General features: G+C 48.2%; 5 protein-coding genes across 18 annotated transcripts; 3 read left to right on the top strand and 2 right to left on the bottom strand.

The window, feature by feature from the left end:
• The first annotated feature begins 24,502 nt into the window (after nucleotides 1-24,502).
• NEUROD2 (neuronal differentiation 2) lies at nucleotides 24,503-32,549 on the top strand. Its single transcript, XM_050935262.1, has 3 exons — nucleotides 24,503-24,754; nucleotides 27,322-27,602; nucleotides 29,344-32,549. Exon 3 carries the CDS (start codon nucleotides 29,349-29,351, stop codon nucleotides 30,417-30,419), a length of 1,071 nt encoding a protein of 356 aa, XP_050791219.1. The 5' UTR covers nucleotides 24,503-24,754; nucleotides 27,322-27,602; nucleotides 29,344-29,348; the 3' UTR covers nucleotides 30,420-32,549.
• A 48,390-nt stretch (nucleotides 32,550-80,939) lies between these two features.
• CDK12 (cyclin dependent kinase 12) lies at nucleotides 80,940-151,791 on the bottom strand. 5 transcript variants are annotated; one of them, XR_007771534.1, is made up of 15 exons: nucleotides 150,062-151,791; nucleotides 142,940-143,824; nucleotides 137,073-137,249; nucleotides 134,557-134,696; nucleotides 132,601-132,771; nucleotides 130,926-131,115; nucleotides 129,571-129,627; nucleotides 128,884-128,985; nucleotides 126,511-126,588; nucleotides 125,900-126,016; nucleotides 125,043-125,174; nucleotides 122,307-122,521; nucleotides 120,308-120,757; nucleotides 99,891-100,027; nucleotides 80,940-81,921 (listed from the first exon to the last, which is right to left on the bottom strand). XR_007771534.1 is itself a non-coding variant. In XM_050935253.1 (14 exons), exons 1-14 carry the CDS (start codon nucleotides 151,123-151,125, stop codon nucleotides 116,983-116,985), a joined length of 4,455 nt encoding a protein of 1,484 aa, XP_050791210.1. In that variant the 5' UTR covers nucleotides 151,126-151,791; the 3' UTR covers nucleotides 113,728-116,982. The 5 variants fall into 5 exon arrangements, 2 of the variants coding, with proteins under 2 accessions (XP_050791210.1, XP_050791211.1); XR_007771535.1 differs by having other exon boundaries at nucleotides 80,940-81,918; XR_007771533.1 differs by lacking the exon at nucleotides 80,940-81,921 and adding an exon at nucleotides 97,209-97,282.
• Nucleotides 151,792-157,048: 5,257 nt separating this feature from the next.
• MED1 (mediator complex subunit 1) lies at nucleotides 157,049-179,371 on the top strand. Of its 4 annotated transcripts, XM_050935252.1 has the most exons (18): nucleotides 157,049-157,227; nucleotides 160,193-160,299; nucleotides 161,277-161,355; nucleotides 161,895-161,949; nucleotides 162,075-162,207; nucleotides 163,001-163,029; nucleotides 163,495-163,566; nucleotides 165,073-165,147; nucleotides 165,818-165,891; nucleotides 166,320-166,409; nucleotides 167,740-167,851; nucleotides 168,332-168,456; nucleotides 168,648-168,766; nucleotides 170,357-170,558; nucleotides 170,796-170,891; nucleotides 171,031-171,136; nucleotides 172,870-173,010; nucleotides 176,582-179,371. In XM_050935252.1, the coding sequence occupies exons 1-18, from the start codon at nucleotides 157,200-157,202 to the stop codon at nucleotides 176,655-176,657; spliced, it is 1,719 nt and encodes a 572-aa protein (XP_050791209.1). In that variant the 5' UTR covers nucleotides 157,049-157,199; the 3' UTR covers nucleotides 176,658-179,371. The 4 variants fall into 4 exon arrangements, with proteins under 4 accessions (XP_050791209.1, XP_050791206.1, XP_050791207.1 ...); XM_050935249.1 differs by having other exon boundaries at nucleotides 157,055-157,227; nucleotides 172,870-176,674; XM_050935250.1 differs by lacking the exon at nucleotides 160,193-160,299 and having other exon boundaries at nucleotides 157,055-157,227; nucleotides 172,870-176,674.
• Nucleotides 179,372-183,102: 3,731 nt separating this feature from the next.
• On the top strand, nucleotides 183,103-251,075 carry FBXL20 (F-box and leucine rich repeat protein 20). 6 transcript variants are annotated; one of them, XM_050935256.1, is made up of 16 exons: nucleotides 183,103-183,275; nucleotides 198,361-198,432; nucleotides 201,862-201,923; nucleotides 214,859-214,913; nucleotides 225,283-225,357; nucleotides 228,842-228,936; nucleotides 229,532-229,600; nucleotides 232,426-232,521; nucleotides 233,912-234,038; nucleotides 238,634-238,708; nucleotides 241,172-241,302; nucleotides 242,793-242,853; nucleotides 243,482-243,526; nucleotides 245,665-245,721; nucleotides 248,639-248,851; nucleotides 249,936-251,075. In XM_050935256.1, exons 1-16 carry the CDS (start codon nucleotides 183,234-183,236, stop codon nucleotides 250,041-250,043), a joined length of 1,383 nt encoding a protein of 460 aa, XP_050791213.1. In that variant the 5' UTR covers nucleotides 183,103-183,233; the 3' UTR covers nucleotides 250,044-251,075. The 6 variants fall into 6 exon arrangements, with proteins under 6 accessions (XP_050791213.1, XP_050791216.1, XP_050791214.1 ...); XM_050935260.1 differs by lacking the exon at nucleotides 183,103-183,275 and adding an exon at nucleotides 193,002-193,095; XM_050935259.1 differs by lacking the exon at nucleotides 198,361-198,432 and having other exon boundaries at nucleotides 183,104-183,275.
• Nucleotides 251,076-257,781: 6,706 nt separating this feature from the next.
• On the bottom strand, nucleotides 257,782-270,273 carry LOC127040740 (transcription factor CP2-like protein 1). 2 transcript variants are annotated; one of them, XM_050935287.1, is made up of 15 exons: nucleotides 270,146-270,273; nucleotides 268,748-268,902; nucleotides 268,474-268,547; nucleotides 268,197-268,302; nucleotides 267,013-267,119; nucleotides 266,774-266,926; nucleotides 265,746-265,856; nucleotides 265,044-265,141; nucleotides 264,919-264,973; nucleotides 263,280-263,373; nucleotides 262,536-262,626; nucleotides 260,994-261,079; nucleotides 260,234-260,379; nucleotides 259,606-259,657; nucleotides 257,782-258,998 (listed from the first exon to the last, which is right to left on the bottom strand). In XM_050935287.1, exons 1-15 carry the CDS (start codon nucleotides 270,226-270,228, stop codon nucleotides 258,961-258,963), a joined length of 1,449 nt encoding a protein of 482 aa, XP_050791244.1. In that variant the 5' UTR covers nucleotides 270,229-270,273; the 3' UTR covers nucleotides 257,782-258,960. The 2 variants fall into 2 exon arrangements, with proteins under 2 accessions (XP_050791244.1, XP_050791245.1); XM_050935288.1 differs by lacking the exons at nucleotides 257,782-258,998; nucleotides 259,606-259,657 and having other exon boundaries at nucleotides 260,240-260,483.
• Nucleotides 270,274-286,478: the final 16,205 nt, after the last annotated feature.

Genomic DNA, 286,478 nt, shown 5'->3' with positions numbered 1-286,478 from the left:
GGTGAGAGTCAGTGGTGTTCCCCTGAAGTCAGAGCTACCCTGGACTTACACGGGCTGGGACCTGACCCTCTGCTAAGCCCTGCTCCAAAGCTCATTGGGGTCAACAGAAGACACCTACTGACTTCTCTTGGCTTTAAATCCTGTCCCTGGTGTGTATCACCAACACACACACGTAGCTCAGCCTGTAATTCACATGAGCTCCAAAACTGTAAAACAAATAACCTGCAGAACTGCACGCTGGGGGGAGTCCTGGTCTGCAGAGCGTGGCTTAGATGAGATGGCACAATCGCATAGGAAGGGTTCGATGCCTTGGAAAAAGGGACAGACAACAGGCAGGAAAGTCGGGGAAGGAGGAAGGGATGAGAAAGAAACGATCTGATAATGAGTTTGACGGAAAAGAATCTTGTCCTTTCATGAAGAAATTGCACTTTTAAGCTGGCTCCACACAGAGGAGTCTCAGCTAAGGAGACTTTCAAATGCAAATCTCTTAAAAGGGACTGAACATATGGGCAAAGCAAAGCACTTACTTTTCAGAATGAAATTATTCATAGGGGTTTTTTTGTGTTTGTTTTTCTGCATGTGTGAAGGAATGGGGCGGGGGGGGGGGACCCAGCCTGTTTAATTGGGCTCCCAAAGGGATAGGGCCCTGTTAAGACGCTGTGCCTTCGTTAGGAGCGATTGCCACCGTGGCAATGTGGGGGAGGAGGGGCTGCATAATTATTGGCAGACTTGGGGGGGGGGGGAATAAAACCAAACTCTCCTCCTAAACCAAAGGAAACTCCCAAATCTAAACCCCACAGGCCAGATACAAACTGGCCATTGAGTCCACTGTGGCTGGGCCCATTTTCACCAGAGCGAATCTGGCCCAATAAGTGAATGAATAGGATTCTTTTGGGTTTAGCGGCATCCGTGGAGAGCAGGGAGAAGGGGTGAATTGTGGCATGCCCAGGGAAAGGAGTTGTGTACGGAAAGCTGTATTCCAGCAGTTCTATATGCAAGTCTGGCTGGCTGTGACTGTATAGTGTATTGACGTGCTGTGTAGCTATGAATGGTTGTGTGTGGTGGTGAGCACAGGGCTAGGTTCTCTTCCCAACTCTGTCACTGACTTGCTGGCCCATTGCCTCAGTGTCCCCTTCTGTAAAATGGGGTAGGGACACTGACCTTCCCTTGTAAAACACTTGGAGATTATGGGATGAAAAGTGAAACAGACGTGCAAATTATTAGTGGGGCTTCTACTATAGAGCAGTGGTACTCAAACTGAGGCTTGCCAGTCGCATGGGGCCTTAATCTCTCTCACAGTGCTTTGCAACATGGGATATTAAAACCTAGTGTGATTTAATTATTAACCAGTCAGCTGGCTTTTACTAGCTTATTAACCAAATGGGGTTGATAAAACACTTGATCATTTTTGCTGTGAAAATAATGTATATTTAAAAACAAAGTATCTCCGGTCCCACTGTTTAAATAGGACTATAAAGCACTATAGTAAATGAAACAGTGAATTCCCACGCCTGGGGCTCTTCCGGGTCATGCAGATTGCTAATATGGCTCTGGAACCCCTGAGGTTGGAGTATCCCTGTTCTAGAGCAACGCACAGCCCCTGTGAGTGGTACACGCCTGGCCTAGCTCCGGTCACACGGCTCTGTGCATGGTACACGCCTGGCCTAGCTCCGGTCACATGGCTCTGTGCATGGTACACGCCTGGCCTAGCTCCGGTCACACGGCTCTGTGTGTGCTCCTCTCTGGTATTTGAGCTGCTGCCTGATGTGTGGCCTTCAGCCAGGTTGAAGCAGAGGTGTTTCAGGGTAGGGACCTGGGGGTGGGGTGAGAGGGAGGATGCTGCACTCCACTTCAGTCCCTCGCTGCTGCGGAGGGGGTGGAACCACTCAGCTGAGTGTGGAGTTCCTGGCTGCAGAGGTGTCAAGGCCAAGACAGACAGTCCTACTTCTAGGCCTGGTCCCCAAGCCCCTCCTCCCATAGGGGCATGGCTGGGGAAATACAGGGGGACGGTTGTAAGTTAGAGGAGCCAGAGTACTCTGGGACCCCGGCAGCCCTTGGAGAAGCTGGGGATCCTAGAGCCCCAGGAACTATTATTTTCTCTCTCTCTCCGCCCCGCCCCCATGCATCCCCCAGCCTGGGCTGCATCTCCTAGGAAGTGCAGCTTAGAAGCTGGGTCCATTGAGCATCCCCTGTCCCACGCTCTTTAGAGCAGGAGCGAGGAGAAACACAAAGAATCCCATAGGTCTCATCTCTCTGTACAAGAGAGCATCTTATCCCTGCTGGACAATAGGGCACAGGCTGAGCATGGGGCTGTGTGAGTGAGAGCACCTGGATGTGAATATACACAACCCTGGGAGGCTGCGGGTTGGTGTGTGTGTATGACTGGTTGTTTATGGCTTGTGTACATGTAATTGTGCAACTTAGGGATGTGTGATCAGGTGTTCAGCTGAGATCTAGAGAGAGAGACTTTGAGCACGTGAAAGACTATTTGTGCAAGTTTGTGTGTGTTTTTACGTGTGATCAACTGTATGTGTATACACACACGCAGCATGCGTGTGTGTGTGTGTGTGAGAGAGAGAGAGAGAGACAAACACACACACACCCTGCATGTGCATGCACAGCCTTGAATTTCTTCCAAGCACTCTGGAAGTAATTGATTGCCACTGCCCCTTCCCATCTGGATGGGAGGGGAAACATCTAGCAGCTCGTGTGCCTTGGAAACGGCCCTGCAGATCTCGTCTCCTGGGCTCCCAGAGGTATCGCAGCGTTAGCCAGTCCAGCCAGATTTGGTCCCACCCGCCTGCCGCATCCCTATGGGGCAGATGGGCACAGCCTTCATTGCTTGCCACCTGCCTTGTAGCTACGACCCTGGATTCCCTTCCTGGCTCCTTGGGGCAGGGAGTGGCTGCCCGGTGCCCAGCACAAGCCCCTGGTCTTGGATGCAGTCTCTAGTTGCTAGTGAAATACAGATAATTGCTTTGTTGCAGGGGGAGTGGGTAGGGAGGAGGAAGGTACCTGGAAACCAACCTTTATCTCCCCACAGACTGGGTGCAGCATCACCAACAGCCCTGCCCCTGACCTGGAGCCTCTCCCCCCTTCTTGGGTGGAGTTCGTGTCTCTGGCTGCTCTTTAGAGTCAGCAAAGGCCAGATGCTGGGTGGCTTTGTGCTGTGGACACCTCCCCAGTGAGCAATCAGGCTGAGACCCACCAACTCATTGCACAGGGAGAGTTGTTGGGGCAAACAGTAAGGCAGCAAGCAAACACTTGGGGACTTCATCTGCAGCTGTAACTAGGAGCTGGATCTCATTTCCATCCAACGTGCCGGATCAGAACCAAACCCTTCTTGGAGATATTCACTATCACCAGTAAAGATATTAACTCCAGCCTCCCTGGCATTACCCCAGCCTCCCCAGAGGCATATGGTATTTCCATACCTAGAGGAAGGTTGCTCTAACTTGGCCTGATTTCAATGGGCCATAGATGAGGACTGTAACCCAAAGAACAGACCCCAACTCTGCAAAAATCAAAACCACGGCTTCAGTGTTGTTTCCTTTTAAGCCTGAGCTGCAGAAATCTCAGAATTCAGGGGGAGGGGCTGGATTTGGGAGTTGGTTTAGATGCAACACTGGAGACCTGCACGGTGCCCAAACTTTTCCCAAGAGTGCGGGCTGGAGGGAGGGTAGACAGTACTGCCAACACCTGCAGGTCTACTTTAAAGGCCCAAGCTCCTGGAATCATGTGATCATGAGAGAATCTCAGTTCTCATTTAAAAATAAATAAAAAGCTGCACTCGTGGTTGCAGAGAAAAAACTTCAGAGAATGACCCAAATGCCCTCAGAGGCTTTCAAACAGGCAAAGGAAAAGAACACAACCTCTTTATTTTTAAAGATTTTATTTTAAAAAAATCATGATTTAAGCCAATCTCACAATTTGGGGAGGGGCCTTGACTCACGATGTTCAAAGGTTTCAGAACCAGGTTGCAGGGAGCTGCTGTTACTGATGGGTGCTTGGGAGAGGGAGAGGGCTTCAGATTAAGACAAACAAAAAAAACCTCCAACCCCCCCCTCCCTATTGGAAGGCAGGGCTTTGAGCAGCCCAGCAGGAGAGACATGGTCTGCTTACTGGGGCATTTGATCTAACCATTAAAGCAAGGGGATCTTGGCTTTAATGTGAGAGACACAGTTTGGACCCATTGACAGAGAACAGGGTGTAAAGAATGAACCAAATTCTTCCCCCAACCCCCCAACCTCCAAGAAGGATTTGGTTGGAGATCCTGGATGCAGATTCAGAACTGGGGGATGGGGGTTCATGTTTAAGGCTACCAGCTGCCTCACCCATAGTCTCAAATGCGACTTTTGTGGCTGAGGTTTAGGAAGTCCCAGGCCCTGGTTCAATCTGTCTAGAAGGGTTAAATTCTTTTCCTGGTGAACCCCTTCCCAGCAGCTGGGTACGCCACCACATGTCATAATAGTAATGTAATTTGTAAGTTAACAATGGGCAGATTGAGGTTTATATTTAATTACAACGTTTGCACCAACCTGAACTCACCCTTATTTCATCAATAATGCATGGGTCTGTGTTTATCGCTGCTTAATTAATCCACGCTTACGACAATTAAAGGCTTGCAGAATCCCCAAAGGTGGCTATAGGGGGAACTCTGCAGTGCCTGCTGCTAGCGGCTGCAGTGTGGGGTGGGGAAGGACAATGGGAAAGGCTGGCACAAGCAGGGGGGCAAATCTCCCTGCACGTTCGTAGACGGATGCCCACAACTGTGGTATCTGAGCACCTCCCAGTGCAAGGAGGAGAGGGAGGAGGCAGGAGAATCTAAAGATGTTGATCATCTCTGGACCAAAGATCAGAGATCCCCAGACCTGAAACTCTGGGAACTTGGAGGCTGGCTAACTTTATAATGAGACAAGTCAAACCACTCCAGATCTTTGTATCAGAACTTCCCTAGGCTTATCTCAGCCACGGCAGTGTAGGGACACCCTAAGGTGCCTGTGTGGCCCCATTACTGTCCTATCCAAGCATCTCGCAATCTTTTAATATATAGTTTCCCCCCAAAGCCTCCCTGTGAGGCAGGGCGATTCTCCCCATTTTAGAGATGGGGAAATGGAGGCACAGAGAGAATAAATGACTTTGCCCAAGGTCACACAGGCAGAGTCTGTGGCAGAGCAGGGAACTGAACCTAGGTTTCCCAGGCCAATGGCCTAACCACTGGGCCATGCTTCCTCCCTGACACTTCCTGGTTACGTGCGGATGGCTGTTAAGGTGACCAGACATCCCGATAAAATCAGGACTGTCCTGATTTTGAGGAATTTGTCCTGTGTCCCAACCAGAGTGCGGCCAGGATGCCATTTGTCCCAATATTTGGTTTCCTGGTCTTTGGCGGCAATTTGGCAGAGAGTCCTTCAGTCACGGACAGTCTTCCGCAGTATTTCGGTGGCGGGTGCTTCTGTCTTTGGTGGCAAGGTTTATTACCCACTGCCAAAATACTGCCAAAGACCATCTGTGACTGAAGTGATCTCCGTCGAATTGCTGCCGAACTCCCGGATTGGGTTAGTGTTAAAAAAACACCCCCCCTCCACCCAATGATGGTCTTGATATTTTTCCCTTAACATCTGGTCACCCTAACCAGGGGTGGCTCTAGACATTTCGCAGCCCAAAGCATGGCGGCATGCTGTGAGGGGCGCTCTGCCAGTAGCCGGTACCGCCGCTCCGGTGGACCCGAAGCCGTGGGACCAGTGGACCCTCCGCAGGCACGCCTGTGGGAGGTCCACCAGAGCCACGGGACAAGCGGACCGTCCGCAGGCATGCCGCAGAAGGCAGCCTACCTACCGCCCTCCCGGCGACCGGCAGAGCGCCCCCCGCGGCATGCCACCCCAAGCACGCGTTTGGCGTGCTGGGGCCTGGAGCCGCCCCTGATCCTAACAGCTGTTACCACGTCCACACATATGTAAATAGTTTACTAGATAACATGCCAGTAGATGGCACTCAAGAACACCCAGCGTAGTACCTGGGATTTGTAGGCCCGATAAGATTTCGTGCTGTAGCCCAGGACAGATGGCTTCCTCTGTGCAGCTCTTGCCACGGTGACAAGACTAGGCAGTGCTTGCCGGCTTTCCACAGCAGGTGGGAGCCAGGACACACAGAGAAAGTTTGGAGGGGGGGGATGCTTTTATTTACTCTACCTATGGCACATCTGCCTGCTGAAAGGAGGGCTCAGCTCGGTCCACTCCAGTTAGGGTTTCTGGATGGGCAGCAACTCCTTGTGAAGTGGAAGATACAGGATTTGGCTGGAAGAATAAAGAGTCTTTGTGGAGGCTGCTGGATGCGGACAGGCCCTGTAGTTCCCTTTGGTGCTCTGGTATCCAGCAAGATGTCACCCTTACAGCTCCCTGGAGGGGCCGAAAAACCAAAGAGGGGAATGTGAACCTAGACCTGACTGGGTCCAGGAAAGCAGCTCACAGGTGGATGGCAGTGGAGAGAAAAAAAAAATGTTTTCAAGTTCTTGTGCCTAGTGAGGAACCTTAAGAGGAGATCAGGACCTGCTTGAAGTTAAGCACACAGTTAAGTCCCTTGGAAGCAAATGGGGCTTAAGCATGTGCTTAGCTGAACTAGGGCCCAGTGTTCTTGCTAGTCAGCACCTGCACAAGGGATGGAAATCTCTCAGGAAAAGGCAGTTCTTGTGCTTTCCTCTGGGTTCCCCACTTCCAGATTAAAGCCTAGACACTATAGGGCCATCCCCAGAGCCTCATCTCCTGGCATCATGTGATTGCATCGGATGCCACTTTGGTTTAAAGCCAAAAGGAAGTTTCTAGACCTCATGGTCATGAAGAGAGGATTGAGAATACATAACATCTGCCAGAGTCTGCAGAGAGCCTGAAACAATTGCTCGGAGAGTGGGGGAGCTGCCCTTTTCCTCTCAATGGGATGTTAATACCAATGCCACAGCCCTCTGGGAGCCCCTGTCAACACCCTCTAGCCCATGAACATGTCCTCTGTTTCCACCAGCCATCTTTGGTCAGGGGTGATACAGGAGTCTAAATTGCTATTGAGCATTCAGCTCCTTCGGAAGCTCTAAACGCCACTCAGATTTGGGTGGAGCTGGTTGAAATGTTTCAAGTTTCAGAACATTTGATTAAAAAGTGAGGGGAGGTGTCCCTATTTTGGGCAACTAGAGCCAGTTGCAATGTTTTATACACCTCTACCCCAATATAACACTGTCCTCAGGAGCCAAAAAAATCTTAGCGTGTTTTAGGTGAAACCACGTTATGTCCAACTTGCTTTGATCCTCAGGAGTGCGCAGCGCCCCCCAGAGCGCTGCTTTACAGCGTTATATCCGAATTTGTGTTATATCAGGTCACATATCTGTATTTCAAAGTTCTGATGCAATTGCAAATCCAGGGAAGACATTCACAACCCACCCACCCTCATTCTTCAGTCAGCTCCACCCTGTCCAGGTGAACCGACAATCAAACAATGCTTCAAAGCCGGCCCAGAGACTCACAAGAGCCACGTGAACAAGCCGCTGGTAGGCCCAGCAGTGGGACAAGCGAGTAAAAGGCCCTCGGCAGAGGCCTAGAACACAGGCCTGTCAGGCCCAGAGCTAAACTCTTCCCTAATTGTTTATAGAAAACACAGAGATGAGGGAGTAACACACATCAAACAAGGGGGCTGACAGCGAAGGGGCAGCTCAGCTGTCATGAATACAGGGCAAGTCCCGCTCTGGAGAACGCTGCCCTGAATCCAAGCTCTTTGCCAGACCTTCCAGCCCAAGCAGGAAAATACCTGGGCTAAACTTAGACTGTGATGATTCCCCAAGCGACTGAATGGTTTGTAAACACACCAAAGAAAGCAGCTGCTACAGAACAGCCCATAGAGTTGGACAATGGGAGGGGGGAAATGGTCTTGCTATTAAAGCACTAGGCTGGGATCCAGGAGACTGGGGGCTGGACTTGCTGACTTCTCAATGTCCCTTCCCCGCGCTGCATTTCTAGGTGGTCTGCGTACAGCTCTCAGCTTGGCGTGTGTCAGCATCACACCTGTCACGTGGCAAATAAGCCTTTGTTTGTCTGTTTTAACTGCAAGATATTTAGGGCAGGGGACCGTCTCTCGCTTGGTATCTGCACAGGATCCAGCACAGAGCAGTGTGGGGCTCTAGCTACTACTGGAATATAGACACGAATAATGGCCAGCATGTGGCCTATGAAATAGAGCCAGAAGCCCAAGTGAAATAGAAACAGAGCCAGCCACAGGGCGGTGAGAACTTGAGGAGACCAAAACCCTCAGGTCAGGAGCAAGTTGCAGTCCCAGCTGAGTCCCAAAAACAAATGGGATATTGGGGCCATATGCAGAGACTAGCAGCCCACCCTGGGTGTCAACGGGAGAGGGAGGTCTTGGTGGCCTAGTGGACTGGGAAAATCTGGGTTCAAGCCCCAGCTGTGCTACTGACCAACTCACATGTTCTCGGTGTGCCTCAGTTCCTCCCTCCATCCAGCAGAGATGTGGATACTTCCCCCACTGATCAGCAACTGTGAGGCAGCTCAGAGACCAGTGATGGTCACAGCTGGACACAATCCTGGAGTCAGTCTCAGACTGAACAGAACCAAAGGGCAGTTTTAAGCCCCTGAAATCATCCCCTAGGAGAGCAAAGGCTGATAAGCAAGAAACACCCAATAGGGAGAGAGAGAAGTGCCTATAGCCCAGGGGAAAAGTCTGCTTAGCTGCAGGAGGGGGTAGAGCTTGTGGCCTTTGTAGGTAAGCACAGCTGTCACCTGGTGGGCCAGAAAGAGCTGATCCTGCTGGAAAACACGGGGGTGGGGCACCAGAGAGCATTTAGGGTGTATTTGTATTTAGTTCATCATCACCACCCAATATCATTTGCCCCATTTTACCATAAGCTCCCTTACCTCTTAGGCCAGTCACACAGGAAGAAGCCCCTGACAGTGCTGACCTATCCCCAGACTCAGCATGTCTTTCCCACAACAATTACCCCACTGCTCAGGGCAGCTATCCCATGGGGTCTGACTTATATAGACCCCAGGCTCCTCCCACTCCCAGCAGCCTCTGAGAGGACTGGAGCATTGCAGTCAGCTGCTTGGCAGAGAGGGGTTTGACCATGGCCACAGTTCACGTTCTCATAAGCTGCTTGGGAGCCAGGGTTGCCCTGCTCATATATCAATAGCTCCTTGAGCCCCACTGTGCTTGGTGCTGTATAAACGCACACACAGAGGTAGTCCCGCCCCGGAGAGCTGGTAGTCTAAATAGAGAGGGGAGCCAGAGGCCCTGAGATTTGCCCAAGGTTACATAGCAAGGAATGGAAACCAGGTATCCCATGGTTCATTCCAGGACTCCCTCCACTGGGCCACACTCTTCGTCTGTTTCCACCCCCTGAGGAAGTGTGATCTATCAGCTAGAACAAGGACCTGGGTGTCAGGGCTCCTGGGTCCTGTTCTTGGCTCTGTGAAGCAGTGGTATCTAGTGATCAGAGGAAACAGGGCTCCTGGGTTCTTCCCAGCTCTGCTACAGACTTCCTGTGTGACCTTGGGGGAGACCCTGCCTTGCTCTGTGCCTCAGTTTCCCCATCTACAGAATGGGAGGTGATGATACCAACACCCCCCCTTGGAGGGGTCTGAAAGGCTCCATTAATTAACATCTGAAAATCTCATTAAGACCCCGGGATGAACTTGCTAGAGGCCTGCTTAAAAATCAGCTATTAGTGCAAGGAGCAGTGGGGGTCAGGAGCCAAGAGCGCCCGACTCTCTGGCACGTTGCCTCCTTGGTTACTGTGTCTCTGCCCGCGCCAGCGATGCCCGGCGTTTTGCCAGCGCATGATGGTAAAGGGCAGGAATGACGGTGCCACTGCAGCCTCTCCCTCCCTGCCGCACCACTGAACTCAGCCAGTCAAGCTGCGCCAGGTTGGGATTGCGCAGGGGAAGGGTCAGGGAACCAGAGCCGCCCCCCCAGCCAAGGGGGAGCTGCCAGCTCTCACCAGCCTTGAGACCTGGGCTTCTCACAGCCATGGAGGCCCTCAGAGCCCCCACCTTTCACAGGGCTAGGTCACCTCCCCCCTCCTCTCTCCCTCCATCTCTGTCCCTTTGCCTCTTCCTTCCTTTCCACCTGCTCCCTCTCTCCATATCTACCTATCTCCTTGCCTCTTTCTCCCCAGCCCAGACACCTCCGCTCCCTTAACCTCCATCCCCCCGTCTTCTCATTCCCCCTGCCTGGCTCGGAATAACACCCTGCCCCTAGACAAAAGCTGGGCTCACACTCGATTGTCTGGGGAGGAGGGGACACGACACAGGCCTGGAGTTAGCTGAGAGGAAGGAGGGATTGTTCCATCCCAACGCCCCTGGACTTTTCACCTACCCCCCCTTTAAACCCAGCGCCAGACAAATAAACAAACAGAAAACACCCCAAACGGCATCACTGTCCCTTTAAGATGCTACCAAAGAGCACGGCTGTCCCGGATCAGCCGGAGCGCCTATTAAAATTTTATGCGAAGTGTAAATGGGCCAGGTCTCCAGCTTCCTCGCTCCCATCGAATGATTTATTACTCGCAAATACCACAGAACTAATTAGTATAGTAATTAATTAATACGAATTTGCATATTTGCATGTGCAATTAGTGCAGTGGAGTGATTACTCTGAAAATGAGAAGTTGGGCTTGTCAGATGTTAGTGTGAACTGGACTGGAAAGCCTCGTGCCGATGAACTTAGCAGCATTACAATCCCGGCTAGGAAGCCAGGCGGGTGGGTGTGCGGGAGCACCATCACTGGGGGGGTTTGCACCAGGCTTGGGGGTGCAAACACAACTTGCTGCACACTCACGCCGCATGCACGAGATCAAAGCCGCCTGTGTAACAGAGCCCCCCGCTCCTTTCCCTCACCGCTCCCCCCCAAACATCCCTTTTATTCATCTATTTCTTCCGATGGCACCCGTCCAAGTTTGCTGGAATCAAAGCTTATTGTTATGCATTATGTTTCCCTTTTGTAGCTAAGCTATGTGTAATGGGATGATACAAGCTGCTCCCTAACCAAGGCCTTGCATTAAGAGCAGGGCCACCTTAAAGGTGCAGCAGCCTTTTCTCTTGCACCGCCAGGATGTGGGGCGGTGAACCCCAGCACCCCCGCACAGTTCTGCGGCCTTTCCCGATGGAACGCTGTGAAGCGGGGGGTTAATTCCGAGCCAGACTCGCCCGTCTTTGCGTTGCCAGCGCTGCCCGTTTGTCACCTACCTGTCTTGCCGGCGGTGGTGATGACCGGGATGCCGGGCGCCTTTGCGGGGAGGGGAGCGTGAGATAGACTCGGAGGATGATAGGACTGGAAGGGACCTTGAGAGGTCGTGGGGTGCTGGTTTCCCACTGGTTTCCATTCCCTCCCCTTCACCAGCACCCCTTGCCCCAGCTCCGGACACCCCCCACAATTGGGCGGATTCCCAAAGCCAAACTCCCCCTTCAATTTTGCCAATGTCCCCTTGTTTTTGCCATAGCCCGAGCCACATCCCCAGGCTCTTGCCAGGCAACCTCACCATGGTGACTGTTCTAACCATGGGCCATCTCCATGGCAACTCCCCTCACCATGCACCATCACCATAGTAACTGGCCTTGCCACACACTCTTGTCATGGCAACTGTCCTCACCAGCACCATCACCATGGTGACTGTTCTCGCCACGCCCCCCTCAAACGGTGGGGTTTTGTAAAGCCAGATCAGAAGCTGGTGGCCTGGGCGTCTTGCTATTGGGCATCAGCCTTTCAGCTTCTGGGATTGGACAGTCCATGCACCGTCCTACGGTGCAATGGCCTGGGGGGCCTGGGGTCCCATCAACAAAGCAGCCATAGCGATCCCCCAAACATCTTCCAGCTGTGCTGCTGGCGTGTCGGGGACTTAGGTCCGGGGGGAAACACAGGCTGCCAGGGGGATGGATGGAGGGCCGGGCCTGGAAATTTAGTGCCTGAGACCATATAGGGGATAAAGCAACATCTTCCCCATGAATTTGTCATACAGGGTGGGGAAGGGAGTGATGGCAGGGGGGTGCCTTCTGCGAAGTATGCCTGAGGTGGGGTATAAATACAGGCAAAATTGGGGCTGGACCCCCTCATCCTGTTGCCTCTGGAATTTAAGAGCAGTGGGCCCCATCAGGATCCACAAACAACAGTCTGTGGCATGCACACCACCTCCCGGCTCCCCTCTTCTCCCGGGCCTCTGAATTGGGATCCCCTGGGGGGGCAAAGGGGGGTTGCATTCTGCCCCCACCCCAAGTCTGAGTTAAGGTGCGCCGTGACTCAGTACATTTCCATAGACTTCAAAGATAGCAGGAGCATTTCCTGTCTGCTCCAAATGCCATGGCAGCCGGCCAGTTCTGTAATATTCCACATGCCACCCTATGGGTTCGGAGAGACCCTGGCAGCGATGGAGAGCAGAGGGATAGAATCTGTGGATCCCGCTATGCAGCAGCACGCGGGGAGGGGAAAGACAGGTGGGGGGGCGCTTTCCCATCCCACAGGGTGGCCCAGGGATGAGGCACCAGCCGGGGTCACAGCTCCCGCCCCGTGGTTCTGCCACCCTGGCAGCACTAGGCCTGTGACCACTCACATGCTGTTCTCAGAAAGGGGCCTAAGCTGGCACCATCTGCAGGATGGGGGGGAGGGGGAAGAGGAATGGGCCTTCCCACTTGTTCTGGCTCCCCGCGGACCAGCTGTGCCTGGTGCCAGAAGAGCTCTCGTTAATCCATGACATACTGTGGGTGTGTGGGAGCCAACGGTGCACTTGGGCTTCAACCTGGATGGTTTCCATCCTGCCCGGCTGGCGGCCGACTCCGGGAGGAGTGCATTGGCTCTGTGTGTGTGTGTGTGTGTGTGTGTGTGTGTGTGTGTGTGTGTGTGTGTGTGTGTGTGTGCGCGCGTGCACGCGCCTTGGAGTGGCTGAGAAATGCTCTTGAAATCAGATCCACGTGGAAGCAGTGTGGGGGCAAAGCAGGGGATGTGTCTACCCTGGCGCCCAGCTCCCTGGCAGCCACAAGAGGGGGCTGTGAGCATCGGGGGCGCTTCGAGGAGGGGAACTGGCTCTCCTGTCGCTATAGGGCAGGGTCAGTTTAAGTGTGTCCCCCTGGCCCCACTCCTGCTTGCATGCCCAATGTCCCCAGATCAGCACACTCCATGGCCTGATTGACATGCTGCCAAACCTCCCTACCCTGCCTCCTGCGGACCTCCTCACTCTCCACCCCCTTTCCCAAGGAGACGTCACAACCCTGTGATTGTGGGGTCACGGCCCAGTGCTTGTGATGTCACAGGCTTGCCGCGTGGCACAGATTCAGGGGGTGAGAATAGGAGAAAGGGCAGAGCTGTGATGAATAGAAAGGGGGATATTTTAAAAAAGCAGCTGGACACAGACAGTCATACCCTGTGGTTCTCCTTAGCTTCCAGCCTGCCCTGCTCACCAAATCGTGAGCATAGGCTGGAGCTAATTTGCACCAGGATCCCTCTCTGCTGCCATGGCCACTTTTTTTCTCCAAGAAATCTTTGCTCTCCCTCTCCCACTGCTCTTCCTCCCTCCCCTCCTCAGATTCCTTTGGGCAACCATGGACATTATTACAGCTGACACCACCAGGTGGTGCTGGTGCACACCGTTCTTAGCGTGCAAGCAAGTTTAGACAGCTGGGGAGACATGCCACTGTTAGTTCTGGGTTGAGCAAGATTTTGTGCAGGGGCAGCTTCAGGACCCCTAAGAGCAGCAGGAGAGTTTGCACTGTGCCTATGGTGAGGGCCAGTTCTGGGGGCAGAGTTGCTCCTGTTGAGCTGAGATCCCTGGGAGTAGGGATTGCCTGCATGCGGGGAGACCATCTCAGTCCAGAACTGGTGAGTGTGTGAACAGACCAAACCCTGGCTCCACCACACTAATTTAGCCTCCACTGGGAAGCTAACTTGCAAGGCCTGGGACTGCTGCTACTCCTGGGCCTAGGGGCAAGGATGGTGTCAGGAATGGGATACCTGCATCAGCAGACAGGGTGACAGTATTGTTCCTATTACAACGATGGCTGGTATTTCCCTTTAAGAGGATCAGGATTTGTTTTGCCATCCATTCATGTTCTTCTTGGTTCTTTCATTCATGTTCTCCTTCACTGTTCCCTTCTCCTCCCACCCCCAAAGAGTGCACACCTTCTCCCTCTCCGCACCCTTTGCAGGCCCCTCCCCAAACCCAGGGGGCCAGCCCCGGCCCAAGATTGCCAGACCCAGATACCTGCTCTTTCCCAGATGCGACAATTACACAACTCACCCGGGGACTTGTAAACAATTTTTAAAGACACAGCCAGTATTAATTATGCAGATAACGACTTGGGAATTGTCCAGTTACAAACATAACCGCTGTCAGAACAGTGTGAGCTGGGAATAACGCCCCTCGCGGCTGGAGATACACGTCTCACAGCTTATCTAACACAGCACCAGGTGAGGCTGCTTCTGGTCTCAGCGCGGGCTAAGGTGATGCAGGCACAAGGCTGGGAGCTCTGGCTTCAATTCCCAGCTCCACAAGGGGCTCTCCGTGTGACCTCGGACAAGTCACTTTGTCGATCTGGGCCCCCATTTTCCCCTCTGTAAAACAGAGATAACAATACTTTCCCACCTCCTGCCGATGCTCAGATGGTACCTGAAGGGGTGGACATAAGTACTTTAGAAAGAGCTCTGCAATAGATTCAGTTCAAATGATATCGTCAGTGTCCTGGGAGAGCACTCGATTTATAATACAGAAGCACTTTAGACCAAACTCTAACTAGACTTTGGTTGTAAGCTTTTGCAGGGAGAGTGGGACCCTCTCATTGTTTTGTGTAAGGTGCTGGGCATGCGGGGGTGGAGGGGCTGCTCCTAGGTGCTGCAGTAATACATATAATAAATACTAATAATTAACTACAGTCTTGATTAGGGACCAGCACCCTATTGTGCATGGTGCTGTACAAACTCTCAAGCCATCCATTGCTCCAGACAGTTTGCAACTGAGGTTAATGCTATTAACCATCTCAGGCAAGCAAAGGAAGGTACACACTTTTGGCATGGGTGTTAGACTTGCCTTCATTTAACAAGGAGAAAAACAATTAGCAGAACTTGTTCATTTTTTAAAATGCCTCTTTTTCACTGGATAGATCCCAGATCACAGGGTGTGGAGGGAGGGGCTGTGCAGGTATCACTAGAAAAATTCTTCCAAATGAAGCATGGCCCTAACCTGAATCACTGGGTCTTGAGATCGGCTGTGAGTGTTAAATACATGGGAAACAGAGTACTTGTGATCAGCAGGGGCATGATAATGAAAGGTCCAGGAGGCAGCAAAATGCAGGCCTGATCTCAAAGTACAACAGCCAGGGACAATGGATGGCATGGCAAGGTGGCCCATGTAAAATTGGGGAGATGCTTTTTTCATGTGATGTGCAATCAGCCTGTGGAACTCACTGTCACGTGTTGAGTCCAAGGGCTTAGTGGGATTGGTGGGGGAAGGGAAAATCAGACATTTATATAGAGAACAGGACTAGGCGGAGCTGTAATAATAAGAGTTAAAAATAGCCAAAAACTTTGGAAGCATTACAAACTCACATGCTTCAGGGCATAGACCAATCTCTAGCTGACAGGGGTCAGGAGGGAATGCCCCCTAGGGGCAGATCACCCCAATCACTGCTGGAGTTCTTGCATGTTGCTGTTGCTGGCCACTGTGCCCCATAGGTTACTGGGCCAGATGAGCTATTGGTCTGATTTGCTACAGCAATTACTAGGTTCCTCTGGTCCAGCAGATTGTGGGAAAGGACCACCAGCCAGAGGAGTTGAAATGCCATCTTCCACATTGCATGACCTTGGGGAAGGGAGCCAACCTCCTTGCCTCAATTAAACTGGCCTGGAAATTGGGCACAGAGAAACAGGATTCTCAGGGGGACAACGGTGCTGTAGCTGAGAGGAGATCAGATGCAACAGGAAACCTACCGAGGACTTGGATCCTGTTTTAAGTCTGTAGTGGGACCCGTCTGTGTGTTGTTTGCTTCTTGTGGGGCTACCAGTGTCCAGGGAGCAGTCACGTGCACAGCCTTTGCGTGGTGTCTATTGCTTAGAGGGGAAAAGAGAGGCGAGACAGTGTGATCCAGCAGCGAGGGCATTAACTGGGCAGTCAGGGCGCCCGAGTCCTACCCTTGGCTCTGACACAGACCTGCTATGTCGCTTCCCCTCTCTGTGCCTCAGTTTCTCTACGTCACCCCTCTCCAAAGCCCTTTCATGCCGCGAGCTATCCAGGTGCTCAGAGGGAAGAGTGAATTTCACGCACGTTCTCAGACCGTAGAGGGAGCTCGAGGGAACGAAATGGGAGTAGGGGAGGCAGTTGGTGGGAGCGTGGGGAGTTTGGAGACTTCACTTGACTGAAGAATCAAGGCTTGTCGAATTTTCACTGAGGTACCCTGATGGAGCAGCTGTTCTCCATAGTTCCTTCCTGTTAGATCCCAGCAGGGTTCTCTAGGTGGCGCAGTACCACAGGCCCTATAAGAAGTGGCTCCTCCTGGGATCTCCTGGTGGTAGCCAAGACTGAGCTCTTTGGGGCAGGGACTGTCTCTCACCATGTGTTTTGTACAGCACCTAGCGCAGTGGCATCCTAATGGGGGGCGCTATGGTAATACAGAAGGGCAGGCAGTCTCCACTAGTTCTCCCACATTCAGGCTGCATGGGATTTTGCTTTGTAGTCGAGGAAAGCAAAGAAAGAAAGAATATAAAGTCTCCTTGAGAGCGAACGTAGGGGGAGCAACTGGCTCTTTGAATATCAGAGGGGTAGCCGTGTTAGTCTGGATCTGTAAAAGCAGCAAAGAATCCTGTGGCACCTTATAGACTAACAGACGTTTTGGAGCATGAGCTTTCGTGGGTGAATACCCACTTCCTCAGATGCATGTGGTGGAAATTTCCAGGAATCTGGCTCTTTGAACTGTCTCCCAGAAGGGCCCCTCACACAGACAGGGCTCGCCAGTTTTAAAGTGCGGGAGGCACAAAACAGATCCATAATGGGTTTCATGGATTTACATAAACCCCTGTCGTAGGTCAGGAGCTTAGGGATTGCTGTCCTGCCACCCGGAGCAGTGGATGGGGAGGGCACATGGGAGTATGCGCCATAGGTCCGGGTTGAGGGGCACTGCCACAGCTGTGGGAGTGGGGAGCCCCGGACTGGGGTAGTAGGGGGCAGTGGGTCACAGCTGAGAGGCAGCACCCAATCCGTGCCTGTTAAGACCGTGCACTGTGCCCAGCTCTAACCACCCTGCACTGATCTCTCCCTTCCAAGAGTACTGAACCTGGCTCAAGTTTCCTTCATCTTTCATCTCCCCCTCCCCAGGCTCTTTTAGCAGCAGCCCCTCCCTTGCCCCTCACAGACAGGGGCCTGATAGCCCCTTCCCCCCCCATCACAGCTGCCACTCCCCACCCGAGACACTGAGCAGCAACACAAGGAGTTGCCCGCCTCTAGCTGGGAAGGCAGATTGGCTGCCGGCCCTGCCAGTCTCCCCGGAGGAACTGTCTCACTAGCTGAGTGTGTGTAAGTGAGTGGCCAGCGAGATAGAGCATGGGTAGCAGGTGGCGGGAGGGGGAGGGAAATCAGCTAAACTCTGGCTCACCCCCTCTGTCCCCCTCCCCCTTTGGCCTAGGCGAGTGCCCAGTTGGTTGCTGGGTCAGGATCAAGTCCTGGAGCTGATCTCAGGGCTTTACTGGATCCAGCCACGTCTGAAAACAAGAAGAATTTCCTCTGAGAAGCAGGAACACAAACAGGCCAGACCCAGGAGCGTGGCCCGTGCAGGGTTAGCACAGCCAGGCGCTTCTGCGGGGAGCTAGAGATCAGAGACAGCCACACAATTGATACAGACACCTGGAATTAGCACCACAGGAAGGGCAGAGCCAATATTTCACCCTGAGTCTGCAGAGCAAACAGGCTGATTGGCATCTCTACACCTGCAGGCCTCCCATCATGCTAGGCACTAGAAGTGCACCTCCCCTTTGCTGTGCCTCAGTTTTCCCAACTGTAACAGGAGGGTAATGTTAGCAAGCTGCTTTAAGGAAGCATTCTGAGATCCATGGAAAGAGCTAGGGAATAAGCCCCACCACCCTGTGCATCAGAAGAGCTCAACACATTTAACGCAGGACAGCAGTACCATCAGCCTCATTTTACAGAGGGAGAAACTGAGGCACACAGCAGGGACACAACCTGCTTGAGACCACCTAGCAGGCCAGTGGCAGAACCAGGAATAGAACCCAGATCTCTCAAGGCCCAAGCCAGCGATCTATACACAAGGCCACACCACCTCTTGCAGCAACAAAGTCCCATTATCTACCCCCTGCAGTGCCTCATCTGCTTCCTCACCCACATCCATGCTGCCCCTTCCGCTGCTAACTCTCTCCTCCGCTGCCTTCTCGTTGTTCAAGTCCTTTCCACAAGCCCCCTCCTCCTGCCGATACTAACTCAGAATCAGTCGCCTGGGCCTGCTCAAAGAGCTCCTGGTCCGTCAGGAGCCTCTGGGTTTGAAACAGCAGATGGATTCCTGCGTGGGTGCCTGCCTCAGTTTCCCCAACCCTGTAAAATGGGGTGAGGAGCCTTCCTTTGTCAGTCTTGCTGATTTAGAGTCTAGGTTCTTCAGGGCGGGGGCTGTCTCTCTCCCCACAGGTTTGTATAGCACCAGTCTCAGCAGGGGCCTCTGGGCATGACTCTCACACACGATAATGATCATCGATTCGTACATCTGGTGGGGGGGAATGTTTCCTCGCCAAGGAAAATTTCAAGCACAAACAAACAAACACCTTGTGTTAGTCACCAATTTCCCATGGAAAAACATTGTGTGGTTGGATATGGAATTCCCCCCCCCTTCTTTTTACACCCCAAATGTTCAGTTTTCGGCAAACCAACCCAACCCATTTTGGGGCCAGCACTGAACACCTACAGCCCCCCGCCGATATTTTGCTCCAACACAAAAGCTTACCCCACTTTGTAGATGAGCCAGGTAGGTCATTGTATGTCTCTGCAAGGCTGAGCCCACAGCCTACCAGCTGGGGTCTGCCCTGGGAACAACAAGAATTATTACCATCGTGACTGCCTACAAGCCCTCGCTGGGGGCAGAACCCCGCTGTGCTGGGTGCTGTACAGACACCCACCAAACACATGGTGGGCTCTTTGGGGCAGGGACTAGCCAGTCAGACCTAACAGCTGTTGCACTGCTGAGCCTTGCGGCCTAGTGGCTGGCGCAGAGAACTGGATTTCAGCAGGCCTGGGTTCTAGTCAGGCTCTACCCACTGGCTGACCTTGGGCAAGTACCTTCCCCTCTCTGTACCTCAGTTTCCTCATCTGGATAAGGGGGATAATGATTCCCCCCCCTTAGGGAAGCTCTGTCAAATCTACCAATGAAGAAGGACAGCAATTAGTCTATAGCCCTTTGTCTTCACAGATCTCAAAACACAAGCAGGTCTGTGGCATTAGCCACCTGTTACAAGTGGAGAAACTGAGGCACAGGGCCGTGACCCTCTGGAGGTGAGTGGCAGAGGTGGGACTAAAGCCCAAGTCTGGCAGAAGTCCCATGTTTTAGCCACCGGGCCACGCTGTCTCCCAAGAACAAGCCCCTCCCATGCCCAGTTTGGCCGATAGCCAGCTCCCCTTAAACTCAGCACCCGCTCGTGCGGCTCCCATCTATTTTTAAGGCCCCGCAGGATGATGGAGCGCAGCCGTCGGGATATTAATAGGATTCGAGCCCATTAGGAACATCTGTGTCAAGGGGAAGCAGCATTAAGAATCGGACCCTGCAGGGATCCTGGGCCCAGGCCTCGTTTATTCACTGGAGGAATCTGGGGCCCACGGGGGCTGGATGGGTGTGTGTAGGGGGAAGGTTCCTCTCTCTCTCCCCCTCCTGTGCCATTTTCCCTGACGGTGGCTCCATTACACACATTATCACATCGATCTATCTCTAGCCTTCACCTCCCAGAAATATTGCCGTGTGGCGTCAGCTCCATCTGGCACTGCCTGGGCTCCCCCCCCTTCCCCCACAACTGCAGCTTGCAGGGAAGGGATCAGCTAGGGAGAAGCAAGAAAGAGCCGTGGAGTCGGCTCCGCTCGGTGGTGGGGGTGGCCTGGTGGCTCATGTCCCTGTGGAGGGTCCGCGGCTGGGCCTCAAGGCCCGAGGGTCACCCCTGTTCTACCCCATGCAAAGAGCATGCAGCAGGGCAGTGGCGAGGTGAACCCCCTCCCTCCCTCCGTGCCCCATGGGCATCAGATTTCATCTGGACAGGGTCACAAGTGCCAAGAGGACAGAGGCAGTTCCGTGGCCCATTTAGCTTATGGGCTCTGCTGAGGCTGCCAGCAAAGGGGCCGATCGGTGCCAGTGGCCGAGGCCACTTTTGTGATGTGGGAGCTGGGTAGAGACCCAGCAAACCCCGCAGACATCCGGGGGGGAGCCCAATGCCCACACAGCTTCTCTGGGCTGGTTTGTGACCTGCCACCGAGAGCTGAACTGGCCCGAGCCAGCGAGATGGGCTGTGCAGGTCCGTGGCCATCGACGAGCATTGTGTCACCCAGCGAGTGCACAAACGCTGCCACGCAGGGGGAGGGCTGGTGAAATGGCCACAAAGGCGCTAAGCAAGAGCCCCGCAGTCCCTGGCTATCCCAGCCCTGGGCCCCCTCCCCAGATCTGCCAATGCCCCTCATCCCATTCCACCCCTCCCCAACTATCCCAGCTCTGGGCTCCCCTTCCCAGATCTGCCAATGCCCCTCATCCCAATCCACCCCTCCCCCAATATCCCAGCTCTGGGCTCCCTGCCCCAGATCTGCCAATGCCCCTCATCCCAATCCCCCCCTCCCCCACTTTTCCAGCCCTGGGCTCCCCTCCCCAGATCTGCCAATGCCCCTCATCCCAATCCATCCCTCCCCCACTTTTCCAGCTCTGGGCTCCCTTCGCAGATCTTCCAATGCCCCTCATCCCAATCCACTCCCTCCCCCACTATCCCAGCCCTGGGCTCCCTCCCCAGATCTGCCAGGACCCCTCATCCTGACATGCCATCCTCTGCTAGCCTAGCCCTGGGCTCCCACCTCCCACCCCACTGCCTTAAAGCAAGTAACAGCTCATCTCAAAGCCCTCAGACATCCCCTTCCTCTCTGCACAGGTTCTTCAGGGACCTTTCCTGGGCACGGGCCCTTGGGGTTCTTCCAACAATGCAAAAGGAAACCCAGAGGATCACCTCCCACCCCAGGGGAATCACAGCCCTTCGTAGTTACGCTCCCAGCTCCCCCTGGCCTGCCAGCTTACCTTCCTGCCAAGCAGCTTCCCCAGCCCTTCTCTTTCTGGCCCCACTCCCAGGGTAATCACCACAGGAGCGAACTGCCCCCCCTTCCCAAGCTCTCTTCAGGGCCTTCCCCTTAGCCTCTCCCACCACCCTCCTACTGCCAGGCATTTCTCTGACCTCTACCTGAGCGGCCCCCCCAGCCCTCGTGAGGCCCAAGCTGGGTGAACCTGCCTGGTCACCTGGGGAGCAGGACCCTCCTCTCTTAAAGGGGCCAGACACCCTGTGAGGAGGGGAGGGGGAAAAGCCCCCCTCCCCGGCACAGCTGACTAACCCACCAGGTATCAGGCAGTGGGCACATGTGGGGTTTGGGAGCAGCCCACCCTTGTTGCTCACTCATCAGCTGAGCCATCCCTGGGGGCTCACCCGTGCACGGAGACAGCACCTGAGCTGTCTGGAACGAAGGGCCGGTTCGGTCTGGTCCCCGCACACAGAGCAATGCCCTGGCTCGGGTCACCAGGAGGACTGAGGCGGGATCTGCAGCTGTGCGGCCAGAGCTCAGCTCTGGGAGCTCAAAAACCAGCAATTACCTGGCTCCTAAACCTCTGGGGGGAAGAGGAGGGACAAAGTGCGACACCCTGTTCCACACAGCACAGGTCCCATTGTCCATACCTGGTGCCTTAGATTGTAAATTCTTCCAGCTGGACACCAGCTTTTTGTTCTGGATGCAGCACCCGGCTCATGACTGGGGCCTTTGGGTGCTACCGTAATACAAGGAAAAATGTGAATCATCCCCAGATGAGACATGCTGGGTGGGTCACGCATCCTGCCGCTGCTTGGGCATCTGGCTAATGAGAGGCCTGCTGCCTAAAACCTGGCCTTACCTTGGGCACCTGCCTACAATCGAGGGCACAATGTGGGGCAGGGGCAGAATTATTTGAGGCATGCAGACCTGGGAGGAAGAACCCACCTTCCCTTCATTGGTACCCCCAATACCGATACCCCAAGACGACGGGCAGACACAATCTGGGAGCACACACTGACACTGCGGGGTTTGTCCAACGAGCACCCTTGGGTTTGAGCCCTGGGGAAAAGCAGCCCCTTATTCTGGTGTCTGCCGTAGCAGCTGGATTCTGCTGAACGTTGGCGTGGGAGCAGCAGCAGGAGGCGTGGAGGAATTAACCCTCTGAAAAATCAGTCCCATGTGTCCGGGTTGGGGGTGGGAGGGGGGATTGATGCCACCCTGCACTGGCCACATCTGCATCTCAGGCCAACTGCCAGCTGCTACTCCCAGGGTGGCATGGGGAGGGGGCCAACGAGGAAGGGGTGGGCAGGGAGGGAGGGGGAAGGGAGCCATCCATTAGAGAAAGTCCACAGCACAATTAAGACTTGTTTTCGTTTTCATCTCGCTGCTCTCCTTTCATCCTCTCTTCCTTTCTCATGTCTCCACTTTCTTCCCTCTCGGAGCGGCTGAGCATGCTGATGAGCCAAGCCACTCGCAAAGCCCAGTCGTGCCTTTTCAGGTCAGTGGAGTGGACAGGACTTCTGATGGCTTTTCCCCAGCTTGAGGGGCTTTTAATGCCATCTCCTTAGTCTCTACGCTGCTCCTTGGGTGGGGCTTTTTAAGTCACTTCCCCTCCCAGCCCCTCTGCCCTGGAACTGTGACTTCCTTGGTATTTTACTTTGATACTCTAGATCCACTTTAAGAAACCTACAATGGGCAACAGGGGGCCTTGGCACAGCTGAGAATCAGGCCTTTTGTATCTTTCAGTCGCCTTCTCAGGGTTTTATACAGCTGCCCATCACCGTAGCCTCTGGCTGCCTAAACTATCAGCAATAGCGAAGACCCCAGTGGACTTGCCCCTTGTCCATTGCCTAGTTTGCTGGCTACATTTTAGCACCACAGAATATTTATCATTTATTATTATTTATAGAGCAATGACATCTACAGGCCCCGACCAAAACCGAAGCCCCATTGTGCCGGGCACAGTCCATAGATTCATAGACTGGAAGGGACCTCGAGAGGTCATCGAGTCCAGTCCCCTGCCCTCATGACAGGACCAAATACTGTCTAGACCATCCCGGATAGACATTTATCTAACCTACTCTTAAATATCTCCAGAGATGGAGATTCCACAACCTCCCTAGGCAATTTATTCCAGTGTTTAATCACCCTGACAGTTAGGAACTTTTTCCTAATGTCCAACCTAAATCTCCCTTGCTGCAGTTTAAGCCCATTGCTTCTTGTTCTGTCATTAGAGGCTAAGGTGAACAAGTTTTCTCCCTCCTCCTGATGGCACCCTTTTAGATACCTGAAAGCTGCTATCATGTCCCCTCTCAGTCTTCTCTTTTCCAAACTAAACCAACCCAATTCTTTCAGCCTTCCTTCGTAGGTCATGTTCTCAAGACTTAATCATTCTTGTTGCTCTTCTTTGATTCATACTGAGAGACAGTCCCTGCCCCAAAGAGCTTAAAGTCTAAACAGACTAGATCTACAAAGGATGGGGAAGGGAAACTGAGGCACAGGGGGTGACTCACCCCAGGTCACATAGCGAGTCAGCGGTGGAGCTAGAATCCAGTCCCCTGTAACTCCCATCTATACTAGGAAGGATGGATATAATGAGGTGAGATTGGAGATGCAGGACTACTGGGTTCCACTCCTGGCTCCACCACTGACAAGTTACATGACCTGCAGCAAGGTGTTTCCCCCTCTGTGCCTCAGTTTCTCCATCTGTAAAATGAGGATGGGAGCACAAGGCGGCTTGCGAGGCTAAATTCAGTCGTGTCGGTGAACGGGTTGGATGGGCTGGTATAGCAGTTGGTGAGGAAAAGATACAAGTCGCATGCCTTTGCCCATCCTGTGGCCAGCTGGCACCAGTGTATTTGGGCTGGAGTCTCACGCTGTCCCACGGGCCTGACCTCTGCTCATGACCTCTTCTGAGCTCTCCTGGAAGTGGGGATGGAGAGACAGCCAAGGTGGGTGTGTGCACACCCTCCCCCCTTCTGGTTGAAATGACAACACAGGGGGTGAGGCCAAGGGGCCCCGACTTTCCTCCTGGCTCTGAGATGGGCGAGGTGACTCTGTAAACAAGCCTCCGCTGGCTCTATTCTCCGTGTGTGCTGCAGGCACCCACGTGATGGGGGGGCATCGGCTCCCTGCACAAGAGCCACGCAGGAGAGGCAGCCTGCTTGAGCAAAAGCTTCGGATGCTGCCGCGTCTGGTGCCCTCGCAAGCTGCCACCTCCCTCCCCTCGGCGGTGGATGCCAGTTCGTGCTCTCGGGAGATGGGTCGAGAGACACACTTTGGATCTTAATATGCTAAGACGAGGAAAATCAATTTCAATCTCCACAACGCGGGAGCAGCAGAGCAGAAGGGGAGTGAGCATTTCCCAGTCACTCGGCAACCGCACAGTCTTGAAGGCAAACTAAATAAATAAATCCATGGCAAAGGGCGAGCGGAAGACGGACAGAGGCGTGGATCGAGGCCCAGGGCCAGGTGACGCGGACAAGCCCCGAACAGGGCCGCGGCAAGAAATGGGCAGTGGGGTGAAGGGGAGATCTGGGGGTTGCCTTCCCCCAATGAAGTGGGTGGAAGTGCTGGGTCTGCGCAGGCTGGTGCAGAGATAAGGGTAGGGAAGCTGTGGAATCTCCGTCGCTGGGGTTTTTTTAAGAACCAGTTGGACCAATGCCCACCAGGGATGGTCTTGGCTTACATGGCCCTGCCTCAGAGCAGGGAGCTGGTCTTGCTGAGCTCCTCTAGTCCCTTCCAGCCCCGCCAAGCCCCTGCCAAGGTCACTCGATTCCGGGGGTTATCTTCAAAGTGCCAATGGGCGCTCAGCTCTTTCAACGTTCACGGAGCCGGCCTCGCTTGGGCGGGCGTGTGTGCATAGGGAAATGGGTGAGTGTGCGTGTGTGCTCATGTGTGAACACGCATGTTTCTCCATATATATATGCCTGTACGTGGGCACGTGTGTCTAGTCATGCTAGACCTTGCGTCTCTGGCTCTGGTTTTGAGATTCACACACACCTGGGATCCAGGCAGGAAATGGGCCCAGTTCCTCTTTCATAATCACTTCTCTCACGTCAGTGCCCGAAGGCGCAGCACCTCTTGGGTCACATTTCATCCGAAAAGCTGCCTGTTCTGGAATACAAAAGTTGGTTGATAATCAGACTTTGGCCTATGTGAGGCCTACACAGCCTGGCTCAGGCCCAGATCTGGGCAAAAGCTGGGCCGGGACATACCTATGTTATTACTATTTGCTCAGGGTGAGGGTATGAAATGCCCATCTGATCACCTGGGTGCCTCATTCGGACAGATGTGGGAGCCATTGTGTCCTGTGGTCAGTTCCCAGGATCTCGAGTGGAAGACAGAAGCCCAGAAGGGGAGATTTGAACCATATCCCAACAGGCATTTGTTGAAGCAGAGGGGGAGGTGAAGCCACACGATCAGCTTTGTTCAGGGGCCGCTGCGACAGGCCTGGCTAACCTTACCTTGGCTCTCAGGTGGCTTCCAAATCTGCCGTCTCTGCCTCCCTCAATGCAGTTCAGTCTCTAGCGATAACCCAGAGCTGCTGATGAGTAGGTCGATTTGGTTTAAAGAGAGGGAGAAAAGGGAGCGGACACCTGGGGGCCTTTGACGAATGGCTGTTTCTCAGCTGAGAAGGAGGCGGGTGTATGGAGACGTGCGGTAATGATGCCCCATTATGCTGTATGGGCGCTCGCCATTACCCTGTTATTACCCCCTGCAAGTTTGCAAACACTACAGTAATGTCAGCAGCGAGCAGCCGAGCTGGCAAGCCGGGCCTCTGATTATGTTCCTAGCCTGGGACCGGCCTGGTCTTATTTCTCCATTTACAAGTAGAGACAAAAAATCGAACCACGCTCCTGGATTGTTAATTCAGCCGTGTGTGTGTGTGTGTGTGTGTGTGTGTGTGTGTGTGTGTGTGTGTGTGTGTGTGTGTGTGTGTGTGAGAGAGAGAGAGACAGAGAAAGAAGGGGTGTAATGGGAAGGTGTGTGTATGTGTGTGTATGTGAGAAAGAGAGAGGGGTGTGTGTGTGTGTGAGACAAAGAAAGACAGAGGAAGGGGTGTGAGAGAGAGAGAGGGTGTGTGTAACAGTGGAAGGTGTGTGTATGTGTGAGTGTGTGTGTGAGAGAGAGCGAGAGAAAGAGGTGTGTGTATGTAACAGAGAAAGACAGAGGAAGGGGTGTGTGAGAGAGAGAGGGTGTGTGTGTGTAACAGGGGAAGATTTGTGTATGTGTGTGTGTGTGAGAGAGAAAGAGAGGTGTGTGTGACAGAAAGAGAGGAAGGGGTGTATGAGAGACAGAGGGAGTGTGTGTGTGTGTGTGTAATGGGAAGGTTTGTATATGTGTGAATGTGTGTGTGTGTGTTGTGTGAGAGAAAGGGGGGTGACAGAGAAAGACAGAGGAAGGTGTGTGTGTGAGGGGGCTGTGTGTAACAGAGGAAGGTTTGTGTGTGTTTGTGTGAGAGAGAGACAGAGTAGGGGCAGTCTTTGTGCACAACATTGGCAAATGCCCATACATTTACCTACCCTCTAACCTGCTTAGTGTGTATGTCTGGTGGGGGGAGCTGATCAATAACACCACCCCTCCCCAGAGACAATTCCACCTTCTGTGGGGATTGGATACAGCAGAAAGGAGTGTCCTCCGCTAGAAACCTTCCCTGGCACCTGGCTCTGGGGCCCTCCCGGGGGGGTGACATAAATTTGGGAGCCTCCCCTTTTCCCCCCGTGCTACCGCCTGGGCTCCTTCCCCTGGCTCGCTGGTGGCAGGTCTGGGGAGGGAGCTGGGCTTCTTATTTTTTGCAGCCTGCAAACGGCCTGAGCCAAATCTGGGTCCCTCCGTGCAGCCCCCTCGCTCCCCGATCCCTCCCTCCCGACCCAAGCCTGCCCCCCACATTCCAGGGGGGCTTTGCTGCGGCTCGCTCCCTACACCCCATTGTTCAGCCCGAGCGCTGTTCCCCGGCTCCGCTTTCTTGCCCGTGGTCCCATTTTGCAGCGTGTGGGCAGATCCGTAGATTTGGATTTTTTCTTTTCTGACTACAGAGTGACAGATGGCGATTCCTCCTTCCCCAGAGAGAAAAATCTCCCTGAATGCAGGCGCATGTCAATCATTGGCTCTCATGTGATAGCTCCAGCCGATGACGTGCCAACCATATGGCATTGGCATCAGAGCTGGTACCCCCTTTGCTTGGTGGTAGAGATGCCACTCTCGCCTCCTTTTGGATAGAGCACTGAAGAAAGCTGTAGCACCTTAAGGAGCTTTGCCCTAGTCCCAGAAGATGCTGGGGACAATGAAATAAGAATTCCTCCAGTTAGCTTTGAAGGTAAGTTATGTAAGAAGTGAAGGGGGAGGGGGCGCTGGAAACTTGAATGGATAAAAAGCAACTTCCAGGGTTATTTTATTTTAAGATCCGATCTATTTTTTTTTGAGGGGGGAGGGAGTCTTACTTCAATCCCCCCGATTTAAGAGGGCATAGCTCTGTAGACATGAAAATCGACCCCAGAAACTATCTACCATCCGTTGTCCCACCAGGGAAGGAGATATCTCGATATAGCTGCACACATCGGGTAGGAACACACCGGAGGAAAGGGCTCTTTCAAATCAGAAGGCTCCGGCTTTAATTTTTTGCTGGCTAAAAAAAATTGCACTGCACACACACACACACATACTCACACACACACAAAGACAACGCTAAGGAAATTGACGGGAGATCGCTCCCTTCAGTCGCCTGGCTGAAGAGAAAGATTCTCGCCGCGAGATAACCTTGCAAAGCGGAGAGAATTTGCTGGTTATTGCTCCCAGGAAATATACTCGTGCTGCAAACTCTGTCGGTTTAGCAAGACCCTCCCGTGTCTGGAAGCGGGGCTAGGCTGGAAGGGGCATTCATTTCTAGTCTTCTTTTGGATTTATATATACACCCAAACCAAAAACCCGTTAAGATTTGTTTTTAGTGGCAGCCTGTGAGGGGTTGATCTGGAGCCGCAGCTGGAGTGTGAATTGTGTCTCGCTACATACAGGGCGTTTGATCAAAACCACAGAAACGTGGCGTGGGCAGAGGACATTGATCGAATGCAAAGTTGGACAGCTGGGCCGAGGGTGGGGGGGGGTGCAGTGGGTCTGATCGGGCCGGTATGGGGAGAAAGGGAGGGGGGTGCCAAAGGGATTCATAATAATCGAACTGATCGGCTCGTCTGTTTCAAGACGGGCGAAAGGGGGTGGGAAATGGATCTGTTCTGAACCACACGGCAGGAAAAGTTGAAGACTGTCTGGAGGGGCTTGGGCCGCAATGAATGGAGAAGAAATTGACACCCAGGGGGAGGAAGTATCGGCCGAGGAGGTGGGGCGGGGGAGAGAGAGACGAATGGGGTGAAATCGGTTTCCTAACATTTAAATCCCAGACCTGAGCCACGCGGAACGGAATAAAGACGGCGGAAAATACAAAAATAAAATCAAATTTAAAATAAAAGAAGAACCGGGAGTTCCAAATGAATTATGAACCCAAATCTGCCAAGCGCATTTCCCGGGATCGGTCACAAGGCGATCGGGGAAACCAATTCATTTTAATCCCACTTTGAAACCATTCGATCGTTTTGACGCGGGATCTGGAGCTGGATCCCTGTCCTTCCCGTGGCGATTTCCCCAACACACGCCGGGTTTCGATCCCCCGAGCCTCTCCGCGTGTGCGTGTTCCGCGTGGGGCGGGTTTCTAAGCAGCTGGAAGCCGGGCGGAAAGTCAAGGGCAGAATGGCCACCCTATGACCCCCCACCCTCCGCCGCTCCCCAGGTTCGTTTCCATTGCCAACTACACCCCGCTCCGCTCCGGTTCGGCGCCTGGGGAAGCGACCGTGCAAATCGCGTGCGTCCACCCCCCATATTGAATCGCCATAGGAGCTGGCCAGTCACCCCCCCAGACACACACACGGGTCCGGGCCTGAGTCCCCGCTTGGTGCAGCCGAGGCGGGGTCGGGGGCCGGGGACGCAGCCGAGAGAATGGGCATTTGGGAAAGCGCGTGGCTAAAATGTTCCCTCTCTCTCCTCCCCCCACCCCGTGTCCCCCTCTCCAGCCATCATGTTGACGAGGCTGTTCAGCGAGCCCAGCCTGCTCCCCGACGTGCAGAAATTCCCCGGCTGGGCGGAGGAGTGCGAGGAGGATGAGCCCAGCGACAAGGAGGGGCGGAAAGGTAAAACGTGCCCGCAGCAGGAGGAGCCGCGGGAAGGCTCCTTGGGCGAAAGCAAGGAGGAAGGGGACCTAGGCGGGGACGAGGAGGAGGAGGAGGAGGAGGAAGAGGAAGGGGTGGAGGAGGCCGAGGGGGACCGGCCCAAGAAGCGCGGCCCGAAGAAGAGGAAAATGACCAAAGCGCGGCTGGAGCGCTCCAAGCTGCGCCGCCAGAAGGCCAACGCGCGGGAGCGCAACCGCATGCACGACCTGAACGCGGCGCTGGACAACCTGCGCAAGGTGGTGCCCTGCTACTCCAAGACCCAGAAACTCTCCAAAATCGAGACGCTGCGGCTGGCCAAGAACTACATCTGGGCGCTGTCCGAGATCCTGCGCTCGGGCAAGCGGCCCGACCTGGTCAGCTACGTGCAGACTTTGTGCAAGGGCCTGTCCCAGCCCACCACCAACCTGGTGGCCGGCTGCCTCCAGCTGAACTCCCGGAACTTCCTCACGGAGCAAGGCCAGGAGGCCGCGAGGTACCACGGCCCCAATTCTTCCTTTGGCCTGCACCCCTACACCTACCAGTGCTCGCGGCTCTCCGGCACGCCGTGCCAGTCCGGCCCCATGGCCAGCTCCCACGCCTTGCGGACACATACCTACTGCGCCAGCTACGAGACCCTCTATGGGAACGCGTCCCCCGACTACAACAGCTCGGAGTACGACGCCCCCCTGAGCCCCCCACTGTGTATCAATGGCAACTTTTCCCTCAAGCAAGACTCTTCCCCGGACCACGAGAAAAACTATCACTATTCTATGCATTACTCCGCCCTGCCAAGCTCCCGGCCGGCCGGCCACAATTTGGTATTTGGCTCCTCTGGGGTGCGCGGGGGGGTGCACTCCGAGAACATCCTGCCTTACGACATGCACCTGCACCACGACAGAGGCCCCATGTACGAAGAGCTCAACGCGTTTTTCCATAATTAACCCCCTTGTGACCACTGAAATGTCCCCCCCCCCCGCCCCACGACTGCACATAGCAACCCCTCTCCAACCCACTGCCATTCTGCTCTAGGGTTTAAATGTCTCCTCCGCCCCAAAACTGTGACCGTACAATTGTTAGGTGTCTCCCCGTCACACACACACAAAGCTAGACTTTGCTCGGCTCGTGGCTCCAGACGAATTAGTCTCCCCTTTACTCGGCCCCCGAGGACAGCGGAGCAGAGCAGAGTATACACCGAAAAGAAAATTTACTTTGGTGCAATATATATATATATATAATGTAAAAAAAAATACTATGACAAAAGCTAACCTGCAGGTTTGCAATCGATTGAGACAAGTGTCTATTATGGCCACATGGAAAGAGAGTTTTAGGGAGAAAAAATTGGAAAATTAGAAACCCCATAAATTTTTTTTAAAGGGACAAAATGTGGACAGTAAAAATAAATGGGGGAAAAATAGAGAAATCGAGCATCTTTCCTCCCCCGCAAAAGTAAAGAATATTGTTTGGCAACACATCAAAGTAAATTTTAAATAATGCCCGCTCGGTTTTGGGTTTTTGGGTTTTTTAATTTATCAGGATGCTTTTAGAAGCGGTTATCCCAGAAAGGGGGAATTCTCTGTTCGTTCCGAGGATTCACTGAAAGATCCCATGGAAGTTTAATTAAGAAAAAAAAATGTTTGCAACTTCAAATCAGCATTTCAATGCAGTAAGAACTTTTAGAAGCAATAAAGAGGCAAACAGAAGATAAATATATATCGATATATATCTATGCAAGTAGGTACTGAACTAGAAAAGTAACACACAAAAGAATTCATACGGAATATTAGACTATGGACCAAGCAACTTGTTGAGGTTAAAAAGGTGCACTTTTTGATTTGAAGGGAACTGAACAGTTACGTTCCCTTCGTTGTTAACAATCAGTGACTTCAGCTTTTTTGAACACCCTTGTACCACAAGTAACATATTTTCCAAATTGTGTGTCATGATGTTTTTTACCTGTTTTAAAAACTTTAAAAAAAAATAGAGGGGGAAAAAAAGATTTCTATGAAATGGCAAAAATGTTTTGTTATGTATGGGTAGGAGCAAAAAAATGCAAATATGCAAATTATAAAGGTGGTGTGAAGAGAGCACTTATTATGCTATATATTTTAGTTGGCTATTTTTCCTATACTGAGGACTCTTTATGTTATTTCTTTATGTAATGCATTTTTAGGGGAGGGAGGGAAAAATTGTGTAACGAATATATCCGTATAAAACATGGTATCAAGACCCAAATTGATATATCCTGGTATATTTTTTGGTGCATTGATCTAATTAATTTCATTAGTATTTATTCCATTTTTAACACATTCTTTAAATCAGGAGACGTTGGTAAAATATTTTTAAACCTGCCTACATCACCTTTAAACATACCAGCTTTTTGAAATAAAAGGAAGGAAGAGAATTTCTGATAAATGTTTTTAAAAAGTTTTACAAAAAAAAATTGTAGCAAAGGTGAAAATGTCTATCAGACACCAGAAGTGCTTTTTTGTGTTTCTGTTCAGTTTAATTAAGATTAATAAATATTTATGTCAAATGATATGCAAAAGCAAAACCCGTTTCTTACAATGATGTAATTTAAAAAAAAACAGTATTGTTTTGCTATAAGCATTTACACAAAGTCTCTTGGTCTGACATAGGTCCCAAAGTTATTCCACATTTTCGATAGCATCGGAAGGCAGATTTGAAAAGGTTAGAAATGGCATCGTATTTTTTATTTTTCCTTAAATCTCTCTGACACTATTTTTTAAAAAAGTGAACTTAAGAATGTGATGGTGTTAGCAAACAAAACAGATTCTGAGAAACTTACCAGAAACTAGAGGGGGGAGGGTACTTATAAACTAGAGAAGTTTTTAAAAAGTACATAAACTGCATGCATCAGTATAAAAAAAAGAAAGTAAAATATTTTTCCAGAATCTAAACTCGTATTCAATTGGATGTTTGAAGTATTACTCACAGTGGAAATTTCCACAAGAACTGATCTCTTATGTGAAATGCACCAGTATACTCATTTGACGTTAAGAGCAGCAGTCAGTTGTGATTTGATTCAAAAGTGTAATTAACAAGCGTCCTAAGACGACAATTAATAAATATTAAATGTTGACTCTGTCATGTTTACTAGTTTACTTGAAATACTCACGCTAAATATATATACACGAGACCCCATTCTTTCAGCCAGAGCACTCTCCGAGTACTTTTTTGGAGTGAGGGGCAAAGGAGATCTCAGAACTACTCCACTCCCAGAAGCTTAACTTGTCTTCAAGGCAGCTGTCGATTGGCTACATGCTTAAAAATATATAGCGACTTTTGCAAGAGTCACATTTGATGTTATAGAGCTTAATGCAGTTTCCTTGTCTTGTACAGCTGGCATCTCCTTGCAACCTTTTAAAACAGACTTTTTTCCTTTCCTTTATTCTGCATGCCAGTTGCGCGATAAATTCAGAAAAAAAATATATCTAAATACTGGTGCAATGCATGCATGGTTTGCCAAACAGGAGGGAAAAAAACACGTTTTGGGATAAGGTGCACAGGGTTTATATTTTAATATTCCGGCTTGCAAATTTTTTATATATATAATAATTATCATTCTAAAGTACCCACCAGTAGCACTGATGTCAAATCTCTATATACCAGGAAGGCACCGTAGAGCTGGTGACAACCATATCACCCCCAAATAAATACATAAATGCAATCGAGCTGGTCCTGATCGATGCGAGAGTCTGAGCCATTCGTGATGCCACCCGGAGTTACCCTAAGGGGCTGGCAAAGAAAGATCGAGCGGTTGGTTCCCTTCCCCCCACCCAGCCCCAGGTTCCCTATTAAAAGGCATTGTCTGCAGCGTGTGACCAGGCCGATCCTGGGAGCTGTCCAGAGCTCCCTGGTGCTGAGCAAACAGCTAGCAGGCAGCCCGAAGCCTCCCATTCAAAGAGGTCTTAAGCCCAGACATCACCAATCCTTGTGACACTGGATCCACCCTGGTCATGTCGTCCCCCCCCCCACCCACACTCGCCTTGGCTCATAAGCCCGGAGTCGTGTCTCGGGAGGACAGAGGGGTTCCTGTCCACACGTACAACCAGGCATCGGGGAGGGTTGAGGGCGCGTGGTTTGCGCTGCCAGCCGCCCCCAATGTCACCCTGGTGTGGCCAGCCAGGGAGAAAGCTGGAGCCTTGGCAGCCCATGGAGGGGCGGGCAAAGGCCCCCTTGAAAATGCGCGGAGAGAAACTTCTCCCCAGGCTGAGCGTTTCCTTTGCGGGAGATCTGGGAAAGGGGGGACGCCAACAGGCCCCTTGTAACCTCCCATGTGATGCGCCGCGGAGTCTGGCCAAAATTCAGACCAGTGGGTTTGTTTGGTTTGGTTTGTTTCCCCACAACAAAGGAATAAGCCACCAGGGCAGGTAGAAAGATGAGCTTGAATTTACCTGCCATTAAAAGCCTTTATTTGAAGGCTAATTGAGTGGGGTTTTCTCCGTATAACGCGCTGCCCTCACTAAATCGACCCCCGGAAGCAAGGCTAGGGATTCAGATAGGAGAGGTTCTCCTTTGCCGAGTACTGTGTCCTTGGGGGTCTCACTCACGGGGGCTGGGGCTCGCCCGGACCGGGCAGCTGCCCCTAGGGGTTGGGGAAGAGAAAGAGACGTGGTTCTGGCGAAGAGGAGATTCACTCAAGAAAGTTCTCTCTCTCTCTCTCTCTCTCTCTCTCTCTCTCTCTCTCTCTCTCACACACACACACACACACATACACACACACACTTTTCCAATCTTTGAATTGGAGGCGACACACACACACGCGCGCACACACACACACACTTTTCCAATCTTTGAATTGGAGGCGAGGAAGCAAAGGATGAGCCTACCCTGTGTGGACACACGCAACCCTCCAGCCCCGCACTCCCCGCAAAAGGAGGTGACCCAGGCTGGCCTTTGACATTTTTAAACATCCCAGCAACAAAGTTCCCCGGCATTTTCAAACCGACCCGCTCTGCGTGAATCCCAGGCGCAGCCAATTCTTAACAGACTTTGTGCTTGGGTCAGTCTTTGCTAGGAGTGTGACTCCGTCACCCACGCGTGTGCATGGTGCAAGCCAGTGGAAGGCGGTGTATACTGCGCAGCTACAGTTCCATGCCTATGTCCTATATGATCGATTTACTATGTGTATAGACACGTGTCTGGTCTAGCTATATCGATCGCATCTTGATGGATCATATCGACGCACATAGCTAGTTAGAGCTACAACTCCGTTAGAAACCCACTCGGGGAGAGGGGGTGTCATGTTTTGCGGCGTGCCAGCGCCAAGATGAAAAGGGAAAAAAGGATTGAGTGGGGAGAGAGGGAATCACTGGCGATTTCTGAATTTCAGAGGGAAAGGCGCGATGGCCGAAAGAAAGGGAACAGATCAAAAGGAAGGCCAGCAGCTGAAGACGCACTTAAGAAATTGGGTCTGGGTACCGTGTCAGTAGCCCAGGAAATGTCGCCTTTAAAGTGCGCACTAATTTGCTCTTTGTAGGACGGGCCGAAGATGTGCGGGGCACGCGAGGGTCCCCGCTGGGGGAAGTCTGGGGTTCTTTTACAGCCAGAAAACTCCTTCCTCCAGGAAACCAACAATAACAATAACGGGTTTCAACGAGCTGAGTTGCAAATGTGAAACTTGGCTGGGAACCAGCTCTGAGGAGAAAAGACTTTTCTGGTCCCCCGAGAGGGAAAGTGAGGGGAACCTGCCCCCCTCAATAAAGAGCTCAACTATTGAACTCCCCACTTCAGCTCCCAGCCCCGGTCAGAAGCTCTGATGCCCACCCGCCCAAAGGACAGCAGGAAACTGAATCCATTTGCCGCCCCTCTGGCTTCTGAATCCATCAAAACAGCCCCGCTAGAAACAGCCACACCGCGACCCTCCGCGAGCAGCGCTGAAAATTGGATTCGCGGCCACCTGGGCTCAGGCTGCGCTGCTTTGGTTGGAAATGCCTTGAGCTCAGCCAGAAAAGCTGCAGGGGCCGGCGCGGAAGTTTGGAAGGTCACAAAACGATGGGCTAATTTTCGGGACTTTGGAAGAGGGGATGGGATGAAATCTTGGGGTGTTAATTTCACCTGGAAGACACCTCACCCCCCGCATCCCGTTGCAAAATAAAGTTTGCCTGTTTTGCTCAGGTCATTTCTTAACACCTCTTTCCAGATCCGCCTTCCGTACGGAATCTAAACACGACCCACCCACCCCCGTTAGCGATTTAAGCAAAAGCCCCCCCAGCGAAGACATTCAGCTGGATTTCAGTTCCCCCTCTTGCCTTCCAATCTTGCCGTTTTCCAAAGGGAAAATTCGGGGTTTGAACTGGCACTTTCCCCCCTAAAATTCATCCCTTTTCCCCATTCATAAAGCGACTCGCTCAGACGCGTCACAGCAGAAATAAGTCGTTCCAGCCTAATGCGAAACTACATCAACTCCTTCTTTTGGGAAGCAGATCAGAGCCAGAGTCCGCTGTGCGTCCCCCAATGCCATCGCCTCTCCCGAATAACTGGATTTGAATGTCAGCGTGTAGAATTATTTCCAGGGCGATTATTCAAACTTCCCTGTCTGTTCTGCATTGCCAGTACCTCCAGGGGCGAGGTGAAGGAACCTTCCGCCCCCCCCCCCAAGCAACTTACAAATAGGAGCAATGTCTAGATTGGTTTTAGACAGTAGCAGAATTCCAGGTAGCAAAAATTCTCCCAAGCAACAGCTTCTGGAGGCGAAGCAAAACCAAAAAAAGTTTTGCTCACTTTCCAACCTTTCCTTGGAAAGGGCAGGCTGTATTTTCAAAATCACATTTTCAAACATTAAAAATGTCCCCCTTTCCTCGCCAGGGCTCTATAACGCTTTAGGTCGGGATCTTCCCTCTTGGGCTGGATTTAAAAAAAAAAGCGCTAACCTTTTCCGATCCCCACTGCCTGTAAAGCTAGCTTAGCTGTAACATTTACAGTTCGCACGCAGGCTGGTTCCGCAGTGGTAAAACCGAGGTTCTCTTTTGGGAGTCTAATGCCAGGCGGTGCCTCGTGCCAACTGCCAGCCACGGGGCACTGCGGGGAAGAGGTTAGCCAGCTCCTCTGATTCTAGGACATCTGTTCATTATATAGCAGTTTTAAAGGGAAAGACCCCTGGTATGCGAGGCACACCCCAGCATACGTCCATTGCACTAAACTGCCGGCCACAGCTGGGCAGAATCAAAGCATTCAGACCTGAGGAATGTACCGTGCGAGAGGGACCGTGGAAGGGGGGTATTTACAGAGTTGGGCTGGGAAGGTGCGATGGGAAATAGGATTCATTTGCACATGTTTGAAGGTTTCTGTTTTTGTGAAGTCGCTTCCCTCCCACCCCTCGTTTTTCTTTTTCTTCTGCCAAATTCCCAGCCTTACAAATTCAACATTTGCTCCTTTGTCACCAGAGTTTGACATTATCAAATAAAACTCCCCGGGTTTTCCCCGTCTCCTTAAGAGCAGCTACTCTTTGCAACAATCCAGACGAGTTCCATAAGCAAACAGCTGCGAAAATATGGGGGAAAACTACGAAAATAATATTAGATGGCCACCGGAAAGATAGGGATTGTCGATGTCACCTTGGTCTTATTGAAAAGAGGGCTAAGATTTCGTGGTGATGGTGGCATCAAAATAACTCAACAGGACAGGGGAGATTTGGCGAAAACCCATCAAAGCTTAGATACAAGGGTGAAGGGCTTCGCATAGGATTCTAAGATAGATAGATAGATAGATAGTGGGATATGTATGGGAATAGATAGGTAGATAGAGGGGGTAGTTGGGAATAGATAGATAGATAGATAGATAGATAGATAGATAGATAGATAGATAGATAGATAGATGAGTGTCTCTGAATGGCATTAAGGATTTCAAACTAGGGAAAAGATTTAGACGCATAGAAATCAAGTCTGGAATCAGCCCAAATCGTTAAAAACGGAGATTTCATTTTTCATCTCTACCATCCACCCAGCTGAATTCTGAATATTCCTCCCCCAGTATTCGAGACACGCAATTTAAATTCATTTAAAAACCCTCATATTTCCTAACCATACTAGCAGATAGCCAGTGACAGAGAATCACTCAGCTGGTCTCCTTTGGTCTATTTCATTTTTAAAGTTTTATTCCCCCTCCCCCAACCCCAAACTCTTTTTAAAAGCAGCGATAGCCAAAGAGAACAACAAACCGCCCCATGGTTTCTTTTCCCCTTTCTTTTTTCCCTTTCCATGACAAAAAAGAAGCGAATGTAAACACTCCTGTGTGCCAGCCTACTGCCACCGTGTGCCCACTGGGCAGTGCCAGCCAAAGAGGGGGGGTGATGGGAGGAGTCATTGCTTCAGTTTAAATTTCATGGCATCTGTTCATTATTATACAGTGTGGATGTTTATATGGACAGCTAAATTAAAGACAGATTTCTGCCAAAATTGCAGCTACCATAAAAAAATGATGATACAGGACCTGGTAGCTTTGCTTTAAAAAACAACAACCCTAGAATGAGCTAGCAGGGGATGGGTTTTTTGTTTTTACTGTTGCAGTTGGTCTCGAACAGGATCTGGGAGATGTGATATTTACCAGAATTCTGTGTGCAAGAAATATGTATATACGGAGCCGAGGAGGTTTAGATCTTTTCTTCACATCACGCTAAAAATCAGGCAATTCCACAATTCTCAGGCTCGACGCACTGTCAGTTATGATCATTTCTAAATCGCAAGCTCAGATTTCTTCCCAGGCAGCTACAAAAAGGCAGAGAACGTAGAAGGTTTTTTCAGCTTGTTTCCAGCAAGAATCTGAAAATTTCAATTAAAAAAAATTCACCGGGGGACTGGGTTAGATTAATTCCCAGGGATTTAAAAACAAAATAATACTATTAATAAAAAGCCCGTAGTGGATTTAACCCTCCCCCGAATTGAGGCGGAAGGATGGCAGTTCATATTTCTCTTTTTCCTGCCCCTTTTCCAGTCTGCCCCCCCCCCCACTCCAGTCTGACAGTTCATATCACAAGAGTTAAAACGAGGACATCTGTGCCTAGAATGACTGTGACTATCCAAACCTGCCAAGGACTGTTGGCAGAACCGAGTCACAAATGCTTGATACTTCGGAACGCTGAGCAGTTTGGCAACTCACGCGCTGCTAGTTCGGGAGAGAGAGAGAAGAAAAAAAAACCTCCCAACTGGCCCCAACTGAAACTTGCTGCCCCGGTCCCTCTTCTCATCCCCGGCCACGTCTTTCAGCCCCCGCGCTGGGCCCGGCTGAGCTGGCTCTGGAAAGCGGCGCGCCCCACACATTCAGAGCACGGGTGGCAGGGAAGCGGAGGGGAAAGCAGCAGACCCGAGAATGGTTGTGGGTTACTCACCTTCCGGGGTGGAGGGCCGGATCAAAGAGCGAACGAGATAATTTAAAAAATGCCCAGTGTCCGAAATGCTAAGAAAATTAATGACAGGTGCATGGGAATAGACAGAAAAACCAGGTAGAAAAAAACCCTTATATCATATATAACCCGGACATACATTTTACATTCATGGAGAAAGACATAAATATATTACTAAACATAGGTAGATAGATAGATACTGGGGTGTGTATGGAGATAGATAGATAGATAGATAGATAGATAGATAGATAGATAGATAGATAGAGGGTGTGTCTATGGGGATAGATAGATAGATAGATAGATAGATAGATAGATAGATAGATAGATAGATAGATAGATAGATAGATAGGATTATACCTTATTTTCTGTATGTAGGTTACTTCATTCTACCTATACACAATATGTACATCCACAAAGGTATATGTATATCTAGATGAAGACGCAATGTATATATAGAAATATCAATGAGGTGCTGTGTGTATTATGTGTGTGTGAAGGAAGATTTCTATCTAGTCAAGTGGATGTCCATATGATAGCTAGAGAAATAGAAGTATAGATACATAAATACAGCGAGGGGGTGTCACTTTATTTCTACTTATTTAGAGACAATATGTATGTACTCATAACATGTAGCTATATATATGAGTGACACCAATTATATAATACACCCTCGCATCCTTTCTCCGTGGATGATAATATGCTGTGTATTCACACATCTAGAAATCACAGATCCTGCATTCTTTTTAGCTAGGGGTAGGTAGCCTTGGACTTCATCACTTCCTCGGATATATTCGCTGCATGGCTAGAAATGTTACAGTCGGATAACAGACAATCACAGAAACGCAGGGCTGGAAGGCACCTGAGAGGTCAAATCCAGCCCCCTGCACTGACGTAGGATAAAATAAACCCAGGCTCCCACCCAGCCCGGTCTTTATGCGTGTAGCACAAACACACACGCGGGTTTCATCCTAGCTTTACGCATCTCGATCATGTATGAAGCGGCTCTACAATCCGCACCCGCTGTATCGGCGTGTTCACACCTTCTTTACCCATGTCCAGTACAACCGAGCACAAGGGACACCTCCATCAGCCCCTCTTTATCGGCACCCCGTGGCGTGTATCTAGACACACAGGGCGAATCTAGAGATGTGCACACAGGGGAAATAGGCAAAGAAATCACACCCACGTCTATACATAGGTGAATCCACCGCACCCCCAGTAATCACACCGGGGCGGGGGGGGGGCGGGAGAGACGATGCGTCTACACTACTGGGCCAGAACCTCAGCATCGCTCCTCTTAGTTAGCGGAGTTACCCCGTCCACACCAGCAGGCGATCCCTCGCGAAGGGAAAGATACACAATTTATTACACAACCACCACACAAACCCAGTCCCTCTTTACCCAGGGGGAATTGCGCACAGACAACATGCCCCGCGCACACGCGGGGTAACCAGAAGGGATGCCACCCTCCTGTGTGTGGGTACGTTTATTTTGAACATACTTCCATATAATCCACACCCAACCCCCCCAGCTCCCCCGCCCTCCATCTTCCCCCCAACCCCCTGTCTCCCCCGACTCTGCCTCTCTCTAAATCCACATTTGGATGTGAGTCTGGCCTGGCTTGTATTTTCCCAGCCAAAAAAGCAGGCTGGTTTTCGCCAAGAAAATGAAGCTTTCTCCAGGGGGAGTCGAGCGCCACTCAGTACCCAGTGCCAGCTGGGGGGGGGGGGATGGGGGCTCTAAGGAGGAGTCTAGCTCGCATCTAAAATTCCAAGACATCTGTTCACTATATAAGTCCGGTCCCACTCTGGTTCAAGGCACTACGATTCAGCCCTTGTCAATATCTCCGGGAGAGGTGTGGGCTAGGCCAAAGATCGGGGTGTCTTTGTGCATTGGGGGGGAGACCCCATTCCAGAAGGACTCCCCCCTTTGTATACTGGCCGAGAGCTGTTGCAATGGATTGATCTGAATCGTGGGCGGGGGGCACCCACTCACAATTGTGCTAGATGTGAAGTGGAGCGATCTCGTTAAGGATGCGAGTCTCTTTCCCAAGCTGGCAAGGTTTTTTTGGCAAGGGTGCACGAAAGGTTAGAGGACGAAGCTTTCAGTAGCAGCCAGAATCAATTAGTCGGTGGCCCTGTTATTACCAGTTTAATTTGGATAAAGGTTTAAACACACAAGAAACTACTGACTATTGCGTCTACAAAGGATCGATGCTAGAGAGGGGGAGGCAGGCACTGACCTGTGGATCAGAACTGGCTGGGAGCGCAGGAGGGGAAAGGAACCGATCCCCCTCTCCTGGCGCGTGGGGAGGATGGATTTGGGAAGGGGATAGCTAAGGAAAACCGCGGAGATCAGCTTCAGCGCTGGCGTTCAGTGCTCTGGGACTGACTGAAAAACACCCACTGAACCAGAAAGAAACAAACCAATGAGACACTCGCTAGTCTAGGGGGTTCCCGTTTAATGCTATTATTTAACGCCGGGAGGTTTCAGACCTACCTTAGAGGAGGGACCCAAGGATGGGAGGACAGGGGCAGACCAGAGCTCCAGGGAGCATTTTAAATCTATTTCTATCCTGTTGCTTGTCAAAACTGCCCCAGATTAAGTGGAAATTCCGAGGCAGCCTGGAATTGACCAGGGGGGGAATTTCCAGGCAGTTTGGCCAGTCTGCAACTGACAAGCGGTTGAGGGCACGACTCAGGGTGGCACTTTGGGGCCCGGGTAAGATTCGAGTGAAATAGGGTCGTTGTTTGTTTCACAACCGCCGTGGGGAATTTCTGCTTTTCCTCGTTCTGAGCTGACTTTTATCCCCTGGTCGGATCAGTCCCACTCACCGCAGCTCAGGTCTCTCCAGCCAGGCGAGATATTCACCTCCAGATCCCACGGCTTTTAGGGCCGGGGCTGGGAATGGATTTTTTTTAATGACCTTTAGTCATTTTTGAATAGCACAAATCTCGTTCCTGCTGCCTGGCAAATGATCGGGCAGAGCTCGTGGGAGGATTCGGATGTTAAGTTTAGTTTCACCCAGACAGATTTCAGACAAGCGCAGGCGAATATTAAATCCCCATTTCCCCCGCACCTCCACTCAGCCAAATAAATTTAGAGCCAAGAAGTGAAGAACTTTTATAGGATCCACAGGCCCTGCGAGTGTTTCAGGGTCAGCTAATGCACTGGCTGGCCCGATCCTGCCGATGCGTACCTTTCCGCCCTGTGCGCTCCCCTGGGGGGAAATCCTGGCCCCACCAAATGTTGTCTAGATTTCAGAGCTGATCCCCACGGCGCTCACAGGGCACAGAGCTACGCAGGTGGCCAAGCGCTTGCGGATCTGGGCCGTAGCCAGGTCCTTCACAATTTCTATCCGCCCAGTTTGCAGCTAGGGGAGGTGGGGGCGGGGGCAAGGAAACTGAACTGGTGAAAGAGCCTCCCCCTCAGCGCGTCCACACTGAGCTCCGGGCGCTCTGCAGTCGGGTTGAAGGTGCAGGATCTCCAGCGCAGGCTTCAGCTCCTGGCACTTGACTCTATCTGGGCTGCAGCTTCCTGCCTCCCTGGCCGAGGAGGGGCCAGAAGCAGGTGCCACCCACCTGATCAACTGTCCCAAGGCAGCAGCGCAAAGGCTGGTAAGTGGGTTCCTGCTGCACTCCGGTTGCCGCCTGCCTGTTTTGTTTTAAAGCCGCAGGAGCAAATGGAACCCCCTGGGCAGGGAAGTGGGGTCTTTTCCCCTGGGAGAGGGGGGATAATTGGGAGAGCAAAGCAGCTCCCCCCTCTGTGAGAGGCTTCAGCCCAAACCTTTGCCTTCCCAGGCACATTCTGTTGCTGTCCTAGCTGCGTCCTACAACCACGGCTGGCTGGCACTTCGGCCACTGATCCAAGCCAGGGACCTGGGTCCGAGTCACCCCCTTCCCTGGCTGGGGGAAGGAGGGTCTCAGCTGCCTTTAAACCCTCTTCGCAATCCTCTACCCTGTGTTGTAAACCCAGGTCGGTGGGACCAGGCTCCTTGACCCGGTGGTTCCAAGCCAGCACTTCAGGCTCCACCCTGCCATGCACGCCTGGGTTCACCACGGCTTGGCCTGTGTCTCAGAGCTGCATCCGTGCTGCACCTGACTCGGGTCTGCGGCTTGACCTGCATCCACACAGCAAAATGACAGGGCTTGGACTCTGAGCTACCCCCCACGAGCAGAGCCCAAGGACCCGGGTCCTGAATGCTCCCTGATCCACGTCAGACCGATTTCTGTGTGGACACAAGGGGCACTTGGGTTTGAGTCAGAACCCGGGTTTAGTGCAGTGTAGACAGACCTGCAGGGCCTGGCTGGAAAGCCCAAAGGTCTCAGGGCTGCTCTGCGTTCTGCTCTGTGTCCCATGCGCCATCTCCATGATCTGTGGGAAGCAGAGAACAGCTGCAGTGCTGGGACCTCCGCTCATGTCCCCTACACCCCTGCTCAGGGGGAACTTTCTACAAGCACGCAGCATAAAGGGGCCTAAATACAACTAAACGAGGCCTTGGGACAGATGGTTCACACATGTTGACCACAGCCAAAGATAAACCAAACCTATGCTGGCATATTGGGGCATCTCGTCACTCATCTACTCTCAGCTGAGCCCCGCTCTGGGCGTTAGCCCCAGCCCAGGGCTGAGGAGATAGGCAAAGTGCTGTGATCCCCAGGGGCATTGTCAGCCCTGGGTTTTTGTGTGTGTGTGAGAGAGAGAAAGGGAGGCCTGGACAAACTACAGAAAGTCCATAGAAGAGCAACAAGAATGATTAAAGGTCTAGAAAACCCGACCCAGGAAGGAAGATTGAAAAAAAATGGATTTGTTTACTCTGGAGAAGAGAAGGCTGAGAGGAGATGTGATAACAGTTTTCGAGTACCTAAAAGGTTGTTACAAGGAGGAGGGAGAAGAATTGTTGTTCTTAACCTCTGAGGACAGGACAAGAAGCAATGGGCTTAAATTGCAGCAAGGGAGGTTTAGGTTGGACATTAAGAAAAAACTTCCTAACTGTCAGGGTGGTTAAGCACTGGAATAAATGGACTGGGGAGGTTGTGGAATCTCCATCATTAGGGATTTTTAAGAGCAGGTTGGACAAACACCTGTCAGGGATGATCTAGGTAATACTTAGTCCTGTCATGAGTGCAGGGGCCTGGACTAGATGACCTCTCGAGGTCCCTGCCAGTCCTAGGATTCTGTGATTCGACCAATTCCTGTGGGGGGGGGGGGCGGGGAGTTGTTGCAAATTGCAAATGGGAAATGTCCATTTTGTTGCTACTTAAAAGCTGATTTACAGCCCCATGTCCCCAGCCTTGGTTTGGCCTGAATCCCTCCCTTAACATGCCCATTTCTCTTGGTAGCTTGGGGATGGCCAGGCTGGGGGGAGGCCTGTATTCCATCAAAGTGGCTTTCCTCCTCCTCCCCCTCCTCTCTCTCTCTCTCTCTCTCACTTACTCTCCCTCCCAAGTGACTTTAAGCAGCCTGTTCTCCATGCTGGTGCTCACAGCTGTAACCCATCTGCTTTGATTGAACATTGACAGTGATGAGACAGGAGCGCTGCTTGATGCATCCTGCATGCCTTGTGCTGACTGCAGCAGGAGGGAGGGGCCTTTATTATTATTATTAATTATTATTATTTGTACTGGTCTTGCATCTTTTGGGGGGTAGGCGGGGACCAGGCTAGTAAACTCAGGGTGCCCTCAGTGGGGGAAAAGTTAAAGGGATCTTAACTTTCTCCCCAGCCTCTTAGCATCACTTAAGTAACACACACACACACACACACACACACACACACACACACACACACACACACACACACAGTCTAGTATCTTAAAAAAAGACAGGTGGACTTGACACAGGTAGGTGGGTTTGTAGGTGGGGGAGCCTTGATAGAGGAGGGGAATGCAGGTTTAGAGTAGTGTGACCAGATAGCAAGTGTGAAAAATTGGGGCAGGGGGTAATAGGTGCCTATATCAGAAAAAGCCCTGAATATCTGGGCTGTCCCTATAAAATCAGGACATCTGGTCACCCTAGTTTAGAGGGACTGGAACTGGCTGTTTCTCAGATGGACCCATGCTGCCCACCCCTGTGGTATTCCCCCCAGTGGCTCTGATGAGCAAAATCAAGGATCTGAGCCTCGCGTGGGATGCGGGTGTCTGGATCGGGCCCAGCAGAGGCTGATGATGATTTGGAAAGCGAGGAGGCGAAACTGGTGCACCAGAGATCAGGCAGTGCATGACTCCTCGCCTAGCCTGGCCTTGCGGTCCTGAACGGGGGCTGGGGCCTTCTCTCTCTCATGCTGGGGTATTCTAGGTCTGGCAGAGACGACTGCAAACATGTTCACACAGCATGTCTGCTGGATCAGGACCTGGTCCCTTAAAGGGGCAGGGAATCAGGTTGTGGGGAGATACCTCCCCTAAAGGAGGGGACTGTTTCCCTGCAAAGAGAGTGTGTGGGTTCTGGGGACCGCAGGGAACCCATCAGAAAAGGACAAGGGGGATTTAATCTCTACTGTGGATTCCTGACTAGGGCCCGACAGAGAGAGTACAGTATCCTCACATGGAAAGTGTTGGGTTTTGGTTCCACGAGGCTGCCTTTTTAACTCCTATGACATTCCAAAGGTGCCACCTCTGCACCGTTGTGGCACACACCCCGAGAGATACAAACAGAAAGACTCCTGCTGGAAGGCTACAGCGTTAGCACCGCTTGCTCTCTTAGAATTCAGAGCAATAATGCACAAGAATGCCAAGTCAGAAAGAGACAAAGCAGGCTGCTCCCTAAAACAGAGGCACAACTCAGCCCATCTTACTCTAGGCTGGCTGGCTGACAGCTGATTGATTGTTTCCCTACAGTGCCCGCTAGCTTGCAGATAGGACCAGGAAATCCCTGAGGATTAAAAATGAAATGTAACACATCTCCTTTCCTTTTGGAGAGGACAGGAGGGTTGCTTCTCGTTTTTATCTGTATGGCAATAACTCCAGGTGGACCCAGGCAGGATCAGGGCCCCGTGAAGAGATGTACCAGAGACAACAACCCCCCGAACAGCTTACAATGTAACATAATGATCCTGCAGTTACACCCATGCAGGTGGCCCTGGTCTCATTGACCCCCACGGGAGCCAGGCTACCTCCTGTGGATCTAATCCCAGGGTGGATACCTCAATCAGTCTCTATTATCCAGGGGATGGAAGAGGCTAACTGAGAACTGATGACACAGCAGATAAGGGACACCAGAGAGGAGGGAGGAAGAAGGCAAAATGGAGGCAGCGTTGCCTAGTGGTTAGAACACTGGTGTAGGTTTTATTCCTGGCACTGCCACTGGTCTGCTGGGGGACCTTGGGCAAGTCACAGCTCTGCTCCGGGCCTCAGTTTCCCCATCTGTAAAATGAGGGCTAAAGATACTGATGTCCTTCATGACATGTTTTGAGATCTATAGATGAAAAGAGCTAGATAAGAGTTAGGGCTTTTTATTCCCTTCGCCTCTCCCTCTCCTCATGGGCAGCATCGAAAATGTAGATACAGCCTTAGGTTAGCAAGTTCTCTGCTGCCATTACAGGTGTGTGTCTATGTGTGTGGGGGGGGGGTGTTCTGGATTCAACACAAGGGGCTCTAGCGTCTCATCTGTGAAACGAGTTGAGGAGGTCTCAGTCCAGTTCCCCTTGGACAGAGCCAAACCCACCCTCATGACTGGCACTCATTGGCCCCTCGTTGGACAGCCTCAGTAGACAGACCAAGACCCATGTTGGCCCTGAGGCCATTCGCCTCAGGGCCAGAGATGATGCCTCTGACTTGGGGCCAGAACTCGACCTCACCTGAAGGCTTGCACTGTTCAAGGAAGGTGGAGGATCTAGGTTCAATGCCCAGCTGGAGCACAAGTGTCATGAGTTAGGTGGCCTCAGCCTGTGCCACAATGAGCCCATCCCTGTCTTCAGACCACTCCACTCTATGGCAGGCTTCAAGCAGGGCCCCTCGCATACAGGGCACTGGCTGTAAATCAGGATTAAGGTGCCTTGGCAGAGGTTCGGGGTGGGGCTGCTACATACAGGGCTTGTGTCTCATTCTGCTCATCTAGTCTGACCTCCTGCTAAATACAGGCCAGAGAGTCACCCCCCTGCCCCGTGGGCTAATCCACCAACTTGTGGCTGTGCTGGTGTGTATCTTTTACGAATACACCCAGACTTGATTTGAAGACTCCAAGTGTGAACTTGCCCTACCCCAGGGGAAGCTGCTCCAGGGGGGAATGTCCCTCACTCTTAAACATGCCTCATCTCCAGGTTGATTTCAGTTTTGCAGGGATCTCTGCTGGACCCGGTTTTTCTTTCCTGCAACGGGATTTGTACAGGGCAACCTGGTCTCCACACACAGCATCCGAGGAGGTGTGAATGCAGAACACTTAGATTCTAATCCTCCGAGATGGATCACATGTGCCATGAGTTAGCTGGCCTCAGCCTGTGCCATAACGGGCAACCCGGCTCTCCAGAAGTAATCCACCTCCCCGAGGGGCTATCTACCGGGGGGATTTAGGTCAGCTTAAACATGTTGCTCAGGGGTGTGGATTTTTCACACCCCTGAGTGATGTAGTTACCCAGACTCATTTCCTAGTAGAGACCAGGCTGTAGTCTGGTGTGACATCACTCATTCCGGGACGCCAGGTTCAGGTGACAGCACACACAAGCCTCTTAGCCTGTAATGCTGGCTCCTGTACAGCTCTCTCCCCTGCAACTCTGCCTGCCTCTCCTGCATCCCTCACTGCTCACAAAATCATCTCTGCCTCAGTTTTCCCATCTACAAAATGGGAGTAACAACCATTACTCAACTCAACTTGTAGGGGTGTGAACCAGCCAGTTGCTTGGGAGTTGGTAAATGACATATGGTTCGGCTGAAGGCAGTGAAGGGTTATGGCAACCCCATCCCATGTCGTAGCCCATGATGGAGCGCACCCGCCACCGCATCTCCTCTCCCGGGCAGGATTCTAACCGTGCCTGCCAATCTGTCACTCCAGATCAAGCGTTGACTGGGCATCTGTCACCATAGCAACTCAGGGGCTTAGGCCTAGCTTTTCAAAAGGGACTAGAGATTTTGGGTGCCCAACTTGAGATAACTCAACAGGGGCCCTGATTGGGGGTGGGGGTGGGGCTCTGCATTTCCTGAAAATCAGGTCTCTTCAAGGTGCCTCATGGTTGGGTGCCCTCCAAAAAAAGCCTCCCCTCCCCTACAATCCTAGCCCCCTTTTCAAACCTCGGCCATAGACTCTAGTCCCCGCCCGGGGGAGTGGAGACAGAGGAAGGGGATTACGCCAGGAGCTGCCCCATTGTACTGAGCTCAATAGGGGGGGCTCGAAGGTCAGATCCCGGCCATGGCGTAGATTTAGACATGCTGGAGAACTCAGGCCAAGGAGCAGAGTGGGGGATCTGTGTCTGTTTTAGGGGGCGGGAGCACTGTCTGCCCCAAGGCCAGGGGAGGCCCAGCAGCTTGCCGCTGCTTTGACCAGCTCCCTGCACCCTGCGGCTTTCAGCCTTGGCCCTCCCCTGTCCCCAGCCTCGTGTCCCCCAGCAGGCCAGACGCAGCCCCCGTCTGCTTTGCTCTGGCGCCTGCAAGGCCAGGAGGGGGCGAACCCGCCTGCGTGCTCCGAGCAGCCTGCGCGACTCTGCATCGCTGGGAGTAGCATGGCAGTGTGAACAGCTGTTCCTCCAGTTCAAGGCCTGCTAATATGGCAGGAATATTGCCAGCCCGGAGAGCACAGGAGGTGCCTTTGTGAACGCGAGAGAGACAGAGAACAGTAGGATCCAGACCAGGTTCCTGCTCCACAACCTGTATAGCAGGCTGAGATTTTTCTAAGACCTCCCCTGCCCCGTCCATTGTCAAACCTCCCCCCAGCCCCCATCCTCTGCTGTTTTTTTCCAGGCGATCTTTGCAATGAGACAGGGAAGAACTAAATCGAGCAGGGGAAATGCAACCCTCGCAGATCTCCAGCAGAACAAGGATGTGGCTCCCATCCAGCCAAGACCGAATAAGCCAGGACTGGCTGACGAACATACCTGCGTCCCCGTCTCGCTCGTGAGCAGAGCTTGGGCACAGGGCCCTCGCTGTGTGAGAGGGGGATGAAGAGAGAGTGAGGTGGGCTTCAAAGAGGGGGTCTGCGGAGCTGGTTGAGGGGTGGCCCTAGCATCTGGCCACAGGAGAAGAGCCAACACCTGACATGGGGGTGGCCCGTTCCAAAGCCGGAAGAGGCCGTTCTTTCCAGGGATCTGTCAGAGATGAGGCTTGGCGGGATGATCTGTGGTGCCCAGCACGGGGAGTGAACCAAAAGGAGGGAAGAGAAGCTCCTCATTTCAGGGCCAACCCTTGAGATTCTCCCACCACCCTCCCCACTGTCAGGCAGGGGACACAAATGCACAGGACACATCAAAGCCAGATGCTGAGCCCGGCATGGACCGCAGTCAAGCAGCATCGATACTAGTGTGAGCAAGGTAGGGGGCAGGTTAGCGGAGAGGGACTCACCCCGGGGGTAAGGCAGAGCTGAGCTGCCAAGGGAGATGTAACTGTTCATCACCACATGCCAGGGGCTCGGTGCTGCAGCCCCGGCTGAGTTTGGATTCAGTGGGACATGGGGCAGATGGTTCCTTGATTTCAGAGCTGATTTCCTAGGCCACGGGGGAACTCATTTCATGGAGGCCTGGTGAGCAATTTCCCTGATTTCAGGGGATTGCTGTCTATGAATACAGGACACTGGCAGGCTGGTTTAATTGATTTCTGACTTGATTTCATGGGGCACAAGCTGGTGACTTCAGAGCTGATTTTGAGGGGATACCAGAGGGACAGATTTCAGTGTTTTCACAGAGCACAATGGTATTGATTTCATCGCCCGTGGGACTGATTTCCTGGGGCACCGGAGAGTGATTTCAACGCGAAATGGCCTCCCGCAGGCTGCAGATTTCCTGCTCTTCTGTCAGTGTTGAAAACTTTAGCAGGCAAAGCAGCGGTGATAAAAGGCCAGTGCCTGATCCCTGTTAGACCCACTGCAGGGGGGCTGGACCTGGGAAGGGTCAGGCCCAGGCTGCAGGGGGAGAGGATGGCTCTTGGGCAAGAACTAAAGGCAGTGAATGACTCCTGGACGTCAAAGCCAGCAGGGACCATCGTGATCACCGCAAACCGCAGGCCACAGCCCCTCGCCCACCCCCTCATGTCTCACCTGCATGGAAAGCAGCAGTGCAGGTAGAGAAGGTGGGTATTTAACACAATGCAGTTAAACCAGGGCAAACGGCTTTGCAAACGCTCTTCATTGTCATAGCTCCGTGGAGTTTAAAGGCAGGCGGGCCCTTGAGACCAGCAGGCCTGACCTCCTGTATATCACAGCCATTACACCCTCCTACCCTCCCGTTACCTCTGTCTTGAGCCCAATGACTTGTTTGGCTCAAGAGTATTGAGGTCTGGGGGGTAGATGAAGTCAATTGCAGCGTCTGTACTGGCGTAACTCGGATGACGAGGGGAGTGATTCTTTTAGCGCTTCAGTTAAACCCGAGCAATGCCTAGTGGCGGGGGGGGGGGGGGGGCGTTATCCTGGCATCAAGGTGTCTTCAAGTCATGTCGCTGCTTCATGATCCCATTGAAAGGAGACAAGCACCTTCCCTCTCCCCAGCACTTTCTGCCCGGCTGAGTCATGGGGAGATGACAGACCCACAGTGGCAGGTGCTGAGAACCTCCAGCAAAGGCCTTGCCTCCCTCTGACTGCCCTGGGCCCTGAGGGCTGGAGAAGGAGGGGAGGCGATGCGGGGGGGAGGGTTGATCTCCGACTGAGCTCTGCAACCAGCAGGAGTGGTTCCAGAGACAGACAAGAAATGGGCAGGGGTCAGAGGAGATGGATTCCTCCAGCAAGAAGCCAGGGTCAGTCTAGAGCAGGTCAAAGAATCTCTCCGGGCCATCCAGCTGCTGCATCTTCCTACCTGCCGCGGAGAGTGTGGCCACAGCCCAAGCCCGAAGAGCGAGAAGCACCGGGACCATCAGACAGCAGGCGCTGGTGAGTTCCCTCCATCCCAACACCAGCCCCCTGGCACTGGCATTAGTCCAGGAGCACATGTGCAGGGAAGGCGAGTGGCCTGGGATGAGGCAGCCTGCGGGAAACCTGAGAGTCTCTGAGTGCAGAGAGGAGGGAACATTGAAGGAAGCTAAAGGGGGTGCGGGGTGTTTTCCAATCCCTGCCTGGACAGTTAGGGCTTTGTCCAGGAGCAAGACTGGTCCAGCGTTAGCCCAGGGCTCTGGGAGACGGCCGGGGGATTCCATACTTCCCTGGACTTCAAAAATCCTTCACGAAACAGAACGTGAATCCTCCACCTAGCTCTGCTCCCAGTCTATTAGATTATTCTCTGTCCTGCCCGAGTACCTAGGGACCCGAGTCATGGACCGACTGTGCCAGGTGCTGTCCAGGCAGAACAGAGACGGTCCCTGCCCCAAGGAATGTGCAATCTAAGTACAAAGCACGAGCCACCAGCTGGGTTCAGCCAGACGGTATGGAACCGAGAAGGCCGCATGAGTCAGCAGGATGGGATGTGGTTTCAGCAGACTAGCAACCTCGCCGCTGCCAAGTTCTTTGCAGGCACCAGGGCACAGGGATATGGAGGAGGGTTTTGTGTGTGGGGGGGGGGGGGGGCGGGAAGGGTTATGGAGAGGTCAGCCCGAGACAAAGCCCGCAATGGGCTTTTCTCTCCCAAATTCCTTGCCTGGGAGAGATCACAGGGACTGCGTGAGGGTCCCCTGCCATGCAGTGAAACAGAGCCAGGCATTCAAATCTGGGCCCGTGAATTCTCTACCCCACCCTGCCAGCCTGTTTCCTGGGTGCCGGTGATTCCCGCGGACCAGCCCTCTTGCACACGCCTAATTGAATTTCACTTGACTATAAATCTTTCTGTTAAATGTAATTGAAAAACACACCTTTGGAATCATCAAATTAACCCACCATCCTCTTTATTAGAGTAATTAAGCCTTTCTAAAGTTAGAGCTGGGAGCATAGGCTGGAATGCTGCATAATCCGGGCAAAGCAAACAAACTCGGAGCAAAACTAATTACATTTGGAACAGCTGTGATAATAATCCTAATTCAACCCATTTGGTGCCTAAATTCCAGTGATTCAGGCCACGAAGGGAGGGGCGGGGGAGACACGCAGGATGCACGGTATGTGTCAACCTCTCCGGGGTCGAGAGTCAGGTAGCTCTGGATCGTTGTGTCCTAGAGTTCTTCCAAAGGGATGTGGGGTCACTCACTGCACACCGTGGGGCAAAGGGGTTAGAAAGACAGTGAATCCAGCCAGCTGACAATGCCCCCCTCCAGCTCGTTTAGCTCTCTCTACAGCTGCTCTTTTACCAGTCCCTGGTGGAGGGAGCAGGGGGGGCACAGCTGAGAGAAAGCAGGCGTGGTCAGAGTGCAACTGCGCCCTGGCATTCCTCAGCAGGGGTATCGTCCCTGCCAACAGAGTTTAGGGAAGTCCCGAGGCTGCTCTAAACTACACTGGGACAAGGCTGGCATAGAACTGGGCCCCGAGTCAGGAAGGTGCAAATGGCTCCTTTGCAACCCCACCAGTGCACATGCATCAGCAGAGTCCAGAGCACAACACGAGCTGCTGACAAGTTGGTCCAATACCAGAGATTCCCTCACCTGCCTTGTCTCTCTAATATCCCGGGCCCGGCCTGGCTGCAAGAGCCCTGCCTTCAGCGGGTCCCCTGGCAGCCCAAGCAAGGGAAATCAATGCACTTGGGGACAAGAGCCATCGAGACGGAAAGAGCCGAAGGGCTGAACTTTGGGACCATGGCCTGAAGGGCGAGCTTGGGCCATCGTGGCGAGGGCAGGCCCATCTACTCCATTCAACGGACAACAGCAGCAGTGTCTCAGGGCGGCGCTGGGCTCCACCTGCTCTCCCTACTTCACCGACGGCAGCACGCCCCAGTGGGACGGGAGGAGATGCAAACCCCAGGGCGAGGCGCAGAGGAGATCAAGTCCTGGGCATTACTTCAGCGCTCAGGGGGTTGTGTGCAAAGGGCTCCCGGGGTATTACTGCCCCCTCTCACCCGTGCCAAGCAGCCGCCTGCGAGGACGCTGGCTGGGTCTGGATCCTTCTGAACCCCACAGGGCCCTGCTCAGAGGTCAGTGTGATCCAAAGGGTGGGTCTTGTTATTATGGGAGTGAGCTCAGAGTCCCACGAAATCCAATCAGATTCCTCTCTCTCCAAGGGGCGGAGAGCAGCTCCAATGCCAGGAGCGCCTATCTGCATAGTTATATATGCAAATAAGGCACTGCCAGTCCAGTATTCCTGAGCGTCTTGCCAGGGAATGGATTGCTGAGTGGGGCTGGGAAGCCACCCAGAGGGCAACCGGGACCCCCCAAGGCATAAAGGTGGCTCAAAGGGAGAACGGCCTCAGCCCTGGACTGGCTCAGCTGCGTGAACATGGACAAGTCCTGCCTACTCATCTGTGCCTCAGTCTCCTTACCTGTCAAATGGGGGCTCTCCCAGAGCCTGTGCAGTGGATCCCCACACCTTATGCTGAAGTTCGGCAGAATTCCAGTTTTAGAACTTGGCTGGAGAACATCAATGGTTATTTTCAGCATTCCTTAGGATTTTTACCCAGTTAAATGTTCGCGGTTGCACAAAATGACGGGTTTAAGCATTTTTCCCCCATTTTTGTCTATTGAAATGATCACAATTGTGTGAAATCATGGGGGACAGGGTCAGACAATTATATAATGAGAGTAGACGGGGAGCTTCAAAAAGTTAAAGCTTGACAAACCTCTCAAGCACAACCTGTCAACATCACACAAAGTACATAGCCTGAAATCAACAACGCAGACCTGTTTTCACTACCCCTTCCCGGTCCATTTTTCAAATGCCTAATTCAGAAGCAGCGTTTCTCTTGCTTTGCTAACTGTGAATGTTGATCACCATTAAGGGAATTTTTTTTCATTGGTTCACATGTGTATGGTGAAATCAACACACAAATCTAGTCCTTTCCCACCTACCGATCATTGTCTGAAGAGCACCGCTGAGATCAGGGGGCATCCACTGCACTGTACAGACACACAGGAAGAGACCGTCGCTGCTCTGAAAAGCTTCCAATTGAAATAGACACGACTGATGGGGGAAACTGAGGCACAGAGAGAAGAAACATGCCCAAGGTCACCAGCCAATCAGTGTCAGAACCAAGAATAGAACCTGATTGCTCAACTGGGTGGCGTTCCAGGATTCCAAGGAAGGTGTTAATGGTGCTGGACATGTCACCTTGGCAGGCAACCCTGCGCCATGGCCTGGGACAGCTCCCAGCGGGAAGGGGTGGCACCGACCCCACCCCCCTCCAAGAACATACCCGGGAGTGGGGGAGTAGAGGAGAGACAACGGTACTGGTTGCACTAGCCTGTTACAATGTGCCACAAATAAGTCTGCTCCCCCGGTAGGTGCTTTGCAGTGACAGCGGGTCATTCAGCTCCAGGTGCAGACAGCTGGCTAGGTAGCCTAATGCCAGACCGAGGAGATGGGGGGGGGCCTCAATTGCTCCTGGTGCCCCAGGGGAGGGGAAGCCACTAATTTAATCTGGAGCATCCTGCCGCTCTGACCAGCTGTGAGGAGCGATGCCCAGTGGCACAGCCACAGGCTGTAAGCACCTGGGAGATCAGCCTTGAACATTCTGGGGGGGCTGTCCCTGCAAGGCTCTGCCAACACCCACCCCCCAGCTATTCCAGCCACAGGCTCCCTACACCCAGCTCTGCCGCTGCCCCTCCCCCTGCAATTCCAGTCCTGCACCCGCCCCTCAATCCTGCCCCACAGCCCCCCCTTTGCTCAATCCTGCCAGTGCACCCTCGCTCAGACTTTCCGTTTCCCCTGTTATCCCAATCCTGGCTGCACCCCCCCAGCCGCACCCCCCCCCCCCCGGCACCCCGGCACACTCCCAGCCACACACACTGCTTTGCTCAGGCCTGTCCTGCAGCCCCTTGATATTTCAGTTTTAGTCCTAGGCCTGAATGGCAGCTGCTGACTATGGCCCATCGTGCGGTGACATGGCTGAGTTGAGACCACCAAACTCATCCCACTTGTGACTTCAAATCCCACCTTAGGACCGAGGCCTCCGGGGAGATAAATCTTGCCCAGGGGCCCGTTGTCCCCTCTGCTCTCCTCCCTGGGCTTCATCCTCAGGCAGCAATAGCCCTGGCTACTGTGACTCAGGCAAAGCAGCGAGGCAGTCGCAGGCTGAGGGACATTGTCAGATGGGCCCAGGAGGTGCAAAGCTGGTGGTGCCGCTTGAGGTCTGAATTCTCATCTTGGGGAGCTCTGCTGATGGAGTGGCTCAGAATCCCCCACTCTCCTTCAGGTTCATTTGCAGGGCCATGTCATTGTATCCAGGCCAGTTTAAACAATGCCCCCCTCACACACACACACACACACCAGCCTCTCTTACCACAGCCACTGTCACAGCTAAATAACCTTGCATGTAGGACTGGGTTTTATTGTTCTGTAGAATAGTGTGTGTGCGTTTGTGTGGGCATGTGCCAGCTACGGGGCAATTCAATTGCAAAAGCGGCTGCAAAGATTGTTAAAAAAAGGGGGGGGGGCGATGGGAGGCGGTGGGAAATAAAAAGGTTATTTGCATCTTTGGAAAATACCTTGGGGAGCGTTTGCTAGCAACGTAGAGTGGAGCTTTTTATTAAAGTTGCCAAAAATGTGTGTTAGCTAATGGCTTCTTAATTCTGTCTAAAATGAGAGAAGGAAAATTATGCTATTCATCTTGTATTGGTTCGAAATCACATCTGACAACTAATCGATCATACTGTGGAACATTAACTCTTTGGATCGGGGCCCAACCTGCTCTCTCTCTCTCAATCTCGCTTGCTCGCTTTTGGCGTTAATTTAACTACTTTACTGCTGGTATTTGGCAATAGTTGCCAGGGCTTTTGGGGGGGGGGGAGGAGGGGGGCTGGGTTGAATTATTTGCCTTTCTCTGATTTATAGCTGGCTTGTTTCTTTTCATTGTGATTGTTTTTCCCCCTGCACTCCTGTCTTCTAAAACCAGGGCTAGGCAGCCCCTCACTGGGCTTGCCAATGATTTGATGAGTGACCTTCATCTGACCTTGCTTCCTCCCACCCCTGCTAGAAAAGGTGGGTAGGGTTTGCTCCTCTGCTGCCCTGCTCCTTCGGCCCAATGCTCCGTGACCCTGCGGTTGGGCCTTAACTCACCATTATCCTGCATCTTACAGTGTCATTTACAGCAGTGCAAAGGTGGAATCCAAATGAAAACATTTCACGGCCTCCTGGGGGTGACCAGAGACCTCCCAATATTAGGGATTGAGATGCACCAGGAAAGAAAGCATCTGCTTGGGGTGGTTGCGTCAGTGCCTAGTTAATTCAAATATTTGTCTCTGCAATTTCTTAGAAGCTGGGAGTGGGGGAATAAATTGGGGACATTTTTCTCCCCAATTTGAAATTTCAGCCAAAATTTCAATGAATCCCAATTTTGAAAATTAACTAGGAAAAAAGTCCCAAATTGATCAGTTTTCCCTGCTGGTGTGTGTCTGTGTGTCTATGTGTGTAAAAACGCTGGAAAGTGTGGCAAAAGGTTTCATCCAAAATTTGGAAAAATACCTTGCGTGTGCGTTGCAGCTCTCCCAGTGAATGAACACCGCTCGTTAACACCTCTCTGCAAGGAAGCCGAGGAGTTTGGCCAGGAGACTTTTGAAAAAGCATGCTTCTATTAAAGAAGGGTTTGGATGGAAATTTTGGGGAGCGGGTTGGGGGGGAAGGGCTGGGGCAGGCACAAGGCTGCAGGGCAGAACTCAAAGAGAGAGAGAGAGGGATCAAAATCCTTAGCAGATATAAATCAAGGCGTCTCCCCCACAGCAGAGACCTACAATGATTTACACCGGCTGAGATCTGGCCTCAGTGCGGCAAGGACGATTGCATTCAAGCAGCATAATTTTCTCCCTCCGTTTTGACTGGCAGATGGGACCCAAGAGGTGACAAGAGGCAGGGTCCTGTCAGGTCCTGCACAGATCGAAAGGGTCTGTGTGGATCCAGAGCTGCAGCTGGGTAATGCAGCCTGGTGCAGGAGCCACCCCCACCCCCAAGCCTGCCGAGGGGGCAGAGGCAGGCAGAACAACCACCCGAGATCCTTCACTTTCTCCCCCCAGCCCCCACATCCTTGCAAAACCGTTTGTTGCAAAAATCAGTGGCCGTATGTTGCCTTCCAAGCTGACCTCCTGGAAGCCCAGAGGCAAAAGTTAATGCAAACGCAGTTTGAAAAGTAACTGACTGGAGAGGGCAGATGAAACCATATGTCGGATCAAAACAAACTATCTAGAGCACACGTTTGGGTAGCTCACAGGGACTGAACCATGGTACGTCTCGGGGGCCCCCTTACCGGAGCGGCTGAATGTCCTGCTCTGTAGTGGATCCTTCCACCCCCTCGGATGTCAGGGGGAGCTGAGGCCCTGAACGTGGGGCTTTGGCGGAGCTGGGTACGGGCCCAGGACTGCAGCAGCAGGGGGGCTGAGGGCCTGACGAGAGAAATGTGGGGCCCTGATGCATTACATTCGCTGGGGTCCCATCCTCTCCTATTTCACCCCGCTTACACAGATGTTGGGTGGGCCCCCACACTCAGGATCCAATACAATTGCCCCCTTTTCTCACCCCCTTGGCAGCTCTGGCTGTGGGTGATGCTGGAGGGGCATCAGCAGAGAAGAGAGGAGGGGGCCCAGGCTGCCCGGTGGGGTGGATTGGCAGAGTGCCCCGCAGAAGCTCAGCACCTGTCTGCGGCTCGACTCTCTCTGCCGTTATTAATCTCTGGCTTTCACGGCAGCCAAGTTGACAGAAGAACTTATATCCAAAGAACCCAGTGAGGTTAGCTCTGGCTACCTCCCCCAGGACACAGAGACCCCGAGCCCCAGCTCCTAAGAACGTCTCAGCTGGTCGGCTACTGAGAGCCCCATACTCCTCCTGCAAAGCAGGTACAACGTCTCCCCCCACACTTCACCTCAACTCAGGTGTGTGTGTGGGGGCGGAATTTGCCAGTCACTGCTCGAGTAGGTGGCATCAAGGACATTTCTGTGATATGACTTCACAGCTTGCGTGACCCTCCCAGCAACTGGCAGATGAAAAACAAAGTCCCTCCCAGCTTCCCCGGCCCCCCAGTGTTTCTGACCTCCCCCCGTCCTGCTTCAGGAGGCAAAGATCGGACCTGCAGTGTCCCCCTGCCACCTTCCACCTCCAAAAGGGGCCTCTATTGTCCAGCCAGCCCAGGGGGGAGCGCTTGCCCGCAGTGGGGCCCACTCACCGCTAGATGGCTTTGCAGAAACAAAAAGACTCAGGGACCTGGCATCTGGCTGTGGATAGAGTCCAGGGAGGCCAGTTGGCTCCTTGGCACTGGTTCCTGGCTAGCTGCTGATGGTTTGCAAAATCCTTCCTGATCTAGGCCTGGCCTCCCGTCCTGGGTCCCACCCCACCCCGGCTTCCATCCTCTGGCCTGTCCTTGGGATGGACGTAAGGGGCAATTAGTTACCCAGGCTGCTGGACCCAGGCAGACCCCATCATCCACCCTGCTCCCGGCCTGGAGCGGAGCGGGTCGGACCGGCTCTCCCTGCGCCTGTGTGGCAGGGACACCAAACTGCTTCAGCGGAGAAGGCCGGTGTCCCTCTTTTGGCTTGGGGCGGGGCGGGAATTCAGGACTCCCTGTGCCCGCCAAGGCTTGTGCAGAGATCGGGGCGGAGTCCAGCCGGGACACAGCCTGTTATTGTTCCTCGATGGGAAACCCTGCCCTGATCTGACCACTGCCCTTCTGACCTTTTCCTTCCCCATCCCCCTCTCTCGTCTGGGTCGCCTCCATTCCCCTCGCTGCATTTTGTTCCTGGCAGCATGTGTCTTTCCCACATGCCCGTCCGCGCCGGCTGCTAAAATGAGCAGCAATCGATGGGAGCGTTTACTCACTGTGGGTGTGCACTGTTCTGCTGCCTGGGCATGGCAGAGCAGCCTCTTCTCCTCTGCCGACAGCTGCTCCAGCCCTGCCGCTGGGTGCCGCTCCTGTGACCCAGCCTTCCAGCCGGGGGAAACCGAGTCCACAAACCAAACGTGTCAGAGCTTCGGCCCAACCTCAGGCTTTGTGGGCCCTCCACTGGGATCTTCAGGCCACCGCCCTGCATGGGCCGGTGGGGGGACCTAGGCCAGCCCTCTGCTCTGGGTTCCTTCCAGACCAAGGTCCCTGGACAAAGCACACTTGGCCTGTTTGATCAGCCCCTCTGCTGTATCCCCTGCACTGCTTCCTGCCATGGTGCCCAGCTTGGCCTTTCTCAGTCTCTTGCCAGGCTGACTCTTCTGGGGAGCGCCCAACAGAGGAACCAAATGACTTAAAGGGAACTAAAGGTCCCACCCCAGGCCTACCTGCTCCCAGGAGGGTCAGCTATTGAAGAGTCTCTAATTTGCCTTTCTTCCAGGACCAGCTAAAAAGATCCACTCCCTCATCCAATCAGCTACTGCTGACCTGGCCTCTTCCTCTTTAGCTCTTCCCTCCAGGCTTGACACCTGGCCCAGGTGTAACAGGGTGGGGCTGATTGGGACTTTCATTAACCCCTTTCTGGTCAGGGTGGGGTGGGACCCGTATATCCCATCACACAATATCACAGTCCATGTCAAAGTTCAAGCACCACTTCAAATGCAATGCCAGCGAGATAACTAGAGGGTCAAGGGGGGGTCACACCTGCCTGAGTCATTGGTCCAGGCTGTCTTCAGACTCAGGAAGGCAATGCTGCAGGGGGTTTGGCCTTGGAAGGTTTCCTTCACAAGCCCAAGGGCTAGAAACATGTAGGAAGGAGATTTTTCACAACTAGTTGCATGGGTCACAGAAATCCAGCTGGCAGCCCAAATCCAACCCACAGGAGGTACATACAGGCCTCCCCCTTTGATCAGAATCAGGCCCATTTAGTTATAGGACCAGTAACGTACTTATATCCCCTCCCCCCCTCCACACTGTATTGAGCCTTGCAGCACCCCAAGAGGCAGGACAGGGTCAGGATATTAACGCCATTGGACAGAGCAGGCCCAGAGACTGGGGTCACACAAGAAGCCTCTAGCAGGGCATTGAAACAGACTCCAGGTTCCTTGGGACTAGGTTAGTGCTCTAATCACTAGCCCTTCCTTCCTCTGCAGCCCCCCACCCCTTTGGAGGGGCTCAGCCCCCCAACCTTTTGGTTAACAACCAAACTCCGGCACCAAATTCAGCACGGGAACTGCTGACTCTCCGCCAACGCCTGCCAGGCCTCTGGTCCTTCTGGCCTCCCATTTTTCCCAGGTCGGCTTCCTTCTCTGGTACGGTCTGGTTGGGTCCCCCAGCTGCAGGGCCCAGTTTGGCTTAGTCTCTGCTCAGCATCTTGGCTCACACGCCGGAGATGGGCTCTTTGTACATGAAATGAGAGTTAAGTAGCATGTGGCCAAAATGCCCCCGTTTCTTTCTCGGCGATTACTGCAGTGTCAGCCAGCTCGCAGTGCTCAGGGGCTCTGGAGGAAGAATTGAGGTTGTACAAACCTCTCCGGCTTGGGTTGACGGGGATCCGCTGCAAACCGACAGCGGTGCAATTGTAACACCGATAGACCCTGGTGGTCGGTGGGCAGGATCGAACCTGGGACCCCTGGAGCTTTAGCGCACGAGCCTCTACTACATGAGCTAAAAGCCAATGGGCTCTTAGCTAAGGCTGTAAAGCAGCCTCATTAATACTCTCTCCATGGTCTCGGTGCTCCTAGCTAGGACAGAACCCCACGCCCAGGAGGTGTGTGGGTTACACAATCACACCCCTTTCAGCAGAGGGAAGCAGTCAGACCTGTGCGCAGCCTTTCCCGCCCTGCACCTCCGCTTCTTCCCCAACTCATTTTCCCGTGTCCTCCCCAACCATAGGCCTCCACTCCCCGAGCCAGCAAGAGAACCCAGGAGTCCTGACTCCTCGTCCTCCCACGCCAACTGCTTGACCACATTCTCACCCCAGAGCCAGGGACACTGACAGCTAGTCCTCCCCTGTGCTAACCTCTGGACCCCGGCCCTGCTCCCAGAGCCAGGAGTAGACCCCCGGAGTCCCGACGCCTTGGCCTCCCTGCTCTAACCACTAGTCCGAAGTCACTGGCTGACTCCAAAAGCCACTGCCTGGCTGTACAGCTCCCCGCGCCGCTGTAACCAGCACCCAAAAGCCTGCAGAGCCCTGGCTGTTCACACACATCTTTATAGACTCAGAGAGAAGCTTTAATTACTCCGCTTGGCAAGGAGCTAACCCTTGCACTGGAGAGTCCCAGCTCCCTGAGCCGTGCAGGGACTGGAGCCCCAGCCGCTCACTACAGCCGCAGAGCCCGGCTGCGACAGAATGTTGAAGCGTTTTCAAATGTCTGTGTCAGGAGGAAATTGACCTGCCTTCCCCTGTCAGCGAGCCAGGGCTGCTGCTGTCACAGGCGGGCTGGAGGGGTGAGCCAGGCTGGGACTGACTCGTGCCCGGCCTAGGTGAAAGGCGCCGGCTGCACTGGTCTGGGCGACACAGGACTTGACCAAGCTTTGCTGAAGCCACTGAAGTGCTGCTGGCTTACCTAGCTGGGGATCTGGCCAGGTCGGTTTCATTCTTGTCGGGCTCAGAGGGGATGGAGGTGATGCCTTGGGGTTCCTGCTGGCTCCTCTGCATGGGGCGATTTCACTTGTACAGAGGAATGTTACACCCGTGTACTAGCCCCATGGAGTTGGCCAGAGCTTTGGAGTTGATGTGGTCCAATAGTTCAGGCACTAACCACAGGTTTGTGGTTGAATTCCTGGCTCTGCCACAGATGCTCTGTGGGATCTTGGGCAAGTCACTTTGGCTTATTGATTTCATCCCCATGCACATCATCCATCCAATGCCATACACACTCCTCTCTCCATCCATCCATCACCATACACACCCTTCTATCCATCCATCCATCCCCATGCACATCATCCATCCAACACCATACACACTCCTCTCTCCATCCATCCATCCCCATACACACCCTTCTATCCATCCATCCATCCCCATGCACATCATCCATCCAACACCATACACACTCCTCTCTCCATCCATCCATCCAACGCCATACACACTCCTCTCTCCATCCATCCATCACCATACACATCTTTCTATCCATCCATCCATCCCCATGCACATCATCCATCCAACACCATACACACTCCTCTCTCCATCCATCCGCCCCCATGCACATCATCCATCCATTGCCATATACACTCCTCTCTCCATCCATCCATCACCATACACACCCTTCTATCAATCCATCCACCCACCCCCATGCACATCATCCATCCAATGCCATACACACTCCTCTCTCCATCCATCCATCCAGCGCCATATACACTCCTCTCTCCATCCATCCATCCATCCATCCACCCCCATGCACATCATCCATCCAACACCATACACACTCCTCTCTCCATCCATCCATCCATCACCATACACACTCCTCTCTCCATCCATCCATCACCATACACACCCTTCTATCCATCCATCCATCCCCATGCACATCATCCATCCAACACCATACACACTCCTCTCTCCATCCATCCATCCGCCCCCATGCACATCATCCATCCATCGCCATACACACTCCTCCCTCCATCCATCCATCACCATACACACCCTTCTATCAATCCATCCATCCACCCCCATGCACATCATCCATCCAATGCCATACACACTCCTCTCTCCATCCATCCATCCAACGCCATACACACTCCTCTCTCCATCCATCCATCCACCCCCATGCACATCATCCATCCAACGCCATACACACTCCTCTCTCCATCCATCCAACGCCATACACACTCCTCTATCCATCCATCCATCCGCCTCCATGCACATCATCCACCCATCGCCATACACACCTCTCCATCCATCCACCCCCATGCACATCATCCACCCATCACCATACACACCCCTCCATCCCCATTCACAGCATCCATCCATCACCATACCCACCCTTCTATCCATCCATCCATCCATCCACCCCCATGCACATCATCCACCCATCACCATACACACCCCTCCATCCCCATTCACAGCATCCATCCATCACCATACCCACCCTTCTATCCATCCATCCATCCACCCACCCCCATGCACATCATCCATCCATCGCCATACACACCCCTCTATCCCCATTCACAGCATCATCCATCACCATACACACCCTTCCATCCATCCATCCATCCACCCCCATGCACATCATCCATCCATCGCCACCCACACTCCACTCTCCATCCAGCCATCGCCATACACACTCCTCTCTCCATCCATCCAACGCTATACACACTCCTCTCTCCATCCATCCATCCGCCCCCATGCACATAATCCATCCATCCCCATACACACCTCTCCATCCATCTGCCCCCATGCACATCATCCATCCATCGCCATACACACCCCTCTATCCCCATGCACAGCATCCATCACCATACACACTCCTCTCTCCATTCATCCATCGCCATACACACCCTTCTATCCATCCATCCATCCCCCCATGCACATCATCCATCCAACGCCATACACAGTCCTCTATCCATCCATCCATCGCCATACACACTCCTCCCTCCATCCATCCAATGCCATAAACACTCCTCCCTCCATCCATCCATCGCCATACACACTCCTGTCTCCATCCATCCATCTATCCATCCATCCGCCCCCATGCACATCATCCATCCATCGCCATATACACCTCTCCATCCCCATGCACATCATCCATCCATCCCTCCATCGCCATACACACCCCTCTATCCATCCATCCATCCATCCATCCATCCCCATGCACATCATCCAGTCTAATCTATCTGTTGCTACTCTCACTATGGTATTCAGCTGCCACAAGCACTGATAAAAATCAATCTGGAGAAGGACATAAGCTCTCCACTGCCTCCCCGTTGCAGATGCTGTCCAGAATGGGCCCACCGGACTGTCAGGTCTCAAGCCATTTGCAGCTTTTACAGGCCTGTGCAAAGAGCGGGGCTCTCGCTTTGTGCCCATAACCAGCAAAGCCCCAGAGACATCCTGGCCTGCTGCATTAGGAAGCCTTACCGGGGACCGTCCAAAACTAGGAGAGGCTCATGAGCCAAGCATCGGTGACATCCCACCACAAGGGCCTTTCTCCAATGTCACTGCCTCCTGCTCTCCACTCACCATGCCTACTTCACGGAGCAAATAAAACACCTTCTCCCTCACTTCTTTGGGGCACAGCTCACTAGACTCCATCTGAAACTGGATCCCCGGTTCCCCCCACCCCCAGACCTCCAGTCTGAGAGGGCACCCCAGCAACACCACGCCACGCTCTGGAGCTGAGTGCCGGAGCAGGGCTGTGCCGCTTTCCCAGATGCAGCCCACTCCCTGTTTTCCTCTGGAGCCGGGCCCCCATTGTGTGCTAGCAGCTAAAGGAATCAATCACCGTAATGAAGCTGCAGCCTGCCATGCATGCCGGCTCACCGCAGGGGCACTGAGGAGAGGGAAACGGTGCCAAGTCCTCCAGACGGTTCAGAGATTCGGGGTCCAGTGCTTGCGTGAGCTGGGCTGTGCCGGATCAGGAGGGATCTGAGGGGCTGGGTTTATCCCAAAGCAACTGCACCTTGGCAATGGTCACGTTCACGTGGCATCAGAATCGGGGGCCCCAGGTACAGTCTTTCTCCTCCCTAGTCCCCCCACATAACTTTTCATAAAGCTCCAAGATGGCAGACAGGGCCGGCGTTTGGCCTCCACACAGGAATGGGCCCGTGTGGTGTCAGAGACCTTCCTGTTCCCTGGCTGACGAGGTGCCAGGCTGGGTGCTGACAGGGGCCTCAATGGATCTGCTGTTGGCAGTGCTCCCACCCCTCCCCCAGAATTCACCCCGAACATTACAGCCCAGCTGGTCAGTAGGGATGGCTTCCATGGCCATTGCACCACTGGGTGTTTACATGCTGTGCAGGGTGGAGACTGGGCTGGGTCAGGGAGGGACACACCCTGTCACAGCTCAGCAACCCCACCCAGCATTCAACACCTCTACCACCGCCCTGCCCCAGAACAACCAATGGTACCTCCACCAGCACAGCATCATACCAACACCTCCACCGTCACCACCACCCAATACCTCCATCATCACCGTCACCCGGCACCTCCATCCATCACCGTCACATCAATACCATCACCTCCATTATCACAACACCTCCACCGTCACCATCACCCAACACCTCCACCATCACCTGGCACCTCCATCCATCACCATCACATCGATACCATCACCTCCATTATCACAATACCTCCACCATCACCATCACCATCACCCAACACCTCCATCATCACCCGGCACCTCCATCCATCACCATCACATCGATACCATCACCTCCATTATCACAACACCTCCACCGTCACCATCACCCAACACCTCCACCATCACCCGGCACCTCCATCCATCACCATCACATCGATATCATCACCTCCGTTATCACAACACCTCCGCCGTCACCATCACCCAACACCTCCACCGTCACCACCACCCAATACCTCCATCATCACCATCACCCGGTACCTCCATCCATCACCATCACATCAATACCATCACCTCCATTATCACAACACCTCCACTGTCACCATCACCCAACACCTCCACCATCACCCGGCACCTCCATCCATCACCATCACATCGATACCATCACCTCCATTTTCACAACATCACCACCACCATCACATCTCCAACACTTTTAACATCACCCCAATTACTCCACTATCACACCTGCGCCATTGCCATCACACCAGTGTCTCCACCATCCCCATCCTTCAACACCTCCACCATCACCATAACATCTCAACTATTACTATCCCAGAACACCACCACCATCACCACATCTCCACTATCAGCAACACATGGATACTTTTAACATCTCCCCAACACCTCCACCATCATCTCAACATCTCCACCATCACCCCAACATCACCACTACCACCAGCACCTCCACCATCATGCCACCATCCATCAACATCTCCTCTTTCACTTTGCCACCATCAGCTCCCTCTGTGCTGTCACCCTCGGTTTCACCCCCATCAACACCCGCATTCCCTTCCAGTGTCACACAAGGTAGTGGTACTGGTTTGGAAATGAGGTAGGGCTCCTCCCTCCATGGTGCCCTGTGTGCCAGCTCCATGGCAGGGCGAGCCACGGATCTTCTGGAAACAGCTTCCCCATTGCCTGGGCTCAGACCCTGTTTCTTGGAGTTATGTGCTGCCTGCTCCATCAGACCCGAACCGGCTCTCCCTGCATCAGCACTGAAGCAAGGGACCAGAGCTGTTCCATCGGGACTCCATATCCCAAACAGCAGCAGAAGAAAGATCGGCTGGCTGGAGCATGCCACGGAGTCCAGCCCACTTCCAGGACATTTCAGATGAAGTGATCTTCTCCCTGGAGATCCCTCCTCCTCATGGTGTCTGCCTCTTGATGGCCAAGCACGGCAGCCTCTGCTCAACTCCTCCCCACAACACCCATCTGTGGATCATCCCGCCTCCTACTGCCATTGAGAGGGACAATGTCCCACTGGTCTAAAACCACCAGCTTTCTTAGGGGAGCAAAAAAAAGGGCATAGTCCCTGGCTGAGCTAGCAGGAGCCGTCCTGAGCTGGTCCGATCTCCCTGGGCTGGGCTGGTAGGAGGGGGTCTGAGCCAACAGTCACTCTCCAGAGATCTTACAGATGCCTCATCCCAAGGGCGATGGAGTGCTCCCTGATGTGGGGTGTGCAGCCTCTGAACTAGCCAGAAAATACAAAGCCCATTTCGTGAAAAATTTCAAGGTTCCAACAATTTTTTTCCCATCCTGACGTGGAATGAGACTGAGACTGTTCAATATTTTTCATGAAAAACTAAAAGGAAAGAGAGAAGCCTATGCCCAGTGGCTATGCCTGGAATACAGCAGTCCCAGGGTCAAGTTCTCAGTCCAAATCATAGACTGGAAGGATTTGAACCCAGGACTCCAACAACCCTGGAAAGTGTCCTAACCAATGGGCTACTAGCAAGGCTACTGTTGGCTGCGTGCTGGCTCTCGCTCACCCTAGTTCTGACCACAAACTCCACTCGGGCCCTCAGAATCTTCCTGACGACTCTTTCATTTAAATCGATATGTTTCCATGAAAAGTTTTCATTCTGATGCAAAAATGCAGGTCAAAAAGCTCCCGCCCAGCTCTCCCCTAACCTCGTGCACAAGGCGACGTCTTTAACCCATGCAGGCAATATTCTGAACTTCGGGTATATTACTTACTTACATTAGATGTCCCACCCGACACCAGGCATCCCGTTGTGCTAGCTGCGGCATAAACACATACACGCCCGTTGCCCTGAAGAGCTTACAAATCTAAACAGGGAATGCAGGCGGGTCTAGAACCCAAATCTTCCAAGTCTCCAGGCAGGGCCACCTGGGGGGATGGGTGGGGGCAAGTGGGTCAATTTGCCCCAGGGCCCGGGCCCCACAAGAATATGTATTCTATAGTATTGCAACTTCTTTTTTTATGGAAGGGGCCCCTGAAATTGCTTTGCCCCAGGCCCCCTGAATCCTCTGGGCGGCCCTGTCTCCAGGCCTGTGCTACACTCACAAGCATTCTCCATTGAGATCACCCTCGGGCTGTGACTGGAACAAAGCCTCTTGCCCTGCGATGATGAAAGCAGCGTGTTGGCTGTTTCAATGTCGTGGGCTGGAGAAATGGCTCCCACAAAGCAGAGGGATCGTTTGTAAAAGGCCTGAGTGCAACTGAAAATCCCAGGCTGCCTTGCCCAGGGCTCTGACCCTGCCAGCACTGTATGCAGGGGAGTTCCCTGGCTCCTGTGAGTCAAGCATTGGGGTTCAGTGTTTGCAGGATCAGCCCCCCGTCGGGTTTTGGGTGTGATCTGTTCCCATGGAGGTCAGTGAGTTGGTCAGGATTGGGCTCTATTGGGTATGTCTACACAGCGATTACCCAGCTGTGGCTGGCCCGGGTCAGCTGATTCAGGCTGTGGGGCTGTAAAACTGCTGGGTGGACGTTCAGGCTCGGGCTGCAGCCAGGTTCCGGGACCCTGGAAGGAGGGACGGACCAGCCTACAACACCACCTGTAGCCCCACAGGCCATGCCCAAGTCAACTGACCTGGGCCAGCTGCAGCCATGTTGTGGGTCTTTTATTCCAGTGTAGACTCCAGCTGCAAGCCCATCCCTCACGCATGTGTGCTGACAGCCCCCCCCCCAACCTCTCCTCCCGGCTGTGCCCCTCTCCCTTGCAGGCCTGAGCCGGAGTGTTCACATAGAGGGAGTTTGGCCACCAATTGCAGTGCATGCAGGACTGGAGTTCTATAAACAGCTCCCAGCCTTGCCATTGCCCCGCCTCCCTCTGGTAAACAGCGATCCTCTAGCAACAAAATCCCGGGATGGGAAGGCCAGGCCAGGCCCATTACAGTCATTGAGCACGTCCTGCTGCATACCCAGACTAGAGCATCCCCCACCAAAATATGGCAGCTATTCAAGGAACAGCCAGATTTGAACTAGGGACTGTTTGATCGGCATTCAAACGTTCTACCACTGCGTATAACCCACTGCTAAAGAAGCATCTGTAACCTTGCTACATATTATTTCTATGAGACTTGCTCCACTAGAAGCACATAAAAACTCACTTGCAAAATCTTATGAAAAGGGTAAAAGTGTCTTCTCTCTCCTGTTTCTTTGGAACCTATGAAATTATCATCTCAACCCTCATGCTCCAGGGCACAAACCAACTTCTAATCTAGTGGGTCAGGAAGAAACTTCTTTTATTGACTGGTTATTCAATAACTGCCGACTTTCGAGACCCAGCTGTCCAATCAGGGAAGGTTGGCCAGAGAACAGTATGATCTAGGGTTGACTCTCCATTCCCCTTAACTCTGACCTCACTGACATTCACCAACTTCAAGAGCCTCCCATGTACGTGTGTGGGGGTGGGGGGGCACTCTCTGGCATCAGATCCCTTCCCTGGCATGGAGCATTCACCAATGCCAGGCAACTTCTGCCTGCCCCCCCCACATCATCCAAAAGAAAACAAGAAGCTCAGCAGCATATTCCTTCCACATCCATCCATGCCCATCAAATTGCCGAAGAGAGGAGGGTGCGTTTGTGGTGGTGGGGGGGTGCGATATTGTTAGCTTTTGACTGGGTCCCTTCTGTGCATTCGCTCTCATTTAAAATTCCGATTTAAACCAAAGAGCCTCTTTAAATTTCCGCATTAGCATGCCGTTTGTATGTTAGGCCAAGATGCTAGGGACGCGTTTGGCAGGAGCCATCCTCCGACAGCTTTTGCCAGCAATAAAACAACACATGAATAAAAGAAAGTCAGTCGCTTTGGCACATGATCGCAAGGTAGCTTTGTACTCGGGGAGGATCGAAGAGCAGGGCCAGGGGGGTAGGGCACATTGGGAGCTCAGTTCTGGGGGGTTCAGGCCCCCTTTGACACTGTGCAGTGGAATGCAGGGGTTCTGCTGGGGGCGAGAGCAGAGCACGATGCATTTGCAAGGAGCAGTTTGAGCACTTTTATTATTAAAGGGAAGGTCTCTCGCTTGCTCGCTCCCCCTTAGCCCAGCCCCCACTCCCCTCCCTTTTCCCCCTTGGGTGATATCTTCCTTCTTGGAGGGGACAGATGTCTCCTTTGATGAGGACATGAGGATTTGGCTGGGATCCTGTTCAGCCCAACTTCATTAATGGGCTTCCACTGAGCTGGGGAACAGGTGGGGTCAGAGCGTGATCAATTCTCCAAAGAGCATCTTCGCGCATAAAATACGACGTATGGGATGGTTCTGACAGACCGAAGGACGGGGAGCAAAGCTGGCTAGTTACTCACAGGTGAGGGGCAGCTCTCTCTCTCGCACGCGTGCGCACGCACACAGACACGGCTGGATTACTGATCACTAATTCTACGGGTGTGCACCCACCTTGCTTCATGGCCAACAAGCACACGCCTCCTGTTCCCAGCCTCTGCTAATCTCAGCCCTGGCCAGCAGGCTGTAGTGGGTGACTCACTAGACAGCAGAGTTGCCAAATGCCCTCCTCTCTCCTCTGCTGGTTTGTACAAGATGGATCCATTTAGGCCTTTGTTTATTACAGGGTTGGGGCAATAGGGTAGGGTCTTAGAATATCAGGATTGGAAGGGACCTCAGGAGTCATCTAGTCCAACCCCCTGCTCAAAGCAGGATGAATCCCCAGACAGATCTTTACCCCAGTTCCCTCAATGATTGAACTCACAACCCAGGGCTTAGCAGGCCATTGCTCAAATCACTGAGCCATCCCTTAGTTCTGCCAAGGCCAGCCAGGGCACAGTGCCCCTGCCAGAAGGGGAGCCTGTTGCATCTCCCACCATACCAAGTGGATGGGGCTCGGGGCTGGAACGGCATCGTATGTTCTTGCATGAGCCCCACTGATCCTGACAAGGATCTTTGTTTATCTGTTCAGTAGCGTCCCGCCGTGATACCTCGGCATGACACCCTTTCTCCTACTGTCCAGCCAGTCCAGCTGGCCCTGATCCCTAGGTCTCCTCCCAGCACATGTGCACTAAGGTATTTGTCCCCAAAACAATTCCAAATCTTCCATGCTCCCAGGTTATTAACACCTGCTTTTCCTTCCTAAAGCATCTTACCTGGTAGGATCCCTAGAGCCCTTTAGATCCATTCAGTCACCGAGCCTCCCAGCGCTGTTATCAGATTGATGGCTTTATTCCAGATGAGTAAACTGAGGCACAGAAGTTAAGTGACATGCTGTAGCAGGGTAGACACGCGCTTCTGCCCTGAGGGGCTTATAGCCGCCCCTGGGAGAGGGCTGAGAGAAAAGCTGGGCTGATTGGGAGGCAGCCTCAGTTGGAGGACACACCCCAAACGGACCCAGCTGGCCCTATAAAGGTCAGGGCAGCCAGGAGTTCAGAGGCTCTCTCTGGTCTGAGAGGGAGCAGGGCCTGGCTGCCTAGCAGAAAGGGTACTAGGGGTGAAGCAGGGCTGGGGAAAGCCAGAGGAGCAGGGGAGCTCCTGGCTGGCGACTCCCCAGGCTGCAAGGCCTGGTTTAAGGCCTAAAAGGGCACTGGGTGGCAGAGGAAGGCAGCAGGGCCAAACCCTCTCGCCTGTGATGACATGCCCAAGGTTATCAGCAAGGCAGGAAGAGGTAGATCTGAGACTAGTCCCACCCCTCTCCTCTAACTAGGAAGCCCCCTGAGCTGCTCTTGTTGATGAGCTGCCAGGGGTGGGTGGGTCAGAGGCACCAGCTCGGCCTGAGATGCTGTTAAGTTCAGTGCTGCGGTTTCCTTGTGGAAGGCTGCAGAGGCCCCCTGGCCTCTCAGCTGGCTGGGATCAGGCAGGGGACTCGACAGGTTTGGAAGCACCGGTGGAGGGGCCAGGGAAGCGCCACGAGCTCAAAACAAGGAGTTTGCTCTAGGCTGTCACCAGCTCAGAGCAGCAGCTGCTCTTGGTTGGGTCTGAAGAGCCCTGGTCCAGCTCCTTCTGCTGAGAGATCCCAGGCCAAGCGAGGGATGGGTGCAGGGGCAGCCTCTTCCCTCGAGCAGGAAGGGAACCTGAGCAGCCTCCGACATGCAAGATTCACCCCGTCCCACTGCCAAACCCATAAAGCTGGCGCCATGGGCTCTCCCATAGCGCCCTCCACCCCACGACCCAGGCAGATCCTTTGGGCAGTAAATTCCCCAGTCGGGAGCCTCCCAGGTTGAAATACCATTCCAAGACCCCTGAGCCTACGCCTGCCCCAGATGCAGGGCCCCTGCGTGCAGCCAACAGGCGCCTGATTTGGGTTTTAACGGCCAGGATACAGACAGGCTGGAGAAGCAGGCACAGAGCAGAGCCCACCTACTGTGCCAGTCTTGGGCTCCCACCTACACACACAGGTGCACTGGTACCCAGGGCTTAAATCCTGATAGCAGATATCCTGGGGCCCCGGGCTTCAGCCCTACAGGAGGCACCAGGGCTCAGGACTTCAGGCCCGACTGGCCAGCTCCAGCTTATTTTAAGCTCTGCTGATACCCCTCAGTCCTACCCCCAAGCTCCCCCACCCCATGATCCCAGCCCTGGGCTCTGCATCCAACCACACCTCCACTAATACCCCTCAATCCTGACCTGCAACTTCCACCGCTCATCCAGTCTTCCTCCCTCTCTGCCAAAGCTCCTCTGCAGCTGGCCTGCTGCCCTTCCAGGCTTGCCCTGCCCTGCTCTCGCCGCCCCCGCTTCTGGCCTTGGGCTCACCTGGCCCCTATCACCAGAGGATCTGAGCTGCCCCAATCTCTTCCAGTATTTCTCCTCCCATTACACAGCAGGGGACCCAAGGTCCAGTGAGGCGAGGCACCCACGGTCCCGCTGAAAGTCCAGCAGAGCAAGGAATTACACAAAGACACAGGCTAGTTCTCTAACCACTGCACCCTCCTTCCTCCGCTGCTCCTGCTCGGTGCGTCTCCTGCGCAAAGACGCCCCACGGGATTGGACGGGATCATTGGCCTTTGATCCAAGCCAGAATTGGACACCGAGGCTCCTGCGAGGAAGGTCCCAAGCTCCCCGTCGCCAGGCCAGGCTCCACAGCCCGCTGCCCCCAGGCCCCACTCAGTGCACTCCCGCGGCCTTTCCGTTCGCAGTCTGGTGGGGTTTTCAGTTTCCATCTTCGTTTCCCAGTGCTGCATGAAGGTTTCTTCAAAAACAAACGAAAAAGCCCCCAAAATAACAGTCATCGACCCCCAAGCCCAAAGGCCCCAGGGCCAGGGACTGATTCAGAAAAACGAAGTGGGTGTTGCTAAGCAACAGGTCTCCGCAGAGGACTATCGGAAATGGCAGCATGACGCCCTCCTGCTGGGAGGCACTTTTGGACTAGTTGCCCGGGATCAAGGCGGGCGCTGGGTTCACTGATCTGAATCCGGGGTGAAAGAGACAAGGGGCTTGAATCAGCAGCGGGGCTGGGCTGACGTTTCTCATGGGTTTTTCCCCACCAGGGTTCAACATAACAACAAGAATTTGCTCTTCTCTATCCCTGTACAGCTGTGTCACCATGCACTTTGCAACCAGGGGTGCAGCCCCATAAACTCACATCATGGCAGGGAGGTTTGACTCAAACTCCATTTTACACATGGGGAAACTGAGGCAAAGTGATTGGCTCCAAAGTTACACCATCTACCTGGGTTACAAACCCCGGACTCCTGACTCCCAGTCCTCCTTGCTGGCTAACCTGTCTCAGAAAAGATCTAACAGAAATACAGGGGGGTTGGTGATGGGTGACAAAAATGGCTAGAAGTCTGGAGAGATTTTTGCATGAATTGGGGCTGGAATGATTGGAGCAGTTTAGACAGGAGACTTAGAAATCTACAAAATAACGACTGCCACTGAGAGGTGAAAAACATCAGTTTTCAAAACCACACAATGAAAATCCTCCTTTCTCTGTATTTTCATTTGATCCCACTCCGTCAGTGGCAAAGTGGGGGAACGAACTAAAAAACAACAACAACAAAAAAGAGAAAATCCAGAAAATGTCAAACTTTTTCACAGGAAAGTTTGAGAAAATGAAATTTTTAAAGGAAACGTATGAAACATGCTCACTAATTGCATGAAACGTTTGCCACACCTTTGATAATTAGCCTATAGAACTCATTGCCACTAGAGATCTTTGAGTTTAGGATGCCTCTGGACACTTATATGGAGAATGAGATCATGCACAGTTGCATTAGAGAGGATGAAAAGCATATTATTATTTTTATTTTGTTTTAAGAAGATATAAACTCTTGTATCAGCTCAACTGGTAACCGACCAGAGCTGAGCAAAAACTTTCCCTACAGGTAGGTTATTCCATAATTGACCATTGGGGGGGGGGTGTTTCTTGCACCTTCATCTGAAGTAACTGGCGCCGGACACAGCTGGGGATGAAATACTAGATGGAGTGGAGTTCCTCATGAGAACAGTGGCTGCACGCTGACCCCACTGGCCGCCTCAGGGAGGCAGATAATTGGCCCACAAGGAATGATAACAATGGGAGAAGATGGTTCTTCCAGATGGAAATTCTGCATCTCACATCAGATGTACTATTGTGATAGACACATTATAGGTAACTGTTGCCCCTTCTTCTAACTCCAGTATCCCACCACTTCCACCATCCTCACCCCTTTGCCCAGGCCTTGCAAGTCAGCTTCCTCACAGAGGAGAAATGAGTGTCACGGAGTTGGGGTTTGCTCTGTTTTCACACCCCCACCAGTCCTGCAATGAGGACACAGCACACAGGCAATCCCTGCTTCCAGGGATCTCAGCCCAGCATCAATGCCCTGTTCCCAAGAAGCAGTTGAATTTGCTCCAGTCAGAGCTCGAGGCACAGTGCAAACTCCTGCTGCTTGTATGGCTCCCAAAGACGCCTCTGCACAAAACCTTGTACAGCCCAAAGTTTACAATACCCCCAGCATGTCTTCCCAAGAGTCAAGAACTGCATGCAGCAGTGACACCGAGGAAGGCAGCCACAGCAGCACAAACGTGGATGGGCCAGGGCTCTTTGGAGGTTCAGGAAGCTTTGGCGTCAAGCCAGCCTAACTCATGGTTCCACCCCAAATCCCACTGCGGGCTTGTCAGTTTCCAGGACCAGTTTTGCTTGGACCAATTCAAATCCCACTCACTGTGCTATCTGGGGAGTGGGGCATGAACCCCTCCCCCGAAAGCAAAGCTGGCTCCAATGCCCTGCAGGCCAAACACACGTAAACCCCTTAGCTGTAGGAAGCTCCAAGCAGGAGGCCATGCTGGCTGGGGAAACAAACCCTTCCCTTAAATGCAACGGGGGGCGCACATAGCACTTTGGGTGCCCACTAATGACAGCTCTAATGACAGGGCTTCTTAGTAAAGGAAACGTGACAGTGGGGGTAGAACTTGGAACCTCCGCATCCAGCTGCCCAAACTAAAGGAGAATCTCTACTACAAATGAACACTGGGCAGTGTGGGGACTATGACACAGTTGATTCATGCTGATCTCACCCAATGGGGGGCAGCAGTGTGCACACCAGCCCTTCCTCTTTTCTCTCCCGGGCGGTGTCAAAGGAATGGAACATGAGGGCCCTTTGGAAGTGGCTCGTGGGAAATGCCCAGGGGCGCAGAACCTGCATCTATGGCCTCTGCCACTGGAGACTTGGCTGGTGTCATCCGTGGTGCGAGACTGATTTACACCAGCTGAGGATTTAGCCCAGCTCCCTAAGAGCCCCGGTGCTGAGACTCAACTAAAGAAGCAGGGGGGAGGCTGCTTGGCAAGCAGGCTGGCACCCTGGCATGGCAAGCAGGCTGGCACCCCGGTCGTGCGGGGTGGGGAATACCAAACCACTTGGGGTGCAGGGAAGGAGGGAGACTGGCGCCTCCTGCTGGGTCTTTAAAGACAACTTCAGTCTCAGTTGCCTAGGACCCCCCCTTGCCCTTCCCCCATCCCTTCCAGCCAGATTGGTGAGTGCTGCCGGGGGCGGGAGGGGAGGGGGCGCTCACTGGAGGGGAAGGAGAGGAGATAGGTTGTAAAGGAGATTGGTGAACATCTGGCCCGATCTGGAGTGACTCTTGGGTCAGAGCCAGGAGGAGGAACCATCCTCAGATGCTTTGGCGGGGACTGGGGGTGGGGGTGAAGAGGAACCGCAGGGCCTGTGCAAACCAGACTGAGTAGAAGAGTCTGTGGGGAGATGGTGGGGGGGTTAATGGGGGAGGGGAACAGAGGTAGTTTCCTCGCATGAGACAAGTCACCTGAATGTTTGAAGGGACAAAAGTGGGGCTCGCTGACCTCAGCGGGAAGCTGTCTCCCCTCCCCCAAATGCTGCCACCCGGCCACCAACAGCTTCAGCCCAGGGCTCAGCCAACTCCCCCAGGAGCTTCTGTGGCATGTGAACATGGCAGGATCTGGCCACCCTAGGTCAGGGCAGCGGGAAGAGATTAACGATGGTGGGGGGTGGGGAGGATGGGGAGGAAACTCCCCCTTCTGCTGCCCCATCAGCCCCACCAGGCTGGAAGAGGGCAGCAGTCGGGGCAGGGCAAAGGGTCAGGGCAGGACATGCTGGAGCCGCCCATGGTGCTGTCTGGCAGGACGCCTGGGTTCCAATTCGGCCCCTTGTCGACTCAGTGGAATTACACCAGGGCTTTGTGTGGAGAGCCAGGTGGACTATGGTTGCTCCCTTTCTGAGCCTAATTTAGGCCAGCCATGGGTGTGGAGAGGCTGGGCACAAAGACTAGGTTCAAATTTTTAGAGCCTCCCCCTGGGTACAACACAGTGCTCCTCCCTGCAGCCACAAAGTGCCCATCACCCGGGTACCCAGGCAAGGCTGCCCTCTCCACGCAGCCAACCGAGAGGAATAACTCGAGACAGCAGGTTCTAATTTGGCTGCCGATGAATTTTGCCCCTGTGCGCCGCGCCAGACGTTGTCCAAACCTGGCCAATTAACCGGCCTAAGGGAGAGGAGCTTCAAAGTTCCCCAGAACGAGCCACCCCCCACCCCCCGCCAGCTGCCTCCCCTTTTCATTAACCCTTTACCTTTCCGAACCAACGGGGGGTTAAACTGGGGGTGATGGGGGGGCAGGATAGAGCATAGATGCCACTGCCAGAAGGAACCATTGTGATCATCTAGTCTGACCTCTCATGTGCCACAGGGCAGAGACCTTCCAGGCATCTGCGTGCAGCAGGCTGCAGAGTCCAAGCCAGATGCACCCACGCCCAGAGCTGGGTTTTCTCTCACTCCTTGGAGGCTGGGGGGCGCGAGTCACCCCCTTATCAGGGGTCCCCCCACTACCCAGCACGCAAAGGCTAAACCCCAAAGCCTGCCCGCCTCAAGATGGGCGAATTAAGATATAGAATATTAACGTATGTCAGGAATAAATGACTGCCACAGAGGTGCCTAATCTGTTTTTCTAATATGACCACAAGCAGAGAGTTAGTGGAATTAGGGCAACAGCTGCTGTGGGTTTTTTTTTCCTCCCCTCCCTCTGTCTCTCTCTCTCTCTCTCCTCCTCAGCGCTCCACACACCGATAGAAACGGTGCCCTTCACTCTATTTCTCTTCATCTTCCTCCATTCTGCGCTTTTTCCGCAGGCTGTTCTGCCAGAGCTGGCTGTCGCTGGCGTCACACCTTACTGCTTTTAAAGATTGCTCCGCAGAGAGCTGGGGAAAATGGCAATTTTGTGTTGATGCAGCCTGGCAGCAGTTGGGAGCAGGGGAAAGTGAAGAAAAGTTGGAACCGGTGCCAAGTTTTCCCTCGGGAAGAGGGGGGGGGGAGAAGAGAGAGAGACACACTGAGAGGACACACACACACACATATGCACAAGACACAGATGATGGCTTATGTATGTTAGAAGCCCATAAATTTAGAAGCCCTTTTGAAATCTACCACGACTAAGCATGTGCCAAAGAAGACATGGAGCTGTATGTTGCAGTGTGTGTTCCTCTGTGTGTGTGTGTGTGTATGTTCCTTTTTTTTTTTTTTTTTTTGGATAGCAGTAGAATGCAGTATGCAAATGAGATGGTTATTACCGCAATGTTCGTCAAGCTGAGCTGAGAAGACATTAATAGCCTGATGAATATGCATGTGAATTTGTTAATTAAGTTAATTATTCTGCTGAAAATGCATTCGTCTTCCAAGGACATTTTCCCAATGATTTTTACATGCTTCAGTCATTAGTCATGCTATATTTTATCAGGGAAATGAGTTTGCTTAAGTTGTAAAGAAAAAGAAAAGAATGTTAAAAAAAAATGGAGGGGAAATGAAAAGACAAAAAGAAAGAATAAAAGTTGAGAAATGCAGAATTTATTACCAGAAAAAAAGTTTGGAGAAGTGTTTGCGATTTGGAAACAAACCCAGAATTTCTTGTGAGGGGTGAGGGGCTTAGGGTAAATTCTACTTTGCCATTTTTCTCTCTCTCTTTTCCTCTCTCTCTCTTTTTTTTTTTTTTTTTGATGACAAACTTTTTTTTTCCGGTGCCAAATTTCCAACACATTAATTAATTGTTGTAGCCAATTAACTGTAGTTGTGCAAATGAGTTTAGCACTAATTACCATGCAGTGCTTGTAATCACATAAAAAACTTGCTGAGAGAGAGAGAAGGGGAAAGAAAGAGAAAAAGAAAGAAGCAAGCAATGCATTTAAAGGACCAGTGCCTTGATTCCACCCCACGCCCCTCCACAGGGACAGAGCTGAGGGGAGTGGAATCGTAGGGGAAGATTCCTGGCTGGCTGAGGAACAGCAGAGAACGCGCATGAGCTGCCTTTTGTCTCCTAAACGCTGGTGGGATTTTAAGAATACAACTCAAACTCCAGCCGCGATGATTAAATCAAGTCATCTCCGCTTTACATAATATTTCTGCCATTCCTTTAATTCCACCGCTCGGCAAGGAATTAAAGCAAGTAGCCCCCAATGGAAACGGCGATAAGCAGTCTTTTTACAGACCTCTTTTTAACAGAATTGAGGAGATTTGTATCCTTCCCTTTACTCCCTCTCTCTCTGCCTCAGCCAACAGGGGCTGGGCGCGGTAGTTTTGCCAGTTTAGAAGTGGATTTAGCACCTGCAAAAGTTGACAACACCATGGGATTATGGGACGACCTGGGCGGTTGCTGTGCAGGCTTCCTGCTCATACGCACACTCAGAGCCTCTGCTCAAATTCAGAGCAACCATTGCCATGGGACTTTGGTCTCCAAGGCCTGTTAAAACCCTTCAGCTGAAACTCACCTGCCTTGCTATTCACCTAGAGGTCCACAGCTAAGATCAGGTCTCGTTGTGCTGGATGCAGAACAGAGGAGGAGGCCATCCCTGCCCCAGAGAGCTTCCGATCAAAATAGGCAAAGGAAAGAGGATTCTACCCATTTGACAGATGGGGAAACTGAGGCTCGAAGAGACGGAGTTTGTGCAGGAGACAGGAATTCTGCCCCAGAAACCCAGTTTCCTACAGGCCAGGCCAGCACCTTTCCCACAAGCCCATACAGCCAGGTCACCAAACAGGCATAGGACCATAGCCACTTTGGGTTGCTGTTGACATGAGCTGCATTCAAAGCCATAACCAAGAGGTGAGAGCCTCTGTACCCCACTCCTCCTAGCCTACCCATCTTTTCTTTCTTTGCCCTATAAACAATGTCAATGCTGAAGCTCCGTCTCCTCCCATCTATTGGCAGAGCATGACATAGTCCGAGCTCCTAAGAGCTTACAGCGTAAAGGCCCAACCCAACTCCCAGCCAGACAGCGGCCCCGAGGTGGGCAAGACACAAATGCCAGAGCAGTTCTCACAGACAACCCTTGGAGTCGGCGAGGGTGTGGGGCCCGGTGGGAGCAGGAAGACAGAGCTGTAGGGCTCGTGGTCGAAGGCTGGGAGAGGGAGGCTAATCCACTTTGCAGAAGTCCCCATAACTGGAGCAAGTGCCAGACCCATTGCAGGGCCAAAACCAACCAGTCACGTGACCTGCATCAATAGGGGTGTGAAGGCAGATTTGCTTGAGGTGTGACTTAAGGGATACAAAACCAAACAGCTCAGATACACACAGTGTGTGTGTGTGTGTGTGTGTGTGTGTGTGTGTGTGTGTGTGTGTGTGTGTGTGTGTGTGTGTGTGTGTGTGTGTCTTTAGCTCATCCCCTTATTACCCTAATGCTCTTCATTCACCCAAGCAACTGAGTTGCCTCTGGCAGGTGGGGTACTGGGAGTGGAGACAATGCGTGGACAGTGAAACTTCCTGAGCAAGTCACTTAATTGCTCTGTGCCTCAGTTTCCCCAGCTGTAAAATGCCCTCGCTGGCAGGTTGGGAGGGTCTGTTCATGCTAGCAAAGAGGGAGGGGACAGTTTAGCATTGACATCTGGGCTGCTTTCCACAAGTGCTGAGCACAGGCAGCTCCTCTCACAGGAATGCTCTGGACACGCAGGATGTCTGAACACATGTGAGTAGCTGGCTATCAGACGAGGTGCCAGCAGCTGGCGCCCAACAGTACATAGCATCGTTCCTGGGGTTTGTCTAGATAAGAACTGATTGTGAGACGCACAAACACAGAGCTTTCCACTGAGCTGTTCCCAGTGTCTGTTGACCTCCCAGCACTTCCGAGCGAGCCACGAGCCATGGACACTGACCCCAGCCAGCCACGGGCAGGGCCGTCTGGATTCCAGCTCCCTCATCCCCCAAAAGATCTGGCCCCATCAGACCAGCCAGGGCAGGAGCACAAGCGTGTAGGTTACAGGCCAGTGGAGTGCAGCGCTGCACACAAGCCACTGCACAGAGCAGCGACGGAATCAGCCTCACAAGTGAAATCAGTTGGTTTGTCTGTGTTTAGTCCTGAGTCTGCATCACGGAAAAACCACCAGAGGGCTGGGAGTTGCCTCAAGGTGGTGACTGTGCGGAGCGACCCCGAGGAAGGGGAGTTTGACGTCATGTGGCATTGGCTGAGTCTCTTCCTGAGGGGCTCGAATGCTGACCAGGGAGAGGGTGGCTTGGAGAGCCAGGGGAGGGAGGGTACCTCGTGCAGCTGGGGGAGAGGAAGCCAGGAGGGATCAGGCAGGTTCTATTCAGGTCCTGGAATTGGTCATGTCGAGTCTCCGTGGACAGCTGGAGCTTCCTGCACTTGTCTCTGTTTCCCAGGTCCTGGGCTCTGCCCACAGAGTTGAGGAAAGGAGACTGGACCCGGAGAAGAAGTTTCCTGCTTTGCCTTGTTGGTTGCCTCTGTCAGGGCCAACCGGATCTGATCCAGGCCAACCGGAAATGTCCCACGCAAGGGGAGACTCTTGACAGATGGAATCAGCAGGACATTAAGACCCGCTCTTCAGCCGATGTTTTCCTGAGTGCAATTTCACCCCGTCCTGAGAGAGAATCTCCAGCCCCACACGCCTGCCTGCTCTGGGCTGGATTTCTCAGATCGATATAAGCAGCGGGTTGCCTGTTATTACCGGAATCCTGGCATTACAGAGAGTTCAGGGCCCCGTGATGCCAGGCACTGCACAGACAACGGACAATCTGCATAGAGAATGGAAGGACCACTGGCTCCCTTTTACAGATGAGGAACTAGGAATAGAGAGATTAAGGGAGTTGCTCAGGGTCACGCAAGGAGCCTGTGGCAGAAAAGGGATGAGAACCAGGCTCTCCGGAGTCCCCACCTTTAACCACACAGCAGTCCCTCCTGAGCATATAATTTTATTTCAACAAGCCATCTTTAAACCTTTCCCAGCCTGCCCCACCCTCCTCAGACAAAGGCTCCAATCTGACCCAGTTGGCTAGTAACGTCAGCTGAAGGCAACATCATAGCCGGTGTGAATGAGTTCGTTGGGACTCAGCCCAGTTTCTCGCAGATGGGAGTTGATGTCACAAGAAACCAGGATCGCAACTGGCACCTCTTGGTTTCAGCAGAGGACTCAAGGACCGAATAGACCATGAAGATGGAGCTCCCCTTCCACAGCTTGCCCCACATGCCTCACGTGGCAGTACCACCAGGCTGGCGCCTCTAGGCATCATGGGACGGGGGCACTCAACTGATATTGCCATGCAGAATTCACAAGCGGGCCCCATCCCCCCTTCGAACGTTATGTGCCCAGCTGGGGAAACCAGGGGAAAACACCCTCCTGGCCCAAACGCAGGGGCAGCAGCCAGTTCTCTGCACACAGTTGCTGCTGGGACACCCATATGTCTAGAGAAAATACTCTGGTGGGGGGCAGGGTGTCCAGCTTGGCCTATTTCACGTAGTCTCTTTCCAGAGACATGCATTTCAAAGTTGACCTGCAAAGAGGAAATGAATTGGCTTCTGCCCTTTTTCTATGTGGTTCAGAGAGCTGGAGAAAGAAAGTCTGACAAGTGTTTTTCCTCCGCGCCTTCCTCCCTAGAAATCTCAGGGATGTCACCTCTGATCTTCCCTGGTTTTGCAGGAGAGCTGCTTGGAGGACACTGGGATTGGGGCCTGGAGCTTTCTCAACCCTTCGTCAAAGGGGTGAAGAATCCTTCCCAAAGAGCTTTTTCTCTCAAGGGTTTCCCCCCCAAAGACTGAATAAACATCACTTCCCTTCTCACGCAGGCTTTGCTTCCTTGGTTTTCACAACACCGTCTCTTTACAGGTTCTCCTGTCGTCCACGGAGTCTCCCATGGGAAGGAGATCAGAGCAGCTGCTGTGAAAAGCAAACAGAATAAAAACACTTAATTATATTATATATTACGCACACACAGGGTGCCCAACACCCCTGCTCCCACGCACACAGCGCTGCCCAACACACACACACAACCGAGCTAGATTTTTATGATGTCATCAATTACTGTGGTCTCTGAGTAGTCCTAGTCACATACACACACACCTGACTGTGTAAGCTTTTATAAGGTCACCCATCGCTGTGGTATCTGCTGCATTAGCCAATTAGTATAAGGAAACTGTGTAGGAGCTTGGGGGTAAACACTCTCTTAGCCAATCAGAAGCCACTAGCTTCTCATTCCAAGTGTGTATTATCCATTTGTGAGCTGCTCCTTCTGACCAATCAGATCAAGGGAAAAGCACATTGCCTCCTGCAGCCACGCCCCAAACTTTCTAGCCAACTGATTTGAGCCTGATACTGACACACTTTGGTCCCCGGCTATTGGATTGGCGGCCAGCAGGCGTGCGACCGGAAGTGCGCCCATTGGCAGCCAATCAATCCAGCTTCTGCAAATTGCAAGCAATGGAAAGCAGTGACCTGATGGACTCAAGAGAGGATGTACCATTTTGAAGATTTAATAAAAACTCCAGTGAAACGGAACCATTTGGCAATAAATATACAGTGACGTCTTGTAAGGCTTGCCGAAATCTGAATGGTCACAAAGTTTTCCAGCACGTTCCCAGTAGGGCTGGAATAATAAATGATCATAATACTGGGAAAGCTTTGGCCGCTTTGACCGGAGAATCTTAAGAGACACACATTAGTTATTCAAGGTAGAACAGCGTTATGCCCCCATTGTATAGATGGGGAAACTGAGTCACGGGGGTGGGAAGGGGGTGAGAACCAGGAATCAATCCCAGCAATCTCAGAACAGGAAACGGAGAGCCGAGACTCTTGCATTCTATTCCCAGTTCTGGGAGGGGAGTGTCACCTACTGGACAGAGTACAGTGGAGCTGGGAGCTGTTAAACTGCACTTTCCTACCAGGCGCGGAAACAGAACCCAGGAGTCTTGCTTGGCTCCTAGATAACTCCTCTAACCACTAGACCACCTGTCTCACTACATAGCTGTACATTAGCAAGCCACCCTCATATATGCACGTTTAGGGCCCGATCCTGCTGTCGTTACTTCAAAGGGAAGTTTATTTTGTGCTAAGACTATGAGCACCTTGTGCTGGATAAACACAGGGAGAGTCTGGAGGAATTCAGAATCCATCCTACCTATTGAGTAAAGACGAGCAGGTCTGGTGGGAGATAGAGCAATATGTACATCAACCACGAACAAGTGCAAGAACTGGGGGAGATTCTCTGGCCTATGCTAGACAGGAGGTCAGACTAGATGTTCAGAATGGCCCAGCAATCCACACACACGTAACCCAAGCTCAGGCATCAGCACAGTCTCCTCTCAGCCTGGCTCTGCTAGCAGTGTCTGCAATCCCTCTATAGAGCCCAGTCAATTGCATTCATATGAGGGGCTCCCAACCACTGTTAATCAGACAGCCTCGGAGCTGGTTCTTTCCTGCCAAGGTTCATTTACGCCATGCAAGTTTTCACTTTGTAGGCCGGTTGCCTCAGTTTCTCTTAACTCCACCGGGATTCCTCGCTTTCCCGCCAGCCAGCCGGATGGGAGAGGGTTAAATGGACAGGATGGGTAAGCTATAAATTTTGCATCAGAGAGTGGGGAGAGCGGAGCTGTGGGGGGAAGCTGGGAAAAAGCCAGTGGGCTGTCTCTAGGTAACAATAAACACGGCGAGCAAGGAGCAGCTGTTACACTGACTCTCTCTGCATCACAATGCTGAAATAACGCTAATAAACCACACGCACACATGCGCTGGTTCACGGGGCGGGGGGAAGAGGGTCGCACCCAGGGCCCGGGTGGCCTGGACCACAGGCCTGGGGACAGTGAGTTAAGTTTTGCTATCCAGAGAGGGGGCTGGCACTTAGCATGAGCCATGAGCTCTGGAGAGGGAAAGGGGAATGGAGAACAAGTCATACTGAAAAATATTGCCATGAGAGGATGGAGGCCCCGATCCGGTATGCTACGGAGCGGGAAGTCAGCGATGTCTTGGGGAGGGGAGGGGGTCTGTTTATCAGGCCCTTGGCAACCCTGCATTGGAGCAGCTCAGTCATTAAAGGATTCGATCCTCGAACAGCAAGGGGAGCAGCATCCCTGTTTTACAGGTAGGGAATCGAGGCACAAGGCCAGCGGAAAGACTTACCCAAAGAGTCTGTGGCTGAGCTAGGAGATGAACCAAGGGCTGGGAGTTCCCAGTCTGGTACCCTGCCCACTAGGTTCTACTCACAAGACCAAGACCCTAAGTTTAGACGTAACAGGCCTCAGTCAGTCCCAGGCGTGGATGTATAGGTACCTACAGGCCCATGCTTAAATGTACAGGTGCTTATAGGTACACGCTTAGATGTACAGGTACCTATTGGCCCATGCTTAGATGTATGGATGGCCACAGATACAGACTTAGATGCATAGGGGCTTGTAGGTACATCATGAGATTTAAATCTAGCAGCAGCCCTGTTGGCATCGCCAAGTTCAGTGCAACTGCTCGTGTGTGTGAAGCATTCCCAACTCACCATTTTTTCAAGTCCTACAACATTTGGTGTTTCTTGAGGTCACTTCCAGCCCCAATCCTGTTGCTAAACCGGACAGGAGCTAGAAGAAACAAAGGTCACTAGCGCTTTGTGGGCTGCATCCTGGGACACCTTTAAATGGGCTGGTTTCCAAAGGGCGGGCACTCAGCACTTTCTGAAAGCCAGGCTCTATGGAGGTGTTTCTGGTACCTCAAATCACCAGCCTAAGATCCGCGGGGTGGGTTTCATGGGGGTGAGAGGAGGGAAGTTGATGTTTTAAAGGAAGGAAACAGGGGGGAATGTGGTGAATCTAAAAGGACAATATTGGTGTCATGGACCTGGGGCAGATCCCACCATCCTCCCGCACTAAAGCTTTGGGGAGACTGTGCCCCACCCCATAGGACCCAGCCCAGGGCTTCCAGCCCGGGAGTTTATCTGGGGCTGTCTGGAGTCTTCATCAATGCAGACAGGATCAGCAAAGCTCCTGGTCTGGGCTCCACATTGGGGGTCTGATTGAAGGATCATGGTGGTAACGTAAGAGTTGACACGCACAATTCTGTGATTACAAAGCACCCACAGTAAGGCTTAATCGTGGACTCAGAAATGGCCAATGGAGCCCACTTCCATGCTTGAGTTGAGGTTGGTGGCAACCATATGACCACGCTTTGGTGGCCTCCAGGTGTGGCTGACACTAGCCCCGTGGGCACCAAACAAAACAACAGCTGCCCTTGAACATAAGAACAGCCATACTGCATCAGACCAATGATCCAGCCAGCCCAGTATCCAGTCTTCCAAAGATGGCCAAAGCCAGGTGCCCCAGAGGGAATGAACAGAAAAGGGAATCATCAAGTGATCCATCCCCTGTCGCCCATTCCCAGCTTCTGGCAACCAGAGGCTGGGGACGCTTCCAAGCATGGTTTTGCATCCCTGCCCATCCTGGCTAATAGCCATTGATGGACCTATCCTCCAGGAACTTATCTAGTTCTTTTCTGAACCTTGTAATAATCTTGGCCTTCACAACTTCCTCTGGCAAGGAGTTCCACAGTTGACTGTGCATTGTGTGAAGAAATACTTCCTTTTGTTTTAAACCTGCGGCCTATTAATTTCATTTGGTGACCCCTAGTTCTTGTGTTATGAAAAGGAGTAAATAACACTTCCTTATCTACTTGCGCTACACCAGTCATGATTTTATAGACCTCTATCATATCCCCCCTCAGTCGTCTCTTTTCCAAGCTAAAAAGTTCCAGGTTTGTTAATCTCTCCTCATATGGAAGCTCTTCTATACACCTAATCATTTTTGTTGCCCTTTTCTGAACCTTTTCCAATTTCAATATATATTTTTTGAGATGGGGCGACCAGATCTGCACGCAGTATTCAAGATGTGGGCGTACCATGGATTTATATAAAGGCAATATGATATTTTCTGTCTTATTATCAATCCCTTTCTTAATGATTCCCAACATTCTGTTCACTTCTTTGACTGCTGCTGCACGTTGAGTGGATGATTTCAGAAAACTATCCACAATGACTCCAAGATCTCTTTCTTGAACGGTAACATGAAATGATGGGGTCTAAATTAGCTATGTATAGTTGGGGTGATGTTTTCCAGTGTGCATTACCTGGCATTTACCAACATTGAATTTCATCTGCCATTTTGTTGCCCAGTTTTAAAGTCACCGTTAGAGGCCAGGCAAAGACAATGATTGACCTTCTCAGCCCTAGGGGGTGGCAGCTCAGGGTTAAGGTTAGGGTTGCGCCCGCATGGCTTGCAGCACTGGTTTCTCTGCTCGGTGGCTCAATGCAAGAGCTTTGCTTCGTAGGGCTGACAATCTTGCACCCCGGCTACCAATGGCGAAAGGGAAATGCAAGCTGGTTTGCTTTGCTGTCAGAAGCCAGGCAGCCACATTCTTGGGAGAAAGAGCGTGAGGGAGGCTCTTTGAGCCCCAAATATAACTGCAGCTGTTCTACCTAATTAACAGGCCTGAGAGTGTCTAATTCCAGTAGCTTGTGGTGCACAGATCTGGCAAGAAAAATATTCCCTGAAGATCTGGGATACAGGAGGAAAAATCCAAGCTACATTGGAATTTCTGAGGCAATACTTCCCATATCTATTGGTCACCGATATCTTCACTGGTCTGATCTGACTATCCCTGTTGTTAAAAAAAAAAAAAATCCCAACCTGCTTGGCAAGCTGGACGCCTGCAAGGCAAACAACAAAGGCAGACCTGCATCCCCTGGCGCCAGGGGCCCAGTTCCTTGGCTCCCGGGAATCTGCAATGCAGGCAAGAGGCCTCCGTGTGTGCCCTGTGTTACAGCAAATGGCAGGGAGGGGAGTGTGAGCTTGAACCTGCCTTTGCAGTCTGGGCCGGTCTCGGAAGCTGGCTTGGGCATGCCAGCTGCTTTCTTGGCACTGCCTGCAGGTGAGGGAGGTATTTAGCTAGAGACGGCAGTGGTGCTTTTGGATGCTAGCAGGGGAGCCGCGGATGCTGCCCCCAGGATCTCAGCCACAGAGATAGTGGCTCTATCGGTCTAGTCCAACGTCTCCCTCTTTCCATTCAGATCAGGAAGCAACTGATACCAATCAAATCTATTGCAGTGAGATTCCATCTCTCCGCCTGTCCCTTTATTTCCTGTGTCTCTGCTCTTCTCTTCCAAGTCTCTGCCATTCTCACAAGAGCAACGCTGCCAAGACGCAAGGGCAGTATACAGAGACTGGATCCAGGCATGATGCACAGAGACACACACACATCCCAACCCTTCAGGGAGGCAGGAAGCCAAGTAAACAAGCACATGGGACAGCACATGAGCCCCGTGTATATGGAGAGGTGCTGTCCGGCACGAGGTCTGGGTTTTCAATTCCCATCATGTCACCGAACGAGGGGGAATTCTGAGTAACATCCGTCCTAGGGCGCCTCTGAGCTGAGAGCAGCATCGAACGTGCAAGCGGCAAGGGAACGTCCCAGGTGGAAGATTCCTGCCATTTCAGCAAAGGGTGAAAAGTAAAGATTCCTGAGATGATTAGGGCCATTTGCTCTTGTAGATGGGCTTTTGTCCGTGGACTGGCAAAGGTTTTGACAGCCCTGCCAGCTGAATACATTTGATCGGTGGGTCAACTCATGGTGCCCACAAGCAAGAAGACATGGCCAAGGACGCACAGTTAGTCCCAGGAACTAAGAGTAACCAGGGAAATGTGACTAAACATAGAACGTTACCCATTTGGAGGAGATGAGCCAAGCCATGGAGTTCAGGTAAGAAGGGATGGATGGATGGACAGATGGATGTGCATGGGGGCAGGTAGATAGACGGATAGCTTCACTCCACAGTTCCTCTAGCAACTCCAGCATTGCCAGAGTGGACCAGAGCCGAGGGCCATCCAGTCCAAGGTCCCGTCTCTGACAGCACCAGTAACAGTTGCTTCAGAAGAAGATGCAAGGAACCCATGAGTGGACAGCTATGGAAAAGCCTGCCTTGGGGGGCGGGTCTCTGTCTTAGCCTCCACGCGTCAGAGCTTGGCGTAGCCCGCACTCCCAGGATCTGTGTCCAGCTGGTGGGGAGGAGATCGGCAGGGCCCAGCCTGGGACTCAGGAGCCCTGGGTTCTAGCACTGACATGCCAGTGCCCTCAGGCAAGTCATTTTGTGCCACTGCTGCCCTTCTCTCCCGTCTTCTGGGGCAGGACGTGTCTCTTCCTCCGAGCCTGTGCAGCACCCGGCCCAGCAGGGCCTCTCCATGCTCCTGGGCACGGGGGGAGCTTTGCCTCCCGCTCTGGGCTTGGCAGCACGTGCCAGCCCACCTGGCGCTGCCATGCCACCAACTGCGAAGGGCACCGGCCTGGGCAGGAACAGCGAGATCCTGCAGCCGGGCCTGGCGTTGGGCCTCTGCAGGCACCTGGGAGGCAGAAGCTAACCCCCCTTCGGCAGGCAGCGCCGTTGCGCCGGTGGCTGCACTTTGCATTCCAGCGCAGACGGCGGCCGTGCAGCAAACCCGGAAAAAAAAATCCCCCAAATGACACTAAATATTAATGGCTGCCCTACATTAGGCAGCCTGCACCTGACTCGAGTGAGCCGGGAGAGCCGAATGCCTTCCCCGCCCCTTCCATTCCGCAGGGCAGATGCCCTCACGCATGGCCCGGGAGACAGCCTTCCCTTCCCTGCCAGAAGGGCCCTTCCCCGCCCAACTGGGACACGCCAGAATGGGGGGGTGGGGGCAGTGCAGCCGAGCAGGAAGCCTGTGCACCAGTTGTGCTCCCCTTTCCAGAGGTTTCCATCCCCCCTCCCTCCCACGCACCTCCCAGGCATCCGTGTGCATGGGAGCCAGGGAGGAGAAGAATAAACAAAGGATGGGGGCTGGGGCTAAATGGGGGCAGGAAGGGAGTATTTCTGGGTGCTGGGGAAGGGGTGGGCTTAGCCTCTAAGGGGTAGCAGCACTGACCTAGGGGGGTCTCAGCAGGGGTTTGGGGAGCAGAGCAGATGAGGATCCAGCAGTAGGTGGGGGCTGGGTAAAGGGAGGCATTGGATGGGATCCAGGCCACAGAGGGAACCCACCCAATGGAGGAGCCATCGGCCTCCCAGCCCAGAAAGGCAACAGCTCCTGGGCCAGGGAGTCGCATGGGAAAAGACCTACCAGCCACTGAGTCCAGCCCAGCCAGAGCCAGTCCCAGTCCCAGTCAAGCCGGGCAACCAACGCACGCTGAGCACCAGGGTCGGCTCGTGGGCACAAGGCTCCATCCGAGCGCAAAAGGCTTCCCAGCCATGGGCATTGTTACAATTCTTAGTTTAGACGGGCCCCCATACCCACCCGGCTCTTAGCACAAGAAGGGCCCGTGGCTCCTCATCCTCCAGGTCTCGCTGCGAGGAGGAAGCGGTCACAGGAAATTCCAGTTTGTCACCCCAGGCTGAAAAGTGTCCCGTTCCCCGTCACCCACTGGGCAGTGCCTTCCTGCCCTGCAGCAGGATCATCCATCCCCACCTCGCTCTGGGAACTTACCCCCCGCCCAGGGCCCTGTTGAGTGCAGGCTCAGCTTGGGGGGGGGGGTCGAACACCACAGCAGCGCTCTTGGGTTTGCTATGCCGGACCCAGGCTAGCTCCGCCCTGCACCCAGCGCTGCCTCTCCTGGCCAGCGGTGCCCACGGATCATCCAGGGACAGCCCGTGGAGAGAGCATAGGGAGGAGGGGAGGTTCATGATCAGCTGCTAAAAGTGACCCGAAAGCCCCCTCTCCCAGCATCAGGGCTGGGCTTTTTGGGACACCCAGAATGCACTGGGGTGGCACAAGGCCCTACTGTATGTAGCCACGAGCTGATGGCTTCCAATCCGACCAGCGCTGCTGGATCGACGCGCCAAGCTGCCTAACCCAGTGGGTTTCATGGGCCACATGAGACGGAGTCCAGACACACTGAGCTCCTGCCCGTGACCCAAGGCTGGGTCCTCGCTTCTGCGCTGCTCTTTCCTCAGGCTGTCCCACAGTTCCCCGACAGATCCTGGCCCCAGAAAGCCACAGCTGCCCAGGCCCTCCAGGGGCAGAGGGAGCTTCTATGACAGCCTCTGGGCAATGAGGGGTTACCTCCCAGCTGCAGCTTGCTTCCCTGTCAAGTTGGATTTTCTTGCCCTCGCTCCCCAGCAGGGCTGCCCCCCCACCCCCAGGAGAAACTCCTTTAAAGCCCCAAGTCCAGGGTGGAGAGGAGTTGGGCCCGATCTTTGCTGTCTGCTTTGGAGTTACACCCCGGGTTCCCCGTACTCCAGCCAAGGGCTGGGTATAGGCACAAGGAGAACAGCTGGGAGGGAGGACTCCTCACCTCTTCTGAGCAGCCTCCCTCTGGGGTCAAGCTCTTGGCACCAAGTGGTGTCTTGTTGCTTGCTCCAGAGCGGCTGGAGGACACCCCTGTCTGTCCTGGAGGCAATGAACCATGGGTCACCCACCCCAGCTCTAGAGTAGGTGCTGAGGATCTTCAAAGGCCGGTTGGTTGGTACCACCAATGGTCTCCACTTAGGGGTGGGGAAAGTGGACTGGAGATGGCGTTACAGCCCAGGTCCACCCGTCTGTCCATCCATGCAAAGACAGAACCATCGTGGGGACCCAGGGGATCTGGTCTCTTATCCCAGCTTGGCCACTGGGTGGCTAGGTGACTGTGCCTCAGTTTCCCCACTTGGAAAATGGGGAGAATGATCCTGGTCTCCTCAAGAAAGCACTTGGAGATCAATTAACAGAAATAAGGTGAACCAGGGAGGATGATTATTGGGTTATTACCTCTTGGGAGTGGCTCCGATACATCAGTGAGGGGAACCCTTCTCAACAGGGCCAGCCGCTGAGACCTTGCAAAATATGTGGTTCTCGTCTGTGCTGAAGGGTTCTCCTCTTCATAACCCTCTTAGGGCAAACTTTCCCCCTCCCCCAAGCTGGTTAAATGGCAGAGGCTGGAATATTCACTTTCATTTCCCCACTCCCCCCTTTCCCTCCGCGCTGATCCCCAGCCAAGAGTCCGGAGCTGAAAGTAGCGCGTGATTGATGGCGGTGTTTTCGCAGTAAGCGCACCCTGTAGTCCAATCCTTGTACCTTTCCCAATTCCTCCCTTGTCCCTATTCAGAGATCATGTTGTCTCATGTTGGTCCCAGAGGCACCATTAATTAAAAATACATCCAATTAAATGGCAGGTGAAAACGTGCAATTCCTGGCCCATTCCACCCCAGTCCCCCTTCCGCCTTGGCACAGCTGCGCTTTGATTTGAGCGAGAGGAATAGGGGAGGGTTCTCTGAACCTCAGCCAGCAGCACCCGTGCCAGTCTGTTCGGGCGGGTGCGTGTGTGTGTGTGCACGCACTGATCTCCATGGCTGGTGGATCATCAGCTGTGCCCTGCTGCTCTTCAACTCGCATGGCTCCTCTTGGCCACTTGGGGTCCCAGGGCCGAAGCTGGGAAGGCTAGGGTGGGCCCCGAGGAGCAGAGTGGGCAGGAGCTACAAGCCAATGCAAAGGCCTCTGCGGGGTAGAACACCCCTGCCCAAATAGTTACCGTGCCCTCCCCCCGAACGGATGGGACAGACAGACAGCGGATAACAGGCCTGGGGAGGAGAGCGTTGTAATGATGTGACAGCTGGGATACGAATCACTGAATCTGGCAAGACGCTCATTATTGATTGTGCCCGCAGATGCAGGGTGGACTCCGTGCCAACTCCCCCTTGCCCTTCCCGCTGGGAGAAATGAATCCAAATGGGCCAGCGGAGCCAGGGTGCCCAGCGGGCATTCCCTCTCAGGGCAGGGGATATGGGAAACGCCAGAAGGCCAGGCAGGGTGGAGGGGAAACCAAACACCGGGGGAAGAGAGGAGGGACACATGGGCTGATGGCAGAGGCCTGACTGGAAGCTGGAAGACAGAACAGAGGGGGCACAGACATCTACCCAGAAAGGCAGCATGGCCGGTGGAGAAAGGACTGGGTGGAGATGCAGGAGACCTGTGCTCTAGTCCAAGCTCTGGCACTGATTTGCTGTGGGACCTTGGGCCAGTCCTTCCCTGCTTCTGTGCCTCAGTTTCCCTTCCTCTTTGTCTGCCTTACTATTTAGACCGTCGGCTTGTTGGGGGCAGGGACACTCTTTTACTCTGTCTGTACAGCGCCTAGTGCCCACGGGCCTAGCCCCAGCTGCAGTTGCCGGACACTCGGTTACAGAGAACAACAGCTGGCAAAAGTGGCCAGGTGGCTAAACGACCAGGTGTTTCCTGGCTCGCAGGCTGCTTGTCACTGTGACATCCAAGTGCCCTGCAACCCCTCTGCAGACACACGTTAGCCAAGGAAAATGACAGGAAAATACACAGCCAGGGCCAGAAGCCACAGACTAGGAGACAGTTGCCAGTGGCCGGGACGCTCTGGTGGCTTGAGCCCTGCGTTAGCCACCAAGCAGGTAGGGGCGGGGGCAAAGAAGGGACCTGGCCGGTGGACAAACCTCACCAGCAGCCAGGACCTGTGTACGGCGCCTGGCACCATGCTCGAGGCGCAGTAACTGTGGAAGCAGGCAGGAGGGGGCTGGTCGATTGGGGCGGGGGGAGGAGGGAAGAGAGCCCCTGCTCCATTTTAGCTCTGGGACAGGAGCAGGCAGAGTAAATATAAGAGACAGGTCTGGGTGGAAAAGGACGGGGCACAAAGGAGTGATCTGAAAGGGGGCTGAGATCCTGGGGCAGGAGGCAGCTCAAGGGGCCAGAGCATTTGGGGCTCAGGAACCTGCCGAGCTTCGCTGGAGTCACTTTAACGCTAATTGGAGATTTGACTCTTCATTGATTCAGTGCTGTGCTGCATTCGAGCAGCCTTTGCCGCAGAGGGCTGCGGGGAGTCGGAGCAGGTGGCCTGCTGGCCCCAGCAAGGGAAGCCAGCGTGCCTGGTGCCCCTACCGCACTGGGGGGCAAACGCCCAAGCTCTGAGCTCGGAGATGCCAGGCCAGGGCCAAGCCTGGGAGTTCAAAGGGCGGCTGGGCTGGGGAAGTCTCATTCCAGGTCCCTGGGGCCTGCACCGCACTCCACCCCATTGTAGCAAACCGCACAAGGCCTGAAAGGACCATGGAGCCAGGCTGCCCCTAACTCCTAGAGGCTGGGTCCCTACAGCTCTGGGCTGGGCTCCAGCACCAGGGAGGTGGGGGAATCTGACATTGCAAGTTCAATAAGTGAAGCTCCCTTGGCAGATTCCTAGAATCTTATCTCCCACGTAGCACGGGCCAGCGACATCCCCCTCCCCGGGTCCCCGCCTCCAGCCCAGATCCTACAGCTGAGCCAGAGCAGAGCTTCTAGAAAGACATCCAGCCCTGAACGGAAGACTTCAAGTGATGGACAATCCACCACAGCCGTAGTGGTTAATTCCCCTCCCTCCAAATTCTGCACCTCATTTCTAGCCTGAATCTCTCTCTGCTCCTGCTGCCAGCCATTGGCTCTTGCTCTGCCAGATTGGAGCCTCCTGCTAGCGGGAATCTTCTCCCTGTCTAGCTAGTTACCGATCAAATCGCCTTCTAATCTCCCACTAAACTAAACCAATCAAGCTTCCTAAGTGCAAATCACGTAGAAGGCGGCGAGGGACTAGAACAACCAGGTGGAGGTGGCAACTTGGCCCAGCTCGCACGTGGGTTTTCTACAGCACCTGCTGGCAGAATCTTGCAAAATGGCAAGATTTAGGCTGAAATTGACACCGATGCCGATGGGATTTGCCACTCAGTTGTCCCTTCAGTCTCCCTCGCTCTATCCCACGTCCCTCCCATTCTGACTCAGGGATGTGACACTTTTCAGCTTGTGGAAGGGTGATGGTCAAACGCAGGGATCGGTACTGAGCAGAGGTTTGCAGGCAGCTGTACCCAAGGCCACCTTGATCTTTCAGGAAGGATAGCCCCATGGCTAGGTGCTAACCTGGGACTTAGGAAACCCAGGTTCAATTCTCTGCTCTGTCACAAACATACTGTATGATCTTAGGCAAATCACTTAGTTGCTCTGTGCCTCAGTTTCCCCACCTGTACAGTAAGGATAATAGCAATACCCTGCCTCCCAGGGGTGCTGTGAGGATAGATGCCTTAAGAGAGTGTGTGATGCCCAGCCACTACGATGATGTGGCCACATAAGTAGCACAGACAGAAGAGAGGTTTCTTTTTCTCTGAGTGAAAACGGAGGACCAACCACCACATCTGAGCTGTTCAAATCATTCTCTGTGATTAACCTTGGATTGGCCCTGCCGGACGGGCGCTCAATTGCCAGGCTCAGCTTGGTCCTGCTGAAACTCCTCACGAAGGCTCCTCCACTTCCAACTCCCCTCTGGTGGCATCCACAAATTTAGCTCCCTCGCCGTCTTTGATGACCGAAGCAGGAACTCTGGAGAGCTCTGCAGGGCCTTTCATACCACAGCCCAGGGCAGCAGGCTCCCAACCCTGCGAGGTGTTGAACCAAGCCCCAGCCATGGGAACCTGCATCGGGTTTCTGGTTTAATATCCGGGTTGAACAGACAGAACCAGAGCTGGTCAAAAAAATAAGGGCAGAAAATTGAATGATTTTTTTTTTCAAAAACTTGGCTCTTCTTAGAAATTCCAAATTTTGAGGCATTTCTAGGAGCCCCTGACCAACCACTGAAACAGAAGCATGTTTCATTGACATTTTCCACACGTGGTGGAGGGAAATTTGGGCTCTGTGACCTCTAACCCAGTAGTTCTCAACCTTTCCAGACTACTGTACCCCTTCAAGGAGGTGGATTTGTCTTGTGCACTCCAAGTTTCATCTCACTTGCTCACGGGATCAGACATAAAAACACAAAAAAGTGTCTCAGCCCACTAGTACTGAAAATTGCTGACTTTCTCCTTTACATCACGTAAAGACAAAATAAATTGCAACTCCCCAGGTTGAGAAACACGGATATAGTATATAAAGCAGTATAAACAAGTCACTGTGTGTATGACGTTTTAGTTGGCGCTGGCTTCGCTAGTGCTTTTCACGTAGTCTGTGGTAAAACTAGGCAAATACCTACATGAGTCGATATACCCCAGGAGAACCTTTGCATACCCCGGTTGAGAATCACTGCTCTGTCCCAAACACCCTGAACTGGTCATTAAATGAGCGGGCCTGCTGGTTTTTTATGTCATTCTTAAGCACTTTTAGGACACCCCCCTACTCCCCCGCAGTACCCTAGTATCTGAGCATTTCCACAATCTTGTATTTATCCTCACAACATCCCTGGGAGGCAGAGTAGGGCTGTCATCCCCATTGCACAGATGGAGAAACTGAGGCACAGGGAGGCTAAGTGACTTTCCCACGGTCACAGGAGGGGTGTGGCAGAGCTGGGAATTAAACCCAGTTCTTGAGATCCAGGCAAGTGTCCTAACCACTGCGCCAGCTGTCTCTGAGGATGGTTGTTTTCTCAGCAAGCTATTTGATTAAAGTAGGATGAGGTTGCTCTGGACCCACACGCACATTCTGTGGATCAGCAACTGGCCAGGAGCAACACGGGAAGAAGGTTTCAACAGTTAACTACGGGTCGAGTTCAGTGGGAATCCTGCAGGATTTGCACACACAAGGTCTTGGCACAATTCAAAGTGCCCAAAGCATTCAGCGCTGATGTGTTTCCATTTGTTGCTTGAAATCACCTAACCAAGGCTTCATGCAAACAAGTTCCCACCATTGCTGTCTCCACCTTGTTTCCAGTGGATGGGTTGCCCACTCTGTACCCCGAGTGGAGGGGTAACGAAGGAGGGGGAGGAGCTGTGATCAATTTAGCACTGCAGAGAGCCACTGTAGGGGAGCAGGCTGGTTCACAGGCCCTGGGAGAAGCAGGGATCCTGGGTCCCTCTTGTAAGCAAAGTTCAGGGGGAGGCAGATGAGTTCAGCCCTATCAAGGAAGATGTCCGTGCAACACATTGTCCTGTGCATGCTCCACATCTCCCTCTAGTGGCTGGTCCTCTCACATGTCTGCTACAGCTTCCACCTAGGAGATTTCAGTAACGGACATGCTGAAGGTTGCGAGTTCAAATCCTGCCACTCGGCTGTACGAGCACAAAGCCAGTTAACTCCTGCAGAGAAGAGTGTGGCACAGGTCTGAACACATATCTTCTCCACGCGGAATGGTCCCATGAGCAGAGAGAGCCCAGAAGACCACCAGACTACGGCCTGTCACTGCCTATCTTCAGGGCTCATCTGGGCCCCAGCACTGTAGTATCCCAGAGGGGCTAAGTGACATGCTCATGGTACACCGGGAGTCTGTGGCAGAGCATGACATTAAACTCTGCTCTCCAGAGTCCTGATCCAGGGCCTTAAGCACAAGTTCCTATTGTCTCGTCCCTATGCTAAGGCCAAGCACCTTCCTGATCGCCACTGGCAGCCCAGCTCATGCAGGTTGCAAGGGCTTTTCCCTGGAACTGCCATGTGCTAGATCCTGCACAGAAACCTCTTGGGGCACCCACCTCCCCTCCCCTCCCCATTCACCAGCCACATTCCCCAGGTAGCCACCTTAGCAGTCTCCCTAGTCCCTCTTGGCTCACGAGAGCCATGGGGCCAAAATTAATCATGTGCAAGCCAAGCCCATCTCGCCTGGAGGCCAAGCGTGAAACGCCAGGACAAGCGGGCAGCGGGGAACGGAAACCCAGGTCCCACACGGATGGAAGCTTTGACAGCAGGTTGCTCTCCCCAAGGCACATAGGAGAGGGGTGGGAAAGGGGGTCTCTTGTTAGGATGCACAGCTGCCTAAGAGATTCCAACCCAACCGGCATGTGTGTGGGAAGGGGGATGGGGGGGGTTTACTGGTTTGCAGTGCCCTCGTGTGGCCAGAAAAGAGGCTGGATCCTCCACAGAGAAACAAGACAGGACAGACACATGCACCAGAGTCCTGAGCATCGTTGGAGGAACAGTATCTTCCATTGTTGAGTTCTGGTCCAAGTAGAAAATAACTTACAAACTGCTGGAAGCTAGCAGGGCTGGAAGGGGTGACAGGTGACCCACAGAGAGCTAAAGGGGTTGCAAACCTCTCAGACTAGCGTCTGGGCAAAGGTATTTGAAATCACAAGCTCTGCGTCATTAAAGCAGCATTCAAAAAGCATGAGTCAGGCCCCAAACTATCAACAGACCAACAAACATCAGAGGTTTTTTTGTTTGTTTGTTTGTTTTTAAACAAATCACACATTTGGGATTCTTTCTTGGCCTTCTGGTGTCTGAGCCAAGAATTCACGTTTTTGAGATTTCTTTGACCCATGAAGACTAGAAACTTGCTTTGTATTTGAAAGCCGAGATTCGCACCTAAACCAGGGACTCTGGGGCTTTGAGAAAAACTGCAAACATTACAAGAAAAGCATGAGCATTGGCAACAGTGTTTAAGACCAATTTTCTTCCCCCACAACCCATCTGATTCACACACACACACTTCTAGCTGATGGGCTCTGTATCAGGGATAGGTCATCTAGAGTACACAGAACACACCCCACAGGATACGGAAGGCGCGTATTGTACATTAAATAGGTTGATATAGATCCTGTGCTCTTGGATTATTCCCTTTCCTGCTCCATTTTTTAACCTGCTCTCCTGAGCCAAACAACTCAACCTAATCACATCAGCATCTGAGCTGCACTTTGAAACCAGCAGCATTCCAGTGGCTTTGAACTCCTTTGGGTGTTCACACAGCCCCTGCAGCTGGCACACATGAAAGCCTTTATTTTTGCAAATCCCCCTCCCCTCCCACCCCCATTGTGAGGCAGGGAACTGTCATTGTCCCCATTTTGCAGGTAAGGGAAACTGAGGCATAAAGGGACGGCGTGACTTACCCAGTGTCCCACAAGGGGTTTGAATTTTGAGGTCTAGACCCTCAGTCCAATGACTTATTCACAAGATCAACTCTAGTCCAGTGTCATCCAAATTATTCTTAAAAAAAAAACAAACAGGGAAAAATAAAGACTCTGCCTGCCACACGATATCGGTTTTAATAAACAAGTGCCAGGCCTAGAACATGCCACCAAGCGTTGCAGCTCACTGGATAGAGCACTGGACTGAGAGTCAGGACACCTGGGTTTTATTTATAGCTCTGCCACTGACTTCCTGTGCGACCTTGGGCAAGTCATTACCCTACCCGTGCCTCAGTTTCCCTCTCTGTAAAATGGAGGGATAACAACACTGATCTTCTGTGGCAAAAAACTTGAAGAGCTGGGGATGAAAAACACTAGATAGGAGTTGTGTGTTATTATTAATGGAGAATTCCATGGCTTTTTGCATCAAATGCAGCAGCAAGCATCCATTTGAGAGGACAATTCTTTTTCAAAACACTTAAGCAAAGGCGGTAGCAGATTTGGAAGGAAACAGGTCATTACAGCGGAAACCTGTAACCCAGATATAAATAGTATCTGGATGGAGAAGCATAGCTGGGAAAATTTAAAGTGACAGACTAACTTTCGTTAACTTTAAACGCACTCGTTAGGAAATCCTGACCACAGTGATACACAGTCACTGTGCTGAGAGCGACATCTGGTGGCTATTTCATGTTTCCACATATGGCAGGCATTACTGGGTAATTCCCGGCCCTTCCAACACCTCCATTCCCAGAGTGCGTCTACACTGCATTGTACACCCAGGTCTGTGAGGCCCGGGCTTGGGGACATGGTGTTTCTATGCCCGTGGCTTGAGCATCTACCCTGCATTGTAAAACCTAGGTTTATAATTGCAGGACCCAGGTTTCATAGCTGGGTCCTGAGTGCTTGCTGTCTTGTGTGTGGTCAGAAAAGGGCTCGGGCTCAAACCCGAGTCAAAGCCCGGGCTTAGCACGAGTGTATCCTCAGTGTCTGGAAATGGATCAATAAATTAGGTTGGATCCCCAAAGGACAGGTGCGGCCTTCATGGCTGACCACCTGCAGCCATTAACTTGGATCCTGGATGTTTTGTCCATGTTTGGTTTGCAGCCAATATCCCAGCCCACTGTTCAGAATAAAGCAACACCTGCTGCAGGGAGTGGATTAGGGAGTAGCTGCAAACAGCTTCCTATGGCCACAGTCTGCCCATTGGCTTCCCGTTACGGTGAGCCCAGAGCCACAGCACCCTGATCTGGATCCAGACTCTGCAGCCAGTCCACATCCAGTACAAGAGTCTGACCTGCAAGTAGCAGCCCTGCAGCCTACCGTGTGCAAGAGGGACATGACCTGGTGTCAGAAGTAAAGACACCCAGAGGAGAGCGGAAACAAGGAAAGCAGCAACAAAGGTTGCAGGATCACTCATGAACATGCCACTTTTGGCGCCCCAGAACTTCAGCTTTGCCACATCTCCAAATAGGGACTGGCTACAGAGCTTCTATCCCAGAGAGAGACACTAGAAATGTGTCTTCAGTTCACCGCTAGCTCTTGCGATTAGCAGCTCAGGTATGTTACACATGGAACCTTCTCCTGGCTGAACAGGGTAATACAACGCAGCGTTCCATTCCATCTCCCGCTCTACGTTTTACATTCCTACCATTTACAAAACATGCTCTGTCGTGCTGTCTTCAGGGCTCAGTATATATCGGTCCCTGAATCGCGCTGGTTTTTTAATTACACAATTAGCAGCCCTACAACCTACAATGGGAGCCACAACCAGGGCTCCCCGGTGCTGCCACAGAACAAACAACAACATTAGCTGGTAGCAGTAGGAGGCTGTTATCCACTGGGAAGCAGCTACCGGTGGGAGGACACTTTATAAGCATGCTAGACGTTATCCAGTGCAGGTTGGCTTAGTGGCATCTCATTTCCTTTCTGCCTTTATAGATTGTTCTAAACCATTCCTCACCTGCCTTGAGCTTTCTCTCTTTCTAGCACAGTCCCCGCCCCCAGTTAGCAGATACACAAAACCCCATTACAACAGGACCGTTTGCAGCCAGCCCTTGCAGTTGGGATTGATGCAGCTCCTCGACCACTGGTTACTTACGAAGGAAGAAGGCTTAAAGATGCCAAGGTGCCATGGGACCATCACCCTCCACAATGAGCAGGGACTCTCAGACGGGCGTTGGCTAAACGCAAACTCCAGTCAGGCATCAGCTGCCAAAAGACGTGCCAGCACTCGACCTAAAACAAAGAAGAAGACTATACATGAGGGTGTATTGAAGGAAGGGGCTGCAGAGTGAACCTGGCCATCCCCGAAAGGAGGTGATTCAAGCCTCTGTTAAAAGACAGAGGGTGTTGAATCTGTTCCTAGCACAAGAGTCCTGGTCCAGCAGTGAGGCTCCCTGGAGCTGCTACAGTAAAACATAGTAAATAACAGCAATTTAGCACAGACTACCTTTCTCCAGCACGTTCACTGATTATGATATTTGATCACATGTACTGAATGTCAAACAAAGAGGGGAGTTCTTTAGACAGCCTGTGGAAAACCCCCTTCCCTTCTGCTCTGAGAGGCACCGCACAAGTTAGTGCAACACAGCAGGGTGCAGAGAAAGTCCCGAGGAACAACCCATGGCTGGCTACCATTGCTTTTACTGTAGCCCAAGTCAAGAAAAAGCCTAGCAGAGATTTAAATGGCCCAGCTGCCTTGTTGACATTTTATAACAAGAAGTGCTGTGTCTCCGTGTTAAGGCAGCAGAGAAGAGGGAGAGGAGTAATGAGCATTAGCCCTTCTCTAGCAGCTTTCACAGAGGATCTCAAAGAACTTTACAAAAGGTGGGTCAGTCTCGTGAAACATTTCACAGGTAGGGAAACTGAGGCACAAGTCACTGAGTGAGTCACTAGCAGAGCTGTGAACAGAACCTAGAAATCCTGCTGCCTATTCTCCTGCTCTAGCTACTAGCCCCTACTCCTTCCTCTTTCCCATCAGTACTTAAAGCAGCAGCCGTCAGAGTCATGGCACTCAGTGAAAGAGCAACAGGTGTTTAAAAATAACCTTGCTGGAAACTGCAAGACCAATGAGACAGCTCACACTGATTTCCAACCACCATTTGGCCCTGTTGGGCTGCGCGCTGTACACAACACAGTCAAGAGACATAGGCCCTGTCTGCTTTGATTTCAATATTACGCTCCATTTCCTTTTCCCCACTTGCTTTTTCTTCTCAAGCATCAATTCACATGCATGGGTGATGGGATTTATTTTTGTATAGACCATGTCTGACATTTAATAACAACCACCCCTCACTATTATATAGCATTTGTCATCAATAGATCTCAAGGAATCCTGTGGCACCTTATAGACTAACAGACGTTTTGGAGCATGAGCTTTCGTGGGTGAATACCCACTTCCTCAGATGCATGTATCTGAGGAAGTGGGTATTCACCCACGAAAGCTCATGCTCCAAAACGTCTGTTAGTCTATAAGGTGCCACAGGATTCTTTGCTGCTCTTACAGATCCAGACTAACACGGCTACCCTCTGATAAATAGATCTCAAAGCATTGTACAAAGGGGAGCAGTTTCATTATCCCCATTTTACAGATGAAGAAACTGAGGCAAGGATTGGGGAAGTGACTTGCCCAAGAGGTCACCCAGCAGGCCAACAGCTGAGCCAGGAACAGAACCCAGGTCTCCTGAGTCCCAGCCCAGCACTCGATCCACTTTACCACACCGCTACATCCATTGAGGCTTTAAAAAGCTGACTATTTAGAAACACACATTAGGACATTTCTAGCTCCTCATTCTGGAAATATTCAACCTTGCCATTGCTACAGCAGCCCAACAGCACCCACTTGCTTAACTGTAATGTCCAAGGAGCTGCCCGAGAGGCCGAGTGGAGCACGTGCATATGCAGTTTGCAGAATTGGGGCCTGTGTGCCAGAATTACTGCAAAGGGTTAATCTGCAGCCAAACAGCAGCCACAAAGGATGTGCCATTGACTCCTTCAAAGCCTCGCGACTAGAAATCTGAGATAAGACCCCATTAGCCAGCTCTTCCTCCCCTGCTAAACAGACCCCATGACTATCAGCAAGCTAGGGACCTGGTTTCATCATTGTTAACATGAGAACAGCCATACTGGGTCAGACCAACGGTCCATCCAGCCCAATGTCCCTGTCTTCCAACAGTGGCCAATGCCAGGTGCCCCAGAGGGAATGAACAGAACAGGTAAATATCAAGTGATCCATCCTCTGTCACCCATTTCCAGCATCCAGCAGTCAGAGGTTTAGGGACACTCAGAGCATGGGATCATGTCCCTGAGCATTTTGGCCAATGGCCACTGATGGATCTATCCTCCATGAACTTAACCAATTCATTTTTGTACCCAGTTATACTTTTGACCTTTGCAACATCCCGTGGCAAGGAGTTCCACAGGTTGACTGTGTTCTGTGAAGTGGTACTTCCCTTTGTTGGTTGTAACCCTGCTGCCTATTAATTTCATTGGGTGATCCTGACTCTTGTGTTATGTGAAAAGATAAATAAAACTTCCCTATACACTTTCTCCACCCCATTCCTGATTTTATAAACCCCCATTACATCCCTCCTCCCACCCCTTTGTTGGCTCCCTTCTAAGCTGAACAGTCCCATCTGTTTAGTGTCTCCTTGTATGGAAACTGTTCTATACCCCTCCCCATTCTTGTTCCACACATGCAACATGGATGGGAACTGGTTGTGTCTACTTAGGCTCCGCCCACCTCCATCCACCATGCGAAAATAGGCAAGATTTTCAAAAGTGGCTAGTGATTTCAGGGGCTCCACTCGAGACTTCTTTAAAGGGGCCTGGTTCTCAGAAGGTGCTCAGCACCCACCCTCTGAAAAATCAGAGTTTTGAAGAGGTCTCAAGTCAGGCTCCCACCCCCACACCATTGAAACGCATGGCCACCATAGCTGTTTTTACTTGCCCATGAGGATATAATCATGTTAGAAATGCATGTTCTAACCCAGGGATCTTACAACATCAGGTTAGCATGTGGCCCACACATTTTCCCCCACTCAGACACAGTAAAAGAAACATGCCACAACCACATGGTGGTTTTTGGAGTAGAATTCATCCTCTGTCCAAGGCTTCTCAGCCTGGTGTCAAGACAGTGGTGACGTATTATCCACACTACAGCTTTTAACTCTATTGTACCTGGGGTAGAATCACAGTGTAGACAATGGGTCAAATTTAGGAGCGTAAATCTCACTGGCACTTAAGTCTCATTGAAAGCTCCAGTCACTTCGCAAATTATACCTAAGTGCTTTTGAAAATGTTATGAGTTACTGTAGACGTGAACTGAAGAGGAGGTGGGATGAAAAGTAAGCCAGTGCCCTCTTTTTTTGCCTCTTTAGGCCAGGAAGAGAAGCATTGAAGGGTTCTTTCTCTCTCTTTTTATTGTTAAGGGTTTTCTCCCTGCTTTTTTTCCCCCACAGTAGAAATTCAAGGCTTGTCTGAACTGGGTCTTTCTTTCCGGACTGAACACTTTGCGCCATGACGACATCATGAGAACCAAGCCAGTGAAAGCTGAGCCACTGGCCGGGAAGACATTTGCAGTCAGACTATTGGGTGGGCGGGTTGGTTTGTATTGGTCAATAGCTATTGATTAAAATGGCCTGTTAACATTTTGGATAAAAGAAACCTTTACTAAAGAACACCCATTATTCCATTAAAGTCAACAAAACCTCCTCAGGGACCCTCTAATGAGTTCGCCAACGAAGTCAGAGGTGACATTTCTAATAGTTTTAAGGTTAAAAAAAGATTTTTATTTCTTTTTAATCAGTTTCAGGCTGTCAAGTTTACACCATTAAGCAACAAAATAAAGGGCACAACCCCAGTTAAAAACAAACCCTTTGCAGGTCTCTAATTTGGCTACTAAAATGCCCAGCTAACTAGCTGCAATGGCACCTCGAAGTACATTGGGAGCTATAATACTTGAGGTGCAAACCCATCAAACACAACCCGCTGTAGTGGATCCTGCCTCCCTTTGCCAGCACACATTTAGGCAGCTAGATAAGCTGAATCGTGCCTCAGCTATCCCACCTGATTCGCTGTAACTTGGGAACGTCCTGTCCCCTGGCTGGAAAGGATGGGATGCCAGCATTAACAAGTACCCACTTTCTGCACAAACATCTGTTTTTCATCAAAAACCATTTCCCCTCAAACTGAAGTATTTCAATTTGGATATGCCGCTGATGGCCTCATGGGAGTTATAGGGCAGTTGCCTAAAGGTCTCCATTCTCCTATCTGGGTTAGGGTTCCCAAGTGGACGTCTCCCATAATGATCACGGCCAGGGATTTCCAAGACACACTGTTTTTACCTCTCCAAGGGGAGAGCTCATGGGAGATGTAGTCCAACCAGGCAGCCTGGCCTCTAGAAGGGAGCATAGGGCATTTGAACTACAACTCCCATGAGGCACCCTAGAAGCAGATCCAAATCAAAATATTTAGAGTGTCAACTGAAGTGTTTGTGTTTCCAAATTTTTGCTGAACAAAAAAAGTTACCATTTTCCAGGAGGGGAAAAAAGAAAACCCAACCAGCTCTATTAAAGACTAGGCCACGGACTGCAAGATTGGGATCACAGAGCATGCAAAAGAAAGCAGTGATCGGATAGCTGTAATTACTGAGAATGGCAGGGACCAGTGAGGACAGAGCCAGGAATGGCCTTTATCGGCCAACAGGCTATAAATGTAATGAACCTTAAGTTGTCTCCTAATCAGAGAGCTGTTCTGGGCCAGTGATCACCATAGCTTGGCCCAGGGGCTCAGTTCCACGATCGATGGCCCACCCTGCAACATGGGCTGATCAAGATGGGCCAGACCTTTCTGCTATAAAGAATTGGATCATCATCCAGTCTCTGAGAAGCAGGGCACCTGCAGTAGATGCACCCTGAAAGGTGCCATTGGTTACTAATGTATGGCCTGCATGATGCTGCGATCATAACAGTGCCTTCTTGATTTCATGTCCAGAAATCTAAAGTTTCACTGTACCGCACTGAACCTGATCCGAAGCAAAGTCTCAAAAATACATAAAAGGTGGGATTTCTGAATTTGATTCATGAAAATATTAGGACCGCAAATTGTGCATGTACACACACCCACACCATTAGTCTGCAAACAACCACCTGTGGCTGAATCACTTGAATTCTGGACCTTCAACTTACATATCAGATCTGATTCAGAGTAGAAGGGACTATTCGCTCCTTCTATGTACACAGAGTGCCAAGAACACAGATTTCTATTCTATCTGATGATTGCAATGATCTAGCCAGAAGCGTAGGCAAGAGGTTTTTCTTGGAGCAGAGCTAAAGCATTTAATGCCATTACCCTCTGCTTTGGATCTTAAACCAGCAGGATTGCACAGTACTGTTTTAACCAAACGGAAACATGATCTTAACTAGACAAGGAGGAAAAATAGGAGCCTGCCAACATGTACAATAACCAGATTCCAGTTGTGTTCACACCACTCTAGTCAGACCAAGAGAGCGGGATCTGGATGCTCACTCTGCCCCATCGGGGGAGCAGCGAGGGCATAGCTAGTCTGTGGAACTCATTGCCCCATGATGTCATTGCAGTCAAGAGTTTAGCAGAATTCCAGAAGGGACCAGCCATCTTTCTGGAGAGCAAGAATAGCCGGAGCAAAGATTTTAAAAGTAACCAAGAGTTTTGGACTGTCGCTGTGTTAGGGCAGAGCCAATCTCTAAGTGCCTGAGGGCAGGGGACTGGACTTGATGACTTCTCGAGGTCCCTTCCAGTCCTACAATCTATGAATCTATGAAATTAGGAAGAAATCTCTCCAACCAGCAGATTACTCCATAACCTCCTGCTGCAAGATTTCTTGCACCTTCTGGTATGGCGCACAAGACACTGAGCGGGAGAGGCCATTGAGCTGATCTAGTATGGGAATTCTAAGATATGCATGAGAAACAGTCAACCCAGCTTTGGTACCTCTAATGGACAATGGGTTTGGGAAGAATGGGCAGGAGGATATGGGGATCTCAGCTGGGAGGGGAAAGGTACCAACAGGCCCACCGGTGAAAAGGGAACAGTGGACATAGTTGGCGGGGAAAGGGGGAGTTTAGGTCAGCGTTGGGGTTTTCACTCTGGCATTAACAGCACAGTACCACAGATACTACAAAAGCCACTTTGACACCGCACTGGGGAGACACACAAAGCAGCGCTGCGCACTAGCGATACTGACGGCGTGGTGAGACGGATGGGAATGAAGCTTGGGGTTGCCAAGGCCTACATCACCGCAGGAGACAGAGAGAAGAGTCTTTTGGCTTGCAGCAAATCACAGCTGTAATGGGCCACTGAAGGCTCCCACAGGCCTTGCTCAGATCTGCTTAAGGCGAGGAGGGAGAAGTTTTAAAGGGGAAGAACTGAGCATGACGACAATACCGTTCATAGGAATCTGCTAATGGGATCCTTCAGGAAGGCAACCCAAAGCATTGAAGATTTAACTTCCTTCTCCCTCCTGAACCCAATCTAATTAATAAGAAGTTGGAGATGCTTTATTGCTTGGGGAAACAGGATGAGACTAAATCAACCTAGGGCATCTACGACACAGCAGAAGGGTTTGCCGTTGGATCGGCCCTGAGGAAAAAGCAGAAAGGGTAGGAAACACGGGACCTTTAAATTTTGGGGGCCAATAAAATAAGTAGGACTCTAATCAATTTGACTGTCAGCTCTGTGGGGCAGGGCATGTGTCTCTCTGCTGTCTGTACAGCACCCAGTGCAACTGGGATCCCTAGGTGCTACCAGAATATAAATAAATGAGATGTTCAAGGCATCCAGAACTTGGGCATTAGAACGTATTGCACCAGCAAGAGGCAGAAAACACCCTTGACTGCAAACTACAGCGGCAATGGGATATTTAAAATAAGTCTTCCAGGATGGATCTTACTTTCCAGGGGGGTTTACTTCTTTTTGTTACAAAGACACCAGGTTTTACCTTCCATGGTCTTTTAGCACCATTATGTCAAATTCGGGCCCAGCAGTTCATTGGTCCCATACAAAAACTGCAAAAGCAGCCCCAGTTATGAACCTACAGTCTCAAGATAAAGGAGATAAAGGGACAGTCAAACCATGTGTCCGTCTGGATTTTTTTTTTTTTAAACAACCTATTGTTACTTGCAGCAAAGAATCCTGTGGCACCTTATAGACTAACAGACGTTTTGGACTAACGTCTGTTAGTCTATAAGGTGCCACAGGATTCTTTGCTGCTTTTACAGATCCAGACTAACACGGCTACCCCTCTGATACTATTGTTACTTGTAACCCTCCTCCTCCCTTCCATTCCTGTAACAAAGAGCCAGGAAAAATAACATTTACTTTTCCAGTTTGTTTACGCCGCACACTTGACAGTGCTTTGAGTCGAGTCAGTTTCCTGGGCTCCCATGTAGTCAATTTCCCAAGGTGTTTGCACGGGTCTTTCACAGAAGTGATGAAAAAACCAGCTAGGAAAATGTGATTGTAAAACCGTAATTGGCAGGGAGACTTGGGGCAAATACAGCAGCTGCCGCTTCCCCCGACCCCTTTTAGAGGGACCACCTCCCTAGTTAATTGTATCTCTTGAAGTCCTGGTGAAGCCTGTTTGAATGAGAGCAGGAGTATTTGACGGGACAAACCCTGTGACCTACATTGAGGGTTCCTCGCTAGGCTAAGTGCTGGGGAAGGCATCTGTATAGGGGTGAATGAATGGAGTATTGTCTACACTAGGGAGACAATCAGACACCAGTTCTCCCCAGTGCAATCAACAGTGGGAAGAGTCAGTGGAGAGAGCAGTCAGGGGATTTAGCAGGCTTAGATGAGATGGCAGGAAATCCATCTGAGCCTTGGCTATACTACAAGTTTTAGCATTGCTATTTCCAGGGGAGAGTTACAGATCTGATTTTTCCCCAACATGAGACAACCTGCGGAAGTAGGACCGCTGTTGCGTGGGATGGGAGGGGAGGACAGGGTAGGGCAACAGAAGTGGCCGAATAAAGTACCTTAAAAAGCATTTCAAATGTATTCTGTTAGGCCAGGACTGGCAGAGCAGTGGGCTGATCTTTGGCTGGCTAACGGCTCAGTTTTGGTGAACACTGGCTTAGTCCAAACCTGTGGAAGGAAATCTCTTTGGTAAGGACTCCTCACCCCCGCCGGTAAGGGTTAAGATGTCTCCTGAAACATGAGTCCTCCAGCAAAAGGGATGATAATATGATTTGACAGTCCTAAGGTAGTGGACAAGGTACTAGGTTGGGACTAAGAGGACCAGGGTTGTATTTCAGAAGCAATGCAAGTGCTAGGTAGTAGGTTGACTTCTGATGGGTTAAGAAACAAGCCAAGGCCTGCAGTCTTCCTCACACATCATAAAGCAGCAAACAAGTGTACAGGTCCTTTAAACATAATCATTCCCGGGTCACCTTTAATTGTTCAAATCTACTGAGATTTCTTAAGCGGGAGAGCAGTCTTGAGGTGAACACAGCTTAGACCCCGAATACAGAGTACTTTCTCCTGGGGGTATTGGTGAATGGTTCCAGAGCCTTCTCCCCAGGGTACTAGCGCAAAACTGGCCCAGAAAAATGAGGATTAAGTCCCAATTTGCTGTGGTTTAGGGCCCACCCCTTTGTGAAACCGGGTTCTCCAACTGCATGCATTTGCAGCAGTGTCCACAACACGCCAGGCACTTCACAACAAAGAGGCCATTCCTGCTCCATCAAGCTCATGATTTAAAGAAGAAGGTCCACACGCCCCAATCAGGATGAACCAGCAGCTCTGGGCCTTTTCATTGGCAAGGTAGGCTAGGATGACAGAGCCCAGGAAACACCTCCCCTAACCTTAGAGGAGAGCCAGGTCACTAGCAGGTACAATGGCAGGATAGCTTGCACTGCGGCTGCCTGTTCTGGGACCAGGAGCTCTCAATCCAGCAGTTTACACTAGTACAAAACACACAATGAAGACAGCTTCTTTTGGTGGTAAATGCAAAACATTGCAGGGAGGGGGGTGAGGGGGAGCAGACAACTAAACAGGACAAAGTAGCTCGGTGCTCAAATTTCATCTACCTTAGAGTTTCCCTTTTGATGGAACCATCAACCCGTCCTTTCCCACAAACGCTCCCTAGAAATTATGATCCAGGATGTGTCTCAATCTTACCCTCCCAAGAAGTGCCACTGTCTTTGATGTCCCACCATGCGGAACAGATTAATTATCTGAAAGACCCAGACCAAACAAACCACACAGAACTCTTTCTGGCCAGAGTAGACCTTGTCTGGATTGGAACCTGCAATCAGGGTATTAACAGGCATTTCAAACCTTCCAGCTCCCTGCCCCATTCCACTGACTAAGCCATCTTCCTCTGTAGTACAAACATCAGATCCTCAAACCAATGAGGTACTGGGAAAAATCAGCCTCGGATCTCTCTACTTCACCCATCAGGACCATCATCTGCTACGAAGAACCCGATTCTCAGCCATGGATCCTGCCATCTTTCCTCACACAAGTTTTCCACTGAAAATCGGTGGGAATTCTGCTTGAGTAAGGAGTACAGCCTCAGGCCTCGTGTTGGTAATTTTACTCTTGATGTGCAAGGCAGAATAGCTGGGCCACAAGTAGGATTACGGTTTCGGTTACATACAAAAACCTTTTCAACTTCCAACAGCAAACAAAGCAAGGCTGAACCGAAGATGCCCAACTGCATCTTCCTGATCCCAACCTTTAAAACATGGTATCAAAATGCCTTTTTAACTCTTTGCAATTAAACACCTCTCTGCCAGACTCATTCAGCAGAGACATAAATCAAGTCTGAGGCAGACACATCGGGGGTGATGGATGTCCATGCAGATCCTTTCCATGATGTCCCATGGCCAGGTAACAAGCAATTTGTGCTAAGCGAATGCACGCTGCTGGGAACCTGCCAAGGCTGTCCAACACTAAACGTCTTCCAGATAGAACTTCCCTCGCACAGGCTTATAATTCAGCTGGTTTTTACAGCTACCAAGAGTTTTGCAGAAACAGGGAAGCAAAGGAGTCCTCAATCAGGCAACGAGACACACCAATCTCTAAGGGTCTACGCTGACCGACCTGCTAGCTAACCTTTACACTGCATCCCAGTAAGCTAGATTTTTAAGGCTCCCTGGTGGAAGCACTTAAATCCCGATTATCCTTAATGAGGGTTCCTGCTTCATTACTCTCCCCATTTATAACTGAGCAGGTGTAGGGGAACAGGAAACAGCTAGAGAGTTAACTCTTGGCCCACTGCTCTCTGTGCCTAGGCTGGCAAGGGCATCCAGGCAAAGATAACATGGCAATAGTCATAGGGTTCTGGGCAAAACCATTCAATGTATTCATGTCTGCAGACTGTTGCGTCAATTTGAAGATAAAAATGTGCTAAATCCAGTTTGATCTAGTTCATCACATTTTCCCTTCCCCTGGGTCCATTCACGGTCATGGCAGCTGCTGTAACGATTAGATTCACAACACATGCAGAGTAATCCTCCTACGGGCTCTACCAATTCCCCCTTTCTCTAGAAGAAGGAAGCTAGCATCACAATGGGTAGATGAGACCCACTGAGATCAGCTCATCTGACCCCCTGCAAATGCAGGACCCAGGCCCAAGGGAGGGGAGCTGGAATATCAAACTGGTATCACATCATCACAGCCTACAGGCCAGGCAAGAGAGAATCAAAGCTAAGTTTGTCCTGGAGTCCTTAACTCCCCCTGCTGGACTCATCTCTGCCTACACACTTTCCAACAGTGGAGACACACCAAGCCATGTTGGGATACCCAGGCTTCTCTTGGGGGTAGGGGTGTTAAATAAGACTTTTTTGTTTCTAACTCTCTCCGCTCAAATCTTTGTATCTAATCTGGTTTCTGAGGAGAACCTGCTCTGCCTGCCCTAAAGATGCAGTGACTGAACTCAGGCAAAACTAACCCTTCCATTCCCTACGCTCTTCTGCAATCCAAGCTGGCAGTGCTTGTGCTCAAATCCAAGGGCGCAGTCTAAACCCAAGGGAGGGATCATTTAAGGGGCACAGTGGTGAAAGACCAGACCACTTGGTGAGGATGGGCCCCCTCTCCATGACGGGCAAAGGGTCCCTTTTTAATCTGGAAAGTCTCCCAACTGCCGTGATTTGGCAACACCTTGCAGACTAGGCCCCAGCACAGCCCTGGGGATGGCTCAGCAGGGCAGAGGAGTCAACGCAGCATGCCAGCTGCCCTGCTAATAAGTCACCACAACAGAGGCAGATCCCTAAGCTTTGCCACTGCTTCCAAAAGGACAGCAAAGCATGAATCCCCACTGCTGCCTCTTTCCCCTGCATCCACCCACTACAGACTGATCTTTTTTAAAAGCATCAGAGGCAGGGGGACACCAACCCAGGCCTCTGCCAGGAGAAAACAGGCCGGATCTAGGATTAAGGACTTAGTCCAGTGAGAGCTAGATTATCTGCATGCTCCTGATGGAAATGCCCTGATGATCCATCACCCTGCCAGCAGGACGGAGAATGCCTGAGAGATGCCAGTCAAGCAAGATGGGTGAGCAAACCTCTAGCTCAGGAAGGCGCTCAAACATCAGTGGGCAAGGACCATCTAAGCTCCTGGATAGACAGGAACTGGACACAGGCAGATCTGAGCACACAGCAACCCAGCTTCCCCTCTCGGATTCTACCCAGGGCAGGATTTAGCCCTACAGTACATTCTAATACGGAAATCACCTGGCCCAGCTGAGAGTCTCAGGCTAGACACACCCATTAAGAACAAAGGTAGCTCAGGAAGGATGAGTTTAATTCACTCTGGAGGAATGAGCCAAGCGTTAAAAATTCTGACAATTCTGGTGGCTTTCCTCAGCTTTAGACTATGGGGTTGACTACTCAGCCAGCTTTGCCTTGGGTTTCCATAGGGGTGGAGCACACAAATCCCAGAGGGCTAAGGGAATCCTCTGGTTTTAGCGGCTGCTTGGAGCAGGGAGGGAGATGGATATGCTATGCCTTGATTTGCATGAGTCAATACCCAGCATGCTTTGGCTCACAGTTCTGGTGTTGGGTGCAGAGCAAAAAGCTGCCTTCTGAAGCATGCCCTGTGGAAAGGACGATTTTGAAGATAAGAAGGGATGGGACAGGTAGATAGCAGTAAGGATGGCACCCCCATGCACACACTAGCAACAAACAGTACAAGTCTCCCTACTAGACAAGGGCCACGCTCACCGCTAAGAGCTTGGCACTGTGCTGATGCCAGCAAAATCAGCCCTTTAGTCAAGGGCTGAGATAACAGCTGAGATCTTTGGGAAATCTGACTAAGGCTGCATCTTCAGTGCAAAAAGTGTTAACTCAGGTTACAATAGCAGCGAGGACACAACTTGGCGCGTCACTCAGGTTAGCAGCTCAAGTTAAAGCCTACAGAGCTGCTCACCCACATTAAAAGCTGAGTTGCCATGTCCTCCCTGTTATTTTAACCCGAGTGAGCTAACCCATGTTAAGAACACATGCCGTGTAGAGAGAAACAGAGTCTGGCACTCCCAGGGAAGTGGGAGGGTTGCTCAGGCCACGCTCACAGAAGGGGAGGGATAGGAGACAGGTTTGCCTCCTCTCCCTCCATTCTCTTTCTCCCCTTGTTGCAGTAACTCCCACCCCTTTCACTTCTTGCTGATTCTCAGCAACTCTTTGCCATGCTCTAGTTTCAGACCCCTGCGTTTCCTCTGCTCCCTGTGATTCCCCTCTAAGCCCTACCACCAGCCAGCTAGCCTGCCCACCTTCATCTCCCCTTCCGTGCTCTCCCTTTTTCGGCCCTTTTCAATTCATGTTGCTGCTTTCTCATCTAGGTCTCCAGACCATGATCCCTGCACTGAAATATTAGTCCATGCTCTTGTTCTCTCTTTCTCCCTCCAGCTTGCTGATGCCATCGTCCTTTCTTCATGGCCCAACCATGTCTCCCCACCTGAAATTCTTGCACTGGCTTCAGCTCCTCTTTACGTATCACCTCCTGCCTAGTCACACCTAACCTGGTTTCTGACAGCTTCCTGGGTTGTCTCTTTCACTGTGTCTTCATGCCCCTCGCCCCTGCTTTTTTTTAAAAAAAAAAACCTTGGAAAAGGTTTTTCCCAGCAACATGCCACAAATCCCATCCCCTCCCCCTCAGATGCTTCAGGAGGCAGACCTCTTCTGGAGCACATGCCAGTAACTCAGACCGCACACCTGTCTGCTCTCCTGCAGCTCTTTCGGAAGGGACTTCTCCCTTTGTTCCTAAACCCCTTGGCCCAGGAAGGCCACAATGGTTTGGCATGTTCGCTAGTTGGGTGTGCACAATATACACCCAGTGGTATTAAAATAATTCTCTCAATACACCCAGTGGTCTATCCTCCTCCATCTCAGACCTCGCTTGGCCTCTATTTCACCACTCTTCCCCTCCTTCCATTTTCCTGATTTGTCCTCCTCTTATTTTTCCCTTCACCTGTACAAACCTAAGATTTAAGTGTTCCCCAAATAAGTGAAAAGCCCTCGTGTCCAGAGCCCGTCCTCCACAGACCTAACCAGAGTGAGCATTAGAACAGCACAGGTAACAAAGCCACAGTTCTGAGCGACAGACAAGGAGATTCAGGGAAGGATGGAGACTGACAGACTCCTGGGGCTCTGGTCTTGACTCAATTGAAAAGGATTCTCTGCACAACCTGGGACTTATGAATGGACTATGGTATTTCAACAATGGGTCTAAGAGGCTGGGACTATGTGTTGGTGCATTATGGCAAATCCCATTCACCCACACCAACCACATTAAGATAAGACCCACTTACCGGTATATCTGGCCACTCAGCATCAAGCTACAGTTGGGAATGGGGGAAGTAGGAAAAGAGAATCCTTTAAGGCCAAAGTTACCATATGTGCTTTAAAGACTACAATGAGGAGTGTAATAACTCAATGCACTGGAGCAAGAGATAATACAGTAACAGGAAATATTTAATTTTCCAATCTCCACTTTCCATTTTTATAAACTGAAAAGAAAAAAATTAATATATTACAAAATATCTGTACAGAGACAAAAGTACAACCAAAAAAAGGCGCGCTCAGTCTCAAAATGAAACTCAGGAGAGGTACAATCAGGTGTTGGTATGAGACTTCTCTGCTGGGGAACACAGTGGCTACAGCTTTTTGACATTGGTGTTAAACCCAAAGATGATCTAACATTAAGAAAAAAAAAAGGAGGGGTGAATAATCTAATGAGTTGCCTGTAACCTGTACCACCAGCTTATCACATACAATTTGTTTTTTCTTTGTAAATCTTTTAGTCTTCTACATACAGAGCCCCTCAGGATAAATTCAGCTACGGCTAATGAAAGGGAGAAAACAAACAGCTGCCACCACCCTCCTTCCCCAGGATCATAAATACAAAGTAGAGGCTTGTGCCCCTTCCATCTACATGCTCCCTTCATCAGAAATGGAGCCACTTTCTCTCATCTGTTCTAGAGGCACCTGTGCAATGGAATTAATGTCTTCATGGTGCAATTAAGTAACACATTTTGGATGGAGTTCAGTGACTTTCCCCCACTCTCATTCTAACTATGAGAGATTTAATTCTGCACAACTTTGCTCAGCGTGTTTAAAAGGATAACAGGTGAACAGCAAATACCATTTCCCCTCCCACCAAAATCCCCTGGTATTCAAAGGTATGACCCAAAGCTCACTGAAATAGAAGGGTGCTGGATAAGGTTGAATATCAGGTGCATATGGGGCACAGGAGGGTGTTTAAACTTAAAAACAAACAAACAAAAATTCTGATTTTGTCTAGTTTTTAGATTCAGACTTGAAAGGGAAATGAAAATCCACTTTCACGTTACCACTGCCTTTGGGCTCCCCAGCATGTTTTTAAGGCATCCTGCATAATTTATTATTGACTGATGCAATCAAAGAAACAAAATCGATGTAATAGCATTTGATGGCATGTAACACAAATACGTGTATAGAAACAGCGTGAATGGCTGTTCTCTTTATTCACACTTGTGGGGAAGCTGGCAGGCCAAATTGGGATTCACAGCATTGCTTCTTTTCAGGGCCTTTGGAGCCAGGTCTCACTACAAAAGCCAAGACAGATAATGCCCTCGTATCTTGAGAGTTACCCCACAGACAGACTGAGGAGCTCAAATAAAGTCAATACAGGTCTGGTCACACGGAGCAGCTCACAAGACTGAGGTTCTGGACTAGAACTCCTGCAATTCAGTTCTGTTAGAAAGCGAATAGCACATAGATGGGGCCACATCAGAGGAATTCAAGTCGATTTCCCTCCTTCCCCAAAGAACACAACTTTCTGGTGAGGCGGACAAATCTATGGATGAAAACTGGTAACAAAAGTGCAAAGGAAATAAAAAATAAAAGAGAAGGATGCATCTGCTTCCTGCACAGACTCAGGACTGTAACACAATTCTTCCAAAATTCAAACAGGCTTGGGAGGAAGAGCCAGGACAACTAAAAATTTGCCAGAATGTCTGACAACTGCATGTTGAAAAGAAAAATATTTATAAATATATATTTAAATAAAATGTCTGGAGAAGTTATTCTGTTTTATTTAGTGCACTCTGCATTTTTACAGTACTATTTTTGCACAATAGGCATGAACTGGCAATTGGAAAAAAATCCACAAATTTACATTTGGAATTTTGCAAACTGCGTTACTAGTCTTTGCTGAACCGACAATATAGGGATTTGCTTTTTCAGTCTCACAAATGGACTCGTATATATTACAGGAGAACATAAATTCTCTCTCCTTCTTCCACCTGCCTCTTGAAAGCTTTTCCCTACAGTTACTTGTCTGTGTTTATAAGGCAGATTTTCTCCCTGCAGGTCACGATGCACCACCTGCTGGGGGGAGGGTGCGGTTTTTATTTTTAAAAACAAGGAAAGAAATCCTTTTGCACTGATCAGAAGGTCTCACGGCCATACAGATTCTGATCGATTTTACACATCAACACTGTCATTTTAAAAATTAAAAGACTAGATGTATGTTTTCCTTCGGAAACGCCCACTTGGAAGAAAAAGCCCCAAAATGTGTATTCTTGTTTTATTAATTTGTTTTGTTTTGTTTTGAAGCCTTCCTGAAATGGACAACATTGCAATGTTCTGCAGGAGAAGAAAATCCATTGTAAATACTTTCTTGACCACACCAAAAATATATATGTATATAGAAATGATACATTAACCCTCGAAGTACTCAAACGCTGCCAGCCTGGTTTAAAACAGCAGACACGCACACCGCCAGCCCTGACAGCATGACTGACATTTACAAAAAAAGATACTCCCAGCTGGCAAAGTTTCCCCACCAGAAAATTTCTGCTTTAAATCTTAAAATGTTTTAGAATTGAAGTATTACAAAGATTTTTTCTTGCTGTTGTTTTAAAGTTAGGAGTTCTCTTAGGCTCCTGAGCTTCTAAAAAGACCATTTCCACTGCAAATGTATGGAGGAATAATAATAATTTAAAAAAAACCCCAAAGAGCCCTTTCAAAAGCCAGTGCACTACGGCTGCCATCAAAACACACAACCTAGGATCTGGGAGGGAGCGAGACTGAGTCTGTGATCTCCCAAGTGTAAAACTTGGAGAGATGATCTGACCTGAAAAGAAAGAGGGGAGTGAGGGGGTGCCCAGCAGCTTAGTGGAAAGTAGGGATGCTAAATAAAAATTCGTAATACAAACCAGTGCCATATCCTGGTTCTCCAAATCCAGTCTAGGTGATCTAGGCACCATTCCATGAATACTTTAAATAAAAAGACTGAAAAAAAAATTTGCCTTGGGAAACAGACCCTCTCTGAGTCCTGCCTGAACACCAAGGTGGTTCTCTTTCTGAGAAGCCCGAGTGCCAGGCAAGTAAAACATTTTTATTTTCTTTTTCCATTTTTTCCTCCTTTTTTAAACAATTCTCCACCATCTGCAGCCTAAGGCAGAAAACTCACCATTATTGTCACTAACCAAGTGAGAAGTTTGGCTAGCAAAATGCCCAGTCAGAACTCTTACAGTATTTTGGAGGGCACCAGCTAGCGGCCTAGCGACAAGGAATACAACATAGAGCACTGCAGTAGCCGAAATGTAGACAATACCTCGCTCTGGCAAAAAAAAATAAAAATAAAAATAAAAATAAAACAAAATTCATTTCACTAAAGGTTGAGAGGCAAGGGAGGGAAGGAGATCATCACAAAACTCAAGTCTCTTAATAAGGAACCCCTCTCCCCCTTCCCCCTCTTGGAGGCACTCTACTAGGCCCACGATAGGCCTTTCCATAAACGCCCCAGTTCTGACCCGTTCCTGTCCCGCTGGAGCTAGCAGTCCCTGGCCCCAGCTCGCTGTAGTTTTGAATTTTGGCCTCTGGGTGTACCAGTGTGTTGTTGCTCCCCTCAGCTTTTACAAAGGACTGCCCAATAACCGAATGTAACGCTAAGGGGACTCTGGTGAAACGGAGGTCCTGGTCCCCTGGAAACTGGACAGATCCTGTGCCCTGGTAATTGCTCGCCTCCCCATGGTGGCTCACAGAGCCCAAAAAGGTCCTGCTTTTCCCCAGAGTCTGGGCAGAGGGTTCTGTTAAAGTTTGACCAGCACTCCGCTCGTCAGCACTGAATCCCCCCTCCGACCCCTCTGTGCCGTAAGTCCTGGATGGCTGCGATCTGACGTAATCCGCAGATCTCAAGGCTTGATGATCGGGCGTCGAGTGGCTTAGCGGCTCCGCCTCTTGCTGAGAAAAAAGCTGCAGCAGAGCAGCCGTCACGGCTGGGTTCAAGTCCTGTGCTGCACTGGAGAGATCTCCTTCAGACAGAGGAGGTGGCGGTGGTGGTGGTGGTCCAGGGGGCTCAGGGGGTCTCTTCTCTGGTGGGAGAATGCGAGGAGGACATGCTGTGGAAGGGTTACTTCTTTTAAACAACATCTTAAATCACATGTTAACAGATATCAACACATATACAGAAAACAAACAGCCCACCACGGGAGACAGCCTGCTCTCTGGATGGACAGAGAAAGAGGAGGAGTTTTTATAGCTGGTAATCCTTGAAAGATAAGTGTACAGGTTCATTAACATTTTTCCCTGCTCTTACTCCCCCACCTGCCCACATTCTTGGCTCATCAAGAACAGCTGCCCTAACACATGGGTACCTGTGAACACAATTCCTACTTTTAGGTCAAAGGCTAATGCAGAGAGGGAGAGAAAGACAGATGCGAAATCACGTGACAGAGCATGTGCCTTGAAAGCAGTACCTCCTGCTGCTGTAAAAGGACATAAGACCTCAATGCTCTATTAATACACTTCTTATTGGCAGCTGTATCTCAGGACTAACTGTATGCAATTTTGCTGTTGAAGCGTGGACCCACTGTGTAAAAACCAAGAGCAAGTTTTGACCAAGATCCGAGCTTTAGAGTAAAATGGAATTTCCCTTCTTCACTACTTAGGAAGCTTGTGACAAGAATTATATTTCTTACTTGGTTTGTTTTATAGCAGCTTAAATAAATTTGCACAAGGACAGTCTTTTAAAAAATATATATATGTATATAAAACACTCAGAAGTATAAAGATGTTTTCACATGATTTACAGATTGCCAGTTACAAAAGGACAATCAATCAGTTTACTTCGTGCTCTGTTTTGCCTAGAGTTGAACTAATAAGGATGTTTGTTTCAAAAGGATTTCCCCTTATGAGAACAAAATATTTTTTGCGCACTGTCCTGGTCACAACTCTGTTACTGGTGCCTATTTACTGCTGCTACTGAGTCAGTGGTAAGAACAAAGCGTTCTGCTTTCTTACATCACAACAGTGAAGGGTTCCATCCCACTCCCAGTTAAAATGCAGTCACAGTCAGAAAAGTGACTATGCATTTGAAAAAAAAAAAAACACAACAGAGAGACGGCCATTTCCTGTTGGACAGATCTGCATCCCTGGGTGTCTGGGTGTCAGTGTGATGGCTTTACTGAAAAAACCAGTTCTGACTCTTGTTACGGCTGCGTTAGCTCTGCAAACCTAAGAGTATGATTCAACATGAGCCCATTGTCAACAACATGATCAGCTGAATGGTGATTATTGTTATTACTGGTGATGCTATAAGAGGCATCAAGGACATAGCCTGAGAGTCAAAGCCTTGGTGGAGTTTGCAACAATGGTAATTAAGAAAATCATCTTCTGACTTAAAGTAGATCAGGTTTGGTCAGAACACAAAGCACACACTTTCCAGTAACATTTTTAAGTTAACTTTTCTGACTATTAATTGCACTTTAAAACTAGATTGTGTTAAAATCCAGAGGACAAGACAGACTCTTTTGGGCCCGTGCCCATTCTTCAAATAGTTAATAATAATAATGCAAGAAGTTGCACTGTACTTGATCCTGGTTTACAATAACCTCATGATATTTCAGTACTGGGACAAAAGTATGATCATGACTAAATTCTGATGGGTGTGTGTATTTGGATGGAGTGATTGCTATTACTGAAAAGCAAGATCTTCAACTGTACTGCAGAGAGGAGCTGGGAATAAGGTTGAAAGAGGTTCTCTGGAGAAATAAATTGCAATTCATTTGCAGCGGGAGCTTCTATAATCTGCAGCTCCTACCATCCTGTGGTGCTCTGTTGGCAGTAACGGAAAATATGGATGCACATTTAAACTCACCTCTGGGAAGGAAATCCAAGACTCCACTGGCACAAGCCAAATCTTTTATGAACAAATCTCCCTCTCTCTCACTATCTTAGGAATGGGCACTCAGCTCAATTTTGTTCAAGTCTGTTGAATTTTAGGACTCATGACAAGGAGAGAGACCATTAGAACGGTCTAAAACCAGGTGCAGCGAAGCCAGGCATGCCAGCTTTTTCCTTCCAGAACTGCTGCTGCATTCCCTGCCAATCCTGTGCAACACACTCCAGTCTTTTCTATATATATTTTTGCATGTGTGAGAAAGACCATTAGATGCTAAGAGGAATTAGTCACTGCACAGCTCTGACGTCCTGTGCAAAACCTGCCTGCATGTGTGTAAAAATGCAACATGAATTTATTAGCACAGTATCACTGGCCAATGTTAATCAGTCACTGGGTATTGGATCACACCAAAAAAGAACTCACTGGGTTTGTCTTTTACAAGAGGAATCTTTTCAAACTTCACTGTCCATTCACCACCCTGTTGAAGGATTTTAAGTGCTCTGGAGAAGTGAGGTCGCCTGACCGATTTTTTGTGCTTTGCTACTCAGGAAGTTTTAACCATTTGCCCTAGCTGCTCAAGCCTATTTATGAGATTCTACTGCACCCAGTCTCTCAGCTAAAGCGACTTGAGTGAGTTGCCAGTCACCTCCCTAGAGAGTCCTGAAGTCTGGCACCCTCCAAAGCTGGTGCAAGCTTGGCACCATGCTTCTTTCCAGCCCTTTGGAAAGCACCCTCTTTACAATGTGCAAGAGGCCTGGCTCCCTACGGTCACAGTTATAAACTAGATGCACTTTTATGGAATGTTTAAGATTCCTCAGAAGGGTGAATGGCACCCAAAGTCCACAAGCAACAGTCACGATTATTTACCTGTGCTTTCCTCCTGATGCGTGGTAGGGGTTTTCCTTGGCCCACGTTGCTCACTGCTCTTTTCCCCGTTGCTTTCCTCCAGGTTTACAGCAGGTTCCTGGGTCTTCATCAGCTGACTCAGCAGAACAGCCAGCATGTTCTGCATATCTCCCTGAGTGCTAGCCGCTTCCGGGGTTGTCTGCTCCTCTGGCGGCTGGACCTCTGTGGGTGGCTCTTCTTCGATGGCCTCCTCCAGGGCCACTTTCTGAGAGTCCTGTTGCTGAGTTGTGACTTCTGTCAGAGCACTGATGGACTGGTTGAGAGCTTCCAGCTGCTGCTGCATCTCTGGGTTAGAGTGTACATTCAACAGCTGGGCCATCTGTGGGACACTGAGATCCGTCTGGCTCTGCAGCAAGTTCAGTAAAACAGCCAGTTCGCTTTGATTCAGCTGCTGCGTGATGTCTCCAAGGCCTGCACAGAATACAAGAAGCGTCACAGAAAGCGGCTCAGGACAGGCATACCACATCAGTTCATAACCATTACTTCGGAAAAGCAGAGCAGAAACCCCGCCCCCCCCCGAACCTTTCAAAAGCAAGGAGGGAGTTTTACGAAAGGAATTCCATGCCAAAGTTTGCTCAAGTACCTCCTGATGATCTCAGTTTGGGCACTCAGCGTTTGGCTGTTTTGGCTCATTTTCATTCCCCTGTGTGTTGTTAATATTTTACATTCTCCTAGCACTTTCTAACCAGAAGAATTCCCCAGAGTGCTTTGCAGACCAGAAGTGCTTCCTCCAGCCCTGAAAAGCAGGTCCTTCTGGGTTGGAATGCAGCAGCTGTTTAACAGCACACATTACAATTTTGGGCAGAAAGTGCAGCAGAGTAGGGATCCAATCAAAACAGACGGGGAAATTGTGTTGGGCAAAATGTAATTTCTCACGCTGGAATCTGGTCGGAGAGCATGTGGGACTGACTGGGTCCTGATAAGCATGTGCCGAAGTCTCATCTGAAATATGACACCGCCAGTGGCTCAACCTGCCTTTGCAGCAAGCTGGAGCACGAGAACCAGTTGCTGGCTCAGAAAAGAGCGCCATTGGTTGCTGAATCATCAAGTTGTCAATATACCAGTATCAAACTATGGGTAAGAAATGAGCGTGGGTATTTTATTTTATACTCTGTTCTTTTTTTGCAAAACTGTCAGAAGCTTGCAAACAAGCTTTTGTTGTCGTTACTTGTTAGACAAACGGCAAGCTGTGACTTCTAATCTTCCACTTCACTCTGCATGTTTTATTGTTCCTTCATTCACCCAGCCCCATTCCCCTTCTTTTAGCCACACATTGCTTCCCAACTCACAATCTCACTGGAGCACGACGGGGCCCTGATCCCTGACTGGGGTTCCTCGATGCTTCCATAATACACAGACAACAGATTTGTTTAGAAAATGTTGGATGTGTCTATTTCGAGGGGTCAATATGGCTCCCTGGCATTTACTTAATATTTAGGCACCAGCATGAATATACAGTGCAAGATCCTGATCCTGCACACATTTACTACCAGGCATAATCTTTACTACAATCATTAATGGGCAAAAATCTATTGATCCCAGCAGAGAATTTGGACTTTGCCTACAAGATATTCCCACCTCCTCCTATTCTGAAGGTTAGTCATTATAATGCAAAACACAATTAGGTCAAAAACAGTTACAGAACAGAATTCTTAGCTCATCCAGTCCATCTGCCTGCCAGTGCACGACTGTTTCCTTTAGTATATTCTCAGATACTTCGCTGGTCTTAAATCTCTCACAAGATTCTATTTAGCATTTGTTGTCATTCAGGAATTCATGCAAAGGAGCAGAGAGTGTATAATGGCATGCACTAGGAGCTCATTTCCTCTCTATGTAACGTATACTCCAGCTGACTATAAATTTGACCAGGAGCCTTCAGAAACCAGTTGGAAACATTTGCAATTGACAAAGTTCGCACTGGAATGGACATAGGAAACTGTTGTGACAACATCAAACTGACCTATTGCATCTCCAGCACCAGGCTCTATCTTGAGTGGGGCAGGCTGCGGGTGTGCCGGGCTGCTGCTGTTCTTCACAGCGTCTGTGCTCGTTACAGAGGTAGGTTCTTTCCGAGAAACTTTAGACGCCGGAGGTTCCTCCACTGTGATCCCACTTTGCCGTTGTCGTCGGCGTTTCTTGCTCCACAGCTCGTGGCAATCCTGCCAGTGAGGAAGGCTGGAAGAGGACAAGACTTGGTGAGAGGAGGAAACATAGGGAAAGTGACGAGAACTCCTGCTGGAAAGTCCTGAGTTGCACTCGCATGGCTGGGGAAGTTCTCAGTAACCCAAAAGGATCAGTGAAATGTTGCTCTGATGGCAGCAACATTACTAAACAAGGAGGGGTTTGTGCTCTACAGTGAGGAAGACATTCGTGCGCTCACATCGTTTAAACTGTACGGGGATCTTAATAAAGTCAGAACTAGATTAGCTTTGATGCATGTAGATCCTAGTCAGGGCTCAATAAAAGGGTAACTGGGTGAAATTCTATGGCCTGGGACAGACAGAAGACACAGATCAGATGATCTAGAGCAGGGGTTCTCAAACATTATTGCACCATGACCCCTTTCTGACAACAAAAATTACTACATGACCCCAGGAAGGGGGACTGAAGCCTGAGCCCACCCAAGCCCCACTGCCGTGAGGGTGAGGGTGAGGGGGAGAGAGAGAGAGAGAGAGAGAGAGAGTGAGCGTGGGGGATGGGGAGGGGAGAGGGCAAAGCCAAAAGCCTCGGCAGTGGGGCTTCAGCTTCAGCCCTGGGTAGCAGGGGTCGGACTTTGGCCCCAGACAGCGGGGTTTGGGCTTTGACTCTAGGCCCCAGCAAGCCTAATGCCAGCCCTGGCAACCCTATTAAAAAGGGATTCGCGACCCAGAGTTTGAGAACCGCTGATCTAATGGTCCTGTAAGGAGAAGGCCTCTTCCTGTAGCCATATTGTAAGGCCTAAGGTCTTGGTCTTTGCAGCCATATTAGCAGCAGCAGCCATTAGCTAAGAAGCAGGAAGTCAGATCCTCACATTCCATCTAAATTACATTAAAACAATGTAGTATCAGGCTGTTAGGAAGGAGACCCTGTCCTAACAGCACCCACTATCACCAGATAAAGGAACAGATCTTAAGATGGATGGTTAAAGAAAAAACTTAATTCGGTATTATCCTGTCGGTCAATTATCAATAGCTGTGGTTGTGAAATCCTCAATTCTTTGTTTTGTCATTATGGTCCCCACTTCCCTATTGTCTGTCTGTATGGTCTGTCTGGTTCTTTGATTGTTTCTGTCTGTTACATAATTAATTTTACTAGGTGTAAATTAATTAAGGTGCAGGGTATGTTTGGTTAGAGAATTTTATTACAATGTGTTAGATCTGGTTAGTAAAATTTTAGTAAAATGACTGGCTAAGGCACAGCTAAGCAGGACTCAAGTTTCACAATATAAATTGGGGTCAAAAAGGAAGTTCTTTGGGAACCAGCTCCAGCACACAGGCCCAAAGATCAGAGCTGCCAGACCTCAAGACTCTGCCAACCACACCGTGCAGAAACTGGAGTCCCTCAGATGACCTGATCCTGACTGGCCATCAAGAAAAGTTCATCTGTCTTATTGGGAGTGTGGGCATTGTATGCGTAGCGTGTGCAGTCTGTTTTGGTGATTGTTAATAAACAGAAGTTAAAGGAGGATATTACTGGGTAAGGCTCTTTCACTGGTAAAAGACCCTGTAAACTCGCAAAAGATTAAGCCCTGAGCCCATAGGGAATGGGTGTTTGCTCTGAGCCTGGAGAAGTAGAGCTCAGAGCCCACGGAGGGGTAAAGTTAGGTGCTTTTTGTCTGGAGCCCTAGGAACTGGGAAAGGATGGGGGTGCCTAAGTTAACCGGGTTATGCCTTGAGCCCTAGGAATGAGGTAGGAGGTGGGTTCCCTAGAGTGTGCAAATGACAGATAATTTTGTGCGGGTAACAGTCCCTTTTGGTCTTAAAAAAAATGAATTTAGTTCATAGGCCCAGGGAAAACCCAGACACCCATTTCACTGCCTTGCATATGTCTAGATTCCTCATTTGGAGCGCTAGGAGAGTTCAGTGGCAATACTCAGTGCCTCGCTGAGACCTCTTGAACAATCCAAGCATGTTTACAGGTTTGGGTTTTGCTTGGGAACAGCCAGCTGCTCCAGCAGTTTTCGAAACCCAAACCCATCAGGACCTGCAACGTACTAAACTGCGAGACACAGTGATTGTCCCACGACAGGGGCTGCCCTTGGCAGCTCTAAAGAGGTCACAGGTATTTCAAAACCAATCATCCCTGCGTGCGTGCAGAGACACAAAGGAAGCAGAGCAGGGTTTCACAATCAGTGTGCTCTGTGGGGTGGAGCTGTGACACACTGCTCACCAGCAATCCTTCTAGCCAATTAATAAGCAGTATTAACCAACTCAAAAGCTCCAAAGAGGATGCGGGTTTTTAATTATACTTTACCCTTCTATATCATCTTCCACCAGAGGATCTCAGAGCACTTTACAAGCATCAATAAACTGAGCTTCAGCCGCTGTGAGAGATAAGTGGTATCCCCATTTTACAGAGGGGAGAGGCAAGAGACACAAAGGTAAAGTGACTTGCCCACAGCTACACGCTGTGGCAGAGCAGAACAAAGAGCCTAGGAATCCTAGCTCAGGCCACTGCTTTTGGCAAACTGCAGCGGGGGATGCCGATTGACACTTACTCTGGAGGAGCCATCTTGCTGAGGTCCACGTCCTTAAGGAAATCACTCTGCAAGGCCTGTTCTGCTGTGCAACGTTTGCCGGGGTCCAGGGTCAGCATGTGGTCCAGCAGATCAAGAGCAGCTGAAGGAATGCTGGGTAAAAATGATGGGGACAAGACTAGAATTAAGAGGCTGTTATAAAAAGAGAGGGAGAGTGGAAACTGTGCCACATGCTCAGAAAATGGCTTGACCACTCCCCTTGAGACATGGGGAAGACCCACCCAGTCCACATTAATATTGGAGTCGTACCAGCTCAAGCAAGGGACACACTCCAAAGTATCTGTGGCACAAAAAATAGACCCTGGATTCATAATCTTTTCAGTGTCACTTTAGCCATTAGTGACTTTAAATTCCTCTTTGAAGCCACAAGGCAAATCACATGATTAAGGTCTTCCAGAGACCGTGCACACCACTGCCCTTGGAGGCAGACAACTGCAGCTTTCCCTTGGGCCTGGTTCTCAGAAAAGGAGTCTTGACAGGCTGATGCTGTGCTGGAAGTTTCCTAGCCAACGGACTTAAAGTGAGTGCTGCAAAGAGCTGTGAGTGGCGTTACAAGGCAGCTCATTCTTGAGCAACAATCACAGGGTAGAAATTTAAAGAGGTGTCGATGGGCCAACAGCTTTCTTGGGATGGGAAAGAATCCCCCAGGAGGGCACAGGGAAATGGGAGAACTGCCCCTTCATCCCACCGCCACCTGCCCTGCCACCTAAGGAAGGTGAAGGCAGCCAGCGGACATTATAGTGACATGGCTAGCAAGCAGTTACAGAGGTCATAAAGCCACAAACACAGTCACTCATCTCCTCTCCTATCAAACTCACAAAGAGAACTCCTCCCGCAGACGCCTTCGGTATTGCTTCTTCGGTTTCATAGTGTTAAAGTAGGGCAGCTTGATGACGTCTGGCCACACAGCTGGGCAGGGGCTCCCGCAGAGCCGGCTACAAGAGAACCGGAGAGCAAGAACACAATCAGCACGCGCAGCACAACCAGCAGGAGAAGCAGAAGAGCTGCCCAAGTGAAATAATTTGCTCTCTGACTCAGCTTAGCATATAGACAGCCCAGGTCTGAGGACACACTGAGGAGTATTAGACCAAAGCTCAGGTAAAAGCAGTATCAGAAAGAGGCTTACCTTGGTTTTAAAACAATCTGACAGAGAGTTTTCAGTGCTGATCTCTATTTTTGCAGGAGTGATTTTTACACTCAAATACCTACACCCTCACTTCACTATTGGTGTAAATATTAATAGTCAGGCATCAACCTGGTTCGCAAGCACAAACACCTAGAGGCCTGACTACTTGTATTTGTAGTTACTGTCATTGCTGGTCTCACTTTGCAAACTGATTAGGTTTCGAGAACTGCTGTGATACTAAATCTAAGTGCCTGAGCACTTTCCCCCATACTACTTCTCGGACATGCGTGCACAATGCTTTACCTGATTAATTCAAGCTGAGCCAGTTCCAGATTGGCTTGAAAAATAGGCTTCTTTGTAAACAGTTCCCCGAGGATACAACTGGAAGAGGAAAACCGACAGGTCACGACAGCAGACACTGGGGATGATCATTTGACTAGTGTTGCATTTCTGTCTATAAGCAGCTTTGCCTGAGGGTTCATTTGCATCAGAGCTCAAAACTGGGAACTGCCCAACTAATCTGCGTGCGAAGAGTCGGCCATCACATGCATTTAGGAACCAACACTTGCCAGTGGCCCTGTTAAGATGTCAAGCCTGCGACATATTAACTCTCCTCAGGTAAAGGGAAATGTAAACAGGACCATGAAGGCTTAGCTGGGCTAGTCTATAAGAAATGGCCAGCGGTATATCACTTGCCTTGAAAAAAGTGACATTGAGTCTATTATGCCTCCAGTTGGGGGAAAAAATAGGGGAGGGAAAAGTTCAGTCTCCATTATCCATTCAATCCCTGGCCTCTCTGGTGAGTCTTCCACCAGGAGTACAAATTAGTGCCAAATACAGCAGTGGTCTGAGGTGGACACTAGGCTAACATCAACTTTTTCTATACTGGACACTGAGTAACACCTTGACTTCACAGTCACAGCTTTCAGAAGGGATCAGCACTCTCAAATTGGGGCCAAATTGTCAAGAGAGCTGAGTTTCCATTAAAAAGCCAGCATAAGTAAGTGGATTTACAAAATAGAGCTCGGCCTGCCATGTGTGGAGCTCCGCTGAAAATTCGTCCGAAAGCGTCACAATGAAAGCTGCTGGGTGCTGAGCCCTTTGGAAAATCTGGCCCCAACTGTGCATGCTACATTCCTGAAACTCAAGTTCTGAGATTCTTTAAAAATCTAGCTCTACGTTGTTAAATTCACAGGCATCAAATTGCTCTGGTGGCTATATAAGGCCACTGGAAAGCCTTGAGTTCTCCAATTTACGATCTTTTATGGATATTGTTCTCTTCTGAGAAATCTAAGATTCCTTTAGCTTCTCTGTCTAAATAAAGTTTCCAGCCCCTTGATTGTGAAGAACCTCCATCATGTCATCAATTCATTGTGCAGCTTGCTGAGTCAGTGCATCAAAATGAACAAAAAGCACCTGAGAAATGAACTTCCCCTGTGCACCTTAATAGAGCATTAACGTCAAGGCTTACTTGTTAAAATTTAAATAGTAATGACATCTAAGCAAGTGGTTTAGAACTAAACACAGCTTCAGTCACTATAAAAAGCTAACTAGGTAAATTTTATGCTATTGTTCTTGAATACTAATGCACACTGGCCTTCCTACAGGTGTTCAAATATTCCACACTGGTTCTTAAGACTCTTTAATAAACGTTTCAGTTGCTTGAGTGGTAAGGCACCCTTATTTTGGATCCAGAGTTTTAAAATATTTTAAACTCCACCTCAACTTTTTCCATCAAAATATTTACAAAGCTAATACAAAAATAATATCCATGCTTTCACCGGCTAACTTCAACGGTTATAGCTAGACAGAAAACTCTGCTAAAGAGGCCTTTTCTCTACGCCTGTGTCCACTACCACTAAGTCAGGGGATTCACAGACACAACATGGGTCACAGTTTGTAGCACAGATGGGACTTGACTTTATGTTCTGTAACCAAGCTAAAGCCTTAGACAGGATCTAATCATCACCAAACCTGTTATCTAGGTTTTGACTGCAGAATCGTTATTACCAGGTGTAGTAGAAGAATGAAATCCCACCTAGATCTCTTTGGTCCCATGGAGATTTTGCCAGTTTAGAGAAAAAAAAAAGTCTTCTGACGTGTAAACTGAGCTAGTTTGATGTATATTCTCTCTCATTGACTTTTACAAGTTCTATGAAGTCCTTTTTTGCAGAATATTAAATGCATTGGATTTGGAATTTATCCAAAGTTTGCTAATTAAGCATGGCTTAAACCATACCAGGAACGAGGGAAGCGAAAAGGAAGCGGTATTACTTTAGTAGGTGGGCTACGTATAGTAATGGTGGTGGTCTTATAGATGTTAAAAATAGAACATCATTATAACCAGGAATTAAGCCCTTTACAGGGAAAGATACAGCTACTAATTTTTAGCAGACCATCTCCAAGTTTCCATTTAGATGAACCCTTGTGTTAAAGTTTATTTAACAATAGTTCTGATAAAGACACAAATGGTTACATCACCAATACAGTTTTGGAACTTCTCAAATGTTGCAGAGATGAGATCAAGTGGAACCTACTTGTATGGTTGCTATTCACTACCAACAGATACAACACATTACACAAGGCTATTCTGTCAGACCCTTTAGAACCATATGTGGACTCTTCATGATTATCGCAGCTCAAACAAAACGCTACCAGATAAAACGAGGCGCTTACCCACAGCTCCACACGTCTATGGCTGGTGTGTAACGCTCCTCGCCTAGCAGCAATTCTGGAGGTCGATACCATAATGTAATGACTTTATTTGTGTATGGACGGCTGGAAGGTAAGATGACAGACTTACATTGGTACAGTTCTTTTCATGTCAGTGGATCCCAAAATGCTTTAAGAACCATGGCCTTCGCTTTTAAACACAGGGGCCTAGAATCAGGCATCTAAACAAAAGCAGCCTGGTTTTCAGAAGTGCGGGGGGCACACAGTTCCTCTGTAAGTCAATGAGAGCTGTAGGTGGGTCACATGTCTGAAAAATCAGGCCACTTCTTTTTGTGTGGATAGCTTCAGAAATCCTGGCCGATACACCCACATACACAAATCACCTAAATCAGCACTGAAGTGCAGCTAACTCTAAACTGGAAGGCAGCTGAAGTTTAACAGCAACCCAACTGAACAGGTAAGGTAGGAAGTGAAATATAATGCTACAATAATTTGAAGAGTAGACTTATGGCAGTCAAGGAAGGGAAACTTTTGCACAGTCAGCTGGGTTTGTCTAAAGAAAGGCTATTTACACATTTATTCTATAAGGGGCTGCCGGCTAGCTTCCCAGGCTGATGGAGTATTGGGGCATCAGGAGACTCAGTCGGTCAATTCACATATGTTGTCAAATTCCCCCTTTGAGTGACTTACCTCTCTTCAGAGCTGTACAGTCGGGCAAGTCCAAAATCTGCAAGTTTGATCTGCCCACTGAAAAACAAAAGCACAACTACTGGTATGAGTTACAGATGGGATCACTTGCTGAAACAGTAAGAAAGGACCAAGGACAACTGATCATGCTGAATATGCCTGTCTGATTTTTAAAAGATCCTATGCTCCAGAAAGACATACAAGCATTCAGTTTCACGACCATCACAAATGGGCATGCGGGTACAGTGACTCCCAGTGTTACTATCTGATTCAATCAGTTTTAATTTCCCCTTACTGGCGTTCAGATGGCGACCTGAAGAATCCTAGCAAATGGTCTCCAATTTGTAGCCTGTCCCACAATGAACTAAGCTGCATCCAGCAACTCTAGCAGAAGACTACATGGGAAGAAGTCATTCTGAGACTTCTATACCACTCCTAAAACTGGTTTCCAGGTGGTCAATAGTGAGGGACATCGGAGCCCACATCCAATACATGCCACCACCACAATCTCAGCCTCTAAACAGCTAAGAAATTAAACTCTGACAGTGCAGAGCATGGGTGGTGTCTGCATGTGAAGGCAAGTGGGGTAGGGAACAGTCAGAAAAACCCAGAGACATTGAGAAAGATGACGACTCTTTTCCCACATTCATTTATGCCAACAAAGGACTTAGTGGAGACGGTGCTGGAATGAACCCCTTACATTCTTCCCCAGGGGCTTTGAGACTTGACCCTAGCAGCAATAACTGCAGGAATACTCCTTTGGGCTCTATCACTGAACAAACACCTTATTTATTGTAACTCAGCCTCCCCACGATGTCCTTTATGATGTTTTGTTGCCGATGGTTTTCAGAGGCAAGGTTTAACCTTGTGATGCCCCTGAATGATCCATTCCAGGATTCCATTTCCTATTCAAAAGGCATATGTGTTTGCTTTAACATAACCAAACCAGTCCCCTAAATACTACAGCATTACAACAAAAAGGTTGCTTAGAGTCAGAAACTGCACCCAGACATGGTTTGCCATCCTTGAGAGACTGAGATAAGGAGCAGTACATTTTGCCAGCAGAAGGTCTCTTTTGGAGAGGTTGCCACCAACAGGAAGTTATGCAGAAGGTTATTAGGTTCATTCCCCTTTGGTTGAAGACAACTCCTATTATAGATACAGCACCCAGGGGACCTATTACTTAATTAGAGTATCTGTCACTTCGGATGGAAACACGCAGAAGACAGGGTCACTACCGCAGATAAGATCCTTGTATTCTTTCCCAGAATCTAAATGAATCAGCGGCCTAACATCTCACAGCTCAAATTAGCCAGTTTGATAAAATCACCTTTTTACCCTATCCAGTGCCAAGTTACCTGTTGTTTAGTAGGATGTTGGAACATTTAATGTCTCGATGAAGGAAGTTCTTTTTATGACAATAATCCAGCCCCTCCATCAACTGTTTCATGAAAGACTTGATATGGTCCTCTGAGAAATGCACCAAGCCGGATTCTAGCAGCCCCATGAGGTCATGGTCCATGTATTCAAACACAAGGTAAAAGGCACCTGCCACCAAAACAAAGTTTAAGACAGGAGGTGAAAAGTGAAGTCAAAAAAGTTTCAACATTTTTGGTTACGTAGTGGAATTGCTTCAAGATAAAGGCCAAGATTTAGAAAAAAGCGACTAGTGATTTTATGTGCTCAACTGGATACTTCTAGGCGGGGAGTTTGATCTCCAGAAGGTACGTGCTCAGCACTTTTCTTTTCACAGCACTTTTCATAGCAAGTGACAAAAGGACAGAGCAGAAGTATTAGCATAAGCTACCTATGGCATCACGGACTTGAATCTGCTTGAAGAAGGGACTCTCCAAGTGCAACCTAAAAAGGCTGTGTATTTAAAAGCACCGTCAAACTTAGAAGTGAGAGAGGATGGAAAACCTTCCATACCTTTAACTGGTTCTTGAGACAGCCAACATTATCCAGCATAATAAAGGGACTGCCCAGTGCTGGGGGAAAAACGCCACAACTAAACCAGCAAAGGCTAACTCAGTTTTAAAGCCTGATCACTCGCAAACTTCCAGGGGTAGAAACAAGTACACTTTACCCTTGGGATGAACTGAGTGTGCATCTGCTCTGTAAAGTGACAAGACTCTAAGATTAGTACCATGGCATTCCACATTCATTGCCTCTCAATCCCATTCATATCAAGCGTACTTAGTTTATAAGAACATATATACGTCATCTAACAACCAGTTCTGCAAAATCAATCTGGATCCCTGTGCATCACCACCATTATTAAAGGATGTGCAGCCCATTTTTACACCTGTGAAAATCCAGTCTTCAGTAGGAACAGGGTTGCTCAAGTGTAACTGATTAAGATTTAAGGGACATGTTGATGCATAAGGGACAGACTTCAGCTCACCCTCTCTTGGCGGTGTTTACTCAGCAGGGCTAATAGCAGTAAGAAGCAGGAACAAACTTCCACCCCCAACATTTTAGACGCTCTGACACCCTGCAGCGCCAATGCAGCCAAGGGAGAAGAAGCTGGGGTCTTCTCTTTAGTGCATCAGAGTAGTTGATTAAGTTGATACCCTTTTCCACATGGTGTTAACTATTGATCTCGGCATCTAGCAGCTCATGAGATGCTGCTGCTATAAGACCGCGGCAAAGCTGGGTACTTGGACTAGTATGAATGCTTGGCATCTTGTGAACACTTCCAAGCAATGATTCTATACCAGTGATCAGAAAGACTGTCTGTTGCAGGCATCCCACAAAAAGGATAATATCTTGTGCTTATTAACACTGAAAACAAAATCAGCAGCAGGCTGTGCAGATTTTGCTGCTGTGATCTGCAGTCATAAAACAGATGTAGATTATTTTTTCATTCAGATGCAGACATGTAGCAACAGACAATTCCAGAGCTTTCTCTAGCAAAAACACCTATAATAAATAGAACTGTATCAGATTGCTAGACCCACCCTTACACCAGGATAGTAAAAGAGGTGCTGGAGACATTTCTTTAGTTAAACCACATTATGCAGCTAGCAATACCTTTGTCCTTCTTGAAGTCCAGTGCATCTTGTTTGTCTGTAACAATTTCCTTCATGTTAACAACACTGCGATGGATCAACTGCCGAAGGATTTTAATCTCGCGGATGGCCGTTATGGGGAAGCCTTCCTTCTCATTGTCCAATCGCACTTTCTTTAAAGCCACCAGTTCACCTGCCAAAACAAGTCAGTGTCAAAGTGTTTGCAGACAGATACTCCAAATAATCCAAATGACACACTCCTGATGCTGTCCTGCTTCTGCCCTGCCCAGGCCTTTGAGTTTGGTCTTTTTATTAGTTTTCATTAAGAAATCTGTTCATTTAGTCTTTATATATGTTCTTAGCAAAGACTTTTCTAGGCTCCAGTTACATTGGTAACAGAAGAACATTGCAATTTAAAGAGACAGGGATGGGCAACTTTAAGGTAGTAGACGGCCACAAAAGCCACTAAAACCCTTTGGGCTGGGGCATATGTATGTCGGGTCCTGCCCCCAGAGGGTGTGACGTGGTATGTTTGCGTCGGGTCCTGGCCTCCAGGGTGGGAGTTGGAGAGTGAGCCCACCTGACAGTGATGGCTATTGGTCCAGAAGGCTAGGCCCAGCTGCCTGATCCTTGCCACTGGTTCTCAGCACGTGATGTATGTTCTTGCCTGCCCTCTGCAATGCCTTGCCCTACCTTGCTCCTGGCCCACATGCTGCTAGATGCCTGCCCTGAACTGGGCTGTGGTGGGCCAAATAAGATGATCTGATGGACTGGATGCAGCCCTAGCCTGCTGCTGCCCATCCCTGCACTAAGACATTTTCCAAAAAGGTTACATTGCTCAATCTGAACTCCATCTTAAACTTTTTTTTTGCTTGGGAATACTATTTCACTAGTTCAACGTAAAAGAGATACTTAGTGAATTAGCGGTTAGAACCAGACAGAGGGTATCAGGACTTCTGGTTTCGAATCCCAGTTCTGCAAATGACTAGCTATGTTACTTTCTCAAAGTCAGTTCAAATCACGTGGCTTGGTTTCTCAATCTGAAAAATGAGAACACTACCTTCTTCACGCAGGAACAGGGCTTGTGAGATTCAGTGTTTGTAAAGCATTTTGAGAACTTTAGATGAAAAAGGTCCTAGAAATGCAAGATACATGACAATAGAGCCTCACTAATTTGCACTGACTGGGAGATGCAACACGAATTAGCAGGTGGACAGCATACTACAGAGCAAGGATCCCACTATTGCAGAATGTGGTTTGTTCATTTAATCTGAAGTTGATTTTTAATTATTTCTTTTACTTTGTAATTCACTGGAAAATGCACCATAGGACATTGGGCGAAACACTTCGTATTAAGCAACGTCGTTATCTACTATGCTGTCTCGTCTACTAAAACTTTGCTAAGTGGGGAGAGAACACCATCTATGTGCAAATTATCAAGTGCAGGATTAGCAAACTCTTCCATAGTATCACCCACAAAACCAGAGACACGGAGAGCAATAGATGCTGCAATACGAGGCAGAGAAAGGGGAGTTAAGAACAGGATCACAGTTTTGTTGAACTTCTTTGCTTTGGTCACTTTACGTTAGACTCTTTGTTGTAAAAATGATCTCATCTGTGGCTTGACAGAGCAGCAATGAAACAAATGTGTGGGTTTACAGGGCGGAGTAACGCTGTGGGTGCACATGAGGAGATTTTCACAGGAACAAAAGAACGGTTAGGTGCCAACTTCCAATGAAGGTCAATGGGGTTTGGGAAGACTCACTCCCCGAGAGTTCTCTGAAAGTCCATGTCCCAAAGTCCATTACTGGGCATGGTGGTATTCCCCAGTGAGCAGTAACAGCACAAAAACTGGAATGAGCTTTTAAGCAGGCTCACTGTGATAGCATCAAAAATAATTAAGACGACACCCAAGAATCACTTAGGGAAATTCTTTTAATATTGCCTTGTTCAGACTAAGGCTGTATCTAACCTTTACCTGTATCCTTGTCCTTGGCTTTGTACACTTGCCCATATGTTCCCTCTCCAATAATCCCAATGATATCAAATTTATCCACGCAGCGCTTCCCCCAGTCGCTTTCTGTCTGTCTCCTCTCGCCGTAACGAGGACAACAGATTCTGAAAAAGGGAAGATTAGTTTAAAAATCCCAAACAATAGGACTCAATCATAACTGCTTTAAATGGAAATTAATTTTTTAAATTTAAACCCTAAAAATTAATAGACTGGAGAGCAATTTTGTCATCTTACCTATCTAACTTGTAATGCAGGATTGTTCCTCAGACTACAGTATACCTTAAATCTAGATAGTAATTATCAAAAAGCAAAGGGATACTATTACTTCCTTGGGGAGACTATTCCTTAATCTCACTGACTGCAGAGTCAGGAGTTTTATACGGCGCACTAAATCAGTGTTTCTCAACCTTTTTGATACCAGGGACTGGATTATTGTGTCAGGGAGATTTCAGGGACTGGTGGTTGAGCAACATTGCGCTAGATGGAGATCAATTTTCTTTACTCAATACAGCAGGCATCACTAGACAAACATTTATACTGTCCCACACAACAGTATTTTCACATCATACTAAGAACAGGAAAACACACAATAAATGTAACTATCCAAGCAACAAATATCTACTTAAATTTAAAATGGCAATCACTGTACTCCTTGATTCAACCCGCCCTAAAATGTGGCCAGTAACAGGCTAGTTTCTGTGGTCGCTTTCATGACTAACTCTCATTAAGTGCTATTTTGTAAATTTTTACTCCAATAGCCTTTAGTGAATTACACTACATAGTCCTATACCTCTTACAGGCAGAGCAGCCCAATAAGACTTTTTTCTACGCCCATCATCCTGCAGTGTTATCCTATATCAGGTCCCTACACTTAAAAGCACAGCCCTAACAATTGTACAAGGCCAAAGGGCATAATCTGAACTCCATTCAACATTATCCCTTATTTCCCCACATATAATGATCTAAAATAGGGATCAAGGGTTATGATGTATCAAATCACACTACTAAAAAGTTCTCAGTATGTCTCACCATTCTCCAGTTAGCCTGTACCTCAAACATATGGATCTGTCCTGTCTTATGAACGGAGAATGATACACAGGAGTCTGCTAAAGATCTTGTTACACTGTTCTTAACGTGAGCGGGGTTTGGACAGAAGCCAATCAATATTACTGTAACATAATTCTTTGATAATTTTAGATTTGGTAAGTATTTGGAAAACTTTTGCATGAACATAGGACATTTGATCATTATTTAAGACACAATGTAGCAAATATGCCTTGGGAAAGGAAAGAAAACATAGGAGACACTCCTAACTATATACAAGCGTTTATTCTCTTGATGAATGCACAGTTCTCACTAGCGTTAAAGTATGCCCACCGAGTGGAGAACAGATCACCAATACTTCACCCATGTCATGGGTGAAGGTATATGGCCCCTTTCCTGAACAACTGCTTCCTAGAAACACTAAAGATTCTACATCAGGTTGTTTGCCAGTCAGGTTCCTTTGGCTTCAGAATGAGAGGTCCTTTCCCAATTCAGCCACAATACTGTTTTAAAGGCAATTGTTAAATGACAGTTGATAGGAATTTTCAAGGTGTACATGAAACACTAGTAATTCACACCATAGGAAGGATCACGTAATAGATTATAGAACAAAGGGATCTGTCAGAACCTTGACGAAATAAAGCCTGAATTACAGGCTCCATTTGGTGGGTGATGCAAACATGTTACATTTCACCTGCTCTTTCCCCCGTCATCTGTAGTCCTTGTAGTTTGTTAATGTTCAAATGGATGGAGAAAGGAACCCATTCTCCTGCATGGACAAACACCCGCGTTTAACTGACAGAGCCTTAAACCTGTCAAATGTGAACCGGAAACCCAAAGGAGTGGGTGCAACGAATAAAAGGAAGCCAGCACAACAGGGGCTTCATTTCTTTCAAACAATGTTGTTGTTTTTTCTATAAACACAGTATTATGATTCAAGCTTGTCTGAAATCAAATGATTTCCAGAAAAGATGATGGGTTGTCCAGGACAGAGGTAAGTTGGGCTGTAAAACAGAACATGCCCCTTGAAAAAACATAAAACTGAGATCTTGAATATGTGTAGTCATTAAAAATCCATTAATACTTTTAGCAGGGCTGGTAGCATTAACAGCAGTGTCCTGACTAGACTCCAGTTGGGCAATTGCATTGTGCCTACTTACATTTCTCTCTTCCGAGTCATCAAATACATTTGGAATTTTCTTTTCACCCTGAAGTGACTTGCTAGGTTGCTGAGAACTGCTAAAATAGTTGCAGATTTAACCTCAGAGGTAGGTGCATTTTCGTGACAGGGAAAGCAGTTTCCATGTCCAATTTATAGCTACTTTCTAAAACACTTTGGGATCCTTTTGGATGAAAGGTGCTATATAAACACAAGATCACTACCATAAGAAGACACAGTTTAGAGATGCTAGCATGCAGTCTGTGCAAACACTTACTTTGGTCGCTTTTTGAATGGTTGCTGAGGTGGTGTGGCTGCCTTTGGTTCTGGAGACTCTGGGGGAGATGGATCCCCTCCAGGAAGCTCTGGAGGAAGCGGGAGGTCCATGAGCAAGTGTCGTGGTCTCTGCTCTCTCTCTTTCTTCACAACTTTTGGAGGAACAATCTCCTTTGGACTAAATCCCAGAAAGTTACAGCAAGTTAATACAGTGTGGTCAGACTTAAGATGCCATTTCAAATAAAGATGATCATAGGCCAAAAGTTTCAGACTTGAGTGCCTGAAATTAGGGGGCCAAGTATGGATTTAGGAGCCTAGCTCTAGACACTCAGAGTTAAAATTAAGCATCTTTCTTGTTTCAAAGCCAAAGTCAACATAGAAAAATAGTAAATTAAAGACACAGCCCAGCCTCAAAAGACCACGTAACTCTTTGCAACTAAAAGTCTCTCATGACAGTGGAATAAAAATTCTTAACATTATATAAACACAGTAACAAATTTGGGATATAACCTGTTATTCATTTACTAATCCCTACCTCCTATCTCCTGTCCACTTATTAAAACAAATTTAAAGGCATGTTCTGACCCTTAAGACGATTAATGACCATTGCAAATCTACAACATGCAAGCAAAATCAACCATGTCTCCACTACATTGCTTTTAACTCATTAGCAAGGACAGAAATGGGGCAACAGTAACTTCTGCATATTGCAAGTAGATCACCAGCTCATTTCTTCTTTTATTATGGTACCAATGGTTGGCTGTCTTTAATGCAGGGTTGTCTTTAACTAGCTGGAGACCGATCTGCAGAATCTAGTTTATCGGGGGTGAGGGAACACGGAAGGAGTATCAGGGAGAATTCCTGGATTTGAATAAATTGGGGATTAAAATCCAAGTTGAATGGCAGTAGGTACATTAGATTATTCATAATACTTACCCTGTACAAGACTCCACCCTCCCCAGGACAGGGAAAAGCTGTCTATTGAGAAACAGACAAGCAGCCTTTCTTGGATCATTCTTAGGGCAACCTGCTAGGGGAGATTGATGCTTGTCAGCATCAGCAGGGTCTAAAATTCTGCTCATCAGCACAAAGAGGCCAATGCAGCTGAACTGATGGGAATAGAAAATTAGGAAAGTTACCTTACTTGCTAGCCACTTCCCAACCTAGCTGAAACCTGTGGTGAAACACGGTGTATTGCACAAATGAATACAGAACAAGACATGGAAGGAGGTTTTGACTGAAGTACAGTACTTTCCCCTTTGGAATTACTGAGTTCTGATACTCTTTAAAAGGAACGGACCAAAAAAATTTGTCTTTTTACTTCTACTGAGGTCATCACATAGGTTTAGTGAACTAATCAGAAAAGCCCTGCTACTCAGAGTACTGGAGGAAAACTGTCACTGATATGTATCACTATGGCCGTTATAAGCCATGAAAGTAATAACAGACACGAGCGAAAGATCCATGGGCCTGCCCTTGCCCCCATTTAAAAATCACCCAAAGTACCGCAGTTGACTTAGAAGAGAAGATTGCCCCTATATTGGTCACGCTTAACAAAAGCAAAGAACATCAGCGTTAAGACTGACAAGAGAAGCCCCAAAATGGGATTCAGACATGGGCTCGAGCTGGCAGGCTAAAAATAGCAGTCTAAACAGGGGTGGCCCAGGTGGCAGCTTGGTAAACGCTTCTGGGGGTGTGAGCAGGTTTGTACTTGGGCAGAAAACACAAGTTGCTGCCTGTGCTACCACTGGCTACCCTGCTATTTGTGGTGCACTAGCTCAAGCACGTTCCAAGCTGCAGTGGAGACATACCCTAAATGTAGGACGAAGGTACCTAACTCAAGTGCCACGTCTGAAAAATCAGTTCTTATGTTAGAGCCTGATAGACTTGGTCAAATGATTTCATCAGCTTCATATGTTTTAAATAAGCTATTAGAGGAATATTTAAAAGTTATTAATTTGGATTCAGTGCTTAGTTATTTCAGCCTGCGTATGCCATTCACCACCAGGAAAAGCAGTTCCTGTTCCACCGATTGCAATGGAGATTTACCCACTTTTGCAAGCAGTGAATTTGTTTTAGATCCATAACATTATGCAGTGTTTTAAAATGCTCCACACACCTTCACCCAAAAAAGCCTGAATTTGAGACTCTTCCCAGCAAGGTATTTGTTTGACAGGGTTTTTGGGGAAGGATGAAGATGTGTTGTTAGGTAGCATTTGGAGAGGAGAGGCTTTTCTGGAGTGTTTTCATTGTTATCTGCTGATTGATGTAAATTGTTACCTTCATTTGATTATTTAAGGCTACTGACTAGCTGGAGTTAGTTTATTTGTACCTCAGAATTAACGCTGCTAGGTGGCTATTTTAAATTTAGTTATAGTCAGGGCACATAGACTATTTGCACAGGCATTCTTTTTAACATTAAATCTAAACAAACATCACCTCTACATTACCTAAACCTGAGACTGCTGTATACAGATGGAGTGGAAAACTGTAAAGATGAGCTGCAAAGCTTAAAAAAAAACAAAAGTCCATCAATACAAAAAACAAGGGAAATAAAATCCCATAACAGTAAAACAGTTGTAGCTGCTTTAAAAAACTGTAAATAGCACATCTCAGCTATTTTGGGGATAGCCATTACCTCCCAGAGATCCCGAGGAATTCAGGTTATGAGACTTAGAGTGATGTCAGCCATCACATACCTAAAATGATGGAACTATTCCATTCTAAACCTTCATTTTCACTCCCTCCTCCTGCCCTCCCTGTAAGATGAAACATCTCATGCTGCATCTGAGCCCAAAGGGGAATGCTTTGGAATGATACATCACAGGTCTTTTTAGCATTACACAAGCATGAAGAGAAAGGTACAAGAATCTTTATTTACTGAACTGAGCTGCATTTTGTACTTCGGCAACTTAAATGGGATTCTAAACTTCCTGCTTGCCATAGTCTTACAAATCAAGAAGGGCATGTGTTTTTTCCACATGCTGGAAACAGAATAATGAAATCTACTTAGAGAAATCTGGTTCTCAAGCACCAAATAAGTGATTGACCATGCACAGTACATTACTTTCAACGCGTCATTTACAACTAGCACCTGCTAACCCTAATGAAGTGGATTTGTTTGTTTGCCTCCTCTTTTTTCAATGAACTGGCTGGCTGAGAACTTGTTTGCCAACCTTTGGGTGGAAATATATCCTGCAACTATGGTATAAATCTCTCAATACACACAATGGTAGTGGAGGTAAAATGAAGAAACTGACAAAGCTGCAAGTCAACCTTGAAAGAGTCTACTCAGCCACTCACCTGGGGACATGTACAGTATCTGTATTTTCATCACTGCCACACTAAGAAGTGTGAGAGTTTGTGGTAAAGTTAAGACTGCCTTGTACAGCATCATAAACTACACCAGAGCTGATTCAATAGGTTATTATAGCATGTTAGCAACCACAGCATTATGTTTAGTGTGTACTTTTCCGATACAAGTACTGGTCTAGGTACCACATTAAGGCTACTCTTTCCACTCTCACTGCTATTTAAAAAGCTGAACAGACACACTGAACAACACTAAATCAAGCGCTGTTTGTGAAAGACAACATAAGGATGTAAAGGTCCAAACTTTTATAATGTATTGTAATCATCACAATTACAGCAGTACCTCGCTAATACCAGTGCCTGAAAGATAAACTGAGAACAGTAAGTGAACAAAGAACATATAATGAACTTCATGTAAGAAGTGGTAATACTACTTCAGAGTATACTAGTAGATTGTTTTGTTTTACATTATGCAAGAGTAATTAAGTCTTAGGCCTGGTCTACACTACGCTGTTAAACCGATTTTAACAGTGTTAAATCGATTTAACGCTGCACCCGTCCACACTACACTGCTCTTTATATCGATTTAAAGGGCTCTTTAAATCGATTTCTGTACTCCTACAAAACAAGAGGAGTAACGCTAAAATCGATATTACTATATCGGATTAGGGTTAGTGTGGACGCAAATCGACGTGATTGGCCTCATTATTTTACAGTAGCTACCCACAGTGCACCGCTCCAGAAATCGACGCTAGCCTCGGACCATGGATGCACACCACCGAATTAATGTGCCTAGTGTGGACGCGCACAATCGACTTTATAATATCTGTTTTATAAAATCGGTTTAAGCTAATTCGAATTTATCCTGTAGTGTAGACGAAGCCTCATACTAAGATATCCCAATAGCAGTGGAGAGTGATGAAGGGTTTTGATGAGCAATTTAGTAAAGTAAAAAATAGTGAGGACCTAATGTGGAATCATTCACAAATTACAACTCTTCAATAAAGTATCGTGCCACGACAAAAGAGTTTTTAACCATTTTTCAATTGATTCTATTTCCTTTGTCCTGGTTTAAATAGATAATTTCCATCATAAAAAGTGTGTGTCCGGAGCCATCTAGGGGATTAGTTAAGTAATCTATCAGATCTAGAAATTATTCATGTAGCAGTCAACACAACTCACTTGGGAAAGGACTCAGTCTTGATGTTCTGTTTAGGGCTCCTCTCTAAGTGCACTCTCAGGAGAATTAATTAGAATTAATTTAAGGTGTGAAATTAAAGTGGATTGGTTTAACTGCATTAAACCCCTGTGTGACACAATCAAAAAATTATGGTTACTTTTATTCTGAATAAGAGTATCCACATCTGGGTTTAATTTGGTTTAAGAAATCTGCTTTAAAAGATAACTTGGATTAACTTCCTGAGCATCCCTATGTAAACAAAAGCCCTTAGAGATAGACAGGTAAAGAGTTACCCTCTTCCATATTAAAATTATAAAACAGTGTAATTAGATATGCAGCATGGGGCACAGATAAATAACATGTTGCATGTAAAACCACAAGGCGAATTACATATAGATGCAACCACTAAAACTACTGAACTATGCATGGTTTCCTTACCCCCAACAACCCTCCTCCGAGACCTGCTACTTAACTTCTGAGATTCTTTTCTTTTCTATCTATGGCCTTGTTACAGGACAAAGTTGCACCAGGTGCAATTTTAAAGCAGCTTAGTTAGTCTGATGCAAACCCCTGTGTCAACACTCTTATTTCCATTTAAATTGGGCTTATTTCAGTTTATTATAAATAAATAAATTACTACCTAGCTCTTCTGTAGTACTTTTAGTTTTGCTTAAGTCAATTAGCAATTGATTTAAAAACCCAATGTAAGTTAAAGCAATGCAATTTGCTTCAGGTAGACAAGGCCTGCACGTCTCAACAACATGCTGTAAGTGTAACACCGCTTTGTGTTGTCCTCTCCTATAGGTCACCTAATCTTTCCTGTTACCTTAACACAGCTTTTTGGATCATTCCATTTTTTTATACTAAGTCAAGACCTTCTCTTGCAAGCTGCTGCACACAACCATCTCCCATATGAAGCCCCATTAAAATTAACAGCGGTACTTCCAGTCAGAGCAGCTTTCAGAATAGGGACCTAATGGATTTGTAATAAAGACTGACTTGATTATGTTTTTTTAAAACTGGTTTTTTAAAACTGGTTTTAAAAAAGCCTCTAAACATCTCTTCCTCACTGAGATTTTGTGCTAGTTTCAGCAATGAATCATAAGCCCCTCAAAACAGGTATTCTGGATGGAGAGACTGACAAAATGATGATAACATTGTGAATAACGACCTGACAGGGCATTTGGTTATGAGTGGTGTTTTCAGTAGGCTGGCACAGGCTTCAACAGAATCAAGTACAAAACTAAGTATCTTCTAGGAAACATATGCAGGGTAAAGAAGGAGTTGGCAAGCTAAAAATAAAATCTCTTCTCTGTTACTGTGTTAGTACAGTGTATTCCAACCCAAGCAGAACTGAGCTCTCCATATAATCTTACCTATCCAAGTCATCTTCCCCGAGCAAAATAGGTGGGAGCGGGAGTGGAGGCAGCGTTGAAGTCTTCAGGTGTGGGATAGCAGCCGTCACAGACACTTGTGGTTTTGTAGAGACCTGGACAGAGGGCTGAGAGTTTGCCTGAGTGGACAAAGCAGATGTTCTTGAGTGGGAAGAAGATGGCAAAGAGGCTGGGACTGAAGTAGGGACCTGAACAGAAGTCAGCTGGGAAAGCGGTAAAGGCGGAACAACTGGTGATGGAGGCAAAGGAGGCAACGGGGGTGTCTGAGGCGGTGGCGTAGTTGTTGGTAGAGGTGGAGGAGGTGATTTTATTGAGGGCAGTGGGGGCGGGTTCTCCTTCTCTGTTGTCTCTGTCTCTTTTGGAGTTACAATCTCCTCTTTCACTACTACAGACTTCGACTCTTTTGTTCCCATCGTTTTTGAGTCTTTAACTGGAGTTGCATGTTTCTTCTCAGAGTTCTCATCTATCTTGGTTTTTACTGGCTCCAGAGGTGTTTTAGTCTCTGCATTCACATGTATTAAATTAACCAGTTCCGTATCGGAGGCTGATTTGTCAGATTTAATGGTTTTGGGTACTTTTTTAGACTCCGTCCCTGTCTCCTTACCCTCAGATGAGCTGTTCTCTTTTATAGACAGAAAAACAGGCGAGTTCTTTGCCTCCTTTCCATCCACCTTTGCTGCCGCTGCCGCTGCTGCAGCTCGCTCCTTCTTTTTCCTGCTAAGCTCTGCTCCCAGGCTGGAGTTTAATGGTAGCCTAGCAGGCGATATACTGGAATGGCGACTACGTGAACCAGACCTCTGCTTTTTATTGTGAGATGATGAGTGTCTTGAATATACAGGACTTCGACTTCGGGACTTCACAGACTTCCTATGGAAAGAGCAGGAAGCAGAAAACTGAGATGCAGTCTGACACATACTATGTTAGTTACTGAAATTAACAAATAGGGAAAGCTCTCTTTAAAGACAAGGGCATTCATAAATTGTCAACTACACTTCTGCCCATACCCAAGGCTTGTCTGAGGAGACTTAAATTAATGGCACCAGTGTGATGACACTTGGAAATAATCCATCATCTAGGGAGGTCAAAGATGCTGCTGCTTACAAATCAACAATTAAAATAACAGAACAGCAAGATGAGGGTCAGACAAACCCCAAGTTAAAGAAGAGATAACAGATGCACAGTGCATGACTGGAGGATTTTAGTTGAGACAATGAGCTGACAGTTTAGGAATCTTTCAGGGCAGCAGAGCTGGAGGGAAAACACAATGATAAGACATGAGTATTTCTTGTGGGAATGTTTTGCACAACCCTGTGGCGTTGATCAGTGGTGTTACAGCAAGGCAGTGATACTCAGACCTCAGTGGCTAAAGAGTCAAGTTAGTGATCAACATTACCCAAAACAGACACAATAGTGTGAATTCATTGTTTCATTTACTATAGTACTATATATTCACTCACAGTTTTAATATCATGTCCTGCATAGAGCCGCAGGGGAGACATTCAAGAGCTACTTCCGGCTCGAGAGCCTTTGTCTGAGTATCACTGCAATAAGGTATGCTCCTAGTGAATGCCACTTTTTCTCACAGAACATCTTCACTCCAAGTAGAGGTTTTACAATTACCCTAAATGCATTTGCACACTGCAAGTCAGAAAGACAATTTGAGGCTTTCATCGTGATTTAGACATGTTCAGAGATACTCTAAGTCTGAATTTACAATAAGGGGGCTACAATTTATTACGTAAGCGGAGATATGAAATGCATTTGGAAATCTGCACTCTAGTGTGAGCCACAAATAAGGAGAAAAATGCCTTCCTTTAAAAGAACACTAGATGATCAGAGGATGGACTTGGATTAGGCACAAATCTGCAATATGAGTCAATCTAGTGGAGGTTAGGGATGAAGATTTATTGGAAAAACTGAAAGGAAAACAAAAAAAAACCCCAGAAAACTGGTATTTTCAATTCACAGGTCAGTGAATATTTTCTCCTCTTCAAGGGAGACTGGGATTTTGCCAGGCGTGGGACAGTGTATTTTATGAGGAGTAATGTGTTAATGATGAACTTTAATGATTTGGAAGCCACAAGTTACCAAAGAATCTTGAAGTAAGACTCTACCCATACTTAGCTGAAATCATGCTCACAACTGATTTTTATTCTCTGACCACAGTAGAAAATTTAGCATGATTTTAGATCATGGTTAAAAGAAATTCCCTTTTCCACACAGCTCAGAAAACACGTAATAACAACTGTGTTTAAACATGGAAGCTGTTAGCAGATGTTTCAGCTGAAATGCAGTGTAAGAGATTAACTTAATTTGCATAGGATAAGAGAATCACAATTTTAAACAAATAGTCTGACAACATAAATGCTTTAAAAATAAGTTGAAAGATAGACATGGCTTATTATAAAAGCATTTCACTAGACATTTGTGACTGCAGTGGCCAAATATCAATGTGACTAAGTGGCTCTTACCTTTAGTCTTAAAGAACAAAAATAGCAATAAGAATACATAAAAAAAAGTCAAGACTTATTTCAGATTCTGTCTTCAATGTTCATGGAAGTTGTGTGAAACAGAATCTGGCAATATGCCTCGAGCTGGTATGTCGTCTTCAGGGGACTCTGAATAATCAGTTTAACTGTCTCTCACACAGGCAGAATTTGCCATTTGGCTAGTAGTTCACTTTCCACATCCCGCTGCAAAACTGTCAGGAGCTGAAATAGCTGGCAGCATCTTTCACTGCACTCAGAGGTCACACTTGCAGACTTTGCTGAGGACAACATTCCTAACTGAACTTGTAAGACATGGGTAGCTGCAAACAGAGCTAACTTAATTCTGAAACCTAAACAGCACTGAATCCTGCACTAAATCCCAGCTACAAGTGATTCATAACATGGATCTGGAAACCTCCCCCTCAACAGGCAATATTAGTTTTTGTCACTGCTGATTGCACTGAAATATGTTTTAAGAGAAGCAAATATATAACAGGAAGTTTTGTAAGGTGTTTCCCCCGTCTAGAGTAATCACTGAGTAACTTTATCTCTGACCAAGAGGTTAGTGATGTGCCCTCAAACATCACCTTTGAAACCAACACTGCACTGCAGATTACTTAGTTTATAGCACTTAAAAAGGAAGGAACATCTCCCAGCTATAGAGATGTTCAAGCTTTTCTTTCCAGCTACAGTGGAATGGTTAAAAAATTCCTGATTTCTAATGCAGGAAACTGGACATGTAAAATGCTAGCCACCAGGCCCATGAATTAAGATAAAGGTATCAATGGGAGAGAATGGGAATGGCTCACTACAGAAAACCAAAGCACACTGGCAACAGATTCATTTCTCTGCTACAATCAGAGCTGTACCAAAGAAAGATATCCTGGAGGAAGAACTGACAGAAATCTCTAGCCCTATCTATACTATGAAACTGGACGTTGCTAACAGTTGTTCGCAACAGTTTTCCCTCAATCAGTATGAATGCAGAAGACATGATAGAGAGAGCACAACCGGCCACTTCCAGAAAGTATGTCACCTTAGGCTCTAAGAGCGATCTAAAACATTAAGCATACCTCACAGGTGAGATTATTTGGCATTATTCCCCCATTATACAGTGGAGAAATCATAAGCATAGTGGTGAAGTGAAAGTTAGTGGCAAAGGTGGGACTAGGACCTACGCATCTTGACTCCTGGTTTCTTCTTTTAACTACTAGAGCAGGGGTGGGCAAACTTCTTGGCCCAAGGGCCATATATGGGTATGGAAATTGTATGGTAGGCTATGAATGCTCGTGAAATTGGGGTTGAGGTATGGGAGGGGGTGAGGGCTCTGGCTGGGCGTGCAGAATCTGGGTTGGGGTTGGGGATGAGGGGTTTGGGGTGCAAGAGGGTGTTCCGGGCTGGGACCAAGAGGTTTGGAGGCTGGGAGGGGGATCAGGGCTCGGGCAGGGGCACAGGGGGCTCAGAGGTGCAGGCTCCAGGCGGCACTTACCTCAAGCAGCTCCCGGAAGCAGCAGCATGTCCCCCATCCGGCTCCTACACAGAGGCATGGCCAGGTGGCTCTGCTGCACGCTGCCCTGCCCGCAGATACCACCATTGCAGCTCCCATTGGCCACAATTCCTGGACAATTGGAGCTATGGGAGTGGCACTTGGGGTGGGGGCAGTGTGCGGAACAGAGCCCCCTGGCCACCCCTATACATAGGAGACGGAGCGGGGACATGCTGCTGCTTCTGAGAGCTGCGCAGAGCAGCCCCTGATCCCGCTCCCAGGCTGAAGCACCGGAGTGTGGCAAGCCCCAGACCCCACTCCCCAGCGGGAGCTGGAGGGCCATATTAAAACAACTAGTGGGCCGTAGTTTGCCCACTCTTGCACTAGAGAAACTACCGCAAATTAAACCCTTTAAATTCAGTTCACCGACATTTGACAACAAGTGATTTTGTGCTGCACACCAGTGACTATGGCAGACATACAAACACAGAAACAAAAACTCATAATAGTGTGCAAGCCCACATCCATCAAGTGGGGTGTTACCTGAATTCTTTCTCTTGGCTACAGCTGCAATGATATGGTTACGACAACTACTATAGAAAACAACACTAATTATATCTGTTACCTTCCCTCCCGACCAAAGACTCTACATTTCCTCCTTAACCAAAAGCAGTTTGTTTGGAGGGGCCACCTGGAATGTGACCTGCAGAGTGCTTTCTGCACCAAGGACATACGTGTATATAGTTCGCCATCTTCCTGCTCAGACTACATTTTGGGAATGGGAAGGTAAAAGAATCACTAGGAAGGATTTCCCCCTCAGCCAATGAAAAAACATCAGTGTCATAGGAAAGCCTCTTTTACCCCTCTCTGAGGAATTTACACTGAACTTTCCTCACTGCATGGAATGCATGTTCAGTGAAGCAACAACCAACATACACACAGGAGTTCTGATTTTCAGTTGGCTTAACAGTTAGAAAGAAAATAAGGTCTGAAAATTTCACTTTGCTCATTTAAGAGTAATATTGTTCTCTGGGGTAACCATTTTCCGAAGGCTTCTTGCACACTCAGTTGACTCCTTATTTCTTGCTTTGTGTTGCTCACTGAAACAGCTTTGATTTAAAAAAGCATGCTACACAAAAACTGCAGACCAGCTTTAGGAGAAAGGGGCGGGACTGTGGTGGGTTATCAATTTAACCCTAGATTCAAAGAATTCAAAACAGAGTGTAAACAAGCAGTAACCTTTGGAATTTTTTTTGGTTTGGCTAACGAGCTAAGTGCTGTACCAGAAAGGTGTCCTCAAAAACTTTTCCACATGGCTATGCAAGTTCACAGAAGCACATTCAAAGCTGCTTCCATAAAACCAGGCTCAGAAAAAGTGATCTTCACTTCACAAGAGTAACTAGAATTATACAGACCAAATCAGCTATTGCTATTTTGGGGTGTGTTGGGGGAAGAGGGGAAATGGAAGGAAAACACAGCACTTTAGGATCCCACTGATTCCTCTACTACCCTCCAATCCAATAGCAACCCTCGGTCTGGTTAAGGAAGAGTAGACACACACCCTTAACAGAGCCTACAAGCACAGCCAGAAAGGATACACGAGGCATCTGCCACCCAGTCGACTTTTCCAGGGGTGTAAAAGTGTCTGTGAAAGCAAAGTCTTCACCCCCCCGCCCCCCAAAAAATCTGTATCTCTATATATTTGAACATGGAGATAGCCATCTCGATATAAAATCCTAGTGGAGATAAGGGACAGGTAGCTTTTGCTTCCATGCAGCTAGTCAAATAAATGCTAGATGGGGGGAGAATAGGGTTGACCTCAATGAGCTAAATCAAAGCAAAAATTACCAATGCCTTATCGCCACTAGGATTTTACACTGAGATAGCTATTTGCTGTGAAGACAAAGGCAATGCTGTTAGCCCATATCAGTCCTGATTTTCATCGGAAAGCCTACTCCCTAAATGTTGAGAGCTATGGATGTGGTTTTAGGGTTCAATTCCATAAGCAATGAGTTCAATGAGACTACCCACATGAGCAGTACCAATCACATAGATAAAGTGGCACAGGATCAATCTCCTTGCTCACAGCCCCCAATGGAATCCAGGGAAGCAACACAACTAACATTGTACATGTTGTTTTGACCATAAGGACTTACTTCATACAAGTTCAGCTCGGAATTATAATAAAGCTATAACCACAGTTCCATAACACACATGCTGTGAACTGGAAGTTCACTGAGACACAGGCTTTAGATTGAAAATAATCTTTGTTAGGCGACCTACCAATCTGTACTCAAAATACTCTTGATTACTATACATCTGAAATAAAATGCAGCACTATTACTAATTTCAAACAAAAATGGTTTTTTTGTGTGTGTCAAAGTTACTGATGCAAAAAGAGAAAAAAATACATCTGTTCCAAAATAAAGAAGTTCCCTAATTGCCCTTCTAGAATGCTAAGGAGCTATTTAAAACAAATGGAAGCAAATGATCCATAACTGAGCAGAACTCAGACTGAGAAAAGCAAGTTTAAAGTAGAAAGAAGCAACTTAAATATGGTCAACTAATTATGATGAAAGGAAAGAAAACAATCAGTTCAGAGTGAGATATGCCCAGAATTAAACAATTTTTCTGAAAATTGTGATAAATCTTTTTCTTAGAATTTTGATCAATGTTTCCAGAACGTGAGAGCTTATTTAAGTACATTTAGTGTTAGTGAAAGGTCTGGATTTTCAGCACTAGAAATGTAAATACTTTCCACAGAACACTCACTAGTGCAAACTTCCCCACAATGCTTCACTCGCGTTCTGCAGGAGCCACCTCTAGAGGCAAGTGTAACTCAATCCTAATGGCTCATTCAGTCCTGGCCTCTTTGCTGAGGCTGCCAACGTTGAGGCTGATTAGTGCCAACAATGGTGGTGCTTTTTAATATGTGGACATCCATCCAAAGGGAACTATAACCAGCCCGAGCAAACTCACACAGACCAGCGAGGAGCCCTTGGCAGTAAAAAGTGAACACTAATTACCTGGGCCCGATCTGAACAGGTGATCTAAAGGGTCAATCACTCACATCCCCAGAGCCATCCAATCTCCCCCCAACACATAAAAGACAACATAGAGATCACACACCTCGGTACTGGACTTCGGCTCACTGATCGCTTGGCAACAAAAGGACTGCTCGAGCGCCTTCGGCTGTATGGGCTGGGTGACCTCCCACTGTACGACCCACTTCCCCTCTCATAACTGGATGAGCGCCTCCTGTTGTATGGGCTGACGGACCTCTGTCTCCTACTGTAAGGACTAGGAGACCGAGTGTTGGACTGGTACGCTACAGGTTCCTTGTAGGGTGGGCTGACCGACTGCCTGCGTGATGAGCCACCGGGGCTCTTCTTGTAGGAGTCATAGTTGCTGGATGTATGCGACCGTGGAGGGCTGATATCGTATTCTTGGGTGTAAGATGCTCCTGAGGGGCTGTCATCCTGTTTGGGGCTCTCAGCCCATTTCCTATGGGGACTCCTGGATTTCCGTTTTGGACTGTCAGTTGCTTTGTAGCTTTTCAGGGTGTCCCTTTTCCGATGGCTTTTACTGCGGTCTTTGTGCCCAGACTTCAGCTCCCGCTCTTTTCTGGACTTCTCCTTGTGTGCTTTGGATGACCTGGACTCTTTGTTGCTGCTTCTTGATGGCTGTGACTTAAAGTGTTCCTCATTCTCCTCATTGAGTCTCTTGGAAGTCCCTGACACCCGGTCCTTGGGGAACCCTGACTTGCTGGACACCTCCTGATTCTTTTCCAGCTTCTTCTCCTTTTCCACCTGCTTACTTCTGATCAGCTCCCGAACACGTTTGTGCTGGTGGTGCCGGTGTTTGTGCAACCTGTCGCTCCTGTCTGAACTCCCTTTCCTCTCGTCATTCTCCCTTCTTTCCAGCTTGAGGGCCACATCATCTGAGAAGGTGTCTGAGTCGGAGCTGATGTCATCATACTCCACCAGTGGCTTGATCATTGCACCCAGTGGTGCCGCCGTCTCTTGAGCCACCAGCGGTGAATCTTTGGAGTGCTTGGACCTGTGCCTCTTATGTCTGGAGACCAGCCGGTGCCTCTCCTTGCTGTTCGAACTGCCACTGCTGGATGTCTGCTGCTGCAAGGACCCCCCTCCTCCTCCATCCTTCTTGCCCCCATGTCTCTCTGGATTTGGCATTCCTTCTCCACTGTGCTTGGAAGAGGGGAGGGGGGAATCCTCCAAAACCCCCAAACTTTAAAGCCCAGTCACCCCCCCTCTATAGGCCTCTCTCCTCTTTCTCCTCCCACCATTCACAGCCACTTTCCCCCTTTGCCTTTCCTCCCTCGTTCTAGCTCTCTCCCGCCTTCATGGGGTGCAGCTCTTTGGATCAGGCCCCGGGCTGGGTGGACGGGTGGGGGAAGGGGCCTGACCTCACAGGGCCCCTGGGCAGGAAGCTACAGGGCCTGGAAAGCCCCAAGGAGCGGGGCCTTGGGAGGAGGGGGGCTGGGCCCTGGAGCGGGCCCCCCGGCCTGGGCAGAGGGTCCTCTGGGCTGGGGCCCCCTGGGCCTCTGAGCAGGCCCCTAGGCCCGGCTCCCTGAGTGGCTCCCTACGCGGAGGGTCCCCGGCTCCCGCCCCCTCGGCCGCGGTGCGGCGGGTGTCCCGCTCCCGACCCCCTTTGTCCGCCCCGCTCTCGGGGCCGCCTCCCCTCTCACTTCCCAAAGCGAAACGGCACCGCTTCCAAGGGGGCAGCCGCCAACTCTCGCGAGACGCCTGCTCTCGCGTGATAATCGAGGCCTCCCCGGCCCCCCGCTCGGGCAAACACCGCGAGAAACTCCGGCCGGGCCCGCTCAAGCCTCGCGAGAGCTCAGGGCTGGGCTCCTCAACAAAACTTTATCGAGCCACCTGGTAACGCGGTCAGAGAAACAACCGAGCACAAGGCGGCCTCTCTTTTCAACAAAACTTTATTGAGGCGCACTGTGCGGACAGCCCCCCTCCCCATTTTTCCCCCCAACAAAACTTTATTGAGATGCAGAGTGTCGACAAAACACACATGTTCAGAAGCATCATGGAATTCCCCCTCCTCTTCAGAAGACGCCTGAGTGCTTTGCAAAGGGTGGCATGAAATGCATACCAAGCATGATCCCCAGCAGTGCCCCAAGGCAGGGTGGGGGGTGTCAGTGCCTCTCTAGGCCCAGCTTCATGGAAAGAGAACCCAGGCATCCTGACTCTCAGTCTCTTGCTCTAACCATTAGACACCACTCCCATTCCAGAGCCAAAAACAGAACTGAGGATTCCTGACTCGCAGTGACTCTAAACCCCGGATCACACTCTCCTTCAAGCTGGAAACAACCCAGTAGTCCTGACTCTCAGTCCTATGGTTCTAGCCCTCTAGACAACCATTTTTTTTAGGTAGACAGTAAATTCCTGCAGTTCTTACAACGCAGGCTGCAGGTCCTTGGCACCCTTTGAGAAACAGGCCCTGCGTGTCTCTACCAAGAAACTGAAGCACTCAAAATCAATGCGGAGACATCTGAAAATGTGTCTTGCCTATCGCTCAAATTGACAAATTGTCACTCCAGAGTATGTGGTGTATCTGTAGCCGTGTCAGTGTCAGAATATTAGAGAGATAAGGTGTGTGAGATAATATATTTTATTGGATCAACTTCTGTTCGTGAGAGAGATGAGCTTTCAAGTCAAGAAGAGCTCTGTCTGGCTGGAAGCTTGTCTCTCTCACCAACAGAATTTGGTCCTAAAAGATATTATCTCCCCCCCTTTGACTCACTTCAGTGAACATTTTAACTGAGTAAGGACTGAGCAAAAGCTGGGTGAAGGCCTCCAGATCTGGATGAGTAGTAGAGTATGAGCCTTTAAATGCCAGTTTTAACACTTTAAATCAAATAGAAAAAGCAAGTCAACACTCCCTCCCTTCCCTCTGATGAAAAATACCCCCTTGCTGTTTCCATCCCTATCTTATTCTAAAGAGAAACAATAGTGAAAACGACTATTTTGAGACTTGAGTGCTACACACGATGGATTGGGGATCAGTGCTACTGAATGATATAGCAGTGGCCCCAGCAATCTACTGAAAACTGTAAGATTTGGACTGTTACTGTTGAAGGCAGATGTAGTTTTGTATCATGGTCACTTCACTTAAAGGCAATTTTTCAAAAGCTCTGAAATTCCAGGTTTTGATTAGCATTTATTCAATTTGCATTTATGTATGTATGGCTTCCATGTAGCCATGTTAGCATTTTGAACACTGAGCCCTCTGGCTATAATTATAATTGTTTGTATGTCATTATAGACCTCCTTGACTATAGTCTCTAGGCAATAAAATTGCCTTTAGGTCGACACTCAGCACCCAGAAGCTTTATCCAGGATCATTCATTTCCTTTTTTGCTCATATTTTACAGACTTTCAAAACAAATCTATGCTTTGTTTTTAAGTTAAAGGATGGCAAAAAAAACACAAACAGTTTGTGGTTTGTGGCTGCTTTTCCCCTCCCAGGCCCCAATTTTGCAGTGAGCTCAGTATAGAAAGCCCCTTATGCCCAGATAGAGCACCACTAACGTCATAGTTTTTAAGGCCAGAAAGGACTATTGTGATCATCATCTCTGCTTTCCTTGTCTGCTTTTTAACACCGGCCACAGAATTACAGCCAGTAATTCCTGTATCAAGCCCAATAACTTCTGATTGAAGTAGACTATATCTTTTAGAAAGACATCCAATCTTGTAAAGACTTCAAGAGATGGAGAATCCACCACTCTTCTCAGCAAGCTGTTCCAATGATTAATTCTCCCCACCTCCCCGCCCCACATATTGTTAGCATATCTGACCTAATTTCCAGTTTGAATTTGTCTAGCTTACATTTCTAGCCATTGGATCTTGTTATGCTTTTATCTAGTAGTAAAGTTTATCTTTAATCTGTCAGAAAGCTTCACATATAGGTACTTCAAAACCACAATCAAGTCACCTTCTAACTTCCTTTTTGGGATGCCTACTACATGGAGCTCATTACAGGATCAAGGCCTCAGTAAAGTCCTAGTAGACAGATGACCTCCTTGCACCTTGATTTTATTCTTCAATCTGATCTGCTATAACAGGTGTTGGGTTCCACAGGGAGCTCTGTGATTTATTAAAATACACCTCTACCTTGATATAATGCTGTTCTCAGGAGCAAAAAATCTTACCACGTTATAGGTGAAACTGTTATATCAAACTTGCCTTGATCTGACAGAGTGCATAGCCCCGCCCCCCCAGAGAACTGCTTTACCGCGTTATATCCGAATTCGTGTTATATTGGCTCACGTTATATCAGGGTAGAGGTGTATTATAATGAGCTGGCATATATAAGCGTTTAACACAATTCTCTACTGGATGGAATCAGACCTGTGCATCAGAGGCCGTATACTGCTAACAGCTGAAGGAGATTCTCCTTTAGTTCACATGGTAGAATGCAGTGCTTTCTAGAGCAGAAGGATCTGAGTTTTACCTCCAGACGTCATGAATTTCAGAGTGATTGTTCTGTAAAAAAAAGTGACAACTATTATAGTCCTAGGTAGCATTTTTCCCCATTTATATTGCATTAGCAAATCTGCTAGTTTTATCAGGGCAATTTTCCAATACTTTTTTGTTAAATATTAATTTATTTGTATTCACTACCTCACATGGGTATGTGATAAGTCATATGTACCCTGCACAATAGGCCATTGAACAGGGATAAATGTCTTCCTTGGGGAAAGAGAGAATCCTACCCAATTCATAAAGATTGCCTGAGCTGCCACTCTTGGAGAAGAGGGTCTTCAGCTGTGGCTTATTAACAGGAAGTCAGTGCCATAAAGAGGGAAGGCATGAAAGTAGGCTGGATTTCTTCAGTGTGGGACATGCTTGTGCTTCTGCTTACGGTGAGCTGGTTAAAATCAACTGCTTAGGCAAACTCTCATAAGAAGAGATCTGTTTGCTATGCTGTAGGAGTGACGCAGGTATACTCCTTGGATTCTACAAAAAAGCATATTTTTGTTTACTCTACAAGGAGCTAGAATTATGCATTTGGGCCTGATGGGGAGTGTAACTGCCTATGGAAAACTAGACATTTGAAGGATTGTATCCTGCTCTAAGAAGAATGACATGTGCTTGGGATTTTTTTCTACCACATACTCTTGTATTGTTTCCCCTTTAGGGGGCTAGTGACCCCTCATTCTTGGGTGTTGTGAGCTTTCATGCTTGTAAGGTGCTTTGAGGCCTTCTGATGAAAACCATTTGTTGCAAAAGCCAAGCAATGTTCAGCTGCAGAAGACTTGACTCAAGGAAAGGGAGCAAAAATACCTACTGGATAAAAATAATGTAAAAATACTTTATATTTTGAAGACTTGTGTTATTTTATGTGGATTTTTTTTAATTATAAAGGTGTTTAAAATAGCCTCTTAAAAACCTTCTTTGGGGAGAAAGGTGTAAAACCTTAATAAGTTTAAAAGCTCAGTTTAGATGTGTTTAGAACCGTAACCATTCATGTCAGGCCTAAACTTTTTTGTCTACTAGTTTCTGTAGTTGGAAATTACGGATACACAGCGGGTGAGGTAATATCTTTTACTGGACCAGCTTCTGTTGATGAAAGACAGGATTTTGAATATACCCAACTCTTCTTTAGGTCTGGGATACATACTCAAGAGTGTCATAGCAAAATACAAGGTAGAACAAATAGATATAAGGAGTTAACACATATTGTAAGAAACAATTCAAGGTGAAGTGACCCACTACCCAGGCTTGCATTTTGGAGGTGTTGTGCCGGTTTCCTTTGAGGATGAGGACTAAGAGGTCGGACAGGGAGTGATCATTTTGTGAAAAGTATTTACTTACAGCTGATATAGTGTTCTTCTCTCATCATTTTTCTGAGTGAACTCATTTGAGAGCATTTCTCATTTCAACCACATAGTTTTTACTGGAGCATTTAGTGCACTGGATGGAGATACACTGAATGATGTAATAGGCATTTATAGGACCCAGGGATCCTGAAAAGTGATGGGGGGTGGGGAGCGAAGTATTAATCTTGTCTCTTTCACCAGCATAAGTTGGTCCAATAAAAGATATTATCTCATCCCTCTTGGGACCTACATGGCTATAGGGTGACTAGCTGTCCTGATTTTATAGGGACAGTCCCAATTTTGGGGTCTTTTTCTTATAGAGGTTCCTATAACCCCTCCAATTTTTCATATTTGCTGTCTGGTCACCCTACATGGCTACAACAATACCGTGAATTAGGCACATACGTATTTGTGTAATTGCCATACCCAATAAAACCACTAATCCCTCAAGCCTTTTCTTGCCCCATTTTATAACCCAATACTAGGTTCAGGTTGGATTACTGTACGTTTTAAGAAGTCTGACTTTGGTCAGGGGGGGTTGCTTTTGCAGCTTCCTTCATAACCCCTGCACATCACTGGTGAAGTTAAACTTACTTTATAAATGAATAAAATACGTGCTATTAACTGTCCCATTTTAGACAAGAAACTTTGTGCCTCATATTGAGGGAGTATCTTGTTTTCACAATGGTAAAGTGACATCTGAAACAGTGAATTATGAAGCTGAAGTTACAGCAACATTTAATTATGTTCAAGAAAAAAAATCCCACTTACTCTAAAATTTGCCCTGCTTGTGCATTACTCACATTAAGTCTCTTAGCTGTTGGGAGGGTAGGTTTTGCGATGTGTGCTACCCTTCTCACAGCAGTAACCAGGATTTGCTGCTGCAGCTATTTTACAAAGGGGGGGAAAATGTAATATAACTTTGCAATTTAAAACTTTTTTAGTTTTTTTCCTCTGCAATTAAATATTTTTGTAACATTTTGGCTTCAGTTGCATTTTTTTCCCACCTGCAGACGCAAAATCCCATCCCCCCCTTGCAGAAGCAGCTCCCTACCCTGCAACTCTCCTGGGCATCGCATAGGCACCCACGTGCCTCTTGCCCGTGACCTCTCAATACCTGGCCCAGCGCCGGAGAGAAGAGGGGCCGCTTCAAGTCTCGCGAGATCACCACCCACCCGGTCGAGCCGCTCTGCTCTCGCGAGACGTCTCGGCGGCTGCGAGAAGGCGGAAGTGTCGCGCGGTTTGGCGCGTAGCCATGGCCGTTGGGCTGGCGGCGGCCGCCGCGGACTGAGGCCCGAGCGGGAGGGGCCTGGCCGCGGGTACCTGCTCTACGCCAGGCCGGCGCCTGCGGCCTGCCCCGGGGCCCTCCCCTTCTCCCTCCCCCCTCACAGGCCCGCACCGGCCCACGGGATGAAGGCGGCACTGGGGGGCGCCGAGGGTGAGTCTGGGGCCCGGGGGGAGGCGTGGCCCTGCGAGGGGCGGGGAGCCCTGGCTGTAGGGAATGGGGAGATCTGCTCCCCAGCTTCCCTCTGAGATTCTGCGCCCCCCCCCCCCGGAAACCCCCCTCCAGTCAGCTCCAGGGGGCTGAGGTTGATCCCTGCTCTTGGCTGAGCTAATGGGGAGTTACTTCCTCCGTTGTTGTCATGTTGCTCTGCCACCCTGCATGGGAGGGGACCGAAATACGGGGTCCCACGGCCACCCACATCCGTCACAGCACGGCAGCCCGTGCCCACTGGAGTTCTTCGCTGCCTGTTGCCCCAGTGGGATGGGAATGGCTGCTGGAGCTGAAGGGTTCCCAGCAAAGGCTGCTGTATCTTCATGGGAGCAGCCTGAGGACAACGCAGCTGTCTAGTGTGGGATGTTTCAGCTTGGTCTGCATGGTCTCCTGGTATGCAGAGCGTACGGGCACCTAAGCCTTGGCTATCCAGCGTGATCCAATACGGCCTATGAGAGGTTACAGGTCGTACTGTGCAAAGCTTTATGTTGATCAAAATAGCTTGCCCTTTGATCAAGATACAGCATTATATAGTGGAGTTTGTAATCTTTGGTGGATGGGTCTAGCATAAAATAAATCAGATTGCAGACACCTTTATCTTCATCAAACGTGCCCCTTCAGTTGCTATTACACTGTCAGTGAATGACACAATTTAGTGCAGAAGTTCCCAAACTTATCTTGTTTTGCTGAGCCCTCCTTTGGCGATTCGTGTCTTATGCACACACTCCCTTGTGTGAGATGCCTGGTACCCACAGGATGGGTGTCCAGTACCCACGTTGGACGATCGATGCCTGCTATCTATGTGGAGCAGAGTGGGTGTGTCCCATGTGGCAGTTTCCACTCCTTACAGGGCTTGGGGTTGTCTTGGCTGATGGGACCTCGCTCCCTGCCTATTACACTCTTCACTGTGCAGGGAAGCAAATGGAACCCTCCTTGAATCAGGAGAGCAGCAGAATGCTGCACCCTGTGAGTAGTGGCCCCCTCCTGACTTTGGCCCTTTAGCGTGGCCGTGGGGCACTGAGCTCTGTCTGCTTCTTCTACTTAGGCTCTGTCCAACAGGGGAAGCAGCTGGGACTTGGTTCCCTGGGGCTGCATTGAAGGGCTGGGGGAGGAAGAGGCTCTGCTGCAGTGGTATCAAAAGTAGAGGGGACAGCCTACAGCATCCTGCTTGCAGAGTCTCTTCTGGCTTCCCCAGCAGAGCATGGTAACGGCCAGTTGGTAAGGGTGGCAGTGGGGGATTGATGATCAGGGAACCTGGTCCTAACAGCTGAGACTGTCCAAACAGCCCCCCTTCCGCTTCCCTTACCTGATGGGCCCCTTTTGGCTTGGACTCTTCAGCACAGTCAGGTCCTCACATTCCCCTAATAGCATTGCTGTGCTTCCCCTGCCCAGGAGATGTTCTCCACAGTTTAGATCTCTGATCTGTTCTATCACCAACCTGAATTTTGAAAAGTCCCTAGATACGTGTGTTTACATGAGCAGCCACTTACATCATCAAAGTGTTAAAATCCTGTGTTTTCCTTGGATCTGGCAACTCAGATGAGGTTGCCAAAATAAACTGTGATTGCTGCACATTTCAAAGAGTCTATAGAGGAACTGGTTTATTTTCTAATGAAAGCCAGTGTGGCTTTAGCATGGGTTCAGTTGCACCCACAGAAATAATGAAACCACAGGTGTAAGAACAGGCAAACATTGATTTCTCCTGGCCTGGTGCAGAGAGGAGGGCGGGGGAGTTGGTAAGTGAGCCTGCCCTGCACTCACCCCACAGCAGCGGCTCCTGTCACAATTGAGGTGTGACTGGGCCAAACCTGGGTGCCCCTCCATGACTGCCCCTTCGCACCAGGGTGGGATATGAGTTAGGGTCACAGTGCTAGGGAGGAGACTGAGACATGACACTCATTTTTCAAAAATGACTATATTTCAAGTGATGGTATTCCTTGAAACCTCATTTACTATGAAATCCCGAGTTGTGTCACTCCCTTGCAGTGTGCAAATTGCAGTCCCTGTTCTAGAACATTTCTGCAACCTAATGATACCCTGCCCACTGGATACCAACCCTGAGGCATTGGCTCCATCCCACTAGGCTGGTTAGAATACCTCTAAATCATAGAATTTTGAGTCCTCTGAGGCGCTGGCAGTTGGGCAGGGGCATGAGTCCCTTCCTGTATCGCATTCCAACTGTCGCTGCCTCAGGTCCTTCACTGTAAATGGGCTCCAGTTGGAGTCTTTATAGTATGGTATGTTGACTTCCATTCAGTGCAGTGAAGGTGTTTTTAAAAAAGAAAAGAATTTAATACATGAATGTGAGTACAGTGGATCTCAAACTGGTCAGGGGGTTCCTTCCTGGTGATTCACTGAATACAAATGGTTGATTGTAGTGGGTGATCAGGAGAGAAGGTGGTCTGTGGGGAGGATCTTTGCCATATAATGAGGTTAGTAGAACAAGAGAGTTGGAAAGGATCTATAAGTGTATACAGTGCAATAAGAAACAGGAGATTAAAAGTAGAACCTTCCCTCTTTAAAGATCTGCCGTACTTCTTACCTTCTGTTTTCCTGGAGGTTTCAGCAGGTCTTTAAACCAGCCTCTTGTGCCTGCAAACGGTACCCAGTCAATTCTAATGCAATACCAAGACCAAACAAGATGGACCAAATCCCACTCTCACATCTTACTCACCTTTGGTACAGTCTTTACATTATTTAACTGTGTGTGAGTGAGAGAGAAGAATAAAATGGCAAGAAGTAAAATTTCTCAGAATTATTTTATGTTGCTGTTAAAGGCAAAGGACACATCTTTTATTTAGAACTCACAGGAGTTTTTATTTGTAAAAGTTTGACTATTGTTGTCAGCACTGAGATTAAACAGCAGCAGGACCCCTGACTGAGTTGTCCCGTATGATTTGTCCTGTAGAAACGGAGAAGCTGAATAAGATGAGTTCTCTCTTGGAAAGACTTCATGCAAAGTTTAACCAAAACAGACCTTGGACTGAAACAGTGAAGCTTGTCCGTCAAGTCATGGTGAGAATTGGAGGAGTCTGGATGAGAGAATGGTGTAGTTATGTAGTCTGGATTAGTAGTGGTCGTTCTTTAGCACTCCTCAGACAGCTGTCTCAAGGTGTTTTGCAAAATCTTAATCCTTACAACGTCTCATAGAAGGTAGGGTTTTACCAGTTGCACCTAGAGGGTGTAGCCAAGATCAGGGTTCCCATTGTGCTAACCCAAACAGGGAGAAATAGTTCCTACCTGAAAAAGTTTATAATTTAAATAGCCAAGACAGACTAAGGGGAAACAGGCACAAAGAGATGAAGTACTTACCCAAGGGCACATAATGGAACATTGGCAGAGTCAGGAATAGAAACCATGATCCTGCTGCCCTTAACCACTGGACTGCAGTCTCTACTCAGAACTATGGTACCAGTCCCCTTTGGCAACTAGCTGTTAGTGCAGTTGTGCAGCACGGTCTCATTAATTCTCCTTTTCTGATAGAAGTACAGTTAATTTGTGAAGAGCTGCAGTAAGTTATTGTAGAAGTGTTCCTAATGGAGGCATGTTGCTTTCAGTTTTAGCACCACTGCCCGGCTGCTGTGTTTGTTGAAATAGCAGCAATGGGGAAGGGAAAGATAATGCAAAGTTTTCTGCAAATATTGTTCTGTGGTGTGTGAAATTTGCTTGCCTGGCTATTTCCCCCCATTTCTTCCTTTATTATTCTCAGTTAGTTCAGGATTATGCATATATAAAAATCTATTAGAATCTATTCTTCCAATTCTATCAGCTGCTTAAGGGAAAAAAAATGCGTGTGCGCGCAGTGGATATCTTTAAGTTACCTTGCTCCTGTTCTCATTTTAAGAAGCTAAATGGAAGAGTAATTCTGGAATAGGATTTAATTAGCTTTAAATTGTCTTAATAAACAACATTTGGCCCTGAATAACAGTTATGGACTCAGTCTTGATGAACATTGCATACAAATGCTGTTTTTTCCCTCCCTTTTCACTCAGGAAAAACGAGTTGCGATGAACTCTGGGGGCCATCAACATCTGGTGAGCTGTTTGGAGACTTTGCAGAAAGCATTAAAAGGTTGGTAAACTCCTTGGAAATGTAACAACAAAAAATGTACTTACACTTTCCATGGTGTTCAGAATGAAACATGATTGAAATATTAAATTGTAAAAATAAACAGAAATAGCAAATGTTTCATTTTGTGTTTATGGTATGTGCATTTACATATATGCGCCTTCACTCTCACACGCACATATTTACCACTTATGCCACAGTAGAATGTCATAGTTTAGGTTGCCAGCTAAACCATTTGCCTGGCCTCACCCCAAAAGTGGTTATGTATGGGAACGTGGTAGAATATCAGTTCATTTCTTGGCAGTTGTGACTGCAGTGGTGGGCAGTATTTATTTTCTTTTTATAAATTGCTCCTGCTATATTTTGCATGTCAGTAATTCATGTGTGCATGCACCCAGATATGAAACCGTGCAAGTGTATAATGTTGGCTTGTGTGTGTGTGAGGAAGGGGAGTTGAGACTGCACTTAGTGCCAAAGGAATACACTCCTATGGAGAAATTAAGAGTCATGCAGTCTAAACTTCCCTTGTCTTTCCTGTTTAGTATCATCTCTGCCTGCCATGACCGATCGCTTGGAATCTATAGCTAGACAAAATGGGTAAGTCTTCTTTTGTGGCAGAGGCATTTCCCGTGTATCTGTACAGAATCATCCTAATCTCACTGCTGGTTTGATTGTTTTTTGTGTGCATCTCATAGCAATTTTTGTTTTGTTTTGTATGTAAGCCTTGGATCTCACCTTAGTGCAAATGGCACTGAATGTTACATCACTTCAGACATGTTCTATGTGGAAGTCCAGTTAGATCCTACAGGGCTGCTGTGTGATGTGAAGGTGGCGCACCATGGAGAAAATCCTGTGGTACGTATAACCTAGAAAGAGGAGATGGGTAATGGCAAAGACAAGCAGGGTTGGTTTGCCTACCCTCTGCACAAACATAGGGAATCAGTTGTGTAAAATATGTCCATCTAGTTGTCATAGAAAATCTCTACTCATTGCTCAAGTGGAAGGTGAAAACCTCCATGGAGAGATTCCTTCTCACTCCTAAATTTGGTGATTAGTTCAGTTCTGTGCATGTGAATAAGAACCACTTAGATAATGGTCCATATTTTTCTTTGAATCAGAGTATAATCAACCGACAAAGCAGAATTACAGTTATCTGCAGCTTTTTATCTGTTTTCTTTGGTAGATTTCTTTATCATTGATCAAACTTACAGTTCTATAGATGGAAGATGGAAATTTGGGTCAAAATGTTTCAATTTGGAGGCCTAAAGTTAGGCATCTTAAATAAATGGCCTGACTTTTCAGAGGCGGTGGCATCTGCAATTCCTGTTGATTTAATTGCACCTCTGAAAACCATGGCACTTCAAGTAGGTGCCCACATATAGATTTAGGTGTTCAACTTAATCCCCCAAGTTTGAAAACTGGTATAGTTGTTTAACAGGAGATAATATTAATTGAATTTATGCTGCAAGTGATTGACAAACAGGACATCAGAACTATACTGGTGCAGAGCAGTGAGTGTAAAACTGTTTCTCACCAGAAGATAATGGTCAGAAACCTCATTCTGTCCCTGTATTTTATAGTCATAGCAATGTTCAAAAGTCACAGATTAATTTGAAATGAATGGTAGTGTATGTTCTTTCCATTTCAGAGCTGTCCAGAACTGGTGCAACAGCTGAGGTGAGCAAAAACAGTTGTTCAATATCAGGGAAAATAATTTTTTTTCAGGATGCAATGATCAGCAGTATTATTTTATGGTTGGAATTATACAGTAGTTGGTAACGGTTCCTTCTTCACAAAGTCTCTGCACTTTTACAAGAGGTTTTCTGGCTTCATTTGGCTAGGACTTCCTGACTCTTCATCATGCATGGTACCTTTGAAGCCTCTCTATGAGGCCACACAATTGTCTCTTGACCAGGGTGTTTTGCAGAGAAATTTAAAAAACAAAAAGCTAAAAGTAAATTGATTGCCAATATCAGACAGTGAAGAAAGAAACACATTTTCACTGTTTTCATGTTGTAAAAGTAAATTCCTGAGTGATTTAAGAATTTTGTTATAAAGGTAATAATTCTTAAAAATAAAACAATCTACTATGAAGGATTTATCCAAATGGCTTAACAATGACAATTTTTTTTTCCCTCCTAGAGAGAAAAACTTTGATGAATTCTCTAAGCATCTAAAGGGGCTTGTGAACCTTTATAAACTTCCTGGAGACAAGTAAGTGTATATAGCATGTAGCGTATTCTCCTCCCCTCCTGCCCTTCCCCCCCATGATTATATAACCAGTCTAGGCCCCAATTCTGCAAGCACTTAACCCATGTTAATTTTACACAGCTGATTAGTCCTGTTTGCTTCCGTCGGCCTGCTTGTGTGCCTAAAGTTAAGACTGTGTATAAGTGTTTATAATACTGGAGTCCAAGTTACAAATCTCTAACACATCAGGTCATTTGCTTGGGAATCCATTTATCAATTTTCTTACACTAAGAGACCTTGGAAAAGCTGTTTTTTATCTTGATAACCATCTGTCTTTATACATAAAAAAGCACTGCATTTAAAGGTCACTGTCAAGATAAACTATATTAACACATTTCCTTACCAATGCCCTGATCCTCCATGTATTTTGTTTGAATTACCATCATGCCCAGGAGTCCCAGTTGTGGACCAGGATCCCATTGTGCTTGGCATTGTAAAAGCAGTGAACAAAAAGACAGTCCCTGCCCCAAAGGGCTTACATTGGATTATTCAGGTGCATACACATTTCCAGGATCAGGGCCAAAGTTTCTACTAAAATACTAAAAGAAATTTTAAAATGTCACTTCTATATTTATGCAGTGTGTTTACATTTCATTTCATATCAGGTGAGATAATGAACTGGTCAGTTTCAGATTCATTTTGTTATCTCTCTGATTTTACTGCTTACTAACACAGTGGTATTATTTTAGGGATGCTCAACAATGCAGGGGAATATTTCAATCCAATATGTATTTTCACTGACATTAAAAAAAAAAATCTATTCATAGTGGGCGAGATTGAAAAAAGGGAGCCTAGATATAGACTCCTAAATCCACATATGTGGCCTGATTTCAAAACTGCTAAGCATTCCACAGCTCCCACTGACTTCAATGAGAGTAGAGACTGCTGAGCATCACCCGGAAGATACTTAATACCTTGCAGTGTTGAGTCTTGAGCAAATACTGTGTCAGCTGCACACACATTTGATTGCATGATCTTAGAAACTTGGTGATCAGCTCAGCCAGGGTTGATTTCTAGACAGAGATTGAAGTGAATTTAGTGGTAAAATACTATGAAGCATAAAATTTTTTATTCTTTTCATTTTCTTCTCTGTGGTTCTGTGCATTTTTTTATTTAAAAAACATGGATGTACATATAAATCCCTTAATTTTATCTTTTATTATAATCATGAAGTACACAGATACTAAATTAGGAATACATATGTACATGATTTGCTCTATACAAATTGAGAAGAGAAAATATGATATACAATCTAAGATGTGAGACATTGTATCGTTCACTGTGTATATGTCTTTTAGCAGTTTATATTGAAACCATAATAGGAAAAAATGACTCTCATTAGTGATTTAATACCATGATTAGGGTCATACTATTAGTTAAGAATTTAATCTGAAGTTCTGAGTTAACTTCAGGTTCTGTACAGTTTCTTGAATTCTTCTTTTTTTTGTTTTCATGCTGCTTTTTTTCAAGCAAACTTAAAACTAAAATGTACTTGGCTCTTCAGTCTTTGGAGCTGGATCTCTCAAAGATGGCAGTGATGTACTGGTAAGAACATTTATACACCTTTGATTTTCTCAATACCTGGCCATGAATTGGCGCCATGATGAGGCCCATACTTTCTGACTTCTTTTTAAAAGCTGATGTTGACATTAAAGCAACCCTATGCAACTGGGGGTTGATACAAAGCGTTACAGAAACTGTTAATCATTTGTAAGGCTTTTCTAAAGTCTGTGTTTAACTGCAGAATGAGCAATTGAAATAGAAAGTGAGGAAAAAACAGGCTGAAGATGAAAAAGAGAGAATAGAGAGCGAAAAAGAGCAGAGACAGCGTAAACGAGGGACTGACTGAAAAAAAAAATAGATACAGCAACTTTTCTAGCATATAGCAGGAGGAGATACCGGGATGGGGTTGATCAGCCACCTGCCAATCTATCACAGGGGTTGTTCTAACAAAACAGGTTGGGAACCACTTACATTAGCTTTTACTGTTGTAGATTTAATGGACTACAACCCACTTAGCTAGTGGGGAAACTGATGACTCCTTTCTCCAATACTTTGAGACATTTTCCAATTACAGTGTGGAGCTTAAGATACTTACTTTTATCTGGCTGTGAACTGTGTATTGAAGGATCTTAAAGCAGCCGCCAGTGCTTAGACATTTGGGATTTGAACTATGCTCCAGCACATTATAAATCTACGATTCTCTCTGTTGTAGGCAAGCCACCAACGCAAGTCTCCTCGACAAGATTCTTCATGGCAGTGTTGGGTATCTAACCCCAAGAAGTGGAGGTATCTGTGTCTTTTGTGTAACCAAAAGAGAGAATGGGGGTTGAACAGACCCTTCTTAGCTGTCTGATTTTATTCAGGTGACTAAAACCTTTATGGATGGTAACTGAGATTCATATCAGCAGATGGTAATAGTGGATAAGAGTTTCCAGTGTTAAGAGTGGTGGTCATTACATATTTTTAAGTACCTCACGATCCAGCAGGGTAGTTTTACTTTAATAAAATCACTCCCTATACTGGATTTACAATGCACAGTTTCTCGTTGTCAGACATCTTGGCCTCTGTTAAAAAGAGTGACTGTTTGAACAGCTTTGCTCTTCATGTGCTGTGCAGTATCGCAAAGTGAGTGTGGTCTGGTTGCTAGTGACTTTTATGAAGGATCGGAGTAACTCATCCATCAAGGCCCTCATTAACAAGCCTGTTTCCCCCAGGTCATCTGATGAATCTCAAGTATTACGTTTCACCCTATGATTTATTTGAAGAACGCACTGGAGCCCCCATTATTTTGCATGAGAACAACGGTAGGTCACCTAAAAGGCTTCTTCTGGCCACTGATTGTACTTTAGGCACATAAGATTTTCAGTCTGTCTAAAGCTTGTTCCTGGTTTTGTTTAAACTTTTCTATGAAATCTAAGGCAAGAATATCGTAGAAGAAGGCAGCTTCGTTATAGCGTGACTGACTGACTTACTGGTGGTAGAGTTTAGATTTTTGAGGGAAGTGTAGAATTCTGAAGATTGATGGCTGCGTTCTCCTTCATAAGTAGCACAAAATGGCCTTCATGTGTGGAGCTGGCTGATGGAGAATTCCCATTGCATAGGGGAAGTCTCCACCAGCAGAAAGCTGGCAGAGGTGGCTCTTCTGTTTTCTATGCCAGCCAGCCCCCTCGTCCCTGCCGTAACAGAAAGGAGAGGTCATGTCAGATGTGTTCCACAGGCGAGAGGAGCATAGTAAAGCATAGCTCCAGTGCTCTTGGTCATCCACTAACATAAAGTCAGTGATCCATTCAGGACCTTACACCAGTGGCAGAAGTTAGGCTAGGTCCCCTGCTACTCCAGCTTCCACTGGGTCTGGACAGCCAGGATCAGGGAGTCATGGCCATTTGGCTGTCTGCAACCACTGCTCTCCAATATGAGAGAATCAAGGGCATCGTGACTGACGGAGGTTTGAGAAGCACATGCAAACCCTGGGACGCTTCTCCCATTTTCTGGATACAGTTGCCCTCTGGAGGTGAAATCCACTTCTGTGCAGGCCTGCACAAAGCCAGTGCATCACTGAAGTCTTACTTAAACCCTCAAAATAGGCTGCCCCCCTGCACTGAGGTGAATTTCATCCAGGATGGCAACTCTTGGTTTATTTTATATTGATTAATTTTAAAAAAGAAATTCTTTCCCCTGGTTTCAGCTGTGATTATAGGTGTGGCTTTTTGTAGGACTATAATAATAAACTTTCACATCTGTACATAGAGGTTTGCTTTTTGTTAGTATTTTATGCAATAACACCAAGCTTCCTATCTAGCAAGAGCGAGACAACTTGGAAAAATAAGACATTGGGACTGAACAGCTCCAAAATCATAAATAATTTTGCACATAGAAATGTACTGCAAGGTTGTAAATTCACTTGAAATCTATTGCTGACAGGTAATTGGCACACCCCAGAAAAGAGAAATAGAACTTCAAATAGCATAAATAAAAGGCTGCACATTCAAACTAGACTGTATCAAACTTTGAAAGAGATGCTACATAGACAAATAACACATCTACATGTGAGCAGTATTTTTAACTCTTAAAGCACATCAATGGTTTTTCCAGCAGTTTTTTATACGATCTCCTTTCTCTTGCCTCCTCTTCCAGTCCCTCGGTCTTTGGGCATGAACGCATCGATAACAATCGAAGGAACCTTGGCTATGTACAAACTCCCAATTGCACCATTAATTATGGGATCTCATCCTGTTGACAACAAAGGGTAAGGAAAGGGCATTTCTGCTGGGGCCTCTCACAGTGGCCTCATTCAGATGCTACCAGTGTGGCCCTGTTTTGAGTCCTCTTTCCAAGCCATGTCAATAACACAATGTCGTATCATCAGTCATGGGGTTTGATGTGGCCCTGATCTATGAAATACCCTGTACTTGAGACATGAGTGAAGCCTGTTTTTCAGGTATTAATCAAGTGCCCTAATCTTTCAGAAGTAACAGACAAGATACTTATGTTTGGGCAGAGGATAAAATGTGTATCTTACACTTAAAATATAAACCCACTTTAAAAATTGTTTTTGTGCATACACCATAATACTTTTCTACCTTACATGTATATCGTGAAGATAAATTCATGAATGTTTGTACGGTGCTCAGGGACTATTTGGGGGGAGGGCGGTGAGGAGCATAATATACCTACAGAAATATAAATATTCATGTAATAAAAAAAACAAGTAACTTCAATGCTTTAGGACTCCGTCCTTCTCATCAGTCACCAGTGCCAACAGTGTTGACTTGCCAGCTTGCTTCTTCTTGAAGTTCTCACGACCTATTCCAGTATCCCGGGCTTTCATTCAGAAACTGCAGAGCTGCACAGGTGGGTTGTAACTCTGTCGGACAAGTATTCACTAGATTTTACTAGTAGATTGTTGTACGCGCACTAAGTGAGTTGAACCCAAGTTCTTATACTCTTTTATATGTACTTTTGAGGATTGAATAGGTCCATATGATTGCACGGCTCCTTTTAGCTTCCTGATGTGGTCATTGTGCTCTGCTGTGTTTCCTCAGGAATCCCATTGTTTGACACCTCGCCAACGTTTGTCCCCCTGTATGAGCTGATCACGCAGTTTGAGTTATCCAAGGAGACTGATTCTGTACCTTTAAACCACAACATGCGCTTCTATGCAGTAAGTATGTCACTAGAATTGGGAAACTAAGCACACACAAGAGGCAGGGTGAGGACTTTTGGAAAGAGTTGGAAACGCTGGACTGGAAACTATTAAATACAACTACAGCCTTCTCTTGTACCAGTATAATTGTCAATTAGGGGCATGTTTTTACCAATAGTTATTCCAGTATGGCCCCTAGAGTGGTTGCAGTTATACTTAAAGAGCTACAGCTTTTGTGTGTAGACACAACCTAAGTTATCCAAGCCAGAGTGCTGGAAAAGACACAATCACAGTAGGTTAATTGTCCTGTCTTAACTGTGGATTTGTCATCCTATGGACTACAATACTTACTTTTTGCAACTGATCTACCTCCATTACAAAAGGTAACCCAAAACTGCTATGTACTATTTTATCAGACTTGGAAAATAAACCAGTGCATGTGCAACCAATGAGTGTGTCTGCATGGGTTGTCTTGTTTAATGTTCCGATTTAACTGAGAATCACGGATCAAAGCAAAAGTCTTGGGAGTGGAGAATGTAAGATGACCAGAGAAGATCAGCAATTTGGTCTAATAACATTTGATAAATGACCTCTTTTAAACATGCGCCTGTGCTAATGAGCTGGTCCTCAGAAGGACAGACTGGCTATTTTGATTGGGTTAGTTGCATAGATGAGAACTATAAGGGTACTCAAAATTATGATATGCCAGAGCTGGATTTATGGGAAGTTATTAAAATCATCTGTACTGTTAAACCACTGCTTCCCTGAGTGACTGCCATGAGCTGGAAAACTCGTAGCCGATGTGTGGAGGGAAGAGGAAGGTACTTTCCGGGTGGGCTATTGTGTTGAAAGATGCAGTTTCCATTGAACATGCCAATATCTGTACACAGCAAGTGACTGAATGCTCACATTAACATGGAATTATCTGGCTTCTATAGGTAGCTTACATTCTTAACGTAATTTGAATGGGATTTTGGGGGGTTTATAGATGTTTTTGCATTTGCATATACAATGAGTGGGAATTGACTTTGACTGTGTAATTATAAAACCCAAGTATCATGAGAGGTGGAATGTCACCATGGTGGTTACGGCATAGATCTGGGAGTTAACATTCATGGGTTCTCTATGTGGCTGTTCCACCGACTACACTGTGTGACCTTTGGGTAAGTCACTTAAACAGTTTGTGCGAAATCCTGGACTCACTGAAGTCAATATGAAACTCGCAATGAATTCAGTGAGGCCAAGATTTCACCTTCTGTGCCTCTGTTTCCCCAACTGTAAAATGGATCAGTATTTAATCACCCCGCAAAAGGACAGTGACATTTACTGTGTATAAAGTGCTTTGAGAACCTCTGATGGGGCATATAGAGATGCAAAGTAATATTATCATTCTTGGCAGTGGTATTTCTAGACTGGTATTTTGTTCTGGTTGTAAATCGGTTTATAAAAGGGTTTGATTCTTAGAAAGCGTCTCTCCAATGTTTGTCAATTCCAACCACAAAGATAACTTAGCATGACACAGATTTTGGAGCTGCATTTGCTTTGGTGTAGTTGGCTTTACTTCCTTGTATCCAGTACCATTGGAGTAAAGCACAGATTGTTTCCTAGGCTCTTCCAGGACAGCAGCACTGCTATTTCCTGAACAAGGATGCTCCTCTTCCAGATGGAAGAAGCCTGCAAGGAACTCTCATTAGTAAAATCACTTTCCAGCACCCTGGCCGGGTTCCTCTCATCCTCAACTTGATCAGGCATCAAGTGGCCTACAACACACTGATTGGCAGTTGTGTCAAGCGAACTGTTTTAAAAGAAGGTAGGTGACACATTGACCGACATAAATACAATTCTGTGACTAGAGATGATCCTGGATTGTTTTCTGTAGTGTGTTAGAATCACACGGTGGGTTTGGGGAATGGGAAATTAGAAGCCCAGGCTGCTTTGCCTCTCCATTTTATTTTTCTTTCTTTTCAATGGCTATATTTGAGCTCATGTCTGTCTTCGTCTCTTGTGCTGTGAAGATGCCGCATTTACCAGCTCCTGTGTCTTTCAGATTCTCCTGGGATCTTGCAATTTGAAGTTTGCCCCCTCTCCGATTCCTGTTTCAGTGTATCCTTTCAGCATCCTGTGAATGATTCCCTGGTGTGTGGTGAGTAGGGGTCAGTGAAAAGCATGTGTTTTATAAATAGATTTTAGGTGAAAATAGAGTTGGGGTTTTTTTTTTTTTTTTGTTTGCCACTGCAGTTAGAAGTTTAATGTCTCCCAAATGCCTTCTCTCTGTCTTTCAGTGGTCATGGATGTGCAGGACTCCACACATGTGAACTGTAAACTATATAAAGGGCTCTCTGATGCTCTCATCTGTACAGATGACTTCATTGCCAAAGTTGTTCAGAGGTAAACCAGGCCTTCTCTGTGTTGCTATTAATGGTACTCAGAGCATCTTTTATAAATTCCCAGAACTAGCACCCAGATACTGGTAGGCACTTCACAAATATCTAGGCGACAGTGGTTCTACAGTTCATTTTTCTGCAGAAAGATCCCATTGTAGATCACCTGCCATCTCTCTCAGACTATCTGCCATAGTTATTTATAAAGCACTACAGCCAAAAGGAGTGCTCGAATAGCTGAACATTTGTGGTGTCTAATGAAACTGAGTTAATAAATCAGTAAATGTTGCTTAACAATCATTGTTATAAGCATGCGACATAGATTTCTAGCCTCCTCAAATCTTTGTATAATAGTAATAGTGCTACAAAAATACAAATAAATAATAATGCCTAGATCTTTTGTAGTAGTTCTCATCCATAGATCTCAAAGCACTTTATAAATGGCTTAAGTAGCATTATTCTCATTATACAGATGGGGAAACTGAGGCACGTAGGTTTAAAGCCGTATGCCTTACAGTCACTGAGCAGGCAAGTGGCAAAGACAGGAGTATAAGCCAAGTCGCCTGAGCCTCTGTCTAATGCCCTGTCTACTGGTACATACTGCTTCCATTATCTTTTCTATTTCTTAGCTACAAAAGAGACAAAATATCATTAAAAGACTTTTTCTGAATTCTGGTGAACACCTCTGTCTGGGTGGCATCATTCCAGAACTCCATTTCTAATGCACTTCAGCTTCTGTTGAGAGTTTTCTGTTCCAGCCTTGGACAAAACCTACCACATTTGAAGCCATTCATCCTTTGTCCGTGGATTTCAGGCAAATGATGGTCAGGAGAAAGGGAGGCAAAACCAGGGCTGTATTGGAATCTCAGTTCCAACCTTAAGTGTGGAGCAGCCACTGCTGACCTTATTAAATATTCGTTTGCTGGATGCCTGGCTGAGTTGTACGTGTTTTCATGCTTCCTGAGGAGCTTGCAGTTGCCTTCAAAGTCTCTGCCTCTCTTTGAATTAGAGGGTGACTCACACATGGTTCCAACGTTTGATAGCCGTGCCAGCCCCCAGGCTTTACATTTATACAGGCCCTTTTTCAAAATTACTCAGCCCCAGGCAACACTGGAAGCATTTAGAAAACTACAAGCTATTAATAATGCGCTGCACATACAGATACCCTACAGACTGCCTTATCAATACTGATGAGTTACCTACCTTCCGGGTCAGTACGATTATTCCTATTTTATAGATGGGGAAATTGAGGCACAGATTCAGTTGACTTACCCAACGTCACACATGGATCCTGTGGCAGAGCTGGGAACAGAACCTATCCCTCCTAACACCCAATCTCTTTAGCTACAAGATCATCCTTCTCTTAAGCATTACTTAGTTACTAATTATTAAAGTTTTTGATTGTAATTAAAAATGTAGCAGATAATATTAATAAAGGCAATATAGAGAGGCACTGTTGTTCAGTGGCTAGAGGCGTATGACAGAGTAGCTGTGAAAGGTTACAGCAGGGAACAAAAGATTCTAAATTCTGGCAATTCCTTGCTCTGTTGCTGTCTTGCCATGTGACCTGGGGCAAGTCCCTTTGTGATTTGCATTAGTTTACTGTCCTGCAAAATAGGGATAATTCCTAACTCTCAGAGCTGCTGTGAATCCTGTAATGTTTTTAGAACTCTTTTTAGTTGACAGTTTCTATAAATGAGCAAATTGCATACTAAATCCTTCACACCTTCTGTCTTGCAGGTGTATGTCCATTCCTGTGACGATGAGAGCCATTCGTAGAAAGGCAGAAACCATTCAGGCGGATACACCAGCCCTGTCCCTTATTGCAGAGACAGTAGAAGACATGGTGAAGAAAAACCTGCCCCCCGCCAGCAGCCCAGGGTATGGCATGACCACAGGCAACAACCCAATGAGTGGTACCACTACACCAACAAACACTTTTCCTGGGGGGCCCATCACTACCCTGTTTAACATGAGCATGAGCATGAAAGAGAGGCATGACTCGGTGGGCCATGGGGAGGACTTCAGCAAAGTGTCTCAGAACCCTATTCTCACTAGTTTGTTGCAGATCACAGGGAATGTGGGGTCTACCATAGGCTCAAGTCCAACCCCTCCCCATCACACGCCACCACCAGTATCCTCACCAGCAAGCAACACCAAGAACCACCCGATGCTCATGAACCTCCTTAAAGACAATCCTCCTCAGGACTTCTCCACCCTGTATGGGAGCAGCCCTCTTGAAAGGCAGAACTCTTCTTCTGGCTCCCCCAGAATGGAAATGGGCCCTGGGGGGAACAAGCAAAAGAAAAAAAAATCTCGCACACCAGCAGACAAGCCCAAGCATCAAACTGAGGATGATTTTCAGAGAGAGCTGTTTTCAATGGATGTTGATTCCCAGAACCCAATTTTTGATGTCAACATGACCGCTGATACTCTGGATACCCCTCATATTACTCCAGCGCCCAGTCAGTGCAGCACTCCGCCTACTACGTACCCCCAGCCTATACCTCACTCTCAGCCCAGTATTCAGAGGATGGTTCGACTTTCCAGTTCAGACAGCATTGGCGCTGATGTTACTGATATCCTTTCTGATATAGCAGAGGAAGCTGCGAAGCTCCCCAGCACTAGTGAGGACTGTCCACCCATCGGAACACCTGTAAGGGACTCATCTAGTTCAGGACATTCACAAAGTGCCCTATTTGACCCAGATGTCTTTCAGACAAATAGTGAGAACCCATACACTGACCCAGCCGACCTTATAGCAGATGCTACTGTGAGCCCAAACAGTGACTCTTCAAACCATTTTTTCCCAGACGGAGTAGATTTCAATCCTGACTTACTGAACAGTCAGAGTCAAAGTGGCTTTGGGGAGGAGTACTTCGATGAGAGCAGTCAGAGTGGAGATGCTGACGATTTCAAGGGCTTTGCATCCCAGGCTCTAAGTAGTTTGGGAGTGCAAGTGTTGGGGGGTGACGGGGGAGAAAATAAATTTAAAGGCAGCAATCAGGCAGACATGGTTGACTTTAGTATTATTGCAGCTGCGAGCAAAACCCTGGGGTCCTCTGACATTATGGAGCATCATAGTGGAAGCCAGAGCCCGTTACTAAGTACAGGGGATTTGGGAAAGGAAAAGTCTCAGAAACGGGTAAAAGATGGCAATGGCTCTGGGAGTAGTTTATCGGGTCCTGGGCTAGATGGTAAGCCAGGAAAACGCAGCCGAACCCCGTCCAGTGATGGTAAAAGTAAAGAAAAGCTTCCAAAGCGGAAGAAAGCGGACACAGAAGGGAAATCTCCCTCTCATAGTTCATCAAACAGACCTTTCACCCCACCAGCAAGCTCTGGTGGGTCAAAATCTCCTGGAAGTTCAGGCAGATCTCAGACTCCTCCTGGTGTAGCCACTCCTCCTATTCCCAAAATCACAATTCAGATCCCCAAAGGGACAGTGACTGTTGGCAAACCTTCACACGGCCAGTATACAAGCAGTGGCTCTGTCTCCTCAAGCAGCAAAAGCCATCATAGCCATTCCTCCTCTTCTTCCTCCTCCTCTTCTGCCTCAGGCAAAGTAAAAAGCAGCAAATCAGAAGGGTCTTCTGGCTCAAAGATGAGCAGCAGCCTCTACCTGAGCCAAGGTGGCTCAGGTTCAGGTCAGTCAAAAAGCTCAGCTCAGTCTGTGGGAAAGCCTGGATCCTCCCCTATCACCAAACATGGCCTCAGCAGCAGTTCTGGAGGTACCAAGATGAAGCCTCAAGGGAAGCCTTCATCACTTATGAACCCTTCCATGAGTAAACCAAACATTTCTCCTTCACATTCTAGACCATCAGGGGGTTCTGACAAGCTTGCCTCTCCAATGAAACCTGTTCCAGGTACTCCTCCATCATCTAAAGCAAAATCGCCTATCAGTTCAGGTTCTGGGGGCTCACACATGTCTGGGACTGGATCAGGGTCAAATATGAAGTCCTCTTCAGGAATAGGATCCTCCGGGTCCATGTCCCAGAAACCACCTCCTTCATCAAACTCTTCTACAGCATCTTCATCTTCCTTTTCATCTGGTGGTTCTTCCATGTCTTCATCTCAGAACCAGCATGGAAGCTCCAAGGGCAAATCTCCAAGCAGAAACAAGAAGCCATCCTTGATTGCAGTCATAGACAAACTTAAACATGGGGTTGTTACTAGTGGGCCTGGAGGTGAAGACCCAATGGATGGACAGATGGGGCCAAGTTCCAATTCGTCAAGCCATTCTTTGTCCTCCAAACACAACATGTCTGGAGGCGAATTTCAGGGGAAGCGGGAGAAAAGTGACAAAGACAAATCCAAAGTCTCTGTTTCTGGAGGATCTATTGACTCTTCCAAGAAGACTTCAGATTCCAAAAACATTGGTAGTACTGGAGTGGCCAAGATTATCATCAGCAAACACGATGGTGGTTCCCCTAGCATAAAAGCCAAAGTAACCTTGCAGAAACCTGGGGAAGGAGGTGGGGATAGCTTAAGGCCTCAGATGGCGTCTTCCAAAAGCTATGGATCCCCTCTGATCAGTGGGTCTACTCCAAAGCATGAACGCTGCTCACCCAGCCACAGTAAGTCACCAGCATACACTCCTCAAAATATAGACAGTGAGAGCGAGTCTGGCTCCTCTATAGCAGAGAAATCCTATCAGAACAGTCCCAGCTCTGATGATGGCATTAGGCCACTACCGGAATATAGTTCAGAAAAACATAAGAAGCACAAAAAAGAGAAGAAGAAAGTGAAAGACAAAGACCGTGATAGAGATAGGGATCGTGACAAAGACAGAGACAAGAAGAAGTCTCATAGCATTAAACCAGAAAGTTGGTCTAAATCACCTATTTCTTCTGACCAGACTCTGTCCATGACCAGCAGTGCTATTCTATCAGCTGACAGGCCATCCCGGCCAAGTCCTGATTTTTTAATTGGGGAGGAAGACGATGACCTCATGGATGTTGCTCTGATTGGCAATTAATTTTCAAAAAAAAATTTAAAAGATCTCTAGGACCCCCCAGTGGGTTCTAGAGATAGCAAGCAAAGAATCATTCATTTCAGAATACCACACTTACCTTGAGGGACATGGTTTAAAAGGAAAACAGTATTCCTGAGGATCTCAAAAACCTGCACAGAATACCTGCGAGTACCTCTCTTTCTGACGGGGAATGGCAAACCAGTCTTCTGACTGTGGCCCCCAGTCGGCAGCCCATTTACACACATGCTGAATTTTACATGTATTAATAGTCCTGTAAAGTCAATGGGCGTAGAGTTAAGCATGTGGGTAAGTGTTTGGAGGAACAGACCCTAAATTGGTGCAGAAACATAAGTTGTTATTGAAGAATTAGATTTTTCCCCCTCCCTCTCCTTTTCATGATAAGTTTTTAGTAAGTTTTGAGCTAATAACTTTAGGGCATATTTTAATGTTTGGGGCTTGTGGTTTTCTCTTTTTTTGAAGGGTGTCTGGAGAAAAGAGAAATGCTTTGCAGGTTTCTTTTATGGAGTTTCTTCATCATTTAGTGTCTGATTCTTAGAGGTGCTGAGGACTTCATCTTCCATTGACATCAGCAGCTCTGCAAAATCAGGCACTGTGTTTTGATGGACATCAGCGTTTTATTCCAGGTCAAAGTGATGAAGGATATTTATGTCGATGTTTGATTGACCTTGCGTTTTAGCTATTTATTTATGCCCCTATTTGAATGCCTCATGCTGTTTGTTTTTCATGCAGTCTTTATATATTAATTGTGTGATGTGGGGTCTGAAGGGACTCTAGGAGCTTGGTTAGCTGTGGGTTAGGAAAGCCTGGAAAATGTGCAGCCACTGTAGCGTTGGTGAAGTTGGTAAAATCACAGCATGCTTTGCCCTGATCTAAGCGCTGTTTGCTAGGTTTAAAGGAAACAAAATTCCCCAGAATCCCTGCGCTGTGTATATATGAAAATTCACAACCTTTATAGAGATACATTTAGGGCCCAATCCTGCAAATACTTAAGAATATGCTTAACTTTATTCATTGTAAAAAAAAAAAAAAAAATCCCAGTTGAAGTCAATGCAGCTATTGTTACTCGTGTGCACAAATGTATTGTGGAAATTTTTTTAATCTTTCTGTTGCAAAAGTGCCTAGGGCATTTTTAATTTGTGTGTGTGCACATCACATTTTCCCACAGCAGCATTCTGGTAACACACACAAGCATTCCCCATGCCCTCCACTTCCCCCACTTGAGAGGTTGTTAGCTCACCAGTAGGTGTGAATCATTCCTGTGCCAGTGTTAGTACTTGTGTTGATTAAAAACATGCTGAAATGTCTTGGCTCTGTAAAACTTGATTGGCTGCAATAGAAGCAATAATTTCCCCGAATGGCGGATTTCCTTCTCTCACCAGGACTTTAAAGGAAGATGCAGGCAAGACCTGCTACTCTATGTCATTGAGAGGATAGGAGCGAGAAATCTATTTGATAAATGAAAGCAGTTAGGATTGTTTTGATAGAGGAGAAGACACGGAAGAGCCTTCAGACAAGGGAACACAGTGTATCTAAAGAGTACTGTGAACCCATCTCCTTTTAGGTCCTACAGGGAAATGCATTGAGTTGAAATCCTTGCCCCTTTGAGTTTCGCACTGACTTCAGTGGGGCCAGGATTTTTTCACCTGTGGGCTTGAGAATACCCTTTATTTTGGGTTTGCAGTTTGAAAAGCCTTCAAGGTTTAGGGTTCCTTTAAACTGTAGACATTTCCTGTCTTGCATACAGTCCAGCCCCCTGATTATTTTCAGGCCAAAACAGCTTCTCTTTTCTGGCTCATGTAGAGCTCCTAAAAAACTGAAATGCTTGTATCTTTTCAGTGGGTTGGCTTCTACACAGCTAGCTGTAGACTTTCCATTCTTCCTGTCTTCAGCTCTATTTGGGGCTGTATACTGGAATTACTATTGTCACATAGAAAGCAGGTGTGAATTTCTCTCTCTCACACAATAGCGCTCCCTTATATTTTTCAACCTCCATCCCTTGCTCCTAGTGATCTGCATCCCATGGCTTCCCTCTCACCAATACTCCCAGCTTCATGTGCTGAGATGATAGACAGTAGTAAATAAAGTCTAAACCTATAGCAAAATACATTATTTGATGCAGCATCAGAATCGCATGACTGTGTGGTGTCTATGAAGAGGATGTAAGAAATATACAACACCAGATGACTTTATCTTCAGACCCTGCTACAGTGGCTACATCTTGGAAATAATACTTGTTCAGATGGCAACAGGTTGTCATCTGTTTTGGTTCTGTCCATCTCATTTATTTAAGTTGCTTTATTTAAAATAGTCCTTTAAACTTCTTTGGATTGTGTAAAGGCTTAGCTGAAGCTAACAGCACTGTTACAAAAGCAAAGCAAGGTTTGGGTGTTCAAGGAATAATTTCCTCAATAAAATGGACTGGCATTTTAACAATATAAAAGATGCAGTAAAAGGCTTTTTAAAAAATTGGTCAGCTTTGCAAATTATTAAGATTTAAATTATAAATATATTTTAAATGAAAACAGCTGAATGTGGTTCCTTCACTACTTACCGAAGACTCAAGTTCAGGGTTCTAAATTTCTCCTGCAAGAGGTGGGAATCATTGCTAACACTTAAAGAAATACAGGGAGCAAAGTTGCATCCTCTTTAAGCATCTGTGACTTTGAGTGCTGCAAGAGAAACTAAATCCTGAACTGTAGTCATAGCAGGTAAATAGCTTTTCAATCCGCTTATAATGCACTGTAACTCTTTCCCCTTTATACACTTAATTGTTGTACAGTAAGTAAGGGAGAAAGACAGCCATTAAAAGTCAGGCAACAGTTGCGTGATGCTTCTGTTGCACTGATCAGAGATGAGGTACACTTGTCAATATTACACAAACATTTTACATGTAAATGTTTGATCTCTTACAAATGTTTTATTTTTAAACTATTTTTGTTATTCTCTATGATATTTTACATCTTTCAGTATTGGAAAGATAAAAGTGTAAACAAACTAAAAAAATTTTTAAAAAGGCAAACCTTTTAATCTCAGGTTAAGAAATGGATGTTGAGATTAAAAGAAAATGGTTCTTTCCTAAATGGTCATTATGTAAATAAGTGTCTTCAGATCTGCTTTTTGTGGGCAACTGTGTAAATACTTCCTGCTAATTTTTCATTCTTTTTCAATGTAGAGTGTACTTTCAACTTTTTTGGAAATACTGCAAAAAAAAATGTTTATTTACATGCAAATACATTTCTTTGGTAAGAATATTGTCTCATCTTTATTTAAAAGCATTCTGCTTCCCAAGAACTGTCTTGTCTTCAAGGTATGTAAAGTCAACACTCTTCTAAAATGATCTTTTGTAAATCAAAGATGGCTATTCCCTGTCAGTGAAACACTGGTTCTGACAGTACGGGACACATTCCGTCCACTGCTCTGGTGGCATAAAGGAGGCAGAACTTGTGCTGCAAGAGGCTTGGGGAGAATTTCCCTGGCACAGGTACACTATAAATCCACCTCCTTTGTATGCCTTGCTGCAGGGGCCATGCTAAGATCATCTCCATAATGCATGGCCCAGTGTAGATTTTGAGCTGTGGCACAGCCCTTTGGCAGCCTAGTATCCCAAGGGTGCAACCATCTTTGCCCCCACTTGTCCACAGGCTGTGCCTTCTTTGCTGCATATGTTGGGGGTCAGAGCACTGAACCTCAACCTGTAGGTTTTTTTAGTGCTTTGGTTTAGAATTACAGCCTTAATCTGATGTAATTATAAAGAGGAACAAATAAAATGGGGAGGAAAATTTGTATTCCCTAATGATGTGTGCCCTTCATGGCTAACCCTCTTAAGTGAGAACTGGTGATCTAATCATATATTCAGTTTACAAGGTCTTTGTCATTTAGTTCTGTTAGTACCCACAATATACTGGGCACCATATATGCATCTACACAGTCCTTGTTCAGAATTGCTAAAATCACTGGATAGGAGCAAGAATTCTTGTAACTAATTTGACATAAGTGAAGTAAGAACTAGGTTAGCTAACAACTAGCTTAATTTTAGCAAAATGTTTTGTGGATCAGCTTCCTATGCGGAAGCATGTCTATTGGATTAATGGGTTCTGTTACACTCCAGTGTAGTCCAACGGTCACCAAGTTTCAGTGGCTTGTCAAGCTGAGATGTTTGCCATGTGCTCATGGATAAGACAATTTATACAGAGCGGTAGTTCTGTATTCATATTGGTCCTTTAGAGTCCCTTAATTATAGCTTGTTAGCTGTCGATGGGCTTCAGCTGTCTTCCATTGAGTTGTCTCCTCTAAACCACTGTGGAGCTTAGATGGCTGCATGTCCTAGTACAATTTCGAGCCTGTGATTTGTTGCTGCCTAAGAGCCACCACAGGTTAAAACGTGCACAGTTGAACAGGATACAGAGGGTACTCACTGGCCCAACTGAGGTCTGATGTGAGGACAAAGATGGTGTTAAACAGAAGCACAAGACTGGGTGTCAAGGGATCTGGGTTCTAATTCCAGTTATACCACAGCCTAACTATGTGATCTTGAGCAAGGTCCTTTTCCTCATTGTGCCTCAGTGTCTATCTGTAAATGACATGGACCTCTCTCACAATGCTATTGGGAAAGTTAAGTGAAGTTTCTAAGGTCCCTTGAGATCCTCTGAAGGAGGGCACTGTAGATGTACACTGTGTATTAAACTGGTATTTGCCCATGGTGTAGCAGAGAATAAAAAAGGCTCCACCAGCCCTAATTTTCTTTTCGCTTCTACTCTGGAGTTTTATAGTAGATTCTAGGGTGCTGCTCCCCCACAGCTAAAGGAATCTGTCATTCCCTAACCCAGAGACGACTCCTTTCAGATGGATTTTCGGTCGGAATTCTTCAGCACGTGTGGGATTCTGTCTGCAGCTAACGTTCATCTGAGTCTATCCCCAGAACCACCGTCCCCTACGTCGCTCCTGTGGCTCGCTCTATTTAAATACCCCCCACCACGCTTGATTTTCCCGCCATCGCGACGTCATCCCAAAGCCGCGCCCAGCGGGGAGGGGATTGGTCGCAGTCTGGGAGGGGCTGTTCTTAGCGGAAATTGAGGCGCAGGGCGCCCTCCCACTCCAGCCGCCCCAACGCATTACGCTGCAAAGCGGCCCCCCCGGGAGGCGGCCGAATAAGATGCACGAGGGCGCGACCGTGCAAATCAGGGGACCGAAGCGTGGGAAGGGCTCTGCTACCTCCCGGGCCTGGACAGGGCTGCAGTCGGCCCGGAAGCCACAAACGCTTGGGGATGATGTAGTCTCCTCTGGCACCACGGGGGGGAGCGCTGCAGGGCAGCACAATCAGCCCCAGCTCGGGGTAAACAGTCTCAGCCCCCTGGGTGCAGGAGGGGGACAGTTCCTCGCAGGATTAGGTCAAGGGGGTAAAGCTCCGCGGTGGGGGGTGGCAATCTCCCGCGGGGCAGGTTTGGGGCATGTGATCTTGGGTAGCTATGGGGTGATGGTTGAAGTTTCCCTGGGGAGTAGATGCAGCTCTCTAGCCGGGGTGGGGGGCGTGGGGCTCCTGGAGGACCGGAGGCGATCCCCCCGCTTGCAGGTCCCGCGGGATAGGTGCAGGAGGGGATGCAGATTGTGCGGTGAGTCCCCCGGAGACGGTGGGGGGGTGTGCGATCTCCACGGAGAGGTAAAGGTGGGATTAAAACCGACGAGTTGCAAGCTCCCCTGGATTTTAGATGCGTGTGTAAGGAGAGGGGGTGTTGCTCTGTGCCCTGTATTGAACGGGGAAGGGTGCATCCTCGGGTTGGGGATTACACGGTCCTGGGAAGGGGTGCAGTCTCCCCTCTGGTGGGGGGATGCAGGGCCTTGGGAAGGGGTGCAGTCTCTCTAGGGTGGGGGGATGCAGGGCTTTGGGAAGGTGTTCAGTGAGTCTCTAGGGTGGGGGGATGCAGGAGCTTGGGAGGGGGTGCAGTCTCTCTAGGGTGGGGGGATGCAGGAGCTTGGGAGGGGGTACAGTCTCTCTAGGATGGGGGGATGCAGGAGCTTGGGAAGGGGTTCAGTGAGTCTCTAGGGTGGGGGGATGCAGGAGCTTGGGAGGGGGTGCAGTCTCTCTAGGGTGGGGGGATGCAGGAGCTTGGGAAGGGGTTCAGTGAGTCTCTAGGGTGGGGGGATGCAGGAGCTTGAGAGGGGGTGCAGTCTCTCTAGGGTGGGGGGATGCAGGAGCTTTGGGGGGGTGCGGTCTCTCTAGGATGGGGGGATGCAGGAGCTTGGGAGGGGTGCAGTCTCTAGGGTGGGGGGATGCAGGAGCTTGGGAGGGGTGCAGTCTCTCTAGGGTGGGGGGATGCAGGAGCTTGGGAAGGGGTGCAGTCTCTCTAGGGTGGGGGGATGCAGGAGCTTGGGAGGGGGTGCAGTCTCTCTAGGGTGGGGGGATGCAGGAGCTTGGGAGGGGGTGCAGTCTCTCTAGGGTGGGGGGATGCAGGAGCTTGGGAGGGGTGCAGTCTCTCTAGGGTGGGGGGATGCAGGAGCTTGGGAAGGGGTTCAGTGAGTCTCTAGGGTGGGGGGATGCAGGAGCTTGGGAGGGGGTGCAGTCTCTCTAGGGTGGGGGGATGCAGGAGCTTGGGAGGGGGTGCAGTCTCTCTAGGGTGGGGGATGCAGAGTCCTGAAGGGGGATGTGGTCTGCCCTGCGATAGGTGGGACTTGGCACCCTAGGGTAGGTGGAGGGGTGCAGCCCCCCCAAGGTACGTGGGGAGATGCTGGGCCCCGGGGGTGGTGGGAGAGTTACACTCTGCGGGGGGGGATGCAGGGGCCTGGGCTCCTGGCTCACGAGCTGGCTGCATTCCCTCGGGGGTGGGATCGCTGGCGCGGCCCTGCTGCAGCCCCCTCCCTCCGGCGGGTCCGCGCGTGCTCCCCACCGGCCGGGCTCGCGCCGGGGCCGGCTCTCCCCCGCCCCCCCCCCGCCGTGCCCGGCGCTGGCCAATGAGCGGCGCTGTTGCTGGCAGGTGCGGAGTGTTTTTGTTTTGGGTTGAAGTTGAGGCCGGAGGAGACGCGGCGGCGGGCGGAGGCCGCACCCCCCCCCCCCCCCCCCCCTGCCCCGGCGCGAGGAGACACCCGGGGGGAGCCGCCCCGAGCCGCCGGCCCCGCCATGAGGAGAGAGATGAACGGGGTCACCAAGAGCAGGTTTGAGGTGAGGCCCGGCCCGGGGGGGGCCCCCCGTGGAGGGGACCCGGCCTCGGCTCCGTGGGGGGAGGGGCTGGCAGTGGCCGTGCTGCCATAGGGACTGCAGGGGGGGGGCTGATCCTGTGGCTGACGGTGAGGAAAGGGGGGATCGCGGGGGGGGTCTGGTTGTGCAAGGCAGAAAGGAGACTCCTGTTTCGGTAGAGGGGGGACACGCTGGGACGTGGGGGGAGGGAGGTCCGGGCTTCCGAGGCCCTACAATTGCAGGGGCTGGGGGGGGCAGCGTGTATCTGGGGTGGGTGAGGTCTGGCGGGGCGGCCTCCTAATTGTAAGGAGACTGTTACTGGGGGGCGTCCTTTTGTCCCCTTGGTGTGTGATACTGGGGGCGAGGGGGGTGTATGTTGTTTGCTGCTCGTGAAATTATTAGATGTGAACTTCCTTGTAGGGACTGCGGCGAGGGGAGAGTCGCTGATGTGTGGCTGGCTTATTGTGTGTGTGTGTGTTTCTTGCGGAGTCGATGACGGAGAGAGAGAGGTGAAAATACCTTCTTAAAAACAGACCAGCTGTAGATAGCCTGAGAGATATTTGAGGGGGAGGAGGAAGCTTGGAAAGAGGAAGGAGGTGCCACATTTGCATTGCTTTGAGCTGTCGATATGATACAATTTGATTACTCGGGGTGGGGGATGGAGAGGGCGGAAGGAGCACAAGGAGCAGAGGGTAAACAATAAGAGCTATTCAAAGAATATGCCATGTAATCAGTCTGATCTGGGATAACACAAAGCACCCCATCTAGTCAGGGTTGTTTCCAGCACTTCACTGTTGTAACAGCTGTCCTTTTCTGAAGGGGGGGAGGAGGCAGTGTTGGTGACAGAAATGAGGGCAACCGCAAGGTTTACTTCTCATTTTATGGAGATTGTACGCAGCGGGGAAGTATCTTCCATTCAATTTTTCACCTGTGCGGCTTGTTGCTCCTTTTGCTCTTGAGAACAGCTTGAATAGGGGGAGAAGAGCAACCTAGAAAGGGACTGGACCAACGCTGGGTATGGCAGTGTTCTCTTTGCTGAGGGGGAAGGTCAACACCATCAAGCAAAACTATTTGTTAATGACAACTTGAGGAGTGTCTGATAACTGCAATGAAGAAGAACAGAGTGTTCATCCAGAAACTGACCAGTGGATTGAGACAGGTATAGAAATCAAATATAATCATGAAAAAACTTGAAATTTTTTTTACAACAGCTGATGCTGGTTTGATGCGGAGACCATAGCGATCAGTAAGCATCCTTGTTTACAGTGACTTCAGATTATATCCTAGTAAAAGTCACATTTCCTTAACCTGTGTATGATTTAACTTCTGAATGGAGTCTGATGTATGATTAGCCACTGTGTGAAGTCTTGCAATTGATAGGCATTCAGAGAGAAAAGGCCGAATGCAAAAAGTCTCAGGACTGTGCTTATTGTTTTTTACCTTTCTGGTCCATTCTTGGTTGCATAGTTCTTCTTTACCACAGAGTAGCTTGAAAAGTAAGCACATGCTAGTAGCAGCCTTCTGTGGGAAATATTTATTTGATGTTGCAGGGACCTTTCATCTCTCCTGCCTTTGGATGTTCTTATTCATTTTAGTCTTCAGGTTAGCTGCCGATAAGTGATGTACCAAAACAAGATTAATGTGAATCATTGCAAAACTAATGCTTTTTCTGAAAATGTGTACATTCACGAAACTGGAAGGAGGCAGGGAAGAAATGAAAAATCTAAAATTAAGCTAAGCGCTAAAGGACTATTTGAGACCTAAATTCATGTATTTCCATGTGCAGGTGAGAACTCTAAAAACATTTTAGTAGCAAATAGAATGATGGAAAAGAGACCAAATGTTATCCAAAATTTTAATTAGTTTCAGAACTGAATTGTCATGTTTCCTGAGCATATTTTCACTGGTTTTAAGTTATTGTTAGTAATTTGAGGGCATGGATGCAGTGACATGGTTTTGTTAGTGGGGGTTGGAGATTAGCAGTGCTGTCAAAAAAGTATTCTAAAGCAGTGAAGTTACTTACTGCTACAAAGAAGCATAAATTCTATTTGTTGACAAGAAAATGTTTTTAATGTAATGTGTTATATAGATATATAAAAGCAGACCTGACGAAGAACTTGTCTAAGTTCAGAAGCTTGTCTTTCTCAACAGCAGAAGTTGGGACAATAAAAGATATTATCTCAGCTATCTCGTCTCTCTAATATCCTGGGATTGACGGGGCTACAACAATGGTGTGTGTGTGTGTGTGTGTGTGTGTATAAAATGTGCAGTCATGCAAAACAGTATGTACACTGGAAGCTGCTGTTTTCTATTCAGTTATGGAATATTGCGAGATAAACAAAGATAGTACTGATTACGTCTACATAGCTCTGTTTAGTACCTTTAAGTTAGGCCATGTCTACACTACCACTTAGGTCGGCAAAACTTATGTCGCTAAGGGGTGTGAAAAAACCACACTCCTGAATGACATAAGTTTCGCTGGCATAAATGGAAGTGGGCACAGCACTATGTGGCAAGAGAGCTACTGTTGCTTGTTGAAGGGTTTTTATTATGTTGATGGGAGAGCTCTCTCCCATCTGCTCATGTAGCCGCTCTGTGCCATCTTACAGCTGCTCAGCTGCATCGATACAACTGTGCTGCTGTAAGCTCGCTAATGTAGACATGGCCTTAGAACTCTGAAGTTAATAGGATCCTTAACAGGCTGATGCCCCGTCCTGAAAGGTAGTGTGTTGTAGAACTATGAATAATAATGATGAACATCTTTAAATAAAAAGTAAATTGTTGAGTTTGTCTGCCCAGTTATTCAGACTTAATGTACATCTTTTGTTAAGCTGTACAAACAGTTTCTTAAATTTTTTGTTGTTGTGAGTTTTAAAATACAATCCAGGCTACTTTTGGGAATGGTCTTTTACTTTAGTAGTAATGTACAGTGATAAGATATTGGCTGTATTTCCTAAACATGTATTTCAGATGGATTTCTCATACCAACACATCAGCAGCTAAACTCTTAAGAATGAACTCTTCGGCAAGACTAGCTGAACAAGAGCGTATTCTAAATCTGCTCCCTATGGGAAGTTTGGCCACCACAAAGAAAATAAAGCAACTGAAAAAAGGAAAACATTACCCAGATTGACTCTTAATTCATTTGGCTGTGCTTTTATATAGGACAGTGCATCAGAACACTAGCCTACATCTGGTATCCTGCCTCTAGCAATAGCAAATACCTGATGCTTAAGAGGCAAAATGTACCTATGTTACAGTATACTAGGGGGAGAGGAGAGAGTCTTTCCTGATGCTTGTGGTAATCAATTTGTACCCTACAGCATGAAATTTTGTTAACCTTAAGAAAGGTCCTAGTTCTCATCACTCCTTTAGTATCCTTTGCCCATTCTGTCCCGATGGCCTGGAACACCATCCCTGTACTCTGCGCCTTAGGCACCCTGCTCTCTTTTTAGATCTCTCAACTTGCGCCTTCCGTGAAACCCATGTCTGCAAAAAAATACTGTCACTAACCCATCACAAAACATGAAATGAGACGGTGCTTCTCTGAGGCAGAGCATTCCTCTAGGTCTCCTGGTGTGTTTTGTGATATACAGTAACTCCTCATTTAACGTCGTCCCGCTTAACGTTGTTTCAGTGTTATGTCCCTGCTCAATTAGGGAACATGTTCATTTAAAGTTGTGCAATGCTCCGTTATAACGTCGTTTGGCTGCCTGCTTGTAAGATTCTGTGGCAGAGCAGCGACTTTACAAGGGAGCATTGCACAAGTTCCGCTTCTCCGCCTCCTCCCCCTCCCTCCCAGCGTTTAGGACTTTTGTAGGGGAGGGATGTGGTGTGCTCCGGAGAGGAGATGGAGTGGGGGTGGAAAGAGGTGGGCCGGGAACATTCCCGGCAGAGTCCGAGCCTGTTCTTCGGGGAAGCTTCTGCTGCAAAGGTGCTTCCTAGCGTCCTTGCCTGAAGCAGGCTGTGCCTGTGTGGGATAAGCCAGGGGCATGTCTCAATCACAGTACTGTACTGTACAGTATATAGTGGCTTTTGTCTGCCCCCCAAAATGTCCTTGGAACCTAACCCCCCGCATTTACATTAAATCTTATGGGAAAATTGGATTCGTTTAACATTGTTTCACTTAAAGTTGCATTTTTCAGGAACATAACTACAACATTAAGTGAGGAGTTACTGTATTTGTTTAGGCTGCACTACACTGAGAATTTTTATCAATACTTCCATTTTAATGCAGGCAATGATGGAAGCATTATCATCGAGCAGCTCTAGATGATAAAAGTGGTTAAAAACACCAGCGCCTGGTCTACGCTGCACATCTACCATTGCTAGTATGCGTTGTGCTGCCCTGGTGCTCGACTCCTGAAAATTTTCAGCACAAACAACAGTGTAAGCTGCTCCTGAGCAAGGGCTATGTCATGTTCTGAGTTTTGTACAGTAGTGAGCCACGTTATTGACGCTTAAATAATTATAGCATGAAAAAATGCTATGGCAATATACTTAGTCTCCAATATAGTCTCAAAAGTAATAGCCAACCTTTCCAGCTTCCTCAAGGAGACTCCACACCCTCCAATTAGTGGGAGTTGTTTCTGGCCATAACGTCATTCTTTATGAGGAAGTTAATTGGCCTACCAAGAAAGATTCTAAACAACTTGGATATTTGCATCAATAAGTGTTATCCATAATAACCCTGCATACTAAAGCAGTTTGAGTACATCAACTTTATTCTTTTCTTAGCATCCGTTGCCTATCAATATTTCAGATTCAAAATATTATTCTTCCTTCCAAGAGTTTTAATGGCCTACATGTCTGTTAGGCCTTGTCTGGAGTTAAACCTGCTATGAAATGATGCAAATGGAAATCAAAACTAAATATTTCAGCTGTTTCAAAATACAGTTGCAAACTATTTCATTCTGTATCTATACATTTCTCTAAGCAGAATCATCTAAATTTAATTTACACCCTAGCATCATCTCAATTCTTTTGAGGCCACTCTCCCCTCAGTATTCCTTGCTTAAAATCATTCTTTGGTCTTCTAGTTGTGTTTCCATATCTGAGCTGTGGTTGGCCTCCTAAAAACCAGAACTAACTTTAACTGTTTCTGTAGTTGTCTTTGGTCATTATTGCATGGCTCTCATTCAGCCTTTTTGTCATTTTCAGGCCTGTTTTTTAAATGGATTAGCCATTGCTTGAAGTCTCCTCCCTCCAGATGAGATGTAGCTAGTGAAAAAATAACTTTATTGAATATTTCTATAATCTCAGATGGGTCTTGGACACCTTAGGGGTATCTGAATTACTCATTCTAAAGTCTACTGAAATGCAGTGAAACTAAATTCTGGACAAATTGAACAAGGAATGCCAATAAATGTTTGAATCTTACTGTGTGCTCCTCTCACTCCTCTACCCAGAAAATATAAATTAATGTGTAGCCAGCGTTGTACTTACTATTGTGTGGTGTATTGCATAACAGAAAAAGAAGAGAAGCTACTGTTGGCATCCCATTGACATAGAGCTAAACCATAGAACAAGGAGGGAGTCGTCAGGTGGTGGTCCTGAGTCACATAACAGCATTTGCTTTTGTCAGATCTCTGCTAATAACATAAAATGTATTAAATAGTGATAGGAAATGGTGAGTAAATAGCAAAAATATCAATTTAAACTTTCCTGAATAAAGTTTTTTCCTTAAAGGTCGTGGCCTCACCATGCTGCTGCCCTTCTGTCCCATATACATCTGTTTTAAATTTATCCCCAGACTACCAAAATAGACTTTTTTGTTCCCTCCCACCCCGCCCCCTCCAAAAAAAACCCAACAAAAACAAAACTTCAGTGATTTGAGGACCCGGGGACTTAGTTTGTTGACTGACTCTCATTAAAATCCTTTTATGTTTTAGAGGTGAGTGAAGTGTCTGCCTGAAGCTTAGCAGATTGTTTAACCTTTTGAGAGTTTATGCATCACTCACATGTGGCTTTGTCACTGTAGAGGTACAGTGACCACACCTACATACTCTACCAAAGGGGCTGGGTGGAATTTAACCAGATTCAGAAGCAAAAGTCAGTTTAGCTGAGCTGTGGAAGAGTAGGATTAAACCGGAAGACTTGGCATTTTGTTGGAGGGAATGGGGCAAGAGATGGTAACATGAATCGCCCCCTATTTATCTCCCTTGTGCAGTATTGCCCATGTTTTGCAACTCTGGATGCCATATAGGCAACTTGCCAAGAGCCTGAGAATCTTGCATATTTTGCATGTAAACTCAGGGCTTTTAGTAAAGTTTCTGAACACCCAAAATATGTTTGAATCTTGCTCGAGAGAATAACTAAAATTGCCTCAGGTTTGAGTTTACCATTGGTTACAATCCTTCTGTCTATCAGCTTTTGCCATTATGTTGTCGTTATAGTGGGAACAGTGGCCACCTGCAATGCTTCATATATCCCTACTGCAGTGTGGGACTATTGCTCATCCTTCCAGCTACTGAGTATAATGGCTTTAACGGTGATGTGGAGCTGAGAGTTGTACCAAGAAAAAAGCATGTACATTGATTGACCTCAGCCCTCTGGCCCCAGAGTCCATGCTCAGATGTCTCAAACACCTTTTGCTACCAAAGAAGGGTACTTGCAGACTGCTGACAGCTAAAGTGCAGACACTGGCAAATGACTTTTGGGGGGACAAACATGGGCAGCTGAGCAGTGGAGCATATGACCATGTGCAGGGTTTCTCAGAATTGTTGTGCATTGCAGCACGGATGTTTCTTTTTTTAAAAAATAGTGGATATTGATATTGATATTATTCCAGAACAGATTTTCTGCTCTGGAAAAGTTAGAGCCCTTTTTATTTTTTGAGGGGTGGGGGAAAATGTGGAGAAGGAACCATATGCTTGAAATTAAGGCCTTTGATTGGCTAAAGGTAAAGTGAAGTACAGGCCTGTACTGCAAGTGTCACGTGTTACATGATAATTGACCGAACATCTCCTCTTTAGATTCAGCAATGATATCTCCCTGTTGATTGCATATTACTTCTCCTGGCTAGGCCCTTTGACACATATGTTAATAGTCACTTTTCTTGCTTGTTACTGAAACAGGCATTCTTTGTATGCTAGGCTCATTTTGTTTCAGACTATAGATATTCACTTGAGGCCTAAGACATATCAGGTAATTTGTTTTCCTTTCCCCTGCTGGATTGCCTTGCTACTTAATTTGTTCAGACTAATTTAGCCCCATTATGTAAGTAATCTTGATGTGTGTTTTTGCCATATGAATGTGGTATGGTGCACTTAACTGTAATAATATACTGTCATAAATCTGCGTGTGGGTGTATCACTCATGCATGTTTTACCTTAACCTGTTGATCTTTCAATTGGAAGTACACTTTCAAATAGCTGATTCTCTAAAGTTTGGCAAACTTGCCCTGTCCCCTCCCCAGCACGCCATGTTAATAATGGGAACCATATAGCTTGATTTCTTTTATTTTCTAGCAAATGCACCAGTAATAGCAACATCAGCATAGCTCGGGTAATGGGATTTTCAAGAACTTGTGGTCCCTTTATTGGTTCTCTGTTAGCCGAGTATAAAACACTAGGCCTTACAGAAACAGATTGTCTATGGTTTTGCCTTTCTAAGAGGGGATCATTGTTTGAATTATATGTATAATGTAGTATTTACAACTTGGAGACCTACCAAAGTCAAATAACTTTGACAAGTGAAGTTTTGGCCCCTGATAATGCTGGACCATTTCTCTTAGATATGTCTTAATATCTGACTATATAAAACTTTATGGAAAACCACTAGAATTTTCTTGTAATTGTTTTAAAAAACAAATGGTGAAAGGAATATATAACTTAGCTCAAACACTATAATAATGGATGACCTATAGCATACTTCATGGAGAAAGCCATGTCCCTGTGAAGTCAGGAAGTCTGATCAACTGTAAGGGAGAGAATAAAAAGGAAATCTACTGTGAATACTAAATGTATGGCTATTTCAGTCTCTGTATAAAAACTCCTAACTCTAGCGCACACACCTTCTCTTCCCCTCCCCCCCCATACATATGTAAGTTGAAGCAAGATATGGAGTAAGCCACCTAATTCTTTACAGTGAGGCTAATTCCCCCTTCAGGGGCTTGATTTTCTATTGTTACGAAGAGGAGTCAAATGCTTTTAGCACTGTCATTAACTCTTAGGGCTAGTCTACACTAGAAATGCTACAGCAGTGCAGCTGCACCACTGTGCTGCTGTAGTGCATCTGGTGAAGACACTCTCTGCTGACAGGAGAGAACTTTCCTGTCTGCATTTTAAAACCACCTTGCCAAGAGGTGGTAGCTATGTTGATGGGAGAAGTTCTGCTGCCAACATAGCACTGTCCACACCTGCGCTTAGGTTGGAGTAATTTAGGTCACTCTTGGGGGGTAGTCTATTCACACCCCTGAGCGACGTAGGTTGTACCAACATAATCTGTAGTGTAGAGAAGTCCTTATAAATTTGACCAAAAAGCCTTTTTGCACCTTATTCAGTAATCACTCATTAGAGGCTGGTTATACAGGCAGGGATGAAAACATCTTTCTCTGACACTTTTAATTACCAGTGATCTTGGTAGGGAACTCAGTCTTTCATAATAGACTGTCAAATCACTTTTCCTCATCAACTGTCACTTGCATGTTGAGTAAATTGCATATTAAACTATTTCTAGGACTAATAAGCTTATGAGAAGCCTCAAGGGCTAGGGTCTGTTTCATACCACTTAGTCACAACTTTGGGTTTGGCATTTTATGGCCTATGTCTGGTGCTAAGCCAGGATTCTCTCTGAAGGTATGTCTACACAGCAGCTGGGAGGTGCAGTTCCCATCTGCTCAAGCTACTGCACTAAAAATAGCAGTGGAGATGTTGCAACATGGGTGGCAGCTAGGCTAGCCACCTGTGTCCCCATGCCACAGTGTCCGCACTGCTATTTTTTGCATGCTAGCTCAAACAGAGCTAGCTCAAATCTGTCAGCCCGTTTTGCAAATTGCGCTGCTCAGCTGCATTGTAGACGTATCCTGCATCTAAAGAGCCTGTGAACATGGGGAGTGTGGAATGAGGGCCGTTGTCTATGTAATCGACAGTCAGTAAGATTCCTGTTCCCTGGTCCTACTGACGCGTATGCTTAGAGAGGATGTTAAAGCAGTGAGACTGCTAGTGACAGCTTTATTCAGTAGGCAACTTATGGCACGCGTGCCAAAGGCAGCATACAAGCTTATTTTTCAGTGGCACTCACACTGCCCAGGTCCTGGCCATCGGTCTGGGAGGCTCTGCATTTTAATTTAGTTTTAAATGAAGCTTCTTACACATTTTAGAAACCTTATTTACTTTACATACAACAATAGTTTAGTTCTATATTATAGACTTATAGAAAGAGACCTTCTAAAAACGTTAAAATGTATTACTGGCGTGCAAAACCTTAAATTAGAGTGAATAAATGAAGGCTCAGCATACCACTTCTGAAAGGTTGCAGACCCCTGCAGTAGGCCATCATTCCCCTAGGAGATTTTATACAGATTAAACTTGGTAGAAAAAAGAAACCCCTGGGTAACTGGAAAATTTACAAGAAAAGCTCACCCAGTCGGAACTGCTTGTATTATTTATAAATTAGTATTCACAACAACGTAATGCTCAGAGTCCTGAAAAGCCTTACATTTAAATATCACTTTTAATTGTGTGTCTTTCCTTACCAGAATTTTTCAGCACCTCAAACAGGACAGCACAGTTGGGCTTATATTCTTGTTAAATATAAGTGCCAGTTACAGTGTGTGCTGTGGAGAAAGACCTTCTGAATAACGGTATTGCTAAATTGGATGATATATATGTCACTTCATTAACAATAATGTTGAGTTTATTTTACAGGAAACTTGTGGTATATTCTCTAACCAAAGCCAGACATGAGATATCGGTGCACTTTGAGAGAGTGTTATCAAAAAGTCACAACTAGTATTTTTTTTTCCCCAGCAAAATATTGCCATTAGGCATTCTAAACTATTCTTCTCCTTTGGACTTGGTCGTATTTCATGTGAGCTGTATTTCATTCACACTCTCACAACCTGCACCAGACTTGTTCATTTATTCCATAAGGGCCCTAAACGTTAAAGGTAATGTTCTTGAATTCATTGATCCCATTTAATGCTAGATTTTGGACATGAGCCAGCTATTGTAAAGCCAAGAAGCTGTTCATAGGGTTTCTCTGATTAGTGTTTAGAATTGAAAACTGTACTCCTTGACTGTTTACACAGGAGTATCTATTAAATGAAAGTGAAAAAATCACAACATTCCTATATTTTTATAGCCTGGAAGGAACATTATTCACATTTGACCTACTAGACCATAGTTCTTGTAAACAGTCTATTGTTTATCTATATTTTAATATTCTGTTGTTAGCCTATAATGTTCAAACAGACTAGAGTATTTCAGGTGGGGATGTGAATTGGCACCTACAAATACTAAACTTATTAACTACAGTTTCACTACTTCCAGATTTTAGTTCACAGTCTAGATTAACAACTTGCAAGATGTTTTTTAAAAAACCTCACATACTAAAGTGTAAAAATAATCCATGGAAAAGACTTTTTTTTCTAGTTGGTCACATGCCTTTAAAAGAATACTGGTGTCCTGTTTAACTGCATTATCAGAAAATGAATTTAAGTGAGCTACGAAATTTTTAAATTATATTGAACTGAGAATTTATACCAGTGTTTCATAGATCATCTATTTTAATTTCTATCTTGTTAACAAATCACACTATCTTACATTTTAGATATCTAGACATGTTTTATAGTAACTGGGAAGCTAATGCCAAAAATGGGCAACTCTACACATTTACGGAAATATCTGAAGTCATCTTATCATGTCTGGCTGTCTGTGTAGATGCTGCTCTAACTTTCCCATTCTCCCACAGCTTCGTACTTATTGTTAAATCCTGAAAACTAAAATCTCCTTTCTCATTCTCTTCAACTCCCTATTTCTCTGTAGATGCCAGCCCACACTTGGCTGAACACTTGAATATTTGCAATAGGAATAGCATTGCATTTCAGTCTAGTTTCTGTTGGGCTGTTTTAGTTTCTCTCTCACACGCATGCACGCACACTGGAACTATTGTCAGAGGACTGGGATTTGGCAGGCATCCACCGTATTGTCTCTCAGTTGGATGAACATTAAGATGAATAACAACAGGTCTCAATGTGACAACATAGGCTAGAGGAGGAACTTGTGTCTATCGGCTGTTAGCTTGGAAAGCTCCAGATAAACTGCATCCTTTTTTCTGTGGTGCTTTGAATTTCATGCTTTAGAAGAACAGTGTTCAAGGTCCACATCTAGGCTAACGCTTAGTTAGATTATTGTGTTTGGCACTGTTTCTCTTAATCTTAAAGTCCTGTGTGATTTGATTTAAAAAAAAAAAACCCAACCCCTCACTGATGCTAAAGCCAGATGCAATCTCAGCTGAGAACCGGCTGCCTTTGTCAGCAGCATAGGAAACACTCCTGACTTTGCTAATACACACAACCAGCTGTCTTATACTTCTGACTACTTGGTGTTTAAACCACACAAAGAGCTACCATTGTAACTAGTATTTTAATGCCCACTTTAATTGAAATAAAATATGATTCTTGACCACTAAGCATGTTGCCATTAACTGATGTCTGTCAAAAGGCATTTCCACCTCTTGAGGTTGGTACACACTAGGAATACTGCCTCTTCTTTCTTCTTTATATGTGGTGGTATTTGCGATATGTCTCTTTAAAAGAGTGCATAGAGGATGCCACACCTCTCAGTTGATGTACCCACAAGAGTAAACCGTTTGTTAGTTGGAAATGAACAATGAATAAAATGTCAGCATGCAAATATACATCTTAGGTATCCTTCCAATGAGAGGGAGCGTGAATTTAACCTTGAAATTGCTTGCATATAAATTGCACTTGTTGATAAAGCAGACACAACACAGGGGGTCTCAGTTGCTCCCTCTGATAACATCATGAATTTGGCAGTTTGGATGCTGCTGTCATTGTCTTGCATGTAGGAGAGAAGAGAATCTGTTTGCTATGCTGTCCAGGGTTTACTGTACATTAACTACATGTTTTTTGGAAGGGGGAAGGGGCAGACTTTCTTTTTAAAGGGAAGATTTTAGTACTGTGTGTTACAATACACGTGTCACAGACTGGAAGGTGAAGCCAATACTCTGAAAATTGCTTTAAGTTTTTAAGGTGATAAAATAATAAATTTTATGTGGACTTTGTTCTATAGATAAATGTTCTCAAACAGTTTTTGTAAACCAAGTATGTCTTAAAATGACAACTCGTTTTTAAGATGTTTTAATAAAAGTATAAGATTATAAATCTTATTGAAAAGAGAACTTGAAAAACACCGATGGTTAGTTTTTCTTCATAGGTTCAACTTCCTCCTGTTCTTTCTTACACACACTCACTCACTCCTCCACTGTGCCAGAGGTGACATTTACAGAAATTTCGTAAGATTTCACCAGCCCGGAAGACCTTTGCAGCACACAGCCTGGTTAGAATTGGGGTCCTAAACAGTTCATGTTCCTTGTTTTACACTGTTTTCAGATTCAGGAAGACAGGACTGCACTGGCTTATATTCAAAAAGTTTTCTTCAGAACTGTGAGGACTAGAAGCTTAACCGTTTTCTTAAATTCAGCATTAACTAAATTCTAAGCACCCTTCTCACTAAAGAAAGTTTTCTACTCCCCAGTGCGACATAGGCATATGAGCATGTGGGTCCCTGAGAGAGATGAATATAGAGGTGTTTGTGTTTTCTTTAATTGTACATTTTGTATTTTAAAAGCAAACTTTCCAGTATGTTCAGCAAATGGAAATTTCATCCATAGACAACATATTATATGCTTCACTAAGGCTTGGTGGGAGGCACAACCTGGCACCAAACTAAATATACTCACTCACGCCATAGTCTGTCAGACTGAAGTTGCAGAATCCAGAGTCTCATTGCACCCGCACTTTTTGAGGCTCTGCCTCTGATCGTGTAAGCGCTGTTGGAAAAGCTCTGAAATAATTGCTGCAATAGTATGATGATGTAGTACTAGTGTATATTGTAACTTATTGATCTAGGACATGTACACTAAGAATTTTCATTTGTACAACTTCACATTTATTATATTCAAATATTTTTTGTACATGTATATAGTATGTTATATATCACTGTTACATATGCAAGAATATTCATAATTATAAAAACATACTCTGGTTCACTTACACATAAGTAGGTTTACCTGAACTACAATGCAGACAGTGCATTTTGCCACCTTATGCAGACACCATTGCCCAGTCCTCCATTGATGGCCTAAAATATTACCCCATTGTAATCACTATGCCCTCTAATGAATGGTTGGTATAGCAAATGCCTAAGTAGCAACTTCAGCATCCTTATTATATAAAGATGATTAACTGTAGATGAATTTGCTTACACTGGTATGACTTCTTAAAAGTTACAATATTGTCAGTTTGCAGTAACTAATATCCTGAAGAGCTAGAGGGGATGATCATAGCATAGTATGCACTGGAGGACGAAGGAAAGTGACAAAACAAACTAGACAGTTTAGGGAATTGATAGTTTTCACTTTCTGCCAAGTGACATCGATGTAAAAGAATGTCTCTCCCCCCTCCCCCCTTTCGGGCTGTACACTTTCCTAGGCTGTAAGATTTGTACTTACTTGAGTCTTTCAGATACTTTTGCCCATGGGCATACAGAATCCATTCAGTCAGATTTCTGTTTGGTTTGGATCACTGTATTTGTATGCACACACTCATCAGAATACTGGAAACAAAAGATAATTCTACCCATGAGTCAAATACGGTTAGAGTTTTTCTTATTTGGCAATAAATGTAGCTTGTAGCCCAATTAATATATTAATACATTGTTAAAAGAGTTGATTTTAGGATAAAATCCATCAGCTTTATAATTTCTTCGGGGTTGCAAAGTCGCACTGCCTAACACATATTGCAATTAAATGAATCCTGTATGTTCTCCCTTTTCCTTCCTGTCTCTTATAATAGGGGAGGTATTTCCATGTAGAAGTATTGCAGAACTGCATAGGCACAATAGCTCGGGAAATATTTCCAGAACAGTGAAATGGCTGTGTGTGAAATGTAAAACTTCTAGCTGACATATGCCCTGGAAAATTCCACAGGTTCTGCCAATTTTCCAGCTTTGGCACATGAGCTGGAATATATTTATGGGAAATGCAAGCCATCCTAACCTACTAACGACCAACTCCTTTAGGTATTGTGACGTTGGCATGTTGTCCACATCTTGGCCATGGTAACAAAAGAATCATTTCAAAATACGGGAAGCATTATTTAAACAGGGCAGTCTTACTCTTGTCTCTCTCTCTCTCCCTTTTTCTGGTTATTTTATTTGGTGCATGTATCTTGCCAAAATACCTCAGATTTTCCCTAGTCATATAGCAGGTTATGGCAGCCTGTACAATATGCTACTCCCTGTTTTGAATTCCACTCCGTTTCCATGTTGGAGTGCAGTGTGTTACCTCCTGTCTTAAGAAGATATTTTTGCACCTTAGTTTGTGGTATTAAACACTGATTGCAGTGAAGCTGTGTTCTTTGGGTTATAGTCATCCAAGTGTGGAAGACCTCTGCACAGCCCAACACCGCTGAATCACGGCTGTAGCTGTCCAGTGGGGAGATATGAAAACTGAGATACTATAGAGGGTCTTGTGCACATCAGAAGAGCTCTATACTGCCTCTGAAAAGGGCTGTTTTGGTGGTGGTAGGCAGAGTAGAGAAGCGACTAGGAGGGATGGGAACAGTTTCAACAGATAAACTGGAAAAGTGGCTGGGGAGGGGCTGCGTTACTGTGTCGTGGCTTGCCTTCACGATGGAGGTGTGTGTGTAAATTCTATACTCCACTTCTACCCCTTTGTTCTTGTGTAGTTCTCGGCACAAACATCCTGGGCTTTACATGAGGGGTGGATTTCATTCTTTGTGGAGGCAGAGGTTTGGGGTAGGTTTTACATTTTATATGGGCAGCAAAATTAACACACAATAAATGCATTTGTTTTCTTTTAGTTTCTGGCAAGAAAACCCATTCAGCAGAAAAACATCTGGTGTTGGAGGGATGTTAAGAAAAGCAAAACCAAGGTCATTAAAAATTACTTCTAGAAATAAAGTCAAAAGATTTGAAGTCCCGGTTAACTTCTTGCATTTCAGAAGTTAGGTACTGACTTGTTCGTGAGGCCCCACACCACAATAAAACTAGTCTCCCTTTTCAAAAGTTGTGCAGGTAAGCAGAATCTTTACTTGGAACGCAGATTGCTAAACATGGAAGACTGCAGATTTTCACTGTACATCAAATGGTTTCTCTTTACCCTTTTTCTCCCTTTTCATTTCAATTGCACATGGAGAAAATAGGTAAGGACCTCTTACTCTGAGGAATTTGTGTCAGTTCTTGTTTGGCTTATCATTGATACACTGCCAAATAATTAAGGTTAGTTCTTGCCAAACGTGTTCCCCCCTCACGCATATCCATTTAGTGCATAGGGAGGAAATAATGGTGTATAAATAATTCTTGTCTGTATAATCTTATTTTGATTTTTACAATGCATTTATAGAACTTGAAGTGCATGTAAAAATCAGATTTCCAACTGGCCACATTAGCAATCCTAGTCAATCCCCCCCCCCCATCACTTGAGTACCATGCTTTCCGACAAGGCTTGTGAAAATAGGTGGCACGTTCTCTGTAGCCTGAATGTCACCAAACTCGGATTCTTTCAGAGCAGAATGAGGGCCCTTCACTGAAAATGTCCTGCCTCTAATCCCCTCACTTTAAATTTACAAGCTGTTACCATCAACAATTTGCAACTTCCTCAGTATTGCACAAGGTGAAGGACAGTTTCTGTAGTAGTCAGAAACCAAACAATGGGAAGGGCTTTATACATTTAGGTCAACATCTTGAATTGCACCTGGAATGGACTGAAGCAAGTGGTCAGGTGTAATATGCTGTCTGTGGAAAACTTGAATCAGGCGGCTGCTTTCTATAGTAACTGATTTCCAAATAGCCTTGAAGTATAGCCTCAGCTAGTGACTGGAGATAATTAATGTAATGCAGGCGTCGCTGTGGTGGTCAGAATCCAAAAGAAACAATTGTAACTTAATAGCCACGTTTAGATGGGTTTGAGGGGTGGGAGATGAATGAGAAGTTCAGTTGTGCACTTCTAGGTGTCGTCTCTATTTCAGGACTTTATGTGCCTTGGATAATCTCTTCTAGCATGAATCTTTCTAACTGCTATCCTACTCTTATCTGGCTTCTTTCTTCCCACCCCCACAGAGTGTGGAATGTTGGTTCAAACATACAATCCTGGCACCGACAATTATGGGAGGAGAAGTCAGGTACACCTCTGTACCTCTGTATTTCTTTGCCAATAGGACTTAATCCAGAATCTCATTTCCTTACTGAGCAATGGGTTTTGTTGTAGGCAACTCATAGCTCCCAGAATGTTGACAATGCTGCTTTGGCACTCCGGTCATAGTCAGCCCCAAGTCCAGCACAACAAACTTGTGATTCACACTATGGTTACCTGCAAGGCATCAGGTGATATTAATAGTAGGGAAATAGAACTTGGGCTTAAAAATCACTAAGCGCTATTGAAAATTTTATCCTTATTTCCAAAGAGCAGTTCTGATACCTGCTTGGGATGGTGGTATGTGTGTTACTTTTTATATATGAAAAGAAACCCATATTCTGTGGACTTTCATTTACAGACCACCACCTACATTACCTCTGCCTGCGGGTGATACCTAGCTAAGAGCCTACATATATGCAGCATGGTTTTTTATCGTGTTAAAGTATGATATATGTAAGGACTGTTTGGAGTTTTTTCTGGTCTCCTGTAGCATTTTTAATGTTCAGATGTCTTTCCTTACTTTGCCTTTTGTATTTCAGACATCCTATTTAAGACATAGGAGATTTCTACTGTTCTTTTTTAACTCTTAATCTGATCCTCTGTCAACAGAAGAGTGACCTACCTTGTGGTGTATTAATGCTGGGTGTATTTGCCTTGCATCTATACAGCCAGATTGGTTTAGTGAAGCCCACTTAATCAGCTGATAAGAATTAACCTTTTCAGAATGTAGCTTCACTGCTCATCAGTCTTGTTAGGCTTTGCATTTGTGGGGTATGACTTATCCATACACAACAGTTCTTGCATGTGTTTTGGGAGAAAGGTTAGAAACCTTGTTAATGAATTAAACTTGTTATTTTTAGACTTGTTTGTTTTCCAGGTTTGATATAACACTCTTTCACTGTCAGTTGGAAATGTGCTTCAGCGTTACTGAATGATAGATATAGGAAACTTGAATGCTTGACCCAAGAATATAGGGCAGCAAGGCTGCACACATCAGTGATCTGGGTATTCATAGGTATTCTCTAATTGCCCCTCCCCCAGGTTTAAGTGCATTTTTCAATGTGAGGAAGTACTAAGCCTTTAAATATGTGCAGATCATCCATGGGAGCACATGAGATTCTGCCCTCCTGCCTTCCTTATAAGACTCATTGGTAACTAGAAAACTGAGGCTTGGCTAGTCTGTTTTTGATACAGCTAGTGAGGTGGTTTTAAAATTGATTAGCTAATAAGCAAGCCCCTTTGTAAATTAGTGGACTGCTGTCGTTGAATAATCTTTAGGGATGTGGGGGAGAGGTGTGTGTGTGTGTGGGAGAGGGAGAGGGAGAACAAACTCTGGCTTACGAGCCAGTGGAGAGGAATGTAGTATTCTCCCTGGGTCCTCTCTTCGCATCGCAGATCTATGCATATCATACTACTCTTCGGGCCATGCTTTGTGGTCACGATCCTGTAGGGGAACAAAGCACTGCTGGTGATTTGTCTTCAAAGCTCACACAAGCTGTTCTTTTATCCTTTTACTGCAATTGTACAGGCAGTGGTGGTACCCTTATAGTTAGGCTCCTGAGTTGCAATCAGTACCTCCTCCTCATCAGCTCTCCTTGCTCTTTTCTTCACTTTTTGTCAAGGAAACAGGAGCCAGCACACACCCTTCCTGAGTCACCATTGCCTGTACGTGGTGGCTCCCTGAGTGCCTCATTGTTGCCTTTCTTTCCAGTTCTTCTTGTCCCCTGGCACTAGTAGCGCAAGGTTGTTTGGTGTAATGTTCTATTTTTCTCTTTCCTTGGAAATGCCTGTGCTTTGATGTGTCTTCACAGCACTGTGACAGGGATTGAAAGTCCCTTGTTAGCATATGTGAGCAGATGCTCCTTCATAGGGTAGGTTTCAGTCTGTCACACCCAACAACCCCTGTTCTCCCAGAACTGTTTATAATTAATCCCTCTTTATCAACCCATGAAGCATTTTTGGCCCAATTGAGCAAAACTACATCAGGCATAAAATGCCAATTGCACAACGGTGCCCAATCTAAGAACTTGAGAATTTAAGCACGAAGTTGGCCTGTTGATGTAGTTGAAACTGTCTTGTTACCCGGCAGTTTTGCTCCTAGAAGTAATGGTTTATAATGAAAATACAGGGTGGCTAAATGGTTTAAACTGTTTGTTTTTGTTTGCAGATGTTCTCAAACAATGACGAAGCTGTGATCAACAAAAAACTTCCGAAAGAGCTACTGCTTCGGTAAGCTGTCTTCCCATTTGTGAAATTGGGGAATTACTATGTCTGTTTACAAGCAATAGCTAATTTAGCTGGTTCATTCATAAGTTATGAGCTTGGATTGCTTCAATTATAAAGCCATAAACACTACGCTGATCAAGGGCCTGCATTAGCAACAGTTTATGCTAAATATTTTGCTGTTGCTTTTTATGTCTTTGTGAAGTGTTAAATGAATTTGCTGGTCCTCTGTTTTCATAGATGAAAAGGTATAGGTCAAAAAGGTCTTAAATGAAAATAAGTGCTAGGTATAGGCTAATATCTATACAGTCTAAAATAGGACACTCGGCCTATACTCTTATTAATGTGAAATGTTTCACCTGAGAAAACCCCACACAACCCCTTCCTCCCAAAGACTTAAAATGTGAGAAACTATTGGAAGATGGCCAAGTTCCCACTTGAGCACATTGAGCTGCAGCTGCTGTTAAAAGGAGCCGAGTGCTCAGCATCTCATGGGATGGGACTCCTGTCATGGTATTGTGGAATCTAGCTTGTGTTAGTATCTCAGTCTATTTCTTATGCTGTGAGTATTACCTTGACATTTACTACTGAAGTGAAACAACATGGAGCAACGTAAGTGGCAGCTACTTTTCAAATCTGGAAACAAACAAACAAACACAAATATCCCTTTTTCCATCTCTTGTTTTGCTCAGACTAGAGCAGAGATGGGCAAAGTACGGCCTGCGGGCCACATCCGGCCTGCAGGACTGTCCTGTCCAGCTCTTGAGCTCCTGGCTGGGGAGGCTCGCCCCTGGCCCCTCCTCTGCAGCCATGCGGGCAGCATAGCTAAATCTGGCAGGGCTATGGGGCTGTGAGCTCCTGCTGCTCTGAGTTGCATGGTAAGGGGGCAGGGTTGGATAAAAGGCAGGGAGTTCCATGGGGGGTAGTTGGTGGTTGGATAGGCCCCTGGGACTCCCATGCCTGTCAGGGGGTGGAGGTGTGGATAGGGGTTGGGGTAGTCAGGGGACAGGGAGAGGGGGTGTGGGGGTGGGAAGGGACGGTTTGGGGCTTGGGGTCCCAGGAGGAGGCGGTCAGGGGACAAGGAGCAGGGGGCTGGATGGGTCAAGGGTTTTGAGGGAGGTGGGAAATGGTAAGGGGCGGATAGGGCATGGGGGCCAGGCTGTCTGGGGAGGCACAGTCTTCCTTACCCGGTCCTCCATATAGTTTTGCACCCTGATGTGACCCTTGGGCCAAAAAGTTTGCCCATCCCTGGACTAGAGCATAGCCTGTACAGAATAGTAGCTGTCAGTCTGTGCCGAGGATCTGAATTATTAAAATGAGCAAATTTATTGATATGCGTGTAAGTATTGCTCAGTGATGATCAAGATTTAATGATAGTAAAAAGTCTTTGGAGGTGAGCCCTGGTCTCTGAAAAAAGCACTTTTCCATTTAAAATAAGATGAATAAAGATTATCTGATACTCTGTAATGTTTGTTACTTCTCACTATACCCCATTAGTTGAAGCCATAGATGTTGGGAAAAGCTTTCAAAAACACCTACGTGATTTTAATGAAAACCATTGAGACTTGGGCTCTTAAGTCACTTAGTTGTTGTGGAAAAATTTACTTATATCATTCTTGTCATTGTAGCATCTGGACATGTAATTCCCTAATCTTCCTAGAAGGGTAATGTCTGGTTGTTTACTGGCCACAGATTGGGGTGCACCCACCACTCGAAGCACCAACTCTGCTACATTGAATCTTGCTCTGGTCCTTTGAGTTTTCGTCAGGTGGTTTCTATTAAGAAACATTTTTTCCAGAACCATCTCCACAGGCATCTCAAAGCTTCCTAATACGGGAGTAAATCTTGAACTGAAATAACTGATTATTCTATAAAATGTTTAGTTCACAACTGACACCTCAATTCTCCTTGCTGTTGTGAATATTTGTTTTTGAATCTGCAGTGTATGCACTTAGTTCTTTGGGACAGGGACTGTCATTTGCTTACGGTACAAAAGACAACCCACTGTAGGTGGATGAGATAAGCTGGAAGATCAAGAGGCTAGGGTAACAGATATAGGATGTCTTAGCACAGACTAGCTGCGTGTACAGTTCTGAACCAGTTACCACGATAAGTGCGGCATGGGAGTGAGTGTGGATGAATGGGTGATCAAGTGGCATCACTGGTATAGCAAAAGTAGGAGTCGACCCTCACAATAAGACAATTGGATGTATAGGTAGGTTTGGGTCCAGATTGCAAAGGGTTTTGATAAGGCAAGAATTTTGTCTGATGCAGTGGAGGAAGTTAGAAGGGACGACACAGTTGGTGACAAGCTAGAAAGATGTTAGTAGCATCATTTGAATGGACTTGGGGTGGTGGGGGGAATGGTTGCAGGCATCGAGGCCAGAAGGGAGTAGATGATTAGAGCTTGGATGAGATTTCTGGCACTGTGGTCACAATGGAAAGGTCTCAGTGGGGTCAATAGGCCTTTCTGAATCTAGGGAAGTGGTTGCAACTGGAAGTTAAGTACTAGAAGTTTATCCTAGATGTTAGGAGGAAGAGCTTTTTCTCTCTATGGTCATGTCTATTAGGGTATTTTGCACTCTCAAATAACTCCCACTTGTGTTAGTCAATGGAAGCAGTAGTGCAGACAAAGAGCCCAGGGCTGGATGCAGTTTTAGTATGGGAAGGTTACCAGTAGTTCATCCCTTGATATCACTTTTCCTTGGTAAAGTTCATAAGTAAGGGTTGGAGTGCTGAAATCCATCATTTGCATTCTGTGAAAATTAATTAGTGCAGTTTGACAGTGCAGCCTTTGAAAGAGACTTGGATGCATTTATCTAGGGGGATCTCCTGTAAATGAATGTCAGTGTCTACAAGACAAAGACGTGTGTGTGTGTGTAAGCAATGCTGCTGGATAATTCCTTGTTCTCCAATTCCGTCATTCTGAGGATGATTGTTGACGTTGCATGTATGTGGTTGTGAAGTGAAAAACTGTACTTGAGCCCATTCGGTTGTTGGAGGGTGCAAAATGGGTAGAAAATAGGCCTTGTCACCCACACAGTGTAGAAATCTGTGGGAATTCATTATCATTCTCTCATCCTGCCTAGCTGCTGAGGTTTTTGGTGAAGACCTATAGCACTTTACATCTTCAGATGGTCTCTATCTAAACACTTTTTTGAATATGTAGGAATGGATTCATTGTCCTTTCTACAGATAAGGAAATGGAGGCACAGATTAAAAGTAATGTAAGTGTTCCAGATTGGAAATAAAGCGTAATTTTTGACAGTGAGTAATGAACCATTCGAACAATTTACCAAGGTCAGTTTTTAAATCGAGATTGGATCTTTTTCTAAAAGACATGCTACAAGAACTATTTTGAGGACATTCTGGGGCCTGTTATACAGAAGGTCAGACTAGATAATCACAATGGTCTCTTCTGGGTTTAGAGTCTGTGATTTCCATCCCCCTGCTCAATCCAAAAAGCTATGCTTCATTTGAATTTATATGGGAGCAAATCTGTTAAATGCTGCTTCTCTCTTGAATCCTGAGTAGGAGATTTTAAATCTGTGACTAAGCAGTTCTGCTGTGGCTACATGGCCCACGATATTGTTGGAAATAGTAACTTGATTCTTGCATTCTGTGAGTGTATCCCTCTTAAGAGAAGCCAGTTGTACAGCGTAATTATCAGTCTGTATGATCTTGCTGTCAAAATCTTCATTCAAATTCCAGGGTTTGCCCCAAATATTTTTGTATTATGGTAGTGCCTAGGGATCTCAGTGTGCAAATATAGAATAAGAGCTCTGTCCTGAAGAGTTTACAATCTAAATAGGCAAGACAGACAAAGGGTTGTGGTGGAGAGGGATGTAACATACAAGCAGGTGAACACTATGAAGTTTAACAAAAGCCATATTAGTTCCATGATTATTTTGTTGGTTTTTGTAATTTTGCAGGGTGGAGCTTTGTCGGGAGAGGATTATTTCAAAAGACAAGGAAGCTAGAGGTCACATTAAAGGAGGTAGAACATAAGGGGTACATGGAAGACGGGATGTGAGGCTTGAATAAACCGACTGTAAGGGAAGGGGCAGGAAAGACTGGAGTGAATGCACTTAATCCAGCAAAAAGGGAAGAATGTCCACAACAAAAGCTATTTAAAAAGTACATGTACGTACACACACGCCTTCTGATGATATCAGAGTCTGCATGTCTCTGCTTCAGCTGCTTCTCTCTCCTGCTGCCCATCCAAGTCTCTGGCTGGCTACTCCCAGCCGTTTTTGCTCCCAAGTTTCTGTGGCTGGAGTGAGGGATGGAATGGCGTGGACCCTGCTGCACCAAAAATCTCTGCACAGATCTGAGTTCAGGGAGCATTAGGGTTGAGGTACTCGGGCTGGGTCTCTGCTCCTGCCTTCTCTCTCTCTCTCCTCTCCTTCCTCACCCCCAATATTGCTGTACCTGCTTCAGCCGCTTCTCTCTGCGGCTGCCAGATGAGTTTCTAGGGGCTTACACCTTTTTAAAAAATGTACATTTCTAAAAGAGCCAAACCATCAAAAGGTGGAATTCAGTTTATCGACTTCTCATTCCTGCAGAGCTGCCAACTTCTATTTGGACAATGTCTAGCTCCTTGGTTTGTGCAGCAGTGAATTTAGATGCATCCTCCTTGAGACAGGCCAACAGCTGGACTTATTGACTCTGAAGGGTGAATTCGTGTTTCATTTTTGGCACTAGTTGTGGTTAATTTAGACATCTGTTTTGCCAAAATAGCTGCATGCCAATAGTTTCTTTACTATCGAACATGGTGACATCGATAGTCCATTGAGAAAGGGCATTCATACGTTAAGGCAAGCTGCCAATTGACTTTTGAATGTAGGCCAACCTCCATCGGAAAGTCTGAAAGAGGTTTTTATAGAGAAATGGTGGTATCGGTATCTACTAGTTTCCTAAGGAATTTTTACTCCTCAAATATACACTTCTCTGGCCCTGAGGAGTTTGCCTTTTCCAAACTGGTTCACATAAGGTCATTCAGCTTTACAATCCTCCCCTCTCATGGTTTGATCACCTTCTGTTCAGTCTCCACTCTGCTGCCCCATAATCTCCTGCCTCGCCTCAGCACACAGCGCAGTGGCTTGCATCTACCTCCATACTGATTTCTCCTTTGCTAGCTTTAATTCTGCTCCAAATGAGTGAAGAACAGAACACAATTGAATGGTTCACCAATGAGAGGCGCACCAAATGGTAGTCTGTACCTACTTGGTCAGGCCATAGGAACCAATTTAATAAGGGAACAAAGCTTGACTGTTTCCCTGAAGCTGGAAATGAGCGACAGGGGATGGATCATGATGATTCCCTGTTCTGTTCATTCCCTCTGGGGCACCTGGCATTGGCCACTGTTGGAAGACAGGATACTGGCCTAGATGGACCGTTGGTCTGACCTAATATGGCTGTTCTTATGACTTGAATAGCATTTCACTGGGTTGAAGGTCAAGGTGATAAATTGAATGGTGGTCTTTTGACAGCTGTATATCTTTAAAGGCCCCAATGAGCTCACCTTGAAGTCAAAGGCAAAACTCTCAGGAGTGTCAGAGGAAATGGTGGTGGTGATTGGAGAGAGTAAGGAATCTCTTAGAAAATCCTGACTGGATTTGAAGAAGTTGGAACGATAAAGATGTGCTGGACATTTCTTCATAGAATATATTGTGGCTACTTGCCTTGCTGTAGACTGCGCTAGTATGTCTGGAGAGGGCAGTATCCTGGCCTTTCATAAAGCTTTTCTGAACCCCCCTCAGTCCTACTGTTACTGAAGAATGGTCATAATTTGTTGCTTTCCAATGTAATGACTTAATCTCTATCATAACAAACAGATTTGACTCAGGTTATTGCTGATAATATTTAGAAAAGTATCTGCCTTTCCCCCTCCAATGACTGTTTGAACAGAAGTTAAACAGCATGTATTAACATTATTCTTGCTGTCACTCCTCTGTGAGGAGGAAAAAGGCCAAGTGCGACAACATAGCAGTCAAATGTTAGCAGATGTGTTTCATCAAAATAAATATGCTGTGTAGAACTTAAAAACAGAATGAGTATTTTCATGATTGATTGAAATTATAGCTGATTTTTCTCATCCAGTAAGGCAAAACTAGGAGTCTTCATGCAGATATACTATTAAATAACCTGTTAATTTTTTTTACCAGCTTCTCAAGGTTTGATTCCGAGTGATAGCTGTCTTTATTAGCCTGCTAAATAACAACATAGAGCTGTACAGTGGACAAGAAGGATGTTTTGTGCAACACTTTCATGCTCTGAGGCATAGCCTCCATAATAATTTGGAACAACTCCAAGAGGTGGCTCTTTTTAATAAATGAATGTTGCTATATGTAGGATCTAGGAAGGAGTAGGTAGGTCTCTTCCAGACTTCTGAAAGTACAGAATGCTTCCCTGTTGTACATTCTCATTTTAAACCAGTCATGGGATATTAACAAGAAATGTTTATTACATTGTAAGTAGGGTTGGATTATCTGTGCTTGGGTTTTTGTGTTCTGTTTCTACTGTGCAGACTACATAATTCAGACCAGGGTGAAGAGAAGCCCAGTATTTAATTATGACCCATACTGTGTGTGTATTGAAGGAGGAACCCTGTTTCATCATTGCCTAGCCATGCAGGGCAACCTGTTTTTCCCCTCTAGCAGTTTCTCTGAGGAGAAAAGCCTGTCCTTGGAGTTACTTTGGAAAACTAACTTCAGGTCATTCAGCCTATAGGACATTCAGTGTGCTCCTGTGTTCTCTCCAGCAATTGTGGGGTGCTATAGGTTGGAGCCAAGTTGTAAAACAGCCAAAGTGCAGAGCAGAGTAGTGACTGTTGCTGAAACAGTGTTTTTTTTCAGTCTGATTCTGCTGAGTCATTTTTTGGTATCAATGAGAAAAGACTAGGGAAAAAGTAGTGCAGACAGCATTTAGAAGGATCTTTTTTGCCTTTTTTTTTAAAAAAAAAAAAAAAAGAAAGAAAAAAACAAAGCTAATTTTATTTGCTATTTAAGAGCATGATTTTAAATTCATTGTTTGTCTTTCATGAACCTAGTCATTGTCAGACAACCACTTCCAAGCAACCAGTCTAGCTAGGGCAGTCAAAAAACCTACAAGAAGAGCGCAGGGAGGCTATTGAGAGAGATGTGGCAGGAGAAATGAAAAGTAAGAACCCTGTAATCTAAGCATATTGGACCATATAGAGATGGACTTTTAGGATCGGGAAAACTTTTCATGGGCTTTTGTGTTTACTCTGACCTCAGAGGTGTATCCTTGAGGGCGAAAGGGGCAATTGTCAGCCATGTTAGCATCCTTTTTACCTTGGGAAGGGGGAAGAGAGGGACAGAGTAGTGAGTTTGACAGCTATCCAACAGTCCTGTTACTGGAATATTTATTAATGGCTTGGAATTTCTATTGAGAAAGAAGATTTATAATTTGTGGAAAGTGATCTTGCCTGATGACTTAGCTCTGATTGTGTTCCTGTAGTTATAGATACTTGTGTGTCATGTTACAAGAATCCAGAGAGACAATAAGAGTATTTTCCTTGCTTCCAACGTGCCCATAGCCTTCGCATGAGGGCTGATACGTTGGGTGATGTCATGCTTAATTTGAGGGAAGATATTTGTATGCTGAGGGTTTATTAAAAGTTTTCAAACAAGGTATTGGATTCCTTTCTGAAAACCCAGTATTGGAACCAGAGCTGTGTGTAATTATGAAATAGATGTTAGGACAGAAAATGAGGTTGAAAAAAGCGGTCATACTTCCAGTATGTCGGTGTGGATCCTACAGCAGGTGTGCATGTGCCCTGTGCACATGAGATTGAAATTTTCTGATTAACAGAGTTCTTTTTCCTGCATAACTTCATACTTGTGTGAAGACATAAAGGATAAAGTTATTGCAACCTTCCCTCAGTTCCCTCTGTCTGCCTGTGGCAGTGAGATAGAACTTAAGTGTCCTATCTGCTACTTTTCTTTTGAGCTTCAGACTCCTCTTCTAGACATGTTTTGTCATAACCAGTCCTCCTTCACCCCCCTTATTTTTGGTTACTACTTTAATTTAGACTGTCCAGAACAGCACAGAAAGTGGTCTAAAATTTTCACCTAGACCAGTCAGTCAACCTGTCTTTCTTCTTCCCAAAACTATGCTCTGTGCTGGGAGATGAGAAATTGCACACCCTAAAAGATAGGAATTATTTTGGTGAAGTTCTCTGGCCTGTTACACAGGAGCTCAGACTAGATGATAACAATGGTCCTTCTGGCCCTGGAATCTATGAATGTATATGGAAAGGACCAAACAATTCAGGCTGTCTCCCTATCTGCTTAAAGCCCTAGCCAGATGTTTTAAAAGTCAAGCCATCTCTTCACAGAGAATATTGAAATGGATAACAGCGTATCTCGCTGTCTTATCAGTTGGCTGGTGAGCCTCTCACTCCACCAGGGCACAAGCAGTGTCCTCCATCTGCTCCAAGAATGTGCCTGTATCAAATCTGTAAGGTGGCAAGTCACTGACCTTTGTAAAAACACCATGCCTTGGACTGGCTGCCAGGTCAGATGCCAAGTTCAGGAGAGCAGTACTTCAATTGCTTATCCTGCAGGAACTGTGATCCTTCAAGATGATATGGTCAATGTGGATCCCACTGCCTTCTCCCCCTTCCACTCTTAGTCCTCAGTTACATTGGCCTTTTTTATTGCCTGTGCTCCCATCTTTTATGTCCCTGTATGGGAGCATGAGGCAGCCATGGGTGATGCACTGCCCCAATGGATCCGCTATGCAAAAAAAATCTCATCTTGGTGCACGTGAGGCCCACGTGCTCCTATAGCAAAATTCACTCTGACATCTTGAAGAGTCACAGTTACTGTAGAATAAGTAACTGTTCTTTTCCCACCCTACTGTGGACTGGCTGCCAAAAAGGTATTTGCAGTGTTGTTGTAGTGTTGGTTCCAGGATAGGAGAGACAAGGTGGATGGGGTAATATCTTTTATTGGACCAACTTCTGTTGGTGAAGGAAACAAGCTTTTGAGCTTCCCAGAGCTCTTCCTCAGGTCTGGAGAAAGTAACCAGTGTCCAGGCTAAATACAAGATGGGACAGATTAAGCATAAGCATCATTGAGACATGACAGTGGCTGTCTATCAAGTCATTCAAAGCTATCTGGCTACACAACTGCCAATACATGTGGAAGACCCTGTCTATATAAATGACTGTCCAGATCACTGCACTCGGCAGTGTTTCCTCCATGCTGTGTGGAAATGATGCTGGCTTGCAGAAAACAGATGAATTATGGGATGTCAGAAGGGGAGTCATGGGAGTTGTAGATTGACCCCAAGCCACAGAATTCCAGGCGACATTTCACAAATTCACTGAAAAAAATCCTAGAATATATAGAATCCAGTGGCAGAGCATTGCACCATGGGGTATGTGCCCAGAATGCTGTGTGGTTATTTAAAAAAAAAAAAAAAAAAAAGCACTGAGCTTTGTGAATGCAATGATTCACAAGGGAAGTAGCTTAAGCCAGCATAAACAAAGCTGTGTAGAAGCACTCTTTTGCTGTAGTTATAGCAGGGGAAAATACACTGAAAAACCTTTCCCTGGAAGACAAGGCCTTAACCGCTTTGCTTATAAAACACTCAGTGCTCTGCTGTAGGTTTCTTGATGTTCTGTCCCACCCGTGGTGCGCTCCTCTCTCTCCTTGTCGTCTGTAGGGGAAAGAGCTACTGAAGAGCCAGTGCAGAGTTGTTGAGCACCAGAAGTCAGAAGGTTAATGAAAACAAGGACTTGCAACCCTATTTCCTACAGCAAAGCTAAACGAAATGGCTAATGAGGGTGACCTTCAGCATGTTGACAAATGAGACCTCCAGCGAGGCGCATGTCTATGAATTAATTTTTGCCTGTCTGTATGAGAAGTGGATGTGATAAATATCTTATTTCCTTTCAAGGTAGTCAGCAGACATGCTTCCACTGATGACAGTGTCAAAGTTTTTCACTGTCTTTTGATAATGCTATTTGCTGTAGCAGATCATGTCATTCCGCCCTGCGAGTCTCCACTTCTGAAAAATTGCAAACCCATGACTTTGCCCCTTACAGATTACCTTGTGCAAATAATTGTACTATCTTTGAATACAAAGTATGCACATTAATGTTCAAAAATTGCTTTGTCCTGCTGGTTTGTTGGCAGCAGCAGCCTTGATAACCCCTCCTAATTCTTACAGGGTGTAAAGTGGAATTTGTCAGCAGTACATGTTTGTTCATTATTTTAAGTGCCTCTTTCCCCCAGCTTTACCGCTGACTTTATGCAATTTATTCTCTGCATCTATCCCAGGCTGTGGATGCATTACACAATTAATGTAAAACAGTTTCAGCCCAGGGATCTTGCCAGGCTTATAAATCATGCAAGGAAAAACAAACTACCAGCAATATTTTCCAAACTTCAAGTGTTTCCCAAACCATGCTTTTGCCCCCTTCCCTTCGGTTAGCCTGCCTGTCTTCCCATCTCTTACACTTACACCAGTGGTTCTCAACCTGCGGCCTGCTGGCTGCTTGCGGCCCAATCAGCACATAGCTGTGGCCCATGTGACATCCACGGGGCCATACAGATAGTATTGGATGCGGTGGCCCACATAACGTATTGTGGGCCGCACATGGTTGAGCACCACTGCACTAGACTCTTTTGGGGATGGATGAATGGAGTCTTGCAGGATCTTCTTGAGGTCACTGTATCCAGGCTCTCTCAAACAAAGGAGATAAGTGAAGTCTAGAACAATGGACACCTTACCAAGAACACCATGCCGCCAGCCCCTTCCTACTTATGCTAAAGGACTATTCATTTGAGCACCTCATGGTCCCAACTGTTGCAGTATCTGTGCCCATCAACCAGTAAGCAGTAGGCAGAGAAATTTGTCAATCATCCACTTTATATAAGGTACTACTCCACTATTCCTATCAGTCTTTGCCTTTTCACTCCTGCTTCTTTTCAGTTTTAGCTTTCTCTCTAGCCGATTTGGAGAAAGATCAGAAGTTGATGAGGCTTGGGAGTGAGAAGGAGTTTTCTGAAGTAAACTCATGGGAGTGAAGGAGGGGAATAACTTGCTGGAGGGTTTCCAAATCCTTGTCCAACTTCTACAGTTCCTCGGCTCTCGTCCCAGGTCCCTCCTAGTTCAGGTCTGGCAGCAATTATGGCAGCAACTTCCTGCTGTGTTGGGGTGCATTGAGTCTTTAGGTGCCCCATCTACTTCTGCCATACGTGTCAGTGGACTATCTAGACAGCCTTAATTTCCTGGGTTAGCTTAATGCTCTGGAGCATTTGTTTGTGAAGCTCTCAGTCTTCTTTATGGCACTTTGAAACTGTTTGATGTGTATTGGTCATATTGTCTAACCATATACCTCATTAGCAAAGCCTGCATAATAGTCACAGCAGTTTTAAAATATTACTTAGATATTTCCACAATAAAACTAATCCTGTTATGTAAAAGGAAGAAAACAGATGAATCAAATGTGTGCAAAATATTCTGGGATTTAATAGTTCAATTGACCCCCAAATCCAGTAGAGAAAATCTGGGGGTGAATAGAGTTACATTAGTCACTGATGTTTCTAACCTTATATTAACGCTTACTACAGTAACAAAGGCACCTTGAATGAAAGTAAACTGAAAATACCTTGTCAATAGTTACCTAGAAAAAATAGCTTATCCTCTTAACTTTTGTATAATGCAAATGTTAATAAGTTTCCTTCTTTCTAAAAACTCTTCAATTTTAGATATGAATACACATTTCATAGATGCATGAGTATGTATGCTGTCTTTTCTCTAACTAAATATGTCTTATCTTTGCAGTAAACTATTGACCAGTGGTAAATCCAATTTTATAGTTGCCATCATGAGCATTTGCTGTTTAATGTCTTTGAGCTCTATTTTCCAAACTCCAAATGTTTCCCAAACCATGCTTTTTCCCCCTTCTCTGCAGTTAGCCTGCCTGTCTTCCCGTCTCTTACCCCTAGACCAGTGCTTCTCAACAGTATTAATAAACACCTTATTTCCTCTGAGTTTAAGTGGATTTTGTACTTTATTTGTGTATTCTTAAATGACCGGAGAGTAGAAAAACTGAGCCCAGTGAAAAATACAACAAAGTGCTTCTCGGATTCTGATAAACAGGGCAATAAGTAGGTGGACTTCTGCACACCAAGCTGTTCAGAATACTTGGCAGTGCCCTCATGCAAAGGAACGGCATTCCATGTAGGAGTGACCCAGCCAGCTCACTTCTGATGCACGTGACCTAAACAACTACACAGGCACACTAATGAACTCTGCTGACTTGATGCAAATTGCACCTACCTTCTGTTTCAAAACAAGATACTCCTTCCACCTCATCCTTGGGGCATGAGGATCACAGTGTTTTTAATCATTTCTCATATTGTAGTATTTAATTCTTAATTATCACAGAAAATTATATATAAATTCCTGAAGTGGGACCGGATCCTCAGTTTTTACTGAGGTGTTTAACTTGTTATGCGCTCCACTGAATGCCATCGGAGCTATGCAATTGTTAAGGATAAAGGGATTTTTCACTGTTTAAAAAAACAGATTTTGTACAACTATTGTGTTGAACTGTAATCGTTTATCCTGCTGTTTCCTTAACTAATTGAACATTTCTGACTGCTGAGCTACAAGGTAGCAGGAAGCGTCTGTTTTGATAAATAATTGTTCAGTTTACTTTGTCAGCAAATACTACAAGGTACAAGATTAAATATTTCATAGCAGTCCAATATCTGGGACTCTGCTTTCATTTGTTAACTGCTTGGTCTGCACTTTTATTTGCAGTCAAGCTTTCATCTGCATTACAACGAAGTTTTCTGTCTTCAAGCTTTTTTAAGCTTTCCACTTTCTTTTTATTTTAGATGCAAATAACCAAAATACCTTTTATAAAGAAAGTTTGTCTTTTGTTTTCTTTGCAGAATATTCTCTTTTCTGGATGTGGTCACTCTTTGTCGTTGTGCTCAGGTTTCCAGGGTAAGAGTCTTTATGTATCAGTTAAAATCTATCAGCACTATTTCTCTTATTCTGATTCGGACATTTCCAAATTGCCCTCTTTTTCTCAGATTGGGAAGAACATGCCAGCAAACTCTGTTCAAAGAATGTTTCAGCTATTTATACATATTCCTCTTTCTCCATAGTTAATCTAGTGACGCCAGGAGTTTCTGGTATTTACCACAGCAGAGCATGGGTTTGAATGTCTAGGTATATCCCTTTGGTGGCAGCTAAGGCCCTATTGAAGAGAGAAACTCAGCTACATCAATACTTTAAAAAAAATTACCTTATTTTCTAAACAGTTTTTAGAAGGGGAAAATGTGTTCAATTCATGTTAGCTGAATGATATTTTTAAATGAGTTGTGCTGACATCTGAGCTTTTAATGCAGATGTACCATGTTCATGAATTAAACTTTAACACAATGAAGAGAGCCCAATGAACAGTTATCCTTCTGCTCCAATATAGCTGATGCAAATAGAGATGGAAGGAGAACTGAATATTTCATTCAGTGTTTAACTAGTACAGTAGTTTGTAACTCCATGCAACTCAGCAAACATAGTTCAACTCGAGAATCCTTGAGGGAAAATGAGTGTACAACTTCCACTAACCCGAGTGCCAATTCAGCTGGAGCTACTAGACTTGTTTTATGGACTCTTGTCTAGAATTTCTGCTTTTTATCTTGCTGTCATCTAACAAGACACATACCTTGTTCACAGAAAAATTACCATAATGAATCATATAAATTAATCGAGTTCTAAATGCTTATATAAAAATCCTTTTGTCTGTGGAGTCACTAGTATATTGGAATTACCTTATTGGCTGATCCCAGTATCAGCTGACTCTGTAAGAGAAAGCTGAATAGTTTTGGGTCCACTGGCACATTCCTTTTCCACTTCATATTTTCTGGAGTGAGGGGGGTGGAGGGAGGTAATTTAAATGAAAAACAGGACATAAAAGCAATATCATGATTGAGATTTTAAATGCACAGAAATCAGACAATTCCATTATGGTTCCATTGGCTACTGTAAACTCTACCTGCTTGTTCATACAACATGCAGTATTTCATCATACTGTAATGGTAACTTCAGTGCATGTCTTGTGCGATTGTGTATTGTAAATAGAGCGATGGCAGAGTTACAGGTGCTATGAGAACATAACTTTATATTTCATGAATCTTATGTATTTAAAACTGCAATCCTAACATTACTTTAATGTACCTTTTTGCATTTAATAAACACAAACTACAGGCCTCCAATTACTTGTTCTCACTCACAGGGTAAGTAATACATATTTTTAAAAGCCTGTCAATTTGTTCTCGTTTAAAAAAAAATCACTTTTTAAAGTGAACAAAAGCAGTCATGGTGCTAAAGAAATGTTTTGCAAAGTGCATTTTATTAAGGAGGTGAAACGTTAACAATGGATTCTTCTTTGGAGGACTGTGTGTATTCCCGCTTGTGGAATATGGCATCCCTGCCATAGAGTTGTGAAACTGCTTTATAAAATTTTGTCCTCAGGGGAAACAGGAGAGATCTTGTGCAAAGTGACATACTTGCACCCCCGCACCCCAACTGCCTCAGTTCCTCTGTAGCCTAGTGTAAACAGAATTTACATTTGCGGCCTTGGCCTAGATTATTTTTCTTGTAGTTAGAGCAGGGGTCAGCAACCTTTCAGAAGTGGTGTGCCGAGTCTTCATTTATTCATTCTAATTTAAGGTTTTGTGTGCCAGTAATACATTTTAATGTTTTTAAAAGGTCTCTTTCTATAAGTCTCTATAATATATAACTAAACTATTGTTGTATGTAAAGTAAATAAGGTTTTAAAAATGTTTGAGAAGCGTCATTTAAAATTAAATTAAAATGCAGAGGCCCCCGACCGGTGGCCAGGATCAAGGGCAGTGAGAGTGCCACTGAAAATCAGCTTGTGTGCCGTCTTCGGCATGCGTGCCATAGGTTGCCTACCCCTGGGTTAGAGTAGCATAGAATAGTTTAGCGTACACATCTTGTCCTTATCCTGGTATCCTTGGGCCCCCTCACCTGGGCCATCTTGGGACACCAACCCTCATAAGGGCTTCAAGAAATGCACCTCCTGCTTGGCAGTCATACAAGAGACTGACTCCTGTGGCCAGTGCCATCTCTGTCTGTGTGAGACTCTCCGGTAAGCCAGTGTGTAGTTTGCTATGCCACCATCCCTCCTTGCACTAGAAGAGAGAAACTTCAGGCTGAGGGCTCATCTGGCTTCTCCATGCCTATACCAGATACTGTGGGCTCACTGAGGGCTGGTCCACACTCCGGGGGGAAATCGATCTTAGATACGCAACTTCAGCTACGTGAATAACATAGCTGAAGTCGAATATCAAAGATCGGATTACTCACCCGTCCTCACCGCGCGGGATCGATGTTCGCGGCTCTCCGTGTCGATTCCGGAACTCCGTTGGGGTTGATGGAGTTCCAGAATCGATATAAGCGCGCTCGGGGATCGATATATATCGCGTCTAGATGAGACGCGATATATCGATCCCCAAGCAATCGATTTTAACCCGCCGATACGGCGAGTAGTCTGGACGTAGCCTGAGGGTACTGAAACCAGTCTCTATGCCAAAGTCCTCTCCAGAGGACCCAAGACTCGTTTTACTGTTCTGGCCTTGGCACCACCTTTTATATCAGTCTCGAGGCCTGCATCTCCTCAGCCTCAGGTTGGGATCAAATCCCTTGCCCAGCGCCGCCAATGCCAGCTAAATCAAAAGTGTCACTGAAGAGCAAACCTACAGTGTGTATTAAGGCCTTCATAGCCATAGTGAATACTCAGAAAGTGCTCGTCTTAGCATATCATGCTTATTATGTACAGTTACCCTCAGCCCTGACTCCAGACGTATCTTCTAGCAATGATGCCTCTTTCTCAGCGTTGCAAGTCCATGCAAAAACCATCAGGGTAAAAATAAGGAGAAGAGAAAACGCACTCCTGTGAAAATCATCATTGGCGTGACTATAGGGAGGGGTGTGTGTGTGTGAGAGTGTGAGAAGAGCCAGAAGAGAACATGACGTTTTAGGGCTTCAGCAAGGTTTTCTTCTCCTTCTGCTCCCATAACCCCAGCTTATGGAGAAATGCTGATAAATGATGAAGTTTTGGAACTTGGGAGACACTAACTTGACATATCAAATAGCTTTATAATGGAAGAACCTTTTATGTCAGTGGATTGGACTTACAAAGGAGAAATGCCCAAACCTCCCTGAAATTCCTTAATTCTTTTTTTCTGAGAAGTTAATTTTTAGTGTTGACTGGGTCTTTTCTCTTAGTGGCCTATTAGGAAATTAGTCTCTCCCCACAGTACATACTCTGTCCTTTCAGAGCAGGAAGGTGCTTCTCTGGGCAGTGATTTGTTTGTTCCAAATATGATGGAGTTTTCCCATCATTCTGAGGTAATCTTTGAGATGCAGAGTCTTCCAATACAGGTTCCCAACTATATCTAACTGCACTGACCTTATCATGGAAATCTGGTCTCCAGATATTATAGATGTGGCAAATAGTATAAGCTAAGCATCACTGTATTAATTATAAATGTTCCCTGTTTCCCCTTCTCCCCCCCACCCCCTACTGGATTTATTAAATTTCTGAAACCTGCTGTGTGCTCAAGTTTGCTATAAGCGGCCTTGAACTATGTATGAACAATTAAAGTCAGCTGATATTTTGCATTAACAGCGTAGTCTTTCTTTTTTCAGATTGTTGTACAATGTGGCTTGAGCCACTCCTTTATTTTAAAAGAAGACCTGAGTTAATATCTACATATTGGCTTCTGTGAATGCAAAGTAACTCCTCTGCCTTCGTAACTATCATGATGTGCACATGTATGAGATGGCGTATTTACTCGCTTCGCATTTAAAAGATAAAAGCAGCAAAGAATCCTGTGGCACCTTATAGACTAACAGACGTTTTGGAGCATGAGCTTTCGTGGGTGAATACCCACTTCTTCAGATGCTCCAAAACGTCTGTTAGTCTATAAGGTGCCACAGGATTCTTTGCTGCTTTTACAGATCCAGACTAACACGGCTACCCCTCTGATATTTAAAAGATAAAATCCCAAGTACCATATATACTCGATCATAAGCCGGTTCGTTTATAAACTGACACCTCCCACCCCCAGATGGAAAAGTAAAAATGGCAAATGTTTATGACCTATTCATAAGCCAACCCTATAGTTCAGGGGTCGGCAAACTTTGGCTCTCAGCCCATTAGGATAAGCCACTGGTGCACCAAGACAGTTTGTTTACCTCAAGCGTCCAGGGGCAGCTCCAGGCCCCAGCATGCCAAGCACATGCTTGGGGCAGCAAAATCCCTAGAGCATCCCCTGCAAGCATCCGCAGGCATGGAGCTAAACCTAAGTAAACAAAATGTCCCAGCCCACCAGCGGCTTACCCTGACAGGCTGGGACAGCAACTGGTGAAGAAATTTGGGGAGAGGAAAGCTGGGGATCAAGGGAGTAACCCCTGTGACCACTCCTACATGACACCACCCCTATCCCGGGACCTCCCACATGACCCCTCCCTGTGTAACCCCATCCCGCCCCACTCCTAGCCCGGGACCCCCACATTCTCCCCATCCCATCCCTTCCCACCTTGCCTGGGGTGGGCCAGGGGAGGATGTCTCTAGCCTGGCCAGAGTTGCCAGCAGACCGGGCGACACAGTCGCAGCCTGCCAGCCCCAGAGCTTCAGCTGCTTCAGAGACTGGTGGGAGAGCAGCGTGGCCAGAAGCAGAGAGACTCTGACCCTGCCTCTTCCCTGCTTGCTGTGCTGCCTCTCATTGCCCCCTCTGTTATGGGGGGGGGCTGTGTCCCACCTCTTCCCCTCTCTATACCTGTTCATAAGCCAACCTCCTTCTCTGATACTTCCCCTTTTTACTAAAAATATTTAGCTTATGAATGAGTATATACAGTATCCTCTGTTTCACTAAATAGCACTGAGTGACTGAAGTTACACTTGGCTGCTTGGATAGCCTGTGAGCACCAGATCACCCCTCTTGGATGTTTAATCCTGCTCAGAGCCCTCTCTCCCTTAGCTATTGAAACCTGCTTAGTCCCAGCCATCCTCACATTTATTAATTTATATTGCAGCATCACCCAAGAGCCCTAGCTGGGCTCAGGATCCTATTGTGCTAGACACTGTAAAAACATGTTACAAAAAGATGGGTTCTGCCCTGAAGAGCTTTCAGTCAAAGTATAAGATTAGAGAACAGGCAGATGCCACAAATGAAATTGGGGAGCACAAGATAACAATGAGACAGTTATGAACAGCATAATGATCAGTGGGGTCACACATCAAACCTTCGCATTGTAGGTATTGGGCATATTTGTATAGTTCCCCACCCCCTTCCCAGTGAGGGTCCTCGGTGCATTCCGTAGGCTCGCAGTTTTTAGGAGTCCTCTCCATTTAGATTAGTTCACAATTTGAGCATTAAATATATACTCTGTGTGTTAAAGTCAGTTGTTCTTTGAGTGGCCTCTGCATATTCCCACTTGTAGGATCCAGAAAGCAGTGTCCATTGAGGCCACTCGCCTCTTGCCCTCATCCTAATGAGTTCTGAAGGTGTGAAAGGGGGAGTGGCCCCAACTACCCCTCAGGCCTTTTCTAAATGCTGAAGATGCAGCAGATTGCACCGTGTCCTTGTCAGTTTTTCTTTTTTCTCTTTCTGTCTTTCTGAGGCAAATTTTGTTTGTAATGGGTTGTCATTTAGCCAGGTTTTTCTTTTAAAAGACACAAGGAGCTGCTTGTTGAGCATGGGCTTTGTCCGGACACACAGGAGCAGATTGGGCCCGCTCATGGGGAGGAGCGGGAGGTTCCTCCAGTCAGCCGAGCTGGCACTGAATAAGTTCGTAGTCAGCTTCAATGATTGTCTTGCTAGAGCGGGTTTGGCTGTCTCTCGCACCCCGGCACATGGGAGGCATCTCAGGCTGATCACTGTAAAAGTCTCTCTGCATTTGTCCAGATTGACCTGGATACCTAACTATGTGCCTAAATTGGCTCTCTAGCTGTTGGATGCAATTTCCAGTGGATCTGGATCCATAGAGCTCAGGTCCAGCAGCCTAGTGTGTATCTACGGCTGCAAAACCAAGATCTGGTGGCCTAGCATGTATACAGGGCTGTACAATCTTGATCCAGATCTGGTGGCCTCCTATGGATCTGGGAGCTGGAAAACCTGAATTCAAACAGAGCACAAATCTAGAGTTACCCTACCCGCCCGGAGTGGGTGGGGGGAAGCTGTGTTTGGTTTTGGATCCAAATGGGAGGTAGGGCCAGAGCTTGAATCCAGATGCAGCAGTCACACATGAATGACTGGTGAGCACAGTTGCTGATAAGGGATCTGATTACCTGGGATCTAGCCAGCATGGGGAGCTGACATCTGTTACTGCTGAGTCACTTGTCTAAGAGTTCTGTACCACTGAGGCCCCAGATCTGCTCAGGTCATTGGACTCTGGTACCACAACACTATAATCTTTGCAGAACTTCTTGCCTGACTGATTCTGTGCCTAACATAGTGGCAAAAGCAAGCAGATCAGTTTGGAGGTCCTCACAAACTAGAAAGGGGAAATGCATTGCAAACTTCTGATCAGGTCTGGAATGCGGGTTCTCTGTTACCGCATAGTATTTTCACATTGTGCTTCGTGTTCAGTCGTCTTCAGATGCACTCGCTGGATGCCCTGCTTATCTGGGAGAAGGTTTTCCCCTCCCAATGCTCCATCTATCAGACCCTTACCCTGGAGGTGAGAAGAAGAGGATTGCTCTATTCTTAAACTCTTTTACTATGAGACGTTGTATAAGCCCATTTACTGAGTCCTGGAATTGTCAATTCCCCTTGGTTCTGGGTGGGAACTGCTGAAGTTCTCTTGGGTGCTCAGACCATTCCTAAAGGCCAGTTCAGCTGTCCAGGACCAGATTTACAAGAATCTGACAGGCTAAGAACTGATGCCTGGCTCAGAGGCTTCCTTAGGTTGTGAGGGTACTATACCCATCACAGTTCTATTGATTCTGAGATTCACGGTTCCAGAGATTTCTTTGCAACACAGCCTGGATAGGAGGAACAGGATGCAGTGTCACAGGATCCATCTGATGCTCCAGAAAGGATCACCTATTGACTGAGTCACTTTGTAACCCTTAAAAAAGAGAGACTTGTTTCAAAAGGCAGATTGCCAAGAGTCTGCAAATAAGATGCAGTGAACTGTGGGTCCTATTTTAAATTAAGAGCTTTATGTGAGGGACTGCGATATTCCTTGAAGCTGACATCATAATATTTGGTTGCATCCGTGTCTGAGCTCTCATAGGAGAAAATGTTGTTAGAACGTTACTGGGCTCTGGGCTACCTACCTTCAGTTCTAAGCCAGGAAGGAGACTTTTCAGGTCTGCTTCCAGTTCTACCCTGGCATACGCAGTGCAGTGTCTAGGATTAGGTAGTGTTTTTTTCTAGAACCAGTACAAGGGGCTATCAAACACAGAGGTACCCATCCTTAGCATTACCAAGCTTTCCTTGGAAGAAATAGACCTGGAATCTAATGAAGCAGTTGGCTTAGCACTTCTGGAATTCTCAGTAAACATGGCTTTGATTCCTCTCATCTTGGAAGGAACAGCTGCGCCTAAGGGTAGAGATTTTCATCACCTGCGCTTAGTGGTGTGTGAGATTTGTTTCCTGGCCACCATGGGGCAAGTCTCATTCACCTATCGTATAATGTGGACAATAGGATTGTGTTGCATGCAGAAAGCTGTCTGGCTGTGCTAATGCCAAGATTCATTGTGTTCACCTCTGGGTTCCAGAAACAGAACTCTCCTATTTCCAGAAGCGTACTAGTAGTACGCGCCCTTTTGTGCCATAGTCGCAGATCTGTCCCCCTATACATAGCTTTGACTGGAGTACAAGAATACATTTTTAATGAGAGAGGTACCTTATGAATTGGCCCATGCTCTGGCAGCAAGTGTTCTATTAAATGCCTGGCTGTCATGACTACTCTCCGTGAATGGTTGGGTATCCGTCTTTGTGTAGACAACAGTCTGAGATTTCCACCTCTTTCAGACGGCTGGAATGTCTCTCTGTCCTGGGCCTCCTTTACCTACTTCCCTGAATGTATCGTACGTCTTCATATTCAGAAGAACTTGTTGTTGTATCAGGCCACAGCTTATCTATATGTTTCCCAATCCCTTAGAGAAAAGGAACTGACATGCTCGGAGCCAGTCTGTCATGGGCCAAAGGTTGTTCATCTGTTTCACAATTATGACTTCACAGGGCTTCATCTTCCTGGAATTGTCACTCCTTATCCTGGACAAAGAGAGTGTCCTTGGCATGCTGTCACTCTGTCTTCATGGCATCATGTTGCATTACTGATAGTGGAACTATACATATGTTTAGCAAAAACGTTCCCTCATTTACACTTGTTTTGGGAGAGCAAGATTGGTTGCGTCTCCTGCCATGGCATCCAGAGCTGATGCTTGTTTGGCAGTTCTGCTTTCCTTGTTTACCTACAGCTCCACACCCTCCCTTCCTGGGGGTTGTACTGCTTGCTAAACTCCCACAAGTGGAACTATGCAGAGGCCACTTGAAGAAATGAAGGTTGCTTATCTGTAGGCAGAGATCTTCGAGATGAGCCTCTGCATATTTACACTACCTGCCCATCTTTGAGTCCCAGGGTTAGGAATTCCTGAATTAGTGAAACCAGCTAGCTGGGGGGGATGGGTAGGAGGTTAGGGCCACTCCCCCTTTCAAATCCTTGGAACCCTAGGGGGAGGGGAGGAAGAGATGTGAGTGGCCCCAACGGGCAATGGTTTCCAAAAGGTTCTGGAAGTTTGCCGTGCAGGTGCTGTGATCCCACAAATGTGAATATGCAGAGGCTCATCTCGAAATACTCTGGTTACAGGTGAGTAACTTAGCTGGCTGAAAATCATGTATGTTCTAAAAATAGCCTCAGTTGCTGAAGTTTGATTGCTGGTATAAAAATAAACCATAACATCAAAAAAAAGAAGCATCTGATTTTTAATTTACAGAGGTAAGGAAATGCTAAATTAAGGCTCCATCCTTGACCTACCTCTTTGTTATTGGGCATTTTAGCATGTATGATGTATAACATCTGTTCTGGGGCCTGTTTACTACCTATGTGAATTTGGGACAGGCTCTCTACCTTAACTCTGAGTATTCTTGTTTCTCATGTTTTAAGTCAGCTCTATAATAATCCCTTTTAGCTTTTTTTTGTGGTTAAATAGCACAAAATTGGTGCCAATCAAAAATTCTAAACACCGTCCATTGTACACTGATTGGATTTGCTTATATCGATGCTCCATGTCACTTCAGAAATCCCAGATATAAGTATGTGATACTCTTAGTGACTTGTAACTTTCATGCTGGAGCCCACATGAGCAGATTACCTTTGCCTGTTACTCTTCAGCATTCCTCTTTGCTGCTGTTGCTAATATGAGGAGACTGGTGTTTGTTTTCTTTTTCACATCCCCACTTCACCTGCTGCTTGATGCTACAGTGATGTCATCCTGTGTGTATGACCCTTGGTCAGTTTCTCGGGATTCAGCTGTCACAAATCCAGCATTGTGAAGTGACTGAAGAATTGAGTAGAAGGAGAGGATGGGAAATCAGGGAACTCGGAAAACTGGCAATGGAACACAGCTGTCACTGAGGAAGCAAAAGTGCCAGAAAAAGATATAGTGAGTGGTCTATTGTTTAGAGCAGAGGGACTTGCGGTCAGGTCGTCCGGGCCTGTTCCTGGCTATGCCACTGATTCACTGTGACCTTTGTCAAGTCACCTGTGACCTGATGGGTTTTAGAGGTGCTGAGTATCTACAGCTTGCACTGCTATCAGTGGAATCTGTGGATGCTCCACAACTCTGAAATCAGCCTGCTGGCCTCTGCCTGTTTCCCCCTCTGTGAAATGTAAAACATGATACTGATCTACCTTGCACAGATATTAAGAGGTTTAATGTTTGTAAAATGCTTTGAGGTCCATATGTTGCCCCTGTATATGTTCTCCAGTTGGAAAGCTCCTTTCTAAAATACAAAATAAAAAGTCCAGTGTGTGCGGCCCATAAATGGAAATATTTGTGTGCGGATAATCTCAGTGACACCCTTGGACTTGCCTGCCTAAGTGTTCAATGATATATGGGGAATTAAGAGGGCACTGTGTCAGTGTGGTAAGTCTTGTCTGAACTGAGGGTATTGCTGATCTAAGGGTTTTTCATCAGTTGCAGTAATTATTTGGTGCCTCTTCACTTGAGACACAATGTTGTTTCTAAAAGGAACAAGTTGTAACTAGATTCCCACTGGCATTTTTTTCATATTAATCATGCACTGACTTTTTTCCCCCAATAAAGGCATGGAATGTTCTGGCCCTGGATGGCAGTAACTGGCAGCGAATTGACCTGTTTGATTTCCAGAGGGATATTGAGGTATAATTAAGTGACATACAAACCCATTTTTCTTGTTTAAAAACATAATTACAGTATGGAATAGATTAATACCCCCAGCATAACCCTTTCCACCTTCCCTGGAGATAGAAATCGTTAATTTCAGTTTTCTTAGCTTCAGGGAGCCTTTAAACTCTTGGCAATTCATTCAGCTTTTGAAAATGGACAGAACTATTTAACTGTACCAGGACTGAATGGTATTTGTGTGTATACATGTACACTTATTTTAAAGAACCAGTTTTTTTGTTTACTTAGAGTTGAAATAAGTAGAGTAAATATGTGCTTTTGCTGAAAGATATTGCTGATAAGTATTGGTCTAGATTTTTCTCTCCAGCTCAACATAATCAAGTATGGCTTTTATCTGGTATACTTGGACTTATACCATTAAGACTCTGAATTTCTCTTAGTCTCTAGTGCCTGTTTTCCTTTGTTGGAAATGGAAACACAAACCAGGAAGATGCCAGAGATTTCCAGTTCTGAGTTAGTTCTAAAAGATGTACCTCTGTGGGAATGCTTTCTTGTAACTTTGGATCAATCTGTTAGAAGTGAACTGTGGCGTCCATGTAGATTATGATAACTTTGTGCCTCATGTAATCATATGTTCTGAAAACTGAAGTCTCTGTATTATTCCTGGCTGAATTTTCAAGAACAAACTAAACTAAAATCCTTATCAGATTGTTGCATTCTCACTTAAAAAAATATTTTTTGGAGATAGGGAGAGGAGAGCAGCATTGTAGCTCCACACAAACTGAAAAGCATAAGCTGAGAATGGCTTGTTTGATGTCCTGGTGGAAGCTGCAAGTTACTGAGCCTTTGTGGACAGAAGCGTTAACGTGTTCTTTCTGCCAGACGTGTCTAAGCATCTTATGTAGACATAAAGGAACCAGCTTCCGATGTGGCAAATTGTGTACCCAAAAAGTCTGGCAGGTGCCCAGAGTGTTTTGAAGGAGGAAAGCAAATGTTGTCCTGCTCTCTACTGCAAGTGTTTCTTCAGACACACATCTCTTGATTAAGGGAGAAAGTAAAACTAGTAAGAGCCTTCCTAAAGTTCTCTGCTGGGATAAGACTTCACTTTCACACAGGTGCAGGGAGATGACTGGAGTTCCCTGATCCAAGGTAGGAGCAGAAAATGAGGAAAGAACTTCTCAGCCGTGGTGCTTTGTAAGAAGGAGAGAGTGATGCTGTGAATTTAAACTAGGCTTTTCTCTCCCTTTAACATGGCTTTAAAGTCTCTCCGTTCTCTTACTCATCTGTTTGTGCTAAATATGTATTTGTGCACTAGCATTGGCTTATATTTTAATACAAGCTGCTCCAAAATGCTGCTGTTCCTTAACCTAAAAGGACATTCTCAGGCTAAGTCCTAAATGTTGTGTAACCCCTTTGGGGTTTACAGAGCATGGCCCCGTTAAATCGTTTTCCGGTGGGGGGGAAAGGGAGAGAGTGAGAAAAAAGGAGGGAAACTCCAGGGTGCGCAATGTAGGTGTGTGCATGCATGTGCTGCAAAGTCCCTGTATGGGTCACCAAGTGTAACTTTAGTGCCCTCGTGGCCAATATGGAGCCTGCTCTGCAGGCAGCTCTGGTGAAGAGAGATCACGCGCAGAAATGCAGCAGAAAAAATGCCTTCCACCCCAGGGGCACCTGTTCCAACCCCCCCAGAGTGTAAACACTCACCCACAGGAAAAGTACAATGGATATAAGAAAGGGGAAATATTTATTTACAGAGGGATGAGAGGAGGAAAACAACAAGGGGAAATATAGGGAGGGGCAGCAGAACAGGGCTGCATCCAAGCCAAGGCCCCACGGGTAGCACACAGAGTTCAGGAGTCCTGAGCAAAGTTCCAGTCCAGTGGTGAGTCTTGGGTGCTCCTGGTCGTCTTCAGTGCCAGCGAACTTTCCCCCAACAAACACCTCCGGTGCCCTCTCCTGCCGCTCTCTGCAAAGCCACACAGAGCGACCACCTCCGCACTTCACTATTTAGCAACCTTCCTTCTTGTTTCCAATGCAGAATCACAAGCCCCAATACTCACAGTCCCATAAAGCTCTGGGCGGGCGTGACCCTGGGTCCAGCTCCAGCCTGTCCTCCCTGGCACAGTGCTCCTCCTGGCTCCTGTCCTGGGGTGTCCCTGATCGGCTGCCCCATCCTTCAGTTCCCAGGCTTCAGACAGGTTCTCTGCTGCTTTCCTTTGTGAGGGCCTGCGGGCTGCCCCCTCTCTCTCCCTTGGCGCTCCAAAGCCACCCCCCACCTTGAAGTTTCCTTCCTTTTTTCTCACTCTCCCCCTCCCCACTAGGAAAAAAATGTAAAGTGACCATGCTCTCTAAACCCAAAGGGGTTACAGTTGTATGCTTAAAGGAAGATAAACGTGCAGCTTTTAAGCGTTTTCTTTAAAATATATTTGAATCCTCTGCAATCCCAAACATATTCACAGCTGTGGTGAGGCCACTGAGGGCCTATACAAACATATGTGTGGTTTAAAGTTCTGTTACCTTCCTTTTCTAAAATGCCGCATGGAATTTATCTTCCTTTATCCCTTTTAGCCATTGCAACACTTTGGCAGCACATCCTAGATGCAGTTGGCATTTGAAAAGTAGTAGTATTTCAGAGTAGATTTTAAGGAAGGTAAATGAGGGGGCCTCAGCACTTTGATAGCCCTTTTAGATCATGCTAATAATACCTTGCAGCTACCCTAATGTTCACACACATTTGTAGTTTGGGACGGAGGGATTAAATATTTCTTAATACAAACTCTTAGTAGCTTACACTTGAAAGTGATTGATGTTTTCATTCTCCAATGATCAGAGGAGGAGAATTAACTACTACTGGACACTGAAACGTGTGTGTGCTGATAGAGTTGTATAGTCTTTCTCTCCTCTCCTTGGTCTCTTTACCATTTCATCATCCAAAGTTGTGGAAAATTCTAACTTGTCCTGGGGAGATACTCTCTCATGTAAAATACGACATTAAACTCCATTTCTCCAGATGTCTTTGAGAGGAAAGTTGAAATGCTTCCTCCACGAGATAAGAGAAGTCCCCTACACTATTCATCTCCACTCTGTCCACCCAAACAAAAATCTTTACATCTTTTACGACAACATATGCCTATTTGAAATCCTTGTCACATGGTATTTCTGTGATTTGTTGTATTTTTTCAGTAATTATACTTCAGCCATCTCTTGGGCAGCCTCTTACACTGCCCACTAGCTTTGACTGTAGAGGATTTTTCTACTGCTTATCCTCAGCTTTCTTCCTTGGGTTTTGGGTAATTGTTCCTTGTCCATTTTTAGAAGTTGAATCGGTCTCCTTTAGTTTTATATTGGTATGATGGTAATAGTGTGTGTTCAGTGCCCTTATGCCTGGAATAATATACAAACTGTTTTTAAACTACAAAGTTTTGAATTTAACTTTAATGAAGAGATTGTGGAAACTAAAAAGTGATATCAATAGAATTCTTTTCCTGTCTTTTTACAGGGTCGAGTAGTGGAGAATATTTCTAAAAGATGTGGGGGTTTCTTGCGAAAGCTAAGCCTGCGTGGGTGTCTAGGAGTGGGAGACAACGCGTTAAGGTAGTGGTATGGCTTGTTCTACTCTTAACTATGAAGCAAAGAATGGTTCTCCTTCCCCATCCATAGAGGGATGGAATGATGTATATCCACTCATCAACATGCTAGAGTGAAACTAATAACAATATACATCCAAAAATAATCGCTTAAGTAAATGATGAACAATATGCATATCCTTCGTGTGTGTGTGTGTGTGTTTGAAATACGAGTCATTCTCCCTAGCCCTTCTTAAAAAATAGCAGCATAGAGTCAACCTGATGGTGTTGCAATATTGGGGGAATTGGCACTGGAAACTCCCTTGCTCCTGGGCTGAGAGAACTCCAAAGACAAGATATGGGTAACAGCTCATTGTTGCTCTGGATTGCCCTTTAAGCCCAGTATTCAGCAGCCTATTTGATTCTATGTGCTTGAGAGATGCACCCATGTAAAAGGCTGGTGGGGAGGATCAGCAGTTTGCCCAAGATAAACAGTGCCTGGTTTTGGTTTTGGTTTAATTATTTCTGTAGTATTGAGGGTAAAGCATCTGTTTCAAAACCTCTAGAAATGCATTGTCTGAAAAGTAGTGTTTTATCTTTTTTTTTTTTTTCTCCCAATGAAGGATATTTGCACAAAACTGCAGAAATATTGAAGTATTGAACCTCAATGGCTGCACCAAGATCACAGATACGTAAGTAACGTGTTTATTAGGGGGAATGTTGGAATATTAACACTTGTAATTATTAATATACATGAATTCTGTCTCAACTGAATGGAAGGTTCCAGATTCTCCTCCATTGTCCCACCCCATGATCTTACTACTGTTTGTTTTCTAAATGTGGTATGAGTAAGTGATCTACCTCCAGATGGAATGATTTGTTATGGTCTGATGATAATTTGAAGACATCAGGAAACCTCTTATGATGCGTTGATCACTCGTTATTTCAAGGCAGATGATCATACCAGGTTGTTGATATTAAGGGGAAAATATACTGAGGAAATAATTCTTTTTAGACTGGTCTGACTCATGTTTTCAGATGCAGAAAAGGCTGCTAAAGTGTCCACTTCAGAACAGTAAGGCTCACTTTGTAATGGAACAAAACAGTGGTGATGTTCTTATCCTCCCAGGTCAGAATTTATGGAGACTGCAATTTCTCTGCACATGGAGCGGCTACAGTTGCTTAGTTTATGGTGCTTGTGCTCATCTGCCACCTCTTGTATACTTCAAACAGTTCTGATACTCCTTTGAGTGATTCTGTCCATTAAATTCCAATGTCTACAGTGTTTTTTCCCTTTTTCATGCCAGTGGTGGGGGGTGGCTTCACTTTGAGGCTTTGCAGTCTTATTCTCATTTCTGTGATGAAAGGAGATGGTCTCAGAGGGAATCTGAGTATGGAGAGACTGCCTGTCTTGGTGGAAAGGGGTCTCTCTGTTTGAAGCCTTTGCTGAGAGGGAGAGCTTCAGAAGAGAGGGGGGAAAAGGAAGTTCCCCACAAAACCTTATCTACGTTAGCCCTGACCAGGGAAAAGATAGGGGGTGTTTGTCTTTGCAAAGAAACATTCCTAAAAGAGTTGGCAAGAGTCAGCCTGCCTGTACTTTAAACTCTAGCTTTCTTTAATAAATGCTGTGAGTATGGATGGATGTAATTTGGTTAATATTTTATTATCCGAGGACCGCAGATGTCATCAGTAAAATATGTGTCAGTTGTGGTGACGCACGTCAAGCCGTACTTCCACATTGCCGAGCACAGACTGTTAAGAACTGGAGGAGTTCTTCTGCTTTTCCATCCACTCCACATAGATTTGAGATTTTTTCCTATGGACAGCTGGTCAGCTATGCTTTAGGTTACACCTGGATTGCCTTGAAATAGGCGTGTATCAAAGTTTTATCTAGTTTCTCTGCCACTTTGCCATCTTCCTGCTCAAGTGCTATTTGTAACTCTTTAAAATAACATCACTTACAAAACTGTAAGATCTCTGTTTCCTACAGTAGCAGTACATGAGGGACTCATGGAAGAACCATGTTGCATGTGTTCTCTTTCTATACTGATTACCTATAGATTCTGCATCTAAAAGTATAGATCAGTCTCAAAATGAAAGTGTGATGGCCTAAAATACTCTTCTTAGAAGAATAGTGGTGAAATCCACTAAATCAGTTTGCATCCTTGGACAAATAAGATCTGCCAACTGAAGGAACCCTTAAAAAGAATCTTTTTTTATATATATATTTTTCTGATGCAAATAGCAACTATTGTTAAGAAATAGTTTCACTTCATGTTGTTGAATTTTTGTTGTGTTAACTTCTAAGCATCAGTGTTACAATAGCTCTTAAAAACAACTCATACTTTTGGGGGCAGACAATGCAGCCTAGTCATTGTTCATGTATCTTGTGGCCTTCCACTGGAGATAACACATCCTGCAACGACTAACAGTAGCCAGCAAAGATGTGTAGGGATGAGTTATTTATTAGCAGGTGGAAGTACTCCTTTTTGCATTGCTAGTATTTTTATAAGCTTAATATAGGCCTGTGAGTCAAAAGCATAGCTCGTCTTTATTTTCCAGGCCAGAATACTCAGCACCTTGTGGGATCAGACTCTCTGCCTTTGCAGTTCTTCCTGATAGCAGAGTCGGTGATGGCATCTGAGTTTCTCAGCTGGCCTTCAGACTGGCCTCAGTACTAAGATTTTTTTTTAAGGGGTATCGCTGGCTGTCACTCGCAGTATATTTCAGGCACTTGTGGGTCTTTCTACACTGTATTAATTGAATAATTATTTTGAAGGCTTTGATAAAAGAAGCAGCTGGTTTCCTCAGTACATAGTTGCCTACAGTTGGTACTTGCTGCCCAAAATCATATTTTGTTGCTATTCCCTCAGAAATGAATCCTTAGGCAGGTGAAATCACTGCCATTGTTGTTGGGGAGTTTGAAGTCACAGCTAAACAGCAAGCCCCTCGGATGTGCTCCATCTACTCTAGACTGCTGCCAGCACCCAGCTCCTGTTTCTAGTGTGCAATATGTGCCATTAGTCATGTGATGCTTGGTACTTCCCCTTGTTCATTTTTAGAAGTTTCTCAGTACTATCAAAACAATCTTGAGCAGAAAGCTGGGAAAATAGGGTAGAGGGTACAGATGTAAGAGTTATTTTGGTCCTTTTGATAGCAGATGTAGGAAATGCCCTATAGAACAGTCTTCAGCATTGGGTTTTGAGCAAACGAATCCTTCAACGAAAGCTGAATGATTCAAAATGTGAAGAAAATCGCTGTCTTCTTCACAACATAGACTGCTTAGAAAGAACATTTCCTCTATCCTCTCTCCCACCAGCCGACCTCCAATACCTGCCCATATTGTATTCGCCATCCTTTTATTTTTTTAAGTGGGGACTTGTGTAAATATACTTTTGCGCATAGTGTGATGGAAAAATGTACATGATCATTTCTGTGTATGTCTTTGATGGATAAATGTACTGTCTGAAGTATTTTTTTTCTATATATATATATATATATTTATTTTCTCTTTCAGGACATGTACCAGTCTTAGTAAGTTCTGCTCTAAACTGAGGCACCTTGACTTGGCTTCCTGCACTTCCATAACCAACCTGTCTCTAAAAGCACTGAGGTAGGAACTGACAGCATTGAGATCCTGTGCACCAGTTTAATTCTAAATAGCTTGCTCCACCGTGTCCCCTATTCTCTGAACTCCCCTGATGGAGTTTTCAACAAGTGACTAGGTTACTAGGATTGCAGTCCAAACCTAAGACATGAAGGCTGAGTTCTGCTGGGTAATGCCTGCCTCCTGCTCTGCAAAAGAGATAGGAACTAAATAGGAGCCGCCTTGTCCTGATAATGATTAGCAGCAGTAGCATAATTGGATTGCACTGAGGTTTCTATTTTTATTATTTTTTGAGCAGGGGGCAGAGGTTTTTTTTTTAGTTTTTAATTAACATGCCTTGTAAATACCTTTTTGTTAATAGTTGACTTTTGAATTACACAACTCCCATTGCATAGATAGCAAGTGTCCTGTAGTTGCAAAATAAAGACTGGCGCATGATTACTTGTCTTAAACTGATTAGGTGACATGGTAACTACTTAACCCTACTAAATGTATTTGCCAAGTAATCTAGAAATGGAAGGGAATGACAGGCAATGGTGACAAGAGTTTGGGACACAAGAAAGGAGGCAAAAGAGAACCCTGAAGGTAAAGATAGGGAGTGAAGCCTAAACTATTAAAAAAACAAAAACAAAGTGAGTAAAGTAGGTTTTAAATAATGATAAATTCGTATATCTAAAAAGGATAAAAATATAGACTAATTTGAAGGAAAACGAAATAGTGAATAGGCTGCATTGAGAGATCAAAGGAATCAGAGTACAGAAAATGGAGAGAGGCTTGTTTTTGTAGCTAGCTTTCAGAAAATTGAGCCTGTGGTTTTTTTGGTTTTTTTTTAAGGGCTTCAACCTGGCCTCCAATTTTATAGGGTTAGTTTTGTGCCTGCAATTATTTGCAATCACAGTTGATAGTATTTACATGTCTGTCTACCTGACTGCAAATCAAATGTATACATTCTCTTTGTGCCAGCAGCTGTTTTCAAGCACAGATGTGTGTCTGGAAAATCAGAGGCTATATTTCAAAAATGAAGCCCTTTGAATCTGATTTAATGTTGGTTTGGCTGTATCTAGGCCTCTCGGCCAATAACACTGTGGATGCGCCCAGTCTCTCGGCAAGGGGGTGGAACGCAGCCCTATGACCGGCTTTAGATGCAGTAGATCAACCTTCTTTTTTCAGAGTGCCACAATATTGAGTTACTGGTTTCTGAGCCTACCACTGGAGAGCTGCTCTCATCTGGGGATTTTTATGTTTAATATGCTTAATAAGTGAATGTTCCATGTGGGTGTGGGGTGTGCGTGTCGCTTCCTGTGCCCAGCTGAAGTCTGGAAATTGGAATTTCCTGTAATCCGGCTTGAAGCTGGATTTCATAAGTTTCCACCCACTTTTCCTTTTGCCTCCCAAGTGAGGGATGCCCACTGCTGGAACAACTGAATATCTCCTGGTGTGACCAAGTCACTAAGGATGGCATCCAGGCTCTGGTGAGAGGCTGTGGAGGACTCAAAGCCTTGTTTCTGAAGGGCTGTACGCAGGTATGACTATGGAGAACATGCACATTAAACTAACTACAAAAATGAGTGTCTTATGCATTCAACGCCAGTTACAGCAATGAGTGTGAAGTGTTGTAGGGCTTGTATTTCCAAACATTACCTTATTGAAATAACTATTCAAAATCTACCAACTAGATATTAAGTGCTTTATTGAAACTCTTTACTAGCTGTGAGCCCAGCATGAATAGCTGAACACTGAATAATGAAAACTATCTAGTAGTGGAATCTCCTTGTTCAGAAGATGTCATGAGCAAAATCACACTTGCGTTGACATTTTTTTAATAAGCTATAAAATATCCTGGCTGTGTCCATAGACTTATTTTAGCCCTTTGTAGGAGGGTCAGACAGTAGTAGAAAGCCTGGCTATAGTTGCATCTGGAATCACATGATAAAAATTCGTGACTGAGTGGAATCTTCCAGCTGGCTAATGTAAAATTGGACTGTAGTTGTTTTGTTTCAGAGGTTTTCCTACAGCATATTAGACACCTGACACATCTCTGAAAGGATGGCACTATGTTCAGCAGTGCAAGTAGGGCGGTGCAGTCCGGTACACTGTACCAGCAAGATACTTATGGCTGGTATGGTGTACCGGAAAGAGGGACCCATGTCAGCAGCTCCTTCAGTGCATGCAGCTGTACTCCCCTGGTCCTTCGATGCAGGGTCTCCTCCGTCTGACAGCAGCCCTGACGGAGGACAGGGCTGAGGGGGCAGTGCTGGGAGCAGTACAGCCACTGGAGGAGCTGCCAGCATTCTGCTCCTTTTCCCGCTGCAGTCCTCCGGCGGGGTTGGCAGCTGTACAGATGGAGCAGACCCTGCGTGGAAGGGCTGGGGCGCTACAGCAGCCCCACGTTCTGCTCATTTTCCCCGCTGTGTTTCTGAAGGCTCAGCAGGAGAAGGACAGAGCTTCCCCGCTGCCCCCAGGTAAGGGGGGTGGATCATGGGGAGGAGACAGGGAGAGCGTGAGGGCCCCAGGCTGGGGGCAGGGCGAAGTCACATGGAGGGTCACATGACTGCTGTGGGGGCCCCCCTGTACTGGTAAGAAATGGATTCCACTTGCACCACTGGCCATGTTGCTCTTTGGACTGTGTCCAGACCAAGATGTAGTATCTTTAGAACCTGTTACAGGGATGGATCTTCAACCCTGACGCTTTAGAATAAAAATTGTGCGTTAGCTTTTAAGGCTGAAATTTCAGTTACCCTTCGTTGTTTGGAGTTTATTTTCTTTAACGTTACTATTTTACATGCTGGGCCATGAAAGTACCCACACTTCAAACTAGAATGAACTTCACATAACTCTTTTCATACTCTAGGTATTTAAGAATTTAATAGGTTAAATATGGATAGTACTGTGACTTTATTTAGGTAGATGTTATAGTTGTGAACTTAGAATAGCTGATGTCTGCCTTGAGTATTAGAATCTCGTGTAGTGAGTCGGGGGTTCATACCCAGGTTACAGGTCCTAATGCTTGCTAGCCAGAAACAAGCCGAGGGAGTCCATTTTAATGTCATCTAAAAAAGAGTAGCTTCAAACAGTGTAGTACCTTCTCTAGTACTCTTGGTTGTAGTCTTTATATATGAACGAAGTTCTGATGTAGGACTTGATTGTATGACTGTCTTGTGCAGACAGACCTGCTCCTGGCTAAGTCAGAGTGACACTAGAACCTGATACAATATTGCATCCCAAGAACATAAGAATCCCAAAGTGTTTGTAAGCATAAGAATTACTTCAGCTATCAATTTTTGGCTGAGAGAATGGTAGGTAGGCAGAAAACTGGCACCCAGCTTGCTGAAGAACAGTGAAGACAAGAGAAATGTTGCCCAAGAACATGCGAACAAATCCCCTTACTCATTTTAGAAAAGGTAGCCATGGGATCTTCAATACACATGCAGATCAGGCAGGAAAGACTGAAAGAGTAACATGCAGTAAACTATGTAGAACTCAGCATTCCTGTCTTGGGAAGGTGAAATGCTGAGTTGTCCCTGCTGTAGTTCCAGCCTGTGGTTCCAGGAAATCTACATAATTAAAACCTAAGGATTAAACCTGTGAGCCATCTTCTTGGATGTACGTGGTTTGCTTTTTCCCAAATCTTGAAATTGTGGTGTGGGAGGTCTGGGGTTTAGGTTGTAGTTCTTTTTGTTCCTCTGAAACGAGATCAGTATTTTATTTGCTGTTGACATGTAAACTTAAATAACATTACTTTCCAAAAGATTAGTCTCACTGTACATGGGTGTAGAAAGCCATACATTTTTAGAATGTTAAGTAAAGCAGTAGTGCATATATCACTATGTGCAAAACAAGCCCAAATGTTAGGACCATTGCCAGTAGTTTCCTAAGCTTACGTTATTGTGGTTTTTAATAGCCTAGGAGACTTGACTGGTAAGAGGTTTAACAATCCGAGCCTATTTTCAGAATTCAGATCACTGGAAAACAATTCGAACTTTTGGTTATTTGTGGACTCCAGTGAAATATTGATGGCAATACATCCTTATCAGTTACTTGCAATCTATTCTCAGGGGTGTAAGATTGGCAATCACTTTTTGTTAGCAGCCAAAGTGATATAGAGGAGGAAAAATGGTGATATAGAGGAGCCCTATGAAGTATTAATTTATTAGAAACACAATTTATCAAAATTAAGAGTAATTTCAGCTCCCATTACATCTGTTATGCTCAGGTCAAAAATACATGATTAAGGTACTGAAATCAATAAATTAGGGCTGTCAATTAATCGCAGTTAACTCATGCGATTAACTCAAAAAAACTAATTGCAATTAAAAAAATTAATTGCAGTTTTAATTGCACTGTCAAACGATAGAATACCAATTGAAATTTATTAACTATTTTTGGATGTTTTCTACATTTTCAAATTTATTGATTTCAATTGCAACACAGAATACAAAGTGTACAATGCTCATGATATTTATTTTTTTATTACAAATATTTGCACTGTAGAAAAAAACAAGAAATAGTATTTCAGTTCACCTAAGTACTGTACTGCAATCTCTTTATCATGAAAGTGCGACTTACAAGTGTAGATTTATTTTTTTTTTGTTACATAACTGCACTCAAAAACAGAACAATGGAAAACTTTAGAGCCTAGAAGTCCACTCCAGCCCTATTTCTTGTTCGGTCAGTTGCTCAGACAAACAAGTTTGTTTACATATACAGGAGATTATTCTGCCCGCTTATTGTTTACAATGTCACATGAAAGTGAGAACAGGCGTTCGCATGGCACCGTTGTAGCCAGCGTCGCAAAATATTTACGTGCCAGATATGCTTAACATTTGTGTGCCCCTTTATGCTTTGGTCACCGTTCCAGAGGACATGCTTCCATGCTGATGATGATTGTTAAAAAATGTGTTGATTAAATTTGTGATTGAGCTCCTTATGGGAGAATTGTATGTCTCCTGTTCTGTTTTACCCGCATTCTGCCATATATTTCATGTTATAACAGTCTCGAATGATGACCCCGCATGTGTTGCTCGTTTTAAGAACACTTTCACTGCAGATCTGAGAACGCAAAAAAGATACCAATATAAGATTTCTAAAGATAGTTACAGCACTCAACCCAAGATTTAAGATTCTGAAGTGCCATCCAAAATATGAGTGGGACGAGATGTGGATCATGCTTTCAAAAGTCTTAAAAGAACAACACTTCCATGTGGAAACGACAAAACCCAAACCGCCAAAAAGGAAAATCAATCTTCTGCTGGTGGCATCTGACTCAGACGATGAAAATGAACATGCGTCACTATGCACTGCTTTGGAATATTATCGAGCAGAACCTGTCATCAGCATGGATGCATGTCTTCTGAGGAATGATGGTTGAAGTATGAAGGGGCATATGAATCTTTAGTACATCTGGCACATAAATATCTTGCGATGCTGGCTACAATGGTGCCATGCAAACACCTGTTCTCACTTCCATGTTACACTGTAAACAAGAAGTGGGCAGCATTATCTCCTGCATATGTAAACAAACTTGTTTGTCTGAGCAATTGGCTGAACAAGAATTAGGACCGAGTGGACTTGTAGGCTCTGAAGTTTCCCATTGTTCTGTTTTCGAGTGCAGCTTTGTAACAAAAAAAAATCTACGTTTGTAAGTTGCACTTTCATGATAAAGAGATTGCAGTACAGTACTTAGGTGAATTGAAATACTATTTCTTTTGTTTTTCACAGTGCAAATATTTGTAATAAAAAATAAATATCAAGTGAGCACTGTACACTTTGTGTTCTGTGTTGTAATTGAAATCAATATATCTGAAAATGTAGAAAACATCCAAAAATATTTAAATGGTATTCTATTATTGTCGAACAGTGTGATTAATCACACAATTAATCACAATTTTTTTATCATTTGACAGCCCTACAATAAACTAACCTTGCAAATCTGTAGATTCTCAATCTCAGAGACAGTGGAAGGTAGACTGTGTGATGCTTGCATATTGCCATTACATACATTTTGAGAACTGAGTGGCTTTTTCAACCCAGTGACAATTCAGAGTGATAACTCATATTTTCATGTACAGACCACTTTGAATGTAACAAATTGTTTCAGTCTATAAATTTTTCTTTCCAGCTTGAGGATGAAGCTCTCAAATACATTGGAGCACACTGTCCTGAACTAGTGACTTTAAACTTGCAAACCTGCTTAGTAAGTAATCTTTCCTGTGGTTCCCATATTACATGCAATGTAGCTATAAAGGGCATCTCTAAACAGGATTGAATAAGATCTGCTCCACCCTTCAACGTTGTCATTTTTGCAGACTGGAGAATTGCACTTTGGCAAGTTCTAAAAATAAATGCTTTTTTTTTTTTTTTGTGTGTGGTAGCATTTGGTAGAGTCATGCAAGCCTCCAAAATAGCCTTGTTAGCTTCAGTTTGTGTCTCTTTGCCCTGCCCATAGGGCTTCTAAGCACATTTGCAGGACTAGCTGGAAAAATTCTTTCCTCTGGGCTGGAATGTAAGTTTGTTTGCATCTAAACTTTTACAGTAGCCTTTAAAACTGAATCAAGCAGCACATTTGCCCTCTACAAAAAGACACTGAACTAACCAAGAAACAGAGCAATAAAATAATGATTGTATCTCAAATCTTCATGGAACTTCAAACACCTATTTACCAACTGGGGAGCAATGAAACTTTCTACTCTTTACTTAACGGATTTCTTTAAAACATGTCTAGGGGAATGAGGTGTGTCTGAGGGAATGAGATGTAACTGACGACAGTGCCGTGGCTGCTGCTATTTTCTGGCTCTGCCTCAGTTTTAGATAAGCATGTATCTTATAAAGATATTGGTGTATAATTTGGAACTATTAACAGTGCCAAATATGTACTTTTGAGCCAAAAAAGGAACTGGAAAGAGTTGTTTGTGTACATCATCCAGCTCTTCAGATATGGCAGAATTAACAGACTGTCCCCAAAGTTGGAAGGGGCTTGGAGATGTGTAGACAGGGCTAGCGCTTACATTTAGGCGACTTAGGCGGTCGCCTAGGGCACCAGGATTATGGAGGGGGTGACATTTTGCCGGGGGGGTGGCAGGCGGCTCCGGTTGACCTGCAGCAGTCGTGCCTGCAGAGGGTCCCTGGTCCCGTGGCTCCAGTGGAGCTTCCGCAGGCATTTCTGCGGACAGTCCACTGCTCCTGCGGCTCCGGTGGACCTCCCGCAGGCACCACTGCGGCAGCTCCACCAGAGCCGCGGACCACGGGACCCTCCGCAGGCACGACTGCAGCAGCTCCGCTGGAGCCACGAGACCCATGCGCGGGGTGGCGAAATGGCCCGGCGCCTAGGGCGCCAGAAACCCTGGCGCCGATCCTGTGTGTAGATCTGTGCCTCACAGAATAGTGTGTTTTAAGGAGTAGTGTTTACACTCTGAAGGGAGATGATGATGTATACATGATGAGAACCAGGATGTTGTCAACAGTAACTTTTCACTGTTGACATTTGGACCTGGAAGATACTTAGTGTTCCTTTCAGCTCCTTCTAAAAGTTGCAAGTTTCTTGCTCACCTTTCATTTAACCCTTTGTAGAAGGCTTTTTTTTCCCCCTTTTTTCCTACTTCAGTAGTTGTTCCAAAAGAGCTGGTGCCAATCTCCAAGCTGGTGCTTTCCATGTGGGAAATCAACACTGGCCAGGTCACAAAACCTTGGGGGGGATAGCTCAGTGGTTTGAGCATTGGCCTGCTAAACCCAGGGTTGTGAGTTCAATCCTTGAGGGGGTCACTTAGGGATCTGGGGCAAAAATCAGTACTCGGTCCTGCTAGTGAAGGCAGGGGGCTGGGCTTTATGACCTTTTCAAGGTCCCTTCCAGTTCTAGGAGATAGGTATATCTCCAATTATTATATTATTTATTGTAACCCAGTGAAGCTCAGTTTGTTCCTGTGTCTATATACTGACTTGTCTCTTCTCCTTTCTTTATCTCCTTCCACTGTATATCTTGGTCTTGCCATCACACTCTGTCCTCCAGCTGGCAGGGCTCAAGTGAGCTCCAGAACTTTAATATTGCTGCTGTCAGCCAGCGTCACTCTCCTGACAGGTTCTGCCTCAAACGTTGCCATCCCAAACTGGTTCCTGGAGGTAGACTGAGGTCCAAATGTATCCCTGGCCAAACGCGATGCAGCTCCATTGAACTTAATGAAGTTACACAGGTGCTGAATCTGACAAGGATTCAGACCTGTGTCTTAGCACTTCTCTCTTGGGCGTGAAGGCAGTAAGACTGAGTTTTAAAAGATTGTTTGTAAAACTAAGCTATGGTGATGTTGTGACCTCTAACAGACTTTCCTAATTAATCTTTCAGCCAGAATTACTTTGTCGGCATTGCTGAGGAAGCTGAGAGCGCTGTGGTGTTAGGCAGCAGATTCTGTGGTGCCTTCCCCTAAAATATTTGCATGCCTGTGGAATCAGCTGCAGACTATTTATAAGCTGTATCAGAGTGCCTTATGCTGTTTCAGCTCTCCCGTAAAAATATTTGAACACATTTCTTGGCTAATAAGCGTAACTTGGCCTTCATCACTCTAAGTTGAATGCCTCCTTGCTTGTCTCAAAAGGTAAAATTGGGCAATGCACTGGATCTTCATCATCACTACTAATGGTTCTGATGTTGTTGTTTTTTTTCTTGTAGCAAATCACAGATGATGGTCTCATAACAATATGCAGAGGTTGCCATAAATTGCAATCCTTGTGTGCCTCAGGCTGCTCTAACATTACAGATGCCATCTTGAATGCACTGGGACAAAACTGCCCACGGCTTAGGTGAGTTTTCAGTCTGGAGTCACACAATGCAGATTGAGTAAAGATGTGGGGGACCTGGTAATGGAACTCCTTGACTTTATTCTAAAAGTCAGGACTTCTAGTCTAATCTGGAAGTCCACTAGTTTACCACTGACGTTATTTCCAGCTGTCCAGCGGGAAGAGGCTGACAATGAGTTAGTTATGTCCTAACTTCTGGCTCCACAGAATATAATTCTACAAGATGTCTTGCAAAAAGAACAGGAGTACTTGTGGCACCTTAGAAACTAACACATTTATTTGAGCATAAGCTTTCATGGGCAACAGCCCACTTCATCGGACTCAGAGAATGGAACATATAGTGAGGAGAAATATGTACATACAGACAACATGAAAAGGTGGGAGTTGCCCAGCCAAGATATCTTGGTGCAGCAGTGTTGTGTGCCACTCTGATGAGCTTATATAGAATTAGTGACAATTTCCTTTTACTAGTCCACGTATTACCTTATTTTTGGTTAAAACAACTGAAATTGGTCCACAGATTTTTTTGTGTTAAGAACTGGAAACAAGGTTTAAACTGCATTATTCCCTGCCTCAATACCTAGTTGTTAGTGCGTGTTGAGGATAGTTTGGAGCAGGTGAAGCAAAAAATGGTGGTTTTGTTAATTTTCACTATTTCAGACAGAGAATGGGCTTCAGGTGCCATCTCTATAAAGATTTTACAGCATAATTAGGAAAATGACATGGCAGAGAAAAGAAAAAAGATGAGTATTGTCTGGCATCTGTTACAGCTGTGTGCCCTGTTTTAATTTGGCTAAAATAAGTGGTGTCCAGAATAGAAATGGAATTTTTATAATAAACTTAAAAATAAAGTAAAAGATTATGGATACATGTATCAGTTTTCATACATATGCAGTTCGAACTTTGAAAGCGGCAGATAAAAATGCTGTGATTCCAACTGGATCCCATGTTTATGTTCAACTCTGCCTGGAGATCAACTGCGTAAAATGCCAAAAACCAAAGTATGTCACACATTTAAAGAAAGTCCTGATCTTCATAGAAATGGAAATAATGCTCTCCCCTGCAGCATTATAGCATTGAGAAGTAAAACATTATAAAACAAATGAGGGAAAAGGGGGAGGCACCATGAAACTGTAGTAGCAGAAGCAAGGAATTTTTGGCAGCCATCTGAACTGGGAATGAGAAAGTTGCTATCTAGAAAACTTTAAATGCATATGTTATGGCATTAAGTACTTATTCTTGCATGACCTGAGCATCATCATGAAATACTATTCCATGTAATACGCTACCTCATGGTGAGATTATCAAATGGAGTGAAGGGGGACCTCCATTCAAATGTGCATGAGTATAATACTCCATGGAAATAATACTCTTTGAGAGTACTGCCTTGACTTACTCGCTTCCTGCTCTGCTCCCAATTTTTTAATAAAACACACTCTGTAAAGCAAAATGATTACCCAATAGCTAGTACATTCTTAATTCTTTCTCTACAGAATATTAGAAGTCGCAAGGTGTTCTCAGCTAACGGATGTGGGCTTTACCACTCTGGCTAAGGTAAGTGCTGCATTCCACTTTGTACCTGGTGCATCTCTGTTTCCTGGAAGCTCAGGGTAACAGTAGCTGTCTCCCATGAATTTATATTTTGCAGAACATCTCTTTTTGGTTTTGAAGTTGCATAGAAATGAGAGGGATAAGTAGATCAATAAATTGTTCATTATTGCTTAAATTTTCAACATTGTATTTAGCCACCCAACTCCCAGTTTAATGAGTGATATGCATCTAAAGTCAATGAAATTGTTAACATTTAATAGGAAACAAATCCCTGTACAATTTCATGCATTAGACAGATCAACCTGTACTCCATATGAGTAACACTGAGTTTAACCCCCTTTTCCTTTCTGTAGATTAAAAAAAAAAAGGTAAACAAGTTAGTAGATATTTTATAAATGTCTTTAAATGGGCAGGCTTGATAGATATTCAGTATTATGCTTGTTTCTAGTAGCATTGTCCTCCAGGGAGCAACAAACTATCTGTCGTCCTGACCAACTTTGGAAAGAAGACTTTCTTTTCAAATACACTTCATCTGTGTTGAGAAAGGAGGGATCCAATAATTTTACAAGTACTGACTGGGCTTAGTGTCTAATTTGCTTGTGTGTTTTTATTTCCTGCCTGCACTATATAGAACTGTCATGAGCTTGAAAAAATGGACCTGGAAGAGTGTGTTCAGGTAAGAGCCCAGCCTTCTGACTGTGGTGGTTTCATGCAGGAAGTTTCAGCAGTGCGGAAACATGGTCTGTGACAAATGTGTTAGGTTTTAATAACCACACCTAAAGGGTCAGAGCACAGAATCCCAAAATCCGTTTTTTTAAATGAAGACAACTTGTTCCAGAATCCTGATCAAGAAAAGGAGATAAGTTTGGATGAGATAAGTTACTTGTATATGTTTAATCACCTCTAGTCCAGTTTTCAACAGAGAATTGTATTGAAAGAATATTGAAAATGTTAAAATAATCTGAAGATCCCATCAAATTTAGACTATGTGTTTGTCTGCTAAAGACGATGTATAGTTCTGCAGATCTAGGCACCTTTGAAAAACCTTGTAACTGCCAGAACTACAAGCCCCAGGGTGAGATCTTTGCTTCCAGTCAATGGAAAAGTCTCTGGTACATAAACTGATAGAGATCAGTAAAGGTAATCTCCGAATATTAAATGTTACTGCAGCTGAAGTGTTTGAACAACTGTGACCTTGTGCGTGAAGGTGGAGGGAAATAACTAGAAATAAAGATGAGGTGCCCTCCAACCAAAAACTTCCCCAGAAGTCAGTGAGCTGCAATTCTTCACCACCTATGAGTCTGTTATCTGACTTTCCTAATAACTCAGTGCCACAGACTCATTCAATGGGTTTTTTTAGAATGCCCTTCATATGTGACTGAACACTGTCCTTTAACAAATATGTCATGAGAGTGATAAGATTAAGGTAAGATTTAAAGGTAAAGTGAAATATTGTGTTAAGTGGGTATGAGGAAGCCCTTAAAGAGACTGAATGCCATAAGGGCAGAGCAGTTTTCAGTTAGAAATAGATCAGAAGACCATGAAGGTAATAGGGTTTCACCTCCTGCAGTGAGAAAATAGACTGGCCCCAACATTCTGCACTGCCTGACAATTCTAAAATAGGGATTTCGGAAGGCCACAGAAGAGGAAATAACAGTAGTCCAGACAGGAAGTGATTTAAAGCTGTGTCCAGTCTTCCTGCTTTGTACAGAGACAATCTGAAAAGGTTTTTCTGTGTTTAAATGGCAAGGGGAGTCAGGGTTGTATGTTTCTTAGATTATAAATTCATGTCTTGTTTAGCCTGGAAGGGTACGTCTATATTGCAATAAAAAACCTGAGGCCGTCAGACTCGGAGCTCAGATCAAGTGACTTGGGCTTACAGGGCTAACAATTGCAATGTAGCTGTTCAGGCTTGGGCTGGCCACCAAGCTCTGAGACCTCCTGAGGAGGAAGTGTTCAGAACCCGGAGTCCAGCCCAAGACGAAACATCCACACTATAATTTTTAGCCCCACAAGCCCCAGTCAGCTGACCCAGGCCAGCTGTGGCTGTGCTCACAGGTTTTTTTATTGCAGTGTAGACATACTCTAATGACTGAAAAATGAGTGAAGTGAGGACACTTCAGAAGCCAGAGACCGAAATCTGAGCAGTTTAGAGCAGAAGGGGTTTTTAGCAGACTGTTAACACCTATTTAACTTCAGTGATAAATGAACGTTTTGGAGAAATGTATCTGTAAGTATTCTGTAAAAAGCAGCCAAGAGTCCTGTGGCACCTTAAAGACTAACAGATGTATTGGAGCATAAGCTTTTGTGGGTGAATGCCCACTTCCTCAGACGCATTCACCCACGAAAGCTCATGCTCCAATACATCTGTTAGTCTTTATGGTGCCACAGGACTCTGTGTTGCTTTTTACAGATCCAGACTAACACGGCTCCCCCTCTGATACGTAAGTATTCTGCTCACTCCAGCAAAACCTGGGAAGACCCAGACATTCCTTATGTTTCAAATGGGAAGAACAAGAAAAGAAGAAAAACTTTAAAAAACCCTTTTAAATTACCCATCATAAGGAAACAAAAAACACAGACCCGATTTCTTAAAAATCCTCTCCAGTCACCTTCTAAAGAATAATAGGAATCTTTGGCTGAAATGTGGTCCAGAAGCAGACCAGTTCTGGAAATGTTTGAGATAGTGATTGCCATTTCCAATGCAGGAGAAGAATGGTGAATATTTAAGATAATAACTTGGGATCATGTTTTGGCTGGGAAGAAATGGCTGTACAAAGATTTCAGTCTTAAAGGGCTTTGTCTCTCTTCCAGATAACAGACAGTACGTTAATCCAGCTTTCCATATACTGTCCACGGCTTCAGGTGTTGGTAAGTGTTTGGGCAACAGTTTTCTATGTTCTCACTTTGTAAAATGGGAGCCTCCCCCAATTGAAGATTGCCTCTGCAATCTGCCAGGCATGTGATGGTTGTATCTAGTCTGTATAACATGGTCTGCAGCCCCTTGTCATCCTGATTATGGAACTGGGACCTGTGGAAACGAGAATGCAGTCCCAGCTTAGTCAGTCCTATGGATATCGAAGTGCACTGTTGTCACTAGCTTTCATGCCTTGCTTTCCTGCCAAAATCCTTCAGACACCTTTCCTTTTCCAGTGCCATTTTATCCTCTCTCCATTCTGTGAGCTTACAGCTCCATTCTGGTTCCACAGCTCTGCTCACACATTGTATAATCCAAAAAAGAAATTCTTCCCCTCTCATTACTGCATTGCAGTTGTCTGCTCATTTGAACACTGTTTCAGTGATTCCACACTTTGTGGCCTGAAAGCAATAGGCCTTGGTCCGGGATTAAGTTTAGCGGTTTAACCAGTCTTCCCCACAGAAATATTAATAATTGGATTTTTATTTGTGTTTTTAAAGTAATACTTCTGATCTATGAGTGCATTAATCTGTTCAGACTTTATATAATTTGGAAAGTAATTATCCTGGCACATGTTACTATCCTAGATCATAGAAGTCTATATAATTCGTTCAGGGGCTGGGCTGTCTGCCCTGGGAGGGAGAACAGAGATGAGCCCGAGGTTTGGGAGCACTCAGTTCAAGTCCCTGCTCCACCACAGACTTGCCGTGCGACCTTGAGCAAGTCACTTATCCTCTCTGTGCCTCCATTCTCCATCTGTACAATGCAGGTGGTAGCACTACCCTGCCTCACGCAAGCATTGTGAAGAGCAATATGTTAAGATTTTGAGCAGTTCAGATACTGCAGTGATGGGGACCAGATAAGTATGTGAGATGGAAATCTGCAGCCACCCTCATTTCCTTTCTTCACACTATACTTCAGAAGCTGTCGCTGCTGAAAGACAATTTAATAGCACTTGTCGCCTCTGAATCTTACTCCATGTGTGAAATGTGCATTATCGCTCTCATGCAGGAAGTTTTGACTTGTGAGTTAGCATTTAACAGCCTTGGCTACAGTCTTCGAGGATGTAGTCATAGAATAAAAGGCATAAGTGATGGCCCTAAATAAAAAGACTTGTGGGTAGGGATGGAGAAGTTTAAAGGAGTTCTCTTCACTCATTTGGAGCATGAATGCTTCTGGCCTGTAACCTGTTGAATCCAGCTTTGTCAAGCCTCGATGTTCTGTATTAGTCCCTAGTGAGTTTGACATCACATTGTGTGGGAGTGTCTGCTTCAACCTGAAGTGAGGTGACAACAAAGCAAATTTTCTCACTTCTAAATAGCATGTTCCTTTCCTGTGAGGGGAGGGACAGCAAAGGCCACTAGGGAAGGGAGCGCTCACTGAAACTGCTTGCACTCTGCCTGCCCTGTGCCTTAAAGTGGCAGTTCCATCACTGCCAGCATTTTAGAGCTGAAGTGTTCAGGCATACTGGCTGTGCTTCCTTGCACCCTTTGGACAGGAAAGTCCTGTAACATTGGATTTCTCTCTGTCTGCACAGTGCTTCATTGTCTTAGCTGCAGAGTTTCTGTCTCTGGAGCGCTCACTCAGTGCATTCTCCTCCACAATCAAGTGTGCACCAGCTCTTGTTCCTCGTTCCTCCGTGAAGTAAATGATACATGAACTGTGCAGATGCTCTGGTGATGGACCGACATCACTCACAATGGTGGAATGGTGAAGTCTGCCAGCTCCCTGTACAGTTCAGTTTCACATACAATAATATTTAAAAATAAGGACAGCCCGCAAATGGTGTGAAAGGCTCTGTCCTTACAGATCCAGTACCTGCAGCTCACAATAGTCCTTCCGGGTGTGTGTGAGCACGAGGATGTGTGTCTGGGGGTCCTTCCACTGTGACGGGGGTACTGTATAATACTGTAGTACTGAAGAGCGGGTAAACTTTATAGTTGTCTTCTTTTCTTTTGACATTACGTGGCTGTACATGTGTTGTATGTAAGACAAGGGAGGTAATTTTTTTCCACCCTGCTCTGCCCTGATGCGGGCTCACTTGTGTGTCCAGTTTTTGGCACCAAACTTTGAGAAAGATGTAGACAAATTGGAGAGTCCAGAGGAGGACAAAAAAATGATCTGAAGTTTAGAAAAACTGACCTATGAAGAAAGGCTAAATTTAAAAAAAAAAAAAAAAAAAAAAAAAAAAACCTTGGCATCTTTAGAGGTGCCGGGGGGCAGTTGGGAGACGCACCTGATAACAGGTTTCAAATATGTTAAGGGCTGTTGTAGAGAGGACAGTAATAAGTTGTTCTCCCTGTCCACTTAAGGAAGGATGAGGAGTAATGGGTTTAACCTGCAGGAAAGGAGATTAAGGTTAGATACTAGGAATAACTTTCTAACTCTGAGGATAGTTAAGCACTGGAGTAAGTTACCAAGGGAAGTTGTGGAATCCCTGTCATGGGAAGCTTTCAAGAATCAGCTGGACAAACACCTGTCAGGGATGGTCTAGGTATTCTTGGTCCTGCTTCAGTGCAGAGGGCTGAGGTCCCTTCCATCCCAGCATTTCTATAACTTGACTGGCTCTCTTCTCTACTACATCTACATTATATGACCTTCCTCTGTGGCCTACAGAAGTCTTGGCTAGTTAGAGGCACAGGGACTCTGATCACCAGAGTTCACAGCTCACAACCCTCTCCAGCATCAAGGGACAACTGCAGACTTGCCAAGAACTATGTTATGGTAGATTTGCCCAAGGGTGTTTTTGTTCTTCTAGGACTTTATCTCAGTTCATCCCATTATCTCTCCAGAAAGCTTCCTAGCCTGGTGTTCTTGATGGTTGTACAGTACTGTTTTCAGAGACCACTAACCACCTCTGTTTGGCTGCAGAGTTTGTCACACTGCGAGTTGATCACAGATGATGGTATTCGTCACTTGGGGAATGGTGCCTGCGCACATGACCGACTGGAAGTGATCGAACTGGACAACTGCCCTTTGATCACAGATGCCTCCTTGGAACACCTGAAGAGCTGCCATAGCCTGGAGAGGATAGAACTTTATGACTGTCAACAGATCACGCGGGCAGGAATCAAGAGACTCAGGGTAAAAAAAAACCAAAAAAAAAAAAAAAAAAATCAAGGCTTTTACTTACACATTACTAAATGGCTGGATGGGGAGAGGGTGGTTGTGAGGATCCGAACTCACTATAATCTAGACCAAGTCCTTAAAATGCCTGAGTACTTCAAGGGTAATGCCATCATCTGTTAACATGATAGCTGCTTCATTCAAGAGAAGGCTGATGACGGGTAAGCACTAGCTGGTGGGGAAGGAATGCTCCCTTCCTTCTGTGTAGGATCCAGTTACAGTTCCTGCTGAATAGAACTAAAAAGGAGTACGGGAGAAGCCAGCTCGCTAATGCTCACTTCACAGATCCACAAACCGGATGGTGCCCCCTCGAAACCTGGGAGTCTCGCCTCACTTCTCAGCAAAGAAATAACTTGAGCTGGTGTTCATATTAAGTAATCTAATGAAGTATATGACAGAGCACTTCATATTGAAACTTCCCCATGTGCTAGTAAATAACTCAATCTAATCTATTGCAAATAAATAACAGCGTCTCTTGATGCCTTACCCTTTACAACTTGTTCTTTAACCTACTGGCTAATTCAAATAATTTGGTAATCTGCAATATGTCCCCAAGTCACAGTGCAAATCTGCAAAGTTTGACTGTTATTTCATGATATAATTTAACATTAGTAGCTTTCATAAGTAAACTATAGCATCTTAGACCAAAGAAGGGCAAAAAACTATTATTTAAGGCTATCACTGCCTCGCCATAGCTCATCCAATAAGGATTTTTTTGGGTGAGGAAATGTGGGTTTTGGTGAACTCTGCTGGAGTAGGAGAGGTTTCCAGGCCACCTTCACTAGGCAGAAAAGGGAAATTGTAGATGAGAAAAAGAACTTGGTAACCATCCAGGAAGATAAAATTCCAACCCTCTGCTCAGGTCTGTAAAAGGCTTGATATTTTGTGAAAGAGGAAACATGCTTTTATTTAGGTGGCCAAGCTTAGAAAAAATAGCAGGCCCTTCAGCGTCTCACACGCTTTTCAGTTGCTTACCTGTGTGTGACTGTGTATTGCACTGCCACAGCTGTTCTTTCTTTAAATACTGTGTTTATCTTTTCAGACCCATTTACCCAATATTAAAGTCCATGCCTACTTCGCTCCTGTGACTCCACCTCCATCAGTAGGGGGCAGCAGACAGCGCTTCTGCAGATGTTGCATCATCCTATGACATTGGAATTGGTCATCCTTGCAAACTGAGTATTTAATTACACTTCTAGAATTACAGTGGACACCCGTATCTTCAACGAAAGAGATCCCAGTGTCATTTGCAAGGGCCAGTGAAAAGGGCTGTGGCACCAGGCCCCTGTAGCCACCCATACACACGCATATACACACGCACCACCTGTTCCAGCAACTGATGAACTCTGTGACTTGGGAGCTGGATCTGTGTTGTCTTTTGCTGTAGGTGGATTGATACAATTCTGAACCATTCCTACTGGGCATGCTCAGAAGAAACTACTGGGGAGGGGGTTGTGCAAACTCAAAACGATGCTGCTGGTTTTTGTTTCTTGTTTTTTTTTTAATGTTGGAACAGCGCCAAAATCCTTCCAAGTTGGGGGGGGGGAAGAAATGAATGTGCTTTATTCTTGCATCCACTGTCAAAAAAAAAAAAAAAAAAAAAAAGGGAGGTTTTGTTTTCCGTTCTGCAGTAAGCGAATGAAAACAGCAGCCATTGTGAGACATGATTTACTGTGCTTCAGTACTTCCTTGTTTCCATGCTAACACACTGAGCATGCTCACATTGAAGGTTCATCAGTTTCTTCTGTGTTTTGTAGCATTCAGCTCAGAGGCTTCCTAGATTGTTGTGATGATATAGCTTGAAATCTGTAATGTCAGGCTCAATTTTTTTACCCCACCCACTGCTCTTTTTTTTTTACAGATTTCTAATTTAGTAATTTTTTGAGATTATTGAACATAAGTTATTTATCAATAAAAATAAGACACTTTTTACCATTAGAAGGCTGTGCCTGAAACTGCCTGTCTGATGGAAAGATCTTAAATAGAAAGAGAGAGTGGAGTGCAGGCTACGATCTCGTGGGCTTGTTTGCCCATTTTTACCAATATTTGGGTCTCACCTCTTTTGCATTTCAAGTTTTACCCCAGGAAAGAGAACATAGCTCACAATGTAGGGGACACAGCTGCATTCTATAGTCCAATTAATATTAATTCCCTGGCTCCTGCCCAAAAAAGGGGAAAGAAATAAATCAGAATTGCGTTACTGCTTGTTGCCCTCTTCAAGGAATGACTCACTGTTTGAAGCAGAAAGGACAGAAGACCTGAAAATCTATCACTGATTATTGCCACATTGTCGTGTCTTGAGTTTGTGAACTCTCAGCAACTTTGCTAATGTTTGAATGTTCCACAGGTAAGTGTCTTGTCCTGGAGAAGCATCCATTTGAGTGAAATGGGAGCTTCTTCTATGTCACAAGGATATACCATGCTTCCAGTTCCTCACAACTTTCAAAAAGGGTATATTCTAGCACATTGACGTGGTTGATCTATGTAGCAGCTGCGTTTTGAGTGATTCAGGCAAGCTTAACCCTGCTGCTTCAAGGGAAGGTCGAGAACCTGAGACAGCCTCCATGTAATCATTGATTCCTTGATACCAGGAGTCCAGATTGCCCAGCACAAAAGATGCTAACAGACGCCCTGGCATTGTGGGCTTAATGGGGCTGAACTTGATCAGACTATAGCAGGTTCCTGGAAGGAGCGATCAGGTGTAAGGAATTGCTCTTTTCCTGCTGTCAGCACTCTGGGATAGGAGAGAGAGCACATGTTTTGTGAATTGTTCCCAACTGACTGAGACACAGAGGAATGAGTGTGCTTAATCATTGTAATTGTCAGAGACTGAGGAAGCGGCACTCCACCTTTTATGGAGAAGGATTACAGGAGATGGGGAAGAAGAGATGGTTTTCTAAAGTACTAGTAATAGATTTCACAGCTCTGAGGGTTTGTTTTTTCCCTGAACATTTATGTGGAGGGCAGTGTGTTACCTTTCCCGGGCTGTCATCACCACCTGAGTCATTCAGGCAGTTAAAAGGGTCATTTTTAAGCACTGTATAAGCTATGTTCTTTCATCTACAGTTCATTTCCCCAATCCATCAGTATGTTTGTGAATCTGCAAGATCCCGTGAATCTGCTGGAAAGGCATGTAAAAGAAACCCAGTATGCACTGTTTAAAAGGACACTGACAGCTGTTTTCCCCCACAGATATTTTAATTTTTTGTGTCTGTTATATTCATGAAGCCCTCTTTAGAAGCTGAGATAATCTTTCCCCTGAACAGCAGAGCTCAAATTCCATTTGCAAAACTTGCTACTTTCCCTTGATTTCAATATGTCAGAAGGAACCTGGCTACTGGTTTACAATGTTGCAACTTATTGACCTCCTGAGCAAGTCAGATGTATGTCAATTGGGGCACTAGAAGTGGTCAGTGTTAGCGCAGCTCTGGGAATAATCTTGTAGCTAATTTCTGGTGGGGCAGGAGAAGAAAAACCAGTGATTTTGTAAGTCCAGCTACAGAGGAGCTGTTTAATTTCTTGGCAATGGATTGCTGGGGGGAGGAACACAACTTAAAATCCAAAGCGTTTTCTTGAACAGGGTGACGGTTTGTGTGGCATCGCAAACTACTTGACAGAGTCCATTTATGTCAAGAATCTTTTAAATGGTCTCTTCCTTATGTTTTGTATTTATAAATACCAATAAACAACCACTTTCCAAGTTTTGTCTTATCAGAAGAATGCCTTTGTAGGGAAAGAACTTTAACAGCTTAGTGTTTTGGACAAGCTCTGGCTTTTGGAATTCCAGACTAGCTCCCAGGTGCATTCCCACTTTGTCTTGGTTAGCCATCAGTCAGAGATATGGGATTTCTAGGCACTGGCAGCAGGGTTATGTCTCAGCCTAAGTGTTGCTGATGCAGAGGTGGTAATAGACTTGTGCACCATTGTTTGACCTGATGAATACAGGAGGTATCACATATTGAGGTGAAGGGAACTTCGTTTAGGTGGTGGAGGTTTTTGAGGGGGAAGGGGTGGGAAGTAGTGGAACTCTTAAGAGGTTCAGCGAGGAGCAAACCTGTGCTGAATATCTAACCTGATTTGAAGATGACTGCTTGTGCCAAATATGTGAGCTAAATTGAAGGACACCAGACTTGTTTCACTGGAGAGAGTCGTTTCCAGCGACCGTCAGTGCAGGTCTTAAAAAAAGACATATCAGGCCATTGACTGTTGCATTTACTTATTGGCTCCTGCCTTGCACACCCACCAAAAATCCCCACATGCAGCCTAAATTGCTGGAGTGATTCCATGGAAATCTGTGTGATCCACAGTGATAGTGGTATAGGTTGAACCATATATTAATTCCTCTGCGTAACCTGTATCTGTCTTTTCAACATGCAGCAGCCGAAAGTTGTCCATGGACTGGTGCAGTGGTTCTCAGACTGCACCAGTCAATGCACTTTTGGGAGGGGGAGTGGGGACGACCTTCAGAACAGACAAGAAGGTAAAGTAAATGAAGATGTGTCTCGTACAAAGTGGTTCACAGAATAGACAGAGAACCTCTGGACTAATGGAATTTGACATCCTCCAGTAGAGGTGCTGTGAGGAGCTCTAACAACCAAAAATAAGAGGCTTTTTTAATTAATTTAAATAAAAAAAGACAGCGGTACTTTCAATCATGATTCTAGAGCTGCTCCTGAAAAGGGCAGGATGAACAGGTGTAGCATGCTGTCACAATGAATATTTTAAAAAAAACTAAACAAAATTCCTATTTTCTAAACCTTGTATTCTTTTTTTCCTTTTTTTATTTTAATCGAATGTGTTGTTCATGGCTGGCCCATGGTGTTGTGTTTTGGGTTTTTTGGAGGGGGGGTGCAGGGGAGACCAGTATGACAAGATTCTTCGCTACAGTGTCCTATTAGTGGGGGTGGGCAGAGCCGAGGGTTGAACGGACCTGTGATCCTCTGTCCACGCAGAGTGTGGCTTAGTGTTTGTTTTTCGTGAGAGGCATCCACCCAACTTGACCAAACTGCAGATTTTTCTCTTTATGCGGCTTTACCAACGATACTGCAGAGTTAACCAGAAAACTCCCAGGCACCAGGAGTCTCAATCCTGCCCCTCAGCGCTGGGCTTCCCAACCCCATGCCTACCTCAAGGGCTTTCCAGGCACGTACCAAAAAACATACGTTGATCTTTCAGAGCTTCAGGCCAAAATCTTCACAGTCCATATTCAAAAATCTGGTATCTTACCTTCTTAGCCCTTCATTTCCATCCTTGAAGATAACCTTTCCCTGGGTTACATGCCAAAACCCGCACAATTGCGGGCAATTGCACAGTTGATGGCAATTGCAGTAGCCTGGGTGCAGAGTGGATTCCTCAGCACAACGCCACATCTCCAATGAAGTCTGCTGGGTTTTTTAAACACTTCTCGTCTTGTTTACAATCCACCTCAGATCACTTCTGCTCCCTTGTCGTTTACAGCTGCAGGGAACGTGGCCTTGTACCTCTGGATTTCACAGTGGAGTGACTGTCACTGCGACAGGGCATTACTTTCCTATTGCTTCTCCCTACCTCCCAGCAGGCAGGGGAGGAAAAGATTATGACATGTTGCCATGTCCTTGCAGCCACCGAATGGGTCTAGCTCTCCACACCACATTTACCTTCTGGTTTTGTTTTTACTTGGACAATGATTTTTAAAGCAACAGCCAAGGTACGTGAAATTGCCGGCTTTACCAACCTGCCTCTGCTGCTCCTTCACCCCTCTGTTTACTGTCCCCACTGAGACAATCTCCCTCATGTCCCTTCAGATGTGCATTATCCCTCCCCAGCCACATGGAGGCCGTTCCTGTCCTAGGCCCCATCTGCACCATTACCTAGCAAGGCTAGTATGTGGCAGCTGTTGATCAGTCTTGGCCCCATCCATTCTGTCCAGATGTCATCAGCTTGGCTACCCATGCACTGAGGCTTGACGCTTAGATTGGCTGTAAGGCCAGGACAGATGGGGTCTTGCAGACTACTTAGCTCTCACCATGACAATCCCTCTTGCACAGTCACCCCCTACAATCCTCCTTTCCCTTTGAGGCCATTCCTGCCGCACTAAAATCTTTAACCTTTGTGGATTCCTGCAGTTGACCAAATTCCTGAACTAAGGCCAGGTCTACACTACAGAGCCTATGCTGGCATAGCCCGTTAGTATAGAGTCTAGATGCTGCGTATGCTAGCAGAAAGAGGAGTTCCACCTGCGTAGTAGCGCCATGTCCTCAAAGGACATGAACTATGCTGACAGTTGCATTTAAACTGGGGACTTTGCCGGCATAGCGATGCCAGCTAAGGGGTGTCATATTTTTTTTGCACACTCCTCCCAGCATAGCTATGCTGGTGTCACTTCGTAGTGTAGTCCTGACCTGGCTTTCAATTCTTCCAGAGAGTGGTTCAGACTCTTTATTTTTGGCTGTGGGGCTCGTAATTTTAATTGAATTTAACTCAAAGAAATAGTTTTTATTGTGATGAGAAGACCTTTTTTTGTTTTATTGTTTGCTTTTTAGCATTCAGGATTGGGCTAATGTTCTTGTCTTCTAGTTCCTTTTTCTTTCTCCCCCCCGCCGCCTTTTATCTCGATCCAATCCAGATAGCTGCAGTTTTGGATTTGTTGAGTGTACTGTTCTCTTAAAGTTGTATGTGTTGGAGAGGGTTTCTTTAAATATTTTTAAACTTTGGTGGCTGTGTCATGTCCATTAGGCTAATTTATTGGACACACAAGTTAGAACCTTGTCATACACTCCCTTAATTACATATATTATAGAGAGAGATCTGTAAAATATTATTTTAATGATATTGTAATCTGTGCTTTCCCCTCTCCTGGACACTAAGTGTGGATATAATATTGCCAATTAACTAAAAGTAAAAATATATAAATGTAGCTAAATTGTACCTTTTTTTGTCTGTGTGATATGCCGTAATCTTGACTAACGCTGAGGTTGCATTGTGGTGATGGTAGTGCAAAGGAGTGCGCACAAATATTGCATTTAGAGGTCACACAGCAAATAGCGAAGGATCATCTGACAAAGGCTCTTTAACCTATTCTGTTTCTTACACGCTTAGGCTGGGCTTTACAGGAGCAGAGTTAGGCCAGCACTGAGCACTTTTTGAAATCCCACCATTAACGCAACTTAAGGAGGATCTTAATTGTTTGGGGGAATGATTGCATGTCCTGACTGATCCTCAGTCCTTGGTATTGCTGCTTGGCACATGCATGTGTTGACTCTCATTATTTTTGAAGTAAACGGCTCACTTTCTTTTTTCCAGCGTGTGGGACTTGGAATCTCGGGGTTTATGTTCTATTCCTGGCTTGGCCACTGATGCACAGTGTGACTTGGAGCAAGTCACTGCTCTGTGCCTCTGTTTTCCCCATCTGTAAAATGGGGATGATACGGACCTAATCTTCTGGGATGTTGAGGCTTACGTTGTAAAGTGCTTTGAGATCCTTAAGTGGAAGACTTGTTACTAAAGGACCAAGTGTTAATATATTTGGCAACAGCTGAATATCACTGACACATTAGCCCCAACACCACTGTTCTCCCATTGTGATGAAGCCAAGAAGGATATTCCCTTCTTCTGTTGTTTATCCTCCTTTCATAGTACCAAACCTGGGGGGAAGGTGCCCCCACCCCCCTGCAGTCCTTGTTGATAAGTGTGTGTGTTACCTACTCAGAGCATCCTAAACTTGTAATTTACAGGACTTTGGAACCCCTCTAGTTAGACTGTAAAGAAGAGAACATGAAAACCCCAGGTGAGTAGTCATCACAAGGAATGGAGTGATAGCAACAGATCACAAAAATAGCTTAATCAATATTTCATTCACCGCCAGCTTTCCTCCCCGGTCCATCACTATATGTAGTCAGGTTTGGATTTGTCTGTGGCTAAACAATGACAAGAGACCCTTGAGAAAAGGGAGAAAACCAATCTATTTAAGATGAAATTCTAGTGCTGAGCATCCCTGGTATTTAGGATTGATAAGGGGTTTCTTAACACAGGCGTGTAGGAGTTAAGTTCCTAATTTCCAAATGCAATGGGAGTTGTCCCACCCTTTATTGATGCTTCTGAAAATTCCAGCCTTAATATGGCAAGTGAAATATGTCTGGTCCATTAATGTTTCATCACACCACACTGCTTCTCTTTCATTTGACTGGAAGGCAGATAAGGGGATGCAAACAGGTATCTAGTTAAAGAAATCTGGATTCCCTTGGTACATTTTCATTCCCAGCTGGATGAGAGGGGCTCTGAACCTGAGGGGTCATTGCTAGCATTGAGTCCTCACTGTATTGAGGCTCTATGGGTGGGTAGAGTTATCACCTTTCTGAAGGATGCTTCTTGCTGCAGACAGCATTGCATCATCTTCAGCAGGTTTTCATCAGTGCTATAAGGGCCAGATGGTTTTCTTAAATGAAAGCTAAACATAGGGGGCCACCCCTCAGCTTGGGGAAAGTTATGACACCTCCCCACTTGTCCTAAGCTCCATAGGCTAGAGTGACTAAGATGTGCCCATGTGAAGGTGCAGGGGGGATTTGAACTACAGGGCTTTCCCTGGAAGTGAATGCACATCCCTTTTTAAGATGTATTTTTCCTCCTATGTAGGAAGCAAAGGCATCCAAGGTTCAACAGCTTTTGCTTTTCCTCAGTCCCGTTTCAATGGCTGATTGTGGCGCACGAAACAGAGCTCTGGGGATTTCTTTAAAAAATCGTTTTTAGCAACCAGGCTTAATACAAAAACAAGAGAGAGAAGGAGGGATGCTTTGCATTGAGCCTAATGCCAAAGTTTAACCAGAGGCTTTTTAAGCATTTCAATCCTAGCCTCCATAACTAGTCACAGTGCCTCAGGTGTGAGTCTCCTGCTCCCTTTCAGGATACAGGTGACAGAACATGGTTTTGGGGAGGAAGTTTGAACCAGCCAGGCCTGTGCACCCAAGAGATTGTGGGGGAGTGGAGTTAATCCCTGCTTTTGCAGTTGTATTGATGGGGGCAATCCCACTAGGGCTCCATGTGCAAGGCTCTGCCTGTGTGGGTCCAAATGGAGGGCCAGGGCTTGGAGCGTTCAGCTTTCGTACTCCACTGGCTTTGTACGGTGAAAAACCTGTGTGCAACAGCCCAATCCTGTGTCTGAGCAGGCCGGACTCCTCCTGGTCCCCCCCCCCACACACACACACATTTTGCCCTCAAACTAGTTGCTAGTGGTTAGTTTAATCATTAAGAGGTGCCCCCGTGCCGCGATACAGAGAGGGATTTGTAATCCCATTAACGCCCCCCCCCCAAACTGAAGCAGATGGCAGTAATACACTAAAGCTTCAGCTCTGATATTTTTAATATAAAAAGGATTAGACAATACAACATCCAAATAAAAATAGAACTCTAAAAACGGCAGTTGGTTTTCAGTGTTAATATTAAACCAAATGATACAATATTTAAAGGAGCCTGCTTACCTCAGCCTGAGGTTTTGCTTACAAGTCAGGTCTGTGAAGGGGAGAATTTAAAGAGGGGCGAGGGGATTCCCCAGCAGGCAGGGATTTGCAAAGGTTCCCAAGGGGTTTGGGTGCCTTGCTCACTGGACGTTGGGTGCTCTGGAAATTCTACCCAAAAGTTCTCTGCCCACAGATTTCCCCCACTAACCTCATGACGTAGAGGCCTCCAGGAGGCTGAATATCATTACTGACTTATGCTGGATTTGCACCAACAGCCTAGAGGTGAACTCTGGATTGCCGAGCCCCTGCATGCAGGAGGCCACTGGCTGTGTGTATGACAGTGCCACCATGGAGCATCCGTGTAAACATAATGTGCCGCACTCTAAGGCTACGCAAGGAACATGTGTTCAACCAGGGGGCACATGGCCATTTCACAAATGCAGCCCTGGGCTGCTGCGGCTGTCCTGGCCTAGATTCTTTCCAGCACTGGGAGGGGACTGCCTTGCTGGGAAATCCTCCTGTTGGCTTCTTCACCAGCTGCTTTGTGGGGAAATCTCCCTTGGGTCCAGACAGTGATTTGGATTGGCTTCTCTCATTATGCTTCTCTGCACTGAAGTGTCCCAGGTCGCTCTGCGCCTATCTTAAAATTAAGTGGTAGCCTTCTGGAGCCTGGACTGAGAGAGACAAAGGCCCACGCACCCGTCACTTTCCCCAATTGGGAAATGAAGTCCTAATGTCTCGTACTCGGCTTGAGCGAGGGCTTCTCCGTGCATTCGAGAGGACGTAAGACGGTGCTTTAGGACAGCATAAAATCCTGTCGCACGGTGAGAATGAAGGAGCCTTCCCCACCCCCAGCTGGACCTGCACAGGCAGCTGTGCAGATACAGTACTAGTGAAGAGCAGGCTGTATGGCAGTAGCCATCTGCTTCCCCCAGTAGCCCTTCCCCCTCTATTGACTGTGCTATGTGCTCCTTGGCTGCTTCTCTCCTCCCCCAATGAAGCTGCATTTCAGTGGAGGCGTGTTTATAAATTAAAGTATTTGGGGATCAGCGTAGGTAGATCCCAAAAGTGTGTTATCAAAAAGACCTCCCCAAGCCCCCTTCCCACCTCATGTGGGTCTATTTTTTCTCCCTCTTCTTTTATGACCAAGGTTCATATGAGTCATTTTCCCCATTCTATCGTGAGCCAGGGCCATCACAACTGGACTAGAGTTTCCCCTCACAGGCTTGTTTTTACTGCTCATTCCCCCCCCCCTTTCCTTTTCCCAGGGAAGCCATATACCTTTGGTAACAGCTGCTATGAAACAGGATTCATCTGGCAGGTTCCTGACCATCTGCGGTGCCCCAGAGAGGAAAGAGACAAGGTTAGAACGTGGGCAGGCTGCAGTGTGAGTCAGCTGCTCCTTCTTCAGTGGTGCTCTGGCAGGGTTTTAAGAGGCAGGGTGCGAATTGCTAGGGTGGGTACCAGTTGCTTGGTCATCTTGCCAAGTGCAGGTGTGATAGTGTAATACCCAGCTCTTATAGAGCACTTTTCAGTGGTAGATCTCAAAGCACCATCATCATTATCCCTGTCTTACAGGAAAGTGGGCCACAGCGAGGGGAAGCGAGTTGCCCAAGATCATCCAGCTGATCAGGGGCAGAGCTGGGGCTAAAACCCAGTTTTCCTGAGTCCCAGGCCAATGCTCTATCTGCAAGAACACACAAGGCGGGACATGCTCTGGCCAGTTGAAGGGGCACTCCCCTTATCCTTCTCCTGCCTCCCCCTCCCCCATGTGATGTCCTACCCCTTCCCCAACAGCAGCTGAGCTTTTCTGGGAAAGTCCAGCACAAAAGCAAGCTCTGCCAAGCAAGGGAGGAGTTGGAAGGGGTGAAGGGAAGAGCAGGTTTCCCAAACTGGATCCCCCCCTTACCAGGTCACTGATGAGGATGTGAATCCCCGTCGGGCCCTGCTTGGAAACCTGCTGGATCTGGTTGGCTGGGAGGCTGAGCAGCTCTGCCAGTTTACTGGTCAGTTCTGTGGCAGTGAGTTCTTCCAGATAGACCTCTTGGTATGTGGCTTCCAAAGAAAACCCCAAAGAGGAAGTGAGCCAGTACCGGGATTTCCTTCCCCTTCCCAAGAGCTTTGTCGGGCGACAAAAGGACCTTCAGGATCACCTGCAGCTACAGTGGAAAGAAACCCACCCTGCAAGCCCAGCTCCAGCCCCTCCTGTAGTATGAGGAAGTTTGGATTCAGATGCAGCCTCTGTAGTGGCCCCCAATCCCTGAAAGCTCTTGCTGGCCTAAGGCAGGGCAGCCACTGCTTGATTCCAAACCCCAAGGGCTTGATCGAGTGCTTAGGGAGGGCTGTCTGGCTAAAGGTTTTATACAGTTGCTCATCGGGGGGCATCTTAGCCCCTTCCCCATAAAGTTGATAGGAAAGGTCCTAGTGGATTTCATCCAGCATAATTCTATTGGCTTCAAAGGACTGTGGCCCCAGCCCTGAGCCAAATATGTAGCCGGGGCAGCTTTGCGTGGATGGGTGCACCAGAAATGCATAGCTAGAGTCCAGTGCAGAATCTCTCCTGAGCCTAAGACTTGCTGTGCCCAGCCCAGGGTCAAAGGAGCATTGACCTGGCTCCCTGAACCTGGCCCTCGGGAGCACTCACAATGAAGAGTAGCTGCTTGTTTTACCTGGGGGCGAGTCCTCCTCGGGGGTGTGTCTGCCATTGGCTTGGGGCTCCCTGGACATGTACAGGGTGAGCCGAGGGCGGACGCACCTGCGGGAGAGGAGAGTGGTGACTGGCCTATCGACCTGTAGCTCTTGTAGCCATGCTAATGTAACATGTATTGCATCCAGCAGCGTCAAGTGCTGCTGGCATGTGTGCACATGTCCTCCCCCCAAGACCTCAATGCCAAGTTTACAGGTGGGGAAACTGAGGCACGGGGCTTGTGATTCACTGGACGCTGCCTAGGGAGTTTAACAGAGCTGGGAACTGAAACCAGATCTCCTGGGTCCCTGGCACAGGGCTTCAAATGCACACCCCTCCTTCCTCTGCGGAATTCAGGGACACCCCACCCCACTCCACCTCCCTACCCTACCTCTGCAGCTGAAGAGAAGCTTGTAATTAACTCTTTAGACTTGCATTGATCTGCCCCAGCTGGGGTGGGTGGGTGGGTGGGTGCAAGAGAGAGAGAAATATTACCATGGTTGTGAGATTGGAACATGCTCCTGTGTGAACAGAGCTAACGGGGCCCAGGCTGTGCTATTTGGGAGGGTGGGGATAGCAATAGCTTTGCCTAGTAGACGGAGGAGGCTGGGATGAGACCCCACGTGTCAGAGCATCTGGGGAATGGGGGTGAACTGCAGGGTTGCAATGTAGGCTGAATAGCAGGAGCCCATGGCCCGAGAGCAGCTGGAAGGAGTGGTAACCCAGGTGTGCAAGAGGGAATGATCCTGCACAGGCTGGGAGAGGAGCTCGCTGTGACTCCATGACACTCCCACGTCTCGTCACCTGAGATCAGCAACATCAGACCTCAGGGCTTGTGATGAGATCACCACTGTCTGCCGGCACAGGGACCTTATTGCTCCATGGCTGCTGCAATTGTAGCAGAGCCCTGGCCCTATCTCGGCAGTAAGCGCCACAAGACTAGCCCGTTCCTTGGTCCTGGCCCCTCGGCTCTGCCCGGGCAGGCCTGCGGGGAGCCAGGCAGGGCCATCGACCCACTGCACCACCTCCTGCAGGCTGAGGCCAAGATTTCCACAGGTGATTAGTGATTGTAGGGGTCCCAGTTCAGATTCCTTACAAGGGCTGAGCACCTGCCCTCTGAGAATTGGGGGGCCCCCCAAATCACTAATCCCTCCCTGAAATCGAGGCCTTAAACCTGGGCTGGCTATAGCCACCACATCCCACCCCCTGTGACAGCACTGAGACCTTACTGACTTGTGACAGGCGCCAGCCAGGTGCAAAAGACAGGGAGCTTCTCTCTAAGCTACTGCTAGATGAGGTAGAGCAGTGACTTGGTGCAGCAAAGCGATTGCTAGAGTATAAAGCTGTTCAGGCAGAGACCGTCCTTTTGTTCTGTATGTACAGCTCCTAGCACCGTGGGAGCCTGGATGGTGACTGGGGCTGCTAGGTGCTACTGCAGTGCAAATCAGTGGGTTCTGGGTCTGCCTGAGGACTGCAGGAGGGGACCCTGTGTATGGATGCAGAGTGAAGTTCTCCCTCCTCACACCTGGCTTTCAGTGCATTGGAGAGCCGGATCCCATCAGCCGCTCCACAGATCTGGATGAGGTCACTGCGGGAAAGCTTCAGCAGGTCGGCTCCTGCAAAAGAGAGACAGACCGATTGGCACGATCATTCCAGTGCAGTGCTAAATCCCGGGGCGGAGCAGTTCACAAGCAGGGGCCGGATGTGCCATGCCGCAGGTCCCTGCCCGGGGAAGGAAAGCATCTCCCTGGGTGGGACTGAGCTGAGCAGGACTCCTGTCTGTTTCAAACCCTCCCCTGACTCCCCGCAGAGGAAGGTTAGGTCAGCAGGGGATGAAGGCAGCCATCTCTGTATCAGACCAATGACTCTGGCAGCATGGACCTGTTCAGAGCAGGCTGCTCCTCCAGCCCCTGGCTCAGCTGGGTTCTTCAGACAAGGCCAGAGCCCAGCTGGCAGAGCTGGTACCAGTCACGTAGCCCATGTCCTTTTGTAAGTGGAGGCTGCTGTTCTGGGGTGACAATGGTAGGTCCCCAGGGGCACGGACAGATGTGCCTTCTGATCCCCAACCTCTCCATCATCCAAGCCACCTGGAGTTTATCAATGCATCTCAGCACCTCTCCAGAGCACAGAGATGTATTTGTCTTGTGAGCATCCCCTTAGGACCGGGACAGAGCCACGCAAGGGTGAGCCTGGCCCAGAACCCAGCATCCCACCGCGGCCCCACAACTTCTCCCTAGTTTCATGGGCTCAGGAAGTGAGATGGCCTCACCTGTGAAATTAGCCAACATCCTGCAGTAACTGGAGAAGCGATTCTTGTGCAGCCACTGCTGGGTTTCCAGGATGGAGGCACAGGGACTGAGAGCCTGGGACAGACAGATGGAGAGGGGAGTGTTTGGAGTGACAGGTGGGCTTGAGACCCCAATCATGAGTTTTGTACATACTCAGCAAGCCTCAGCCCAGCACTCAGCTGGGTCCCCTGGACCTGGAGGAGTGACTATGAGGGCTAGCTGGACGCCTGTGCAGAGACAGCCGCCAGGCGTAGCTCCAGGTGGAGAGTGACGCTGGTAACTCCCAGGAACCTGAACGCCTTCAGTGTCTGTCCCAGCTGGGCCCAGACCCCCAGGCCTTGTCCTAGGACTAAATGCTGCAGTGTCCCAACCCAGGCATGGGATCTAACCTCTGCAGGAATCCCACCGTCATGCCAGATGGTTGTGCCCTGCAATCTCCTGCCAGCCACTGTCTCATCAAGGTATTGGGCAGGTTTAGGAAGATCCCCAGTGCATCCACGGATGGCTGAAGCCTGGTTACCTCCGCAGCTTATTCTGGTACCAGGACTGAGGTGGTCCCTGTGTGGCACAGGGGTTAGAACAGGAGCAAAGGGCTCTGAGTTCCGTTCCCACGCGGCAGGGGAGCGCAATCAGGACATGAGAGCGGGAGCAGGGAGTCAGGACTCCTGGGTTCTGCACTGGGCTTTGGGAGGGGGCACACGATCAGGGGCCTATGGGAGTCAGGACTCCTGGGTTTTGTGCTGGGCTCTAGGAGGAGATGTGCAATCTAGGGGTTAGAGAAGGAGCAGGGAGTCAGGACTCCTGGGTTCTGCACTGGGCTCTGGGAGGGTATGTAGAGCGGAGGGCTAGAGGGGATTCATGGGAGTCAGGACTCCTGGGTTCTCCACTGGGCTCTGGGAGGGAACATGCAATCGGGGGGCTATAGGGGATTTATGGGAGTCAGGACTCCTGGGTTCTCCACTGGGCTCTGGGAGGGGACATGCAAGCGGGGGGCTAGAGGGGATTTATGGGAGTCAGGACTCCTGGGTTCTGCACTGGGCTCCAGGAGGAGATGTAGAGTGGAGGGCTAGAGGGGGTTCATGGGAGTCAGGACTCCTGGGTTCTGCACTGGGCTCCGGGAGGAGATGTAGAGCGGAGGGCTAGAGGGGGTTCATGGGAGTCAGGACTCCTGGGTTCTGCGCTGGGCTCTGGGAGGGGATGTAGAGCGGAGGGCTAGAGGGGGTTCATGGGAGTCAGGACTCCTGGGTTCTGCGCTGGGCTCTGGGAGGGGATGTAGAGCGGAGGGCTAGAGGGGTTCATGGGAGTCAGGATTCCTGGGTTCTGCGCTGGGTTTTACCCCAGCCTTGCTGCAGGGCATTGGCTCAAGTCACTTAGTCTCTCTGCCTCAGTTTGCTCTCGGGCAAGGTGGGTGCAATAACACCCACCCTGCAGCATGCAGAGACTCGCTTGATAAGAGTTCCCCTACCCGCCCGCCAGGAAAGGAAAGATGGTTCCTCTGTTACATGCAAGGCCGAGGTCCCCTCCTGCCACCCGAGGGCAGCTGGCCATGGCACACGGTGGGGATGGCAGAGTGGAAGAAAAGCAGAGTGAGGGAAAGGGGAGGGCCAGGCAGGTTCTTACCTCGGCCGTGTTCTCTGCTGGGCTGTCTGAGGGGCAGCTGGGCGAGGAACAACCCCTGCCAGGGAGAAGGGAGATGGTTATCCTGCAGCAGGCAGCGCAGGAGGGTGGGGGTCTTTCCAGCTTACCTTTCGGGGGGCAGAAGTTTGAAGGCGTGAGGCGAGGGGAGCCCGGGGGTGGCTGGGGGGCTCTGGGGGCTGCTGGAAGCTTCTGGCCAGGGGCCGCACTGGAAGCAGAGGGGAGAGGATTTGATAGTTTCCACGTCTCTAGCAGTGCTGTGCTTTGCGTGCAGCTCCCCCCTTAATGCAGCCACCTCTGGGGTGGAGAGTGAGACCTAGTCACCACCCTCACCCACTACCACCTCCCACCCTCTCTGTCTGTGTTAGGGGTTATATGAGTGCGCACTTCCCAGCCAGGAGAGTCGGAACCCCAAACCTTGGGTAGGGAGCCCTACCCATAGGAACCCTAACCCTAGGATGGGGAAACTACCCATAGGAACCCTAACCATAGCTCCAAGTGCCTTACCCATAGGAACCCTAATCCTAGGGCGGGAAGCCCTACCCATAGGAACCTTAATGCTAGCTCCAAGTGCCCTATACTTAGGGGACACACCTCTGGTTAGCTTCCCGCCCCGTTGAGAGCACGGCACCAATCCTGCCCCTTTAAAGGTAAAGGCCTGCCAAGCTCTGCCCTACCCAGGAATGCTGCACTGCCACACCCCACAGCTGGGCTGCCGTGGGGGGCCCAAGGTACAGCTAGAAACTCTGTGCCAACGAGGCTGGTGCCCCTCTCAGCGCCCCGGGGCTACCCCACACCTGCCGCAAACCCACCTCTGCCAGCACTGTGCTCTCATAGGAAGGCTGGTATTTTTCTCTCTCCTGCGGTGACTGTTTCTCGATTTTCTCCCTATCAGTTTTTTGTTTCCTGTCCGCTCCCTTGGGCTGAAAAAACAAATTCCCCTGATTCCAGCTGGCCCCAGGAAGTGCAGACCGTCCCCCAGGCTCGGCCAGCAGGATAGGGTCCTCTGAAAGTCCCCAGCACCCTCTACCTCTCTGCAGCCATCGATCTTCGCAAAGGATCTTAGTACTGCTATCTGCATTTTGGTGATGGGGAAACTGAGGCAGAGCGGGGCAGTCACCCAGCAGGTCTGGGTCAGAGCTGGGACTAAAACCCCAGCGTGCTGAGTCCCACTCTGGGGTCTTAACCACTGTACCACACTGCCTCCCATGCGGTAGTGATGGCAAAATATAAATCTCTGAACGGGGGCGCTAGCACCCCTCTGGTGTCTTCGAATCTAGCTCTTGGAGCATCCCCCCCCATACACAGCTCCTCTGCTGGGCCTCCTGACAGACAACTTGTGTGTTGCTGACACCAGCCTGCCAAGCTGAGGTGGGGGGGACAGAGTTGACCCCGAAGACAAAACGGGGGGAGCGTGGGAGAGCTGAGGCCTGCACTGCTCCCCATCCTGTGGAAGCTCAGGCCTGGCCGTGGGAAGCTACTGCTGGTGGGGGCAGAGCCGGAGCAGCACCCTGCACGCCAGTGACAGAAGGAGGGAGCAGAATTTAGTGGCTACAGCAGGGCAGGACTCCTGGGTTCTCTTGGGGACTGCGAGGCCGTGGACCCAGGGGAGGGCTGGGCCATCTAGTGGCTGTATCGGAGGATGACGCATTGGACTCCTGGGTTCCATGCCCCCGGCTTGACCCCAGGGTGCCAGACCCCTGCCCTTGAGGACTGTTACCACGACTGTCTGTTTGAATGCTGCTTCCGCCCGGCCTCCCCCCGGCCCAGGCAGCAGGGGACGTTAGGGGAAGCCAGAGAGGGTGCCCAGTCCATGCCTGGGGCAGAGCGGTGCTGGCACCTTGAACACTTTGACGAGGCAGCTGGCTGAGTGCAGGTGATCCACGTGCTCGCCCTTCTCGTTGGCCTTGTAGGTGTCGATCTGGATGCGGAAGGGGACGCCCTTCTCACCCCCGTTCTTGCGCAGCGTGAACTCAGTGCTGATGCAGTGAACCTGCCGGGAGGGGAGGGGTGAGAGTGGCCCCCTGGCTCCCCCCTCCCCATCCGCGCTCTACCTTTCCACCCTCCCCGTGCTCTGACCTGCATGAAGATGGACGTCCTCTTGGTGGGGTCCCAGAGAAACTCCACTGTGTTCAGCAGGGTGGGGTGGATGTGCGGCTCCAGCACCCCGACAGACATGGGGATGTCTGCAAGCAGGGCACAGAGGAATCAGGCAGGACCGGAGCCAGGGAGATGCGTATGTGGGGCAGCAGGTGCCCAGACACCATAGGGATGGACATGATGGAGGAACCCAGGTGGAATAGAAGCGGCCGAAGAATCCAGTGCCCGTGAGCCTCTGCCCAGCCACCTGCTGGCTACGTTCTCGGAGCTCTCACCCCTCCCATGAAACTGGATCACAAAGCCCTACTATGCCATAGCAAATTCAGCTTCCCAGCCCCGGGGGTAGGCAGCTGTTCTGAAAGTGAGGCCGAGAGAATGACCAGCCCAAGGTCCTCAAGCAGGTGCTAGGACCCAGCAGTCCCAGTGCCTGCTCTGACCACTGGACCAGGCTTCCTCCCAAAGGTGAGAATACGATCCTGGAGTCCAGGCTCGCAATCCTGTCCTGTAAGCACTTTATGGGCTCAAATCTTCACAGGTGGCCCAGCTCCCGGTATCTGCAGGAGCTGCGCCCGTGTAGGCTGCGCTGAATTGAATCAGCTCTCCAGTGCCCCCAGTTCCTTTAGCCTGGTTCCCAGCCCTCTGTTCTCATCCTCTGCTTCCTTCCCCCACCGCCTCCGCGTGGGCTGGTGGAGCTGGCCCAGACCCAGCAAGGGGGAGCCTGGGGGTCCCCCAGAACTCTCAACTGATTGCCAGGGCTGGGATGGCATTTCTGGGGTGTCTGGACCAGTAAGTGACGCGATGGAGGTGGGAGGGCACAGGAATAGGAGCATGCCCAGCCTGGCTTAGCACAGAGGCCCAGCTTGGATTCCTCCTGCCCCCAGAGTCCCCTCTGTGCAGAGTCTGGTTCTGGTTCCTCTCGGCTCTGACCTAGGGACCCCTGCCCTCCCTGCTTCACCCACATCAGAGGCTGCGTTGCTCTTGAGGGCTTCCTTGCCCACATGGATGGGATTCTAACTACGAGCTGGCTGGGCTGCAGATGCCAGGAGCAAGGGGCACCGTGCTTAGTGTGTGAGATAAATATTAGGGGTGTGGACCAGGTACATGCCCCCCCTTCCCTATCCCTTGGGCACAGCCAGGCTGCTCCCAGGGGCAGCCAGACTCACCGATGTCCAGGATGCGGTCGCCGGGGCGGTTCCACCTCCATCCCTCCAGCTGCTGGTGCTCCGTGTACTGCAGGCGCCGGTCGTGAAACACCACCCTGGCCACGCTCTGCGGGAGAGAGGGGCATCAGGCGCTGTCACAGGCCGTGACTCAGCCGGGCTCCGTGGCCAGGAGCAGATGGGTGGTGGAGCCACGCCAGCCGGGGAGGGAAAGGTCACGTCATGCAGCAGGGGTAGCCTGGGCACTAACAGCGCAGGCCTCACTCTCTGCCCCGCTCACCTTCAGCAGCTTCCGGCACTCGGAGAAGTCGCCCAGCTTGGGGTTGCACAGCATCCGGATCTCGTAGGACTGGCCTGGAAGAGACGGCAGGGCCCTCGGTGTGAGACCCGGGCAGCGGTTCCCCAGGAGTTCTCTGTGCCCTGCTGTGGGCAGCCGGACCACTGCTGGCCTCTGGGCTTACCCTCTCCGGCTTGGCTGGGTGGGAGCCGAGGCGATCACAGCGTGAGCATGTGCAGAGACCCCCTCCGCCCAGGGCACGGCCCACCCAGCTCACCTTGGTTGAGGTAGGTGAGGGTCTCCTCGTGCTGTTTGATGGCGGGCGAGGTGGGGGTGCAGAGCACGTACTGGAAGGCCGGGCAGTGCAGCTCGGCCGACGTAGAGATGTTGTTCTGCTCCTCCTGCTTCAGGAAGGGCAGTGCCAGGGACTCCCTGCGGCAGAGCAGAGCACATGGCGGTGGGGGCGGCTTCCCCTGTGCGCGCCCCCTCCCCGCAGCCTTCCCAGCATGTTGGAAGGAGAGGAGGAGAGTATAATTCTCCTCTCACCCTTCCTCCCCAGCCCCTAGTGTCCTGAGCACAGGCCTGGGAGCCAGTCTCATCCCAGCTCCTACCACTAGGACCTGGGCACATCCCTCCCCCTCTCCTGAGCCTCAGTTTCCCCTCAGAAGCATTATCCTAACCCATCTGCTAGTGCTTAGCTCTGAAGGGGGGTGGGCCCCCAGGGATTATTTCGGGTTAGGAGGAAGGGGAGGGAATATTTCTGCTGAGTGGCAAGAAAATGCCCCGGACCCTGGAATCGTCTCTCGGGGGTGGAAGCCCGTTGGCCCTGGGGACACCTAGACCGGACAGCACAGGAGGAAACACAAGCGGGAAGGATCCTGCCCTGACTCCGGGGAGGTGGCTGGAGCCCGGTGGGGGCTGTTCCGGCTCTAGCCCCTGCCTCCCAGGGCTGGTTGCGAGCGTTGGGAAGGCGCCAGCATTAACCCCGGGGGGCTCTTGTCTGCCAGCTCCTGGCTGAACGCAGTGTAGAGGTTTATTGGGGGTGGGGCTGCCAGCCTGGCCTTTTAGCTTCAGCAGCAGAAGCCTGTGCTGTGAGCTCCAGGGGCCCCACGTTCAGTCCCTGCCAAGGGCCTGCTGGTGTGGGGAGATTCAGTCAGACCAGCCGTGTCTCCCCATGGTGTGTGTTGATCACAGGTGACACAGCTTGGGCAGCCCTTGGCAATCCATCATCATCACGAGCCAGCCAGAAAAGTCCTTCATGCTTGGGGTTTTAAAAAAAAAAATCCTCATTTTTGACAGAGGGTGGGGAACAAACCAAAACCAAATGCCTTCTCCCATCCAGAGCTTGGAGCCTGTGAACTGCCTTGTCAGACACACGAAGAGAAGCGCCTGGGTCTTTTCCGAACACTCACTGAAGGGCCTCTCTCACATACAGAGGGTACTGAAATGGGACAATCCCCTCTCCTCACTCGCTTGCATTTCTGCAGTTTGCAGGAGAGTCCCTGCCGCCTCTCACGTGTGTCCATTTCACACACACGTACGCCTTCAGCTAGCACAGGACAGGATCTCCAAGCCCAAGCAAAAATTGATATTCCTGTTTTACAGAAGGGGGAAACTGAGGCACAGAGGCAGCGAGGGTGGGGGAGCAATTTGGGAATGCGAAAAAACCACTTACCTGAGCAGATTGCCGCCGGAGCAGGGGTACATCTCCCCTGGCCCCGGCCAGTAGTGCTCGGGCTGGCTGTGCCAGAACAGCATGGTGAGGGTGTGAGGCTGGACAGAAAAGTCCCCAGATCTGAGCGAGGGGCGCTGTCAGGTGGCTGTTGTCCGGAGATGCAGCTCCTGGCACCTGCCTTTATGCTCCCAGGCTCCCCAGGTGGGTGTGTGCAGGGAGACGTGCTGAAGGATTGGCCAGCGTCCAGCTGGCTCTGAGCAGCTGGACACACCCTGGGTGGGGGGAAGGACGGGAGCTGGAGCCGTTTCATGGGGGCTGCCCTCATCTGTGTTATAGGAGGTGGGCGGTCATGGCTAGGACACGAGCGGGCAAAGCGCCTCGTGCTGGAGCCACGAGGCAGAGATGGGATCCTGCCCCTCGCGCTTAACCAAGAGCTGCGGTAGGAGGCAGCAAGGACCTGGTGGGACGTGGACAAACAGCAAAACCAAGCTCAGAAAACCATAGCCACATCCAGCTGTCCCCGGGGAGCTGGGCCAGAAGGCTTCACCTTATAGCAGGCATTGCCTGAGTAACCCCCTCCCCATGCTTTGGAGGCGCAGGAGACAGGTGATGGCACAGCTAAGCCATGAACTGGCACGGGTCTCTCTTGCCGGGGGATTTACCATGCCCTGTCTGTGCTGGTGCAGGAGAACTCCAGACATGCCATCGTCCCCCAGGCCTTTCGCCTCCTGGACGCTGCAGCTTGTGGCATGTCATGTTGTGCACTCGGGCCTGGGAAAGCTGGGACAGGGAATGTGACGCGTGACAAGACAGTGACGGCCGGTTTCGTGCATCGTCTCTGTCATGTCACATGCCTGTTTTTCCCATGGGGCATCTCCGAGGTGGGAGAACGCTGCAGAGTCAGCAACAAACGATACCTAAATTGGCCTGCAGTTGAAACGAAGGGAGACTTGGCTTTAGGGGGGAGGCAAACGGTGAGGAGCAATGAAGCCAGGCCAGACGTGGGCAGGGCCCAGAGGCGGCAGTGGCCCATCTGTCTGCACAGCCCCCGGTTTGAGCAGGAACCCCGGCACCGAACCAAAAACTCCTTGACTTGCTCCGCTCTGGCGCCGAGTGCTCGGAAAGCTGGGCTCTGCGGCTGCCGCCAGCCTGGTTTAATGTGGCTACATGTATGTCAGGAAGAAAGACGGCAGGCCGTACTTCCGAGATGGGGGCCTCTATCCCGGGAAGCAGTGGGCTCTCCAGGGGTCAGACTAGATCACAATGGGCCTTTCCGCCCGGGCACACGGTCTATCCCAGCAAAGCCCACCTGGCGTGCACGCGGCTGGCTCAGGGTCTCCCCTGTTCCCAGCTCTGCCCTCCCATCACCTGGGTGGGTCAAGGACCACACCTCTTCCCACCCTGAGCGGATGTAGCTGCGCCAGCAGCTGTGTGGCCTGTGTGGGCCTGGGTCTCTTCCCAGCTGCATGGAGCTTTCCGGGGCTTCCAGGAACAGGCTCCAGGGCTGAGCCGAGGGGGTGGGGTGAGCAGAGCCCAGGACTGCCCCGGGGAGGGGGCTGGGAAGAGCTGCTGGTTTACAGCAAACACTTTGCTTGGGTTTGTTGTGGAAACAGGCAGAGCCAAGGGCCCTTTGTTTTGCTGAGCTGGGGAAATTCTTGTCTTCCCTGTTTACTGTAGCAGGGGCTGGGAGGTGTCTCTGGCCCAGGGGTTGGGGCAGCAGTGGGGCTGGGTCAGGGGAGCCTGTGGCCTAGGGGGCGGGTGGGAAGCAGGGAACAGTGCAGGGGGTTGGGGAGAACACTAGGAAAATAGGCAGCTGCTGCTCCTTCCTGTGTTGGCCTAAATTGTGCATCGCCTGGTGAAAGGGCAGGGCTCTGGGGACGAGAAGCCCCGTGGGGCTGAGACCGGGGAGCCTGTGGCCTGAGTTTCCCCCTGAGTCTGTGCAGAGCTCCGAGCCAGGACGGAGGCCCTGCATCCCCCAACCCAGTGCTGCTGGGGGCCGTTTCAGCCACGGGTGCTGCCCCGTCCTTCTGCTGCAATGACGCCCATGAGCTGTGCCAGCCCCACGGATAGAGCTGGGGTGGGGGCACACTCTGCCACCTACATGGAGGGAGCCCAGAGCCAGGGGACCAAATCTGTGCCTGTGGGGGATGCTCTCCAGGCCAGGGCTTTTGGGCACCAACTAATGGGCAACAGGGCATTGATGAACTTCCCCTTCCTCCATCCATCCGATTTCATCCAGGTGATGGGTTCCATCCCGTTGGGCCTGGGCTGGCATCAGAGCAGCTCCCTGCCCACTCTAGCAACGCCTGCCTCCCCCCACCGACACTCCCGTGTGGTGTTTACGCACAAACACGGGGGCGTGCTGCTGGCTGGCGGGGTGCACGGAGTCTGCTCCCCCGGCCCTGTTTACACAGCACACAGCCCAGGCCGTAACACACTGTCCCAGAAACCTGGAAGACGTGTGTGTTTGGTGTCAAAACAGACGGAGCTCACTAGTCCAGGGATGGGGGAGCACTTCAGGAGGGACTACCCACGGGGGGGGCCCGGGGTCAGAGGGACTTCAAGCCGTTGGTCTGATCTGGGGGCCTGGGAAGCTGGGGGGAGGGATACCTGGCTAGATGGCCCCACACTGATCCCTGCAGAGCGGCTGGGGGGGAAGCACCTTCCACTGCAGTGAGCAAAGGCTGCTGCTGCAGAGAGGAACCAGCTCCCCAGGGCCCCTAGGACGAGAGTCTAAGTCCTGCGGTGGGGGCGATGCTCCCCCTGCCTGAGAGGTCTGGGGGCATTAACCCCTTGGTGCCTTGGCTCCTTTACACCAGGCTGGCACCAGATGGCTGCAGAATCAGGACTGAGGGTGAAGAACCAGCCCAGGACTCCTGGCTCAGTGGCAGGATTGAACCCCGGAGTCCGGGGGTTGGCATGGGGGGAACCCTGTCAGGTCCCCTCGGCGCCCCCCTGAGGTAGTGACCAGGAGTGGGTCACCCATGCATCTTGCTGCTCTTCATTCCCTATAACCAACCCCCTACCCCTGCTACCGTGACCCAGCCCATTCCTAGACCCAGTGGGGGGGGGCTCCCCAGTTCCCAGTTCTGCCCCCCATCCCCTCCCCCTCCGTTCTGGCTCCCCTGCCCCACCTCTGTCTCTCCTTCCAGAGCTCCCTCCCCACAGCTCTCCTTTGCCAGACCCCCACCTGGGGTGGGGGCCATCCTGTCCCACCCAGCCTTGGCTTTGCCCACTCCAAACATGGGTGGGGACATCTCCCCTCCCCCGCAGTCCCATCTCTAAGCCCCCCTATCCCTGGTCCCCCCTTTCCAGGCCAGGGCCCAGCAGGGATCACAAGCCCCGGGTGGAAGCCGGGCCCGCCCGCGATGTTTGCTGTACACAAGCCCTGTTTCCAGTAAACACCAGCCCTTGCAATGATCCGGGAGCTGCTGGGAATGGAGGATGGAGGAGGGGCAGGGGGACTCTCCTGGCTCCCTGCATCCTTTGGGGGAGATCTGCAATGCTCAGATCCTGCTCCCCCACTCCCCGAAAGAAGCTGAGGCCTGCACACTCATCTCCTCCAATGCAGCCAAACTGAAAGCACGGAGCACCCCAACCTCTGAGCGCACCCCCCACCCTCCAGATCACAGCTGGGAGTCACTGCGGAGGAGAGCCAGGCAGGGTTTGGGGGTGTTTGGGGGGCCGCGCGGAGCCAGGCAGGAGGCTCCACCAGGAGCCTGGAACCCCAAAGCTGCATCCACTGCAGGAGAGAAGAGACACTGCGGCTGCTCTGAATGCGCAAGGGGCTTCTTCAGTGAGGCTGCTGGACGCAGACAAACCCAGCGGTTCCCTCCGGTTCCCAGCCTGTGCTGGCTTGTGTCACCGCACGGGGCCCCCCTGCCTGCCCCAGCTGTGCCAGTCCAGCTGGATTGCACTCCGAGCTCAGCCCCTTGGAACTGGATCTCTGTGCCCTATGGGTGGGGGTGCTCCCTCGGGCTCCTCTTGGGGCTTCTGCGACTATTGGGGTTGCAGGGGCTCTCACCCCACCAGTCCTTGCCTGCTGACAGGGATGCATCACGCCAGCACCTCTCCAGCTTCTGGTAGCCAAGCTGTGGCCGCCCCGGTGCCAGCCATGCCCCCAGGCAGCCCCACACCTGCAGAGCCAGTGGTCCCGCTTAGCCCCCAGGAGGCCTGATGAGAGTGGGACCCATCCCAGGGACACTCTCCCTGCCTGCTATTGCTCTCCAGGGCCAGGCCCTGCCTCACCCCCACTGACCCACGCTTCTCACCCCCCAAGGCTTCTTCAGCAGCCCTCCTAGAAGCAGGCTGAGGCCTTTTGTGGGGTCACCCCTGCTCTCCCCAGATGCCCTGTGCTGTGGGCAGGGGCAGGGGGCTGACATCTGCACGACGCAGAATTTGAGGCTAGAGGGGAGCGTTCGAGAATCTAGCCTGAGCCAGCAGAATGCAGGCGAAAGCCGCTCGCCCAGTGACCAGCACCGAGCCCAGTTTGACTGACGCCAGAGCCTGGGGCTGGGAGTGGAGCCTCAGGACTGGGCTTTCCCTCTCTCTTGCTTTCGGTCTCTGTTCTTGCTGACCCCGGGGGGGGGGTTGTTTTTAATGGGAAAAATAACTAACCTGAAACGGTGGCGGACTTCCCTTTGCTTTGCAGTGCCTCCTGCTGTCTGCAGTTCCCTCCAGGATCTGGGAATAATTAAGCATGGGGGCAGGGAGGAGGACCAGCTCCAAGGAGCCCTGTCCGACCCTCCCAAGGGATGGGGGGCTTGGTGTCTACATGAGAAACGCTGGGTCTGTCACCCCTGGAGGGCTCTGTGAGTGACTGGGGAGCTGGCAGGGGTAGCTGGGCCTGTCACCCCTGGAGGACTCTGCGGGTGACTGGGGAGCTGGCAGGGGTAGCTGGGCCTGTCACCCCTGGAGGACTCTGCGGGTGACTGGGGAGCTGGCAGGGGTAGCTGGGCCTGTCACCCCTGGAGGACTCTGCGGGTGACTGGGGAGCTGGCAGGGGTAGGGTAATAGGCAGCATGGCCCAGTGGGCAGGGCACTGGGCTGGGACCTAGGAGACCTGGGCTCTGTTCCCAGTGTGACCCTCTGACCCAGGGCAAACCCTGCTCATCGCTCTCCTGCCTGTTTTGACCACAGCACCTGGGGGCAGGAATCACCTCAGGTGCCCCCTTGCTCTCGACTGGGGCTGGTAGGTGGTACTGGAGCACAAACAACACAGCCTGGGTGGTGGGGATGGGGTTTTCCTGGGACTGATGAAGACTCTCTGGGTTTTACTGCCAACCATTTTACATAAACACACACAGGGTCCCGATTCCCACCAGCAGGGGGCAGCACTACCCAGCTTTCTCCCCCCCCCCAGCGCTGATTCCTCCAGCAGGGGGCAGCACTGGTCCCCCCATGCACAGTGCCCTGATTTCCGGCAGCAGGGGCAGTGGACCCACCCACCAACCCATCCACACATACAGAGCCAATTCCCTCCAGCAGGGGGCAGCACTGGCCCCCATGCACAGTGCCCTGATTTCCGGCAGCAGGGACAGTGCACTCACCCACACACATGCGCAGAGCCAATTCCCTCCAGCAGGGGGCAGCGCTGCCCCCCCCATGCACAGTGCCCTGATTCCCTCCAGCAGGGGCAGTGCACCCAGCCAACCACATGCACAGAGCCAATTCCCTCCAGCAGGGGGCAGCACTGGCCCCCCATGCACAGTGCCCTGATTCCTGCCAGCAGGGGCAGTGCACCCCTCCACCCACATGCGCAGAGCCAATTCCCTCCAGCAGGGGGCAGCACTGCCCCCCCCATGCACAGTGCCCTGATTCCTGCCAGCAGGGGCAGTGCACTCACCCACACAGAGCCAATTCCATCCAGCAGGGGGCAGCGCTGCCCCCCCCATGCACAGTGCCCTGATTTCTGGCAGCAGGGGCAGTGCACCCCCCACCCACATGCACAGAGCCAATTCCATCCAGCAGGGGGCAGCGCTGCCCCCCCATGCACAGTGCCCTGATTCCCTCCAGCAGGGGGCAGCACTGGCCCCCCATGCACAGTGCCCTGATTCCCTCCAGCGGGGGCAGTGCACCCCTCCACCCACATGCGCAGAGCCAATTCCCTCCAGCAGGGGGCAGCACTGGCCCCCCCATGCACAGTGCCCTGATTCCTGCCAGCAGGGGCAGTGCACTCACCCACACAGAGCCAATTCCATCCAGCAGGGGGCAGCGCTGCCCCCCCCATGCACAGTGCCCTGATTCCCTCCAGCGGGGGCAGTGCACCCAGCCACCCACATGCACAGAGCCAATTCCCTCCAGCAGGGGGCAGCGCTGTTTGCTTGCACACACCCTCCCACAGGAAAGCTGCCTGCTAGGGCGGTTCACCTCCCCTCTCCCCTGGGTGGCGCTGCTGGAACTGCAGCCCTTTGCCAGCCCAGGACGCCTCCAGCAACAGCAGATACTCGATCGTCCTGATCTCGGGGGTGGGTGGGCAGGCGGCGGACAAACGGGAAAACCCCTTGGCCAAACTTCTTGCCTCCTCCGCCATCCATTAAAGGATGATAAGAAAGGAGGTGCCCTGATTTGTGGGCCTACTCCCCCCCCCCCCCGCAAGCTAGAGAATGCGCCAGGGGACCCCTCCTGGACTGGCTGTGGGGGATGACTGGGACCTGCTGGGATGTTGCTCGTCTTTTTCTCTTTGCCTCCCACCCCCGGGCTCCTTGGCGGGAGCTGTACGCACCCCCTGCCCCAGGCAGTCGCACTGGGCTGTCCCCTGGCCCTGGCTCGCCTGGGCTCTGTCCTCAGGCCGGGTTGGCCCCAGCTGTGTGCTCAGGCATGGCCGGGAGGGGCCGACCTCTGAGCTTCATCGACAGCCGGGAAGCACAAGCATGCCCGGCCCTAGGAGCGTCGGCCCCGACATGGAGCGAGGCGCCCGAGGCCTCCCCTGAAGGGCACGTCCATGCGCACGCCAGCTCCAGCGCCTCCAGGGCTGCGGGTGGGGCTTTGCTGCGGCCAGCGCAGCAGAGAGGCTGGCCGAGCCCAGCACGGACAAGGGCGCCAGGACTGGGTGAGCGTATTGTGCCAGCCTGTCTGACCCCCAGTTCCACGGACGGGCCCCAGACCCCAACACGCACTGGCGCCCCCCAGTGGCAGGTGCCAGAACGACACCCCTGAGGTCTCTATTTCCCGCCGTGCAGGGCCGGTGGCAGGGTGAGCTCCCCCGCCCATGGGCATCACCTGTGACTCCGGGGACCCTCCTAGAGCTGGGAGTCAGTCTCCATGGCCGATCCAGCCTTGGGCTCCTATGCTGCTGGCTGGGAGCTGCTGTCTGTGGTGAGCGCTGAAGATGGAAAACCACTAAGCCGGGGGCGGGGAGGGAACTTACAGTGCTAGGACTAGCTATGGGCAGAGAGAAACCAGAGCGGGGCTTGTTGGGGAAGAGAAACAGGGACACCTGCCGATGGGAAGCAACTGGATGGACGGAGGGCAGCTCATTTCACAGCTCTTAGCCAGGCCCTCCCAGACACGTGCGCTAAGCGGTGCCCTGCACATCCTGGCCCCAGTTTCTGGCCCAAGTCTCAAGAGCTGGGCTTGGCCGCTGCCAGCCTGAGCAGAATTCAAGGAGAGCCGTGCTGGCCGCAGGAAACCCCCCGCCACCAACTCCACAGCCCAGGTCACCCTTTCCAACGGCTTCCAGTGCTGACAGGCCTGGGGGGTGACTGGAACGGCCCATCTCAGCTCGTTTCCAGGGGCAGAGCTGGAGCAGGCTGGGAGTGCTGGGCGGTCTCTGGTCTGTTATTGTAGGGTCTCTCGGGGTGCTGGAGCTGGACGGCCTGGTTATTCTAAGGTCTCTCGGGAGTGCTGGGTGGTCTGGTTTGTTATTGTAGGGTCTCTCGGGAGTGTTGGGGTTGGGTGGTCTGGTTATTGTAGGGTCTGTTGGGGTGCTGGGCCTGGGTCGTCTGGTTATTGTAGGGTCTCGTAGGAGTGCTGGGGCTGGGTGGTCTGGTTTGTTATTGTAGGGTCTCTTGGGAGTGCTGGGGCTGGGTGGTCTGGTTATTGTAGGGTCTCTCGAGAGTGCTGGAGCTGGATGGTCTGGTTATTGTAGGGTCTCTCGGGGTGCTGGAGCTGGATGGTCTGGGTTGTTATTGTAGAGTCTCTCGGGGTGCTGGGGCTGGGTGGTCTGGTTTGTTATTGTAGGGTCTCGCAGGAATGCTGAGCTGGGTGGTCTGGTTTGTTATTGTAGGGTCTCTCGGGAGTGCTGGAGCTGGGTGGTCTGGTTATTGTAGGGTCTCTCGGGAGTGCTGGGGCTGGGTGGTCTGGTTATTGTAGGGTCTCACAGGAATGCTGGAGCTGGGTGGTCTGGTTTGTTATTGTAGGGTCTCACAGGAATGCTGGAGCTGGGTGATCTGGTTTGTTATTGTAGGGTCTCACAGGAATGCTGGAGCTGGGTGGTCTGGTTTGTTACTGTAGGGTCTCGCAGGAATGCTGGAGCTGGGTGGTCTGGTTTGTTATTGTAGGGTCTCTCGGGAGTGCTGGAGCTGGGTGGTCTGGTTTGTTATTGTAGGGTGTCTCGGGAGTGCTGGGGCTGGGTGGTCTGGTTATTGTAGGGTCTCTTGGGAGTGCTGGAGCTGGGTGGTCTGGTTATTGTAGGGTCTCTCGGGGTGCTAGGGCTGGGTGGTCTGGTTTGTTATTGTAGGGTCTCTCGGGAGTGCTGGGGCTGGGTGGTCTGGTTATTGTAGGGTCTCTTGGGGCGCTGGGGCTGGGTGGTCTGGTTTGTTATTGTAGGGTCTCGCAGGAATGCTGGAGCTGGGTGGTCTGGTTTGTTATCGTAGGGTGTCTCGGGAGTGCTGGGGCTGGGCAGCCCGGCAGTTATCCTACAGAAGATGCTGTGAGCGCAGACTCCTTGCCCTTTGTCTCATGCCTGGGGAGCTGTGACTGGAAGGACCTGGGGATACACACCACAGGATCCCAGCATACAGAACCCCCAAACCTCAACTTTCTGTGATGATTCCCTCTGCCCCCGTGGAGGGGTTGGGGTGACCCCCCCCATCACCCAGCTGCTCCCCTCCCTGCTCGGCCTCTATCTCCATGAGGCTGCATTGCAGTTTCCAGGCAGTGGGTTATAAATCTGTGCATGACAAACAGCGGCTAAATATAGCTGATGCTGGAACCGTTTTCGACTGACACACACCTGCCTGGCCGGGGGCGTGCGGGTGGGGGGGGGCGTGGCTTCCGGGGCCTGTGACGGCAGCTGGGGCGCTGAGGCAGCAAACACAGAGCTAGTGACCCACTTCCAGCTTCGCCGAGGTTGTTCCAGGGGGAGAAAATAACCCCCACGCTCCCTGCCCAGAGGAAGTGAAGGGCAGGGCAGGGCTGGGAGGTGGACTCTGTCTCAGAGGCTCCTGCTGGAGCTGGGAGATGATCCCCGCTGGGGGTGGGGGGGCTGTGATTCCACCCCACACCCATCTCTGAGGAATTGACGGCACCGTAGTAGGGCTGGGTGAAAATATGCACCGTTTGGGAGAAATCAAATCAGCCCTCATGAGATCCGACTGGGACCGGCCCACATGGCTCCTACCTAACTGGCCCATTTCGGAGAGGAGGCTCCTGGCTGGGACCAGCCCAGCATGGCTCCTACTGGCCCAGTTGGGGGAGGAGGATCCCAAAGCCATGCGGGGGTGGGGGGGTTAAATGCACTCGGTGCTATTGGCTGGCTGGCTGAGTGTGGGGGCACTGCGGCCTGGGAGGTGCCCCCCATCTTCCCTTCCACCCCATCCTATTTCACTGCACCTTGTCCTGAACTCTCCACCCCCCCCCCCCCCACACACACACACACTCCCTGCCCCGGCCTGTGGCTCTCGTGACTCCCATTGCTTCAGTCCTTGCAGGGGGAGAAAGGGGCAGCCGGAGCCACCACCTTGAGCACGGGGCAGGGACCCTCCAACGGCCCCTCCATCGCCTGCCCCAATCTGTAACCCACAGGCCCCATCCTGTGCCAGATCCCTGCGCCCTCATGGGTGCTCGGCTCACACCACAAGAGCAGCCAAGGAGCGGGCTGGGGCAGGGCCAGGCCTGGGGTGGAGGAGCCCGTCTGTCTCCAGCCTGGAACTGATTCCTCCCATGCTGGGGAATTGATCCCACCCTGATGGGGGCTGAACCAGCATCTGGCCAGGCTGGTCCCATCTCTGATTACTATGAGTGACAAGGCAGGGCTGGAAACCCCACCCGGCCTGGCCCCCCGCAAAGGGGGTGCCATGCCAGGAGGACCCAGCAGCCAGCGCCAGGGTAAAACACCGGCACCCTTCCCCGAGCACATCACGCCTCCACGGAGCCTTTCCCAGTCACCAAAGCTGCATCTTTCGTCAAAAAAACCTTTGGCTGGAAACTTTTCCTCCATCTGCTGCCAGCCTGTGCGGTTCTGCGCAGGGCCAGCAGCAGAACAGTGAGCCATGTGGGGGAGGGGGGAGCTTATGCTCCTAAAACCTCCCCTCCCAGGCCCCATGGCATCCAGTTGCTGTTTGCCCTCAACCCAGATAGAAATCCACCTGCCCCTTTAGTGCCACCTCTAGTGCCCTGGGAGGTGATTAGCTTTTCGGGGCACCCCTAGCAGAGTTATCGTTGGGTACCCATCTCCCAGTGCCTGCCTGGGCCAAAGCCCTCCTCCCCCAGGCACTGACCCAGCCAGCGGACAAGGGCTGAAGGCTGGCACTGATCCACCGGTTTGTTTTGTCTCCTCTTGCCATGACAACAGAGACTGCAGGGCAGGGGCAGGCCTGATATATGCAACACGCCGGCCCGGTGTCCCTCAGCGAGGGCAAAAGTCTACTGCTGCCGCCAGCTAATGGAGTCACTCATGGGGCAGCGCCTGTGGGCTTTCTGGGACGTGGGTTTGAGCCGCACTGATGACTGGTTGCGGGGAGGCTCCTCCAAACCCTTGGGGGAGAGGGTGACTGTGAGCGCTGGGGTGCACCACTCCCCGAGGGGGTGGGCAGCACGATGGGTGTACTGGGTGCTCAGCGGCCAGTCCGGTACCTGCTCCAAGCACTGAATTCCCAGGCTCTTGCCCTCAGTTCCCAATGCCACCCGTTTGCTTTTCTGCTAAGGGTAAACCCAGCCGTTCCTGCCACAGCCCCTAGGGGCTGTAAGGGGGCAGTCTCACTGGGAGGCAATGGGAGCCACTGGCCAGATGAGTCTGGACTGGGACTTGGGACAAATAGGTTCTATTCCCAGCTTTGACATTAGGGGACCTTGGGCAAGTCGTGTCCCCGCTCGGTGCCTCGGTTTCCCCATCTGTAACATGGGGCTAAGGCGCCTGACCTCCGTTGTGAAGTTCAGGGAGCCCGACTGATGAAAAGCGCATTGTGGGTATTGTTAAGGTGACCCCTTCTGCCCTCTCCCCTCCTCCTGCAGGTCCTGCCACCCCCTGCCTGGCCAGGGTGCCTCTTCCCAGCCCCCTGCAGCCTGCGGGGGCTCTTCCCTTGCCTGCTCCAGAGGGCTCACAGAGCCCCGTGCTGGCTGGATGTGGAACTGGAGGGTAACACAGGTTTATTACACTACACAAGTAGTGAAGCACCCAATAGTCACTGGGCCCCAGCTGGCAGGTCAGAGCAAAGGCCCCGTCTTGGGATCCCGAGCAACTCATGGGCCAGCCCCTCAGCTGGTGCGAATGAGAGTCGCTGCCTTGGCTTGCATGATGCCGATGGAGGAGTGAGCACAGTGCATTTAGGGGCACAGTTCCTGAGCAGCCCCAGCCCCCCACTCCCAACTCCCTGTCCTGTATCTAGACTGATGATAGGACACCATTTTGCAGGGGCTGGGCTGGCTGCGAACGGTCGGTTTTCTGGGCGTATTCACCAGGCGCTTTGTTTAGCCGCAATTGGGCCTGTACATGTTTCACAGCACCATTTCCGTTCCCTGATTGGCTGAGCCTGCATGACCTACCAGATTGAATTGGTCTTTGAGTTTTGGCACAAATGTAAAAGCAGGGAATGCCTGCTGGTGACGCACAAATCCTCGTGGGACACGAATGCCTTAACGTGTGAGCACAGCCAGGGTGAAGGGGAACAGAGTGCCCGCCAGAGGGGATCAGCCCAGAGACCCAGCCAGTCCTCTTACAGGGTTGCCACCTTTAAGGTCCAAAAGATTCAGTCGTCCGCCTGCCCTCCACCACATACACCCCTGGGTACCGCCTATCCCCCACCCCGGGCCCTGTCTCCCCATCCCACCTCCAGAAGAGAGCACTAGCCCTGCAAGATCCTGCTGCCCCCGGCACTGACCTCGCCAAACTGACTAAATCCACCCTGGCGGTGACCCACCCAGCATAGTGGTGACTAGGCGCTGCCAGCCTGGAGCTCCCCCTGTCCTCTTTGCTACTGACCCATCCCCATGGCTCCCAGACACCCTGGAGCCAGAGGTGCCTTTGCACAGCACTGCTGACCCACCGGGTGCAGCCAGTGAGGGCTGGGGGAGCCAGCTGGGCTGTAACTGACAGAACTCGGGACTTTTAAGGGCCTGGGCAGACATCCAGATTTCCCAGCACAGCTGCCTGAAAAAGCAGGGCCAATCCTGGGAAAACCTGGATGGGTGGCAACCCTATTCCTGAATCAGCACCCAGCATCAGCTGCTTCAGAGGAAGGTGCCAGGGCCGCCCCCTAGTGGACAATTATGGCATAACCGGTCCATGGGAAAATTTCCTCTTTGTGGGGTTAACACCCCCCACCCCTCACCTCGGGGCCTCCTCCATTGCTGAAGGGAGCACTGAAAACACAACTCTCGGATCCAAATCCAGATGCAGCTGCTGCCTTTGCTCTGGGAGCATCGCTCTGTGCAAACAGCAAGCGCACCTGCGCCATCAAGCATCAAAGCGCCTTCCAAAGCCAGGGTCCTGGGAATGTCAGCGCTGATGCCCAGGCTGGGGGATGCAAACCGGGAAGAGATGATGTCGGGGGGCAGCGGGAAGAGAATGACTAGCTGTGAGCAAAGCTTGCGTTCTGACAGTCACTGGGCGGATGCTCACACTCGCAGGCAGAGTGAATGAGCAGTAAGGGGCAGACAGCACAAGAGAAGAAAAACTAGGCTCTAAAATACCGTGGCTATTAACCCATTGGTTGGCCGTTTGCCTCTATGGGAAGTCCCTGCGTTTTGATGCCCAGGTATCAGCTCCTGGAGGGGGCAAAGCAGGGTGGAAAAGCATTTGCAGACTGGGAGCTCCAGTCTGAATCCAACCAGAGCTTGCTTTGAATGGGCGGTGGGGCAGAGAGGGGTGTCTCTCGCTCCTGGGCCCTGGCCTTGCGTGTTCCCCAGCTGGGCTCAGAGGTGTCTGGAGCCAGGGGTGATGCTCGGGGTTAAAGAGCAGCCTCTGATATTTCCACTGCAGGAGGCGCCAGCTCTCCTCTGCCCCTGAATCCAGCTGACAAATGCAGGCACCAGATAAGCAGCCAATTCTTGGGATCGAGGGGACCTCACCCTCAAGGACATGGCGGAGTGGGTCCTGCCAGACCAGTTGGCTCTCTAAAAGTTGGACTCTAGCTAAGCCAGAAGAATGTTCTCAGTGGTTTATTGTGGGCTAAAGAGATTGCTCATTTATATCCCTGTAATCGACGCGCTGGCATCCAGCGGGAGCGCCTCTCTGTACATTCCCATGGGTTGGCTGCAGGAGTAGGTTGCTACTCAACACAGGTAAAGGGGAGCAAATTGGGGCCCGGGGGTCAGATTTCCAGTGCTCAGCATCTCCCTGGTTGTCCAAATCCTGCAGCTTTTGCTGTGACACTCCAGGACCGGCTGGTCAAAGGAGCTCAGGTCTCAGCAAGCAGGATGGAGAATCCTCATGCCTCAGAGAAGAGCGGGAGCAGCCAGAGGCTGAGAATCTCACAAACGCTTGCCAGGAACATCTTGTTAAAAACTTCTTGTCTCGGGGATGACTGAATCAAGACAAGGGGCTCTGGTGCATTTTAATTCCCTGGGCTTTGAAGGAAGGGACTAAACAGCTCATCAGTATCATAAATCAGCCCTTTGCTCTGCACTGGGGGCAGTGACGCTTGTAACACACGTCCTCATCCCGGAGCTGCGTCAAACCAGCCCTGGCTAAATCCGCTAGCTCTGCATCTAGAGGTGTGGGGAGGAGTAACCCTCATCTCAGTCGGCCTTGGGGTTCACCCCCAGCCAGCAAAACCAGCCCTCGGAATTCCCCCGGCCCGGTGATTAGTGCGTGGCATCCAGCTCCCCTGCCCTTTGCCCTTTTGATGGGCAGCAGAGCTTCAAAAGGCTGCCAGACAGGCGGCTTCTGGAGGGAGCGGTGTGATGTGGGATGCAGTGGGAGGATTGCGTTTTCTGGTACTACCAGGCCTGCATCGGCATGCGGCTGTGCTGGCCCTCCGCTGACAGGGCTCCAAACAGGCAGGAGCTTCCAGCGCAAAAGCTGCTGGCGATTTTGGTTGGGGGTAGAACCCAGATATGGCCGCATGCCTGTCTCTGCTGAAAAACACCAAATTCTGCTGGGGCAACTTTTCGAATAGCTACCAGGCCTTAGCCAAGCTGAGCATTGGTGAATTGGGAGTGACGCCGCTTTTGAGAGGGCTCCAGAGGCCTGGTCTACACTTCCAGGTTGGATCAACATAGCTCTGCCGCTGAGGGGCTGGGGGGGGGGAGTGTGTGAAAAATTCACACACACCCCAAGCCCCACGGCTCTGCCAGCTTAACCGGGCATGGGGATGATCAGATCTCAGGCATCAGCTGATTGGCACCGACACATTCTTCTGTCGACCTGTCTGTCTTCACTCTGCGAAGTGGAAAAATGCCTTCCAGCACAGTAGAAAGTGGCTACACGCTGGCATTACAGCGGTACAGGTACAGCACCATAGTGCCCGGAGTATAGACCAGCCCGCAGGGCTTGGAGGAGGAGCAGAGGTAAATTCTGCACCAGCTCACGCCCCTCCCCAGGAAAGTCAATGAGAGTTAGGTGCCGACACAGCCCTGGGAGCTGGGCCTGCTGCCCCACACTCCTCCCTCCTGCGCAGGGTGCCCAGCCGTGCAGGGATGGGCCTGGTGATCAAGGCAGCAAGCAGTTAGCGGCCGGCTAGGGCTTGTGTTCTGGGGCGGGGAACAGGGAGCGAAGGAGAAAACAGCTCATTAGTTTAACACATGGTCTTCTTGCATCAGTGTGGAGAAAAACCCAGACCCAGTTTGTACTGAGCAGACCCTGGCTTCCCCAAGTGCCATGGTGCCCCACGTGCCCCCACCCATAACTGATGCTGCAGGAGAAGGTGACCTCCCTCCCCTCAGCCCATTGTACTATGCTGTGAAGCAGTGGTTGGGGGAAATCCCTTCCTTCCCCCCCCCAACACCTCTGTGCTGATCAGCTAACCCCAAAATGACCCAGACCTCCCTCTTGTCTTCAAAACCCAGCTACAACATTTCAGCCTGGGGCCTTGTGAATTCTGCCCACTTGGATGGCAACTCAGGCTGGGTGCTAGAGACCATGTGGGGGGGGGGGAGTTTTCTCAGCCTGGCTCTATCACTGAGCCACAAATTGCTGGGGGAGGAGGGGCAGCTATTGCCACTGTCCGTTGGGCAGCTCCCTTCCACCCCCTTTGTCCCTCAGCTGACCCTGTGGGGAATATGGGGCCTGCGATGCCGACGGAGGTGAGCGCCAGGATCAGGGAAGGAAGCTCTCTGGGATGCTGGCCTGAAAGACAAACCAGCAGAAGACAAGCGGGCTGGCTCCAGCCAGCGTCTGGCTAGGTTAATATGCTGAGGCATGCTCAGTGGCTCACGCATGAGTAAAGATGGTGGGTAGCCGAGTAGGCCCAAGAATAGCTGGGGTGAAATCATCAGCAGCCTGATGCCACTGGCTTGAGCGAGAGAAGCATGTGGCCGGGGAGGGTGGGGGTGGGTGGAGAGCGAACGATGGGAAGAAGCCAGGAAAAGCTGCTCGCACTGAGCAGCCTTGTGCTCTGCACCGTACAGGACCCTGCTCCCCGCCAGTCCCCCCATCAATCCAGCAGCTGCAGGTGCACACGGCAGCTGAGAACCTGACCGTGAGCTCATTGTCTGCCTGTGTGAGCAGATGTCTGGGAGCTGGGCCTAGCGGGCAGCAGGCTGGGTGGGAGGGGGAGCTGATGCGTGGCAGCATGCCAGAGAGGACCAGCGAGTGGGGCGCAGCAGGGAATGGGTCTTATTCTCGGAAGGGCTGAAGGAAAACCACCCACCCGCAGGGGGATGTTAGCTCTCGCTGACAGCAGGCAGCAAGGAAAATTCCACCTTAAAAAAGGGAAAATACTTCCACATAACCCCCCCCCGCCCCCCCCACACACACACAAATCCACCCTAAATGAAGGATCCCGCTTTGCAG

This window comes from Gopherus flavomarginatus, chromosome 25, assembly GCF_025201925.1.
Source record: "Gopherus flavomarginatus isolate rGopFla2 chromosome 25, rGopFla2.mat.asm, whole genome shotgun sequence".
Taxonomy (NCBI): Eukaryota; Metazoa; Chordata; order Testudines; family Testudinidae; genus Gopherus; species Gopherus flavomarginatus.
The sequence above is the reverse complement of the archived record's forward strand: the minus strand, read 5'-3'. Positions and strand labels throughout refer to the sequence as shown.

Excerpts from the sequence above, each read along its gene's own strand:
- MED1 (XM_050935249.1), top strand. The coding sequence starts at position 157,200 with ATGAAGGCGGCACTGGGGGGCGCCGAGG. Across the intron at positions 157,228-160,192 it reads GGCACTGGGGGGCGCCGAGG|AAACGGAGAAGCTGAATAAG; the intron begins GTGAGTCTGGGG and ends TTTGTCCTGTAG. Across the intron at positions 171,137-172,869 it reads ATTGCCAAAGTTGTTCAGAG|GTGTATGTCCATTCCTGTGA; the intron begins GTAAACCAGGCC and ends TCTGTCTTGCAG.
- LOC127040740 (XM_050935287.1), bottom strand. The coding sequence starts at position 270,228 with ATGCTGTTCTGGCACAGCCAGCCCGAGCACTACTGGCCGGGGCCAGGG. Across the intron at positions 263,374-264,918 it reads CAGCAGAGAACACGGCCGAG|GCTCTCAGTCCCTGTGCCTC; the intron begins GTAAGAACCTGC and ends TGTCTGTCCCAG. Across the intron at positions 258,999-259,605 it reads CATAGCAGCTGTTACCAAAG|TCCAGGCTCCAGAAGGCTAC; the intron begins GTATATGGCTTC and ends TGTCTCTCTCAG.
- FBXL20 (XM_050935256.1), top strand. The coding sequence starts at position 183,234 with ATGAGGAGAGAGATGAACGGGGTCACCAAGAGCAGGTTTGAG. Across the intron at positions 228,937-229,531 it reads GTGGGAGACAACGCGTTAAG|GATATTTGCACAAAACTGCA; the intron begins GTAGTGGTATGG and ends CTCCCAATGAAG. Across the intron at positions 234,039-238,633 it reads TTCTGAAGGGCTGTACGCAG|CTTGAGGATGAAGCTCTCAA; the intron begins GTATGACTATGG and ends TTTTCTTTCCAG.
- NEUROD2 (XM_050935262.1), top strand. The coding sequence starts at position 29,349 with ATGTTGACGAGGCTGTTCAGCGAGCCCAGCCTGCTCCCCGACGTGCAG.
- CDK12 (XM_050935253.1), bottom strand. The coding sequence starts at position 151,125 with ATGCCAAATCCAGAGAGACATGGGGGCAAGAAGGATGGAGGAGGAGGG. Across the intron at positions 131,116-132,600 it reads GGACTTCAAGAAGGACAAAG|GTGCCTTTTACCTTGTGTTT; the intron begins GTATTGCTAGCT and ends TTTTGGTGGCAG. Across the intron at positions 126,017-126,510 it reads GCTCAGCTTGAATTAATCAG|CCGGCTCTGCGGGAGCCCCT; the intron begins GTAAAGCATTGT and ends GTTCTCTTGTAG.